General features: G+C 33.2%; 4 protein-coding genes and 2 long non-coding RNA genes across 14 annotated transcripts; 3 read left to right on the top strand and 3 right to left on the bottom strand.

Moving 5' to 3' along the window:
• The first annotated feature begins 22,995 nt into the window (after positions 1–22,995).
• LOC143248312 (uncharacterized) lies at positions 22,996–23,899 on the top strand. The gene is made up of 3 exons (XR_013026895.1): positions 22,996–23,104; positions 23,256–23,316; positions 23,707–23,899. It is a non-coding gene; the product is annotated as an uncharacterized LOC143248312 (long non-coding RNA).
• A 2,334-nt stretch (positions 23,900–26,233) lies between these two features.
• LOC143248313 (amine oxidase [flavin-containing] B-like) lies at positions 26,234–30,142 on the top strand. Its single transcript, XM_076496697.1, has 3 exons — positions 26,234–26,397; positions 28,869–29,043; positions 29,568–30,142. The coding sequence occupies exons 1-3, from the start codon at positions 26,327–26,329 to the stop codon at positions 29,712–29,714; spliced, it is 393 nt and encodes a 130-aa protein (XP_076352812.1). The 5' UTR covers positions 26,234–26,326; the 3' UTR covers positions 29,715–30,142.
• Positions 30,143–44,557: 14,415 nt separating this feature from the next.
• Positions 44,558–132,574, bottom strand: Cmtr1 (Cap methyltransferase 1). 7 transcript variants are annotated; one of them, XM_076497815.1, is made up of 23 exons: positions 132,296–132,574; positions 123,203–123,295; positions 118,955–119,073; positions 117,020–117,178; positions 111,190–111,282; positions 96,217–96,288; positions 93,444–93,538; positions 90,410–90,482; positions 85,307–85,499; positions 80,271–80,389; positions 73,935–74,031; positions 71,629–71,761; positions 68,041–68,226; positions 66,288–66,344; positions 65,616–65,673; positions 65,256–65,324; positions 63,673–63,822; positions 62,994–63,119; positions 62,598–62,689; positions 60,339–60,455; positions 55,627–55,739; positions 50,041–50,149; positions 44,558–44,906 (listed from the first exon to the last, which is right to left on the bottom strand). In XM_076497815.1, exons 1-23 carry the CDS (start codon positions 132,318–132,320, stop codon positions 44,774–44,776), a joined length of 2,481 nt encoding a protein of 826 aa, XP_076353930.1. In that variant the 5' UTR covers positions 132,321–132,574; the 3' UTR covers positions 44,558–44,773. The 7 variants fall into 7 exon arrangements, with proteins under 7 accessions (XP_076353930.1, XP_076353935.1, XP_076353932.1 ...); XM_076497820.1 differs by having other exon boundaries at positions 111,186–111,282; positions 132,296–132,553; XM_076497817.1 differs by lacking the exon at positions 132,296–132,574 and adding an exon at positions 132,104–132,215.
• Positions 132,575–143,386: 10,812 nt separating this feature from the next.
• LOC143248902 (translin-associated protein X-like) lies at positions 143,387–184,148 on the bottom strand. Its single transcript, XM_076497836.1, is given in 7 exon segments — positions 143,387–143,681; positions 143,684–143,933; positions 144,219–144,331; positions 145,069–145,208; positions 158,612–158,846; positions 167,707–167,747; positions 183,987–184,148. Coding segments are annotated over 6 exon segments (897 nt in total). The 5' UTR covers positions 167,744–167,747; positions 183,987–184,148; the 3' UTR covers positions 143,387–143,559.
• Positions 184,149–204,619: 20,471 nt separating this feature from the next.
• LOC143248899 (uncharacterized) lies at positions 204,620–213,363 on the top strand. The gene is made up of 2 exons (XR_013027255.1): positions 204,620–205,217; positions 213,136–213,363. It is a non-coding gene; the product is annotated as an uncharacterized LOC143248899 (long non-coding RNA).
• LOC143248898 (galactosylgalactosylxylosylprotein 3-beta-glucuronosyltransferase 2-like) lies at positions 206,343–241,384 on the bottom strand. Of its 3 annotated transcripts, XM_076497825.1 has the most exons (8): positions 241,000–241,328; positions 236,155–236,307; positions 231,095–231,183; positions 224,929–225,056; positions 224,331–224,507; positions 214,208–214,492; positions 213,131–213,421; positions 206,343–208,390 (listed from the first exon to the last, which is right to left on the bottom strand). In XM_076497825.1, the coding sequence occupies exons 5-8, from the start codon at positions 224,496–224,498 to the stop codon at positions 208,301–208,303; spliced, it is 834 nt and encodes a 277-aa protein (XP_076353940.1). In that variant the 5' UTR covers positions 224,499–224,507; positions 224,929–225,056; positions 231,095–231,183; positions 236,155–236,307; positions 241,000–241,328; the 3' UTR covers positions 206,343–208,300. The 3 variants fall into 3 exon arrangements, with proteins under 3 accessions (XP_076353940.1, XP_076353938.1, XP_076353939.1); XM_076497823.1 differs by lacking the exon at positions 224,929–225,056 and having other exon boundaries at positions 241,000–241,384; XM_076497824.1 differs by lacking the exon at positions 224,929–225,056 and having other exon boundaries at positions 240,615–241,008.
• Between the last annotated feature and the right edge of the window lie 2,409 nt (positions 241,385–243,793).

Consider the following 243,793-nt stretch of genomic DNA (forward strand, 5'->3'; position numbering starts at 1 on the left):
TTAGGAATAATGGTAAAGAATATAGGATGGATAAGATGAAAACTTGATATATTATTTAAATATTGTTTTCAAAGCTAAAGCTGGGATTTTCAGAGTAATTTTAGTAGATTAAAACACAATTTCAGTTTAATATTGTATGCCAAGGTAAAATTGTTTGCATAACTTACTTAGCCATTTACAACTTTACATATTCAATAATTCAAAATATTGTTTTAAAATAGAAATTGAAAGAAACACAAAACTTAGTGAAATAATGTCTAATTCACAATAGGTCACTGCACTGTGGTTTTGAATATTTTTAGAATTTTACTTATGTTGCAGATGAACTGATAAAAATTGATGATGGAATAACTACAATAGATCCCTTAATGACACAGCAGTATGTTTTCGGTTCAATACCCGTCGTTAAACTAAAGACAATCTAAACAATTTTATCATTGTAATATCTAAATTATGTTTTCTTCGTATGTAGATATTGATGAGGAATAAACTTTACAAGTTGTACTTGTATATTTCTTATACTTTTGCTTTGCATCAAAGTACCCAACTCCTGTAGATGAGCGGCCTTGGGATGGCCCCTTGGGTCAATCGGCTGGTCCACTCGGGCTAGGGTCAATCAAGTACCATTGTTGGATGTTCTCAACAGGTGTTGTCCATATTATATCTGGCGCTGGTGTTTTGGTATAGTGCTCAAGAAACCCTGGCGTTGCTGTAGTGTCCTTGTTTGACATCGTAGTGTGTCCCCTCGTAGGGTTCTATGGTGGGTAGGGCCAGTGGGCACAGAAATTTCCCTTTCTTTATTATGACTACTTCAATTACAAATCTTAATAAAATAGTGAAAAACAGTCTATAGGTAAACGACCACGTCTTGAAGATTCTGAGTAGCAATGCTCACCATCTGTACCACCTGTTGTAGCTCATTTTCTTATATTGTCTTTACTGTCACTCAAACGTTTAGGGCTTATGTCTCCCTTTTTAATTCAGAAGGGACGAGCGGGACTTGCTGGCTCTTCAAAGCCAGTAAAAAAGCTTCGATCTGGTGACGTTGGTGGAAACATCCACAGTTCAACACAGTGAACTCTTCATGCATTCAAAAGCAATTGGGGATATACCTATTGAGGTTACACCTCATGCTACTTTGAATTTATCACGAGGAGTTATTGTTGAGATGGATTTGAAGACCATCTCAGTGTTGGAGATTCTCGCTGATTTCTTCACCCAAGGAGTTTCTACAGTGAGGCACATATCTACCCACAAAGGTGGAATTACGGTGCTGACCAATGTCCTCATTCTCACACGTCACCACGTCTGCTTGCTACCATCAAGGCAGGTTATCTCAATTGCAGACTATGGCCATACCTTCCAAGCCCTCTCTGATGTTTCCAGTGTCAGCGGTTTGGTCACTCAAAGACGTCTTGTCATGGTTCCTTGATGCGTGCTCGTTGTAGTGGCAAGGACCATGATGCCTATGAGTGTGAAACGGACCCTCAAAACATCCATGAAAATAAATAGACCTCCCTTGAATAAGGACAGTTAGGAAAAAAGATGTGGTCGTAAACAGAACGGTTCTTCACCTAATTCTCCTACACGTAAATAAAAATTGCCACCCCAGTACAATGGAACTGTCGAGATTTACGTTCTAATCGGGATGATATGAAAACCCCGATTGCTTCCATACCATCCTGAATGTCTTTCCTTACAGGAAAAATTTCTGAAACAAGCCGATTCAGTCATCTTTCGGCGGTTTCCTTTGTACAGAAATGACAGGCTGTGTGATGTAGGGGTAGCACTGTTGGTTGATCAGCATGTGCCCACCCTGTCTTTGCCATTCGACACACCCTTGGAGGCCACAGCCATCCGTGTTTCCTTGGGTCATACCATCACTGTTTGTTTTTCTACTTGTCGCCTGGAGAGACATATGATCAACCAGACATTGATCCTCTCATTGAATAATTGCCGTCTCCATTTTTCATCCTAGGGGACTTTAATGGACATTATCCCCTCTGGCGAAGTCCTGATGTTGATGGGAGGGGTCACTCCGTAGAATGTATGCTCTCTGAATACAACCTTTTTCCTTTCAATACTGGTTCTTCTACTTATTTCCATGCACCTAGTCAGTCCTTTTCTGCTATTGATCTCTCAATTTGATCCTCTTCATTATTTTCCCATTTTTCATAAAGGGTTGACAATAATCCACGAGGCAGTGATCATTTTCCTATAGCCTTGAGAGAGAGTGGCGGTGATTGATGCCACCCGACCCGCGTTCCCTGGTGGAAGCTGGATCAGACAAACTGACCCTCTTTAACTGCTCTCGCAGAACTTGCTTCTGCCATCGTCTGTAATCCAACAACAGACGTCTGTGTGGCAGCAGTAACTGACTGTATTAAACAAGCAACAGCTCAATGCATTCCTAAAACCTCGTCCTATGTTCTCGTTCATGGTTGAATGCTCCCCGCCACATGGCACGGAAGGCTCAAAAAGAGGCATGGGGTACTTTCTGTATATATCCCAAACTCTCAAACAGCATCACTTTCCAGCTGGCCCGTGCAAATACTTGGTGGGTAAGACGTCAAAGCCAGAAGGAATTTTGGATTCAGTTCACAACCAACTTATCTTCTACCACCAATTCCAAAGTCATATGGGACAAGATTCGAAAGGTCAGTGGGCAATATAATTCTTTCCCTGTCTCGATCTTGCTCTCTGTTGGCTAGGAAGTAACTGATACCTGGAGCATCGCCGATAATCTAGGTGAAAGCTTTTGCCGGGTATCTAGCACTTCTGTTTCTTCTTCCACCTTCTTAGCCATCAAGACTCGCGCAGAGCAGTCACCTCTTTCCTTTCGAGCTGATTGTCTCTATGACCATAATCGTCCCTTTACACTGTGGAACTCAAACTTGCCCTTCATCGGTATGGCAGTACATCGGTTGGAACAGATATATACACTATGATATGCTGTGCCATCTATCTCCTGCTTTTCTTGGTATTCTTTAAATTGATTTGAACCGGATCTGGCAAGAGAATGTTTTTCCTGATGCCTGGCGCCTGGCTATTGTTCTACTTTTCTCTAAGTCTGGGAAGGATCCCAAAATTCCTTCAAACTATCGTCCAATTGCTTTGACGAGCTGTCTCTGTAAGACCAATGAAAGGATGGTTAATGCTCGTCTCGTTTAGTTCCTCGAATCGAACAACGTCCTCTCACTTACCCAGTGTGTGTTCCAACAACAACAGCGCTCCACCGTGGACCACATGATTCGACTTGAAACGTCAATCTGAGAAACCTTTATTAAACGACAACATCTCGTATCAATATTCTTTGACTTTGAGAAGGCTTATGATACAACAAGAAGGTATGGCATTTTGGGAGGCTTCCATATATATGGGTTACGTGGTCATTTGTCCAATTTTATTAAAAAAAATTAATGGACAGGAGATTACAAGTTTGTGTGGGTTTGACACTTTCCCATTCTTTTCTACAGGAACTTGGAGTCCCTCAGGGCTGTGTTTTGAGTGTCACACTTTTCAGTATAAAAATTAATACTATCACTGAACAACTCTTCTTACTGTTGCAAATAGTCTCTATGTCGTCGATTTTCACATCCCATGTCAGTAGTCGAACTTGAGATATATTGAGTAGCAGCTACAGACTGCCCTCAATATCAATCATTTACTAAAGTGGACCACAGCAAGTGGCTTTAATTTCTCCCTCTCTAAAATCATTTGCATACACTTTTGCCGCCAATAGAGTATTCACCCTGATACTGAACTCTGTATCAGTGAAATTGTGCTGCTTGTTGTCCTTGAGACAAAGTTCTTGGGACTTATCATTGATCGTAAGCTAATCTTTATACCACAAATCAAGCAGCTACGGGTCAAATGTACAAGAATTCTGAACATTCTCCGTGTCCTCTCTTCCACCACTTGAGGAGTGGATCGACGTTCTATGCTAAAGATATATCGTGTTCTTATTCGATCGAAACTCGACTATGGATCAGTGGTCTATGGCTTTGCCAGACCATCAGCCTTAAAGATGCTAGACCCTATTCGTCATCAAGGACTTTGGTTCTATACCGGGACTTTCCGTACTTCCCCAGTTTAGAGCTTATACATAAAGTTTCATGAATCTTTGTTTTACCTCCTCCGTTTCCAACTGTCTTTACTATATGCTTCGAAACTTCGTTCTTTACCAAAGTATCCCACCATGGTTTCTTACAGTCCAACTTGCGACCTATCTTTAAGTTATCTGAGAAAAGCAGACATTCCTGATTGGAAATACTGTCTGCTATTTGCTGAGCATCTCTCGAACCATCCTTCCATTCCTATTTATACAGATGGTTCGAAATCAGGTGACTGTGTGGACTCTGCCATGGTTTGTTGTGGTTCACTGGTTGTGTGCAGATTCCCCTCTACAGCTTCTATGTTCACTGCTGAACTGCATGCTATTTCTCTTTCCCCAGATCACACAGAAGCTCAGCAGTACTCAAACTGCACCATTTATACTAACTTGCTTAGTTCTCTACTGACCCTGGAATTGGTTCACGTTAATTCACAACTAGTTTTCGCCAATATTCAAAACCGACTGGCCCATTTCACTTTCACATTTACTTCTATCAAGTTTTTCTGGATACCGGGCTACGTTGGTATTCGCGGGAACGAGCTCGCCAACACTGCAGCTAAGTCTATTTGCTCTGGCACTATCACCGCTATGCCTGTCCCATATATGGACTATGGTCCTGTATTCAAGGCTCGGCTTCGTGCCAGCTGGCAGTCGACTTGGAGTAAGCAACACGAAAACAAGCTTTTCGAAATAAAACCCTATATTGGACTTTGGCCGTCTTCCTTCCGTGAGGATCGGAAAGAGGAAGTTCTTCTAACCAGACTACGCATTGGTCACAGTTTGTTAACTCATCGTTTTCTTTTATCTGGAACTGATGCACCAGTGTGTAGTTTGTGTAACACTTAGATCACAATACGCCACATTTTACTTTCTTGTCATCGTTACGGCTCTCAACTACGGCACCATTTTAAACATGTTCTGTCCCAAGGTTTGTCCATAACGTTAGACAGTGTTATTGGTGATGGTGATACTGTCCACCTTGGTAATGTTTATAGCTTTTTAAAGGCCATTAATTTTTTTAATGCTATTAAAGTTTCTTAATTTATACATTAGACGTCTTTATTGAGATTCCCTATTAAGAATCACAGTCCATCTAGTTCGATTTGAAATTAGAAAATGGTTGCAAAATCAAATAACTCAAAACCAGGACTAGAAAGGCCAACTTTAGGTGACTAACGCTGCTGTTTGAACTACCCGTTTGTCATCCATGCGAGTTATTATTATAAATTTGCTACATGTCTTTTAAAAGGTTTTTATTATTTTCCTTTTTCAAAATGGCCATAACGTCAAATAAATCGGAACCAGGACTGGAAAGTCCAACTTCAGGTGACTGACGGTTGTTTTTCTACTTACCTGTTAGTCTTCCTGGCGAGTTATGATAATTACAATTACGCTATAGAATGTCCTTTACAACTTGAATTACTGTAGTTTTTCTCTTAACGTTGTAGACTAGATGTAAACATTGGCTTTATGCTATTTATGTTTTTTAAACTTTGTTTTGTTTTACCTTAATTTTTTTTATGAATTTTGCTAACTTTACTTTTAACTTTTTACCGGATGTTTGACGCAGATAGCCTAATTGCTTTGTTCCATAAAACACTAAATCAACCAACCAACCAACTAGTTTAACACACCCCGCCATACTTACAACTTTGAGAGATTCGAAAAAAATCTAACTTAAAACATAATATTTACAGAGCTAGAGAACGTGTAATTTTGCACACGCGTGAATAACGTACTCAGAAAATAAAATTACTTTGATTCTCAGATTCTAAAAATACTGCAGTGTGAGAAAAACAAAGCGTATGACAAACATGATAGTTTTTAACATAACGAAGCATTCGTACATAAATTGTGCCGTAACAATCGAAAATGCCACATGCTGATTGATAAAACAGACAATCAAGAGTGCTACACGTTAATTACAGAATAGCATTGGAAAACGCTAAATATACCCTGTAGGATAACATCTGAATGGGTCATGTGTATATCACAGCAACTCAACTGAAAATGTTGCACGTAAATATTTCGTAATAAATGAATAGGGAAAATTTAAATAAGAGAGTAAATATAAAATATGCTAATCATGATCTGGGGTGCTATCTCATTCCTTGGAACAATGGAACTTCAGGTTATACAGGGGCGTCAAACAGCAGCTGGCTACATTGGCATGTTGGAGAGAGCATTCTTATTAACTGAAGGCCCTCGCTTGTGTGGAAATGACTGGATCTTTCAGCAGGACAACGCTGCAATCCACAATGCCCGCAGGACAAAGAACTTTTTATGGCGAATAACGTGATTCTTTTGGACCATCCAGCGTGTTCGCCCGAACTGAATCCCATTGAAAATGTTTGGGGATGGATGGCAAGGGAAGTCTGTAGAAATGGACGTCAATTCCAAAGAGTGCATGATCTTCGTAAAGCCATCTTCACCACTTGGAATAACATTCCAGCCAGCCTTGTGTAAACGCTTATATCGACCATGCCAAAGCGAATGTTTGCAGTTATTCGCAATGACGGCCGTGCAACTCACTACTGAGACCTCTGTGTGGGCATTTCCTACCCTATTTAAAACTTTTGACCAGCTAGTATTTAGGCTAATTTCATAGCGTTCACATTTTCTCTATTAAATGCTAAAAAAGTTTTTTAGTTTTATTTTCCCTTTTCTTATTTTCATCTTTCGAAGCTCTATTGAAATAAGTGGTTGAGTCTAACAACGCAAAATGCATATTTTTTTTTATCTTTATTGGCCTTAAAATACTGGCCAGCAGTGTATGTCTGACCGTTAGCTGATCTTATCTTGTTTCACATTTTTCATTGGGGCATATCAAATTGTCTTTAAAGAGGAGAGATTTTTGGCTGATCCCATTTTCTTCACACCTCTCTATTTCACAGGTTTCTTGTGATCTTCACACATCCTCTTGAAACGTGACTGACCTATGAATGAACCTAATATCACCATACTTATGTCATCTGAGGCACATCATGTTTACTTGAAATGTAACTGTCGTACATTTAACGCCATTTTATCCATGCATGCGTGACTTGTGTCTGATCCTGATCTCTTAATACTCGTCTTACCTGTGATATATCCTTATATCTTTACATATTTCTCACTTACAGCTGAATTTTTCGGGTCACACAGATATTTCAACTGTAGCAGATTCTACTGTCTTCATTGCTAAATGAAGAATAGTTCATTCTATTCCTACTACATGCCAGAGTTACATAACTTTTTTTGGCTAATTCTTTTGTCTTCGCAAGTTTCTGACATGTGGCTTATCTTATTTTCTTCATGCTCTCTTATCTATAGCTAAGGGTTTGCTGTTAATCAAAGTTCAACCTCGCACCTGTTTGATGTGTTGATGATTCAGTTATCTTTTATGTATCTGCACTATGCTTGATCCCATTTCCTTCACAAGTGGGGAACTTTGACTTACTTTGTTCTCTTAACAAGTGTTTTACGTGCAGGAGGCACCATTATTTTCAAACCTGTCTTTTCTGAGAATTTTTCGGTGGTCTTCACATGCCCTCTTCACACATTGCCAGTCTTGGACTTAACCTGACCTCTTCACGAATACGTAATATGCGTATTCTCCTGCGGCTAATGCCATTATCATTATCTTCATGTGTGTCTCTTCTGAGATGGATTCTATCCAAACAGGTCTTCCCTTTGTCCTATCATAATGTCTGATCTAACATTTATTCCTTTTTCATGATGTTGTTTGCCATACCTGATCTGAGGCTGATCCTCTATTCTTCTCTGTCTTATCTGTGACTGACTCTATGTTTTAACACATATCTTATCTGTGCATTATCTCATGCTCTTCCGTATGTCTCAAATCGGTCTGATCCCGTTTTTTGGAAGTACAACATCTTAACTGTTTATACAGCAGAGTTCTAAGGAAAGAAATTTAAAGAAATTCAATAGAACAGTTCTGTGAAAGAATATATAACGACTTATAAAAGAGAGTTCTATTAAATATTTACGTCTCAAGAGTTTAAATAGAATAGTTCTGAAAATCCTACAGCTCAAAGGTTTACCTAGAACAGTTCTGTGAAACTACGACATCTTTATGGTTTAAATAGAACATATTTAGGAAAGCATTACACCTCAACACTCCAAATGGAAGAATTCTATCAAAGTACCATATCTTAATGATTTAAATAGAACTGGCAAGCAAAATAAATTACATCTCAAGAGTCTAAAGAGTATAGTTCTGCAAAAGTAATACACCTAAAATGTTTAAATAGAAAATTTCTATGAAAGTATCACACCACAGATGTTTTCTCGAAAATTCTAAGAAAGTACGAAACCAGAATAGTTTAAATAGGAATTCCTAAAAGGGACTACATCTTACGTCTAAAAAGAACAGTTCTATAAAAGTTAAAAAAATAAAATATTCAAATGGAAAAAAATCCATAAAAATAAAACACCTCACCCGTGTATTTGGAACATTTCTAAGAAAGTACAACACCGGAATAAATGAAAGAGAAAAGTTCTACAAAAGTAGTACATTTTAAACAGTTAAACAGAACAGTTATATCAAAAAATTACATCTCAACCGTGTAAATAGAAAAGTCCTATAAACGTATTACACCTAAACGATTAAAATATAATACTTCTATGTACGTACAAAACCTTATCTCCTTATATGAAACTCTTTTATGAAACTAATGCACTTCAATAGTTTAAAAAGATTGGTTTTATAAAACTACTACATCATAAAGCTTTGAACAGGAAGTTCTAAGAAAGTGGAACATATTAACCGTTTAAATAGCAGAGTTCTAAGCAAAGAAAATTAAAGAAATTCAATACAACAGGTCTGTGAAAGAATATAAAACGACTTATAAAAAAGAGTTCCATAAAATATTTACGTCTCAATAGTTTAAATAGAATAGTTTTGGAGATCCTACAGCTCAAAAGTTTACCTAGAACAGTTCTGTGAAAGTACGACATCTTTATGGTTTAAATAGAACATATTTAAGAAAGCATTACACCTCAAAACTCCAAATCGAACACTTCTATTAAAGTACCATATCTATATAATTTAAATAGAACTGGACAACAAAAAAATTACATCTCAACAGTCTAAAGAGAATAGTTCTACAAAAGTTATACACCTAACATGTTTTAATAAAAAATTTTTATGAACGTACCACACAACATCTGTTTTTTGAAACTCTTCTAAGAAAGTACTAAACCAGAATAGTTTAAATAGAAATTTTTAAAAAGATCTACATCTTACGTCTAAACAGAACAGTTCTATAAAAGTAAAAAACCTAAAATATTTAGGAAAAAAACTTCCATAAAAATACAACACCTCAAACGTTTATTTGGAACATTTCTAAGAAAATACTACACCTCAATAAATGAAAAAGAAGAGTTCTACAAAAGTAGTACATTTTTAAACAGTTAAACAGAACAGTTATATCAAAAAATAACATCTCAACCGTGTAAATAGAAAAGTTCTATAAAAATAATACACCTAAACGATTTAAATATAATACTTGTATGAACGTCCAAAACCTCATCTGGTAATTTGAAACACTTCTATAAAATTACTACACTTCAATAGTTTAAAAACATTGGTTTTATAAAACTACTACATCAAGAGGATTAAATGTGAAGTTCTAAGAAAGTACAACATCTTAACTGTTTAAATAGCAGAGTTCTAATCAAAGAAATTTTAAGAAATTCAATAGAACAGTTCCGTGAAAGAATATATAACGACTTATAAAGGAGAGTTCTGTCAAATATTTACGTATCAAGACTTTAAATAGAATAGTCATGGAGATCCTACAGCTCAAATGTTTACCTAGAACAGTTCTGTTAAGGTACGACATCTTTATGGTTTAAATAGAACATATTTAGGAAAGCATTACACCTCAACACTCCAAATGGAACAGTTCTATCAAAGTACCATATCTTAATGATTTAAATAGAACTGGCCAACAAAAAAAATTACATCTCAACCGTGTAAATAGAAAAGTTCTATAAAAATAATACACATAAACGATTTAAATAGAATACTTCTTTGAACGTACAAAACCTCATCTGCTTATTTGAAACACTTCTATGAAATTACTGCACTTCAATAGTTTAAAAAGATTGGTTTTATAAAACTACCACATCAAAAAGGATTTAATACAAAGTTCTAAGAAAGTACAACATCTTAACTGTTTAAATAGCAGCGTTCTAAGAAAACAAATTCTATCAAATATTTACGTATCAAGAGTTTGAATGGAATAGTCCTGGAGATCCTACAGCTCAAATGTTTACTAGAACAGTTCTGTGAAACTACAACATCTTTATGGTTTAAATAGAACATATTTATGAAAGCATTACAACTCAACACTCCAAATGGAACAGTTCTATCAAAGTACCTTTAATCTTAATGATTTAAATAGAACTGGCCAACAAAAAAAATTACATCTCAACAGTCTAAAGAGAATAGATCTACAAAAGTTATACACCTAAAATTTTTAAATATAAAATTTCCATGAACGTACCACACAACAACTGTTTTTTGAAACACTTCTGAAAAAGTACTAAACCATAATATTTTAAATAGAAATTTTTAAAAAGATCTACATCTTACATCTAAAAAGAACAGTTCTATAAAAGTAAAAAACCTAAAATATTTAGGTAGAAAACTTCCATAAAAATACAACACCTCACCCGTTTATTTGGAACATTTGTAAGAAAATACTACATCTCAATAAATGAAAAGAAGAGTTCTACAAAAGTAGTACATTTTAAACAGTTAAACAGAACAGTTATATCAAAAAATAACATCTCAACCGTGTAAATAGAAAAGTTCTATAAAAATAATACACCTAAACGATTTAATTAGAATACTTCTATGAACGTACAAAACCTCATCTGCTTATTTCAAACACTTCTATAAAATTACTACACTTCAATACTTTAAAAAGATTGGTTTTATAAAACTACTACATCAAAAGGTTTAAGCAGGAAGTTCTAAGGAAGTACAACATCTTAACTGTTTATACAGCAGAGTTCTAAGCATAGAAATTTAAAGAAATTCAATAAAACAGTTCAATGAAAGAATATATAACGACTAATAAAGGAGAGTTCTATCAAATATTTACGTATCAAGAGTTTAGATAGAACAGTTCTAGAGATCCTACAGCTCAAATGTTTACCTAGAACAGTTCTGTGAAACTACGACATCTTTATGGTTTAAATAGAACATATTTAGGAAAGCATTACACCTCAACACTCCAAATGGAACAGTTCTATCAAAGTACTATATCTTAATGATTTAAAAAGAACTGTCACACAAAAAATTACATCTCAACAGTCTAAAATGAATAGTTTTACAAAAGTAATACACCTAACATGCTTAAAATAGAAAATTTTTCTATGAAAGAACCGCACCTAAGGTGTTTATTTGGAACACTTCAAAGAAAGTACTAAACCACAATAGTTTAAATAGAAATTTCTAAAAAGGATTACATCTTACGTCTAAAGAGAGTGTTCTATAAAAGTGAAAAACCTAAAATATTTAGATAGAAAAATTCCATAAAAATACATTTATAAAAATTTATAAAAATACATTTGAAACATTTCTTATAAAGTACAACACCTGAATAAATGAAAAAGAAGAGTTCTTCAAAAGTAGTACATTTTAAACTGTTAAACAGAACAGTTATATCAAAAAATTACATCTCAACCGTGTAACTAGAAAAGTTCTATAAACGTAATACACCTAAACGATTTAAATAAAATACTTCTATGAACGTACAAAACCTCATCTGCTTATTTGAAACACTTCTGTGAAATTACTGCACTTCAATGGTTTAAAAAGATTGGTTTCATAAAACTACAACATCAAAAAGGTCTCAATATAAAATACTGTGGCGGAAGAGATAAAGGACTTTGCTACACATTTTTACATCAGCGATTTGTCGATTGCGAATGTATATCTCGATGTACACTGCTTAGCAAATCAACCATTTGTTCTCTTCATGACCTTCGAGATGGAAGTTTTTGTATTTTTAATTTTTTTAATTTCATATTTGTCTATGAAGATTATCAGGTTGTTCTTTGGCGTCTCTATTTTGAACTATCGTTTATTTGGAGAGTAACCGGCCAACAGTATTTATCGCAAAATCTTGGGCTATTCTGTTACCAGCGAAATTGGAAATAAGAATCTGTTTTATTCTTATTCTTACTGCTCCATCAAACGTTCGACGCCATTTTTCGATCACGCGACTTGCAGATTGTGAGCCGATATTTTTAATCATCATATCATAATAATCTCATCACCGAATGAGTTGAGATATTATTTCAAGATTACCAGTTTTATTTTATTTTAAATGTTTTAATTTTATAATGTAATTTCCCAAAAATGTGTCATATGTCATTCATCTAGTAAATAAAAAATGATGTCTCACGAGAAGAATAATACACTTTGTAAGTTACAACACAGCATGACACATGAACTTCAAAGTCAGAATTAATAATACACACAAGATATACACAACCTTGAGAATAGAAATACCACATGTTGAGGGAATAAGCTAATGATATATGGGAAATATCATCAGAAGGTGTGCAATATATTCCTCAAATTATATATCAATTTCAAAGTCAAAGGAACTAAGTAAATATAAGCAAAGGAACAAGAAGCTCATTTAAAAATTTTAATCTCTCATCCTAGTAGGTTCCAACCATTCCAGGTATCATCTTATTTGTTTTTGTTTAACTCTTATCCAACAACTCAGTATCTTTCTTTAGGAAGAGAACCCAAAATTGTACATATTACTCTCAATAAGGCCTTACAAGTGATCTATACAGTAAAACAATAATATCCATATATCATATTTAATAGATCTATGGATGCTAGCCAAAGTTCTATTAGTCTAATTACTAGTTTCATTCATTGTTCAGGTGACTTCAGTGATTTTTCGATCAAAATACCAAAATTGTTTTTACAACAACATTTTAACGTTAGTATATCACTTCAAGTCGAAACAGTAATTTGAGTTGCAAAAACTTAAACATATCATTTGCCATGCATTGTCTCAGGACATTTCTAAGTCTGCAGAATCCTTGATATAAGGATTGCTACCAAAAATATCTTAACGTCATATTCAAACAACACAGTTTCGTTGATATTCCACAGTCAACATCATTTGTATAACACAAAGAAAGCAGATCAAAGCTTTGAGGCACATTACTTGTTGTAACTTTGATCCAGTCAAACATAACTCCATTTATTAGAATTCTTTGCATTTTTACTCTTAAACCAAATTTTCTTTATTAAATTCCTTAACTTTTCCCCAAACCTACAGATTTATTATAAACAAGTTTTTATAAAACACTTCACTAAACCCTTTCTATCAGTCAAGTAAAGGAAATACACAGTTTCATTGTCAAACAATGTATGAATAAGCCTTAAAGAAGAGTTTTCATTAGTTAAAACGTGCTGACTTTATGACATCGAACTGCTTTAAGTGACTCAGCATCATTAATCACACTCTCCAAAACCTTTCCACATTCTTCAACATTCTGGTGTAATACTATCTGTCCTATAGTTGTCTGGACAATGTTTATCACTTTCTTCAAATATTTGCCAACTTGTAATCTTCTAATATCTTTCCAATTCTCAATGACCTATAAACATATTAGCCATTGTTCAAATTTCAACCTCAACTTAGTGCTATTTTTTTAATATTTATTTACCTAGAGGTAAAATGTTTTTGAAAATGTGATTCGGGAAAATAGAAATCTTTTGAAAATCATTTTAAGAATTCAGACTGATTGGAAGTGTTAAGTATAAACATAATTACTGTTTATAAAAATTTCAGAAAAATGTTAGAAAGGTTACTACAGGTAAAAAGAAAACAGAAATTGGATACATGAAAGTTTACTGACATTTCAGTACATTTTACTTAAATTCATACGTTGTTCTTCACTCATTATTTAAAGAGAAAATGGTAGCATGGAATACCACATATGAATTACAACGTTACATCTTATTGTTCAACGTCTTGCAAGTAATGTAATAAAGAGTAAAAAATGTAACTAATAAACGCCTCTTGTGGCACAGGGGTGTGTCTGCAAATGTTTGCTACTAGAAACAGTATTTCTATACCCGTGGTTAAAGGGCTACAGATAGCCCTTTGTGTAGCTCTGTGAACACAAGATCAGTCTGATAACGGACACAATAAGTTCTCCAACGTCCAGTGTATCAGCAAGTACACCCATTCTTGCCTCAGGCTTGCCACCCCACAGGAAGACGAAGACATGGCGCTCAATAGCCCGTACAGTGCAGTCATATATAGGATGAATAGCCCCAAGATACAAGACCAAGGGAAGTGTCTACATAGCCCCAAGGTACAAGACCAAGGGAAGTGTCTACATAGCCCCAAGGTACAAGACCAAGGGAAGTGTCTACCTCCTCATCATCTACGCCCTGCCAACAAAGTTAGCAGGGCAGAAGCGGTAATAGTGCACTGCCGAACCAACACGCTGCACCACCTCCCCCAAAGCAACCTCTAGGGCACGCGAGAAAACGAACCCCAAACAAATGACTGGGGATGAAAACCAATCCAGTTCAAACGAGGAGTCGGGAGCCAAGGCTCATTTGCCCACCAACCGAGCATGGTTGTGCTGGAAAGCAATGGTCTGAGAGTAACAGTGGACAATGGCCAGCGCCGAACCTAACGACGTCGAGTTCTCAATGAACACATTCACATAATCTGCTTGAGAAACATACTTCACACTCATATCCCCCGGCAATTGGAGGCCACACTCCGAAACCGAGTGATACAGATAAGAGAGCAAGCACTCGATCACCAACGCATAAAGCGAAGGGGACAACGGACAACCCTGACGGACTTCCTGCAACATGGAAAATGAAGACGTCAAATATCCGTTAATCAAGAGCGAACAGATTAATGCACACTACCTGCCCCTCAGCATCACTATGTGACATGAGGATGGTGCCATTAAAATGAGGGTGAAAAAGGATCCCCACACCACGCGCACGTGTCGTGCCCAACGACCAGAAGGCACGGACTGTATAGTGTGAAGAATACGAAAAATGGTCCTTCTGAAAGATAAAATGAGTCTCCCGCAGGAAGATAGCGTCAAACACAAAGTGGTTGAAGAGGAAAAATGCGAGGTATTACTTGGCAACGTTACGCATCCCGCGAATGTTCAACATCACGCACGAGACACTCATCAGCTAGTCCAGAGGGGGGAATCAGTTACGCTACTGCATCGTCTGTACGGAAGAGTTGGGGACGAGCACAACCGAGATATCCAGACTAAAGTCAGATATCCAGACTAAACAACATCAAAAACCTAGGCAGTGGTCCCTCAGAACCCCCAGCCACATTTCCGCCAGCGAAGGAAACCTGGGCCACCTCGGGGGCACCATCTCCCGTGGCTGACCCACCCCAAACAGAGGGGGCTTGATCCTCCTCAGAGGATTCAACCCCGACACATACTGGGGCAATAAGAGAGTGGGTGCCAACGCAGCCCCAACCTCCTTACCACAAGTCACAGAGGCTAGAGCCTCCACAGAAATGGGGGACACCATAAGGTCACACAGGTTGGCCAGAGCCCCCTCAGAAGTTCCAACCAAAATGGGGCCGTCAGTATGGTCTGAAGCCTTCTCAGAGACTCTACCCCCTGAACGGCTCGCAGAGCGTTCCCCACTTCCTCAGTGCCGAAGCACCCTCAACTTGGGCGGAACAGACCCTCCCTCCCGATTTACGGGCTCTGCCTATCTCCCTTCTGAACACGCGGCTGCCCCGCAACCACCACGTCATATGTTGCCACACGCATCGCACAACGCGAGAACGTGTGACCACCATTACAGATATAACATTTTATATCACAGTCACTATCTGTGTGTCCATATGCCAGAAACTTGCCGCACCGTGGGGTCTGGCAGTCGCTAAGTAATTAGATTTAGAGGCCATAGCAGCGACACAGCCGCTGCATGCCCGGGTAATTACACATTACCCGTTACCTTTGGATAGTAATAAAGTTTGGAACCGGCTTTTTCATGTCTATACGTACTCGTCAGTTTCCTGAACACACTCCCGGGCGAGTATGGTTGATCTCATATTCTATGTTGCCATCTGACATATACGCCGATAACGCGTCCTTCACGGCGTCGTGAGTCAGCTCGAAAGGAGCCAAGTGGAGAGTCATCCATTTAATGTTTTAAAGTGAAAGTCTCCTTTGGCCAGCAGGAACCTGGCGTGTGTTAACGACGCCAGCGTCGCCACATAACGCCCATTTCCAAAATGTTGGAGGCATTCTGTGTGGCAACCCGCCAAGACAGTATTTACGGCGTCTATTACGGCCGAGGATAGCGAGGCCGTGGACATCACGAAGCGGATGGACCGTGGCCATACCGACCTACCAGAAAGAGGCCCGCACAAAAAACACCCAAACTACACAAGATAAAAAACACTTGAACAAGGTACACGGACAAAAGTGTACACGATGCAGCACACTGTTAAAGACACACACACTCCAGTATAGGGCACAGATTAACATAACGACAAAAATCCAGGGCACTACTGCAGGATGAAACACTACTCAATATCATATCCACCATAACTCCCAGTTATCCAAACAAGCCAGTATAGTTCGAAACCACCACCTATTTATTACGTTTATTGTGACTTGGATGCTCCAAACAAGCCATTATATGTAGCAAGGTGTACTTCCGCATCAAGTAGTGCCAAGTTGTTAAATGACCTTATTCACAACTAAAAATAATTATTAGAAAGTTTACGAATAATTTCCTTAATTTTTATTTCTTTATATTTATTTAATACATTCTTATATTTGTTACAGAATGGTTACATACTTTATTTAAAGTTTATTTTTAAATATATTAACTATTAATGTTTGTATCACTATTTCAACATTACTGATAAAATATGGAAATTTATTACAAATTTTACAATATCTGAATAATTGCGAACTTATAATGCTAATAGCAAGGTACACAAGGTACTATAGAAATGTGTAATTCAATAATTTATAATCCTATTGTCAGATGAATATCCACATCTCAAATGACAATCGCTTTATCTTTTCCAACAAACGAACTAATCGCTATATTTCCGTAAGGTCTGCACGAAAACAAGCGAAAACATAGTTTTCTACATTTAACTTTTATTAATTGATAAACTGCAATTTTGATGAAAAACAATATTTCAGATTACAATTCGAAAACTGTTTCACGTATTAACTTTCATTGTGTAATGTTACCCAGAAAATCATGGAGAGAAATATTATCTATTTTCTTTAGACTTTACCAGAATATTAAACACAATTCAATGTAAGATTATTAAGCTCTTGCTTTACAATTATTTGATAGGATTTCTTTATTATTATTTCATTATAAATTATTGTGTTCTAAAATATTTAGAACCACATGTAGCTACTGTGAAAAATAAATTATGACAGGCAGTTCAATATAATGTTGGAAAGTCATCAATTGAGTTTTCACTTGTAATATGGTATTACATTTTTACATATCTACTTTTATGTATGTCGAAGACATACCTCCTTTTCTACAAAAAAAAATCTAATGACTTGTAAGCATTTGTATTATAACTAAATAAGTAAAATAACTATTATTTAATAGCTAACAGAAACTGTAGTTTTCCTCGTTTTACAGTAGCTCGTATTTGCAATAAGTACTCAGTTGTTTAATTATCACTTTTGTAGTTTAAATTTTCTTGTGTAAATGTTTGTTTGAAATATTTTTATTTTAAGTATTTTAATAGTTATAATTATAAATATATTGCAAGTGAAGAACATCAGCGGTACTGAACACCATCCAAACAATTTGGTATTACAGGGGATAGTTTGGTAGAGTTAGCACTCAGTCGTTTGTATCATGTTCTCTTTCTTAAATAGTAAATTACATTCGTTAAGTTACATTGTTTATAATTACAAATATGATTAACAAAATTTGGTTTTTCTATCATATTCTAGCTTGTCTGGACTAAGTAAACTGAATGTTAAGAAAGTTCTGATAAAGAAGAATATCGAAAACAGGACTACACAAAGTAGCAAGTGAAAACTATTCGTTTGAAAGGTCAAAAATAATATTTTTTGGTATTGGAATTATGCTGGAATTACTCAGTTCTAACTCTCACAGCAATCTATATGTGATGGTTAAACTAAATCCAGATTTCTCCAAATCTGCTGTATTGATTTACAATAGAATATACATCGTTGTTTTTAGTAACTCATACTTTGCACAACAGGAATTATCAGAACCCTCTCTCTTTTGTTTATGCAGGTTTCTTTCGAGTTCCTGCAATTTTGCAATTTTCCAGTCCTTGTGAAGACAAAACTGAATTTCACGATAATTTTAGCTTTTTTGATACTGCGAGAAAAAGAAAATTAGTTTGATGTCATATCTATCACGTGGTCTGGATCATCCTGATTACTCCTCCTGTTTTATAACCATATATGTTATAAAATCAAGTTGTGTGGTTATAGTATGTTCCCTAGAAATTGTTTTTTCTTCCTTCCTTCAAGTTACGATAACTGGCGTAGATGTAACTTGTTGAGTGTGTTAGGTACATTATTCATTAGGTCAGCGGTAACAACGAAAGCATGCCTTCAATGGTATTCTGAAAGTCCTGAAGTTTACTTGAAAACTTGTTACAAAATAGGCATAAGATGCTTTGGAAGTAAAACAGTAGTTTCGATTTTACATTCTCTTCAGGAATGATGAAAATACAACAGACTTTAATATCTATTTTATTAAACGACATTTACTTTTTATTAATTCTACTTTATGTCGTTACCTACGATTTCTAAGAAAGGATGCGTCAAATCTTTAATTTACTTAAATAAATTACATACCAAAGAAACCAAAGTTTCTGTAATTAAAGTGTTTTTCACTGATACTGTATAACAATAACTTTTTGTGAGCATTTCTAGGAGCCAGTTATTTTAACACAAACAAAATATTATTATTAAATAGGATTCAGGTGCATAACTGCTGAATTATTTTAACACACTTCTACTAAAGTTTCAAATTATAGTTTGTAGTATTTTCTTAGTTTTGTAGTATTTTCTCCTACATTAAATAACATCGTTTTCGAGTATTAGAAAGTGTTTTTCCTCACGTGAGTTTGTACTGTGATGTTTATCACTGTTCAAACAGATTTTAATGATATTAGAAAAGTTCATCAAAAGATTCTGGTAAATGATCAATAGTTGTTGTTCAAAATATTTTTAATCATACTAAACATATCTTAAAAAGAAAGGCCAAAGTTATCGTTGGAAATTTGTTTTGAGTATAAAGTAACATAATGATCTTTCTATCTTAATCTTGTGTCCACTCAAAGTTTCAGTATTATAAGCTCCAGACTTACCTATGAGACACCAAGGAGAGTTTGATTATCAATTTTCTCTTCGATATTTAACCCCTTAATGGATACCACTGGGATCTATTTCTTTTTTGGAATACATGGTATTAAACTATTTAAAATATGTACAAAATTATTGTGTGCCCACGATTAAACTAATTAATAAGATTGCTAATACAAAACGGATAATATATTATTAATTACTCTTCAGATTTCTTAGATAGTTCACGCAATGCTGTAAGAAAATAACAATCTGAACTCAATCAGCATGATAGAGTATATGTGTTTGACTCTTAAGTGCATTTGTATTTATTTTAGATCATGAGTATGAAAGAGAAATAAACTAGCTCAGTATAAGTCTCCAATGAAACAACAAGTCGCAAGATTTGCATAATGTCTGGATAAAAGCAAGCAAAAACATCCTTTTATGCATGTAGCTTTTATTATATGAAGGACTGCACACTTGATATCAAGAGAATACTTCATATTTCAGTTAAGACAAGTTACTGCAACATCAGTTAGAAGAAACAAGATTGTTTAGAGTATTTTGCGTAAGTAACTTTTAGCGTGTATTAAAGACGATCAAATATACTTCACATAGACTTATACTGAGCGAGTTTATTTCTCTTTGACAAACTAATTGTCTCTTTTCCAAGAGACATTCTTGAGAATTTAAATGGTGTGTGATAGAAAAAAAAAAACTTTGATGTTGTCATAATCAAGCTGATAAGTATTCTATAAAATTTTGCAGTTTTGCAAACAAAGGAATAAATTAATAATGAATCCCTTTGGGGTAACCCCCCGAGAAAACCAGTATTATCTATTTGCTTTAGGCTTTACCACAATGTTACACGTCAATAAATACTAAAACATTAAACTTTTTATTTACATTTATTTATTTTATAGATTTTATTTATTCTTATTTGTTTATGATTTTATGTTTCTCATGCAGACGATGTGAATCTGTTCTTTGAGAACTCGACATCGTTAGGTTCGGCGCTGGCCATTGTCCACTGTTATTCTCAGACCATTGCTTCCCAGCTCAACCATGCCAAGTCCCCGGCTCAGTGGGTGGGCAAATGAGCCTTGGCTACCAACTCCTCGTTTGAACTGGACTGGACTTCATCCCCAGTCATTTGTTTGGGGTTCGTTTTCTCGTGTGCCCTAGAGGTTGCTTTGGGGGGAGGTGGTGCAGCGTGTTGGTTCGGCAGTGCATGATTACCGCTTCTGCCCTGCTAACATTGTTGGCAGGGCGTAGATGATGAGGAGGTAGACACTTCCCTTGGTCTTGTACCTTGGGGCTATGTAGACACTTCCCTTGGTCTTGTACCTTGGAGCTATTCCTCCTATATATGACTGCACTGTACGGGCTATTGAGCGCCATGTCTTCGTCTTTCTGTGGGGTGGCAAGCCTGAGTCAAGAATGGATGTACTTGCTGATACACTGGACATTAGGGTGCGTCAGCAAGTAAAGGATAAAAATTAAAATGTCCCAATTTTTTTGCTCAGTTGTGCCACTGCATGAGAAAAGAACACAGACAAAGTTTCATTTCAATCGCGAAGTATTTAGGGGTCGCGCATCCCTCGCAAAGTTCACTATTTTCCTTAAATTTACCCTACATTACATTGTTAATGGTAATTAAATTATTTAAAGAAATTATTTAATATTTATTGATTATACAATTAGCAAAAACATAAAAACTTGAAAGAAAAATTTATTTCATTGAAGTTTTATCTTGCCTGCCCCCTTCGCATTATGTTCGCCGATGTTCTTCTGCCACCTGAATCATATACTGAAATTGATCTTCGTTCTTGGTGCTGCCCTTTGCCGTAAACTGTTGAATTAAAGCTACTCCTCTTTCAGCTGCGTCATTTGTCACAAAAAGTTTCTTTACTCTGTCCTTTCCTTGTTTGTACTCTTTGGAGGCGCTCCACTCTTTCGGTGGTAATGATAAAAAATGCGCTACTAATATCCAGATGGTAGAAAATTTTCTTCGTTGCCGAGGTAAAAAAATCTGGAAGTTTTCTGGAAACAGCATTTCTTGCAGCATCAACTGTTAAACGTGGAGTTGGCCTAGGAGATCCTTTCACGGTATTCATATTTGAGACCATCTTGAGTTTGTCGCTATTCGTTACACCGTCATCAAAGAGCGCAAGCCCAACTGCAACCTCAGATAAATACCATAAATACCGATTCATTGCCTTTGTACCAACTTCCTTACTCATATGATTTTCATGCAATGCAAGTTCCTTGAGTAGTGTAAGGTCCCTTCGAGCTGCCACGGAAGCATCCTTAGCTGTAAACCATGAGAGCAAGTAATGTTTAGTTATAAAGACACACAAATCGCAAGTTTGCTGCAGAAATGTGCGTCAAATGAAACACGAGATGAAGCAGGCCGTGGTTGCAGTCTACTAAACTCCTCTTGGAACATCCAAATTTTTAGAGAATATATTGCTCGAGCCATCCATCGTGCACGATGTACAGCACCAGAAGTACGGAAAGAAACTGAAGAACGTCCGTGCAGAAGAGATCCAAGAAAAATGACAGTTAATTCCAAGAGCTCTTTATAATCGTCCCGTGGTTGATGAGATTGAAGGAGATTCTGACAAAATTAAATAATATCATCCTTCCAAGGCTGTATTCGGAGTGGCATTGCTTCTACTGCTGTTATGTACTTAGTTTTATTAATTTTTGGCCAACAATCTCTAAAGTTTAAAAACAAAGTAATATCTGGAATTTTTGATGTCTCTATCACGATAGTAGAGAATACAGCGCTCAGAAGAATCTCCAAAATGTGATGTCTACAGGCAAGGTGCAAGAGCTGACGTTCAAGTAACATTTCAATCCTCAGACAGACGCCAGATTTGGATCCTGTATTGGTCGCCGTGGTGTCAAAGCAAAGCGATTTAATTCTGTCTTTTACATTCCATTCTACTAAAACTGATCCGATCTCAGAAGCTACTGAATTTGCATCCCCACTATCAATCTTGGGCACTGAAAGAATCTTCTCTACACCTTCACCTGAAACTAAAATTACCAAACGTTCGATCTTCTCTCTGCCAACCAAGTCAGGCATCAGCTTACCATCCCAATGTAATGTCAAAGGAACGTTTGGAAAAAAATTTCCTTCAATTCAGCTGCTAGAAGAGTACGGTTAGTAATTCGTTTCCTCCTTATGGAACTTGGGCTAATGGCAAGATCCTCGATATTATGTCCAATATGAGCTACAAAAGGAAGCAAAATTTGCGCGGCTTTTCGGTCACTGATCTGGGTTCTGTCTAAAGCCGAAGCTATCCTTTCAATAATGCCAACTCTTTGTTTGGTTCCGGAAGCACGTTGTTATTTTGTGCGCATTGCGCAACCCCTAAACATTAATGTATTGGATTGATTTTTACGCTGGCATATTTTTTTCATTGAATGGAATCAAATTATAAGCGAGCAACTGAGTGTCACAACTTTTGGTTTTTTGACGCACCCTAATATAGAGTCATAGTAGCAACCGAACCTTACGAATCATCACTCTTGTGGTTTTCATGGTACGTCAAACAATGCGGAGGCATAAACAGGATTGCATCAACAACAAACGGTGGCCAAGTATGTTAAATACAAGTAATTCATGATGGTCATTACGCATCTAATTTTATGTTGTGTAAACAGATTAAGAACTTGTAAATAAATTTCACCATATGTACATTTACCGTAAACTGTAAAACATAGATTTGATGATACATTATTTTTTCTCTAGGAGAGAAAATTCGTTGGTGGGACTCAACAATTTAGTGAGAATATTGCTAAACGTTTGGGAGGTAAGCTAGTTGGAACTTACACATGAGTAACATAACTAACCAATTATTAGTTACTGTATAATCCCACCTTAGAAAAATAAAATTACAAACATATTTTATGAGAAAAGGATGCAGAGATATTTTGAAAACATTAATTAACCGTAAATTTAACTTTTAGAAATTTATATCAGCTAGTTACGCTGTGTATGCATATATGTGTATTTAAAATGGAAGAAACATTACAACACTCGTATGCTACTCCTTTGTAATTACTTTTTGACAACGACTTTGGATCTTAAAGGAAACAAAGTCAGAAAATATATTTTCGATTCGAATTTCACTCTTCATACTTGATAATATACAAATGCTTTAATTAAATACGATGTTTATGTGTTGTTTTTCTGAGATCAGATCGAGTTCTTCTGAACAAACCAGCAGTTTCTATTAGTTATCAAGAAGACACTGTAAGAGTGAAGACTTTAGACGGAGATGAATACCAGGTACGGTATCTAACTACCACCGGACGTTTACATCTTAAGACGGAAATGAATACCAGATACGATATCTAAATACCATTAGACGTTTAGATCTTTAGATAGAGATGAATACCAAGTACGGTACCTATGTGCCTGTCTGTTTTTTTCTGTTTATAATCTGGGAGTCACGAGTTCGAATCCCATCACCAACATGCTCGTACTTTCAGTCATGGACGTGTTGTGGTATGACTTTTCGTTTGGAAAACCCCACAGTTGACGATATCAGCTAAATGCCTTTCCTCTAGTCTATCATCTCTAAACTAGTAATGACTAGCATTGATTTCTCGAAGGAACTTGAGCGAAAAACAAACAGTGGCTACGAAAGAGAAGAACATTACGGAAACTAAAACATATTTACAAGAAGGGAGTTATATAACCAGAAACCTCTACTTATTGGAAACGCGTATCGTATCAGTGAATAAAGACATAATTCAAGTTACTGATGGTCTTACTGTGGTGAAACATCACACGCAGATATACAATAAAACCTGTCTAAGGCGGAATCGTATAGGGCAGAGTAAAATTTCCTGCTTAAGCAGGTTTGTTTTGGCTTAGACAGTGAACATGCATTTCTTTAATTATATGTATAATGTTTGAGCGGAACGTTATACTTGCTTGACTCAAGGGAAGTAAGACATTTGTGAATAAAGTTATTATATTGTTTATGCTATATTTATTAAAATAAGAACAAAAATAAACATTCAAAATATACATAAGTACACAAAATCTTAATCATATTTATTTGAAGAAAGTGGCCAATTTCAACTGTTTCGTTTTTTAATAGGTTTTCTCATGTGGTTAAAAGAGAACATCAACTCTACGGGCTTTTCATGAAGTTCATTTTCCCGCTTCATTTTTTCATACAATTTGATAGCGTTAATATAACTTAACACTTGCGATAAAGTAGGAATTTCTATTTCCTCACTATCTTTTTCCTTTTGTTCATCTTCTGAATCTGACTCTTGTGATTCTACTATAGATTTTAAATCAGTTTCATCGGTTTCTGTTAAAACATTCTTGTCAATGTTCACCAAACTTTCCGCGTTCACAGAATCATCTGTATTAGTCTTCTCAGTCAGAGTTTGGATTTCACTAGAATCATCATAACAAACAACTTCTCCAGAATCTCCGCCATTATTAAGAACATTTCCACAATTTCAAAAGCACTTTATTACGCATTCATCTTTTACGCATTTGATTGAATGACTTAAAAATGCAATTGGATCTAAAACGTCAATTTTAATAGTCAGATGCTCTCTTACAGTCGTCCATGTTTGTAATAATATGCTGAAGCATCAAATTTCTGTATTTCAATTTTATACACTGTATAATTCTATTATCTAGTGGCTGTTGAACTGATGTTGTACATGGACGTAAAAAGACTAAACGAACATTTGAAAGTTGAAATTTTGGGTGACAAGTTGCATTATCTAGGAAAAGTAGGATATTCCTATTTTCTTGTTCCATTCTTTTGTTTAATTTGTTCAAAAATTCCTCGAATATAGAACTTGTCATCCACGCTTTATTATTCGCTTTCCATTCCACGGGAAGTTGATTCTTCCTTAAATTTTTGAAACAGCGCAGATTTTCGCTTTTACCTTTTAACCGTGGTAAATTTTTCCTAAATTTTAAAATTAGGGAAGATAAGGAATTTATTTTTCTCGTGAGAATTATTTAAAAAGCAGAATTTTGTACTGAAATGACAAATATATTTCTACATATCACGAATCTAATTTAACTGCAAAAATAATGACGGCGGAAAAAAGAACAGAATATATTGAACCAATACTTACTGTAACAAAATGTCAGAGAATTTATTAATATTTAAACAAAGAATTAAATAAGAAATTAATATTTAATCAAAAACATTTTTCCGCCTTACTCAAGTTCTGATCCTACTTGTTAATAAACGAAGTTGGTGAAAAATAGTTTTCCGTCCGCGTTACGCAGGTTCCACCATATAGAGGGCCTTTTATAACAGAAATCTCAAGATAATGCTGCAAAATTATTGATATTTTCGGCTTGTACACGTTTCTGTCTTATCCGGTTTCCGGCTTAAACAGGTTTCACTCTATATGTATATATATATACATATATATACAACCATATATATATATATATTATTTTTAAATGTTATGATTCCGCAGGCAATACATTTGATACGATAAAACTTTGTGGCTCATAAATAATTGATAAAAATAGTGTTTCACCTGAAGTTTTCACTTTATAACACAGCCGTTCTGAAATGTTATGGTATTCAACGAAAACCTTCATCAGCAGCAACACACATTGAACAAGATGTAAAAGAAATACTATATCTAATTATTTTAATGAAAATACGAACTGAATCGGTAAAATATATTGTTTTTATATCATCATTTGTGTTATAGTGGTGGAATAATAATCAAATATACTGTGCTTTTGTTTCCACTTTGTCAGACTAACTCTTAAAAATTATTATTTTTCAGCCTATTCATTATGAGGAATTTAACTGGATGGGAGAACAGTACTCGGGTGGATGTTATACGGGTACATGTCCTCCTGGTTTCTTAACATGTTACGGAAGGTAAAAAAAAATATGCTCTATTTTGTCAAATTAAATAGTTACTGAAGTTATTTAATTAAGAAAATTGTTTATTAGCTATTTCTTGAATTTGATTTCAAAAATTGTAAAATAGGTCATAAACGTTGAAAGCAAAATGTGTGACCTGAAAACAACTTTGGGATCCCAGAACATCAGTTGAACTTCAGGAGAATGCATCACTGAGGAGAGATTTCAGACTAGACAAAGTACCTGGCTCTTTCGGGTTACTAGGTTGATATATTTTAGTCGATTAAGTCAATGTGTTTATTCTGAGCTTATTTTATAATAAAAGTACAGTCTATATACTTTTGTTGCTAAGCAACATGACATAAAAACTATAGTTGGCATACACCGTTACCAAAACGCACTGGCTTTTCTATGTATTAGAATTTGTTATATGAGGAACCACTTCTTTTGTATGTGGTTTCTTGCTAGCTTGCCTCATTAAAAAGATGTGCACCTTCGTGGATAAGATAAGTAATACCCAAATGCGCATCGTCTGGGTTCACTTCGTATGAGTGCAAAATTTCAGGTTTCTAAGCTATTTTCTCTTGGAGCTGTTGCAGTCACATGTTCTCTTCTATGAGGGGTTTTGCTCGCTTGCCACGTATAAAGATGTTGAAACACGCACGTACGTGGATAAGTGATAATACCCAGATGCACACTCTTAGGGTTCACTTAGTATGTGTGTTAAATTTCTGATTTCTAGATTCTTTCCTGCTGGAGCTATGGTGGTTACACATATTCGGCCTTTTATTAGTATAAGCGTTAAATACACTGCCTAAACTTTGGCTTGAATGTCTCACAAAGCTACACGAAGGCTGTCTGCGCTAGTCATCCCTAATTTAGCAGTGTAAAATTAGAGGGAAGGCAGCTAGTCATCACCACCCACCGCCAACTATTGGGCTACTCTTTTACCAACGAAGAGTGAGATTGACCGTCACATTATAACACCCTTACGGCTTAAAGGGCGAGCATCTTTGGTATGACGGAGATCTTACATGAGTATTTTAAAACTATACTTGTCAATGTAAAGAATGATTTGCATATCAGGGTTATACTTTTAAAAATTATTTAACCGATTAATAAAGTGAGTTATTTATCTAGACTAGATTTGGAGATTTCTTTGAATGACTTGAAAGCAAAGTTGTTCGATATAACCGCAAAGAAAAAGCTGCGTACTTTTGTCTACACCAAATATAAATACAAGAGATATGTGGGTGTGCTTTTAACTAAATGTACGTTACACAGATAGTGGGGTTATTTTGCAGTAAGTATGAATAAGAGACATATGAATGAAGATACTGGACCAAGAGGGATTTACCAGTAACGGGTGTCCAGTCAGTTCATAACCTTAATTAATAAATATCTGTAATACCTATTTAATTTGTTCTTGAACATGATACAAATATACGAAATAGGTAGGTGTCTTCCTTTTAATATATCAGTTCAAAATAAGAAACAGTAAGAACATAGAAACCTCGTGTGGCTTGGCGCGAACATCGAAAACAAGGAAATAAATGAAAAGCAAAAATGGTAAACTAAAATATAATAAAGTAAAAATAGTAAATTCCTTTCTTCCTAACTACCGGGCGCGGCATAGCCAGGTGGTTAGGGCGCTCGACTCGTACTCCGCGGGTTCCAATCTCCGTCACACCAAACATGCTCGCCCTTTCAGCCGTGAAGGCTTATAATGTAACGATCAATCCCAATATTCGTTGGTAAACAAGTAGCCCAAGAGTTAGCGATGGGTGGTGATGATTTGCTGTCTTCCCTCTTGTGTCACACTGCTAAATTAGGGACGACTAGCGCAAATAGCCCGCGAAAATTCATAAGGTCTTAAAGAGTAGAAGTGAGAAAAGCATTTCTTGTACAATATGGTGTAAAAATACAAACAAACATCTGAACCAACTTACTTCACTAAAGTAATATCTTAACTTCTTAATATTAAACATGACGCTTATGTACAATTATAGATATTTTAGGCACCTGTAATTCATTATTTGCAAAGAAAATAAAAAGAATATAAAAATATAAATATAATGATATATCTTTAAATATTATCAAATAAAAATAAATAGATAACGAACTAGCCCTCTAATAATTTCAAACTGTTCACTTGTTTCTGCAAAACAGATTCTTACCCTAGTTGATGTATAATTGAAAAGAATGGCTATCTTCAACGATATCTAAATTCTGCTATGCAGTTATTTACCACTCGTGACTTTACAAGGTTTTTTTTCGCATTTATTTTTCTGTGTTTTTTTCTTTGGATTACATTATAAGATTTGATGTTTTCTTTATTTTATGGTGGCTGACATCTTTATGATTCTTATGTATGATAACGTGTTTTTTATTTTGTATGATTATTATTACCACAGAATATATGTTAGTTTTATACTGTTGTTGTTTTTTATGTAATATATTTCTTTCTATGCTGTCTTTATTTTTAGGGTGCTTCGTGAGCCAATTGGACGGATGTATTTTTCTGGAACAGAGACTGCCACCTACTGGTCGGGTTACTTGGAAGGGGCCATTGAAGCTGGTGAACGTTCTGCACGAGAAGTTTTGAACGCAATGGGACTGCTTTCAAGTCACTTGATATGGCAAGAGGAAACTCCTTCAGACGTAAGTTTCTATCCAACAGTCGCTTATCATACCTGGCGTAAGTTACTTAATCATATGGAAGAACTAAGTTGTTTAGGTAGTTTGGCATGGCCAGGTGGTTAGGGCTTGCGACTCGTAATTTGAGGGTCGTAGGTTCAAATCCGCGTCACGCCAAATATGCTCGTGAGGACGTTATCATGTGATAATCAGTCCTACTATGTGTTGGTAAAAGAATAGCCCAAGAACTACATTTCTTCTCGTCTTACATTTTTAAACGAGATGGTTAATGCAGACAGCCCTCGTGTAGCTTTTTGCGAAATTCAAAACAAACAAACAAATTGTTTAATTATCAAACTTAATTTTTCATAAAGAACTCGTACATAGGATACCTGTAATTTTTCTTTTGTAGTTTAGTAACATTTTATAACTTAAAAATTTTGTTTTATTGTACAAATCTTGAAAAATATTTTATGAACACCCATTGAATTAATCGTCCGTTTTTTAACAATGATTACTTCTACTAATACTATTTATTTCATTTTTAGATTATTCCTAATAAACCATTTGAAGCCAGTTTTTTGGAACGTAACTTACCGTCAGCACGAGGATTATTGAAGCTGATAGCGGTGTCAACCATTCTTGAAGTGGCGGCAGGTGGCGCGTTCTATTACTCAAGATTTATCAGGAAATAAATTACTATCAATTTGGAAAAGAAGAAACCTTTATAATGATATGTTATACTTTCATTTAAATTTTTACTTATATCCTTCTTTTGTATTCTTCGGTATTGAAATATTTTGACGTCAAAATTTTCATAAATACAACTTATGAACGTAATGAGTTACATCCGTCTAGAATTCTAGATGATGTTAAATGTTAGTTGAATTGATTATGTCCAGATGGCGTCTGTTGTAAACGATATGATTTGTAGGCTAAGAATGAAAAATTATTATTCAAACAAATCGAATAATTTGTAATTTCATAAGCTCTGTAACAGTGTACAAGAGTTGTAATGAAAATAGCTCTCAACATCCGCTACATACAAGTGAATGTTGTACTTATAATCGGAAATTAGAATAAGAATAAAAACCAGTGTTACTAAACAAGAAGTAATAAAGATAAGTAGTAAGCATTTTTAGTAACTATATTTCATTGTTTTCTTAAAACCGTCATTATTAGTTTACTATAAAACTTTTTAATATGCGCATTAGATTACTATGTGGAAAGCATAATTTTACAAGGTTTAGTACAATATCGATTCTTCTCGGTGGACTCAGCATATAGCTCGATGTGGTTTTGCTGTAAGAAAACACACACACACACTCCTCGAAAATCTTTAGTAATGAACTGCATCATTAAAGGTTGAATAACTACTAAAATCTTCGAGATAGCTTTCAGTTAAACCTACAATTTTAGTTGTTAGTCTGTAAAGTTACCACTGGCCTACCAGCAGACACGTTGTTTTCTACCGGTTAGTAGCTGGAAAACACTAAATTTATATCGGACCAAAGCCTTTCATTGGTTAGTGTATAAAATCGTTGTAACATTACAGGGAGATAAATCACAATATCAATAACAGAACAAGAAAAGTGAAGCATATACATCACATCACATGTATATTAATTGTTAGAAAAGTATTGTTGTACAGAAGAAATAAACAATAGAGTAAAATATGGACATATATTCCGTTTGGTTTGGTTTGAATTTCGCGCAAAGCTAGCCGTCCTTAATTTAGCAGTGTACGACTAGGGGGAAGGCAGCTAGTCATTACTACCCACCGCCAACTCTTAGGCTACTCTTTTACCAACAAATGGTGGGATTGACCGTCACATTATATCGCCCACGGCTGAAAGGGTGAGGATGTTTGGTGTGACGCGAGGAGTCGAACCCGCGCCCCTCAGATTACGAGTCGAGTGCCTTAACCACCTGGCCATGCCGAACCCCATATAATAAGTAGTGTCTTGTAAAACTATTCATCCCTTGCAAAGTTTCACATTCCAATGCCTTCTTAGCTTGCAACCATGAAACTTTTAAATGGGGCTTTATATGTAGCATTTACACAGTCTACTCCAAACTGAGAAAAACTAATGAAAACTGATATTATGTGAGTTAGATTATCAAAACAGAAGAATTAGAATGTTCTCAATTGCACAAGAATTCAACCTCTTTCCTTCTACAATCCCAAATCAAATCAAATGCAAAATATTGGTTTGAAAGGTCACAAAATGAGTGTAGTGATCAGAGTAAATGTATCTGTTCACAACCCACATAGTGATACAACAAACCATCCGTGAAGACCAAGGACATTTCCAAACAAATCAGGAATAAAGTAGTAAAGAAGTTCAGATCAAGAAATGGTTACAAGAAAAACTTAAAGTCGCTGATTATCCCTTTGAGTACAGTGATGTATATCATTAAGAAACGGGATGTGTTTCATACCACCCAGATCAAGCCATCCTTCCAAACTGAGTAGATAGGCAAGCAGGAGTCTGGTTAGGGATTCCTCCGTGAAGTCAACAGCGACAGAAAAATGGTGTAAGTTCCATCTCCGAGATGGGAGTTAATGTTCATACATCGACAATATCCCAGTCTCTTTACAAAGCTGGTCTGTATCGACTAGTAGAATCAAAGAAGCCATTACTGAAAAAATCGTCCTAAATCTCGTATAGAGTTTGCGACAAAGCACGTATATGTTAATGTAAACATGTGGCAGAATGTTTTGTGGTCAGTCGAGACAAAAATTCAGATTTTTGGTCTATATTCAAAGTACTAATTCCGGTGCAAGCTCAATACAGCACATCATCTGGTCAGTGCTATTGTAGCTGTCAAGCATGGTGGTGGCATAATCATATTATTGGAATGATGCTTCTCATCACCAGGGATTTGGAAGCTCGTCAAAATTAAGGGAAAGATGGATAGTGCAAATTACAGGCTAATCCTAGAAAAAAAAACCTGCTCGAGTCGACCAAGAATATAAAACGTGGTCAGAAAATCACATTTCAGCAGGACAATGAGTCAAGGCACAAGGCCAAAGCTACAATGAAGTGGTTTCAAAAGAAGAAAATGAATGTCTTGCAATGATCCAGTCAAATTCCTGACTTGAATCGAATAGAAAATTTAGGCGAGGCTTTAGTATTGCAGACCATCAATGATTTGTTAGGAATGGAGTAATTTTGGTAAGAAGAATGGGCAAATTTGCACCATCCAGTTGCGCAAAGCTAGTATAGACCTGTCGAAAAAACTCAAAGCAGTAAATTGCTGCCAAAGCTGCTTCCACCAATTACTAACTTAGGGACTGAATATTTATGGAATCAGAAAATTTCAATTTATATATTTTATTTGCAGGGTTTGCTGCCATTAATTCTCTTTCGCACATAACAGCGTTAAGTTTGATCATTAGAGTTTTGAATAAAAACAAGTTCATTATAAAAATTATTTAAACTGTTCTTTGACATTATTAGAAAGTGGTGAATACTCTTGTAAGGCATTGTAATACGTTGATGAAATAAAGTGAATGTGAATGAATTGAAAAACAAGATCAACGTATTTCGAAACAACGGGACGAAAATAAAATTTCATATTCACAGCCGTCAAACGAAAAAACGTCAAATTAACGTTACAGCAAATACAGTATTTACAATTTTAAAAATAGTTTTTAATACTTTAGTTTTTTTTATTTCGCGCAAAGCTACACGAGGGCTATTTGTGCTACCGATCCCTAATTTAGCAGTGTAAGACTAGAGGGAAGGCAGCTAGTCATCACCACCCACCGCCAACTCTTGAGCTACTCTTTTACCAACGAATAGTGGGATTGACCGTTACATTATAACGCCCCCACGGCTGAGAGGGCGAGCATGTTTGGTGCGACGAGGACTAGACCGCCTTAACCCATCTGGCCATGTCGGGCCTTTTTTCTTTTTTTATTACTAATGGGGGAGAAGATTCCTGTGATATAAATAAGGCGCTGTTATTCTCGTCCATGTGAGAAATGTTCAACTGGCCCAGATGTTAAGACAGTCAGTCCCTTGGTGGGTTAGTGGTAATTTTAGAGATTTATATTACTAAAATATAAGGTTCGATTCTTCGTGGTGTGTTGAGGACAGATAGGCCATTACGTGACCTGGCACTACAAACAGCAACCTTAGCAAACTACTTTAATATCTGAGGAATGAGTCTGATATTCTTATTACTGGCTGATTTCTTTCTTAAAAACATTCTGATATACAGTCTTTTGTAGGTGGAAGTGGAGCAGAAATTCACCTACCATAGAATACAGCAACCTATTGCTGCCATAGATTACCTTTATTAAAAAAAACAACTAATATTGCTTCCATTAACACTTTAACTTTCATTTTTAGTGAATTATCTCAATAAGTTTCAATCAGTATAATTAAAAATCTGGTTAAAAATCATAGCATACATACAAACACTGTAATACAAGAAAAGGTTTCATCGTATGTATTTAAGATAACTTCTTTAGTTATTGCGATTTATTCGTCATAGCTTAGTGATTTAAAATCATAACCAAGTTAGATATTTATATGTTATTTGTAACTCTGAACCACTAAGTCTGGATATGTATCACCTCAAGCAAATGCACATGATAATATTAATAAATAATTTTTATAATTTATGGTAATATTAATTATTTTATTGTTTGTTTGTTTGAATTTCGCGCAAAGCTACTCGAAGGTTATCTGCACTAGCCTTCCCTAATTTAGCAGTGTAAGACTAGACGGAAGGCAGCTAGTCATCACCACCCACCGCCAACTCTTTTACCAACGAATAATGGGATTGACCGTCACATTATAACGCCCCACGGCTGAAAAGGCGAGCATGTTTGGTGCGAAGTGGAGATTATTTTATATTATCACATTTGTGGAATATTTTGAAAACTATAATATAATATTTTTAAACATATAAAACTAGTAAAGACATATTTTAAGGTTGATGTAATCCCACCAAACACCATCCTAGCAATTAAGAATGAAATGTATTATAAGTTAGAATTTTATCATTTTCTAGTTATAAAACATGCTAAAGTTAGTTATACTCAACAAGAACGACATTCAAAGTTTCATTTTAATTTTGAAACTACTTTCTTCATAAACTCTTGTGTTCAATTTGTTGGCTAAGAAAGAGTTAATTTTGATATTTTCGTTGTAACTTAGTGTTACAAGAGTTGGCAAAGTAAGCATCCCACCATGCATTTTGGTAATCTTTTCATCAGTTTACATCGCTATTTTAAAGCAGACAAAAAGAAACAAAAGTCCATGAGGATTGTAACAGGAAGTTGATAATAGTATTGCTGAATAAGATTCATGTGATTACTGTTTTAGTGGCAATATTTCTCTTGAAAACAGGAATTGATTTCATGATGTGGCTGAATACATTGTTAAAGTTTGGTTTGTGAGCCTTATTCCATATCTTTGACATGTTATGTCCTACTCTTTAATATCTATCTTGCAACAGTCTTACTGAATGAATATTCTTTCTTGGAAAAGATTGTCTTATGTTGGGGAAATTCACTTTGAACCAAGTATACAAGTTACAAATACGTTGTCGTGATGCTAAAATTTTGTATCTGTAGCGACAGGCTTTCGTATTACTGCATCATCATATGTAATTTGTTTTTATAAAATGCAGTTAATATTCAACTATCAAAGTTGTTTTCCTTTCAGTCATCTAGCCCTATCGTTTGGGGAACTATTTTTATAACTCTCGGAAAAGTTAAAATTCTATACCTGTTTACACTATTTAAATACATTGATGTTAAAGACCTGCTAAAACTATCCAGCTTCAAGGTTATGTAAATAAATTCACTAAGCTGTTTTTTTATAATACCAAAAAAACGAAAACAAAAGTCTAAGGGAAATTTCTTTCGACATTAAGACATTGCAGATTCTGTGTGCCCCCCAGTGGACACACACTGCTAAAAACCGGGTTTCTATATCTGTGGTGAGCAGAGTATAGATACCTCATTCTAAAGCTTTGTGCTTAATTCCAAATAAACACTCAAAAAAGCAGATTCTCTGATAATAACTACCTGAAATACACATAAATATTTAGAAATCAAGCTATTAATGTGAATACTTTCATTCCTTTGGCTGTGTTAGTGAACATAAAATTAACTCAAGATTTAATGTCATCAGTAAAAAGGATATTCAAATATAAAATATAAAACTCATTCAGGCTCAAAAATACGGTAATGTTTAAAATTTCACACAAAGGATCCATTGATAAAACAGGTAATATTCTTGAAGAGAATCCTCATCCGGATGATGAAATAAAATAACAAAAATCAAAAGCTAACAATATTTTAAATGAAACCATTCTACTCATAAACTCATTTAAACCAATTCTAATTTACTGTCTATTGTAGTAACGTGAGTTGTTCCGATTTCAAACATGTGTATTAAAGCAAATAATTAAATCAATGCTCCTTTATTATTCTATAATGTTCTACCATTAAATTCAAATAAGGTATAATGATTTTTTTGTTTTCATCACATGCTCTTAATGTAAACCTTAATAATTAATATATATTGCAGATTTGACATAAGTAGTAACTCACCAGAGCTGAATATAAAACTCGGAGTACGGGCTTTCTTACCGTATGTGCTATCCATGCTAAACCATACCGGTCCAGTACGTATTCAATATCAAGGAAAACGGTTATCTGTATGTGAACGTAACTCTTTCTAAACAGTACGACCGCTCCAATCAAACTTAGCTTAACTTAGTTGTCAAAAAGTAAACCAAACTCATATTACACTTTTTGGTAGTTTGAAAGATAAAAATAAATTACAGAACAATACCTATACCGTTACTACAGTATCTATTACAAATAATTGAGTTTGAACAATATTCACACCGAAATAAAGTTCTACAAGTCATAGACTCCAAATAAAAGTTTAATATTTTAGCTTGTTTCCTATAATAACCAAGTGACTGAAAGTCACCGCAGAGATTCGGCTCATTTCAAATAAATTTATTCGTGTTTTTCGCGTTTTCAGAAGTAAAAGACGGACAGAGTGTATGTTACTTAACATAACCTTTAAAATAAGACATGTAAAATGCATTACAAGAGCTTCGAAAAGAAAGCCTATTAATGCACTAAGTGTTCACTTGTGGACTTTCGTCGAATCAGTCGGGTTTTCAGCAGGGACACAACTAGGCATGTAATCTGCAGATCAAATAAATTAGTCAAATGGCACATCTGTTTAATTATCAGGTACAGTTCTGTAACAGTTTATCAAGTGCAGTCAGTAAATCACTAAATGTATTTTTACATTTAAAGCATTTTTGTTTGTTTGCTTATCACCAATGGAGTTTTCAGTAAAAAGAATATAAACTATTTCGAAAGACGACTTGTATTACATAACACCAAAGACGACTTGTATTACATAACACCAAAGTTAATCACACCAGATGAATTTCAATACCTAAAGAATATTGTTAGACAGAACGCTATGCTGATAACGAAACATAACTGCAAGAAAAGACTCCATTAACCTCCCAGTTCCAAGATACTTCAGTCCTCCTGACCGCAGTGGTACTTCCAACACGGTAGACTCAGCCATGAAAAATGCACCACTCAACACGTCGATACGAAAGAAACCTCGAACACCGTCTTATATTCTAACTTAACACCAAGTACCTTTGTGATATAAATAAAATATTCAATTTCAAAAAAATTATAAAACTCCGACAATCTTCGCTTTCCAGTGGCACAGAGGTATACTTGCAAACTTATAACTCTAGAAACCGGATTTTGAAACTCATGGTTGATAGCTTGTTTGTTTGTTTTAAATTTCGCGCAAAGCTATACGAGGGCCATCTGCGCTAGCCGTCCCTACTTTAGCAGTGTAAGACTAGAAGGAAGGCAGCTAGTCATTACCACCCACTGCCAACTCATGGGCTTCTCTTTTATCAACGAATAGTAGGATTGACCGTCACATTATAACGCCTCCACGGCTGAAAGGGAGAGCATGTTTAGTGCGACAGGATTCGAACCCGCGACTCTCAGATTACGAGTCGAACACCTTAACCCACCTGGCCAGGTTGATAGTGTACAAATAGCCCATTATGTAGTTTTATGCTTAATTACAAAAAAAATCCTCAACCTTTTCTCGAATCTCATTCCCTTAAGCCTTTTCTTTAGACACGTTTGTCTTACCTCGTGTTATATGCAGTAAGTGAGGCAGAGAGGGTTAAAGTGGCCCCAAAATTGGTAATGAGTACTATTGATTGGCTGCTTGCTGGCTAGTCTGTCATTTCAAAATTAGGGATGACTGACACAGATAACCTCTGCATTGCTAGGACTAATACATGAAATGTTGTTGTTGTTTTGAATTAAACACAAAGCTACACAATGGGCTATTTGTGCTCTGCCCACCAAGGGTATCGAAACTCGGTTTTTAGCGTTGTAAGTCCGCAGACATACTGCTGAGCCATTGGGGGGCCTACATGAAATGACTACTAAAAATAGTTGTTCGTCCCATACATAAAGGTAACTATTAAAATTTAATTAAAGAGTGAAGTAGGAAACGGCAAATTATTTTAAAATATTATTTTCATTCTGCTCATGAAAAAGTGTTTTCCTTCCCATAATAATTTCTCTGGATTATTATTTTGTTGCACTAGAATAATACGAAAATTACATTATTTCTTTGCAAATTTATGTTTATTGTACTTTCCTGTATTTATATTTCTACATGCATTTTAATTGTTCTAATTGTGATAAATTTACTATTATATATTTATTATAATATCATTGTTTGTTTCAGTTAAATATATATTTAGAAAAGCATGTAATTTGTACTGTTAAATATGTATTGCAAAGTTCCCGCCTATTTACTAAATTTGTAGAAGATTCTCGAATGTAAGAATAAAAAATATGTTTTATGAACGCAATAGCGTATAATCAGCATTGTTGGGCTAGCTGAAATTTCTAGAAATTCGCCTAACGCTTATAAACCATCTCGACGCGCAAAGAGACAATACATACTGTTGTTTGCTACAGTTGGAATACTATAAACTTCGGAAGCTGTAACTGTGATTGACGCTTATTAATCTAAAATTTTCATATACTTGACCAGAAACATTTGTAGATTTCGAACATTATAAATCGTTTAACTTCAGTGAAGTAACATCGTATGTTAGTATTTTTATGAAGACAATATATAATTTCAACTGCAAAAATTCACCTGTGATAAGCGAAGAAATAACTATCTCCCTATTAAATGAATTGTGCTTAATTAACTTGAAATTAACTCGCTCATCGTGAACCCTCGATGGGATATCGTGGAGGATATGGATCGAATAGAATATTAAATATTTTTTATTAGTTTCTATAACTTTTGTATATAAACCAGAATATGAAATAACCGTTATTGTAAATTGTATCATCGTTTGTATATTAAAATATAGTTGTGTTAAAAAAGGAAATTGTGTGTATCAGTCTTGTTGGGTGTTGTTATTGTCGTTTTGAATTAAGCACAAAGCTATACAATGGACTATCTGTGCTCTGTCCACCACGGGTATCAAAACCCGATTTTTAGCGTTGTAAGTCCGCAGACATACTGCTGAGCTACTGTGGGACCAGTCTTGTTAGCAATTAACATACATTTGATACATATAGATATTTAATTAACTTCTAAATCCAGATTAAGGTTTAACTTAATTTCAGGCTATATTAAATCGTAATACGTAACATACTAAATTGGAGGTTCGTTCGAGAAAAATTATAATACGTGGCATAATTACTTCTTTTCCACATTCTTCCTTATTTTAATAATGCTTACACGATATATAAGTTCAACAATGTTTTATCACTATTCTTGCAACCGTGCTCCATGTTAAATGTGTGTAATTAAAACCAAAATATTTGTATTATCTCACCATTAATAATTATTTTTTTAGATTAATTCTTTCGAAATATGGTCTTTACTGCCTGATGATGGATTTCTGCTCCAAACGTAACAGAATAAGTTTTCATTTAGTCTTGTAAATTAATTCTTTATTATCATTTATCGTAATAACATAAAAGTTAAATATTATAAGGTCGATTATTTAAATTCAAATATCTGTGAGCACACTGAAGCCTAAAAATTATTATTAAAATAAATACAACCACAAAATCCACGAAAAAACAGACCTTACGTCTTTATCAAGGGTGAGGTATCTATCTACAGCTGAATTCAGGTCTGGGCTGAACATAATATAACAATGAAATATTAAAACAATATAACATTGTGATATGTTGTCACGCGACACAACAATGTTGTTTCTGTGTTAAGCCTTAACAACAAACGCTACTCAATCGTAACTAGATTTGCTTTTCAGAAACGTATTACTAACTTTACAGTTCTTTGGCTATCATTTTTCTTCCTATTAACATGATGACTGGAAATTTGAAGAAAGTCAAGCAGAAAATACTCAGTTTTCAGTACTTAATAAATGGGTTAATTTTATTACAATTACGTTTAAGACATACTTGGTGTAAAAGTTGACAAAACTTGAACATCAGAACATACTAAAGATAAAGAACCTGATATCACCTATTCTACAAAAAATGACTAAATGGCTAAATCGTGATAAAACAAGATTAAGCTCTCACGTTTTTATTTGTTACATTTTTTTTCATGAACACGCTAAATGTTTTGCAGTAATATATTCGAATACTATATAAATAATAAACTAGCGGAAAAGAAGGAAGTGTGTAGTAAGCAATAAAAATTCGTTACATGTGCAACTCCGTTTTAAAATGGGTTTCTAGACTTGTTTGTTTGTTTTGGAATTTCGCACAAAGCTACTCGAAAGCTATCTGTGCTAGCCGTCCCTTATTTAGCAGTGTAAGACAAGAGGGAAGGCAGCTAGTCATCACCACCCACCGCCAACTCTTGGGCTACTCTTTTACCAACGAATAGTGGGATTGACCGTCACATTATACACCCCCACGGCTGGGAAGGCGAGCATGTTTGGCGCGACTCGGGCGCGAACCCGCGACCCTCAAATTACGAAGCGCACGCCTTAACGCGCTAGGCCATGCCAGGCCCCAGGTTTCTAGACAACAGCCGTAACAATAACTAAAATATGGTATAAACGTTATTAAATACATAGGATACGTCTTTTTTCTCTAAAAGAAACATGATAAAAGATTTTATCTTCATTCTTCACACCTAACTTTCTAAATAGAATAGTTTAATAGATGTTGTATGTACATGTGTGTAAATAAAATATTAATGGCGCTTACCTACTTTCACAGTTTGTAGATGAATTGTGGCCTCATGGTTAACGTGCTGAAACTATTAAGGTTTATGGTTCGCGACCGTTGGCGCAAAAACGCATGTAATCGATGTGATTGCACTATAAATGTGATAATCGAGACCCATTAATCGGACTGACAAAAGCTGGCTAAGGGTGCTTGTTTGTTTGTTTTTGAATTTCGCGCAAAGCTACACGAGGGCTATCTGCGCTAGCCGTTTCTAATTCAGCAACGTAAGACTAGAGGTTAGGCAGCTAGTCATCACCACCCACTGCCAACTCTTGAGCTACTCTTTTACCAATAAATAGTGGAATTGACTGCGCTGCATAACGCTCCCACGGCTAAAAGGGGCGAGCATGTTTGGTGTGACGGAAATTCGAACACGTGACCCTCGGATTACGAGTTGAGTGCTTTAACCACCTGGCCATGCCGGGCTTACTATTAAGTATATTTTGTTTTCGTGTAGAACCTACCAGAGTTAAAATTAGAGATCTGATTGTTCATTCCTAGACTCAAAACTGTTGTTAGCTATTCATGATGTTAGAAAAAAGCCGCGATACAAATGAAATAAAAACCTTAGAAGCCGAGCACTTTCGAAAGGTTGGCCTTTCATTTTCAGGAGCAAACTGCTATAAATTGCAAACTGTTGTAAGCTACACTATCAATCTTTTAATTTTTTGCTAGAAGAAGCTGCTAACGTTACGATAACCTCAAATTTATACAATTTATAAAAGCAGTCACAGAATACCTAAAATGTCCATGAATGTTAATGATCGAAATATCTTTCAAAATAACTATAATCTGTGTACGTATGTTAGTTGTTCCCAACGGACACGGACCATTTTCGGTAGGGCAATAAGGAATATTATTTTCTACATGTTCAAAATGTTTTAACAAATCCTTATCATTTTTGAATGAGTTATAGAACACAAATTGTGTTAAAAATCGATTCCCATGTTAACAGACGGAGTTTTTTTCGTGATGACGAGAAACCCACTTGCAATAAAAATGTTTCTCAGAACGGCTGGTATAGGTTTTAACACTTTTACCAAAATAAAGCAGAGAACAACGTTTCAACCCTCTTAGGTCATCTTCAGGTTAACAAAGCCGTCTTGAAAATACAGGTATATACCGTTATATGGCTACCCATCAATGTGTATCATCATCCATTGGGTTAAATTAGGTTTAAAGGCATTTAAGTACATGCATCATATGATTACCATTTATATTATACATGTACATACATGAAAATGTATCAGAATGTCAAAACCAGATATTTACAGACCAATCCAGTAAGCAGGAAAAATTTTGTAGCGATAGTCCGAGCCGTTTAGGCGCTAGCCCCGTTGATGTGATCAAGTAACTATGTAGTAGGCGAAATAATTGTCGTTTTAGAAATATCTGAATTGTTATACCCAAAATGTTAAATTACTTTATAGCGTATTAGTAGTATATTTGCTCACAGTATATCGTAACCAATATTCTGAATAGTCGGTTTATTGCTTAGGAATTTGATAGGATGGTTGTTAGGCATATGAATTATTTGCAATCCTTGTCACTCCCTACTATTAAGTACTGTTGTACTTAAAATAGGTTAACAAAATTATACTTCATATGGAGTTTTTTGTTTTTTATTTTCATCGTATTAATATGACTTTGACCTTCGCACTCTAAACACCAAGTACTTCTAAGTTGGATCATAGTCTAAATGTTTACCAATCTTCGTCCAAATCCATTCACCCATTTTCAAGAACTCTTGTTGACAGACAAACTCTCACAGAAATGTGTAACAAAGATAACATGGATACACAGTTAGTATGAGACCCAGTAACACACCGAGTCAGTTTTCAGTTTGTTCATTGACTAAGTTAGGGAAGTATTCAGAAAAATGTTAGTTATAATGTATATTCAGTAACAGGATTGATTAGACATGTAACTGTACATGTTCATTTTTTAATTAATGAGTAAATTTCTGTTGAAAGTAGAAGTGTTGTTTGTAAACTTAGGAAGAAATAAACCAGATTTCTTAATATTTTCACCAATAATTTAAAAGAACCGACTCAACAATAGAATAATGAAACCATACTTGCATCAGAAATACTATTATTTTGGTGAAAATAAAATAAGATAAAACTTTGGCTCCATTTAATCTAAAGCTAGAAATGAGATTGATGATTTGATAGTGATGGTAAAAGTATTGAAAGAAGGTAAAAAAAAAAAAGAACAAAATTAGAAGAACGTGATTTTAACAAAATAAAATAAAGATTGAAATATTTAATAAACTAAAAAATAAATGTGATTAAAAAATAATTATAAACCATGGTGAATTGGCTTGAAGTGTTAAATTCTGCTTGGTTATCACAAAGTATAAAACCTGTCGTGATAGTTGTAGTGGTAACCTCTCAAGGAGACTTATTCAAGTTCTTCCATGTTGGACTAGACCAAGGGTTAGCCAGTCATTAACAAATCCTGATACTGTTAAATATTTACACAGGTTTCTAGTAAGTGGGAAAGACCACAGCAAGAACTTTTCATGCCTCAGCATCACTATTACCCTAGACACGAAGAGCTTGTGGATTGGTGGGGCCCTATTAAAGAAACTGCCCATATTTTGACATGTAGAAAAGACAGCAGAGATATCAGTTTCATTTAATAGTTCAGCAGATGCCAGCCAGCCCACATTATCAGTACTTTGTTGAGTAGTAACGGAAAGAGAGAGTTACAGTTATTTTCTAATTTCAAATTTAACCAGATGTACTTTGATTCTTAAAAGGGAATCACTTTAAAAAAGGTCCAATGTACAAAATAAAAAACTTAAATAGCATTAAAATGATTAATGGCCTTAAAAAATTAAAAACATTTCTAAGATTGACAGTGTCACCATCACTAATAACACTATCTAACGTCAAGGATAAACCTTAGGACAGAACAAGTTTAAAATGGTGCCGTTGTTGAGAGTCATAACGATGGCAAGAAAGTAAAATGTGGCTTATTGTGACCTGAGTGTTATACAGACAATACATTGGTACATCAGTTCCAGATAAAAGAAAATGACGAGTTAAAAACTGTGATCAATGCATAGTATAGTTAGAACAACTTCTTCTTTCCAATCCTTGCAGAAGCAAGATGGTCAAAGTCCAATAGAGGGTTTTATCTGGAACAGCTTGTTTTCATGTTGCTCACTCCAAGTCAACTGCCAACTGGTATAGAGCCAAGCCTTGAATACAGGACCATAGTCTACATATTGAATAGGCTCAGTAGTGATAGTGCCAGAGCAGACAGATTTATCCACGGTGTCGGCGAGCTCGTTCCACGAATACCAACACGGCCCAGTATCCAGAAAAATTGGACAGAAATGGTGTTAACAAATCTTGAATAAAAAAAACGGGGGTTTACAGCAAACAGTACAGCCAATCAAAGAATGCATTAGGCTTCTGCATAATATATTTTCTTTTCGATTTCACCTCTGGTGGAAATCATTCACATATTTATACAATCATTAATCAGTTGATCAGCTGTATAATACTGACCTAGAGGGACACTTAGTACAGAGCATACCTCTGCCATGCAGTGTTGGTCATATTAAGCTCTCGAAAAGTACAAAAATATCTCTGTATGTCCATCATTATTAACAGACAGAAATCACCTGTGGATGAACAAAGAAGAATTAAAAGATATAAATTTTTTGGATTTCTGTGGCCTTGAAACTCCAAAAACTAATCACTTCTAAGTTGGGTCATACTCCAAATGTATACCAACTTTTATCTAAATCTATTCAGCTGTTTTTTTTTTAGAAATCCTACTGACAAATACACACACATACAGGGGTGGAAACATAACCTTCATGAATTAGGTGAAACATCATAATATCTTCATGTACTTAAATTAATGTAGGTTACTATGCAGTGATTTAAGAAGGACTCAAAAACCCTATAGATATTACACATAAATACTGTTAAGTTACTTGTTTTCAACTTCCTGTTTTGTTAGAGATAAGATCAGAACTTGGTTATCCTTAATTTAGAGCTGCTTAACAGATGGAAGGTAGCCAGCTAATCAAGTAGCAGGATTTTCTTTAACAATAATAACACATCTACAGCTGAAAGTACAGAGTATGTTCAGTAGAACATTAGACCTCAAACAGTAAACCTTCTGATTCATAGTCTAGCACATTAACTAATAGATCATGCCATCCCATTATTGTGGACATTTGTCCTTCTGTTACATTAAACCACAAGTTCAGTAAGCTCAGACATAATGATCAGATTGTAGTTTCAATATAAAATTTTATTATATTGAAATCTATGTACACATTAAATGGAAAAAAAACAGAGTAACTATACAAAGCTTTCGTTTTGTTGTCATTGACTTTAGAGTGTCACAGACATACAAGAGTTCACATTGATCAAGGGTATTAAAACTATAATGCTTTAAATACCTACCAACAGTTGGTAGTAGAAATATTTGTAATTGACAAAAAAGTCATCGTCCCAAGGCATGGTCAACAAAATCAGTTATTGTATGTCGATGAACCTTGCCAGATGCAGCAATATGACCATCCACTAGTTTAACACCAGAATCCCATGACCAGAATAAACGACTGATGAAGCATGACCTATAAAATAAAATTCAATTCTACTCTTAGCACTGACAAATTATTTAAAAACTGTTATTTATATATGTATAAATTTCTCATGGTTTCACTGAATTAAGTTAGAATTCAATTATTTTACCTTTTTTTTTTTTCCTAATAAATGTGATGGTTACAAAATAATTACTAAACAAGCCTTGTAATCAAAACTAAAGTTCATCTGATTGCCTGCAATAACACTACTATTGCCATGTCCCAGTTTCAGATAGTAGTATTATACGCACAATAGACCACATTCAATCAACAGATTAATGTCCTTAAGGTGACACCAGTGATAGATAACAATGTTAAAAACTTTAGGTGACACCAGTCATAGACAAGAACATTAAAAGCTGTTGGTGTCAGATGGGAATGTAAAAACCTTAAGGTGACTGGTTATAGATTAGAAAGTTAATAACTTGACAATGATGATGCATAAGAATGTTATAGAATTTAGGTGATACTGGGTGTGACAAAAAAGGACTGAGCAGGTGACACTTGATCAAGTAATGTTAAACAAAATGACAAGTTGTCCAGAAACAATAAAATACAAATTTAACTTCTCATTAGAGAAGAGAAGATTGAACACCAACACACTCAGACCAGTCTCCACTGGGAAAAAATAAATTCTTACTGTACTGCCTAGTGACCGGAGATGAGAAATGGGTATTCTATCAAAATGTTAACAACTGCCAACAGCAGGTTAGTGCAGGAGAACGAGCTATACCACAACCAAAAGCAAATCTGCACCCTAGGAAGGTTTTGCTTAGTGCTTGGTGGGATAAAGGTGGTGTAATACACTTTGAGTCGTTACAACTAAACCAATACTGAGAGATAATATCAGCAACTTGATCGACTAAACACTGCACTTAGAAAAAAAAGGAGCCTGCTTTGGTGAATTGGAAAGTTGTTGATCTCCACCATAACAATGCACATCCTCACACCTCTAGAATCATTTCTAGAAAAACTAAAGAGTTTGACTGGAAGAAATTTTCCCATCTCCCATATTCTCCTGATCTTGCTCCTTCAGATTACCACCTTTTCAGAAGCTAGCAGCATCATCTAAATGAAAAACAACTTACTTCTATGGATGAGTTAAAAAATAACCTTTGTACCTTTCTTGTCTCAAAACTACCTGATTTGTATACGCATGGTATTGAAAATCTTTTGAGAGACGTTGGCATGCTGTTATTGAAAGTGATGGAAAATACATAATTGATTAAAGTTATTTGAATTCTTTTTTTCTCCTTTTAAATCTTAGTGTTACAAACAACATTACTTGTGGGATGACCTGGTAGTACGTAGGTTTACCATGTTCCCCTACCTACTATAATAATGCAGAATTATTCATTATTATTGACTATTTAACTTTCTCACTTTCATGGCAGCAGCAAGTGGTTCAGGGTGTTTAATATCTTGTTATAGTCACTTTAAGCCTTTGTTCTTTGTCTTCAAGGATATTTTAGTGTGCATCTTGAGGTAGGAAAAGTTAGTTAAAATTAGAATATCCTTTGCTGACCAAACTATGGTGTCAACCTATATTGATAGCTGCCTCATTCAGCAGGGAACAAAGGTCAAGATATAATATCATTCAATGGCCAAAGAAAGTAATGTTTTTTAAACCCAGGTGCACTTTCTTTGTTCAGTTCTACATGTCTTTTATCACGACTAGTGTGGCACAGATTTATCTTGAAAGATGTAAAACTGGCAAGCTACTCTCCGATCTAGTAGAGACAACAGTCCACTTGTCTACAAAAACAGTTTCTTATGTTGTGTCTAAATATTCAATGTCATTTGAATACATCCAATCAATTTATTATTCATGCAACTTAACATTCATTCAAGCTATCAACTATACAACACTTCCCCTATTACTTGATAAAACCTACTATTATTTACAACTTTACTTACACACAAAAGCAAAGTAGAACTGAACAAGTGCACCTGAATTTCAAACAACTTCTCACATTTTTTATGCAGTGGATACCATCACCTCACCAGCACTGACAGCATTGGTCAACTATTAGTTGATATCACAGTTAAGCCAACAAAGGATATTCCAGTTTTAACTTTCTAATTTTTTTTAAAATACAGCACTGAAAAACCCCTTCAAGCAGAGGATTCATCCAACAAAAGAACAGAGCGACCAGATGAAGATAATTTTAGAACACCCTGAACACTGTACTACGAATATGACAACACAGAAACTAAATAATCCATAATTAGGAATAATTTTATGTTAGTACAGAAAGTAGGAAAACAAGAGTATGTGTGTATAAGCAACATATTTCAGTTAATGATTATCATTTGTAGGAGGAATCAGTAATGCTATTTTAGGCCTCTTTCAGCAAAAACTTGAAAAGCCTGTTCTCTTGCAATTTTAAATTATTACTAGAATATAAAAATATTTATGTTTATATGATTTATCAATTAGTTTTCATGCATTTTTTCTAATATACTAAATGTTCCCATGCTTCACCCTAACTTAGACATTACTTCTGAAAACATATGTGGAAGGGTAGACTTAGTTCCTCAATCTTATCAGACTTTAAACCAGGGAAAACTGTATGGCTGTGATGCTAAACAATCAAACTGGTGTCTACTTTATACAAGAAAACCATGCAATATTTCCTAACAAAACTAAATTTAGCATGTAATTAAACACAGTTATACTGTTGTAACAGAGATAAAACAAGCTTAGCACTTCAGTTTCAAGTATTCAAGGATTCTTCAAACAGAACAACATACATTCTTCAGGATCTCTATTATTTACACACTCAACAGCAACATTTTACTTCTGAACCATAGCCACACATGTTCATATGATGGATCATTTCACGTGTTTGCACAGCATTTATTACATCTGTAATTCAGAAAAGCATAAGGTATACATGTTTAAACAAGTACTTATATATAACGAGGTTATATGTATCAACTAAGTTGGATTTCCTTTCACTCTCACATCAAAATTTACTGCCCACAAAGTACTTATATTTTAACCAGTTTAATCCTTGGCATTTCTTCAAAATGTCTCTTGACTACTCAACACTTTTGTTAAACATTATAAGGTACAAAAACTATTTTATTCTGTTATACAGAGGTTGAATACGTTAATTAAAACAATTTGAGCTTCACCATGTCATTACTATTTGTGTTGCCACATCTCACCATGCTCTATCACATGACAATGCATCACGTCAATAGCCCTAAGTGTAGTTTCTACTGAGAAATGCTACATCGTAAAAATCTTCAGTCCAAAGTGCACAATTTATTTCTGCAGCTTTCTGTAATCCACCTAAGGAAACAGAAGACTCCCAATCCAAAAGAAAAATGAGGAAATCTTCATGGATTGATTAGGAAAAAACTCTGGACTCAGAGACCAATGATGGAAAATGTTTCATTTGCATTGAGAAATGTCTATGGAAGAAAGGTAAATGTAGCAAGCCAAAACAGAAGCTAACCACCAGGAGAAGCTGGATCACCTCATCAATGACAAGAGGAAAACCAGGCATGAAGACATAGGGTAATAAGGTCCCAATGAAATACTAGTAACCAAGGGTGGTGAAGATGGGAAAGAGTCAGAGAAAAATCTAACAGGGGAGGAAGTTGGAGCTGAAGAAGTTATGGAAACCACAGCTGAGACATTCAGGAAGGAACTATCAGAAGTATTGAACATGGAGTGTCAAGGATCACAATTCACTCAGAAAAGATAAAGAATGAGGATAGAAAAACATGTTGGTCCAAATCTGACAGAAGACAACAATAGAGAAAGCAAGAAGATGAGGGACTGGAGTTCCTCATTCAGATGACACCAACAAGAGTGAAACTGTGTAAAAGCAAGAGCTGAAGATAAAAAAAAAAAATCAACATGGAGGTAATAAGGAATCATAGAAAAACAGAAAATTTGATGAAACATCACAAACATGAGAAAACATTTTCAAAAATTCTAAATTAGGCCTAGATGATTCTTCAGAAGGGAAAGGAAAGATAAAGCAAAGTCCAGTTGTTACCATAGGTAATTCCTATAAATAAATAAATCTTACACTTATTCTTTTCAAATTTGTTTATATTCATTTATTTACAAAATAAAGACATTCATCAAATTATTTTAAACTAAATAAGGTTCACATTGCACGATCTTTCATATGAATTTAATACTTCATTGGTGTATTTAAAAAATGGATGTTTGTTGTATGATGACTTGCATGAGAGATGCACTGAAATCAGTCATTTCAAATGGTGGAAAGATGAAACACTCATGGCATGTCTAAAAGATTTGAATGCATATAGAGGGCAGCTCTGAACAAGAATAGCCATTTACGTGAGTGGAGATAATATACTGCATCAGAAATGCATTTTTGCTCACAGATTAGTATCTAGAACACATCCACAATTCCAAAAATACATTTGTTAAACAAAACACTCCTTTAATTTATGAGTAAAGACATGAACAAACAGAACTGTACATAAAAGAGATACTTTTTTTTAGTGGGCACTTTAGTTATGTTTTGATATTGTCTGCACAAAGTTTAACACAAACACTGTCATAAATAACACGTAATGTAAACACTATTTTGAAGGCATTAAAAAAATCTCAAAATTTCAAACTTGGTTATTTGGTTAAGTACAATCATTTCTACAGTATATGAACCTTATGCATTTTTAGACTGAACAGGTATATTTTCTAACCATTTCATATAATAAAAAACAACTGAAACTTCAAATCATAAATTTATAATTACACATACAAAATAAATCTGTTTCTGGATGTGCTTACACATGAGACATTCATCACCTTAAATGTACCAAAAAGTACAAGATTCAAGAAAACACACTACATAAATCTTTTGAAACCCATTTGAACATTCCTTTCAAGGTAAAAAGTGAGAAGAAAGGTTCAAACACATATGAAGTGGCACATACCACACTTGAATAATCCATGAAACTAGATGAGGTTCACATTGCACAATCTATCATATGATTTTGTGAAATTCACTATTCATTGTCAATTACAATTATTTTATTTTGTACAATTTTTTTACAATATTTAAGAACTTAAAACATGAACTTCTACATCAGACTTACAAGTAGAATCAGAAAAAATTAAAACAAGCATAACCTGAATGAAGAGATAGCTTCATTAGGTCCATCAAAAACTGAGGTTCTAGTTTTTGTGTTGAAAAAATATGTTCGCTGATTCGTTTTGCTATACGCTATGATCCATGGATCTAAGGAAATAAAAATGTTTCATAAGTAAAGCTGTAGAGTTAATAACTTATTTTAATATTAATTCCAGAACTAAAGTGGCATGACAAATACCTTGTTTGAGATACTCCCATAAAGTTTTAGTCCTCAAACAAATGGCATTTAACTACATAGGAAAAAGTAATTCTATACACAAATAAAACCTTACACCAATGCTTCTTTTTAACTTTGTTTGTATTTAATTATTAATTTACAAAATAAAGACATATTTGTTAAATCACTTTATTAAATGTATTGTACTTTAGAATCCAATTGCAAAGGTTAAGCTAAAGTTAACAAATAATAATTTTAAAACTCCCTTTACAACTCTAACTAGGACTTCATTCTAATGAATAAATCAGGCAAATGAGCGATTTCTTTGATTTTTAACTGGCTCAATGGTATATTATTAAACTGGTTTTAACATTTCAATAAACTAAACTAAATAATCTGTTATTTCAAAGCTTTGTTCAAAATTGTGCTAAGAATATCTTCACTGGCCATCCCCAATTTTCAACTGAGAGATTAGATAGGAAGCAGCTAGTCAGCAGCACCCAAACTCAGTTTTTGGACTACCTTAATCAAATAGTGGAATTTAAATATAAGTGTTATGGTACCACCATGGCTCAAAAATGTGTAGTGTATTCATGGAATGATAGTATGTGAGCCATGAATCCTCAAATTCAGTTTGGCAAGTTAACCATTAGACAATGTGAGGACTTGAAGTGATCAAAGATAAAACACAAAAGATGCAATGTCATGGATAAAATATGATAGCAAGAAATCTGAATGTTTACAAGGGCATATCATACTTGTTGATAATTACTAGGAGTAAGTTTCTTAATTTGACTTAACCTAAAATACACAAGTTATTCATGTGAAACAGTGAAATTCTATTTGAGGTTTGTTTTTATTTTACAGTTTGATTCCGACAAAGATCTAATTTAGGAATTTTCTCCAAAAAGCTAATGTTGCAGTGTGAAAAAGAAGAAAAATGTCATCTCCTGTAATTTATGACTTAACATTCTATAGCTATAGAAACTCTAATTGTTGTTGTCAAATGACTTACTGACTTAATGTGTCCAGAACTGTTTAAATATACCTTATCCAATCCTTTTTAAGTCAGCAGGTCATTTGACAACAGCAGTTGATATAATGTCATGATATAACAGAATGTTAAAGAACTACAATTTGGCATTTTTTGGTCTTCTACAAGTAGTGTCGTAACATCAAATATTTATACCTTTTAAAAAAGTATATGTAACAGACCTTTAAGACTCAAAATATTCATCACTTAGACCATAAAAATTTATACAGATTGAAGATTTAGAATTTCCAAAATGAGAATATCCTTTCAATATAATGGCATTGGAAAAAAAATAAATATGGATTAACTTGGGGTTAATCCATGCACAGAAAAATGACCAACAAGTCTACCATAGAAAATAAGTGTAGTGTCTTGTAAAATGTGAAAAACCCACAAATGGTGAAGGAAAATGATGTCTACAGGCCTAAACAAAAGTATACAACATACTCAAGGAAAATCTCCTTCTGACACTTCTCAAGCAGCCACAGAATAAAATGGGTATTCACATTACTTTATACAAAGATGTACCATTAAAATCACTAGAATTTATGGCTTTATGTGTAAAAGGATCTTTTAAATGAGTACTAGAAAACTCTCATCCTCACACACTTTGGATTATGAAAAGCACGCAGAAAGAAGTGATGCATTTTGAAATAGATAGCCTTGTGATGAAGGATTTTGCCTGAGTTCAGCAATTTTAAGCAAATAACAAAGCTTCACATTAATAAGATATCAGATGACACACGTTAATAAATGTGTAAGTCTGATTTGAAAAACTGCATCACCTCTGATTTAACGTTGAAAATTTTAAAGATTACAGTTTGAATATCCAGTAGCCCAAATATGGACATCCACAAGTCCTATTTAACTGCAAGATTCTTTTCTGAATAATAACTTTCAAAAAAGTAACTTTTAGAAACATTGTAATATGTAGTAAATGATTTAAACAGAAATGTTTTAGATCAACAGATTATTAAAAACAGCAACAATAAACTATCGACTCTTAAAACATTAAGGGTCCCCTTTTGATATTCTGATGTCAAAACAGTTACGTATACTAACCTTCAAAAAGCCACAAAGATGAAATGCTGGTTTAAATAAAAATGTATGCTTTTATATTTATCTGTAGTTTAAAGGTCATTTTTTCTTAGTTTTTACCAAAACTTATAACGTTAACTAAAAGCTTTCCAAATTTTGTGCAGCTATGTTTAACATATTAAAAGAAATTGTTTGGATACTTTATGCAGTTACCTAGTGATTATATGGTTAATCACATTTGCTAAGCCTAAGTCAGGAAAGTTAATGAATTAACTGCATGTACCTGATGGAATAACTTATCCTAAAAATTCACTGTTACAGTGATTTTCTTGTTTTGAGCAGAAATGTTAAAAAAAAAATTAACAGAAATTATGCCAAAGTATCATTGCTTTCTCCTGAACTTCAAAAAGACTTTCAAAATGAGGTCCTAAAATGAAACAGTTTCATTCTTCAGGATTGTGATCTTACAAGCAACCTTATTAAATATATTATTCATACACATAAATCTATACACAGGTGCACCCCCAACACACATGCATACATTTATATAACATGCATCTATATACATATTTATATTTGGATGTATACAGAGTGATTTAACTCCTACATATAATACCTGTTTTTTGAGTTACAGGAGCAAATCTTTATAGTTCTCTTATGTTGCCACGTAGCAAGCGTTACAGAACTAAACTCTCCCATTTGTATTATCTTTGAAAATAGGAATTAACTACAGCTTATCTTACATATATACATCTAACAATGACTTTAAAAAATAACTTACAAGTACATCTCCATAAGTCTAAAACCAATAGGAAATAATAATCTCAAAATCAGCTATTCAGAAAAAAAACATCACCACAAACAATAAAGTAAACCTAACTGCTCATCAGCAAACATTAATGATTTCATCCAAATTAATTTGCACTAGCTCCCCCTATATTCTTCTTCTTCCCCTTTTATTTCATAAGTATTTTAAAATGATGCACACATAAGAAAAATGGAAATATACTAACAAAAACAATTTATTACAATAACTTTCTTAATATAATGCAAATAGCAAATTCATTATCCCTATTTGTTGAATTGTTTGTTAGTCATTACAAGGAGTTAAATGCCATAAAATGGAGAAATCAGGGCATTAGATGCATTACATGACATGTTGTAGTGAAGATGAAGAGTTTACTTAAATATTTCCTATAAAAATTAAGACATGTATAATCTCAAAACTTGAATTCTAACTTATATTTTGATTTCAAGTTATTGACATACATGGGTAATGAAAGAATCTAATCAGCTTTGAACATAACTTTGCTAAAATGTAGCAAGATGCCCATTTTAAAACCATACACATGCACAGGGTTAAAATCCATAATTTACCAAAGATCTTAAGTTTCAAAGTTAATTTTTTCTATGTCCAAATTATACTTTTTGCAATTTTTTAATAAACAAAAAAATATATGACATTGTTCTAAAAGTGTCAGTAGTACACTGATTTGTAAAGTATAGATAGTCTTTGTTCTGACATGCATCACTTGTTCTAAAAGTGTCAGTACTGATTTGTAAAGTATAGATAGTCTTTGTTCTGACATGCATCACTTGTTCTAAAAGTGTCAGTAGTAGACTGATTTGTAAAGTATAGATAGTCTTTGTTCTGACATGCATCACTTGTTCTAAAAGTGTCAGTAGTACACTGATTTGTAAAGTATAGATAGTCTTTGTTCTGACATGCATCACTTGTTCTAAAAGTGTCAGTAGTACACTGATTTGTAAAGTATAGACAGTCTTTGTTCTGACATGCATCACTTGTTCTAAAAGTGTCAGTAGTACACTGATTTGTAAAGTATAGACAGTCTTTGTTCTGACATGCATCACTTGTTCTAAAAGTGTCAGTAGTAGACTGATTTGTAAAGTATAGATAGTCTTTGTTCTGACATGCATCACTTGTTCTAAAAGTGTCAGTAGTACACTGATTTGTAAAGTATAGATAGTCTTTGTTCTGACATGCATCACTTGTTCTAAAAGTGTCAGTAGTACACTGATTTGTAAAGTATAGATAGTCTTTGTTCTGACATGCATCACTTGTTCTAAAAGTGTCAGTACTGATTTGTAAAGTATAGATAGTCTTTGTTCTGACATGCATCACTTGTTCTAAAAGTGTCAGTAGTACACTGATTTTGTAAAGTGTCATAGATTTGTAGTATAGACTTTTGTTCTGACATGCATCACTTGTTCTAAAAGTGTCAGTACTGATTTGTAAAGTATAGATAGTCTTTGTTCTGTTGGTTTCAGTTGCATACTGGCATTTCAATGAAAAATAGATGATTTAATGATGCTGTGTTCACTATTGTATGTTAGCCTATAAGCAACTGGCCCTAGAGAAAAAAGGCCCCAACTCCATAGCCTAACTTTATTAGTGTTTATAAGTAAAACAATGCTCTAAAGCATAAAACAAAATCACTTTTCCAACTGTTTTAGATAAAATTATGGTTTAACAAGTTGCATTTGAAGTGAGCCCATGGGTTCCAAAAATATTAATTTCAAGAATCTTAAAAGTGGACCAACAAAAGCTATGATAAATGATCATCAAATGAGCTGCTCGGCACAATAGGTTTTTAATTTTTTTAATATTTAACAAGTGAACCTTTCATGAATTTGGACTAAATTGTAAAAGAAAAATATTTTTCAATCCATACAATCATATTTACTCAGACTGAAAACATGTAATAATAAAACTATTTTTAGTATTTTTTGTTAGCAACTGTAAGTAAAACTTTGACACGACTTTTTTATATTAGTTACAATAGCAGATACATAAAACAAGTATCTGGAAATGACTTAACAAATATCCAGGAATTAATTTTCTTTTCTTTTTTTTACAGTTAACCTAACAGCTCAACAAAAAATGATTTCATGGACAAGCACATGTAACACCATTCCAGTAAACACCAAAATATTAATTAAGCACATAGATTTAGTTCACTTCTTTGCAGCATACATTTAGATTTTTTCATGTGTAGTTGTCACAATCTGTTCCTTCAAGAAATCACGAGGGAACTGCAACACAGGCATACTAGTCACTTCATGAAATCATGAGGGAACTGCCACATATGGTTACTTTTTTCTGTTAATGAAGAAGGTATTTTATACACAAAACTGTGTCTGTGTTTGATATTATTTTCATATGCCAGTTTAAAAACAACTTCTAAATAGCTCTTAATGAACCATTTACAGTTCCTTCCTAATTCAGTGCTTAACAGAAACACCATGTCAATGATGCAAACCTATTATAGTTTCAATAAGATTTTATTTTTAGTTGCTGAAAAAGAATGTACTTACATTCAACTGTTTTAAGAATTAACAATCCAGAGGGGATAAAATGTTTTCCATCAGTCATAGAGTAGCACAGTTGAGGAATTCCACCTGAGCCCTTCACCACTTTCATCGTTAAACTAAGAACGAAAATGTGTTAAAACCAACTTCAGATTAAAACATAACTTAACATATTTTAAATGGAAATCTATAACTTCAGAAGTAAATTTAAATTATTGAATACAGGAATTAACATAAATGTACACTATACAAAACAAGTCGCCAAAATAAGTATCAACAGTAATGAGACCTGCAAAATTCACACAATAAAACCAGTTAAAAGCAAAAGTCTTAACAAAATAAAATATAAGACTAGATATATATGATAATAACTGTTACAAAATAAAATATTTCAAAGCATATATGTACAAGCCATCACATTCAGTATGTTTATTTGTTTTTAAAATTAACACAAAGCTATTCGAGGGCTATCTGCACTAATTGTCCCTAATTTAGCAGTGTAAGACTAGAGGAAAGGCAGCTAGTCATCACCACCCACCATCAACTCTTAGGCTACTCTTTTACCAACAAATAGTGAAACTGCCCATCACATCATAATGACCCCATTGCTGAAAGGGCAATGATGTCTGGTATGATTGGGATTTTAACCCATTGCCCTCAGACTGCAAGTTGAGCACCCTAACCACCTGACCATGTCGGGCTCACATTCAGTATGTCTACCTATAAAACTAAACCCAATTTAAATGTGTGTTTAATAAAATGCATTAGAAAAATTAAAACTGGTTACACTGCAGTAGTTTGTACTAGGTTTGTTTGTGTTTTTCATTAGCTTATACAAACCTTATTAATACTCAATATATTGTAGTCAAAAGAGGCCCCAAAGATGTCTATAATATATACAGTAGAACTACCATCTTTTAAAAAAAGTTATTCAGCCCGTCTGCATTACAATAACACAAAATAATGCATTTTTAATTAAAGATATAAATACCAAAAACTTAAAACTAACCCAGGAAGTTGTCAGTAAAAAAATAATGTAGGTTATAGTCACCCTGTTTTACAAAATGTTGATATGATGGGTACTTTGAAAAGATTTACAAATTATGAATGCATAAGAAACTATCAGCTTCACCTGAAGTGTACATACAAAATGCTATCATACCCTTTTGCATCCAGACAAAATCTGTAAGCACCTGCATGACTTCATCTCAAGATAATTATGGATCTCAAAATGACTCATCCTAAACTCAATGTAAATTTACAAAAAGGACATCACAACCAGTGATTACCTTCAGCAAATTAAGCAAGTCTTTAAGTAAGTCATGTAGACATATGGAGGACTTATAATAGAAAGGGCCATGAGTAAAACCCTACATTCAATTTGTTTTCCAAGTTCACAGATGCAGATGTTTACATTAGCAATAAACAAAAGGATTTAACAAATGCTAACAATAATGAGATCTCAAGGATATTTTTGTTCTATGGCTTTTGAATGAAGATCCTTTCAACTCAGAACCGAGTTTAAAAAACGTAGTCAATGGTTAAACTGTTGATTCTACAGTAAACACAAATACTGCCAAGACTTTAATTGGACAAATAATTTGAGCATCACAATTAACCAAAATGTCCTTGACTTTTAAGGAGGAAGATTATGTCATAAAATATGCAAAAAAGTATCCAACCAAAATTAATAAATGTCTGCAAGTTAGTTCATAACTTCTCTTCCAAGACTTTTGGCAACAGGGAATAAACTAAAGTCAAATATACTAGGACATTTCACTAATGAGTTTTGTAGAATGCTTCTGCTTAGTTTAGCCAATCATGTCTATCTGAAAGAGATAATTAAAACAGTTTTTACTGAGTGTATTTGTAAAATAGTCCAAAGTATCCATTCAGAATACAAGCATCCAGCATATACTAGAAGGTAACTCTCCTGGCAACATGCAGCAGCGTACCAGTACATAATCAAACTATATGATAACTATGTAAAAAGACGTCAAAACTGTCATTGTTTTTGATGGTTATAATTAAATACCAATAAAGGTGATGAAGTCGTTAATGCTACAGTTCATTTTGCTTAATACATGACTGAGCTAAGAGAAGGAGCTCTTTCTAAATAATGATTAAAACATACAGTTATTCATGACTATCCTAAGTGATGGTTCCATATTACCATTTTCTGGAGTATAAAACTTATCCAATCTAACGTAACTGAAAGAAAATCATAAAATAAGAAGTTTTACTTCTTTAGAGAAAAAGTTTATAAAATACTGAGGTTACCCTTTCAAATACAGTTTCCCGATGGTTTAGAAAATGATAAAATTACTCACCAACTGTATGTTTGTTCTAATTGAACAGAATAGCATGCTCAATATACATCTTTTTACACACCAATACATTATTGAATGCTATGTTCAAAACAAACCTAATTCCAACTTTAAGGAACCAGCCACAATATGGAACCTCAGAGAAGCCAAGAGAATTCTAGCAGGAATACTTTTCTAACAGATTAAAGAATCTAAAAAGAATGTACAAAAAATTGTACATCCACTACTTGGATTTACACTAATTCAAGAATATTAGTAAAGGTCTGTGTGCTTGGAGTTGTAGAATAACAATGTCTCATGAAAAAGATAAAGGTTTTCTCAAACCTATCCACTCCTGAAGATATGGTAAAAGACAGAGAAAAAGCCCTTGTATGCATGTGTGATAGTTAAAATCTTTGACTTGAGAGCTTGTTCTACAATGAGTTTTCTTGAGAAAATTGACAAAAGCAGCACATTTATACAAGCATATAAACTTCCCTCAACTTGAGCATCAGTAATGACTAATACTGTTACAACCTGTCTTTGGGAATGGGAAGAGCAAGCAGCATGGACACCTCTATTGTTTCCACATCATATGCCAACCACTGCATCTAGACTGTTCTGATTTGTCCACTGCAACTAAAAAACTGACTGTTGATCATCTAGATGCAATGCAGGAAGCAAGGTTTGCAGTGTTCTTTATGTTGTTGGAAGTGTAAAGAGGTAAGCTGTACTAGCAAGCCTAGAATGAAGGACAATGACAAAGAATGAGAGGAACTTTAAAATGTTGTTTGAAACAGAGTTTTCTGTGCTAGTGGTCAATTCATTCTTGAATGTCTTTAATACAGTTTTTCTGGATAATAAGAGACCTTTCTATATACATAAAACTTGCTCATATTTACAAAACAAAACTGTACAAAATATGGTTTAAAAATTATAAATCACCATAACATTTAAAATGAGTTTGCCAAATGTAGATTTTATAATAATTCTGGTATATTGTTATGGGTTTGCAACAGAAATAGTTGATTATGCTTATGCTGCATTTAATTTGAGGTTAAATTCTAGATTGACTGGAATATGTGTGATTGTTTCAAATGGATAAAAAAAAAAGTCAAACAAAAGCCAGGTCTATGTTAGTATTAATATCCATGAATGTACACATAAAACAGAAACAAGGAAGACACAAGTTTTCTCATGGACTTGCTTATTTGTATTATTTTACTGTTATTATGTAAAACTTACATTTATTAATAAAAATGGTTAATGCAATGATTATGTAACTATATAACGAAAAAAAAACATTATATACATATATATATACACACACACACACACACACACACAAAAATGCTTGTCATTTGTAGTTTCTGTAGAAAACTTAACACAAGAGCTATCTGTGTACAATCCCAGTACAGAGCTGGTAGACTAAAGGTAAGACAGTGTGAACTTCCAGCTGTCAAGCTAATTCTTTCCGAGTGATTAGAAATTTTGCCTTTATCTTGTTGTACATCCATATAGTCCCAAACTGCAGAGTGCATGTTCCGGTGATGAACCGGTGATTCATGTCAAGCAACTGACTGAAAACAAACGTTATTCTTGATGCTAAAAAAGGATAAATAGCACACAGTGATCAACAATGTGCCATGACTGGATTAATGCAGTAGCACTTTTGTGCACAGAAAATAAATTTTTAGAATCATTTGAAGCCAAACAGATCATAAATGCCTTTACTAGATAGTATAACCAATTACAAGAATTTGTTTGGAATTAAGCATAAGTCTACACAGTGAGTTATCTGTGTTCTGTCCCACCATAGGCATCAAATTCTGACTTTTAGCACTGTAAGTCTGCAAATGTTCTGCTATGCCACTGGTTGGCATAAATAAGTACAAAGCCATGATCTGCTACTACTGCTGGGTATATGAAATGAGTATAGGTGTGATCTAAGCATGTGAATGTATGCATTGTGGAGTACATGTATTTGTAATTTCTTTTTGTCTGTATGCTTTGTTGTCCAAATGTAAATTTTGTCTGTGTTTGAGCACCACTTTTCCTACCTTAGAAACATCTAATATTGTTCATTAATTTGGAGTGGAGTACTGCAAAAATTTAAGTATTGTTTTCTCATTACCTCCAAAAGTAAAATATATCTTGAGGTTTAGTTGTTGTTTTTTTAACCATAGCCTATATCATAATAGACTATATCATATAGCCCCAGAACCATGTGACCCTTAATCCACCCCTGGATACGAAGTGTTTGGTTTCCAATCGTACTACCACAAATTACTATTTTTTTAAAATCACAAACATACTTCAAACCTGAAAAAATAAATTGGTGATAAAGTCAACAAAACATAATTTAATTATTTAACTAATATAATTCACGCTAAAACTGAAAAACTCACTCACTGATTAAATACTTGATCTATTTCCCTTAATGGAAAAATTTCTTTTGCTTTAATTGGTGTTAAGTTCGGTATGCTTGGTTTAGATACTGCCTTTACAAATTTCTGGACATGATGAATCCTAGAATTGATCAAGAAAGTATTATATCTAATCAAAAATGTTAATCATACATATAACAGTATAAACCAACTGTAACTGTGCAAGTGCAAGTTTCTCATCACTTAATCATTATATAAAATAGTCAACTACACTGAAATTGATAGTTTTATTTTGTAAACTTATTACAGTTTTTAAAACATGAAGAAGGAAAATAGGATATAATCTCTCGAAATAATTTACAGTAGGATTTTGAAAACACTAAATTACTCCTTAACAAAATATTTGAAGGTTTTGTATCTGAGAACAGCTGGTATGGATATTAACACTTTTACTGATAAGGAGACAACAACATTTTGGACATCCTAGATCATCTTTAGGTTTTCTCATCATCAAGAATTTGAAGATTTAATTGGTATTCTTACATCAATCTTCTTAACAATCAGAAAATCTTTTGAAACATTATACATATATCAAGGTTCATAAAGGTAAATTGTTAATTATACAGGTGCATGAAAACAATTAGTGCATTAAACAACTATATTAAGAAATTTTAAGACCAGATCTTTCGATAACTTCTTTGTTAAACATTTCTAGTGTCATTGGCATCCCTCAATTTTTTTCTTCACAGTGAAAATATTTAGCCAAGCTGCATGATACTTAGTAAAAACTTAATCAATTGTATCTAGTTTCAGATTTAAAAATGTCACATAATTTATTTTTTTATAATTTACAATTTTCTGTAATAGTTACAAAATTTAATTTGGAGATACTGTTTTAAAAACATTAAATATACTTCCTTTCAACTTAGAATATATATTTTTACCATTATTCATTAGAAAGTATCCTTTTTTTACTGATATTTATTAAAATATTTCTTTTGATGTTTGTAATAAATACTATTTTTAACTAAATCATAAAAGAACAGGGTCAAACTTGACAAAGTGTTATCAAAGACCATTCACCTGACCTGTAACAATGGATCAGACTTGGTCACAGTATTTTGCTCAAAATAAATTTAATGAATATTGTTTCTTTCCAATAAATAATGAATCCTTTTACATATCTGTTGTTTAAGTAATACAATAAACTTAACACTAATATTTAATAAACTAGGATCTGAGTCATCAAAATCTAATGACTTTGCCAATTCTCTAAACGTAATTAGGATTACTTGACCATCAGTTTCATCATTGCTGCAACTGTCAATAATAAATTTCCACAATAAATTAACAGCACACGATCCACTTGTTTTAAAATAATATATTCAAAACAAGTCAAATGTATGCACAAGACATTAACAAATGTACTGGTTATCACAGCTGTATCTATAGCTTTAAATAATTGTCTTTTTTTTGTTGTTAAACTTCACAAAGACATTACTTCAGAACATCATTTGGCAAAACAAATTTGTCTCCTTTATTTGGTTACTACAATCCAAGCTGTGATACTCACTTTAAAATCACCAGTACAACTGTTAATTATTGCAGTTGTATCCACAGCTTTAAATAATTGTTTCCTTTTTTTTTTTCAAAGTCCACACAGGTGGGTTCAGTTAATTTAGAACACCCACTGACAAAAAAATATTATCTTCTATGTCTATTATTGCCATACAAGCTGTGATATTTTCACTTTAGAAACCATAACTATACATTCTTTATGGCTAAACTCACAGTCTAACTTCACACGACTTGCATTACCAATGAGCTACTCTCCAAGTTGCTCAGGTGCATGCCTCATGAAACATTATTGTATTATTATTTATTTTACTTAATCCAACCTTAACTAACCTGTAAAGTTTCCTTTTTTTTTAGTATTCTAGTTACTTTTATAATAATAAATAAATAATACAAGTGATACACCTTACAATTGCCTCTTTCCTTTACTTTGGCTTTAAATTAATTTTGCAGGTTCACACTTAACAGAAAAACAGTACAATTCACTTAATACAACTTTGCTTTTGTTGAATCTTATAAACAAAGCATTGAAATACAGCATCAGCTTGCTGACAAACCTCATGGAATTTTAGCAGCAGCAGTTTACAGCCCTTGTATATTTTTCAAACATGAAGGACTGCTTATGACAACAACACACTGTTAAAGTATTTACTATTCTAATTTTATGGAGACATATTTGACTTTTAAATAAGGGTGTACAAGATCAGACCTTTCCATAAAAGAGAGGGCTCTGACATCATCTCCACCAAGGCATAGGGCATCCAATATATGTACAGCTTTAATTCGACGCTGGGCTCGACCCTGCATAAAAAGAGAAACTTACAATTTTATATTAATAAACCCTCTTTGCTCTATATTAATATTTATTCTTCACATAATCATCTAGTCATTCAGAACTAAAAAATCCTGCTTGTGAAGATATTCACCACAGAGCACAAGATACAAAGCTAAACAAATCTATTTCTAAACAACAAACAAAATACATAAACAACTGCATCACATGGACCAACCTACTGTATAGTTAAACATCAAATACTACTTCAGTACACAACAAACACGTATTTAAAAAAAATCACAATGGTGAAAATATATTTTCTTAAATTACCTCCCCATTTAATTCCTGAACTAGCTCAGCACATAACAGTGTATTCGCAGGAAGATCCATTTTTAGATCCAATTTGATCCAGCGACACCCTAGGGTCCTTGGTTCTTTCCAAAAGATGTGGTTTCTCTGAAATATGCACATTATGAAGTGTCCTGGTATATTATCAAAACGTTTTAACTTTTCTACAGAATTTAACATTTAAAACTGGGCACAAAGGTAAAGAAGCAATGAATTATAATATACCTTACATTTGCAAACGATAAAATAAAGCATTCTAAATGTGATTCCAGTCTCATTACATGGGGTGAAGTAATGTCAAATAGGTAACATATACCCAACAATGATTCCAGCAGCAAAGTCAAAAGCTTGTAAAAAATAAACAAATTAGGATTTACATGAAAAACGTTACAGAGCTTTATTCAGTGATACTATTATGACTGCAAAAGGTATAGAATCTATTATATTATCTTTTCATCACAAATGTTTAATTGATATGTCATGTATGCTGGGAATGTTCAAAAACTTTGAAACATATATGAGAATTATTACACATATGGATAATTAGATGAGACATTCTAAAGACCAATCACTGTAGTCATTTCTTGCATCACTAAAATTTACACCACACAAAATAAACACAAAATACCCAGTATAAAATTTTTTGTAAAACACAACTCACCCCCAAGCTTAAGATGAAACAAGTTTGGGATTGGTTATTTGTCTCCATACCCAAAACAATACAATAATAATCATAAATGCTTGTTATAGCCTTTAACTTCTCTTGTGTCAATTCTTCTGCTTTGAAGTTCATGTAATCCGAACTTTCTCCCTGGAAGACAGTTAAAGAATTCATTTAACACACTTATAATAAATATTTGCCTCCCTGGTACAAAATATTTTGCCTTGAAAAATTAATATAATTAAAAATTTCAAGAGAAGATAAAAAATTAGTTTAGCACATTTATATGGAAGTTAATGTAATTAGAACCTTCACACTGTTAAAAAATGCATTTAATGCACATTTATCACAGATTATAATTTTTCTATACAGTTACTCTGCCTTGAAGTTAAGCATACACAAAATAATTTTTCTGTAAAGGATATCCTGTCCTGAAGCTTCTATTGTGAAATATTCACTTGTAAAACATAACTAAAACTGAACAATGCAAGAGAAAAAATCTGAATTTCATATAAACAGGCAATTACGAGGGCTGTTCAAAAAATACGCGGACTGTTTGAATTGTGCAGCTCCAGTTGGTTCCAGGGGAATCCGCTTGGTGTCGCTAGGTTCACACAGATCAGCTAATTATGACGCCATTTCCCGATTGCAGATATCTTCATTTGTGTATTAGCTACGTGGTTTTAAGTGAAGTGCGATTTTTTCATTTGGCGGATTTCAGAATGAATGACCTGAAGGAGCAACGACTTGCTGTGAAATTTTGTGTTAAACTTGGAAAATCTGCGACTGAAACTTTTGATATGCTTAACACGACTTACGGTGATGTTGCTATGAAGCGTACGGCATGTTTCAAGTGGCATGAACGTTTTAAGGATGGTCGACAGTCCATTGAAGATGATGAGCGTCCTGGACGTCCTTTCACGTCAACTGACGACCCACACATCGACAAAATCAACACCCTGGTGCGGAAAATCGACGTCTGACTGTCAGGGAGCTTGCTGAAGAGTGTGAGATATCAGTTGGATCTTGTTACGAGATTTTGACCGAAAAATTGAAGATGCACCGCATTGCTGCGAAATTCAGCCCTCAGAACTTGTGAGTTTTTGGCCAAACACTCAATCACTGTTCTTCCCCACCCCCCTACTCATCTGACCTTGCTTCTTGCGATTTTTTCTTGTTCCCCAAACTCAAAAGACCCTTAAAAGGAAGAAGATTTGAAACGATTCCCGAGATTAAGGCAAATGCAACGAAGGAGCTGGAGGACATTACAAAAGAAGCGTACCAGGACTGTTTCAACAAGTGGAAATACCGTTGGGATAAGTGTGTGCATTGGGGAGGAGAGTACTTTGAAGGGGTCCGAGACCTGTAACTTCTAAATAAAGTACATTTTGTTTTATGACGTCAGTCCGCATTTTTTGAACAGACCTCGTATTCTATTAATTATACCATTAACAAGAAACACAGTATCAGATGTGCAGCTTTAATGTATTAGTTATATTTATAAAATTAACATATTTGATTTATCATAACAGTTTTTCAATATACAATGTTTAGTATGTATAAATATTAAAATATAACTTCACCTTCATTAACTCGAAAAACTTAGATTTTGGATCCGGCTTGCTCGGGGCAGAGCGAGCTCTGTCTGGAACCTACAAAGCAAAGTTTGTATTTCAAATGTTTTGTTGTATTCAACATGAAACAAAAAAGATGCCTGAAATACAAATTTGTAAAGTATTTATTTAAATATATGAAAGTACAAAAAAATGTTAGCCAGAGTAATACTTGTTTTCTCACCTATAAACTACCATACATATTTGCAAATGTATAAATGTAATGTGAATATAAATATCCCATAATTATCAAAATAACTAAACACTAATGTCAAGAATACCATTTTACTGTTGAAACTAAATTCTATATCACAAAAATAATCTTCTTACCTTCCAGAGTTTCAAGCATTCTTTTCTTAAATCACTCTGTCTCTCTTCATATAACTCACTGAGAAGAAAACCAAAATCCTCACTTATCATTAATTCATATAAAATGTTTATGTTGCAATTTCCATACTAAAAATATATTTTTTACAAACCAGCACTAAAACAATGGAGATGAGGGATATCTTATTTGACAGTGCTTGGACAGTGGTAAATGCTTCTAGAAATAAACGTTTTCTTAATATACCATTAAACTGTTAGAAATTGCAGTTTTGCTTCTATTAATAATCCTTTAAATGCATTATTATAACCAAATTATACATTTGTTCATCAAAGCAAGTAAAAATAAAAGTGTAAAAATACACTGATATCATTAGTTTAGTAAGAAAGGGGTAAAATAGCAAGAAGAGCTATTACACTGTTTCTCTCTAAACATTATTTTCTGAGCCTACAATCAGAGATTTAATAATAATATTATTAAAAAACTTACAAATTCTCTTTTACTATTTATAATATTTATATTACACTTTTAACAGAAAATAAATACTTAGACAAAAACTTGCATGATTTTAACACTTTTCAATTATTATACTTTAAATATTAACTGGAAATGTCATGCCATTACATCCACAAGTTACTATCATATTTTTAAACACCTGACAACAAAAACACACTTACTTATTCTGAGCAAAAGCCCTGATTTTGGCTAAATTAAGTATCTGCCATTTTCCAAGCCTAACAAATATATAAATGTACATGCATACATTAGCAATACAAAAATGACACACTGTTTTAATAATAATGGACAGTGATATTTTAATATTGTTCATGTACCATAGAAAAACAAAATCAATAATAACATTAGTTCAAACACAGTATTAATACATAAAATATAGAAAAGTAACATGTTAACCACTGGATAAACTTATTGTAACAGCTTCAGTGCAGGTACCAAAAGTAATATGATGGCTACAGGGGTAAACTCACTGCATGGAAGGAATACAAAAATATAAATAAAGAAGAAAAATGTATATTTATGATGAAACAAATACACTTGTTATAAAGATACTTTTAATCTAAAGTTTGCTACAGTGTCAAGTTTTTGAAATTTCAGAAAATTTCATTTTTGGAGATTTATACAACAATATATATCTGAGTAAATTAGAGTAACTGTACAATTTTTGGTAACACAGTAAAGTCCACAAGACAACCATAAAAGTTGGAATAACACATAGAGATCTGTAAGATTTGGTCTAAAGAATTATTTGCAGTATCATTTGCTACTGATCTATTGGTCAAAGTGGTTTTCCATCTACCCTAAGTTACCAACTCTCACCATTGTGATCACAAATGTCCAATTCTTCCAATGATTCTGTGAACACAGCCAGTCTGTAAAAAAAGGCATGCTTCTCTTTGGCTGTTTGACACTTTTATTAGCATTAATTCAAATTATTCTCTGGCCTCTTGTACAGCTTTGTCTCTCTACAACTGGTATCCTGTCACAATCACATCCACATCTGCTACATTAGTAAAATGCTAAGAAATTTGTCAAACACAATTTCAAGTAAGCTTTCAAGTTGATGCTTACTATGTCATCTCAAAGGTATTTGTAATCTTGAGAGAAAATATGTTGGTTGTTCGTACAGTTCCTTTTAATTACTGGTTTTGTGTGACCTTCTGTAGATATTGTATTACACCAATACCATGATCCCAGGCAAAGGTTTAGTAAAGAAAATATCCATTTACCAAAAATGAAAAATTGTTGTATCTTCTTCAGTTATTGTCTATTTTAAGTTTGATAAACACCATTAAGTTCCAAATACAACACAGTATTTTATATAAAATTTGAAAAATAGCTAAGAACATTTTACATGTCTCAAAAAGACATCATAATGTTCTGGTTGGCTAAGGATTTTGCTGACAAACAATAGTTTTAAGATATACATGCATAAACAGTGTCAAAGTTTATCAAAATTAGGTTAAAGAATTTATAATGAAGTGTTTTGAAAAGTATCTTCCAAATATTATTACCAAATAAGAAAACTGACTGCATTACTGAAAAATACTGTAAACAGATTAAACATTTACCAGTTATTATGATGTGTATGATTCAACACCAGTAATTGTATGAGATTTTATAATAATTTCAAATTTTAACATCAAGATGTCTGAACATACAAAATTTAACTATGTGTTAATATCTTAAACACTTATTTTAGAGTTTGCCTGTTTTCTTATGATTTCCATATTCTTATATTAAACAATACATTTTTTTCATTAAAAAACCCTCCAAAAACATTTAAAAGTTAAACATAACTATGATGTAAAGTTCTATTAATCTCTACAGTGTACATTTACTTGTATATAAAAACATTCTTAAATAAGAAATCAGAAAATCACAAAGTTTTCTTGACAATCATGAAAACCCTACCTGTCATTGGATGCAACAATATAATTAAAGAAAGCATGTTCATCCTTCAACAGGTCAACAGGAACCACTTCAATCACATCTAATGAAGAAGTTACTCCCGAGAGCTGGCCAAGACGACAATTAATTTCGAACATATAATCATGGATGTCTTTTGTGTCCTCTCTTCTCCATTTACAGATGAGATACCTTTAAAAATGGCAAGATGACCCTACAAATGTATGCTAAAGATAAGCCTTTTAATTTGTTTCCTAAAATAAAAATTCACTATCTATATCAATATGTAAACCTTGACCTACAGAGTATCAAATGAAAAGATTTAACCAAGCTATTTAACTCAAATTACTGCCTCTTCTGGTATAAAATGTGTTCAGTTTTAAAAGAGCTTATGATTAATTATATATACTTTTTTTTTTAAATGGCAGAGATGGCACATCTTGAAGATAACACTGGACCACAAGCTTCAGCCACATCCCCTGAAGTATTTTGAGCATCACAGTGACATCTTGTACAAAATGTCACTACTATGACATTGCTGTTTGATTTAAAAGTATAGAAGAAGGCTAAGTTTATATCATATGATAATTAATATATATTTATGATTTATCTTAGCAATTATTGCACATTTATGGATAAATGTATTTATTTCCACCACATAATGTTTAACTCAATCCACTCTATCTATTTACCTACATGAAAAGAACTTATTATACATTATCAACAAATCTTGTGACTACATTAACTTTTTTCAAACAGCAGCCTCAGAATTTAAAAATGTAAAATAGTATTGAACCATAAACATGTTACAGGAAATGCCATTGGCTGTTTCAATAAAACTGGTTTATGTCTAAACTGGGTTCTAGTTAACCCAAACTCCTGGGTCCAGTATGCAAAAGAATTTGTTGGGGCAAGTGACATCTGACCCCTCAGTTACCGAATAACACTGCAGATATATTTAAAACAAATCACTCCATATAATGTTACAAAATACTACAGAAATCAGTAAAACCACTATCTGTTTCTATTATACAACACATTTTACTGTAATTGTACATAAAAAATTATACTGTGTGTATACCTATTAAGTCTTTAGTTAAGTAACTGAATCAGACATAAAGGACAAGACTGAAAATATCTTGGCAATTAATTTAAGGAATCAATTTTAGATGTAATATTACAACTGATACAATTAGAACCACAAAATTCATTTAACCCTCTTCACATGGACTCAGTCATTGTAACCATGAAACTATACTAATGTTAATTTAAACATAGCAAGTGTATCTCCACAAAATCTGGCAAGTTCTTTGTAAATATTACAAGTCTTTTGTACACAAAAAAAATACTTATTTTAATTAGTTATTTTTACTAAAAAAATTAGGCTGAAAAAATAATTTTTTCATCTTACAATTTTTAGATTTGCATAAATTTTTAGGACCTCCTAAATGAGCATCAAAAGTTTCTTTTTAATTTATCTTTAATAGGCTCAGGCTCATAACAGTTTAGACCTGTTTTTTTTTTGTTGTTGTTGGAACCATGTCTAAATGTTGAATATGTAAAACCAAGTAAGCAAATATCTCAAGTTGAGTTGCCAAAGGTCTCAGTTTAAGTCTCAATATTTAAGATACCTCAATAAAGAAACTGGCTAAATTCAAAAGTTTTACCAGTAGTTAGACCTATCCAGGATTATTAAGTGCTAAATACTGAATATGCAGCAGTTCATACGAGATATAGCATTAAAGATGTTTTACTAGTAAAAACCCTTGGTAATTGGTAGTACACCTTAAGCCACTTTTGCAATAATATTTAGAGTACTTCCTTTATCTTTGCTTATGTCACAAACTGCCATAAACCTGTATGCCAATCCTTAATTATAACATATACTATTAGAAAATAATTGCTATTACACATTGCATTATGCATAGGCTTATTACAAGTTTTTATGAACTTCATCTAATGCACGTATTTATAATAAACATAGCAATTACACTGCACAGTAATTTTTTTTTAAGTTTTTGCTGATTGTGACAGGTACCAAGTGGGTATGCACAAACAGTTTTGGTTTTGCTTCATCACGTAGGAACTCTGAGAAATAGACAGTTCACTGTTTGCAGGCAATAACGTATTTGATAGCATTTATGTTTCTAATATGCTGTTAAGTTTAACATAATTAAAAGTGTTTTGCTCCTGATTTTCATTTGTATTCAATGTCCAATGCATCACGTTGCAGTGTCCAACAGTAGTCAGCAAGCATTGATGGATTCCAGTTGCCCTGATATTGTTTTTCCATTGTAGCAAAACTAAAGATTTCTATGAAATGGTACGTGATGGGCAAATTTGAATCTGATTTTCGTGATCAGCAGCCAAAAATCTATAAGGAACACCCAACAGTGTTCAAGAAGCAACAGCTTTATTGTGCAGTGTTATCCTTGATACTGAACATGTCTAGTAGTCCTGTTTGGCTTCAAATATCATAATGAATTCACTGACACCATAGACTACTGGGAAAAAAAAAAACTTTTTTTTATTCACTTGCTTACCTTTCTATTTTTTTTATTCATTCCTTATTCATTTTTCATACATATGATTTCAGTTGAAGAACATTAAGTCAAACAAAAAGTACTGTTTATGTATTTTATTAGATATTTTTGTATAGAAAATGTAAAAAATAGCTACACATAATATACTAGATACATTTTAAAGTAATTTATGCAAACAAAACCAGTTTAGAGCACATTCAGCAATAGTTTTTTTATTAGTCTGAATATAAAAGTGCACATGCATATTACACATCATCAGCATCTTATGTCACCTCTTTAGATACCAAAACAAATATTTTATAATTTGAACTACAAATGGCATATGTAATGCTAATCTGCTGAACAGGTTTTGCTACAATACTACTAATTTTTCCATAACCATACTATAGGAAACAATTTTATTAAATATACAGGTCTATATATTTGTATCTATCCTGAAACTTTTAAATATGAAATTATATAAAAAAGAAACAGCAATCACAGAACAAAAGCATGAACAAGAATTACAGCTTACTTGTTTTTCCCTAGTCAAAAAATAAACTGTTAAGAAATCAGAAGAAACTTCAAAATTATTTTTAAATTAGGTGTGCTCATTCTTACATACACTCTGAAATATAACAAAACTATTCTTAAATAAAATAAAAAAATTTCTTATAATAAGTAGTTACTGCTTGCTGTACTTAGATTGCCAAGTTTTTTTGTTGAACTGTGGTTTTTCTATGTTTTTCAGTACTAGCTGTTTTTACCTTATATGCAACTTTGTCTTAACTTACCCACCTGTTAACACTAGTCCACAATTTGAAACTTCAAAAATATCCAAAGTTACTGTGTAACTGGTTCTAATATTTCTTTATTAAATGCTGCATGCCAAGTATTGATAACATTGTGTATATCAGAGCACAATAAAACATCAAAAGCCACAGTGAAATCACTTGTACATGTTTTACCAATTTTGACCTGAGTTTACATAATTTCTCCCTTTGCTAGTGAATGTTAAATGAATATTAAAAACCAACTACAACTGAAGAAAATCATAAAGCAAGTCCCTTACCTTTCAGAATTTGCAGGTCTACTTGTGTTAGGTTTATGGATACAAATTTTCTTGAAAGCTCTGTACATTAGGTAAACCAGGCCCACACTGAAAGGGGTGAAAATATCGAACAACTTGCATACAAAGTGACCCCCTATAATAGAATTTTCATTCAAAGGACAATAAATCATGTTAATAGCAGGAAATTATGATTTTGAAAGACATTTATGTGTATCTTATAAATGCAACAAATGTGAGAATAAAATCTTTGAGAATATTCAAAATTATATTATTGTTTTAAGCTGTACTTTTCTCAAAATTGAAGAAAGTAATTCTTAGTTAATTTGAATGAGGTCAAGTTTAAGATTTTTTTCATATTTAACATCTTTTAACTCCACATGATAACACTAGAATCAAATTTCTGTATTCTTTTATGACTGGGATGCAAGACAACTTAGAAGCTAAAATGTGTGGGGTCTCCAGTAAAAGACTGATCATAAGCTAAGCTTAGTAAAAGATTCTCAGTCATAATTATCTTGTATATAAAAACAGATTTTTTTTCCCCACAAATAAAAAACAATTTAACATATTATATAATACTTTCTATGTACAATATACATAATTATATCACATACATATAACAAAAACAGCACTGATTTCAGTGACACATAAAATTAATTTCTTTTTCAGTTATATTAAAACTAAGCATCTACAAAAATAAAATTCACATTATACACCTTCATTTACAAAAAATATTAATCTTACACTTTCTCAGTCAGCCATGTCTATTAAACAACGTTTAAGTTATGCAACCCATACCAGCCATTTTTCATATATATTTCTCTACAAGTGGGTTTTCTTGTCATCACGGAATATCACATGATCATTCAGCAACTGTTAAGACTTTGTGTGAAATAATTGCTATCATAAAAATTAGTTTGTATATTTTTGTACTATAGCAAAAAATATATAAAAACGAAATTTAATTACAGTTAGATCTTGAATAACAATTACTGCAAAAAGTAATTTTGATGGGCATGTAATGGTAATTAAGTCAGTAGTTAATAAAGAGGTCAAATGTTGCTTTAAAACTGCAGTACTTGCACTGAATTTTAGTGTTTAGAAAAGTGTCAATAGCTAAAATTCAAATATCATAAACTATTTTGTTTTACAAACAACTGACTTACACAGAACTCAAATTAAAAGCCAAACTGACAAGCTTTAGTACTGAACACAGTCTCAACATGAATGAGATTTAATAAACAGTGTAGTTAAGACACTATTAAACACACTTATTACTGGAAATTGTTATTAGGACTATAAGTAATGTTGTACTGTTTAGTATCATGCAAACACTGCTAATACAATGAAATATTTTAATTATTATTTTAAGTGATGTCTTCCATAATGCATATGGAAGAAATAACATTAATTTTATTCTTCTATACTTTTTGGGTTAAATATCTATTTATTTAAAATAAAAATCTTTAAAAATGGAAAAGAATCAAAAATATTTTCTTCACACATGCAGAATGTTTTTTAGGGCAATTTGTACATCCAATCATATTGTCTGCAGCTACTCCTTTAGCTTGTGACTTTCACAGCTCAAGAGACCTGATTCACTTGTTACATTTCAATTGAAATCTCATGATGTGCAGATACAGATGGTGTTTAAAACTGAACATTTCTGGTATGAATGAGAATTTACTTTACGTGATCTTATATTCCACAAATATAAAAACATGCAAGGTATGATATTTTAGAACCTCAAAGAAAATGATGTTGAAATAACTGTATTGTTGAACAGCTCTGGCAAAGAAATGTGGGGCATAATTCCAAAATCTTGTTTATTAAAACCCAAACTTTTTAAAAACATAGAGTTTGGTACGAAAATATGACAGGTTTGTATTTTTTTTCAGTTTCTCAGGTAATTCCAGTCATTTCCATAACAAGTATGCAAAACATTTTTAACACTAAAATTCCAATTTCACATACCCTAATGAAATATAAGATCAGCACAACACACTAAATGTAAAATTATATTCTGAGAAAATCACTTTGATGCACTAAATCCTCTTTTTCATTTTTAAAACAATTTTCTTATCATCACTGATCTGTTCAACTTTAAATATAAATGAAAGAAAGAGATTAAAGAATTTAATCTTCATACAGGTAAAAAAGAAAACATTAAGCTAAAATGTGTTGTGCTCACAGAGACATGTATCACCTTGTTAAAGTTACCAAAATTAAACATTTCTAGAAAATAATATTTGAAACTAATATTGAAACTTGAAAGTTTGAAGAACAGATAAGACACGGATACTTACCAGTTCGAAGAACAGACAAAGCACAGAGAAATTGGCAAAGGTAAAGTCGTTTTGATAAGATTTCCTGGATGTTTTCTTGTCCTTCCACAGAAAACCCCTAATGTTATGATATGAAATTAAAAATATAAAAAGGAATTATAACACAAATAACTTCAGAAACTTCACTTTTTTTTTTTAAATGACATTAACAGCTCAAAATACATTAAAACTCCCATATACAATAAGGTCCTACTACACTATTTTAGTTTTTCATTTATGTAACATGTCTTTAAGGAGCACTCATCTTCTCACAACTGTCTAAAGGCAATAAGAGGCGATACAGATGTTGTGTGTTGTGGCACCAATTTCTTGCTCTTCTAACTTATTCTTATTTTTCTTGCTTACTCTTCTTTCTTTAACATGCAAGGCTAGTAAAAGGGGGTTAAGGCTTCTAGACAAGGAATCGTCCACCACAATGTGGGTCTTACTTCAACAATCAAAGCCAAAATCCAGGCACTCCAGTGGCACAGCAGTATGTCTGCAGACTTATACTGCTAGAATCCAGGTTTCAGTACCCATGGTGGGCAAAGTACAGACAGTTCTTTGCGTAGGTTTGTTCTTAATAATGAAGAGCAACAACCAAACCGAGGGCACATCTTAAATGTCAAATTATAGTCTGTGCCCTGATGATCTTTTTTGTGGTAATTAATATCTCTTTTGATAATTAATATGTATGTATACACACACATATTAGGATAATTTAATCAATTTAATCACAGTTTTAATAAGGAAAACATTTAAAGTTTGTAGTAATTTTTCATTTATTTTAAATTAACTGTATAATATTCAAAACATTTAATAGAAATTATCGATAGTCATCAGAGAATATCTCAATAAAAAAGAAGTTTCTTCAAATGATAAGATAATAGAGGACAAGAGAAAGAAAACAAAAGTGCAGACTATCATACATACATGCACAGCTAAATTCATCATAATAAAACAATTTTGGAACCTTATTATGTTGTTAATCCATGCTGCTTTTCCAAGTTATACTCCTGACAATAGCCCTACAGAGTATTTTTAATTGAAAAATGGTTTGTAATGTGCAAAACACACCCCTTCTTCCCTCCATTCTTTCCATAACCATACAGTATATGAGATAAGCAGCCCAGCACCAGTTATAATGGTCTGATTATATAGAAATCTTCATATCGCTTCAAGCAAATTAACTCATATGTTTTATTTGAAAGGTAATAAATAGCCTTTTCATTCTTTAGTTACCTGAGGTATACACATATTTTAATGATTTTAATAGATATTTCATGGAAACAACTTGTGTGCAAGTGATTTTGTTTTTGTTCTTTCTTTGTAGATTTTTTTTTATATTATACACTTTAGCCTGGGGTTTGTGGATAGTTTTTGCCAACTTTGGTGTTTGTGGATTTTCACCTGTTATAAAATGTCACATCTTGTTTACCACAGAAGTGGCAGAATTTGTTGTAGGTTTCTTCTTGAATAGTCTTGGTATCCCAAAGTTGGTTCACATTTCCTTATTTTTCAATGTTTTTGGTGACATTATGCTACATACAAAAATCTATATAGTGTCAAAATGTAGTTCTTATACATTCCATGCCCACTTACAACCACTTACCAGCTGTGATTATCACATAACTCACCTACTTAAATATTAAAAACCCTTTTCATAAAAACACACATACTCAAACCCTCTTCTGTATTGTAAAATAATTCAGAGGTACAACACAAATTGAAGAACTATGCTACATGGTTTATCCACAAGTTACACTAAGCATGTATTTTCAACAGGTACTCACCTATTCTCACATAACAGATCTTCTCATTCAGGCTGCCCTCTACACACACAAATGTTTTTATTCACTATTAGGTATGAAACCACCACCTACCCCACATTTCAATGTGGTTCATCAGTTTTGTAGCATGCAATTAAGCTTGCAACAGCCCTCTACCAATAGGAAAATAATTCACTAATGTTGCAGCTAACTCCCTTCTTACTGTAGAACCAAATGTTTGCCATGTGATTAGCCAGAAAAAAAAAAATCACCAAAAGTAGAGAGGAAGGATGAGAGGAGGTAAGTATATATATCATAAATATATTTTAAATGTAATAAAATATTAACTTCCAATACAATATCTTACCTCTTCTCGCATAATAGCTAGAATTCCCACACTGACATGGTAGATGGACCATTAAAAAACAGGCCTATGTGTACACCATTCAGACAGCATTCGGAGATCGCCCATAGAGTGTGACCTTCTTTTGTTAGAGGAAAACACCCATGGGAGACCACACCACATCTGAACTTGGTATACTCTTTATGGTACCATACTGAAAGTACGTGTCACTAAATTTAGCAGACAACTGAAGCATGTCCTTGATTGTAGTTATTTCTGCTGGTCCAGCTACTTTCCAAAATTATATCTCCCAGGAAACAACCAGTAGGAGAAGGTAGCATGAGGGTTCCCCAGTCAATTAGTTTAATTTACTTGAGCACATATTGAGGGAGTTAAATCATTGTTACACAAGAACTTGTGTTTCATTTTCCCAATTTATTGTTTGCCCCCTAAAGTGAGGTTAGGCTCATTTTTAAAAGTAATACAGATATGAACTACCTTGTAAATACAGGCATTTATCATGTTTAAATATGTTTATTTGGAATGAATGTCAATGTTTCAAATCCAATGTTTGTGAGATATCACATTATTCCATGGTCCAACATAAAAGTGTGGCATCTACATAATTCTCTCAGTCTCTTTTACCTCAGCTCTAATTTTGATCCTGTGTTTAAATGGTGAAAATGACTGAATACCTCTCTCTCCACTCCAACACTAAGTAGAATTCATCATGCAAAACAGAAGCCATTTGAGTTAAACCTTCCACTATTTAAGAATAAAGATACTGTTTCATTTGTTCATGTATGTCATTTGTTTATATTTGCTATGTTAAAATTATTCTCTGCCTGTTATTCAAAAACATGGTTTTTTGTGAACATTTGTAATTAAATCAATTATTAATGTAATAATAATAATTAATAATATTAATAAGAAACTTGTTAATAAAGGGTATTGTTTGTTTTACACAGAATAAGCCTGATTCTTAAAAACAAAACATACTCTTAACCTCCACTGAACAATATTTGAATGCAACTGTTAAAAAATCACTTTTAATTAACCCTATGTATACAGGTCAGTCCGGTTGACCAACCTTGTAACTACCATAGAGTCAAGAAATTATACATACTATAACTCTGAATGTACTGAGCATACCTTTGCATAATTTGTCATGTTTTTAATCCTTACAAGTATGTTTTATCATACTTTTAATGAAATATTTTTACTAGATGTTTTCATGTTGATTTTTGAAGCCTTTACCAAGTCATTCTGAGGGAAAGGCGATTTTCTTGCTGAAAATAAAAATACTTTTCACTTTACAGTTTTTATATTTCATTTTCTCAGCCTCTACAACTTCCTAAATATCAAAATTTCTGTTTTGTAAAACTTCATACTTTATCCCTAACTGTATGGAGCAAAGCAATCAATGTACACTGAAATGAAGTTTAAAATATGAAATCAAATACAAAAATACTTTTAACAGAATGACTGCAGACTATAACAATGATTATAATTACTTATCCTAGTAGTTTCAGCTTCTAATCTTTTTTTACATTTACTTTCTTTTAGTATTATTAGTTTACAGAGTAATTTAGCCCACCCCACAGAACATGAAAAACAATATATCAAAGTAGAACTATTTACTGTAAACAAATTATCAGGTTACAATTGTGTAACTACATTCCACAAACTTCTGTATCAAGAGATCACATTTACATTTTACAACTAAATCTAATCACTCTCCCAACTCCACACTTTAGTTATTTTTGTTAAAAAATACATAATAATACATAACAAATATAAATTTAGCCATTACTTTAGCCTTGAGGTTGCTTGCAGTTGGCTCAGTGTTTTGTAACCCTAATTTTTTTCATTATGTTGATTGTCCAAAAAACAATTCATTTAGCCTTTGAATATGCATTGTTTTATTGCTCGTATATTAAATATATTTGTGTTATAAAAGAACATTGTGTGTATCAATCTTGTTGACAAATATCATAAAGTTGATACACTTAAACATTCAATTAACTTCTAAATTCAAATTTCTGGTTATTTGAAATAGTAATACATTAACACATACAACATAACTACATATGTAAGTAGGTGAGTTATGTGATACAAGACACTAGAACAGGATGTCCTAAAACAACTATAATTTAAGTGGCTTTCTACTTAAGCTATAAACAGAAGAAAATCCATTACTATTTAGAATAATGACCTTAGGCAAAATTCATCTAGCTTTAACTACTTGAAATAAACACAATCACCTGATTTGTATAGGTTAGAACCTGCTTTTTATATTGGTTATAAATATGTGTTTAAGACAAGTAGGCATGAGTAAGTAAGTGGCTTCAAAACCAAGAAGAATTGAAATATCTCAGAATATTAGTTTTATATTCCAACTTGCCAGTATCTAGAGATTGTGTTCCTAACAGATTGGGCATTTAAGAAGCTGTACTGTAGAAATAATAGATCCTAAAATGGAAAATTCAGAAAGTAATGTGTCATTTAACATACAAGAAAGAATATTATGAATTTTTAATATTTTCTGTTGAAAATTAAGAAACTGAAAATAATATAACATCAAAATAGGATTATAAACTACATGTTGATGCCAAATGTATTAGCATACAATGGAAACAAAGTTAAGAAATTTCCAAAGTAATTCTATAAAAAAGATATGACATGCAGTTTTATCCAAAAATATACATAGGATCCAAAGATGGTTATTCACCACTAACCATGACCTGCAAAGCATGTTTCAATGGTTTTCACACCCTTTTCTTGAATTTTCCTTATTCTATCAATTTCAGACACCATTTAAGCAATATTTTCTTGTAGTCATTATGTGTTAGCTATATAAATCATGGTCTATTTGAAAAACATTTTACACTGCAAGTTAACCTCACATAGGAATAACTTTATTTAACACTTACATTTATGAAACTTTATTTAATAAGACTATAAGTAGAGTAAACAATATAGTACTGGTACTTACAATGGAGTACATAGTATAAACAGTTATAAATGTTCAAAAGTATGAAACAGTTTTACTTTGAAATGAATGGATGAAAATGAAAAATAAAACCCACAGTAAAGAGAAAAGTAAAGTATTTATAACAGACTATGAAATAAATCAAAGTTAGTTTATTGCAAAATAAGATAAATATAAAGTTGTAATGAATGCAAACTTAGATGAATATGCAGAATTCATGTTCACAAAGTGATAAGCATATGATTCAGAAATAACTTCACATGCATATTTTAGATGTAAAAAAACCCACAGAAATGGTATTCAGTGTAATTTTCAATTTTTTTTTTAGGAAATTAGATGTGAATGAAGTGTTGTTTGTATAGAATACTCGGGCAGATAAAAAATAACAACTAAACTTGAAACTAAAGCCAATAATCATGTGATAACAATGGCACTGTGACACCGTTTACCACACTAGTCGTACTTAAAAGTAAGACAAAGCAAATGGAAAGGTGATGATTCTGAATTGAAAAACCATATGCAATCTGGACTCCTCATACAAAGGCCTTTCTAATGATACAAGATTTGTAGTGTTTGATCGACAAATTTGTGGAAAAAGTTCTATACAGACAAATGCAAACATTTTATTCCTGTAGATGTATTTAATTAATTTCAATAAAACTTGTTTCCCCTGCATTAAAATGTTTGATTGCACAAAAACAGTTAAAGCGATTCTGAATGAAAAAGCAAATATGGAATCTAAACTCCTCAGACAAAGAACTTTCTAATGATATGAGATTTGTAGTGTTAGAACAAGAAACTTGCATAAAAAGTTCTGGACAGACAAATCAAAGTGTATTATTTAAGTATATTTTTTGCTTGTTTACCTGTATACAAAATAGTTTGTATGTAGTTGACTCAGCACTAAACAAATTTTCTACTTATGTATGAATACAAAGGACTTGAATCATATATAACCTATGCATCACAAAACATTTCTATACATACATCATGTACACACAGTCATTTAAATTATACCTATAACATAATCTTAATAAGTAATTTTATACTTACACAAAAACAGCAGCATTTACAGTACAACTGTTCCTTAATAAAAATAGATCATTTATACATTCTATTTTCACATGTACTCAAACCAATTAAAATGTAACATATTTTTAACTTAACATTTCATTCATATATCATATACAAATAGCAGTTAAAGTGAAACTTACTCCATCAGCCATAACAAAATGAAGCCCCTTCCCCTCTGTATTCTCCATAACAAATCTTCTGAACTCTCGAAGATTCTCAGGAACATAGATATCACCATCACCTTCAATACCACCAACACCTAATACATCAAATTCAGAATAAATTAGTTCCAGTAAATGACAAGATATTTTTTGATAAATTAAAACAGTAAAAAGAAAAACAGTCTCAAGCCAACAATGTTAAATATTAATGTTATATTGTCAGTTAAAACAACATAATTAATAATACATATTTCATGTTTGTTTTGGATATTCAAATAAAGCTCCAGAAGGGTTACATGCTCCAGCTGTCACAAATTTTGAACTGACAGACAACATGAAAGACAGCTAATCAACAACACCCATTATCAACTTTTGGTCTACTCTAATTCAATAGTACAATTTCACTGTAATTCTTAAACCATACCTATAGCTCCAAAGCATAAAGCACAGTGTTTTATGATGGTAAGTAATATGAACCACAGACCACAGATTTATAAACCATATTAGTCATGTCCAGAACAATAATATCTATATAAACATTTTGTTTTCAGAGTAATTAACACTTATATGATTTTGTAACAAATCAGACAAATTACACTGTAATAAAGTGCCTAAAATCTTGTTTTAAAATCAAGTTTTTCTTTCCTCTAGACACAGCTGGGCACTTGCAGGTAAGAGGTCATGTGATCTCTTAGATATGATTCATACAACAACAGGGATGCAAACTATGCACTACACTGTTAGATTCTAGTGCCAAAAACCTCATATAAACCCAACAACATTAAATTTTGGTGCCAGTACTCATTTAGTTTTAATTACATAGTTTAACTTAGATGACCAGTTTTCTCCATTTTGTTTTGGTTACTCATTGAATTTGGGCTTCTTAAATGAACCATCTATTTGCATACTCAAGTACAGTAATGGATGTTCAAATAAAGAGATTTATAAAAACATACTTGTAGCAAGCATGTATTTTCAGAAAAGTTTACAGAATTACATGTTTGTTCAGCAAGTCAAAAAAGATACATGTGGAATAGTAGGCTTAATATGTAAAGATAATTATACTACTTATAGTTTTCAAATAAAACTTCATGTTTCTTTTTAAAACAAAAGTTAAACTCAGATAAATTAGTTTATAACCATGTTTGGTTGATTAAATAAAACTTGTTTCTCTGATTGTATACATGTGATCAACTATTACAACTAATAAAACTCATCAATAATTCACACAGCTTCTCTTTTAGCTATGATGGTATCACTTGTTCATGTTTATACACAGGTATCACACATATCTTATGATCCTACAAAGTACTCTAAGTATACCCCAACATAATCATAAGAGAATTCTTATTATGACTTAAATATACATCAAACTACAACTAGAATGAATACAATACAAAACAAACCATGGACAACCATAATCTTCTCTCATTATACACCCTTTATCAAATGACATTTGAAAACTGCAGTGTGATTTCACAAGTACCTTTAAAGTTTCTCTACAGTTTTGAAGACTTCCCTTTCCTCTTATGGTAACCAGCGTTAATATGAGTATGAATTAACATAGTGTTATTCCAACTAAGCAAATTTTCACTTACATGTTGGTGTACTTCTGTTAGTTGTTTTTCCACATAAAGCCAATACTATTATCTGACATATCTGCATCCAGTGGTCCTTACAATCAAATCTACTAGTTGTTAAAGTTCTTATTCCATCATTCTCATGGTGAATGTGCATCCTGTATTTTCATTCACTGATGTCCATCATAAGTGGTGCCAGTAATTTCAGATCCCAATTTGTATGCCTTTTTTTCCCTAAACTTGGCAAGCTGTCTGCCTAGCATTTGGTTAAAACATTCCACCATTCCATCTTACTGGGAGTGTAATGATATTTTCCAGTAATTCACTGTATACCTTAAAGAGTACTGACTCAAAGTTTCTCCTTTGGTCAAAATGAAGTTTCACATATAAGCTGCATCTTTTGAAGAAATGTTCAACCAAAATTTTTATTACCTGGGCTGCTTCTTGATTGAGGATTGTACAAGGTTTTGGCCACTTTGTAGAATAATCCATAATTACCAGTATATACTTGTTTCCACTATCACCTTTTCGCAATGTTTCCCACAATATCATTTACTATTATCTGCACTGGATGCTTCACCATCATACAGTTTGGGAGTTGGTCTCCTTGGTTTAGGTGACTCCACTTTTGTAGCATGTACTTTATATACTCAACATCTCTTTTCATAAAACTGCAGAATAACATTTCCCAAAGTTGAATAGGAACCTTCTTCATCCTTGAACACTCACATGAGAAGGAATGATGTGACTTTCACAAAATTGTTACTTGGATTGACTTGAGAATGACTGATTGTCAATACTGTTTTATACCACTTGGATTTCTCGTCTTCCTCTCAGTGTACCATGCTACAGACGTTAAACATCCCACTGAACTCAGTACAACTTAGTCTGAGGGTTTGTGTGAGATATTTTCTCTCAAGTTGGTCTTTCTGACAACAGCTTCATGTGTGTTATAATGAGTCTCATATAACAATTTTCCCTCTGTGTTCTTGAAACAACTCATCATCTGGATGACTATTTTTGGAAATATTAGTTTGTTGACACTGCTGAAGTTGTTTTTTCTCACAATGCTTACAGTCTCTAGACAAGGTCACTGATTAAGACTGCAATTGCCTATATTACCACAAACCCTTTCTGCATGGTATTTAATTTAGTAATGGTACTGATTCAGCTTTGCAAACCATCTGAATAATTGTCCCTCAGATCTTTTAAGACTACAAAGTCAGCTACAAACAGCATGATTTGTTAGAAATAATGGCAAAAATTATGTAAAGCACTCATCACAACCAACAGTTGTTTTTCCCTAGAAACAGAGTAATTACGTTCACACTTACTCAATGTAATGCTGTAATATGTTATCATCAAGTTCTCTTTAGTCATTGTTGTTTCAATGATAACAGAATTCCTATTACATAATTACTGGCATCTGTATCCAGGATGAAAGACTGGTCTGTATCTTAGAATGCTACAACAAGTGTTGAAATCACAAGCTTTATTCCAAATGATTTCTTAGATTGTTTGTGAAACTTTGAACATATGTTCAGTACAAAATATACAAGAAAACACTTCTTAGATTATGCATATTGTCAGGTTATGTCCAACTATTGGCTGAAGCTGTCTTTTTAGGATCTTCTACATACTGCCTTCACAAACAATATGTCCTACACATTTGCCAAAAGAAATCATCTTGGTGGCTGCTTAACAAGGTGTTTGGTAACAGTACTAAGTTGAGGTTTTATAATATAAGTACTATGAAGATCATTTGGTACTATGCTGAAAATAAATGCACTGGTTCTAAGTAACCCTCCAGCATGTTTTAGAAAGTAATGAGCTCACAGAAAAACAGATTTTGAATAACTAATTTTCACTTATACTTTTGCAAACGTCTTCTAGAAAATCACAGATCCCAGCTAGAGATAACTGTACAACTTTGATGTGTGTAAATGAGAACTTCATGGATATGTACATATTATATATATAGTGCAATCACCAGGAATACAGAGAATCAGTTAGGCTGATCCTATCACTTCTTCTTATTGTTTCCATATACAATGAAATACAGAGGCTGATCTTCTGTGATGAAATATGTGAAGAATGACTTTAGATATTACATGATTTAACAGAAATCAAAATGCTGCCAAAAGTCTGGTCCTGTATGAAAAGGATGTGAAAGAATTTTTTTTTCGCAAAATGTAAGGTAAGTTTTATTAAAGTAACTAGCATATAGTCCATCAAAATGATGTGGTAAGTTTTACCCCATCCACGACATAGTATACTCTACAATCATATTTCATAGCTAACTAATTAAATAAATAAATTTTGTGAAATCAAGCTTCATCAACAAAGGGGTAGAAAAGCACAGTCAAGGCAGTCAAATATTGACAAATTCCTTTGGGAGCCAATCAATATTAAGATCATTCATGAACTGAATTGGTGATGTATTCATAGAATAATTATTGGTAAAAACCAGTTAGATTAACAACTTGTAACATACAATACCAGTGTATTTTGGTAACACAGTGTTCCAACAATGGTTTTTGTCATGTTCTTTGCAACATAAGTATAGACAACAAAACTGAAAAACATAGTTGTTGATTTCTTAATTTAGCCTCTCCACTAATTAAGAAGGTTTGGGTTTCTATTAAAAATATAAGTGATATAACAGAAAATAACTAAATTCAGAAATGATTGAAGTTTATAACTGAATCCATATTTTAAATTTCATGATACTTGAATCTAGGCCATTTGATCCCACACCACATCTTTACTCTAGGTTTATTATATCAATGCTCACTAAACTTATAAGATTTCACAAGCCCCTTTGCACCTCTCACTAAAATCATAATAGGCAGACAATCATTGAACTATTTTATCTGAATATATGCATTTTGGCTTCTGTGACTTCTCCTATTTTGAGAAATCAGGCACACCATGATACACACTGGCTTTTATATAGGATGGATTATTAGAAATACAGATATGATATAAATATGGAGTACATTTGTTAACAACATTTAGTATTGTACAAACCATTATAAAACTCATTAATAAACAAAGAGAGACATAATTGCCATTTCAATAATATAACACTGAACACAAGAAGGAAAACATTATTACAGTTTTAATAACTTAGCAACAATAAAATATCTGTTCATAAATTTCCTAAACAAGTTAGCACCTATTTTTCAAAATAATTAGCAAATCTGAATATTTTAAAATCAGTTACACTTGTACTTTTGATCAGAGAGTATTATTTAACAATTGATTACAGCATCAGAATTTTTTGTTATTCCTTTCAGAAAACTGCTGGCATAAACAAATTCTAAATATATTTAAAACTTCTTTGTTTAAGAACACATTATGATAACCTACTGTATTCTGAAAAATGCAATTCTTGTTAGGATTTCAATATTCAATTTTAAGTTATTTTCTCACCGTAGTAAGGTTCAAAAGTTTCTGGAGACCCTGCAAAAAATTCTTCTAGTTTGAAATCATTTGGTCCTTTCAATGTAAAACCAAAGCCTTTTGTATGCCACCCTTTCCTCCACAGCACGTATTCTGAAAATCCTCCCGGTCCCGCACATATGTCAGCAAAATACAACAGTTCATTATATAATATGAGGGAGTTCTAGTAAAACAAAGACAAGATTTGTGTTATACTAGTGTTCAACATGAGTTAAAAATATAAATTAAATTAAACAATATATAGTTAACATGCTTTTATCATTGCATGCTTTACAAAGAAATATCGTAACACTTTAATATCCTCTTTCTCATGTACATACGTGCTTGCTTGAATAATAGTCAAAATATTATATACTTCATAGTACAAACACATCAGAAGGTACTGTAGATTAAAATGATACAAGAATCAAAATGTATAGTTTTCCCATACTGAAATCATATTTCTGATAATAATAATAAATAGCTATTCTTGTTCAGTTCTACCCATTAAATAAAGAACTTTTTTGCTTACACCACAACACTTAAAACTCCCACCTATCTAAAATGGCAAATTCTAATGCATCTCGCAAGCAAATTATAATGCAACAACCCTCCATCAATAAGAGCACAACACACTTGTTTGACACATAACTCCCTCTATTTAATTTTACCAAACTATCACTTCAAGTGTAAGCAGAAAATGGAAGCACTGACTTTCAGTCAGGAGAAAGGGTAGGAAGTGCAAGAGAAAGTAAGAGCCTATTGAAAATACACTTTCAGTAAAGGAAAACTATAACTTCCAAAATGGTACATTACCTCATCTAACATAAACAGCTACAATACCACACTGAATAGGTGGAGGGGAAGGTGTGAGGGAACAAAAAAAGCATTCTTTGAAAGCATCCAAAGGACCAAATGGAGCTGGAGATCATATGTGGGAGTCTGCACCACTTCTAAATCAGGTATAATCTTTGCCCATTGTGAAAAGATGTTACAAATATGGGTGGAAGCATGAAAGAGAACATCCATTTCAGAAAGAACTGTTGTAGGATAGGTATCCAAACCACACATTGTTTACTAAACACAGTTCCTGAAAACATAAAAGTGGGTAATATTATGTGCCCCTAGATGGAGTAGCTATGATGCAATCATCAATACACCAAGTCAACTACAACCCATACTGCTGGGAACCAATATCCACACAAGTATAGGATAAGGATCAGACCATCAGTAAGTCAACTACAAACCAAAACCCAGTCACTAGGTCCAAAATCCAGGTGGGGATAGGAGAGAAAATCCTACCATCTTCACCTCAAGTTTATGAAACCTATGAATTAGTGCATGATAACAATATGAGAAATTAAATTATTGATCCAGGTACTTGACATTGAACATCAAAATATGTCTGTATAATGTAAACCATCCAATAACTAAAATTTCCCCAAGCATAGCAACATCCTCAGAATAATATGCATCGATGAACAGCAGAAGGTGAAGGACAAATGCAATCTAGAAGTACATCCACTGTGACCTGCAAGCACATGGAATAAAAAGAGTATAAATGAGTGAGAAAATAGAGACATCAGTGAAACATGAGGACTTGTGTTGATTGGTTCATCTCTAAATCCAAAACCCAGCCACTAGGGGTCAACATCCACATGGGGGTAGGATAAGGCAATCCCAATTGAAGATGACTCACTTCAGTATTATATAGTGGAAGATATCACATGCACCAGCAAAACACCACCATCCTACGCTCAACTGAATGGTTTAAGAATAATATGTATATATTATTTGCATTTCATAAACAAATTCAGGAGGATGCCTCTGCTGTCCAGCATCCCAACCGCTTGGAACTGGAAAGTAGTAAATATCTCTAACTCCACTAGAAATAAATGGGGGAGAAATCATGATGGGGAATCCAGAAAAATGACAACACACAATACAATGCACTGGACAACTACAAAACTCTATTTGAAAAAGCAGACCATACCAGTATATTCAGTACAAGGTATGGCAGAGAAGAGCAGGTGTCCTCTTTTGCTTTACACATATAATCCATAGATAAATATGGTTTTGAATAGACAAACTAATGAAACAAAAATACTGCAGTAATAAATTTACAAGTTACGTTGTGGAATACCTCATCTCCACAGTATGGATTGTGTGGCCACAAAATTATAACTGTTAAGCCATCATGGTCTTACAGTGCAGATTTTAACAGTTTAAGGGTACTTGGACAGACACCATTCATAACAAAGTGGGATCCATAAAGAAAAAATATAAAAATAAAAGGCACATATATATATTAAAATAGTAACTTTCCTAGTCATGGTCTCATGAAAGAGTGAAAAATGGCAACAAGTTGATGATGGTACCCTGATAAAGAAGAAATAGTTACCCAAAGCAGAAAATGGAAACTGAAGATATTAGAATAGATCCAGTTCTCGTCACCTGAAGTACCTCTGAGGAAAACTGATAAAATCTAGTTCTTTGGAAAATTAGTCCAGCTATTATAGGAGAAAGGTGAGCAATAATGGGAGAAGATAGGGTGGGCCCCAGTCCTCAGGAGCTCTCACAAATGAAATTAATAGTGCAAAGTATAAATGATAAAGAAAAATGAATATAAAACAGTCAATAGTGTGAAAAAGGTAAGACACTGTACAGTGGAACCTAAATAGCTACACATAAAAATATTAGCAATAAAATTATTCAAAAACCATGACAGTAGAATGTCTTATCTTTCCAAAGTCAGTGGACTGTATTTCAAATTTGGCTCTCAAACTCAAGGTGAGGCCCAACAAAAGTCAGTTCATTGGGCAAGCAATCTCCTACTGAAGTATAGCCAAAAATCTTCCCATGGAATACCATAATCTGAAGCCTGTGTAAGCATTGAAATAGAACATATAACCTCCGAAGTGATAATATAGAATTATAATACAAAACGAATAATCAAACACAAATGTTGATGGAAACAGAAAGATTTTTAATTAACTAATAAGTTCTGTAATCAGGTAGAAATATAAATTAATTCCACTTCAGAATAACTCAACAAGTTAAAAATATCACTATTTTATAATAAAGAGCAAACTGTTTGAGAGAAATTAACAAAAAGATATTAAAATAAAACACTTGAAAAGAGCATAAACTATGTGTTATAACAAAAGTACTGCCAAACAAAAAGTGACAGTTTGGAAAATTGAATAGACGGAGTCACGTGTGTCAAGTAACTGTGTAGCATTCTTATTGGTAGAGGGTTGTCACATGATAATTTGCATGCAAGGTGCATTAGAATTAGTCATTCCAGATGGATAAAAGTTTTAAGGGTTGTGGCACGTGCAAAAAAAATTTGAATATCAAGTGCAGCACTGAACAAGAATAGCTACTTTTGTGAGTGGAGGCAATGTACCACATGAGAAATTAAGTGTAAGGCTTGCAATCAAATTCCTTCATATGATCTTTGCATTTCAAAACTTTACATTAGGATATCCGAGTTTCTCTCTCTCTCAGGTTGCACATACAAGTAATAAGACATACAAGGAAATCTCTTCATCATAAGGACATGACATAAAATTTGAAATGATGAATTTGATGCCAACAGTACGAACCCAGTTTTTCCTCACAATTGTTAGTTTGACAGTTTTTTTTTAAACTGTGAACACTGAGTCATTTTCTTTGTACTATAAACTGTGTTGTGTAACAGAACTACCAGAACTTTCATGGTATATATAAAAGAATCAATGGCCTCAGTGCATCATTCAAATTATAAAATTAAGGACAAATATGATAATCTAAACATTAAATACATACCTAACACCAAAAGTAGTGACTTCAACTTTTCACATAAGTCATGTTTTTTTGCATCACAGAGAGCTCCAAATATTTTTCTATAAATATAAACTTGAGAGGAAGAATTTGTTTTTTTAATTGTATCTTCTTCCCTAAATGGTTTCTACCAAATTTCCTTCAAATAGAAACATTTACCTGAGTTGGAACTAATATACAAACATATCCTTTAGATGAAATCTTTCTGCCACAACTTGTGACCTCAATGTTTCTAAGCTATGAAACAGCAATGGAACTCAAAGTTAAAAAGTTTGTATTGGAGCTAATGGCAAGAAATATTCTTAGACTTTTGAAAATTTATGCTGAAATTATCTGAATAATATGGAAAATCCATAATGGAACAAATGGCCTAAATACTTCCAATAATTTGAAAAAGTCTATCTTGAAAGAAGTGATCTGAACAGGTTTACAAAATTTCTGGCTTCACAATATTCCATTAAATGGGAAATCTACACCCAAATTAGTGAAAATTTTAAATAATTTGAAAAGTGCATATTAAAATTAGATGGCAATAGTATTTTCTTAAAATACAAACTTTAATTTGAAATTAACACCACTATTTCCACCAGCTTAGGAACTTTACAATTTAATCTGTGATCTGATCTTAAAAAACAGTAAATGTTGGATAAAAATTGTCACATACAATTCCATCAAAATAGGAAATTTTTGTTGGAATAAGGGATCCCAGTTAATGCAATGAAACATACACTTACAGAAGTTTTGGTTTAGTTTGTTTTGTGTGTGTGTTTTTCTTATAGCAAAGCCACATCAGGCTATCTGCTGAGCCCACTGATGGGAATCAAACCACTAATTTTAGCATTGTTAATCCATGAACATACTGCTGTACTAGCAGGAGGGCAGATTTGTTTTGAATTTCGCACAAAGCTACTCAAGGGCTATCTGCACTAGCCATTCCTAATTTAACAGTATAAAACTAGAGGGAAGGTAGCTAGTCATCACCACCTACTGCCAACTTTTAAGCGACTATTTTACCAATGAATAGTGGGATTGACTGTCACATAATACCTCCACAGCTGAAAGGGCAAGCATGTTTGGTGTGATGGGGATTTAAACCCACAACCCTCAGACTGAGTCAAGCACCTTAACAACCTGGCCATGCCGGGCCCAGAAGCTATGGTAAAATATTCATCAATTTATACAACCTTCAAAACTGGAAAAATTAATAAAAAGTTGTTACCAGAAAGTTCTTCATTTTAAAAGATACACATTGCTATTATAAATACTCACCCCTTTTTCATCAGTTGGATTGGTAAACATAAAATCAAAAATAGCATCTATGTTTGCCATTTTCATAGCAGCCCTGGAGAAAAACAAAGGAAAATTAAGTTCAAGCCTTGAATACATTATGAACACCATTAATTTTAAGATATTGAATATTTTGATAATAAAACTGAACTCCTCCACTGCACTGAAATATCTGATGAGAGTCCATTACTCAAAATCTTACTGTTTTTATTTGTGGAATTTTGCACAAAGATCGTCTGGGGCTATCTATGTAAGTCATCCCCAATTTTATTTTAAGTAAAGGAAAATATATAGATGGAAATCAACTAGTCAACAATCCTCTGCCAGTTTCTAAACTACTCCAATGAAATAGTTGGATCTAAACACCACTTTTATAATGCATCCACAATCCCAAAACATGGAGTTGTTTTTTGTTGTTGTTTTTTCTCTCTCTCTCTTTTCTCTTAATCTTTCTTCCAATAGCAGGTTGCAAACAACAGAACTTCATAACCACATTCAGGCATGTTAACCACTGACCCAAGATTATCCCTTCAAACTTCAATACCCAGAATTCAATAATTATTGATAAAGCATGCAACAGTAAATACACAAATGTATTTCTTAACTATGTATATGAGCATAACATGACCTTTTACAAAAGTAAATTATACCTAAACTAACGCTGCTGCCACAAGAGTCCTTCACTCTAAATGACCCAAGATTTTAGTGATTCACATTCAAAATTTTATTAAGCTACATTTTTTTTACGTTATACCAGTTAGGATAGCATAAAATATTAAATATTAATCCATAGTTTAATAGTATATGACTTTTCTATAATGCAATATTTCAAAAAAATCTTGAATCTCCCCTAGTGTAACACATGCGATACATTTTCACTGGGTACCTTCTCTTGTCTATTTTAACCACAATCCCTTAAATATGAATTACTCATTATAAAATCATCATTGTTCAGTATAGTAAAAATATTTCACTGAAAATACCTTTTGTAGATGAAAGACTGCCAAATTTTGTAAAGATGTACACACTACATTAAAAGTCAGTAGCATTAAATCTTTTACAACTTTGAATTGGTACAAAGAAGACAGACATGTAGCTGGTCAAATGGTCCAAGCTAGTGTTGAAAGCATACAACTTTATTATCAATAAATGTTAGTAAACTAAAATTTTTAAATTTCCTAAGTTTCAGTTTCTTAGTTTCAAAAGAATATATTCAAAACATTCTTAATATTCACTTCTTTTGTCATGTGATCTGTATGTGCTCTGAAATCTCACCCTTAAATTTTGTATCTCCAACAATAGTTTTCAGTGTCAAACTAATTAGAAATACAAACTATACATAATTACAAGAAAAATATAAAATCTGAAAGTTCCTATCTTCTTGAATATTTGAGTTATCAACAGATTTGTAAAAGCCATCAGAAGTCCCCCTCCCATCTGTCCTACCTTTCAAGAAAGCTTTATATATATATATATCATCTCTAAGCAACTAATGGATATGTTTACAACTAACAGAAAGAGCAGACTCTCCTCTATTTCAAACTTAAAGTTTCTGTGGCAATCATATGTAGACAGATGGCCATCAGTTTTCTGTCTCTGATTTTGTTGTATAATTCTGAGCAGTGACCTATATCTTTCTAACCTTTAAAGGCTACTCGAATCACAGAAGTTTTGCAACATTCTATTTCAGTGAATATGCTTACAGTTTATCAAAATATATATTGCAAAATTAAATGGATTCTTCTTTGGATACTTATATTTTACATTCAGTTAGGCTTACCAAGAATGTCTACCTGAAGGCAAAAAATGCCTTTATTTTATGACTTAACAGTTTGCTTTTTTTTTTGTATATTTTTTATTTATTGCTAAAGCACATATAAAGTTAAAGTTTAAATATCATTAGCTCAGTCAATAGGTAATGCAAACTAACAGCATGTGTCCATAACCTGATCATTTGTTTACTCTATTAGAACCTTCTAAATGGGCCCCTTGCTGTAATTTTTTTCATGCACAGTGGGGTTCAAAGGTATAGCAATAAAACCATAAAGTTAAAAGAAAGCAGCTACCAAAAGGTTAGAATATTAGGATATTAAAACAAATTACTGAAATTACCTGTTACAATCTCCAGTAATTTCACATTGTTCAACATTTTACTTCACTGATTTTTTTTTTCTGCAGTTAGTATTAAGGTAGAGAAAAAAATAAATAAGACTGTTTTTTTTTTCTTCCGAAGAAAAACTTACAATATTCATTTAAAAAGCTCTAAAGCTTCTGGAAGTGAAATATAAATATGCAAGATGACAGAAACAAGAAAATCACCTATTCCTTAAACTGACTTAGTAAAAGCTTCAGATATTCACAAACAAATCTGTATTATGATTTGATTTTACTTTTTTACAACAGTCTCATAATGTGAAGGATACAATGTCAAATAATGACACTGTATGGAAAATAAAACAGTACTAACAACACTAGCAGTAGTGTTTTGTCTAAAAGAAAAAAAGAGTTAGAAGGGATCTAATGAAAGTGTTTATGATCAAGGGAACTGACACTGATGAGGCATCTTTTTTTGTTGGCAGATTTAATGGTGAAAATGTTATCATTAGGGGACCAAAATGTACATTTAGCATGGTAGAAATCACCTTTGGCTTAGACAGCTTAATTTATATAAAAGGGTTGTTGCGTTTTGAAAGGAACTGCTTTCAGATATGGAAGATGCAGTTAATTTCAGAGAAAACTTGACAGCTATCTTAATTATAATAAATGGCTTCAAGTTTATAATCAATAGTTTAATTTAGCATACAGAATGGCCTAGAGAGAATAAAATGTCCCTTTCTGTCCTTTAATGTTACAATATGGTTTATAGGTGGTTAAAAGGTCAGTCAAACAAACTAAGTCCATACACAGAAAGCTAAAACATTTTAATACATACAAACCTACATATGTACCAAAGTCAAAGAGATATTTTCATCAGGAGACATGTGTAAATAATAAAGTATATTTTATAATTTTTTACCTGTTTTGAAAAATTACTCCTCGTATTGTTTCAAATGAATTGGACCGTGTCCTTGCTCGTCTCATTTCTTCTGGTTCTAGTTGATCAAACACAGTCTACAAAGTAATCATTAATCATTTTGATATTTTATGAAAACTGAAGATAGGCACAAGTTCTGATCTTAAATATGCATAATAACCTTATTTGATACACATGGTCTTTCAGATGCATGATAACAGTTTTCCATTGTGCTAGTGTTAAACTTTTTAATTCTTAATTAATTTATGGGAAGTACCTATCAAACTAAATTGATATATATTTATTTATAGATAAATGTTTAAAATCTTCTTTTAATTATTCTTTGTTTGTTTGTTTTTTTTACTCTCCAGTGTTTCCTTTTATATTTTGAAAACTGATTTTCAGTTATGCACAACTGAAAATAAAAGTTCAAAATGACATGACTTACACCAACCATAAAATGGATTCTACAACTGGTAAAATGCAAACTTCAATATTAAGTATTAAAACAAAAAAGTAAATCTACATATTAAGAAAATAAAAATAAAATATGCTCAAGTTTATTTTATGTGTAAATTATTAACTAAAATAATATTCTTCTAAATAGCTAAGAGAAATCATTAACATAATTGTTATGAAAACAATTGTTCAATGAGTGACAAATCAAACTCAACAGAAGTCAATTTTAATTACACTTTTTCTTTCTAGTGAGCTACAGATTATTTTCTATGAAAGAAATTTATATGTAAAGCACTGATAAATATTCATGACTAATGCATGGATACTTAATAGCTGTTTGTGAGCACATTAAAATACAAAATTAGTGTTGCTTAAAATCAATGAAGAACATACTTGATGCAGCTTGGGCTGCAGTGAAAAGAAGTTAATAGAAATCACACATGTATTGACTTCTTATTGTCTATGACTTGCAAACGAATAAATCACAAGTATAATTTGCTATAGGGCATGTAACAAAGCACATATGGTAAGAGTGACCATATTTTGACATCTATCAGATCCAAGTCAAAAGGTCACATAGTTAGATACAGTCTTTATTTTGCAAATTTATGCAAGACAAAATGTCTAAATGTCATTCATTTTGTACAAGCAAATTGTGATTTAATTATTCAAGCTAGACTCTTAAATGATAAGATGCACATGTTTACACATTTTTGAATGCTACTGTGATTAATATACATATATACATTTTTATCTTGGTTCATACAGTCCTTAATCAAATTTTACTGAGATAGCCATAAATGCACTTCTTAACCATTCCTCTTAAAACTATAGCCGATTTACAGTTGATAACATAAAACATTGTAATTAATGCAATTCTTAATTCTTTCTCTCCAGACTACAGTTACAGAAGTATTTATAACCATTCACTGTGTTTGAAATTTGTCCTTCGCAGGGTGTAACCACTTCTGAGTACACTCCTCCACAAAACTTACAGATACAAAAATAATGCACCTTCTTTTTGACCCCTTTTTTGTTTCAATAAGCACTCTGTAAATTTTCTGGCCTCAAAGCATGCAGACCTTATATACATTTGAGCATGTGTCACTTTCTATGAAGAAAAATAACACCATTTCTATAGTTTCATTAAACACGGACATGTTGCGATGACTCTCTAATACAATATATAACCCACAAACAAGACTGGTACAAAACTTCCAAGACTGATGCAAAGCTTTATACTCACATTTGCTATTGTAATTATGAACTTATGTTGCTAAGAATTCAATTAGTAGATAGTCTTTCTGATGTTCTGCTGTTAAAATAAATATTTCTCTGTAAAAATAAGGTACTCTAAATTGAAACATGAAATGCTCTATGTAAAGCAGAGGGTTTACACACAAAACTTTAGTGTATTGTACAGCTTACTGGCTTTTCTTTTGTACAATAATGGTTTGTATAATTGCCATATTCACACTGTAATTGCAATTATGCAGTTTATGACTCCTGTGTACAAACTGCTTGTGTGTTTCTATAATTATTTTTTGTTACTATATTTCCAGTACACATACATGCATACACTACTATGTCACTAATACTTTAGTGTGAAGGTTGAGAAATACACATAGTAACACATAACATTTTCAAATTGCCACAGAAAGATAGTTGAGGAAGTAACAGCTACAGTTAATAAAACATAGTAGGAAGAAAAGATAATGTGCTACAAGGGAGTAATGACTTAACTAACAAGTATCAGTATATGTAGTGTTTTTACAAATTACAAACTGACATATCCTAATGACCTTGGAACAGCAATTTTTCTGAATAAATATACTATGTAACCTATGTTTTTTTTTTTTGTTGCATCACGATGTAATACTTATTTTTCCAGTAACCACTGTGCATTTATTTATGCCTTTAACAACCTGTAGGGTGAGGGGGTTAAGAACTTACTCAAATGAGTAGCACTTAAAAATTACCACAGCTTGTACCAAAATGGTTACCTAATATAAGAATTTCAATACAACTTAAAAATAGAAACACCATGGAGAGTAAAGGTTCCAAAATTTATAAATACCATGATACTAATAGCTTAAAATACTTACAGCACAAAAACAAGGAGTAAAAATACAATAACTAAGATGTTGGTATTACTTTAAAATGACCACAACTTAAGTGAAAGAGTTACAAATTATGTGAACCAGCATGTTATTATCATTAAAAACATTATGGTGGGAAGAGGTTACAATTGTCACAGTCAAATAAACATGGGTAATCACTTAACTTAAATTTTAAGTGTATAATTAAAAAATTTTACTTTCAATCCTAAAATGTTCTTCAATACTTCAGGGTCACAGAAATGTGTTTCATCATCAATGGTCATCTTTTTCTGGAACAACAACAACAAAAAAAAAAACTTTAAAAATGATCTATATTACATAGTTGAAATTAGTATCAATACTTTCAAAAATGTTTGAATGTTGTGATACAGAATATTATTTAACAATGCTTGTTAAATGCCTTCTTTACCATATTTCAGCAGACAGAGTTCTATTATCAATAAACAAATGAAAATAGTGTTATTATCTTAAAGTTGATCTGAAAGATACTTTTAAACCTAATTTCAGATTAAATAAACAAAAAAACTCTTCCACCCCAAAAGTTGTATATCAATTGTCCATCATTTGTCTTGTCTATTTATAAACATGTGGGGAATGTAAAGCCTCCTATATTTCTGAAATGAAGCATCATAAAATGTGACACAAAATTAAACCATAATACAAAAGAATAAAATACAAAAATAAAATTATTATACAATTATACAAATAAGCAGAATTGACAACAATCAACAAAATCATGAAACTAAATTAGGTGCTCAAAAACACAATTAGAAATACAATGACATAATACAATGCAAATCAAAAATATATTTTACAAATACACAGAGATCCCTATATGTGATTAAAACACTGTATTCCACATTTAAATAACATTATACTTTCAGAATTAAAACAAGGCTTTTGAAAGCAACTACAGTTATCTTCCTTGAGGAATACATCTTCTCGATAGTCTTCTACAAGTCTCTCTTCAAGCATGGATATTCCTCCCAGATCCAACAACTTCTGTAATCAGATGTTGGTTTTCACTGTTTGGTTGATTCTGCTACATGCTTTCCTCCGTCTGCATTAGGGACCAGGTAAAAACTCCTGTTACTGAAATTGGGGCCATCATCAGTAGCTCATTGGATAAGAAATTATGGTAATGGAACCAATTGTTCAACAGCTTTTGTAAAGTGGTTTCTTTAGAAGACTGGTGTTTATTCTATTGGAACTCTGCAAGTAACTTAGGTTTTCAGAAGATGATGGGTTGGTTGGGAATTTTATCAACCTCCATTATATAGTGATATTTTTTATAAGCAACATGGAGGTCATGCATTTCCTTCATTGAACAAGGGTGAGAGAGTTTTTTCCATTTACCCTTGGTCTATGAGATAGGGACTTGCACTGGCTATTGTATGATTGGAATAGCCAGTATGGTGGTATTGAGGATATGCTTGTTGACCTACTGTGATCTAATACCTACAACAGTAAACTTGCCTTGTCTCAATTTCTGCTTGCTGAAATGGGTTCTCTTCCACTGTTTAAGTACTCAACACTCAAACTTACTGGGAATAATAAACATCCCAGTGCTATCTTCAGATTTTATCTTATGTTAAGTCAAAGAATCGTAGTTATTTACTAATCAGAAGGTTGATATGAAAAAAACAAAAGAAACAATGGTGATCAACAGTTTTATTTAGCAAAAGTCAGGACTGGGAAATATACACGTCAGAAGTTTATGAAGTAATGCAATTTTAAACATAATAACTAATCAGGGTGTGACTCAGCCTTTCCTAAGAAACAAAAGTCATCTACACAGAGATAACATAGAGGTCACACCTTATAAAGAATCAGTGAATGCACTCTTCCATTTAATGTAAAATAAACTTTCCCAGTACTTGGGAACATTCAATTCATATGGTTTTCATGGGAGAGTATACATACAATTACAACAGTTAGACTCCTGAACAAACTAGCCAACAGCAACAAATTTAACAGTCAGTAAGTACAGTCATATCACATACAGGTATCTTTCCACCACTTTCTGGTTACAAAAACAGAGCATCAACTTCACTAGGGAAGTTAGGAAGGTAAAACCACAAGCTAACACATTATACCCCTTACTGAAGTTATTAGTTCAATTACCTTACAAAGCAAATAGTGAATCTACTTTTAGAGGTTTTGTAACTCATCTGTTCAACAATATCATCTTTAATTTTGAAACCAGTAGAACATAGCAACAAAAAAAGCAAACTTATGGAGTTTTTCCCCTATCCTCTTGTAGTAACAGCAATCAATGAAAGATTGTATCCACCTCTAGCACCAAATGCTTTTCACCTAATATTAGAAGTTGGTCAAAGAGGATGTTTCAAAAAAGCTTCCTGCATTTTCTTAAAGCTTCACAAACTTCAGCAGAATATGGACACTGTTCAACCAACTTATATTTCCCAAAAAAGTCAAAAGACCATAAAAGTACAGGTAGGGTAACATGTCAATTCAGTAAATGAAAAACATTTAAATAAAGTATGTAGAATATGCAGAAGATTCAGAAATTAATCATCCCAAGGAGAACTCAAAATCCATGTGGCTAGTCACAACTACAGGGAATGGTCCAGTTCTCGGTGCTGAGGGCAGCCTGTATTACTCTTTCTAGCTGGCAGTCCTGTCTTATTTGCTGTTGAAAGATGCACCCATTTGGTCTCATACTAGTGAGATTAAACTTACTTGATGGAAGACTCTTTATATTGATCCTCTAGTGGCTTCCCAATGGAAAAGCAGGAGTTATCCTGTTCCACTGGGAGAGATTAGGAAGAAACAACTTGCATATGGGAGAAAAGCAGAGGCATAAGAAAACTGAACAGGATTCATCTCACCAATATAAGTAACTGTGTAATGGGTTATTATGAACAGGTGCAGCATGAGATGTCTTGTTGAGTGGTTGTTTAGACACTCTTGCTTGTGTTTATTATTAACACGACTTGGAAGGTAACAAAATATATACACACCTGTTGGGGAAAACACCATCTCAACACCAGGCACTCAACAAGGGCAATGGGCTTTATGTTAATATCTACTTAGTCCAGATTTTGGAATAGAGAAGTGTTCTTCAAATGAGCAAAAACTGAAGCTATATTAAAACTAATCTGACAAACATTCACCTCCCTAGAGCCTCTTGGAAGATTGGTGAATAGCTATAGATGAAAAGGAAACCAAAATGTAATACAAGTAACACGACACAAAATAATTTTTGGATTTCACACATCCCCACATGCATGATTTTATCCAGGAGGCATCAACAGCCAAAGACATGAGAAAACAAAGGATGAAAAATCTGACAAGAGTTGACATAAAACCCATCTGTGTTGGACTTTTTTAACAGCCCCCTACTTATATGTTAAGAAAACAAGATTTTATTATGATCTGTTATTATATTTCTATGCAAAGTATACTCAATAAATACATATTACATATCTGGATTTATGTGTGAAATATATTATTTCAATAAAACTACAGTGAAGAATGGGAGTGCTTTTCTTCAGAAAATTTCCAATAGTAATCAGCATAAACAGCATTTTCAATGCCATCTAGTAGACACCGATTGTAATCCAAGATAACAGCTACATAAATTTGAGCAAATATTTAAAAATAAGGCAAGAAATAATTTGTCTGAATTAACTTGAGCGATAATTTTTGAAACATGGAAAGCAGTCAAGTTATCTCAGGTAAGTAACCAAAGGGATTAAAAAAATTAAAAGCATCATTAACTATGGAGGAATAAACAAGCCAAACAAGTTTGATGTTCTTCTGATGTTCAATATAGTGTGCACACTTTCATAAAATTTGGCAATCTTTCAGTTAATATTGTAAGTCTTTCACATACAAAAACATATTTAGTGAAGTATCTTTTAATAACCTAAACATTTGTCCATTAATATATTGTGTATTTGTTTAACATTCTGTGTGCAAAGTAATTTTCATTTAATATTAGAAATATTTGTTGTCATCTCAAAACTCTCAAATTTTATTTGTGTCATCTCTAATACCTCCTCAATACATTTCAAATGCTTTATTTCAGTAAAACTTTATATTTTTTCTGTTATTTTCTCTAAGACAATTTCCTCTAACAATTACAATTTTTAAGGCTTTCTAACTATGTGAAAAGAGTCATTACTAATTCATCCAAACTAATCATTAAGTTTCGAACTGGAACATTGTTGGTACTCTAAGTGAAACTGACTATTATTTATTCAAGACACAGAATTATATGTCATTTGATAGATGAAAACTTTGACATTCTATTAGTTGTATGTAGTACATAATTATGCATTACAAAACTATGAACATATTCTGAAAGAGAAGATGCAAAAGGATGGGTTTGATTTTTTACTGATAGCTATATAACCAAACAAAATTGAAGGACATAAAAATGATTTGTCCGAGCAATAAAGATTCTAGCGAGTAATTTACGTTCAATTTCTTACTTTTTAAAGGTGTGGTAAAAACAAAGTAGAGATGCCTAGAGAAGATATGTCATGTGTGTCATACTAGGGGAAACTCAGGATTTTTTAAATATTTCCTTATATAATTAAAAACTTAAAACTTATATACTATTAAGATGTGGATTTTTAATTAAGATTTTACACTATACTAACTGGTATAACATAAACAAAATGTAGTTTGATAAAATTTTGAATGTAAGGCACTTAAACACTTTGTCATGAGTAGTAAAAGATACCCAGGTTGAAAGAGTTAACTCTATGATTACAGTTTAAGTAAACTGGTTTTAGCCCAAATGGAGAAGATACAAGTTCAACAATACATCTGGCAACTCTGAAATGTTTTAATGTATCTTTACAAAAAGTGGTAGAAATTTGTTAACAATTACAAGTTTTTTCAATGTAAAGAATATGATTATTTCACTTAAGTATTTTAACTAAAGAGTTGTTCTTTTTACCTGCAATTAACTGCATTCAAGTATTATCATCAACATATAGTGCAACAAAATGTTTAAAATTAATATACCTTTTAATTTTACCATGAATAATCATAAAAGATATTCATTTGGTTACATTCTTACTTGCAAATATTTACATTTTCACACAGTTTTCTGTTAATTTTCCTTTAGTATTATTCTTTATAGTGATACATGTCAACTGGCAATATTACACTATCATCAGCAGAGATACTTTAGCCTTTAGTTCAATGTTTTTGCACTTGCCTACTACACAGAAGACTCAAAAAAAAGAGGCAAAGTTTAGATTATACTTTTAAAAAATATTACACCTTACAAATGTGCATTTTAACATGTAAATACATAATGTGAAACGAATATAAAAATAAAACTTTAATACAATTTAAATGAATATGTGACTAACATATTTCTAGGTGAGAAACAATATTAAGTTCTGACAAGGACAAAAGCAGCAACAATGCTAAAAGTGGTTTGAAATACTTTGAAAGGAATTCTGTGCACCAATTTTAAAATTACCAGCTCCTTCTACTGGCTATAAACATCTACAAAAATAAGTACAACTGAGTGAGAAATCACAAGTTTGTGTGCAGAAAGTGAGCATGGCTTCTCTGTCAACAATTCAAGAAAATTATTTCCCCTTTCTTGGAATTTGCTCTAAGAAATTTGAAGGATAGGTGTTTCTGTCCAGACAGATGTTTAGTGTACACAAGTGATTAAGTTATACAAACCAAACATTAAGACTTAAAAATGTTTGTGCATTATAGGAAACAAAATAAAAAATTATGGGTTTTTTGGATTTTTTGTTTAAGTTTCTTTTGAAATAATGTAGAATTTAGGTAATGTTAAATCTTGAATTTTAATATACAGTGTACTGTCAGTTTCATTAACACTTGTTGATAGTAAAATTCCCAAATTAAATTTTGAATACAACTCACAGTAATACTTTGTGATATGCACAAAAATGGGTGCTCATATGGTTAACCTAACTGACCAAAGTGAAAGAAAATATATCTAAAGTAGTAGAAGGATCTCACAGTAAGAAAATATTATTTACATAGCCCATACAGGACAAAAGAGAGAAGTGTCTTCTGAACGACTACAGTTCACCCTCTTGGACAGTCCAAGTATTGGGAAAGAAGAAGTGGCTTGGATATAAAATAAACCTGTCCCTGTGAAATGTGTGAAAATTATCCAAGATAAAAATAACTGTGCAATGTCTCTTGCATGCTAGAAAATACATCTTAAGAGATGATACATGGAACAAGTAGATAAAGATTCAAATGGAAGACTTGTGAGAACTCTGGAAATTAAACAAAGCAATATATTTTATTCTATATTATTCACTAAGAGAGAATCTTGTGATGTATACTTACACTCAAACAGCCAAAAAGGGCCTTTCATTTAACCACATTCACCCAAGACGTGTTCTATTATCGAGGGTGTTTGTCAAGATGGAGTACTATCAGCTGATATGGTTTGTAAACATTGGGGGATGATACATTCCAAAATGGTAACATCCAGTGACAGGCACTTTCTTGAAGCCAATTGGGCTTGACATCAGCCAATATGGGCTCTACCTACCTGGAGAGTGTCATTGAAAAAGCAGTAGTTAGCTACAACCTTGTAATCCTACTTACACAGATGGAGGTCAAAGTATGCACATCAAAACTTTGTTCAAAATTCAATTAACCCTCTCTACCAAGGCATCATTTACATTAAGTCATAACATTTTATTAAACTATATTTTGTTCATGTTTTACCAATTAATGTAGCATAACATCGTAGTTAATAATTCATGTGTTAATAGTATACAAGTTTGAAATTCTAAACTTTTTAAGGCAATATTTAAAAAAAATACTAAAATTTCCCTAGTGTGAGAAATGTGATATTTTCTCTAACAACCCCTCCAGTAACCACAAAATTTAAGATAAATTACTCATTATAAAATGATTATTGCTAAAGCAAACCATAATTTTTATAGCCTTCAATTCTGTTTGGTTACAGAGCTATCACACAGAAAATCATAACCCTCTTGTCACATCCTCTCTTCTAAGATTTGTTAATAGTTCTCTCTTATGTTTAATTATATATATTGTATGACCAATAAAAAGCCAAGGTTTTCATCTATTGAAAGATAAATTATATTATATTGTTTTCTGAATAAAGAATTGTCAATTTCTCCATTAGTACCAGCTTCATTCACACAGAAAGACAATGACTAGCTTGGATGAACTTGTAATGGCTCTTGTTGCAGTTAGAAAGCCTAAGAGATTGAGAGAGTAAGGGAAAATGTCTGCTTTTTTGCAAATTTTTGTTTCATGTTTTTGGTGCATTATTTAATGAAATACTACTATCAGCATAAAAAGTTGGGTTAAGTGTTACTAACAGTCAACAGCAAATGAAAAATTGACCAACCTCACAGAGTTAGGGTAAAGAAAATAAAGAAAACAACAAAATAGTTTTACTGAAAACAAACATGTGAACTATGTTTAGGAGGTTTTAGAGATACACAAATGAAAGTTCAGATGATTGAGATTAAAGAAAACAACAAAATAGTACTTTTATGTTTAGGAGGTTTTAGAATCTTAACATGAAAAAAAAGTCACTTTACACACTAGCAATTCAAAACAATTATAAATGTATTTATTTATCATTGAAATATTCAATGACAATTTTTTTAGTTTACTCAAAATACTTCACTGTAAAATACTTTTTTTGTATGTGAAAAACAATGTTTACTGAAAGTGTACCAAATTTTAAGATACAATACTATATTAAAAGTTGGTAATATCAAAACTATAAAAACTTTAAATGAGTACAAAGAAGCCTCATGGTTGGTCAGCTCAACCAAACCTGTGGTGAGAAAATTAAATAACTTTATTATCACAGTACCTCAATAAACATGACATCAAAATCCAGTAATATACAATTAAAATTGTAGAATGTTAATGTATTAATTTCAAAGAAAAATATTTAAATAAATCCTTAGTCTTCATTTCTTTGTACCATATGATACTTCATTCCAAATTGCTCATTTTAGATTCTTTTATACCCTTATAAATTCTCCTAACTATGACACTTACAGTGTGTAAAGAAATTACCAAGACAGAGAAAAACTTGCAGCTTCCAATCTTCTCACTTTATTAAGTATTAATCAGAATGTCAAACCTACATCATGCCCTCCTATTATATCCTGTCTTTTAAAATATGTCAATTCTTTCAACATTTGATACTTGATTATTTGTAACCAACAAACAGAGAAAATCTTGAGGTACTGAAAGTGGCTGGACCTGGAGCCATTGAGATATCCAATTTTGAGCAATACCTTATTGTTTTTATTTTCTGTCAGTGTTGGAACTCTACTTCATTAGGCATGGGTATTACATAATCCATTAGTTCCTTGGTTTTAGGGCTCTTCATTTTTATATTAATGAAAATATTTCATATTCTAACTTGAATATTTTATTTATTAAAAATTTATTTTTGAGACCACACTATTGTTACTAAAAAATAACACTGTTTGAGGTAGACTTCTATTACACAAGTACAAAAGCTTTAAAAAAACAAGATGTCAGAAGTATTAAATTCCATGTTATTTATGTGTATTTTCAGTTACTGTTATGAAAGTAACTAAAATGTAGCAACTAGAAACTTAAATAAAATTTAAATTAAAAAATATTGAATTAAAAATTTCTATATACTATGCATGCAAGCTTGTACATTGACACTTTGTTATCTGTAATTTGAGCTACGTTCTTGCTGAGTGACTTATTGTTTTGTTATACTAGTTAAGCAGTTACATAGGGTTAAAAAGCAACAAAATTAATTGAAAGCATAGCTGAAAAGGCCTAAAGGTGTTATGATAAGCAACTGTAATTATCTGTACTTCTGACTTGATTCCATATTTTTCAACTTTCACTACAATTAGTGTTATGGTACAGAGAATAGGAAAAAATATAGTTTTTACCAAAAACTTTTTGATATTGATTTAGGAGATTCATGAGGTTATGTAAATAAAATGTCAAAACTGTAAGGTGAAAATATTACCTTGCATTCATACCAGTTAAAGTATAAATCAGAATGGCTTCACAAATTCAGACACATCTTTAGTAAAAACCTTTTTTTTTAATCTCACGTTAGAGCTCTAACATTTACTAATACTTGCCAAACTTTGTCAAGATACAAACAGTAACATTAGAATTATAGTAAACAAATTTCCCAGTTCATACTCAATCTAATAGACCAACCCCATGTACATAGGGTTAAACTCAAACAGTTTAGTCTTGCCACTTTGGGTCAAGATGTTAGTAGCACCTGCATTTTAATCAAACTAAATTATTCTAAGAGCTCTATGACTTTGCAAAACTTGTATTTTAACAATTCATCAACTAAACAGATATTTTAAAAAATCAGTTTTAAACTAAGACATTCACATGTACTGCAAGTAGGTTTTTAAACCTTTTCCATTTACTGAAGACTTAGCTAGAAATTAAAGTTCAGTCAGTATAAAAAAAATCACTAAATATTATTCTTAAATAATCATGGTGAACATTTGACTTGAGTAAAGACTACTCTCATAGACTGACTTCTTAGTAAAGTGACATATTTTAAATATAACATTATTATATATGTAAATATCTATACATATTTTTTAGTCAGGTTCAATTTAGGTCTGTTCCACATAACTACTGATGCGTCAGGCATCCCAAAACTTCAATTTCCCCCATCTTGGGTAATTTGTTTCAATTCCTTCCATGCTGACCCAACTTACTCCATGTTCTTCTGAACAGTTGTCTTCCAGCTCATCTGCATTCCTCCTCTCCTGCATTTCCCACTTTATGACAGCCACATGAATGTTTGCTGTACTCTTATAACTACTGCTGTACAGTACATATGTCCAAGCCAATTTAATCACCTTTCCTTGATGACTGGTGTGATGGACCATTTTTTAATCCTTTCACAACAGATTCACGTAAAATAAATAACCCTGTCTGGGGAAGAATATGTGTAAAATAATACATATGATGACTCAGATTTCTTAATGCACTTTTTCAAAAATCAGTAAGTTGTTAAAGATTACTAGTACTTTGTATACAAAGAATTTGATTATTTTAATCAAGTCTTTATACTAAAACTAAATTATTTATCTATTGCAATTATTTGCACTCAAGACTAAATACATTGAGTGCAAAGTAATTTTAATTTTTTATAAAAATGACTTTTCATCTTAGTTTTTTAATTTCATTTGCATAACCTCCAGAACCTCCTGAATGAATTATCAAAAGATTTAAGCTAAATGTTTATATATTATCATTTTCTCTACTACATCATTAACTGTAAATACAATCATCAACATACAGTGCAATGAAATAATTAAAATTAAGAAACAAAAATGTACAAATGCTTTAATTTTATGTTGAATAATTTTAAAATATCTTCTTTTGGTTATATTCATAATTTCAGGTCTTTACATTTTCACATATACTTAATTTTTGATGTTTTATTTTTGTTTTCCTGTCCTTTACTATTTATTATTCATATTGACACGTCAACAGTGCCCTCAGAAAATGTTACAGTATCCTTGGTAGAGATACATAAAGCCTTTAGCAAAATGTTCTTGCTCCCACATACTATTAAAATCCTTGAAAACCAAAGCAAAGTTTGAGTTTTTAGCCTTTTAAATATGCATTTTAAAACAAATAATACATAAGTAACTCAAACAAGTTAAAGTTACTACAATTTAACTATATCTCTAATTAATACATATTTAGGTAAGAAACAACTGTAAGTGCTATCATGGACAAAGCAGCAAACAATTTCTATTGGCAGTTACATTTACCTAATAATGAGACCTGTATGCCATTTTTAAATAAGAATACAAAAATTATAGTGTAAAATGAGCTCTTTCTATTGGCTAAAGACATAAGCATCAAATAAGTACATGTGGCTTGTAAATATCAAGTAGAAAAAGTGAACATGGCATCATCAAGGGTTGGCAAAATGTATTTCTTGTATCCACTGCTCTCAGCCAAAGAACTTTGAAACATACATATAAATAACACAGAAAATGTAGTTTTTGTCAAGATATAGAATCTGAAAATTCATATCTGTGAACATTCATGCCTCATATAAAAACAAAACTGAAGTTTAAGATTTTTTAAAAGTTTATTTTGAAATAAAAAAATTAAAAGTTAGATAACAAACTTCCAGTTATAAAATATATTAATGTTAACTTCATTGACATACATTAATAATATAGTTGTTCAATTACATTTTGAATATAATTCAGTGACTTGTGCAGAAAGGAGATTAAAGGGGTACCCACTGTGAAAAAGTTAATCTTTCAATACATTTCTTCATTTGTGATTTGTATAATTGCTACATAATGAAATCTAATGTTTTAAATACTATATAATTTTTTAGTTTGCATCTTTTTATGAAAACAGAAGATTTACAGCAAATCCAACTGAAGGATAAATCCTCCATCTGAATTAGTTTAGACTAGAATCTTAGGTTAAAGTACATCTATTACAAAATCAAATAAAAAAACATGAATGAAAAACAGTTGTAGTTACCTGAATGTCTTTAAAGAAAAAAAAATAGTAAATGTGTGGTCAATTTATATCACCTAATACCTGTGACAATCTCCACCATCATTAAACATGTAATTTTCTTTTACTTAAGTATATGACTAAAACAGTGGTATTAAACTTGAAATATAAATGGGAGAGAATTAGCATGCAGAATAAATACATTCTACTTGATAAGTTAAAGTAAATTTAATACATATAGTACAAACAGGAACTATAAAACACTTTGTTATATCACACTTTGAAGTAAATTTTCTACCTTAGCAGCTTGACACATAACATAAATTACCTATACTGCCGTACAGGAAATAATTGTGTTAGAACAGGAACATACTGATAATGTGGTGTATATATATTTTGGCATGTAAAACTACATAAGCAAAATAAAATCAAAAACAGAGAAACATACAAAGGCTAAATAAAATAAGGATGGAACATACAGCTTTTGCCAAATTCATGTTTAATGTAAATTATCTATACAGCTAGTATCGCATTAACTTACAGGGTTCTGGGTCTCGACATTACCATGAGAAAGGTTTCAGTCTCGAACAATTTGTCTGATGTCTTACAGGTCTCAAAAATGAGACCAGTTATATTTAAATGTTTTACTAGGATTTGTATGTACCAAATATCAATTATGCATCCACTCGTATAAGGTGCAGTATGGCATCAAAGATGTTTTACTAGTAAAACCCTTTACAATGACATTTATAGCACCTTCCTTATTTTCACTGCCCCACCTGAACATCAGTCTGCAGTTATAAAATGAACTGTTCAAAAATAATTACTACTATACATTTCATTATGCATAGACTTACTACAAGGTGCAAGTATTTATGTTAAACATTAGTGACTGTCCCTAATGTTCAACATGTCAAGTAGTCCTACTGTGATCCTGTTTTTGGCTTCATGTCAAAGAATTCACTGACACCATAAACTATTGAGAAACAACAACTTATCTCCTTTTTGTTTTGTTTGCTGACTTTATATTTTATTTTTCACAGGAGGAGACATTAAAACAACAAATGTAGGGTTAATGTGTAAGCCACTTGTGGTTCAGATATTAATAAAATTTGCTTGATGCATGGAATTTTTATTTTCCTTGTTTTAGTTTTCATTGTGTAATTTATTACAAGGTATTTTTGGTCTTGGACACTAATGTCTCGACTACATCACTGGTAATCCATGTATAGTTTGTTACTACAGTGATAAATCTAATACTGAAGAAGTCCTAGTCCATTTTGATGTCCTTCCCACTTAGGAAGAGAATGAAACAATTGTGAAGGAGCTTAATGTACTTAAAATGCTTATGAAAAGGTTCAAATGCATCAATATGTCTATTCTATTTGAATACATACTCTACCATGCTGTCAACAAAGCCTCCAATTTGAGCAAAATCTCAAAGTTGAAGATAATTTAGATCCACCATGTTTTCATCCATGAATGTTATCAACAGCACCTTACATGACCTAACCAGGACATCTTGAAAAGTTTGATGCTTCTTAAAACAGAGGACCTAAATTTGAGGAATATGATCCAACTAAAGCTATTAAATACTGGCCTATTTTTGGTGGCATCTATCTAACATGAGGGAACATAAAAGCCATAATTCTTTGTTACTTCTCATAGCAGGATAAATCTGAGATAATATTAACATTTTTCGTTCAACAATTATCTTTTATTTTGTAATGCACAAAACTATATTTGCTCACTTTATGAAAGTATATTTGGAATGAGTTACATTTTTCATTATTTTTATGGAGCAAAATGTTTATTAATTATTAATTGTGTTTAATATCTTCTCATGAAAACCTTTTGATCATAACATTCTTTCTTGTGCTCTACAAATAAATATTTTTTGGTTGATTTAAGTATGAAATTTTCATCATTCTTTACAATATTATAATATTTTTAAGTCTGTATCTTTGTAATACAAACTAGATGAGTTTAGAAATTTCAAATGTTTTTAATTTTAAAATAAAAGCAAAATCTTGAAAGTTTTATTTGATTTCTGTAAGCATCAGGCATGTGAAGTTGCAATGTAGGTTTTTCTAGCACTTTGTCCTTACACAAATTTTTCTTTCAAGACCCTGAAAGGCCAAATGAACAAATATAAATTGCTTCTCTTTAACAAAACAAACACCAAAATCATGAAGAAATTAAATATTCTGACTAATTCATAAGAGTAAACAGCTGAAAAAAAAATTAACATTTTGAAATCAAAACAAACTGTGACAAACTAAAGGTTTGTCAGACCAGATATAGGCCAATGATACAGTGATAAATTGAGGACTTCCTTACTACCATACCACCCTTTGACAGAACAGTTACTTTTCCAACTGATTATTTAACATGTTCTGTATTGAAGATGGAATGTTCACTATAATTCTAAATTTCCTATGTGCATCTACATAAAATGTAGTAAACTTTCAGTTATATGTACAAGTTAGATGTGTTACAAAGAAACCGTATTCACAATATGTTTGTGAACTGACATCAGTCCAACTCAGACTCTAATAAGTTGGTGTGTAAGGTGTGTGGAAAACAAAAATACTTTTGTCTATCAAACAGTTTGTATATTGCATATGAATAGCCTCTAGAACCTCCAAAGTTAGTACCTAAAGTATTTTCTCTATCTCTGTATCTGGTACTTACTCTTCCATCACAAACTATCACTAAATGAGAAAGATATGAATAGTTGGTAAACTTACAAAATAATATTGTGTTGAATGTTACTCTAAAAGGTCATGGCAAGCCTGCTTTAATCCCAAACTATGTACATAAAGCTAATATGGCTATCAAACTAATTAGAAATTCACAGAATCATTACTTGTGGTATGTTACCATGAAGCAAGAGTATTTGCAAGGTCTGAAACCTTTCAGCTAATAATAAAGCATTCTACATAAAATACATTATTACAGTCCATCAATAAACATCTGACTGAATTAAAAACCAGCATGAGAAATATTCCGCACATGAAGTATGAGACTGGCTCTCCCCTTCAGATGAAACAGGTAATTAGGCTCCCTACATCCCTCAAGATTATATCACTGATATAGGCTATATAGTTCTCATTAAAGAGGATAAAATGTATGAGCTTACAAATTATATAAATGTAATGTAACTATATGGGAGAGAGGGAATTAAAGGATTCAAAGACAACAAATATTGCCTATCATACCACAAAGCTTGAAGAATATTTACTGTAGAATATATTAAAACTATTCTTTATTTGGGATGAATCTCCAAGAAATATCTTAAAATAAATTTCTTTTAATTGTAGTTTTCTGTAATATTTTCAAAAACATAGTTACTACTTTTATAAATTGCTATGCATGTTAGTAACACCTGATTATAGATTCATGGCTGAAAGATAAACTGGTTACATTTCTATTTTGCACGAGAAAAACATTTATACAAAATAGTTAAGAACATAAAGAATAAATACAATGGTACACAAAACGAGTCAATCATTATTAATCTTACAATGATTCAAGTCGTAAGCAGTTTCTGATAAAAACCTTGAGATTACACAGTTAATAGAAAATTCTGTCCAGCACTACTGATTTGCACTGAAACATATATACTTAGATTATTTTTCAAAGTTTTTTTTTTATATCTCACCTACCGGTCCCTCAACCATCCACTGTCTGAGCTCTTGCATCTCTGGGGGATCATCATGACACTCAGGCATCCATAAAACCCTCTCTTCAGCAGAGACCTAGTTACATGTTACACCTTTTTATGATTTTATTCAAAATTCTCAACATTCATAATTTTCAAAAATTAATGATAACTAGCCATTTAAAATTCAATACCTGTTTTTAGAGACAGAAAAATAAGATAAAATGAGTATTCTTGGCATAGGCTTTGTCTTAATATTTCAATTTAGTAATTTGTATCACTGTTTAACTAGTTGGAATTTTACTTCATGAAAGAACATGGCTTAATAACTCAAACTTACATGAAAGTTTAGGAGTCACTCTTAGCTGTCCATAAATGTGACTGTTACACTCATTGGTTAATTATTAATTATTAAGTTTGTTAGTCCATACTCTCAAAAATCAGTTTTGCAAATATCATGTTTGTGATCCAATAAAGAAGTACAGATAAAACAAACGAGTTACACATGACAGAAAATGATTAAGTAAATGAAATTATTGTGTTTTCTTCTAACACAGTTGCGAACTTAAGTTTATCAGTAAATACTAAATTAGCAATAACACTTTTCTTACTGGACAATTTCTTTCAAATAGATGCTCATCTCTATGCACAACAGACAGCTATTATCTCATGAACTGCCATGAATATTTTTGCCACATGCCCTGATATACATCTCCTATATATCTCCCACCTTTACATCTATTAATGTGTATAGTACCAATTTACAATGTAATCATTACTAAACTATAGCTCTCAACCACAAGTAAGGCAACAGCATTTATGCCCAATAATCCACATAAGCTCTAGCATTTGAAAAGTCATTCTTGATAAGAAAAACAAAGTCTTAATAAAAGTTTTGGGAGATTGTGCAGAGAAGTACAATTTCAGATAAAGGAAATGCTAACTTCAAAAATAATATTCACATCTTTGCCCAACAAACAGCCAAAATCCCACATTAAAGATTGTGGGAGGGTTACTGCATACAAATAAATTCCAAAAATTTAGCTCTATTATAAAAACATAATATCAATTGGAGGAGATTGTCTAGTAAAGCATCACTGAATGGAAGATCACATCCATTTTAGGTAAGGAATACTCTTCATTCAAGAAAGGTCGCAAAGCAAATAATATTGTCAAAAAAATTATTTGCTTGGTGCTAAAGTGTCGTTAAGATGGGTAGAATGCAAAATTCTTCAAACAGCCATTGTCTCACAAGTGATGAACTAAGCACAAGGGTGTAGTCTGGCTAGACTTGTTTGATATTCAAGAAATACTTACATGAAATATATAACTGAAAAATAAGTATGGGAAAAAATATTCCAGAACTGTTTCATGAAGGGGTCACAATAGGCTGGACAAACCACCAAAATTTGCTTGGTACATAACATAGAGAGCTAGTCTGTATCACACTTCCAAGAACATCTTAGCCCTACTTTCTTTTGAAGGGTGTGCCTATACTCGGTCTTTTAATAGTGGGATTAAAAATTCCCAAGTGGCTTGGAACCAGAGAAGCAAACATTCTCCCTTTGTTCAGTTGAATGATAACAGGATGGAGGAATTCCTATGGGGAAGAATGCTGAAGAGGTGCTCAGATCAAATTAGAAATATATCTGCATAAGTCTCACGTCAGACTGTGCAATGGGTTACTGTGAGTTAAGATAGCAGGCACAAGTCAGGTGCATAAGTAGTCATATACCTGGTGTTGTCATTTTTTCTAAGACATTGTCAGAAATATAAGATACAAAATACATATAGAATGGAAAACATCATTAAGAGAAAGATGAAGTCCATGTGAAAGTGATATTTTCCTGTGGTGTGGGGAATGTAATGTGTGTCAGGATTCTCCACATTTCCACTTCAAAGACCTCATACGAGGGACATTGAGAACTCAACATGATGGCTGTGATTGCCTCAGAGAAATTCCAGAGCCAAGAAAATAAAGTTTAAATGAGAAAGTGCCTTTCTGTCTGGGGATTGAAAAAACAATAGGTATATCTGAATGTATTATGACAAAGACAAAACAGAAGAAAGAGAGAAGATGAAAGTATATGTAGCAGCCACCATTTTAAGGACAAAAATATAGAGAAACCTGTCTTCTGATGATCTTACACTGTAAATGCATAAATAATCCAGGGCTGTTCCCCACTTGAACAGAGGCAATAGTAGTAAGGTTTGTTTGAAAAATAGTTTTTCCCCAGTTCAAAGTAATACAACATTATCCTTGCATTGTTCATTACACATATGAAAACCCATGCACAATGAGTCCAGAGACTTAATAACATAATGTTTAGGGACAACAATGGGCCTGTTGGTCCATCTCAGTTGTTCCATCCTCTAAGCCAATTTAAAACTATTGAAAAAATAATAATTTAAATCCAGTTCTTATCATTCCTATATCTAACATGCTTTCTTTAAACTCACCAAATTTACTGCCTACACAAAATCTGAAGACAACCCATTCCACAGGCCAACCATTCTATTTGAAAAAAAAAATTGACTTAACTGATGGCAGCATCTTTGTTGCCTAAATCTATATTTGTGTTACTTAGCTATAATTCTCACTGTTAAGTATGAAAAATGTCGATGCATCAATATTAACTTCTTTTTACACTTTGATCAGATCCCCTTTAACTTTTCTTTTTCCAAGAGAAAACAATTTTAAGGATCTTAATCTCTCCTCATATAACAACCCCTTCATCCTTGGTACCATTTTAGTAACCATCTTCTGAACCCTTTCCAACAATTAGATACCTTTATAAGGTAAGGAGCCCAAGAATGAACACAATACTCCAAATGTGGCTTAACCAGAGACCAATACAATGAAATTATAACCTCTTTAGACTTTTATTTAATATTACTGTACATGCAACTTAAAAGCCTATTTGCCTTACCATTAGCAACAGCACACTGCTTGGATGGCTTAAGAGACTGATCAACCGTTATACAAAGAACCTTTTCTTTTGTGACATTTTTGAGGTTATTCACAAGAAAATTATACTTATAATACAAATTATGCCAACCCATATGCAATATTTTGCATTTATCATAATTAAAACCAATCTGCTATTTATTTGTCCAATTCACTTTTGTAAGTCAGCAGCATCCTCTTCACATCAAGCAACAACCAAGACATTGATATCATCAGCATATTTACATACTTTATTGACCATTCCTTCATCTACATCATTAACATAAAAAAAGAGAAATGGTAGAAACGTCCAAAGACTGAGCCCTGAGGTACATCACTTGTAACATTAATCTAGTTTAACTGAATTCCATTTATAAGAACTCTGTTTTCTTCCATCACTCCACTCTTCTATCCAAATTTTTTTTTTTAATTCTTTTATATGGCACTTTGTCAAATGCTTTCTTAAAATTGAGATACACCAAATCTACACCATTATCCTCACCTATAAATGCAGTAACATTTTCTAAGGACATCAAAAGACATGTAATACGAGATTTTCCCTCAGTAAAACCATGCTGACTACCTGATAAAATTCTAAATTTTCATGCATGACTTTGCAAAGTATCTTTCATCACTTTCCAAAACTTTTTCCACAAATGATAAAAGATGAATAGGCCTATAATTGCTTGGACAACTTCTGTTACCTTCCTATTCAAGGCCTTACAAAATTTGTAGCATGTGGCTCAGATATCTAATCCTTGACCTCCTTTACAACCTTCAAGGAAATATCATCTGATCTAGGAGTCCTATCATTCTTTAACCTTCCCAATTTTATTTTAACATGCTCTTCAGAATTTTTGCAATTATCTTGTTCACTTTATTTTCACTTATCAACTGCTCAAAATGATTAATACTGCTTAATTCTTCATTAATAAAAACTGAAAAAAATCACAATTTAACAATCTAATCATAATCATCAGATATGTGTCTTCTTTGTCATTCCTCAAGAGTCCTATCCCCATCCTAACATTCTATTTATTCCTAAAGCACATTTAAAATCCCTACTGTTAATTTTATGTTTTCAGCAAAATCAGTTTCATCTGGTAGTCAGTAATAAAGTTAAAAATCCATAGTTTGTGGTGAAGGCAATTAACCATCCAATAAAATGATAAAACAGAGAGGAGGGTTTCAGATAGTATCTAGAGTACATGAAACAAGAGAAGTAACCCTATCAGAGCACATATGCTGAGAAGTCTGGTGGTGCCCCCTGATCCCAAAAGCAAAAAAATAAAGTGAACAGAGATGAGTACTGATGAGAAACATCAATGCAAGATGTCAAACTATATGAAATACAGAGAAAATATCTAACATAAATGGTTAAAGACACAGGTTCTGTAGAGAATAGTGAAGGAAGTACATGTCAAAAAATAAGACAACATCACAAAACACAATGAAGACACAGAGAAACTAAGTTCTTTGACACAAAATGGAAGAAAATCAAGGAAGAATAGAAAACATGCAAGTGCAAATTAACCCAGTTAATCTGACAAAGCCATGTTTTAAAGTCTGTAAAATAAGAAGCATGATAAGAGACTGACCTTTAACACTTAAAATTGTTTTAAAAAGAAGAGATGAAGACAAGAAACTGAAAAGAAGAAGAGAATGTAAAAAGATGAGAACCCTAAATTCAAAGAAATTATTCAAGTGATAAAGACTCAAACAAAAAGAGAGCTCAAAATTCAGATAAAATTACTACAGAAACAGAAAACAAAAGATATCTGTGGAATCCAAGCAGTGAAGAACGAAAATGGAAATACCTCATCCTCATCAGGAAGAGGGAAGTAGAAACAAAAGCAAGAGTTCAAACAACAGTGATGAAACACTTTACAAGATGTATCAGGATAAGCTGAAGTAACAGAGTGAAGTACAAGACTGGAAATCCTGGATTTAAGATCAGTAAAAACACTTGTGGTTCACAATGGCAGTAATATCACTGATCATCAGAATGCCTACATTTGCCATTATAGTACTGGGTGACTAATACTACTAAACTATCAAAATAATCAGAGCATGAATACATAATACAGTTGATACATGAAAATAATATTCTAATTTGTTTTTGCTTTTTTCAAATAGCTAGAAATAAACTGAGTTCCTAGCATGGCAATAGTACATAGGTATGTTGAGTAAAGCAATGAGAACAGGCAAAAAATCAAACTGGAGATACCTTGAATTAAAACTTTAACTGGTAAGTTTAAAACTGATACATTATTTCATATGAATAGGAAAATTATAGGGAAAAAAGACTACACTATGAATGGTAACAAAAGTTTAAAATAAGTGCAAACATTCCAGTAATTCCTAAGAAAAAAAGCATGCTGGAATACAAGGAAAGAATGAGCCTTTGTTCAAATGCTAGTGTTCATAGAAATTGCTATGTATGGAGGATGTGTTGCTTTCTCATTGGGTAGAGGGCAAGTGCCTAATGATGAATATAATCCCAGGTTAACACAATACATGCTTACATGTGTAAAGGTGGGAGATTGAATGCTTATGGCATGAGTAGAAATTCTTCCTGGCAATGTTCAAGGTAACAGATGTTTCATGATCAGAGAGGCAATTAGCCTTTCTAACAATTAAAACTTATTAGGTTATACAAAAAACCAGGTGTGAAAAAATGATAAAATTCTTCGTGATTATTACTCACAAAATGCACAAAACATACAAACTAACTTATTTACAAACTAAATTTATGCAAAATTATGTTACAACAAAGCAATAAATTAATAGCACAATTTTAAACAAAACATTTTATGCTCAGCTCAAGCTATTCTATTTTACAATTTTATACAAAACAAAATGACTTTGGACATGAATAACAGCCTACCTTTTCTGCTTCAAAATCCCATGATACATTGCATGGTTCTAATCCTTCCAGGTGCAAACCAAAACCTCTTCGGCCACGCTGCTTTGAAAGCTCCACTACCTCTGTTCGGCCTTGACCGTACTTACCTAGACCTTTCCCATCTTCAAAACCCATTTTGTTCTAGAAAGAAAACAAATATTATTAGACAAAACTCAATATTTTGATATGTAAAATATATTTACTTAATCTAAAGTCATTTTCCACTAGAAGGTACAAAGCAATACTTCAAAAGCACAGAATCTTGAATGTTAAAAAAATTATACAAAATATATGTGTACATATATATTATTAATGTTTCACTGATGTTTTAACAGAAATGTATATCTTCATAATGCCTTTTATTATTTACATTCTGTTTAAACTAAACTGAAAATACTATCTATTTTAAGATATCCAAAATATTACTTTTACAGGTCCAGCTGATTCTTATAGGCAAAATATAAACCACATTATAAAATTGTTTAGAATAGTTAACTGTACAGAACATACACACACTTAGGGTGTCATTTGTTCTATTGTGAGCATGGCTATAGACCTACAGTTTGTTGTTAAACTAGGCACATACAAGAACACTACTATTCTTGCAGGAGAAAAAGATTTCATGTACTTCAACATGACAACAGTCAAAAGTAGTGTTAACTTATTAATTCATATTTCTCTAGATTTTAAACAGATAACAATGAAAAAGTCTAAATAATTTATTCTCCACAATATAAACTCAATATTACATGAACCATAACAGATAAAGTAAATTCAGTATAAAAAAACATACTGATACAAAGTAAATTCAGCATATGAAATATACTGAATAGCAAATATCATTGCACACTAAAAAATATTTATTTTAGTTTCGATTTCTTATGAAACATGACAAGTATCACCAAAATGTTAGCTAAATGTGCAAAATGAAAAGTATTTTGACACTAAATGAATCCAACTCATATTTTATAGCTATCACTTTTATATTGAAATCCAACACCAAAAAGTAATATAGACTTTAAACTATTAATATCCACGCTCGACATTTTTTGTACGTAAAATAGAAACACATATATAGATCACAATAATAAGGATAAAAAACTACACATAGTAACAAATAATGATTAAAATTATGATCATCCAAGAGATTTCACCACATAAAAAGTTAACCATTTGCCAGTTGGAAAAGTGGCATTAAAATGTGTCAGTTTTCCATTTTTTACATTGGTAATAATTAAAGTGCTTTAAACCTTGAAAACTTATCAAACAGTATCTAATGTCAGCTTAAAGATATTCACATAATTTGATTTAGTTTGTACATAAATATCTTCGGATATTTCAGAAATTTAATTATGAGACTGTTTTGTAAAAAAACATCAAAAATATTTTTCATCTCAAGATGTTTCTCAGCTGTTGATCAATAGGTTTCAGTTTACTCATTCAGTCAAATGTTGGTGGTTTTCATTAACAAATTTATTTTGACACTATCAATTGCAGTAGTCCCAGCATGCTGTAAGGTCATAAAAAAAAAGTGGGAATGTTGGCTATACTAATAAAATCTGCAAAAGAAAAAGCAAGTAAGAAACAAAAATGAAAATTATGTTCTTAAACAAATACAAACTTAAATTTTGGGAGTAGCAAAAAAATTCTAAAATAAAAATATGTACATTGTTTACAGGTAAGTCACCTTAAAGCTGAAACACAAGTTTCAACATTGTTTCAAATTTTTCTTTGTGAACTATGTCACAGAAACATTACAAAACAACAAAGTATCACATTCAAATACTTTCTTTGATAAGAGTAGTTGAGAAAGTCAGATTTATGATAGTTACTAAAGTTTTCAAATTTGAAATTTAGGTAGGTGTACATTGGCTGATAGGGCTCAACTATACAAAATAAAAAACAAACCTAACTTACCATCATCCGTTTGGCAAAGTCATTTCCAACAGAAGAAACCTTGTTTTTAATGTCCATCCCATACTTCTTCTTTAAAGGCACTGGAGAATCTTCATCTTTATCACTATCATGGCTGGAATCTGATATTGCAGGTATGATTATAAGAGGATAAAATATAGAAACTCAACATATTTAATGATAATACTGTTAACAAATTTGCTGGTCTTGTAATACAGTGAAATAAGGTTTGTGATGCCTTTAAATGATGCTGTACAATGAAATACATGAAAACAAAATATCCATTTGCTGGTACAATTATATAAAGTTATTCATCAAAAGACATCACAGAATCAAAAAGTGATATACATAAAACTGACTTGTTCATAAATAAAATATATAAAGAAAAACAGTTCTTTTTTCACTTTTATTTTTTAAAAATAAAGTGATTTATTGTTTCTGTAAACACACCAATAATATCCATAACAGCTACATCCTTTGGAACATATAACTGATAAGTGAGCTTTTAATATAAATTCAATGAGCAACTTAGAACAACTTTTCCACCACATCTTGGCTTTAGATGTGCTTAAGTATACATGTACATGAGTTTGTGTGTGTATACAATGAAGAGTAATTTCTAATTTTCATAAAGAAATAATAAAAATTAAGAAACTGTTATAAAATGTATAAATTGAGGTGCTTATCCTTTGTCTGGGTTATGAAGATAAAAAATATGTGGATGGATGCTATGATAAACATCCCAAAATTCTTAACTTTCACATTGTATAATTTATTTATAACATAACATGTTACTATAGTATTCATTACTACCTCATTAAAAGTTTTATACAAGCTTTAGAATCAAGAACAACACACCAGAAGTAGGGATGAAAGACTGAAAGATCAAGACAAGGTAAGTACATGTTGGAAATGCACTTTCTGTGAAGAAAAAATTATAGCTTCCAATATGATCCCTTACCTCTTCTCATACAGCAAATAGAATCCCACATTCATCTGGTAGATGAACCAGTGTAAACTAATCTGGATAAGCCCATTTCAGAATATACCTAGAGAATTCATGGAGCATGACATATATGTGAAACACCCTTGGAAGACCACACTACATCTGAACTAGATGTAATTTTTGCTCTTCAAGTATAACAGTGTTGCTAAAGGGGCAGTAAAGAAGCACATGAGAATTAGCCATATGTACACCAGATACAGAGTGGACATGGCACCTCCAATCATAGTTTGAAAATCAACTCCAACCTTAAACTGTTGGAACTGAGAAGGTAACTGTTACGAGAAGGGTCATCAACCATCTGTTTTCACATTGTAAACAACATGTCAACTCCAGTCCAAAAACCAGAGTATCTAGGAATGGTTCACCCAGTCCCCAGAAGGAGGTTCTCAACCAACTGAAACCAGACATGTCTATGGTGTAGAACTATTAGGGCACATCAGACTGTAATCTGGAGATCATCACCATCCAAAACAAGTGTAACTAGGAAAAAAACATCCAATCCACAGTGGGAAGGAAGTCTTCTATCATTCACCTCAAACTCAAAAACCAGAAGGCAAGACGATATCTGTTCCGAGAATCTGTAACCCCTCAAACAGTCAGCTGCAAAAGAATCCATAGATCTGCAAATTGGGTCAAACAGGTCCCACTACTCCTTAACCCAGAAGATAGTCACTGACAAGGCTGTTGATGCTGAAATCATTTGATAATGGAAGAACAGATGGTAAAATAGGAATAGGATGGAAAAACAAGAAGCAGACAAGAGTTAGGAAGACAAAGTACAGCAACGAGAAGACAATAAGCTTGAGAAAGACAGGACAGAAGGAGTCATCAAGGAAAAATGTTGGCATGCAGTTTCAGCTTATGACTACAAAGAATCAGGTACCTCACCAAAATCTTACTGCCAGAGAAAAGGAGTTAGACTAAGATCCTTGAGATAAGAGGTAAACATACTTGTACAAAAAGGGTGTCCCTCCCCAACAAATCCCAGCAAAAAAGTAACCAAGTAAGACAGAATAAAGCTGAGGAAGAAAATAAACACATCATATACTCTGTTTGTTTGAGAGTAATAAACTGGATCTAAACATCATTTACGGATACAAATTAAGTAAGACAGAATAGAGCTGGGGAAAAAAATATCAACATCATTTATGGATACATATTAAGTAAGACAGAATAGAGCTGAGGAAGAAAATATCAACACAGAAAAGGAACAAGTGTACATCAAAACACCCTTAGGAGAACAGTGGATTACATTTAAAATGAGATGGATGGAAAATAGATATTATAAAAGGGTAGAGAGGGTAAGAAAAAGGCACGAAGATTGAGCTTGAGAAAGACTAATAGAACAATGGATCAGAACCATAAGCCTGAAGAAGAAACTCAAGAGTTATGGAGTAAAAAAAAAAAAAGGTGGGGGCTTCAGCTCAACTGAAAGCCAAGGAATGTGCAACGAATGAGTTGAGGAAAATTCAGCAACCTAGCATAAAAGTGAAATAGAGCCAAAACATTTTTCAGCACAGACTCGCATATAAGAATGGGCCAAAAGTAAGAACTCCATTTGGCATGGATCTGTAGGAGGTGAAAAGGCAATTCATGTTGAGCAGACAATGGTGGAGGTGATATAAACTGAATGTCCAACCTTAATTCCAGAACATGGAGTACCCATGGATTCCTGGTCAAATAAATCAAAATGTCTAGGAAGTGATGTATTCATGCTCCCACTGCTACCCTACCCCTGATATAGTCACTGACAGCTTTGTCATTGATCTACCTGAGCCAAAGATCCTCAAGAATATGAATGGACCACATTATGGCAACTAACAGATGTGGGAGCCAAAGGAGGGGGTTGAGAAAAATTAAGGGCCAATGCTCACAAATTAAAGTCAGAAAGACAATAAAATATAATGTAAATAGACATTACAAATTTAGGATCCTAATGTCTCTTGAGCTCAAGCAAATAACAGGGGATAAAAAATGGGACTTTCAGTACTCTCATAAGTAAAGAAGACAGTAAACAATCTCTTTCCCACAATGAATCTCCACCCAATAAATCCCAACAAACCAAACAGGAAACCAAAGAAGGAATGGAAATTAATCTGACTGTGAAATACATCAGCAAAATCACCAATTCATCCTCAAACTGCTAAAGGAGAAAGTGACAAACTTCATAAAAAGTTAGATTCAAAATAAATACCTAGACAGTAGTGAGAGTAATACAAATCTGAGATAACTGATCTATTTAAAGTGATCATAGGTTCTAATCTAGACCCCTGCACAGGTCCAAAAGGGGTTCCATCCACTGGGAATCTAAATAAACCTACTCCAGATAGTGGTAAGCCAAAGTATGCTGATCTAATAAACATGGGTGACAAGGCATAGTTTTCCCATCACATAACTAAGTGACAAATCTTCCAGCATGAACAGCAATATCAGGAAGAGGAGAAAAAACCAAGTAGACACTTACTATACTTTCTGCTAATAAGGAAGGAGTCAAATTCAATAATAAAGACCCCCAAAAAATTACAAACCTGAGTAACATACTAAAGAAAGGGGGCTGGAGGTAGTGCTCAAAACAATCCTTTGTTGAGGCTGACTAGGGTCATTCTAGGGTAATTTGTAAAAAATACTTCAAAACCCCTTGAGATACCTTCAGTCCACATAAAGCTTCAACAGAAGGTGACACCTTCCCTGGCTGCTGACAAACCCAAGATAGCAGAGGTGGAAGAGAAGAGGACTGGTTGATCTCTTTAGTAGAAATATTAACTTGGGAATTCATACCTATTGATACGTTTTTTTTGTTATGTAAGATAGAATTACAAACAAAAAGATAATTGTATAAATAATGCTGCATTAAAATTTATAAAGTAAATAATCACACAACACTCCTGTTGATAGAAACATGTGCCAAAATGCTTTGTCTAGAAAAAAAAAAGAGATTACATTATTGGGATGAGGTGCTTACATACAAACAAAATGTGCATTGAAAATGAAGAAATTTTCAAATTAGAATTTGCAAGTACATTCATGTGAGGTATAAAAGACTGGAGTAAGAGTTCTCGATGCTTAGATGGGCAAAGAGTGGAAACCCTGGATTTTAAGAAATAGCTATAGTTTCAGCATATAGTAAGTATGGTTTGGAAAAATGAAACCAATGTTCAGATGGGCAAAGGAGGTATATTTTGAAACATGTTCAAATAAATTAGAGGTAGCATAATTGAAAATTTAGCCTATAAATGCATACTTGCCTGATCTACCAAAGTGATATGCTGTTAACTCATGTGGGCGTTTTTTTATTGGTTGCTTGAATGATGGTATCTCATCTTCACTGGAGCTTGATCCTAAAATTAAAAAACAAAAAACCTTGGGTATATACAATACAATTAAAATGTTACATGATGCAACATGAAAGTTTATATAAAATTCAATTACTTAAGTTCAGTAACAGTTTGATGATCATTTAATTTTAGCTTCTTTTAAAGAATTAAAGTCTCCATCTGTAAAAGCCACTCTGAATATTCAAAATAAAGGTCCACTGTCTTTATTTATTCAATAAACACTTGATTTACAGGTAAATCACTTGAATTATTTGTATAAAATTAGAGGTCCAAATGTTTTGGAAAAAGTCCCAATCCATTCTGTAGTGCTGTGTATGCCACTATATGTATCCTCTTATACATAATACTTAAAGAGTGTGTTTTCTTAGAGCAAAGCCACATCAGGCTATCTGCTGAGCCCACCAAGGGGAATCAAAAGGGTGTCAGATCAAGCTAAGTAACGATATTTCTGGTTACTATATTCCTGGTTAAATCAATCTTCATCTAATAAAAACTTACTCTGTTTTCAACAAATTGTAAGCTATACTGTTTGAATACAATAAACAGTAATATCGAAAAATAAGAATTTGAATTACTGTAATGTTTTGCTTTTGACACTGTACTCTCTAAAATTTAATGTCTAGTCTTAAAAACATAGCTAATCAATTATATTTAATGAAGGTACATACAACCAAAGAAGAAAATGTTTGAGGCAGGTGCCACACAATTGTCTTCTCTCCAGTCAGCAGTTAAAACTTAGTGATAGTCTTAACATCTTTACAAATACGGTGCTAGGGTAATCAAACCTGAGACTCTTGAACTATAACCTACCCCTCACACACACACAAAAAAAAGATACACAAACATGAGGCACTAAAATAAATTTATAAGGATAAACTTAGGCAAAGCACAAATAACCCATTATGCAGCTTTGACTTGTGAAAATATTAGAAAGGTTAAATTTTTTTTTATATGTAATTCAAACTTTACCTCAGTTGCCGAGACTTACAATAATACGCAAGTGCAAGAACATTTTGCTAAACGCTTGCATATATTTGTCAAAGATATTGTAATATACCCCCAAAGGCACTGTTTATTTGAGTTGAGATAAATAATAAATTAAGGATAGAAAAGTAAAATAAAACATTAAACATTAACTACACATGAAAAGTTAAATATCTGAAGTTAAATATTTAATCAAAAGAAAAATGTTTTAAATATTCTATGAAAAATTAAACATTATGTACATTTTTTCTATTTCTTAATCTTAAACTTTTTTTTGCACTATATGTTAATGATGACATCTGTAGTCAGTGCTATGGTAGAAAAAATGAAGAATATAAAAATTTACCTTAAAAAGAATTGTTATTCATTTAGAATGTTATAGAGAATATGCAAATAAAACTCAAACTGTAAGGTGAAGAAAAGTATTTTTATACTTAAAATAAAAAATCATAAGAGTTTAATTCCAAATAAGTACAACAGACAAATATCATATTTGGAGTTCAAATAATTAAAATAATGTCATTCTTTGTGTACAAAATGCACGTAGTCTTTAACAAAATCTTATCAAAATATGCTAAGAAAACTTGGAGTTACAGCATGTATTTTTACACTTGCATCATTCCTCCAACAGCATCGTGTATTTGATATGACCTCACTGTGAATGCATTAAGGAGCAAGTAATCACAACAAAACATTATTTACAATGTATAACACTTTATGAATTAATTATATTTAAACTTTTTCTTCCAACTGCTCATGAAGAGGTAATTAACCAGATCTAATCATTATTGTCTACATGGACATGTTAAGTAATGAAATAGGATAAAATTTTATCTTTGATGTGTTGGACGTCAAGGAGTAACTAGAACTGAACATTATCATCCATGCATACAGGTTAATGAGTAAATAACTATGGTGAAACAATAACCTTTATGTCAACATAGTGAGGAATACAGAAACAATTAAACATGATCATCTTTGTGTACATACTAAAGAGGAATGGACTAGATTGAAGTATTATCTACTATTTGTATATATTTAGTAGTAGTTACCCATGATGAAATACTACCTTATATGTGCACATGAAGAAAAACTAAATATGACAAAACATCATATACTCCATTTGTTAGAGAGCAATAAACTAGATCTAAACATCATTTACGGATACATATTAAGGATCAAATGATTACGTCCCAGCACCTACAGTTATGTGTACATAGAAAGGAGCAATAAATCATGATCAAACATTATATTCAAAATAGTACACAATATGGCATAATAAATTGTTTCTAAACAAACTTCTATATGTACATAGTTAATCAGTTCTTCACATGTCTACAAATTGTCCTCAATACGAATATATTAGGGAATAATTAACATCTAAGCATTATCTTCAACATTGAAACACTAAGGAGTAAGAAACTGAAAAACATTAACAACTATGTGTACATGTGAAGTAATGAATTAGACCTAAACATTATCTTTTATGTTGACATATTAAATTATTTTGTGTGAGGAATCTTATCCCACAACATTAGCAGAGCTGGAGTTCATACTGAGCTGTGAAATCATACTGAATATGTTTAACTCAATCAAATTGAACTTTGAAAGTCAAGAAAAAAAATTGCAATTTGGTATAAAGATACTTTTTTAACACACATTTGCAAACAAAAATGTTGCACATGTCCATTTTTAGTAATTACAGGGTGTTAAGATGCTAATTAAAGCATAATTTTAAGATTTTGTAACAATTACTCTAACTTTTTCAACCACTTTACGTGTGATTTGATACACTCATGCCATTTCTACAGCTCTCAAACAGAAATATGGGCAATTTTGTCTTTTCCTCAACTTTTTTCAGCAAGTAAAATGCAACTGGGGTTTTTATCAACTATTCATACGTACATCAACAAACATGCATGGGATTTGGAACAAAGATACCTTCTTGCTGTACCCATGTAGATACAGACAATTTTCTGTGTTTTTCATAATTTTTTGGCATCTTGGGATTGTATAGCAGGAACATATTACATATGTCACAAATGCTGGCCTATTTAATTTTAAAATGCTTCTATATTATTATATTCTTTATAACTTTTGTCATCCAACCTGATTTTGCACTTGCAGTTACCAACCACTTTTTCTTGTATATAATGCCAATCTTGAATATTTAAGAATTTATTTAAAAAATCTTCCACATTCAGTCAGTACCTCTTCTCCAGCTGCCTTATTCACAGCAAATAATTCCTGTCTCATTTATTCAAAATTTGCTTTTTGGGAAGCCTTATTTCCATCTGTAGAAAAACATCAAATTTAATTAAAATATAATCACTTGCATCCAGATTTTCCCTAATCTCTAGCCTATTAACCATTCCTTTATTAGAAGTTTATAATACATCTAAAATAGCATCGGTCTTCATACATTCTTCAATCAATTGCTGAAGAAAACCACCCTGAACAGTTTCTAAAAACTCTCTCCCTCACAAGTTGATTCTTCCTTTCCCAGTCTATATACCTGAAATTAAATTTTGCCATAATTATAACTTCATTAACAATTGAATTCTTTATCTCACTGTAAAGTTGCTCATTAATTTCATCAGTTTCATCTGATGATCTGTAAGAAGTTCCAGTTAAAAGCCTTCCTGCCTCTTACCATTAACCCTTTTTGCTATTGGCTTGGTATAACACATACGAGTTTGTCTACACATTTGCATTATAACTTTTGATACAACATATATATACAAAATTTGATAGCTTTAGTAAAGATTACAAGTACTTTGTATACAAAAAAGCAGATTTTTTAATAAAATATTTTTAATAAAGATGTGTGAAAATAGAATCTTTTGTTACTAGCCTGAGTGCAAAGTAATTTCATGTAATGATTAAAAAAAACTATTCTTTGTCCCAGAAATCTCAAATATTATTTGTGTAATCTCTAAAACTTCCTAAGTACATTTCAAACATTTGTTTTCAGTAAGACTTTATATTTTATGTTATTTTACATACTCTATGTAGGAAGTGTCACTTGACCAACCTCGTAACCATCACAAAAGACTTAGGAAGTAAATATATTATTTTTTCATGTTAAAATAATTAGATATTATAACACAAATATACAAACATTTAGTCTAAGTAGCTTAAGTCTCATAATGATATATGTTTACACATATATTTATTACACTGACCTTCGAGCCATGCCTAGCTAATATTACAACTTACACTAACAGTGCATGTACACTCATGTTACATATCCAGTAATATAAAACTGACCTTTAGTCTTCCCTGTCTTGTGTGTTTTAGTGGACTAGTATTTTGTAATATATAGTCACATTTCAATAATTATACATTACATAGATATATATAGATTATTACTATTTAGAAATAAATTATTAAACTTATTTTTATTAAAATATAAAACAATAAATCAAGAAGTAAAGCAAACAATTACCTATTTTCGCTATAACCTTTGTACTTGGTTGCTGCTGGGCATAAGTTGCTAAGCCTTTTAAAATTTCACACAAAGGATAAACATTTTGTGAAGTTTTATTTATTTATATATATATATATATAACCCAAAAACTATCAATAACTACACTGATGCCATAGAATTCCACTATAATTTATTAAACTTAGTAACTGAAATGTATTGAGATTTTAAAAAATATGAAACTTTAAGCAAACTAAAGACACAACTTCATCTGAAAGAATATAGTAGCCCTTTCACAGATTAAAGTGGCTGAGAAGACCATAAGGGGGATATTCTAATCTGTCAATTGGGTATTAATCTTATATATTATAGTAAAAGTACATAAAAGACTTTCAAAAAATGGAAAAAGTTTAACAGGGCCACCATGTTTGATTCAGTACACATCGCATCTTAGTAAAATAAAAAGATGCGAGGTTCTTATTTTATATTCTGGGTTGTTAATACTAGTAATTTGAGTTCCTAATTTGTACAAAACTAAAGACTTAGTATATTGACATCACAAACATCTAACTATAAACAGTGTTACATTCAACATAGAATGCAATTCACTAAAGTCTATATTTAGATATGTTATTTTAATAGCCGCTTATAAATTAGCACATATAATATTAAATCTGAATTATAATCTACAACTTGATTCCAAACTTACTGTGAGTCAACAGAAACCCAATAACATCAACTTCACTGTTATCAGCTTCAATATTCTCAACTTGAACAGTATGTAACTCATTTTATTTATAGTTACTCCTCTCTCTCTTTTTAAAATACAGTCATTAAGTTATAAATTAGAAACATACAACATATAAAAACAGTAAATTTACAATTTATTCAAAACTTAAGTAACCAGAGAATCAATGGTGAGTTGCTCCCAGCCAGTTGCTTTCTCTATATGTCAGCAGTTCAAAATTAGTGATAGTAAAGTATTGCCTTAGTAGCTATGCAATAACAGTGACAAGGCAAACAAGTTAATGGTAATGGGAATCAAGTTCAAGATCTTCAAATCATAATTATGTAGCTTTGTACTTAACAACAAACAAATATGATGACAATACTTTGATTACTTAGATAGTTGAAACAACTGAAAACAGTAAACAAGAAAAAACCATAATTTCAATCAGTTGATTACTTGCATGGCAACTGTTTTAATCATAATTTAATTTACTAGTGGAATAATAACTGAAAACATTAATAGTTATAATAAATAATTTCAATTATTTGATTATTTTCATGACAATGAATATTGTGAAATTAATCTGTTAGTTTATAATACACTAACTGATGATTAATTTATCCAACTCTAGTCACAACTTTATTATACCTATTCATATATATACACACACACACAAGATAAACAGAGACAGAACAGCCAATATTAATATTTTTGTTAAACACAGCTCCAACACGAACTTTGCAACAATAGAATTTTGCCAAGAGCATAATATCACTCTGTCCTGTTTAAAATAAAAGTCATGTAAGTTAACCTTTGGAAATTTCAGATTGTCTTTATGAATCTCAGTCTGTACAAAAGCTGTTAATGTAGTGTCAAATAGAAAATATTTAATGTTCACTTTCTAAGCACCTTTAACAAAGATAGAAAGTTAGAAAATATAGAATATGTCCATAAATATACAACCCCAATGCAAGTAATTACAAAATTTCACCATGAAGCTAATAAATGACAAATATTTCTGTAGAAGTGAAAATAAAGAGCATCATGTGTTAATTCTGTTAAGAGCAAAGCCTCGAGAGAGGTTGAGTAAAACCTTAACAGTGATGTCAAATCCAAATTCATCCACTGGTACCTGATAATATTTTATGGTATGTCTGGCAAGAATAATCAAAAAAGCAAATCAGAAAAAGAAACTCCAATATTCTTAGATTTTACTTTCACAAGCATATACACATTAAATTCTGACATGTCAATATACCCAGTGTACCTTCAAAATTAACACCTTCCAATTTAGTAAGCAAGTGAATCTACCAATACCAGTTATACAAATACATGGATCATTGAGGTTAGTTCAAGTTTATTCAAAGTCAAATACATAGCCTTCATCTCCTTTCAAAAAAATTATTTTACGTGCCATTTTCACAACCATAAAAAGTACAAAGAAATGAAAAATGCATATTGCTTAATATATATACAACACCGTATATACATTGTGTTCATAGGAATTATACAGGATATTTGGAAAGTCACTGTGCAGTTTTGTAATCAGCATTCATTCAGTCTATTTCAAGCCAGCAACTGATAGCAGTGTTTAGAAACCAAATAAGAAGGATCCAAGCCTGTATTGATGCCAACAGGGGTCACTTTTAACATTGTTTATAATTGTCATTCATACTTACCTCCTGTATTCTATATTGAAACATGTCTGTTAATAAATATATAAGTGCACAGTAACTTTCCAAACACCCTGTACAAACAGAAAAGAAAAAAAAATAGGGGAAAAAAAAAAGGCAATACAAAAGCAAAAAATCTCATGGACATATACACAAGAATAAAAGGAAAAAAACCAAAAACTATAACTTCAAAATATTTTGATTTTGCCAAGCTTAAAATCAGATGTAATATTGAAAATTTTTGCATCACGAACACCTGCATATTTTGTGGATTAAGATAAACAAAGCGAGAAGAATTGGTTGGTTGTGATATGTGTTCACAGCAGGTACTACAAAATCTGTACTGACACTGACTTTTTGAATATGGACATCAGCCTTTGTCAATTCTAGTTTATTTGTGATAAATAACTATGATAAAATTTCTCCATCTGAATATTCAGTTCTGTTATTACTTCAAGTTACTCTTTAATTTTGCTTATACCAAAAAATTTTAAACCATTTGAAAGTCAAAGGTTCCATATTTTTAATCCAATTTTATTATTGTGAAAAATTTTCTGAAAACTTGAAATATTTTCATATGTATGCTTTTCACAGCTTAATAAAAACAAAATTGAAATGTTAATTACTTATAATTTTATTGCAACAGGCTTATACTAATTTTATAACTATCAACATTGATCAAAAGTTCGCTAAGTTTTTAGAAAGGTGTTTAAAACTAGTGCTAACATTTGGTCAGAAACTTTGTATTGCATAATCTATATTAAAAATTTAAATTTTATTCTCTTTTTATTCTAATTTTTCAGGTAAAATTATTTTTTCCATTATGTGATTGGAAAGTCTCCCCCTTGCTTTAGCTTAAATTTTTACTTTTCTCATGGGCAGGTAAGGATAGCTTTGAAGGACAAAATAGTCCCTTGACTATATATTATATTTAAGCAGGAATTGATAAGAACCAGAATTCCATTCTTTCTATACAAATCAAAACTGTGTATATCTTTAACTAACTTATTAATTGTATTAATAAATACAACATTGCATACAGTTTATATAAGTACAAAGTTGTAAGTTGTCTTTTACTCACTACAATGAGCATGCATTTATACAGCATTTGAAGGATATATATCAATGGTGCTCCTAATTTATTATTCTAAATTATTCAACAGAAAAGCTGTTGAAGATATTAAAAATATGAAACCAAATCTGCCATTTGATTTACTACCTTGTAGCAGTTATAAGTATCAATAACTATATGATGAACTACATATCACATGCATGGTGTTTTAGTTATTGCTTCAGTTTTACTCATTAAAGTGATTCTACATTTATATAAGAATTTAAATAAAGTAGATCAGGTTTCATACATTTTAATCTTGGTATCTTAAACAGCCTGTACCAGCATATGCTGAATAAATTTGTAACATCAATGATACATAAACACAAGTTCACTGTGGTGAAGAGATGTCAAACAATATTTTATTATAAACATGAAAAAGTTGGAAACACGTACTAAAGGATCCACAATTTTCAAACTTTTTATATGCATACCACTAAATACACAAAACACATGAAAATATTTCACCATTTTACGACTTATTTTTTTATATTTTTTTTACTGCATGGTTCACATGCAGTTTGGTAAATCTGTTATAATAATAATAAATTTTTAAAACAGTTTCCATGCCCATACTAAGTATTCAAAAACATGGACTGTTCAAGGTGTACTTAATATTTTTGTTTGTAAAGAACTATTAAACTTTACAAATGCTCAATATTTACACTGCTTTTTATTCTAACATTACCAATATCATCCTATATTTTACCTACATTTTTCTGCTGTAAAACACTTCATCTTAGAAACAAATTAGTTTGGATTATGGAGTTCTCATGTCAGTGTTTATAAATTTAAGCACTATTTTTAACTGACATAATCAATAATACACTAAAGTGCGATTATTGAAATAATAAAGATACAGTATATTACAATTAAAAATGTATACCTGTAAGTACTTTTAGCCTTAGATATTAGAACAGTTGTTTTTCGATCTGTCCTAGCTCAGGATTACAAAGTGATAAGTGGTAAATCGAATAATTCATTGACTGAATGAGCTTCGTGTTTGTGTCATAATTCTTAATGTGCTATTGCTACTAGTACTAACATTTATCTTACTAATTCGTTACTGTATTCTTACCAGATAAAGTATGTCCACGGATCATTATGGTGACTGCTATAGTAATATATCCCTAGGGTGTGCCAGTTCACTTCTAAAATTCTTAAAAATAAAGACGAAACGTGCTGAATATACGTTTTCGTTTTTTTTCCAAATCAACTACTCTCGTAATCGGTAAGTCCTATAAAAACTATCTTTCTAAATCACACTCCAAACAAAACTTAACCTACATTCGTCACCAATACAGCATTTTCTTGTTTTCGTTACTAAACCCAACTCGCAAACATGCTGTACGAAAAAAAAAATTGTTTTGTTTGTTTTTTTTAATTTCGCACAAAGCTACTCGAGAGCTATCTGTGCTAGCCGTCCCTAATTTAGCAGTGTAAAACTAGAGGGAAGGCAGCTAGTAATCACCACCCACCGCCAACTCTTGAGCTACTCTTTTGCCAACGAATAGTCGTATTGAACGTCATATTATAACGCCCCCACGACTGAAAGGGCGAGCATGTTTGGCGCGACGGGGATGCGAACCCACGACCCTCAGATTACGAGTCGCACGCCTTAATACGCTTGGCCATGCCGGGCCGGGGTGGGTGGGGGGAATAACTTAGATCTGTGAGGGATCAAAATTTTGAGATCAACTCAAAGCAAGACGATAATACAACTTGACAAATTAATATAAACATTACGCTTTTAAAACTTACCCTACCTGTAACAATTGTTTTGTTTGTTTTGGAATTTCGCACAAAGCTACTCGAGGGCTATCTGTGCTAGCCGTCCCTAATTTAGCAGTGTAAGACTAGAGGGAAGGCAACTAGTCATCACCACCCACCGCCAACTCTTGGGCTACTCTTTACCAACGAATAGTGGGATTGACCGTCACATTATACACCCCACGGCTGGGAGGGCGAGCATGTTTAGCGCGAACCCGCGACCCTCGGATTACGAGTCGCACGCCTTACGCGCTTGGCCATGCCGGGCCCTGTAACAATTCATAAACATTTTTCTATCACTGATTTTGAAAGTAATTTAATACCAGCATTTATTGTTACGTTTTATATTCTCATAATTTATTATTATCGTATTACATTACGTTAATAAGAGCATTTTTGCTGCTTAAATATTCGAATTTTGTATTTATGATAAAGCTACTCAAATTACATGCTGTTATCCTTAATTTCTAATTGTTGATGAGAGTGGAGCAGAAAGTCAGCAGCACGCATTCCTTCACCATCCATCATAAGGGATCGATTGTAACTCTTATAGCACACAGCTGAACGCGCAGGAAACATTTTCTTGTATCACATGGATTCGAACCATTTCGTTACAAGACCTTCCCCCAGTAGATCAACAGTAAGTTTTCAAACTTACAATGCTAAAATTTGGGATTCCAATTTCTGCGGTGAACAGAGCTCAAATATCAGCTCACTATATAGTTTTATGTCGTGAAACAACTATTACAAAGGTCCCATTTAAGCTGATTTACAACAAAAACCTGGCTTATTCTTCTTATGTTATTTTGTTTAGGTTACCCTAATCTGGCTCAAGCATGATTTAATGTTCTCAAATTTACTGAGATAGCGTCTCGGATAGAACAGAGGGTAAGTCCATGGACTTTAAAAGCTAGTTCGATTACCTACGGTGGTCAAAGTAAATATACAGTACAGTGCAAAAGTCTAAGAAAAGAAAATATTCTGTCATTCTTTTCATTTTATGGACCTAATTCTACTGTGCCATTACAGAATGTAGCTTTCAACACTGTGACAAAACCACTAATTCCTGTTTCGTGACGACGAGAAACACACTTCAAGTAAAAATGTATCTCAAGACGGCTGGTATGGAAATCAGTTTAATAGCACTCCACAAATAAACTTTGATTTAAGAAAAAGTGTTTAACAATATATACACACTACATGGCCAAAAGTATGTGGACACTCGGCCATCACACCCATATGTGCTTATTAAACATTTTATTCCAAAACCATTGGCATTAATATAAAGTTTGCCCCTTTGCTGCTATAACAGCCTCCACTCTTCTGGGAAGGCTTTTCACTAGATTTTAGAACATGGCTATGGGGATTCGCTCCTATTCAGCCACAAGAGCATTAGTAAGGTCGGGCACTGATGTCGAGCGAGAAAGCCTGGCTCGCAGTCGGTGTTCCAATTCATCCCAAAGATGTTCGATGAGGATAAGGTCAGGGCTTTCTGCAGGCCAGTCAAGTTCTTCCACACCAACTTCGGCAAAACTGGAAGTACACAGTTCTCTAGGATGTCATTGTATGCTGTAGCATTAAGATTTCCCTTCACTGGAACTAAATAGCCTAACCCAAACCATGAAAAACAGCTCCATACCATTATTCGTCCTCCACAAAACTTTACAGTTGGCACTATGCATTCAACCAGGCAGCATTCTTATGGCATTTGCCAAACCCAGATTTGTCCGTCAGACTGCCAGACAGTGAAGCGTGATTCATCACTCTAGAGAACGCGTTTTCAATGCTTTAGAGTCCAATGGCAGTGTGTTTTACACCACTTCAGCCTATGCTTGGCATTATGCATGGTGATTTTAGGCTTGTGTGCGGCTGCTCAACTGGGAAAACTCATTTCATGAAGCTCCCGACGAACAGTTTTTGTGCTGACGTTGCTTCCAGAGGCAGTTTGAAACTCAGTAGTGATTGTTGCAACTGTGGACAGACGATTTTTACGCGCTTCAGCACTCGGCGGTCCAATTCTGTGTACTTGTGTGGCCTACCTCTTCGTAGCTACGCTGTTGTTGTTCTTAGACGCTTTCACTTCACAATAATAGCACTTACAGTCGATCGGGGCAGCTCTGGCAGGGAAGAAATTTATCGAACTTACTTGTTCACTGAGCTCTTCAGTATGACCCATTCTTCTGCCAATGTTTATCTATGGAGATTGCATGGCTGTATGCTTGATTTTATGCACCTGTTAGCAAAGGGTGTGGCTGAAATAGCCGAACCCACTAATTAGAAGCGGTGTCCACATACTTTTGGCCATGTAGTGTATATTAAATTTTGTTGTCATTCCTCGGCCCAAAACGTATATAGAATTGTCAGTAGAACAGATAGTTAACATAAAAGTGTTATGTGATACTCGTTGAATTCCAGCAAATTGCTGCAGACTTGAAATGTTCCCCAAATATAGTCAAGTACACTGTAGATCGTGAGACTTAAGACAGGTAAGTTTGAAACAGGAAAAAAGAGGTATGATAACTAAACTCATTAATACTAATATCAAATACCTTCATTAATGATCTCAAGCATGAAATAAACGACCGTGTACCAAATGATAGAAAAGTGTCTAGATCTATGTATGAATAAGATTCAAGGAGAATGAAATATTTGAAGTTGTAGCAGTTAAAAACCTTTATCGAACTCTAAATATTTTCAAGCGAAAGAAATTTGCTAAAAACTATAAAAACTGAACTGATGACGATTAAAAAATGATGTTTTGAACGGATGAGTCCAAGTATGAAGTATATGTTTCAAAGCAAAAGTTGCGCATCTGGTGTAAGATAGGTAAAAAATACTTCAATGCATAACACCTGCCTTGAAGCGTGGAGTAAGCAGTATAATGGTTTGGAGGTATTTTTATGCTGAGGCCAACTCTTTGGTTACTTTTTTACTAACGAATAGTGGAATTGACTGTTACATGACAACGACCCTACGAATGCAACTGCGACCTTTTTTTGTGACGGGGATTCGAACCCACAACTCTGTCTGAATTACGAGTCCAGCTCCCTAACCACTTGGGCATGCTGGGTCTGTTTTTTATTTGATAATTTACGTGATTTTATGGATATTCTATCATGTCTGGCCATTTCACTGAACAATAAACATGTCTTAAAGATTTGACTTTAAAAACATATAAGTGATATCATGGGCATTACTTTGCACTGTGAACACGTTAATGAATAACAAGATAGTAATGTTTTCTCTTGGAATAGTCTAAAAACTGTTCCAACATTATTTATCGAAGGCAAAATAAAGTGATATGGTTTTTTTTAATGGCATGCAGTGCCAATGTAACCTGAAAGAATTAGCATACTACAGCCATTGAACATAACATATTGGTTAAACCACGCACAGAAAATATAGTTTACTTCTCAGCATGACTATTGTCGTGCAATCTACATTAGAATATGAAGCCAAGGGTAATTTTAACTGTGAAATTCCGGGTGAAGCTTTACCCTTTTGGAAGGTTTTTAGCTTTGAATTATATCTGCACTTGGTCAGTGTGACTAAACTTATAAAATTACGTAATGTGTTTTCCACATATCGTTTGTTTGTTTCGCACAAAGCTACTCGAGGGCTATCTGTGCTAGCCGCCCCTAATTTAGCAGTGTAAGACTAGAGAGCTAGTCATCACCACCCACCGCCAACTCCTGGGCTACTCTTTTACCAACGAATAGTGAGATTAATCGTCACATTATACGCCCCCACGGCTGGGAGGGCGAGCATGTTTAGCGCGACGCGGGCGCGAACCCGCGACCCTCGGATTACGAGTCGCACGCCTTACACGTTTGGCCATGCCAGGCCCTTCCTATATCAACAAATAAAGTTATGAACATTGCAGTGGAATAATTTCCAGTTCAAGGGTTAATTGCAGAATTTGAAAGGATAAAAATGAGATAACTTTAGATTGACATTTCACAAAAGCTGAGAGAACAGCAAGTAATATAATTGTTATTTATTCAGAGCCTAGCATTAGAAAAATGTCCTGTACATAAGATCCATGTTTTTAAATATAAGCCGTATTAGCTGGCAAAGATCATAATTGAATCACCCTATTTCAAGAAAAAAAAACTGATCTGAGGCCGAATTCTACAAAAATATGATTTTTTTGAAAAATTGTTGCTGTTGTGGTATATTTAAGTGGATTTGGACTAATAATGGGATAGATTCACTTGACAGGAAGTTCTAGAAGACATTTATTACGTAGTAACACTGAATTTCTGATTAAGTAAATTTGTGAAATGAAAGACAGACTGGAAACAATGTAAAACATAGCAAACAATCTTTATTTATTCATAAACACCCTAACGTACTTGGGGCGCAGGACGATTACCTCTATTAGCATGAGTGTCTACAGGGCAAGGGAACACCTGTCACCTAGAAAATGAGAAACGTAATTATTTCTTTATTCATTCAGCATACATGTATGAATTGCAAGATTTTATTTGCTTTAGAGTTTCAAACTACTTGTTACAATAAGTTTTAAGTTCTAATAAAATTTGTCAGCAACTTTATCTTTGTTTGTTTTTGAATTTCGCGCAAAGCTACTCGAGGGCTATCTACGCTAGCCGTCCCTAATTTAGCAGTGTAAGACTAGAGAGAAGGCAGCTAGTCACACCACAACTTTATGTAAAACTCTAGAGGTACATATCCTGTAGCTAAATACTGAAAAACGTCATTACCACGGCGGCTTCTTGAATATTGAATAATGCATTTTACACTCAGGTCATCAGGGAGACAGACTGGCACGGTCTTGCGCCGACATCGCTGATCCCTGATACAGTGTTATCGTGGTCAACTTGTTGACACCTGCTAGTAATACCAGCAGCAGGTTATCAAAGAGACTGAAGCAGCCTTTACCCCCTCCCCCCTTCCTTCCACATGAAAGATTTCTGCGAATGTTACATCTTTCACTGATGAGACGGCAATATCACTATGTACTTATAACGATAAATATATTGGGTTCGATTCCCTGCGGTGGAAATAGCAGATAGCGAATTCTGGCTTTCTTCTAAAATGAATAATAATAAAAAATTTCAATTGATTAGGTAGGCATAAACTGAATTTTCCCTACTTCACATATAACGTTAGATTTATACAGGGCTACTAATGCTGGATATAAAAGAGAACATGACTTTAAGATACTTTCTTATTTACCACTTAAGTGCATTGCTGCCTACAATCTTGCACAGTGTGTAGCACCCCAGCCATTCTTGATGTGTAGAAGTCACATGTATGCTTTTAATAGAATGACAAGAAACAAAAGCAGCTAGTGGTATAAGTTTAACGACTTTCTTGACCACACTTTACCTGAAATGTGCATGTATAAATAAAAAAGTAATAAATTAAGGATAATAGTGCATCAAAATAGGTGTTGTGGGGTGGAAATGCATGGTATATTTACATTAACTGAATACCCATCATGTGACGATAAATGTTTATTTTTTTGAAAATTAAATATAAATCGATGTTTTTTGAAGAGGTTTTCTAAAAATTAATTGTATTGTAGCGGGCCCGACATGGCTAGGTGGGTTAAGGCGTTCGACTCGTAATCTGAGGGTCGCGGGTTCGAATTCCGCTCCCACCAAACATACTCGCCCTTTCAGCCGTGGGGGTGTTAAAAAGTGACGGTCAATTCCACTCTTCGTTGGTAAAAGAGTGGCCCAGGAGTTGGCGGTGGGTGATGATGACTAGCTGCCTTCCCTCTAGTCTTACACTGCTAAATTTGAGACGGCTAGCACAGATAGCCCTCGAGTAGCTTTGTGCGAAATTCAAAAACAAGCAAATAATAATTATTGCTTACGTTGGCTGCACTTCGCACTCGTTTTACCAGAAAACTCAAAATAACCCGCTAACGAAAGAACAACACTACAGAAACCATAAACGATGCAAGAAGGGCAGATCAAATAAGTTAGCTAAATCAGTAAACAGTTAGTTATTGATAATTAATAAGTCTATTTATCTGTGATCAATTACTTAGCCTATTTATTTACTATTAATCTACTTGCAACGAAATTTTACAAGTAAATTAGACACATATTAGTTTTGGAATTTCAACTGAAATGTTGTTCATGATAAATGAATATAGTTTGCAGTAAACAATATTGAAGAAGTAAATTACGTGGAATCAGCTTCACATTTTGTTTACCACATAATTCAACAGTACACGTTCATTGGTAGAACACGTTACTGATGTATTGAATTGCTTCTAAAAACCTGGGATACTTGTACAGAATTCTTCCAGTAACATATCAACTAAACTACTACAAATGGATGCGTCTCTAATATTCGATATCTTACCGGGGAAATTCTGTAGAAATACCAAATGTGGAATAAAATAATCTATGAACTGACAATGCCTAATTTTTAAATCCCTGATATGTGACAAGTTACATTTCTCTTTTAGTGGAATTGACACTTAATCTACGTACAAATTTTTAAACGTTTTATCATTAACCTAAGCCCCTCGCTAGTAAGCGGTAAGTCTAGGAATTTATGACGCAAAAATCAGGGGTTCGATTCCCCTCGGTGGGCTCAGCAGATAGCCCAATGTGGCTTTGCTATAAGAAAACACACATTAACCCGGTATGCAACGTTAATATTATTTAAATTCTCTTTCATACTGATATTGTGCAAAACACTTACCGTTTTTATTCGTTTATAATACGGGTCCCAACTTCACCTGAGAGATTGTCGATATTCTGTTTAGACTCGTTTATAAGACGAAGGAAGGAAAGCAGGTAACGAGAGAAAAGTGAAAAAAATGGAAATTAATAGAAACCTAATTCTGGGTTTCGTATACGATATTTCGATTTCAGATTAGAAGGAGAAAAATAGAAGAGATAGAAAAGTGAAAATAAATGAATAAATCCAAACTCGGTGTTCAAGCGTTTAATGGAATTTCATCAACTATTTTATTTACTGTATGATAAATATTCATATTTAAAACACATAACAAAAAACAATCTAACGCACAAAACTTATCACAACATATTTCAGTATCAAAGTACGTTTATGCTAACTTTTAAACCACATTTCTTCAAAGTATTAAAAGAGTTTACGCAAACTGCACTTTAATAGAACACAGCAAATCAGTATGCAAGTTATGAAATTCAAAAGCCTTCAAATTATTCGTTGTCGCTATCTTTCAGCTTAAATGATACATCATATGAGTTTCTCTTTCTCTTCTGTGACATGATAGTAACGGTAAATTTTTGCTGTTTATTGAATACCAGTAGGTGTTGACAACAAGGTACTTACCAACAGCAAGCTAGTACCGAGAAGCAGCCAAGTGTTCGGGAAGAAACCGACAAGATGCTAAAAGATGTGTCTTTATTGATTCTTCTTCGTTAGCACTGTGCTTACCGGTATGGCGTTATAGGGAAAAACGAAGTCCCGCGCGCCCTTCAACGAACGATGCGCTGACTCACAATCACAGATCTAATAATAACAAGATAGCTCACTTCCCTATTTTCACTGTCTGAAATATCTGCACAGTTCTGAGTGAACTAAATTTATTTTCTATGTCTGTAGACCTCGCCTATAAGAAGCCCCCCCCCCAATTTGAGCCCGAAATCTCGAGGAAAAATCCCCGTCTTATAAGCGAGTAAACACGGTATTATAGCATGTGTGTGACAACGATGTAGTTGCTGGCAATCAAAGTTAGAAGGCTTTAGGTTTTGTTTCTTGTACTTTATTTTGCTTTTCACAATAAGGGATGTAATACAAAACTACAGTCCACCCACTCTTGGGAGGAATTATTCCTAACCTGTACACCCAGTCCTTTAAATTTTCCTAGCAGTGAAAACAGAATGTTGTCATTTGAAAAAGTGTTCCCGACACTGTTTAATTGTTCTCTGATTAAAATCAGGAAACAGGTGACTAGTTAAACTGACAAAAAATGCTATCACAATAAAACCTATAATGTGTAAAATTACAGTTCTGTAACGTTTCTTAATGAAAACAAGTTACAAAACAGAAGTGAGTATAAACTAATACCACTTGTGTGTTACCATGGTTATAATGTTTAGGAAATGTATTGGTATTTATTTAAGTTTGAGGCTTACTTTTTCAAAAACTTTGTGAACATCTAAAAAGAGGGACATGCATAAGTATTCGTACGATGTATGAAAATGAATCTGTAAAATCAATGTTTTATTAGTTCAAATGATTTTCACATTCTTTCAAGCTGCTGCACTTATTATCAAGTCATAATTACTTACTGAAGTTAATCTAAGCTTTCAAGTTTGAATATAAACACTGAAATTTAATTATGTGTGATAATAATTATTATTATTTAATGTTTTACTCCTTTTATCTGTTTCGAGGAGGGCATTTGGTAACATGTTACAAGAGTCATTGATGGAGTGCGTGGAATGTTCCTTCACATACTCTGTAGTATGTTAGACTATTCCACAGTTCTTCTTTATCCATGTAAGTTTGTTTGTTTTTTAATTTTACGCATAGCTGCACGAGGGCTATCTGCGATAGACATCCCTAATTTAGCAGTGTAAGACTAGAGGGAAGGCAGCTAGTCATCACCACCACTGGCAACTCTTGGGCTATTCTTTTACCAATGAATAGTGGGATTGACCATCACATTATAATGCCCCTACAGCTGAAAGGGCAAGCATCTTTGGTGTGATGGGGATTCGAACCTGTGACCCTTGGATTACGAGTCAAGTGCCTTAAACATCTGGCCATCCATGTAAGTCCAAATTCCCAGGGTGATGCTCATATTTGAGCTTTAAGCATACCATGGCAGAAGTTATCTTCCAACTTCTTGATTTGTCTTAACCAAGTTGGTCACACACTTAGGATCATCATCCTGCTGAAACATTTCATTCCTCATGGAATGTCATAATGTATCAGGATCTATCTGTTCTTTTATAATCTCAGTGTGTTAACAATTTTTACCAAGTCTCTAATATTCCTGGAAAAGATGCCACCTCAAAGCTGCATAGATTCACCCCTGATGGTTTTTTGTAACTGTTGCACATTGTAGTGATACTGTCCTCAGTTCCTTTATTAAATGTACTACAGTTGATTATTGCTGACCAACTTTCAGTTGTGCTTGTTTGTCTCAGCATTTCAATTACAATTATCATTTCAGTCTTTTTGTTAGGTTTTTATGCAGCTACAGATTGTGACTGTAGCAAGATAAACAGTTCTTACTCTCATCAGGTCACTGATGGAAAGTGCGAGCTTTCTTCTAAGCCTGGGTTTGTCTTGCATATAGAATTCAATGATATATGCAGCTTTACATCAATGTAATACACGAAATAACCCTCACTGTCCAAAATAATAGCTACTACAAACTTGTTATGAGATACTTCCTTCCTGGTGGCCATGCTTTATCCAACATACATTCTCGAGAAGTGATACTGACAGCTTTATTTACATAGTCAGTAAGCTGGTATGATTCTATTTGACTGAAACCAGACAATAGATATTTTTTTATATTGTCAGCAACTGTATTGTCTGAGGGGTGATTGGCATGCTTTATAATTATTTTTACCTCATTTTGCATGTATTTTTCATATTCATTAGTAGGTACTGTATTTTTGAAACCCCCCGTGTCCTATACTCTGAAGGTAATTTTTTTTATAATTCTGCTACTTTTGAAGTATTCTAAAGAATAATAAAAGATTATGCTGATATTGAACAAATAAATAAATGATAGCTGTGAAAAATATCTTTTTCCCTGAAGATAGCCTTGAAAATAGGGGTTCATCTTAATCACCAAAAAATATGGAATGTATGTATAAACTGGGAATTTCTTGGCATTCTGGACAAAACATGCCCATCCCTGTACAAGTTATTTGAATAAAAATAACAAATTGTCACCTTCCATATTTGTTATTCTTAAAAACTAATGGTTCTTTCATTTTCTGAAACAAACACAGATTTTACAGATGACAAATTATGGAAATACAATGGAACATAAAGAATACTTTAGAATGCTTTATATCATCTTGTGAATAGAAATAAGAAGTATCCATTCAGAAACAATATTTTTGCCACTTTTTCTCTTGCAGCACTTTCAAAGTTAAAGTGCTTGAAGCACTCTCATACAGTTATAACTAAAAATATTTTCTCAATATTTTTTTATAGTTTACAGAAAGTGTGGGACTGTTTTACATATAAACAAGTTTCCTTCCAATCATTTTATGTAACAAAAACAAAATACATATTGAGCACTAACATCTTGTAAAGTCAGTGCAATTCACTTCATTTTATGAGAGCCATATTATACGTGTTCCTTCAATTGCACAAAGATTTATTGCAACTATTTTTAAAGAAGCAGTAAATAAAAGTAAATGAGTACACAGTGTAGATGTGGCCTTCATAACACATACAAGAGTTCAGTTTTCTTTATTACTTGTATTATACAGTGTGTATGTTGAAAATGGATTATGAATTTATCAAAATTAATCCAACTGAAAAAGCGTACGATATTAAACATTCACTAAAAGAAGCTTAAACAGTATAATTTACAACACCATTGACACACATATATATATTTATTGTTCAAACAGTTAAGTCACATTCAAGATTTTCTGATATCTCTTCATTGAACACATGAATCAACATATGCTTTGGTATCTCTGAGCCACGAACACGAATTGTGTAACATGCATTTTCCACCTTTTAAGGCTTTGTCTTAAAGTCTGAATTTTTCTGGAGAACTCTCTTCCTGGTGTATTACCAAATGATAGAAAAGCATCATAAATATTTTGAATGAAGTGACACAGTTGAAAGGGTTCTTCTAGGTTCCCTTGTCCGACACTGTTAATACATTTTCTCATTAACTCACCAGTCAAGTCAGCTATACCAAGCATATAATCCTGTGGAGGAAGAGGTACCTTCACTTGTTTGCTGAGTTGACTGTCTTCTTTACTACTCTGTAAACACAGTTAAATAGTATTTTAATGTTCATGTTGCAGTGATGTGTCGATTACTTAAACAGATTTATCAGTAAATTAAACAGTACTTTTGTCAGCAATATTTTCTAACAATTTGCTATTGATACTAGAGATTACAGCTTTAAAGTAAGCATTAATAATAATAGTAGAAATCTTTTCAACTTCATACAAAAGAGCATATTAATGAACTTGTTTTAATGTTATTTTTATTAAAAAATAAAGTATTATTTAATTTCAAATCTGATTTAACCTTATAAAACTTACAACATCATTTTCTTTGCAGAAAACAAGTTCAGCCTCGAGTTCCTCAAATCCAACTAACCTGTTGTCTTTCAAATAATAGTAGAAACTTACTGCTTCAACATATTCTTGAAGACCTTTTGGGAAAGTAATTAATGTCATTCCTACATATATCAAAGTTTCAAAAGAATTTAACACCATACCAACTGAATTAACCTTTAAATGTAGGTTTTAAGTTAACAAACTACTCTTATAAATATTTAGGTTTTTAACTTTTCCCATTGGTATGAAATCTTAACTTCAGAAAAGTTTAATTAAACAATAAATTGCTGAAAAATTTGAGCAGAATAGGAAATTCAAGAACTCTCTAGCCAAATCTTAAAGAATTTACTAAACATTCCTGAAAGTAAAACTTATTCAATGTCTGAAATATTCTAAATAACTAAAAATATTAAAAGTTAAATTTTAACTTGTTATTTTAAGAATTATTGTATCTTGACAACAATGACATTACGTAAACTCCTACTTTTCAAAACAAATTAATGATATATTTTATGAACCTCTATCAATAATTTAAATCACTGAAATAAAAAATTCATCTCAATTAAATCACCAGGCAAATCATTTTTAAATTAGAAATGTTACGAGAATTTAAAGACATTACATACTAGATCTAAAAAAGATATTTTATTTTTTCATTGTTCACTTTTTCTTTGCATTATTTGATGTTAGAATTATTAAACAGGTTACTTTGCTACTGCACATTTGACATAGGATAGTGAAAGTGTGCAAAGAATAGGTTACAAAATCACATTATAGTAACCTATATAGATAGTTAAAATAAAACAATAGATACAATTGTTACTTCTGGTACCTGGAGATATGGATCTTAAGAAGTAAAAGATATCTTCATCTTGTAATTGTTCCGCTATCTTTCGTAAATTGCTAGATTGGAGTTCCTTAATTCTAATGCTAGCTTCAGACAGCAGTTTTTCAGCAGTCTCTTCCTTACAGCTATTTGTACAAAGAAAAGAAAGAGATATCTATAGGACACAAAATTGTGTTAAGATTTGTTCTTTTAAGATTCTTAATGTAGTTAAATTAATATTTAAAATTATTAAGTGATTTTTCTTTGTTACAATACTCTTCTTTATATAGATAAATGTCTGTGCATAATTTTACATACAGAAACTACTTTTTCTATATGGAAAATATATTTTCATTAGTGCTGCCCTCTATATGCAAAAATGTTTTTTTGCATGACAAAAGCTTTGAACTCCTACTTATCCTATGATTAATGTGGTTCACAGCATCTTCTCATGTAAATCATCATGCAAAATCCCACCACCAATATGAGCTCAACACACCATCCTAATGCATGATTTCTATTTAATTCTACCAAACTGTCAATTCAAGATTAGGCATAAAGGAACACTGGTCTTAAGTGGAAAGGAAGAATGTGAAGTGTTAAATGAGGTTAATACTTACTGGAAATACATTTTTAGTGTAGGAAAATAATAACTTCTGAAACAGTATTTTCCCCCTCTCATAAATAAGGATAGAATTCCACATTAATGAGGTGGAGGGACTGGTGTAAGGGATATAGAGAAGAATACATCTAAGATGTCCAAAGAACACTCTTGAAATGTGACCCCAATTGGAAGAGTATCACATGTGGGAGACTAAACCATTTCTTTACCAAGTATACTCTTCACTCAGTGTGGAAATAGGTGTAACATAAACAGACAAAATGTAGGAGAAGTACATCAAAACAAAAAAACTGCATGGGTTCAAACCCAGAAAGTACCAGAAGCACAATCCTGGATAAGAATAAATGAAGGATCCTCACCGAATGACAGGAATGTGGGTAAAACTAAAAATAAATCTATCATATCCTCTTCTGCTTTACCCATGTAAGCTCATAGGTTAGTACAGTCCAGAACGGGCATATTAATGAAAGAAATATATTGCACAAAAAACATACTGATCTTGTGGAGCACCCAATCTTAAAATTTGCATTAATGGACATTTGTATACTTCAATACTGTTGAGATCAGCCACTGCACAAAGACAATTTTGGCAGGTTTTCCCATGCAACTTTTTCCAAGCTACCACATGCAACATTATTCTACACTAGATCCAAACCCACAAAGGAGTGACAGAAGTAACTTGTGCAACATTAACTCTGGATAGGACTGCACAAAAGTAGCAGTGTAGGTGTCAGCAAATTGACTGTATAACCACAGTTTACAGGATGACCCAATTCAGGACCTTTTGACATCAACCCTCAAAACACACCACACAGAAGTGGATGAAGAGAGTTATTAGGGGGGATACATACCACTGGAAAGAAAAATAAGATATAGAAAAGATGACTTACCAAATCACAGCTGCACTAATGTTTAGAGAATGGTAACAAACAGAAAGCAACACCCAGAGGAGTAAGAAACAGCCATTTAATGAAGGTAGAGTGATATGAATATATGAGGTATAGTTAACATGCCTGAATGAAGAATTTCTTCCAACAGACAATGGAGGTGAGATGCCAGGGAAAATGTGAGGTGTCTGATCTAATGAGACAACAACTGAAACAGACTGCAGTATGAAGGAGACAGAAAGAAATATGCCAGTCTAATAAGTTCATGAATCCAACCCGTAGAGGTAGAAGGAGAAAGGTCACATCCAGAGGAAAGTTTTCAGTGAGAAAGAAGAATGTCCAGCATGAATGCAGAGTCACCAGAAAACCTGAGGGTCAAGAAAGACCACTCTGTGGGACAAATCTGATTGGGTCAGGAAAAACAACTGGCCATAAAGTTGAAAGCTTATAGAACATGACCTACTATTAGAAGTATCTTTGCTATGTAAGCCCAATACAGTATTTCTAAGGTTCAATCACAAAGGAAACAAGTAGAGTGCCACCTTAGTGACTGATGTAAGTAACAACTATGGAATTGTCTTAGTAGATCATGATGAGTTGTTTCTTACAAAGAAAGAAAATAATCCAAAGCATGTTCACTCTGAGACAATTGACCAGAAACCACCTGCCACCCACACCCCCTAATCATGGAGAGAAACATCAGTGAACAGATGTATATATGTAAAAACTACACTGACAAACACCACACCAACATTATTTATAAAATACAATGTGATAACTGCCACGACTTCTATATTGGAGAAACAAGTAGAAAAATGGAAACCAGATTCAAAGAACATAAAAAGTCACCTTCACACATTTTCGAACACTGCAAGTCAAATAAACACAACATAACCATAGAAAACACTCAAATACTAAATAAAGAAACAAACATAAACAAATGCAAAATTAAAGAAGCCTTACTTATACAACAACTTAAACCCAAAATAAACCAATATAAAGGAACGCCTTTATACCTATATTAATATAATAAAATAAAATTATATATTCAAACATCTAACACCGCCCTCTACATTTTGACACTCAGTTACACAACCCCTTTCAAACGTGGTCAGCTTCCGGTCAGTTACCTCTTTCTTTGTGAACCTGACGATGACCGAAGAAGGTCGAAACGTTGTTCGCTCTTCTATGTAAAATATTTTCTCAACCCAAACGAGCCGTTTTTGCATATATACATCTGTTCACTGATGTTTCTCTCCATGATCACAAGACCATTGTTTTGTGCCTGGTTTTTGAATAAATTTGGTATTAACTGGAATGTCATATTTTGTTACTAGTTTTTGCCAAATGTTGGTTATTTGTCTGCTGATGTCAGGAATATATGGTATACAGCAGTATATGGTTTCGTGATTTTTTGATTCGCGAGATATATTTACTTTTGTTGGTTGATTTTGCTTTCTGTCTAGGTGTGTGCGTATAATGTTTTCTACGGTTTGTGGAGGAAACTTATTGATATTGATGAAGTATTGTTTTATTTTGTCTAATTCATCGTTAATTTTATCTGGTGAGCATAGTTTTATGGCTGTGTTTATTTGGTTTCTTAGTATGTTGAGTTTTTGTTTTGTTTCATGTGCTGAGTCCCAAGGAATGTATAGTCCAGTACAGGTGATTTTTTGGTGGATTTCTGTTTTGAATTGTGTGTCGGTTCTTGTAATTTTGAGGTTAAGAAATGATATTTGATTGCTTTCTTCCTGTTCACATCCCAACATTAACTTCACATGTGAAAATATCATTTCTTAACCTCAAGGTCGAAACGTTGTTCGCTCTTCTATGTAAAATATTTTCTCAACCCAAACGAGCCATTTTTGCATATATATTTCTCTACAAGTGGGTTTTCTCGACATCACTGAGTGAACAGATGCATATCGAGATGATGTGAGGGAAGTGGTACCTCTGTCACCATATTACCCTTGTTCATCCATCAAGGAAGAACATCTGTAAGGAAAGGTGGAAAGGTAACTTGGGAGTTCAAGGGATCACAAGAAACATTACACTGTTTGTACAATGTCCACTTAAAAGAACACATATGTGCCTGACCCAAGGGGAGAAAGGCTTTTATAAAAGCCCAAGTCTCCAAAACTGATACAACCTTGGATGCAGAATGGTCATAAAAACTGAATGCCCCAGATCAAACTCAGGTACATTTTGAAAAGCACATCCACATAGACAAGATATTAGTGTAGACATCAGGAAGGACTTTTCCAACCTGAAAATCCAACCAATTCTAGCTACTTCTGACAACAGCAAACAAGTGTTGAAAAGACTCTAGTTTGGAGTAAGTTAACAGGATCCAATCATCCATATATTGTGGAAGGGCAATCCTTGAGCATATATAATTTCAGCAAAGGCTTTAAGCACCTCATAAAAGATTTATGGAGCTAAGGCAGACCTAAAAGACAAGGTACAAAATTGATATATAACCCTGTAGTGAGCAAACCGAAGGTAGCATCAGGACCAACGAGAATAGCAATATGGAGATAAGCATTCAAGGCATCTATCTCGGTTATCCACAGACCTAGAAAAAAAAAAAAAAGTTCACTGAAGTGTTCACTGCTGCTCATGGTAGTAAAAACAGCATAACAGTAAAATGTTGGCTATTGTGACTTGAGTGTCACAAAAGCCACACACTGATGTACAAGATCCAGATAAAAGACGATGAGTTGGAAATGTGATCAATGCATAGAATAGCCAGGAAAACGTCATTTTTCTGATCCTGGTGGAAACAAGATAGCCAACAAGCAAGACAAGGCTTGATCTGAAAAGCTTATCATGTTGCTCACAAGTCTTCAAGAGAGGACCCTAGCCTATATATGAAATAGGCATGGCCATGACAGCACCAGAGCAGATGGACTTAACTGCAGTACCAGCAAGCTAGTTCCTATAAATATCAACATGTCTAAGTCTTCAGAAAACCTAAATATTAACAGAAGATGAATAAGAATGTGCCAGTTGTTGTTGAATATCAATGAAACAAAGTGAGTACTAATGAGAAGCAACTGTAGGGTCAGTAGAGAGCTAAGAAAGTTGGTGTAAATAGTACAATAAGTGTGCTACATAGCTACTACATGATCCAGAGCAAGAAAAATGGCATACAACTTAGCACTAAACACAGAAACTGTAGAAGGGATTCTGTGAGCAACCACCAAGCCTCAACTAACCATTACAGAACCCACAGAGTTACCTCATTTTGAACCATCCAGGAATAGAAGGATGGTTCAAAAGATGTTCAGCAAGGAGAAGACCCAATTCAACCAGTCATGCTTAGATATGAAGGCCAAAAGAAGGAATTGCAGGCCACCTATTCTGAAAGAGAATGGCCTTTTGAGAAGGTTCATGGGACTCTGTGTACAAACTCTTGACAGTAGAAGTGCAGAAAACTCCTGTGCAGAAATGAAGCTCCAGATGATGAATGGGATCCAGCATCTTCAAGGCCAAGGTCCTGGCAGAACTATAAACGAGAGACCCATAGTCCAGATTGGTTGGAATGAGAGCATGATAGATCTTGAACAAAGAACATAAGAGATGGAAGAGAGGAAATGGAGGATATTCAGTGTCTTTGTACACTTGAGATGTAGCTGCTTTGTGTGGCAAATTGAAGTAAGCTTACAGTCAAAGATAATCCCCAAGAACTTTGCCTCAAGAAGAACATCACCACCAAGATAGAGCTCAAGATTCTCTGAGAGTTGATGGCCAAAAAGATGGTGGAAAAAATAAAAGAACTTAAAGGATGAGAAAAATCTCTCATCAAGAATATCAGCAACTTCCTGGCTCTTGGAGAGCAATATGGAAAGGGGATGGGAAGAATACCTCCTATTGATCTTCCAAATCTTGTCCCATGTCACTTTTGAATTGGTTGTATAAGAGATACTAGTTGTAACTTAATCCAAGTTACTTTTGGTTTTGACATCTAATCTGCCAAGCAGAGGCACAGGCCCACTGAAATGCAATGCAAGTTGAAAGAGTGGGATACCAGCAAAGGGTATCTCAGGCTTGTTTTTGAGCCTTCCATGCCTCCTGGCAGGCAGGACTCCACCATGGATGAAGATGCAATGGAAAATGTGTTGAGATGTTAAGAACAGAGTGAGCAGCTGCCTGTATGATACAGTTCAGTTAGTCACTGCTGTCATGCGATCATATACTAATGGAAGACAGGCGACAGCAAGATCAAGTTCTAAGAGAGCAGTAAAAGAAGGCTAGTTGGCTTGGTCCAAATTCCAGAGAAGCACGCAGGTCAGGTGACACTGACAACAGGCAATCTCCCTCAAAACAATAGGAAAATAATCACTTCCACGAGGGTCACTGTGATCTCTCCATGAAAAGCAAGAGAAAAGTGAAAAAAAGAAAACAGACAGATCAATGGTAGTAAAAGATTGATTAGGTGCATGAAAAATAAGTATAAGAACCAGTAACCAGTTGTTATTTGAGAGCAAATTCTCTATGGAACAATCCCTCCCATCAATATCAGCACCATCCCAGAAAAGATTGTGTTCATTAATTTCTCCCAGGATTAAAAAGGAAGATGGCAACTGTTCAACAAGAGCATCAAGGTCAGATTGATCATAAGTCTCTCCAGGAGAGGAGTAGAAAAAACAAAGAGTGATGTTACAACCCAAGGAAATACTGATGGCTACCATCTCAAAGGGTGCATGTAGTGACACAGACAAGGTGGGTACACACTGGTCAATTAACAGCACCACCACCCCATGCACTTATCCATCACATTACCTGTAATTCTTGTATAGAGAAAACTAAAACTAGTAGAAGTTGACTTTATTGGTGGGTTTCAGGAATGTTTCCTGTGAGGAATCAGTCAAAGCCTTCATTACATGCAGATCAGAATGGAAATCACAACAGTTTCATTGTATAACAGTGGCCATTTTTACTTAGGTCGAGGAGAACTGGATGTAAAACCCTTATGTTTACAACCACATTATTTTTCTTTACTACAAGGATCTTGCCCTGGGTCAAGAGGGCAGGTCTCTGTGGGTAGCTGTAGATCACAGTGACTGAGGGTATGAATGAATAACTTCAGCACTGAGTCCACTTTCTTCAGCCACGACAGTCACTAGAAGGAATGGCAAGGACAGAGACGGGAGTAGACACTGACTTCTCAACTTGATTATTCACCGATATCAAAAAGACTCTTCACATGATGTAAAAAAGATCCTGATGAAGATACAGAAAGTGCTGTCTGCACACCCACTTCAGCAGAGGAATGTAGTGCAGCAGCATAAGTCTGAGAAATAGCAGGGAACAATGACTTTCAAGCCTCCAGATAAGAAATGTTATTAACACTTTTTAAGTTTTGTACCTCTTTCTCCTCCACTCACTAAGAGCAAGAACATAAGTAAGAAGGATGGGAACCATTACAGTTGATGCAGTGAGGGCCCAGTTGACACTCACAGACATTGTGGTCTTTGCTACCACAACAAGATACCTTTGATTGACTGAACCACTGATGCTGGAAATATCAGAGAAGGTTGGGAACATACGATCACACCTTACAGTTCAGCTAACCTAACTTGACAGTGGCTGGGGGATGTGGTGATATAAACTTAAAAATAAAAACCCTGGCAGGCAGCATAATTCCTTCTTCATGAGTGGAGACATACGTCACACTGCAGAGTGACGTATTCACTCTCAACAATAATTCTTCATGAGAAATTAAAAGTAGCAAGGGGAGTTACTTCAGTGGGCATATCCCCAATGGCCTTCAAATTCAAGAGTTCACTGTGTTTAAAAGTGCTTGTTTCCACCAAGATGTCCCTAAACTTAGCTTCCTGACTGACTTGGAGAGCTAGCAAGCCCTTCTAATTCCTTCTGAATAAAAAATGGACACATTTGCCCCAAAGGATTGTCTGATAGAGAATGTAGTATGATAAAATTAAGTAGAGATGCAGAATGCTGTTCAGTCTCAAAACATGGTCATTTACCAATTGGATGAATGTTCAGGTCCTGGAGGAGGTAAAGTGAAAAAACAGAACCTTCTCTGAGAGGGTCCCTCAACACATACAGACACCCATACTAAAATAAAAGATGGGATAACATAATGAATATTATTAGTATCAATTCTAAGCTTCTATAAGGCTTTTAAAATTATATAAGTTATTAAGTCAACTCATTCTACTAACAATGCTCATAAAACAAAACTCCAATCATGCACAACAAGACATAATTCAGAAAACGCTTGTTACTGGTAGAAAATCTTGTAATAAGTGAAACTTTTCTAGCAGATTTAGTGGGGTTATGGTTGTTTAGACTACTCTAAGTTGATACTCTGAGATTATCAGATAATATACAGTCAGTGTCAAGAAAGATTTTAGTTTTATATGCAAATGGCATAATCATGATCTTATTAAATCTATTATAAGTTTATCAGATATGTTGTATTTCCCCAGTAATAAGTCTGCTTTCAGTTAAATTTTACATTTTTCAGAAAGCATTTGACAAAATGTCACATAAAAGGCTTGTTAGAAAAAATATTTCTGAAGAAGTGGAGAGAAGGGTTGATTCATTGGATAGAAGAAGACACTATAAACCAAGTTTAGTCAAACTAGTTTCATGTCACAAATGGGGTACGGCAAGGCCTTGTGCACAGGTCTTTTTTTTTCTTCTTTTAGATCAATAACATCAATGTAGAAATGATTGATAAATTATTTAGATTTGCTAAAAGCAATAACATTTTGAGTGTTGCTGGCTGTGAGGAGGATATTGCTGTTTCACAAAAGGATTTGGATTACTTGGTGAGTTGGACAAATAAATTTCCATGCATCAAAAGTTGCAGATTGACCAATGTTATGGACCTTCATAGCATCAGTGAAAGTTCTATGTCCTAGAGATATTTTCTCTTAGACACAACATCTTTCCCATACAACCTTCTCTGCTCATAAATTTTCCTTCTTAGTCATAAGCAAGATTGCTGAATTTGGTAATTTATTTTACCAAATTTGGTAAATATGGTTCCATTTGGTAAATTTTGATAATTTATCTGTTGCATGGCCAATAAAAGATTTTCAAATTTATTGCCTCGCTACGTGAAATTTGACCTTGTGATAATGCTTTATAAGGGAGAGTTTTATGTCTAAATGTTTGAATGTGCTTTATAAGGGCTCATTGTTCAGGTGCAAGATAATTTCAGACAATGATGATCCATCAATGGCTCTTTTAGTCTTGTTTTTATACACTGTAGCTATTGTTATGATTTTGTGAGTTGTGATTCGTAAATGTCAGTATTCGTTTACAGTGTAATGCACTGTTTAATTTTAAATTTGTATTTTGCTTATTTTTTATAATTTTATTTAATTTACATTTAACCTAACCCACAGATCACAATGGCTGAGAAAATTAGCAATAAGTGATTTAGTAGAAAGTCCATGCAAAAAAGTAAGCCTGCATAAACCTAGTTATGAACAGAAATGTCAGTTGCCACAAAAATGGCTTAATGATCCTAAGTTTAATTATTTTAGTTGAAATTCGAAAAACTTAAACAAGCCATTTTGTAAATTATGCAGTTGTGACTTATCTGGGAGTGTTACAATACTTGAAAAACATCTTGAAAGTGAAAAACATTAAAAAATATTAAAGTGCCCAGACTTCTAAAGTAACTGATTTCTTACGGCCTTCTACTTCTTCCTACAGCATGTCTCAAGTGGCTTCCACTAAACTGAAAATGTGTACATTTGTGGCAGAACACAATCTCCCCATTTCAATACTAGATCATCTTCCAGGCTTTCTGTCTAATGCATGCCCTGATTCTAAAATTGCCAAGGGAATTAAAAGTGCAAGAACAAAAGGAACAGCTATTTTTTGTAATGCAATTGGCAAGAAAGACTTGGAAATTCTTATAGCACAATTAAAGAATATTAAAATGTCATTAATTATTGATGAAATTACAGATGTATCTACAAAAAAGAAGCTTGTTCTAATAGCTAGATTTTATGATAGCCATATTCAAAAACAATCGACAAGTTTTTAACTCTTTTGGAAATCAGTTGCTGTACTGCCCAAGGCATTTACAATTCTATAGTAATTTTTTTTGAAAAACATGGAATCCCATTTAAAAAGCTAATAGGCTATGCGAGTGATAATGCAAGTGTAATGATTGGGTCAAAAAGTGGTGTTCAAAGTTTTCTAAAGCAGAAAGTGCCATATCTATTTGTAGAAGGTTGTGTATGCCATTCAATACATGTGCATCCTATGCACGTTCTGAGCTTCCAACTTCTTTAGAGGAGCTGACCAGAAATATTTATTCATATTTGTTAAGCAGCCCAAAGAGATTATCTGAATATGCAGAATTTCAGGAATTTACTCAGACTGATCCTAAAAAGATTTTACATCATAGCTGTACTTGATGATTATCACTTCAGCAAGTGGTAGAAAGACCACTGAATCAATGGCCAGCACTTGTCTTATTTTTTACTTCAGTGGCATTAGAAGACAGGATGACTTTAGTATCTACAATACCAGAAGGTTTACAGAATCCAATTGTACAAATGTACTTTGCATTTCTAACCTTTATTCTGCCATATGTAAATAAAATAAATTTAGTGTTTCAAGCTGAGAGCTTCAGAATTCATAGACTATGTGCCTCAATCAACAGTAGTATGAAAGGTATCCTTGGTAATTTCAATAAAAGATAAGTACTAAAAAACACAGATATATCAAAGGTTAACATCAATGATCCTTCAACTAACCTTCTCTTAAGTGAAATATATCATAGAGGAAGAACTGAAAGTATCTTTCTGGAATATTCTTCCAAAATTCAAACCAAAGAACTTGAAGAATTTCAGCTTAAGACATTGAATTTTTGTGTCATACTAGGCAAGGAAATGTACAAATGGTTTGTATCATCTGGTATGTTCACATATTTACAGTTATTTGAAGCTTTAGATCAAGAAAATGTGTCTCAAGGACAGCCACATTCAATTATCTCATTGGCCATGAAATTTTCTAATATTATTGAGGAAAAAGAGTATGAAGAATATCAACAAAGAATGGTGAGAGTTAACTTTACAAGAGAATGAAATTTCAGAACCAGAGAAATACTGGTATTATATTTCTCAAGAAAAATGTGGAGACAAATTTTGTTTCCCAATTATCTCCATATTAATGATAAACTTACTATCATTGCCCCATTCTTAGGCTGCAGCAGAAAGGCTGTTCTCTTTAGTAATCAATAAAAAGGTAAAAAATCATTCTCGGCTAAGTACAAAAACACAAAATGCCTTATATTATATGGTAAAAATCTTTTAGAAAACATGACATTTAAAGAATGGCAACCATAAGAAAAATTGTGTAAAAAAATGAAGGAAACTAAATTGTATACCTATGAAAAAAAAAACACCAAGTTTTTAGTAAAATAAGGTTAGTTATACATTTTTTTATTTAACTTGGTAAAATCCAAGGATTTTTGGTAAGTTTTAGAAAATTATTTGGTAAAATCAAGAAAATCATCTGACAACCCTAGTCATAAGTACGTCTGTGCTAAGAATAAGCCATTTCAAGAGAGATTATGTGAGGACTAGTATAAACATTATCACTTCAGAAATTCTGCAGTAAATCCAGATAGCATAGCACCAAAATTTCTCCTTCCAATCTACTTGTGATATTTTCTGGTAAAACCAACTTTCTTACGAGTATAAAATAAATAGAATATTCAGCACCTGTCCTGTGCGAGTGGGTTTGAGTGGGTTTTCTCGAGGTACCCCCCCCCAACATCTAATTCACTGGCTCATTTGGATTTATAGATCCCAGCCACCAGGTGATCCCATTAAAGAGTCCTCTGAACTAATTGTTCATCTGAACACTACCAATTTGCTTCTTCTAACTTTCCAACTATCCCATCCACGGCGTTGACCTTAACCTTAACCTTGCCAATTCCGTCCAGACAATTAATGATTCTTGTGATAGATATTCACTGGATCTCCCAAGTAACAAACACTAAAAACCATAGGCATTCTAAGCATTAAATCCCCTGAAGTCACTATAACACATCTGCATATGGGGAGAATGAGGGATAATCCTATCCCTCAACACTGCAGTTTGGGAAAGTGAAAAACCTTTCCTTAAAAATTCAATACCTGCCATGATGGTGGTTATTGTATCAAATAAAGGTAGACTCAATCAAGAAATAATAGAAGTGTTCTGTAATAAAGAACTTGACTGAATTCCTTTAAGTGTAAAATAACAGGTCTGAAAAAACATATACAAGTGAAAAAAATATTTATTATTACAAATACAGAGAAAACAATGCATACACATCTCTTTCCCTAAGGATTAATCTTTGTAAAATTAAAACACTATACTCTTAAAATAAGTCTTCACTTGGTGACATCCTAGTTGAAAACTAATTAAAGATATGCCTGAATTAAATAGGTAAACTCGCTCTATTTTTCCAACTGACAGCATCACATCGTGACTTTTGTTTATCTATAACACTGGTCAGATAAGCTGTAAATATGACTACCGAGGATATTTATAGCATTTATCCTTTATATCTGTCTTTTATGTTGTCTTGTACAGAAGACATTTAACACTCATGAGTAAAAAGCAACTAGAACAAGGTAATCTTAACTACTTTCTGAACATGTATCTACCATTACAGCACGGAAACTAAACAACCAAAACATTCCAGAACATTCTACATAACTAATGCAGATAATAAAAACCTATGACAGGTCTACATATCACATGTAAGTAAAAAGACATATAGAAAATATATACTCACTACTTGCACTATAATAATGTATTCTATAGTGATCAAGTAGTCCAAGAATGAATAAAAATTCTACACAATGAATGTGAAAGTGCAACAAAATTGTAAATAATTTAATTTTTTGTCCACTGCTGCTTCTTCTTAATGAGACAGTGGAGCAATTACAATATGCTGAGACCATTACATAAAATAACAGTACATTTTGAACTATACAGAATAAGTTTAAACACCTTCAGTATTTGAAGGTTAATTTTTTAATGACTACCTCAAAACCAATTAACCAGAAACACAATAATAAACTCAAACTACCATGCAATATTTTAAACATACAAAACAGTGTAGACATTAACATAGGGTAACCACACATCCTCGCTTTGTTGGGAAAGTCCTGTTTATTGTTAGTTTGTCCCATTATCCACAGAAAAATTCTAAGGATGCCCAACACATCCAAATTTTATGATGAAAAACATTAAACTGTTAGTCACATTGAATAACGAATGTAATAATAAGCCTACTGGACTTACTCATTGTTGTAACATGTAAACTTGAAATTTCCATCTGTACGTGGTGATAAAAAGCTAGGTCTGTGCAGGTGTGAATCTGAAGACAGTTAAGTCAGTGTTCATTGTCAAAGTTTACACTAAACAGTCATGTACTAAGTTTTATGACTATTTAATGTGAGGGAAAAAAAAAGTACATAATGATATGTCTTAGAAAGTTTCAAAGTAATGCTAAAACCTAAAAGAAGAATATTTGAAAATGTTATAGATTCTTAAAAATATCCATTATTTAAAAAAATTAGTTAGGTAAACTGAATAGTTTATTATTTCTTGGATTATAATTTGACTATTTCTGCTCATATGTTTTGTGCCTCTGACCAAAAAAATGTGTAAAATTATCTGAAAGCCAATAATAATGTTAATATATTGATAACTATTGTGGAATACTTCAATACATTCAACAAAAATTGAATAAAAGTTAAATTATTCAAATAAGCAAGAACCATTTGGAAATTGTAGCAAGGGCTGGGCTGTCAGTTTTTTTGGCTTGGAAATCTTGCCACTCTACATTATCACTGTATTATATAATTTGAGTTATTCAAAATAATAGCTGAAATTTGAGTACTTTGAAATAATATGGTATATTATCATATTTTACTAGTTCATTTCTCACAGCAGTATATAGAAAATGACAAAAGTGTTAAATGATTCTTTGTACTTTTAATTATGATTGGGCCAAACTTCAATAAACATATATTGACCTTACCCAGTAATTCTGTGCAACAGAAAGATTATTCTCTTGCTCTCAGTGGTTACATCTCTACTACACTTCACCAAATTTTCATATTTGTCATGCTTGGCATCTAGTTCTTCCTGAAACTTCCGAAAAACCTTAACACAAAGTAAGGATTCATCCACTTGGTATTGTGATTTGGGTGGATCATCTCCATCTTCCTGGTCTTTACGCTTCCAGCCTCTTCCTCCTTTCTTCCAAGGTAGACCTAAAAATATATCTTGTTAAAATTCTGAGGATACCATGTAAAATTTTACACCCACACATTTTCTAAATAAAGCTAACTTTTATATTGAATTTTTTGTATGGTAGTTATGCCAATTTCAATCAAAGCATATGGTAATAAGCAGTAATAAAATCATACATATAGAAAATTGTTAATTCTCGGTAAAATATTGTAGTTATATTGTTAAACATACATAAGAATGTGCACATATGATAGTGACTGAGGTTCAAAAGGCTGTTGTCTGAACCCCTAATCAAGTAAGTAATTTACTTTCACAATCTTTTCAACATGATGCTATCTCTCAAAAGAAATAAATTGATCTTAGAACTCTTGTACAAAGTTAAAATAATCTTCTTTAGCCAGACCTTCAACAAATATTATATACTCACACACAGATAAATACATACCACAGAATGTAGTGTATTTTCACCACAGCTACTTGTAAACACTCACCATTTTTCTATAAATGTTTCTCCTATATAAGATTCAAAGTCATTTAATGTTTCTATAGTTCTTGCACGTCACTTAATATCCCTCAATACTGAAACTCATATTCAACTTTCTATTCTAGTTATCATGTCTATCACATTATTATGAATGACAGAGAGAAAAAATAACATTCAATAGCATCACCAGCCACATCAAAAATAGTGCAGTCTGCACATCCATCAAATCGATAACACAAAAAATGAAAAACAAAGGTTCCAAAGCTCATCTTTAGAGGCTTCTTGCAGATTAAAGCAATCATAGAACACATTCATTAACATATTGGTACTATTTACAAACAAAAATTGTAAATATATTTAAAAAAACCAAAGAATTATTATGACAAACTTACCCCATACTAAATAATTTTACTTTATTAAATTTATCATACTTAGAGAATGAATTTCATCTAAAATGTTGTATTTACAGTAAATGTTGTTTAACAGTGTTCATAGGAATAGTTAATAAGAGGTTTCAATGTTCTGGATTAATAAAGTGTAGCATAGGGTCAATGAAAAAGATGTAAAGGAAATGATCCTCTTAGCCACAGGAAAACCAATTTTGGTGGCAGTTACCTTGCATCATAACACCCAATCTTTATACTGCCTGATGAGGTGAATGACTTAGGGATGTCTCAAAAAAAAAAAAAAAAGTCACACAAAAGAATCTTGCTGTGCATATCATGGATTTAAAACATGTTTAACCATGATCATATCTTCCATGTGTTCTACTAATGGGAGAAGAGATGCTTTCCTGAGGTTAAGAGGGCTGATTTATTTAGACCTTTTATCAATGATTCTGCACTAAACTTCATTTGTCCAGAACATTTAAATCTCTTAATTATTTCTGTGATTAAAAGCTGATATTTTTCACTTTTACATATTTTAACAACTAAATAAAAAAGTGCTGTTATCCACAATCTGGCTTTATAATGATTACACATGCAAATTAAATTATATGACAAAAAGTGACCACATTTTAAGTAAATACACAAAACAAAGTATTAACTATTCTATTTGAACTTTATTAAATACATCATAATATATTCATAGGAGAAAATATTTGTTACAAAGAGTTAAAAATCTAGTGAAGTAACCAATAAAATTATCAACTGTCACCCTACAATCAGACCATTGTAAATTTCTAGCACATATTTCTTTGAATTCTTTTGACAAACACTACTGAATATACAACCAAATGAAGGAAACTGTCAGATGCAATCTTGCTGAATGATTACTTATTCAAAAGGCAATGGTCTCTAGTCAAACATTTCTATCACAGTCTAGCCATAGGTCACTGAATATGATAGATGTACAGTACGTGTATACTCTACATGCATTGGTATTATTTTATAATGTGCAAATACTTCACTCAAATTAGTCTCAGGAAAATAATATTAATAGATGTACTTAATATTTTGTTTCTACTTTCAGTTTTGAACATTTAAATATTTATATGTAAAAAGTAGAGTGGAGCAATGAATGAAAATAGTTAATTGGAAATGACAATTCTTCATTCAGGAAACAATGTTACACAATACATCACTTGATAGATGAAAACCTTGGCTTTTTATTGGTTATAGATAATATATAATTAAAAATAAAAGAGAACTATTAACAAATCCTAAAAGAGAGGATGTGACAAGTGGGTGTGACAAGACAATTTGAAAGCTACAAAAATTATGTTTTGTTTCAACAATGACAATTTTATAGTAAATAATTTACATTTAATTTTGTACTTATTAAAGGGTTAAAATGCAGATGAGTAGTTGTACAGAGAAAATGTGTTACATGTCACACTAGAGGAAATTCAAGCTTCTTCAAAATATTGCCATATAAAATTAAGAACTTAAAACTTATAAACAAGGATTACTAGGTAAGAGTTTTATGCTATAATAATTAGAATAACATAAAGTAGATTAATAAACCTTTGAATGCACGTCACTAAAACCTAATGACATGAGCGGTAAAGGATGCCCATCGTAACAGGATTAAACTGTATTGAATTCTCACTTTTATATTTTGATTAATTATGTATAACTTGTGTTTTAAAAACCATATTTGACAAGTTTAATTATTTTTATAAGTTTAAGTTTCGTTGTCTGGATTTGAAAGTGAATAAACAAGATGGCATAATTCATGTGTGCAAAGCTTTAGTGAAATGAGTCACTGTATAATAGTAAATCCCAGTGAGAACCAGTTGATGCTGCTAGCTAGTTGCTTTCTTCTAGGCAGTAGTTCGAAATTAGTGACAGTGGTATAAAGCCTCTGTAACTCTACATGTTTGGTGACAATGAATCACTCTCATGCCTATGCCCAGAATTTTAACATAACCTAACAAGTATTTGCACACAAGCAATCACTGGGCCAAAAGTACTTGCTGCAGGATTAAGGGACATTAGCTATTTGAGGAATGATCTGCACTAAACAGACAGCACCACACAGTATTGTGTTGCACACAATTAGCAAGAAACTTTCCAAAGTCCACCACCACAGTGGCTAGGAACTGGTAATGGGCATGGATTTCCTGAGCTCCACTTGAAGAGCAAGTGGTGAATTTTTATGAAGACTACAAGAAATACCCATAAAAGCCCATGAGATATCTGCTATATAGGTATTTTAATGGAGACATTGCAAAGGGTAACCATGAAAAAAAAACAAAGAGTGAGCCAAAGTTGTGGGCAGTAACTTCCCTGGTACTAGTTTTTCCATGATAGCTCATAGAAGGTATGGTACAATTTGAGCAATTCAGTAATATTAATACCACAAGAATACCTATAGTGATTCTGTAGAATGCCAAATCTCACCAGTAGGCAAGGGTAGCAAAGTAAATGAATTGAGTACTTTCTGTCACTTCACTCAATCCATTCATTGAATTGCTCCACATTATAAGACACTTGTTTTAACATTTATTTCCTCTTCACTATATAAATAAGTTGCAAATTTCAGGGATACATTATACAGCAAGACTCGTAACATCATTCCTGGATTTTACTAAAATTGCATATTAAAGCTCAATAAATGGTAAAGGAAGTGCACTGTGCTAAATTACAGGCTAAATGTTACAAAGGCTATCTTGTTGCCCCCACACACTTAACACTACTAATTTATGCCAGTACTTGTAATTTCATATAGTAAAGGAAATGCACTGTGCTAATTACATTCTAAATTTTACAAAGGATATCTTGTTGCCCCCACACACTTAACACTACTAATTTATGCCAGTACCTGTAATTTCATATGGTTGGCCAACAGGAATTATAAATGCTGTTTCTTTCTAAATGCCCTTGTATATTTAAAGGGTGTACAGAATCTGAATTCTGATCATGAGATATAATCTTGTGTTTCCCATCATGAAACAGCCACATGTGCTTACTTGATGCAATATTATTTTGGTGGATGTAGATTAGCAGCATTAGTTTAACATTTCATTAAATGCACAGAATTCAAGAATCATGTAAATCTGAGACTGATGAAATTAAGGATGTGATATATTGTTTTAAAAAATATATATATATTTTTTTTCAAATCATGAATTTTCACAGTGTTTTTAACCAATTCTACTTTTTTTAATTATGTAAATGTGGACTAACTCAAATTATATTTACTTTCAAAATGTGTATCATTGTACTTTCCAACATGACTAAAGGAGCATAAAACTTCAACCTGTTTTGATAAAGTTTAGGATGAAATAAGCATCAGCTATTATAATTCACTGCTGAAAATTCAATCAGGATAAATAATTAAATAAAGTTTAAAATGCACAGTAAAAATACCATAACCTTAATGCTCATTAAAACGATGTTTTATGTTTAGTCTGACCAATGTATTTTACTGCACTGACACTAAATTTTATATACATATAGCTTTGTTATCTTTAGTATGAAATATTGTTTTAATTTTACTTGGTTTTAAAACAGAAATACAATTGTTTGCTCAACAAGCTAGCAATCTGATTAGTTATACCTTGCATATACAGTAATAATAGCGTTAAATTAATTTTATTATTATACACACTGTTTAACATAATACCTATACATGACACTAACTTTATTAATACATTTCCTTCTTCCCTTTTTATTAACCTGAATATCACCAAATTTTGACATACAGTAATTATTTTGCCTTTTTTCTAAAATATGTTAGAAATTTCCTTTTTTTACTCTGTAGACTGCTTCTTTTGTTATATTCTTCTTACAGTTACACTTATGCCCTAAATTATCCTTTTCTCTCATTTACTTTAAAATGTTAAATTTATTTAAGGTTTATACTGTGTATTCCTTTTTTAAAATTTAGTCCCAATGATTTTTTCATTAAATTTCATTCAACACACTATCCAATAATTTTATATGACACCTCTGGATCTTTTAGGCTAATCAGCTCTTCTCAACAATAATTTTTTATATCATATATAGTATTATTTGTGTTAGTTTTATTAATAATCATTAAAATATTATCTATGTTCTTTTTCACAGTTTGTTACCTTGTAATTAAACTTTTTAAATTTACTTATATTATCTTATGATCTGATATTGTTTCTCTGATCACACAAATGTTTACATTTATCCCTGAAAGTTTAGTGTATACATAATCTAAACATGAAAATATGATACTCTATAATTTAAAGTCTTTTGAAAGGTAGTCCTTTCTTCTTTAGGGTCAAACTAAATTTTAACAACTGTACAAACATTTCCTATTTATTGTGAATATCATAAATATTTTTGTGCCAAATATCAACTTCAGTATGTTCTTATTCTTATTTAACAAAATTTATACTTTCTATTTGTTCAAAACTTACTGCAGTAAATTTGTCATTTCTCACAATAATATCCACAGATTAAAATAACAAAAAAAAATTAAATTATACATTTTCAAAATTACTATCCAATTTTATTATATTATCAATGTCTGATTTCCTTCCAAACACATAATCAACTTTTGTCCTCATAACTAATTGTTTTTAGTAATTTCCTAGCCTTTCAAAACAGTTCTTTATTAGAAAATGTAAGATTTTCTTTTAAATAAACTCTGCCTTCTACCAAATTCTACAGAAATTAGTTTAACCTCTTTCTTCTTATTTTTCAGCAATTTCTTTTAATTAAAAATACTTTTGGACCTTTGTTTTTTATACTATTATGCACATGTACTCAATGAGCCATTAGTATTTTTTTTTTTTTATAATCTGGTATATCAAGCTCTTAAGCCACACTGTATAAAATATCTTACTGTTTCTCATTATCTTGTTACATTATTCTACGTATCTATAATTGGCTTCTTTGTTTGTGCTGTTCAATATTATTAACTCCATATTTTTTAAGACAATTTTAAGGATTATTAGCTTTAAAACTGTCGACATTCTTTCTTAATGCACTGACATCTGCATGTTGGTGTCAAGAATAATTCATCACACTTAGCTATGCAGACACAGACAATGATGCCAAAGTGAGCTCACGATGATGAAGCTTTGCAGAATAGATGGCAACTGCCTGTTGTGGAGACACAAGTGTAGAGGACGATGTCTCAAAAGTATTCCACCTTTTGTCTTCAAGTCAGCACCTACACACACTGACTTGAAGACGAAAGGTGGAAGACTTTTGAAACATTGTCCTCTACACTTGTGTCTCCACAACAGGCAGTTGCCATCCATTTTACATAGTTTCATCATGAATACTCTGCTTAAACAATCTATCAAAGAGCTCAGAATAATTGGACAATATTCATATGTTTTACTCTTTCATGATTATGACACAACTTTATAATTTATTTCTTATTTCAATGTATAATTTTTCACCATTAAAAGCATGAAACTGAAAAGTTGGGCTTAAACATTCAGTACGTCAAAGTAACAGTACTTTTTCAACATACTTTTCACTAATGGCCTACTTTCAAATAACTACAGAGCTTAGTACTGTTTTAAGTTAACCCTTTTGCAATGGGTCAGGGATCAAAGGCCAATGAATTTAAGTCAATAAGTTTGGAATCAAATTATAGATTATAATTCAAACTTTAATATTATATATACATTAATTTCTTCATTTAAAAGTAAATATTAAAAGAACACACCTAAATAGAGATTTCAGTGAGTCACATGGTATGTTGATGCAACACTGTTTATAATTAGATGTTTGTGATGTCAGTTAGGAACTCAAACAGTTTTTAATCATAACATGAAATCACTCTGCACTCAAACAAGTAATGAAACAGTCTTGATGTTTTCACACACAAATCTTTAGTAAAAATACTTCATTAAAAATTATTTTTTGTGTACATAAAAACTGTAATCTTTACTAAAAGTCTACCAAATTTTGTAAAGATTCACACATGTTGCATCAAAAGTTATAATGCAATTACTTAATGTGTACAAATGTGGAGATGAACTCGTGTATGTTATAATGAGCCTGTTGCAAAAAGGTTAAACAGTATAGGACCTTCGTCTCAGTATATCACAAAGTATGCAACTCAATGATTTTTATATACGAGTAGTGAAAACTAATGTACTATTAGAAATTCTGCTTAACTTCTTGAGAAAATTAAAAGCATTAATTTTTCTAAGTTGGTGTCATTTACAATAGTTGGTTGTTTACTAAAGCTCCAGTGGAAAATGCTACAGAATGTTTTCATAAAAGATCAGTTCAAGCTCCCATTTCTCTGACTGAAACTGTTTATGTCATAAATGTAACTAGTGCATGTTTAATTTTTTTTTTAAAGTTAGTGAAAATCATTCTGAGCAAAATATTCAATTAACCATGTGTTCCCTTCTTAATCCATCACTATGAGACTTTTATATGAATGGTTTCAAATGCATTGCTCTCACTAATGCTTCTTTTAAAACCTAATTATTGGATTAGATTTGTAAACATGTCCTTGATCTGGTAACTTGGAGATAATGAATTAAAAACATTTATTGATTATCTAAACAATGCTGATCCTTCTAGACCTATTCAGTTTGCGTAAAAAATTTAACAAGATAACTGTTTACCTTTTTTTTATGTTTTTGTTAAAACAAATGATAAGAGGGCTATTTTTACAAATGTTTATTGGAAACTATATCCAGTCTCTATGCCACAATCTAAAAAATCCATGTCATACATTTTTCAAAAATAAGCAGCTGTTTATACTTATATAGATTGATACTACTAATCTGAAACACAAACTGAATTATATAAGAAACATAGCTAATGTTGACATTATTTAATACGAAATACAAAAAGCACAACTCAGTTTTTTAAGCATTATACAAGATCAAGTAGTGTATATGGCAAGATGTTCTTCCACATGGTCCTTAAAAGCATTATGTTTCAAGAATAAAGAATGCCAAAATAAAGAGTAACAAATATTTTTATTTCTCACTATTGAAGTTCATGTGTCATGCCATGCTGTAGTCTACAGAACACTTAATTCTTCTCATAATTCATGGCATGCACACCTTTTACTGACATCATGATGGTACAATTCAATGTTAAGTATCCTCTTATGAGATATAATTATAGTGTCTACTGACTGACTGAGAAACAATACACTACTGTACAGTAGTGCAAGTGGTAAAAACTGGTGACCCTTCCAGATGGCCTTCAACTCCTTTCAGGGAAATAATAAAATTAGTAGTATACCTAGCCAAATTGCCACTGTGTTCAGTACACAATTTCATTACTATTTTTAAACTAATTAACAAAAAGTTAAAACAATATTTCGTTGCACTAAAAATAAAAAAAAACTTGGTGTGAACAGAATAAAAATGTGTTAATCAAACTATATGCTACTTAAATACTGTGGTAAGAATATAATAAATGGTAAGAAACAATAACTTTAAATGAATGTAACACTCAAAATGAATTGAACATCTGAGAGTCAACAGAAATTATGTGCTGTAAATTAGATGATTCTTTGTTAAACAGAGATAAAAGGTTAGCTGGTGATAACACACAGTTTAAGAAATAAATACTGATTTCTTACATACAATATTCAGACTACCCTTAACAGTTACAATGAGTTAAACTACTTCCATATAAAAATACCTACTTGCCATATATGCTTTTACTTCTGATAATGATAAAGCTAACAAAACGTGAAGTGTCCTTTAATTTTGGCTGTTGGTCAAGTAAAGTTTTATAGTAAAAGTTTAAATCTTGGTCCTGTTCTTACTTTTAAATAACTCATTGTTATTCAATCTGACATATGGTATAGCGGAATGGTCATATGCACAATGAAGTTGTGAAGATTAATGATAGTATATCTAAAACATTTGATCATGTGATATCCCTGCAACTATCATAAAATGTAACTGGTATTCAGGATTATACAACCCAAGAACAATTAAGCTTTTATGTATAGGCACATATACTTAGAAAGATACTGACCTTCAACTATTTTTTTGTCTTCTTTATCTTCAGACATTTCTCTGAAATATAAGAACAGATCAATAACATAAAACTTATTTGAATCATGCAGGCACCTTTTTTTGCTTTAAATCATAAAAAGTTAGATGCAACTACTAAACTAAATAGCAGAAATATAACATGTTTTTGCATCTTACTGTTTACACATCACTTAAAATTATCAAAACATTGCAACTCTGCTTTTATTATATGATACACGTTTACACATCTGAAAATACTGGATACCACAGTGAGGATGTCTCAAGAACTGCACACTGTAGAGCAATTATTTGCAAGTTAATGAACCTGTAGAACTTCAAACATCAGAAACAAAATGCAATTCCCTCCTGCTTGAGATGACCGTGTTTAACTGCTTCATGATCAATATCAGTCACCTTACCTATGATTTTGTACTTTGGTAATGTACTTTTAAGTCTTTCCAGCATACTGAAATATTTTCTACTGCAAAAAAGAATGAAGCACAACACTGTAAGGCAGTACGTGCACATGTACCATCTCAAGAAGATTAGGATACTTTATAAATAAAAACAGAAACTCTAGTTGTTAAAATACACCCTCTTTATAATGATTATATATACTTACTAAAATATCAATATTTTAGGCATTCAAATATTAATTCATAAAAAATCATCACATCTGAAAGTCTGCTGAAGTATTTTTTGCTAAATTTTGAAAAGGCTTTAAAAAAAAATTATAAATCCATTTATGAAGTCTTGTAGGTTTAGAGCATTATATTACCAAATGTGCTCTTAAGTATTTACAATATGTGATTCACATAGAAAAATAACCAGTTTTCGAGGTATAAGATGTTTCACTTTGTTTCAAATAAAGTCCCATGTTATGAACTAATTATTTAAAAACCAAAGTTTCATCCATTTCATTATTTGCATTTGGGCATTCAAAGCTGCCCCTTTACACAAGCCCATGAGAAAGACTGAAAACAATTTAAACCCATCTTTTTTCAGAAAATCATCAAATCCCTTCTGGTACTTCTGTATTATGTCATAATCCACTATTACCAACAACAACTCATTGCATAAGTTATTACCTTCTTGGAAGAAATAAAATTGTTTTCATTCAAGCCTAATCTGTATTATTTGGAACTTAATCCTCAATATTCTATAATTTTCAACATAACAAAATCACCTTTATTCCACTGATGACCCTTTATAATCTTGAAAACTCAATAACCTTATATTTCACCCTTCTTTTACCAATAGAAAATAAGGTTAAGAGATGTCAACTTACATCAAACGATAATCTTTCCATCGATGAATTTATAATACTATTTCTCATTACATCACAAAGGACAGCTTGTTTCAAAAATTTTTCATAGCAATATTGCTACACAAAATAATTTGTGTAACATCTAGAAAAGTTTGCAGAGAACTGCAACAGCATATGGCTATTGCAATATGTCCAATATGTGCAAATATGCAAAATACTGAATAAAATTGCTTGAATCTTCAGAAAAACATTCCAAATGCCATTTCCTATAAAAATGCATTTTAGTTCTGCATTTTGTATATCTATAAATGTTTAACTTTTAAAATACTACTGAACAATACCTTTCCTCAATAGACCTACTTTCATAATCTACTTTTATATCCAAGATACATCTTTATATTACAAAATATCAATCATATTTTTTTTGTAATCTTTGAAAAATTAGGTTTCTCTCTTTAAAATTGTGTTTTCTACCAAGCAATTTATCAATAAACTGAATATCACTTTTATGAACTGAATGAACAAAGAGAATGAAACAAATATATATTTTGATAAATCTTGGATCTGGGTTGCATGTCTGTCATAATAAAAAAAAACTGTGTGTTAGTTTGCACTATATAAGGGTAAGAATGAATAAAAGAAATAGGCTGAATTTGGTCATCAAATGTGTAATAGATAATACTATGCAAGTCATTCCTTAGTTAATTTATCTAATCAGGTGGCTTATAAAATTCAGTGGTTAACTTACCTACAAGCATTGATTAGTGTTAAATAAAATAACCAATCAAAAATTACAATTAACTTGACAAATGTAATAACAGTCAACTAGCACTTGCAATTATTACTGCTGTAGACTGTTCCTGCTATCCAGTAATCAAAATTGTGAATAAATATATTAATGCCCAAAAGTAACCAATTAAGGAAAATCTGTGTTTATATCTATTCCAACTATCTGGTAATCAAAATTACAATTATATAAATCAACGTCACAAAAACAACCAAATAATAAAACGAGCATTCCAATTATTTCTATTATTTAGTTATTAAAACAATGTCATTATTTTTCATAAATATTTCTGATTAAATCATGTTTGTCGTATTAAATTGATTAGTGTCATGACTCATGAAGATAATCAACTAATCAAAATTAGTGTTTTTAATCATTCCAACTATCAAAGCATTTATAATATTGTCATTATGCTTATTTGTTGTTACGCATAAACTATGCAATGGAATATCTTCCTCTGTCCAATAGGGCACTGAAACACAATGTTTAGCATAACAAGTTTTAATTACGGTTTTACGATCTCACATGAGAATAAAGATTATTTTCCTTGTTTTGGTTTTTGACATCTCATGAAAGGAGTTGATTGGTTAAATGGGATCAGTTGAGGAATCATCATCCCAGACTTTGACAGGGTGATGATTATTTAGGTTAACAATCTGAGATAATTCTTCAGGTGATTACAATAACTACTGTGTATTTTGCAATATTGTCAATATTATTTTTGTATCTTATGTTAATTGTTAATATGAGTTAAAATGTGTACTAATCTTTTTTTTTTCTGTAAAACTATAAATAAAGAGATATGGAAGAAAATTTGATTTTCATTCTTTTGTTACTCTAATTATAGAGTTTATATTAATTGTGGGCCAGGGTGAAGATTCTTCAGGTGGTTAAACAGAAATTAAATAATAAACCAGATAACACTACCAACTGGGATAATCATTTTAAAGAAAGAAGCCACAGCTTTTGTCGATTAAATAAATAAAAAAATTACATATTGTCTTACAATTACCTATTAGTTGGAAATACTGATTGATTAACGAGCTACACAATTAACTAATTAAGAAATTCCACTGATTGTTCATATCTTGATTATGATTTTCCATGCCTTCAGTAACAATTAGCTGAAACATATTCCTTTAAAAAGGTTATTACAGATAATATGGAATTTCAAAATAATTATTACTGCAATATTGCTTCTGGGATTTTTCACAAGTGAGCCAATTCCTAGCACCTGCCTCAAAACAGATGGCCCATCTATGCAATGAAGTAGATGTCAACTTCACGAGTCATACAAAATATAACATATTCAAGTAACTTTTATTCAAAGAAATAGTAAATTCAATCACTGTCATTTGTTTCATTTGTGTATGTACTAAAATATATATATATATTCACTGATAAAACTTCCACTGCAGTCATCTTCTCTGCATCCTTTTCATTTATTTCTATTTATGCATCATTTTGATGAAAAAAAAATGTTGCATTTTTGAAAATTAACTGCTTCTTGAACATCTTTGTACCTTTCATTTTTTCTGCCATTTTTTATCACTGATGAATTTTTACCACTTAATAATCAAGGCATGATTAGGAATATTATGGGGAAAATTTGTACTTTGCATGGACATTTTTTTGATTGTCATATTTTGTATCTGAATTAACAACTTTTATAAAATGTAAAGCCAATTAGTATCACCTCTGAAGTCCAACAGTCAAGTGACCAGCATAGACTATTCATATATAGGCTTAGGTATGTAAAATTGTGTGTATGTGTGCAGGACATCCCAATGATTGCAAGGTTAAGCCTATTCCACAACCTCTCAAACACCTCTAGTACACATGCATAAAAAAATGATACTTTGTAATGAATATTCTGATCAAAAATTGATTGACTTGTACTGTAAAAGACACCAGATCTAGTGAAGATTTCAAAACCTGAATATTAAGAGCAAGTATTAAAACAAGTAAATTACTGCCATATTCCTACTCAATAATCTGATGGTAACCAATACTCAGTGACTATAAACAAATGTACAAATTCAAACACACAAAACTTTCACAATAAACACTAGTGTCTGAAATGTGTCTTTGACAGATGACAGATCCATTCCTAAACACTTGTTCCTTTGCAATACACAGAGCATTGATTGATTGATTTAGTGTTTTATGGCACAAAGCAGCTACGCTATCTGCACCAAACATCCAGTAAAAAAGTAAAAAAAAATAAATTTAGTAAAATACATAAAAGGAAATGAAGGTAAAAGAAAACACCATTGAAAAACAGAAAAAGCATAAAATCAATGTTGACATCTAGTCTACAATGTTAAGAGAGAAAACAGAGTAAGAAAAGTTGTGAAGGACTTTCTCTAGCAAAATGGTAATGAGCATAACCCACCAGGAAGACTAACAGGTAAGTACAAGAACCACCGTCAGTCACCTGAAGTTGGCCTTTCCAGTCCTGGTTCCGGGTTATGTTATCATAACAGTCATTATCAAAAGGTAAAATAAGAAAAGTGGTAAAAGACATATAGCAAAATCGTAATAAAAATTAGCCAAATGTACTGTAAAAAGGTAAAAGTAAAGTAAATGTAGTAAAATTCATAAAAGGAAACAAAGGTATAAACAAAACAGAAATTAAAACATAAAATGGCATAAAACCAATGTTGACATCCAGTATACAAAGTTGTAAAGGACTTCCTGCAGCAGAATGGTAATAATCATAACCCACCAGAAAGACTAAAAGGTAAGTACAAGAAGCACCGTCAGTCACCTGAAGTTGGTCTTTCTAGTCCTGGTTCTGGGTTATGTGTCATTATGGCCAGTACTAAAAGATAAAGTAATAATAGTGTCAAATGACATGCAGCAAAAGTGTATTAACAACTCGCCAGGACAACTAATGGGTAGTTCAAACAGATAGTTCAAACAGCAGCGTTAATCACCTGAAGATGGCCTTTCCAGTCCTGGTGTTGAGTTATTTAATGTTCTGGCCATTTTACAATGTCAAATTGAACTAGAGAGATTGAGACTGAAAAGGGAACTACAATTAAAAAGGTGTAACGTATAAACATCAAACACTTAAATGAGGTTAAAAAGATTAATGACCATTAAAAAACTAAAAACTTTATCAAGGTGGACAGTGTCACCATCACCAATAACACTGTCCAATGTTACAGACAAACCCTGGAACAGAACATGTTTAAAATAGTGCCTTCGTTGAGAGTCGTAACGATGGCAGGAAACTACAATGTGGCTTACAGTGATTTGAGTGTTACACAAACTACACACTGGTCCATCAGTTCCAGATAAAAGAAAACGATGAGTTAACAAACTGTGACCAATGCGTAGTCTAGTTAGAACAACTTCCTCCTTCCGAACCTTCCGAAAGCTAGACGGTCAAAGCCCAATATAGGGTTTTATTTGAAAAGGCTTGTTGTCACGTTGCTCACTCCAAGTGGACTGCTAGCGGGCACGAAGCCGAGCCTTGAATGCAGGACCATAGTCCATGTATGGAATAGGCACAGTGGTGATAGTGCCAGAGCAGATAGATTTAGCTGCCATGTCTGCAAGCGCATTCCCGCGAATACCAATGTGGCCTGGTATCCACAAAACTGGATAGAAGTAGATGTTAATGAGAAACAAGCCAGTCGGTTTTGAATATCAGCAATAACAGGGTGTGAGCCAACGTGAAGTGATTCCAAGGCAAGCAGAGAACTAAAGGGAGTCAGTATAAATAGTGAAGTTGGAGTACTGCTCAGCTTCAATATGATCCAGGGCAAGAGATGTAGCATACAGTTCAGCAGTGAACACAGAAGCTGTAGAGGGGATTCTGCACGCAACCACCAAACCGCAACAAACCATGGCAGAGCCCACAGAGTCACCTGATTTTGGACCATCCGTACAAATTGGAATAGAAAGGTTGTTCAAAAGATGTTCAGTAAATAAAAGACGATACTCCAATCGTGAGTATCTGCCTTTTTCAGATGACTTAAAGAAAGGCACCATTTGGGGGCTGTAATAAGCCATGGGGGGATGGGCTGACCAGTGGATTCTACAATGTTTTCCAAGGACAGACCCAATTCATCCAATTGCGCCTGGAAACGAGGGGCAAAAGGAGCAATAGCAGATCATCTGTTTTGAAAAAGTAAGACACATCCCCAAGTGGGATGCTTTGGTAAGGAGCAAAGTTTCAAAGAATACAGTAAAGACAGTTGCAAACGGCGAAGGTGCAGAGAAAATTCGTGAGATTCCACATATAAGCTCTGAACTGGGGAGGTGCGGAAAGCCCCAGTGCAGAGTCGAGATCCTTGATGATGAATGGGGTCCAGCATCTTTAAGGCCGATGGTCTGGCAGAGCCATAGACCATTGATCCATAGTCGAGTTTTGAACGAATAAGAGCACAATATATCTTTAACATAGAACATCGATCCGCTACCCAACTGGCAGTAGAGAGGACATGGAGGATGTTCAGTGCTCTTGTGCATTTGACCCGTAGCTGCTTAAAGTGTGGTATGAAAGTCAGCTTACGGTCAAAGATAAGCCCCAAGAACTTGGTCTCAGGGACCATTAGCAGCAAAACTTCACCAATACGGAGTTCAGGATCAGGGTGGATATCCCGTTGGCAGAAAAAGTGTATGCAAACGGTTTTAGAGAGATAAAAATTAAAGCCGTTCGCAATAGTCCACTTAAGTACACGATTGAGGGCAATTTGTAGTTGCCACTCAATATATCTCATGTTCGACGACTGACATGAGATGTGAAAGTTGTCAACATAGAGCCCGTTTGCAACAGTGAGAGGGAGTTGTTCAGTAATGGCATTTATCTTTATACTGAAAAGTGATTGATTGATTGATTGATTTAGTGTTTTATGGCACAAAGCAGCGAGGCTATCTGCACCAGACATTCGGTAAAAATGTAAAAAAAAAATAATAAAAATAAATAAATGTAGTAATAGACATAAATGGAAATGAAGGTAAAACAAAAAAGTATAAAACCAATGTTGACACCTAGTCTACAATGTTAAGATAGAAGGCAGAGTATAAGAAGTTGTAAGGTATTTACTCTAGCAAAAAAGTAATGATCATAACCCGCCAGGAAGACTAACAGGTAAGTTCAAGAACCACCTTCAGTCACCTGAAGTTGGTCTTTCCAGTCCTTGTTCCGGATTATGTGTCATAGCAACCAGTATCAAAATGTAAAAGAATAGAAGTTTTAAAAAATACATAGCAAAATTGTAACAATGGGTAGCCAAATGTCCAGTAAAAAGATAAAGTCAAGTAAATGGAGTAAAATTTGTAAAAGTAAATGAAGGTAAAAACAAAACAGCAATTAAAACAGAAAATGGTGTAAAAACCAATGGTGACATCCAGTGTTCAAAGTTGTAAAATATTTACTCAAGCAAATTGGTAATGATCATAACCCGCCAGGAAGACTAACAGGTTGGCCTTTCCAGTCCTGGTTCCGGGTTATGTATAGCAAATTATCCACCGTAAAGTCACCTGAAAATGTCCAGTAAAAGATAAAGTCAAGTAAATTAAAATTTGTAGTCCTGAAGTTAAAAGCAAACGGCAATTAAAACAGAAAATGTTATGAGTCAGCAGAATATGATCATAACCCGCCAGGAAGACTAACAGGTAAAAAAACCACCGTCAGTCACCTGAAGTAATGAGTCAATATGTAGTAAAAGTGTGAAATGATATGCAGCAAAAGTATAATAACAACTTGCCAGGACGACTAACGAGCATTTCAAACGGATAGTTCAAACAGTAGCGTTAGTCACCTGAAGTTGGCCTTTCCAGTCCTGGTGTCGAGTTATTTAATGTTCTGGCCATTGTCCAATGTCAAATTGAATGAGAGAGATTAAAACTGTAAAAAAGGAACCACAATTAAAAAGGTGTAATGAATAAATATGCAACACTTAAATGAGATTAAAAAGATTAATGGCCATTAAAAAATTAAAAACATTATCAAGGTGGACAGAGTCACCATCACCAATAACTCTGTCCAATGTTACAGACTGACCCTGGGAAAAATATGTTTAAAATATTGCCGTCGTTGAGAATTGTAACGATGGCAAGAAAGTAAAACGTGGCTGATAGTGATTTGAGTGTTACACAAACTACACATTGGTGCATCAGTTTCAGATAAAAGAAAATGATGAGTTAACAAACTGTGACCAATGCGTAGCCTAGTGAGAACAACTTCCTCCTTCCGAACTTTATGGAAGCTAGATGGCCAAAGTCCAATTTTGGGTTTGATTTGAAAAAGTTTGTTGTCGCGTTGCTCACTCCAAGTGGACTGCCAGCTGGCACAGAGCCGAGCCTTGAAGACAACACCATAGTCCATGTACGGAATAGGCATAGAAGTGATGGTGCTGAAGCAGACATATTTAGCTGCCATGTCTGCAAGCTCGTTCCCACAAATACCAACATGGCCTGGTATCCAGAAAAACTGGATTGAAGTAGCAGCTAAAGAGAAATGGGCCAGTCGGTTTCGAATATCAGCGAGAATAGGATGTGAGCTAACGTGTACCAATTCCAAGGCAAGTATAGAACTAAGCGAATCAGTATAAATAGTGCAGTTGGAGTACTGCTCAGCTGCAATATGATCCAGGGCAAGAGATATGGCATACAGTTCAGCAGTGAACACAGAAGCTGTAGAAGGGATTCTGCGCACAACTACTGACCCATAGCAAACCACAGCAGAGCCCACTGAGTTACTTGATTTGGAACCATCTGTATAAATGGGAACTGAATGATTGTTTGAAAGATATTCATTGAATAAAAGACGGTACTTCCAATCTGGAGTATCTGCCTTTTTTTTAGGTGACTGAAAGAAAGGTCACATTTGGGGGCTGTAATAAGCCATGGTGGGATGGGCCGACCTGTGGAATCTGCAATGTTATCCAAGGACAGACCCAATTCATTCAATTGCGCCCGGATGCGAAGGCCAAACGGAGCAATGACAGATCGTCTGTTCTGAAAAAGTACTGCCCACCGAGGAAGGAAAACACATTTCCAGGTGGGATGCTTTGGTAAGGAATGAAGTTTCGAAGTATACTGTAAAAATAGTTGCAAACGACGAAGGTGTAGAGAAGGTTCGTGAGATTCAATGTATATACTTTGAACTGAAGAGGTACGGAAAGCCCCAGTGCAGAGTCGGAGTCCTTGGTGATGAATGGGGTCCAGCATCTTTAAGGCTGAGGGTCTGGCAGAGCCATAGACCATTGATCCATAATCGAGTTTCGATCTAATAAGAACACGATATACCTTTAACATTAAACAGTGATCTGCCCCCCAACTGGTAGAAGAGAGAACACGGAGGATGTTCATTGCTCTTGTGCATTTGACCGGAAGCTGCTTTAAATGTGGTATAAAGGTCAGCTTACGGTCAAAGATAAGCCCCAAGAACTTGGTCTCTGGGACCACTGACAGCAAAACTTCACCGATATGAAGTTCAGGATCAGGGTGAATACCCCATCGATGGCAAAAGTGCATGCATACAGTTTTGGAGAGAGAGAAATTAAAGCCGTTCGCCAGAGTCCACTTCCGTACACAATTGAGGGCGGTTTGTAGTTGCCGCTCAAAATATCTAATGTTTGACGACTGACATGAGACGTGAAAGTCGTCGACATACAGCCCATTCGCAACAGTGTTCAGTGATGGCATTTATCTTTATACTGAAGAGTGTAACACTCAATACACAGCCTTGAAGGACTCCAAGTTCCTGTACAAAAGAATGGGAAAGTGTCGAATCCACACGAACTTGGAATCTCCTGTCCATTAAAAAATTTTTAATAAACATGGGTAGATGGCCACGTAACCCATATGTATGGAGGTCTCGCAAAACGCCATACCTCCATGTTGTGTCGTAGGCCTTCTCTATGTCAAAGAATATTGATACAAGATGTTGGCGGTTGAGAAAGGCTTCTCTGATAGATGTTTCAAGACGAATTAGGTGGTCTGTGGTGGAGTGCTGTCGACAGAACCCACACTGGGTGGGCGAGAGGAGGTTGTTTGATTCAAGGAACCAAACAATAGAGCATTAACCATCCTTTCTAATGTCTTACAGAGACAGCTCATCAAAGCAATTGGACGGTAGTTTGAAGGAATCTTGGGATCTTTCCCTGGCTTAGAGAAAGGTAAAATAATAGCCTGGTGCCAGGCATCAGGAAAAACATTCTCCTGCCAGATCTGGTTGAAAACAATCAGAAGGACATCAAGAGAAGCAGGAGATAGATGGTGCAGCATGTCATAATGAATATCATCAGGTCCAACAGACATACTGGCAGACCGATGAAGGGCCATTTTTAGTTCCACCAGGGTAAAGGGACAATTATAGTCAAAGAAACAGTCAGTTCGAAAGGAAAGAGGTGATCGCTCTGCCCGAGTCTTGATGGCCAGGAAGGTGGAGGAGCAAGCAGAAGTGCTAGATACCCGGCAAAAGCTTTCACCTAGAGTGTTAGCGATATTCTGAACATCAGTCACCTCCTGACCATCAGAGAGTAAGATCGAGAGGGGGACAGAATTGTAGTGCCCATTAACCTTTCGAATCCTGTCCCATATGATCTTGGAACTGGTGGTAGAAGATATGCTGGTTGTGAACTTAATCCAAGATTCCTTCTGGCTTTGACGTCTTACCCACCTAGCATGTGCACGGGCCCGTTGGAAAGCAACCCAGTTTGAAAGTGTGGGATATCTACGAAAAGTATCCCAGGCCCGATTTTGAGCCTTCCGAGCTAAGTGGCAAGCAGGATTCCACCACGGACGAGTAAAACGTGTTGAGGTTTTAGGAATACACTGAGCAGCTGCATGTGTAATACAGTCAGTTACCGCTGCTACACAGTCGTCTATTGATGGCTGATTTACGATGGCAGGATCAAGTTCTGTGAGAGCAGTGAAAGTGGACCAGTCTGCCTGATCCAGCTTCCACCGGGGCACGCGGGTAGGGTGGCATCGACCACGGCCAGTCTCTCTCAAAAGGATCGGAAAATGATCACTGCCTAGTGGATTACTGTCAACCCTCCATGAAAAATGGGAGAATAATGAAGGGGAGCAAACTGAGAGATCAATAGTGGTAAAGGACTGACTAGGTGCATGAAAGTAAGTGGAAGAACCAGTATTGAAAAGAGAAAGATTGTGATCAGAGAGCATCCGCTCTACAGATCGGCCCCTCCCATCAATAATAGCACTTCCCCAGAGGGGATGATGTCCATTAAAATCCCCTAGGATTAGAAATGGAGATGGCAACTGTTCTGATTGATCATATGTCTCTCCAGGGGGACAGGTACAGAGAACAAACAGTGATGGTATGACCCAAGGAAACACGGATGGCTACAGCCTCCAAGGGTGTGTCGAGTGACAAAGACAGGGTGGGCACATGTTGATCAACCAACAGTGCCACCCCTCCATGTACTCGACCATCACACAACCTGTCATTTCTATACAGAGAAAACTGCCGAATGGAGACAGTATCAGCAGTTTTGAGGAATGTTTCTTGTAAAGAAAGACAAACAGGATGGTAGGAAGAAATCAGCGTTTTACTATCATCCAGATAAGAACGTAAACCTCGACAGTTCCATTGTATCAAGGTGGCCATTTTTAAGAATGGGTAGGTGAAGTGGCTGGAGAACCCTTCGGTTTACGACCACATCTTTTTTCTTTACTGTCTTTAGTCGGAGGAGGTCTATCAACCTCCATGGATCCTGCTCTGGGTCGGGTGGGCAGGTTGTTGTTATTGGAAGGGGAATCCAGTGACTGAGGATGCGAATGAATAATTGTTTTGTCTCTTGTGGTGGGAGAAAAAGATGTATCAGAAGAAATGCCTGTATTTGAAACTGAAGGACGTGGATCTTGAGGTTTGTTGGAAGGTATGGGAGGAACAGAGATGGGTGTGGAAGTCGATTCATCAACCTTTTTAACCACGGAGGTCAAAAGGCTTTTCATTTGTTTTGAAAACGATTCTCTTGGAGGCACAGAGAAATCTGTCTGCACTCCCACTGTAGTTGTGGAATGAAGTGCAGTAGTGTATGTCCAAGATAAAGTGGTGGACAGCAACTTTCGAGCCTCAGGATACGTAATGTTATGAATCGTTTTCAAACGCTGCACCTCTTTTTCCTCCAACCATTTTGGGCAAGAATGAAAGTAAGAGGGGTGAGAACCATTGCAGTTTACGCAATGTGGGTTCATGTCACAGTCATAGGCATCGTGGTCCTTGCCTCCACAACGAGCACATGTCAGGGAACCATGACAAGATGTCTTTGAGTGGCAATCTCTGACATTGGAAACATCAAGAGAGTTTGGTATGTATGGTCGAACCCTGCAATGAGATAACCTGCCTTGATGGTGGCAGGTGCACGTGGTGAAGTAAATGTTAAAACGAGGGTATTTGTTGGCAGTGTAACTCCGTCTTTGAGAGTGGAGATGCGCTCACTGCAGACACTCCTTGAGTAGAGAGACCAGCGAGAATCTCTGACTCGAACGCTTCTTCAAATCCCTTTCAACAATAACTCCTCGTGAAGAATTCAAGGTAGCATGGGGTGTAACCTCAATAGGTATATCCCCAATTGCCTTTGAATTCAAGAGGAGTTCACTGTGTTGGGGTGTGGATGTTTCAACCAATATGTAACCAGATCAAAGTTTCTTTACTGACTTTGGAGAGCCAGCAAGTCCCTCTAGTCCCTTTTGAATAAAAAAAGGGGACATTTGCCCTAAAGGTTTTTCAGAAAGAGAATGTAATATAAGAAAATGAGGTACGTGTGTTACTGATGTTGAAGATTGCTGCTCAGAGTCTTCAAGACGTGGTTGTTCACCTTTTGACTGTTTTTTCACTATTTTATTTAAATTTTTTACTGGAGGATCCATATTGGAAAAAAGAAAAATTTCGATATCCACTGACCCCACCCACCATGGAGCCCTATGAGGGAACGCACTAGAATGTCATGCAAGGACATTGCAGCAACACCAGGGTTTCGTGAGCACCATACCCAAACACCACACAATGTCCACAACACCCGTTGAGAACTTCCAACACTGGTACTTGGTGACTCTAGCCCAAGTGAACCAGCCGATTGATCCAAGGGGGACCACCCAAAGGCTGCCCACAGGAATTCAAGGCCAATGTTGGTGTGTTAGGGTTTGACCCCTCAACCACCAGGATCCTCTCCTCCCCTTCACGGGGCGCCACGCACGGCAAACACGTGGATGGATGTTTAGATCCCAGAGGAGGTAAACTGAAAGAACAAAACCTTCCCTGGGAGGTTCCCTCACCACATACAGGAATCCACACCGAGGGGATACATAGCACAATCTACACCCACCCCTCACTTGTACATATGATGAAGTCATCTGTACTTCTCTATTCTTAATTTTTCATTAATACCCTTCCCACACACATACAATAAACATATGTTTTGTTCAATTAAATAGATTTTGACCACTTTTAAACAACAGCTAAAATTAATATTAAAAAATAGTAGCTCCAACCATAATATTTATGAGAAATCTTCTAGAATAAACAGTCAATTGATACACATTATTATAAAACATTTTTGGCAGACATTCCCAGAGTTTAAAATAGTAATTAAAAACACCATGTTAATGCAACATTTCATTTTCTCAATTTTTTTCGTTTGTTATCAATCATCACCACAAAGACAAAAGTTGGATAATGTTACAAATATGAAATTAAAAATGGAATTCCTCTTGGAAAATTCATATAATCTAACAGTTTATATCTTCTTAGAGCAAAAACTCATAAACCTGGTATTTTCTTAATCCTCATTTGCAGGCAACTTTTAGTAAAATAGTAAATAAACTTTTTTCTTAATCCACATGTTTATCTTTAGATATGTCTTATCCTCAAAGCTATTGTTCATGTTTTAAATTCTCTATCGATATAGTTTCTCAAGCTATACAATCAATCTATTTTCTCCCACTTTTTGAATCATTTATTATTCAGCAAATTTAGTATAAACTACCTTTAATTATTTGCAATTTACTGAAGATGAAATTTTCCTTACTAATTTTTTGATGCATTTTATTTGTTCTGTACTCAAGATGTACAAGGATGAGAAGTTACAAGCTTAATATTTTGGAAAATATTAGATTAGGTACCTTTAAAGGCATTCAAACCTTCTAACACAGTTATTAGATTATAGAATGACTTTCTGCTAACAGTTGTAAATATTAGCACTTTGTAGGATATGAAAAGAAAAACCAATGATTTATTTTGAAAAGTTAAGAATGTGATTAAATGCTGTTATAAATTCTATCAAGTTGACATGCAAGGACCCCTCATGTGTACATGTTAAATGACTTATAGAAAAGTTAGACTTAGTTCACTCAATTTTCAGTGAGTTTTGTACATGAGATTAGTAAATATAATCACATAAATAGGATTAAGGAAATATGAAAAAATATTATTTTTGGATGGCTGAATGAAAGAAAATCAAGAAGTTATTAATGAGAACTGGACACTTTTGTTACTAGTGGAGAAATTCTGGGGGTTATTTCTTGAGCCTTTGATTTTTCTTTTTCTGATTAATTACATGTTATAGTAACAGTTAGTAATAAACAAAGTTCACAAATGTTATTTGTATTTTATGTATTTCTAGTTGTACTGAAGATGCTGAGATTCCAAGGGAAAACTATTAGCAAGCTTATATTGAAAGTAACAGAACTTGGAGAGTAGTTAGAAACATACTGATTACAAGTCAAAGAAGATATCTTCATAAAGGGATGTGGACAATGTCTCATCAGACAAAGTCTTGCTACATTTTCGAAACAAAAGGACAATACTTCACCCAGATGTTTTTTATACAATCTATCTCTTTATTTATTAATTTATTATCTTTTCTGAAGACATCTTGAAAGTTTCTTTGTTTGCAATTTTAGGATTGTTTGTTTCAAAGTGAGAACTTAATTATGTCAGGAAAATTACTTCAAAACAGTGTTTATTTCCAAATTGAGAATCTAATTAGGTAGGAAATTTGGTAATTATAGCTTGTAGTTTTTAACATGAGAAATTACACACCATTGCAAAAAATTTGTCACTTTCTTGCATTTTGTGCCTCATTAGAAAGAAATACTTCTATTTCAATAACACAATTGTCAAACACATTTTTCCATGGAATACAAGAGACTAAATATGTTCAAAAAATGACTAGAAAATAATACAAAAGACAAATGAAAAAAAAATTTGTTTTAACACAAAATAAAAAATATGATGATTCAATTCATGTAAAGAAAAACTTAGAGAAACTGCCCACAACTGAAACAATGTTCAAAAAACTTTACAAATAGTTAGAAAATCTTTGGTGGTTAACTTATTTGATTACCACATTCAAGTGTTATAGTCAAAGTGTGCATCTTATGCTTTATCAAGGTAATGCTAAATTTCTGCAAAACTCTGTATTTATGAATAGAAATGCAACATCAGAAGTTAGTTTGTTTTACAGCAACAGTCAGTGATCATGGAGGTGAGACACTGTCCTGGACCCTTTCATATAAGTAGCTAGTTATGCCTTACTTGGAATACTGCATACAGTTTGGGTCTCCAAAAAGATTTATTGACTTTTTAACTAGAAAAGGTTTAAACATGAGCTATTTGTTTGGTTTCAGAGATTGAAAGGTTACTTTAAGGGTGATAGGGTAAGATCTCTTTCAGTTTTAATTTAAGTTATACTCTTTTAAGAAAATGAGGGCAAGATTAAGAGATATTCTAATCTTAGTCTTAACAAGTTTACAAGATTATCCAGGAAATTAATAGGATAATGCTTCTGAATCCGAGTAGGTGATTTCTTTATGCTATATTCTGAGCAAATAGGTTCAGATGGCACAAATTTACAATTTAGAAATGCTTTGGTTTGGTGTCAGTTAAGTTTTATTTTTCTGTCGGAGTAACTCGCCTATGGAATAAAATGCCATTGCAGAATCTGCCGTAGTGGATGGTAAAACTACAATTTAAAAACGTAATCGATACTTTCCTTAAATGAGAAGAATGAGTTTAAGTTTCTTCTTTATTCCTAAATTTAGCGCGTAAATTTTTCTACATTCTCCTACGCAATTTAGCCTTCATCTTCAAATATGAATCCCAGTAATTGGAGATGAGAGTGAAATTATAATTCGAATGTTTCATTAAAATATAAATATCTCCAAGTTTAACGTTTAATAAATACTTAAATTTATAAATTTTCAATAAATTATGTCTATACTTCGTCCTTAAACTTACATGATTGGAGCCGACGTGTTTTTTAGATTTCAAACAACTAGTAATGTAAGACAAAAATTTCAGTTTAAATTGTAATTTTTATATCCAAACCAGATAAAATGGTTTAACCGGTTTGCAAGCAATAGTTACATATACGAGACAATTGCTGTTATGGAAGGAAAATGGTCAATGACAACATACATATAAGGAAAATTGTATTCGAAAATTCAAATGAAAATAAACAAATGTTGTTGTTTTTCTTTTATACTTCTTTCTCGTCAATCATGACTAGAATATCCTTCAATAAATATATATATATATACTGAAGGCGAAAAATCTATAGTTCGCTCTTTCATGTTGTAAAAACATATATATATTTGTCGTATTTACGTAAGTGTAAGAGTAGGATTTACTAACTGGAGGTTTGACAAATATCAGTTACACCTACACCAACAAAACAAAAAGTAATTGTTTCTGAGTAATTTGACGAAACTGATTCTAAAAATCATGTTCAAAGCTACTGATCATCTTTAGTTTTCGAGTTATATGGATTTATTGAAAACATTATTATACACTGATGATGTCCGGTACTTAATTATTGTATTAGTGCATCAGTGTTTGTACAGAAACACAAAGTACTTTTCATGCTGCAGTGAGAAGCAAGACTTCGATAGTGACTTCAGTGAATTAAAACTCTTGTTCCTAGGGCTAATAAATTCCGTTGCTGTAAACAAGACGTTTTCATGCTGCGTTGATAGAGACAAATCACTAATCCGATCATTTGCGGGAATAGAATTACTAAATGAAGAGGATAAATTAATTCGTTGTCTTCGCGAACAGCTTTTCTGTTTCCCAATTCTCTGATGTCTGTGGCATTAGAAACAAGTTATGCAAAAATAACAGTGAGTTTGAAGATCTTTTGGCTCATGCCATATCATAGGAACTGCAAATGGTATACCAAATGAGTTTTCAAAAATATATAAAATTAATTATGTTTTCAGATTAGAGTTTAAAAGAGTTTGAGAAACAAGGTTTTGCAGAATTTGATTATATTGGAATTATGATGTGAAGAAGAAGATTGGACTTTGTTTTGACAATACGTGGAGTGAGGCAAAGTGACCAACCGAGTGAGCAAGAGGCAATTGAAAGAGAGACGTCTGAATCAAATGTTCTAGCAAACTGAGCACGTGAGGGCTTCGTGATTCAGGCAGTGACGCATTTAGGAAGGGGGGTAGAGGAGGCTAAGCCCTAGGGCACATGGTTTTATGGGGACCCATTGATAATTTTATTCTATGTAAAATTACCTGGGATATAGGGCTCACAAAAATTATTTGCCCCTGGGCCTACACAGCCTTAAACCTGCCTCTGATTCCAGAACAAGGCGTGATGAGTGTGAGAATTAATCAAAGGTGGTGCAATTTGTTACAGTTATATTAAAAACAAAAAGCATATGTGAACAATATATTTCGAATTTTACGCCAATATAATAGAGTCAATAGTTTTAGTTCTCAAAAAACGTATGTCCTTTGCTTATTAAACTGTCCAAGTAAATTCAATTTCACAGCATATATTTATTCTACTGAGTTCATTGCATGGTATTTCACATAGTGTTGATAAAATATTAAGATGTTATAATAACTCAAAATCTGGAGCAGTAAATAAATTCTAACTACATTGTTGAACCAACACTAATAAATTTCTCCGAATTACTTGAGTTTTTCTATAGTAGCAATTTTTTGATGTTGTTGTTTAGTGTTATATACACTAAAAGCCAAATTTATATATCTTGTTTGTTTGGAATTAAGCACAAAGCTACATAATGGGTTATCTGTACTCTGTCCACTACGGGTATCGAAACCCGTTTTCTAGCGTTATGAGTCCACAGATATACCGCTGTGACACAGAGGGGCATTCATATACCGTTGGTAGGAATAGCACAAATAACATGTTGTGTAGCTTTGTGCTTGCACACAAATTAAAATGTAGTATGAAAAGATTTTAATTTTTTGTTGTCTTTCAAAGTTTGTAATAATATTGGAAAATTTACACATTTTTTATAAAAAACTTAGAAAAACTACATTTATACTCTAGATAATTATAAAAGAACTTTTTTATTTTAAAAAACATTTCACCTTAGTACATTCAACTGTTTGATATTATTATATTATTAACTTATAAAATTGCTTGTAATATTTTATTTTTCGAGTTTGCCGTAACGTTTGTTTGTTTTGTTTGTTTGGAAATTTCGCACAAAGCTACTCGAGGGCTATCCGTGCTAGCCGTCCCTAATTTAGCAGTGTAAGACTAGAGGGAAGGCAGCCTAGTCATCACCACCCACCGCCAACTCTTGGGCTACTCTTTACCAATGAATAGTGGGATTGACCGTCACATTATACACCCCCACGGCTGGGAGGGCGAGCATGTTTAGCGCGACGCGAGCGCGAACCCGCGACCCTCGGGATTACGAGTCGCACGCCTTACGCGCTAGGCCATGCCGGGCCTTGCCGTAACGTGCTTCTAACAATGTAAAGAGTCTTTTTTATTGTTTCACTGTTGTTCTTGTATTATAGTATAGTTACAAAACTGTTTGTTTGTTTTTTGAATTTCGCACAAAGCTACTCGAGGGCTAACTGGGCTAGCCGTCCCTAATTTAGCAGTGTAAGACTAGAGGGAAGGCAGCTAGTCATCACCACCCACCGCCAACTCTTGGGCTACTCTTTTACCAACAAATAGTGGAATTGTTCGTAACATTATAACGCCCCCACGGCTAAAAGGGCGAGCATGTTTGGCGCGACTGGGATGAGAACCCGCGACCCTCGGATTACGAGTCGCACGCCTTAACACGCTTGGCCATGCCGGGCCAGAGTGCAAGGGCAGAAAAGCCCTAGGCCTTTATCTGATTCCCAAACCACAACAATAGAAAGATAGTTTTCTACTCTGGAACATTACAAGCTATCTTTGACATCAGAATGTTACTAGTTAGGGAATTACAGGGGTGGACAAAAAAAGTGGCCCCTTCCTGAAAATGTTGCTAATTTGTTATATTGTTTATTATATAATAGAAAAATACGTAAAACTATAAGTTTTTAGAACGCAATCGACAAGATTTGTTCAAATGTGACTTAAAATCCTAATTTAACACTGGCTTTCTTAAATACCCAAACTTCTCATTATTTCCATTACATTTTCTCATAAAAAGTGCTCTGAACCTGCTGTAGTTTCTTATATCTTCTTATTCCAGGCTCGGCATGGCCATGTGGGTTGAGGAGTTCGACTCGTAATCTGAGGATCGCGGGTTCGAATCCCCGTCGCACCAAACATGCTCGCCCTTTCAGCCGTGGGGGGGTCATAATGTGAAGGTCAATCCCACTATTCGTTGGTAAAAGAGTAGCCCAAGAGTTGGCGGTAGGTAGTGATGACTAGCTGCCTTTCCTCTAGTCTTACACTGCTAAATTAGGGATGGCTAGCGTAGATAGCCCTCGAGTAGCTTTGCGCGAAATTCAAAAACAAACTGTTATCTAGTAAAAGATATAAAAAATTAACAACAATTTAAAGATCCCACCTTTTTATCGACAACCTGTAGGTCCTGGGTAGAAGTAGGAAAAATTAGATGTGTTTACTAGGGTGGTTCTCTGTGCTTAAATTCAACTGAAATAAAAATAACAGTTTTGAAAATATTTACGTGTCAGCTAAAAGGATTGCAAATATATGGCATTACCGTATGCTATAAAACTCTACTAAAGCCGCCCTTAAATTTACACGTATTGCAATAAGGCTACATTATGAGAACAGGACCTTAAAATATAATGGTTTCTCCAGGGTCCTATACTCAGTAGAGAGCGTTTAATATATTAAACTGATGATCATCTAAATATATTTTATAATTTTCTTGAAATAACTATTAAATTCACTCTTCTTTAACTACTTTAGAATATAACTGTAGTAACGTGGATTCACGCAAGTTTTCAAATTTCCTTGCATGGGCTCACCATATGATTATGATATTCTTTTCAATTGATTGTTGAGTGAAGGCCATACAAGGCATTGCGTATCTTATAGAGATTTATACCACTTTGTTTCTATGACTGTGTCCGCTCCCTGGGGCAAATCAACACATATATTCTTGTTTATATGAATTGGAGTTTTCTCCATTGTACATAATACTTGAAATAATCATTAATACAGTTAATCTAAGGAATGTGGAATATCACTCTTTGACCATTTCAGATTTGAAAATGTAGCATTACGTTATTGTTCCACAGCATTCTTGTTCTGTGCAGATGTTTTTTTTTAAATTCTCCTCCAACCTTCCATTAAAAGTTAGAAGCTTGTTAATAAGTAAAGTAAATATGCAAGTATTATTCTTATCATTTTAATTATTGAATGGTATTTAATTGTTACTCCTTTTCTACATATGTTCAGTTTGATTTCTATATAAAACTTTCTGAACCTGTTTTTATTGAGGAAATGTTTGGCTCCTTTTGGATATCATGTACCTGAATATTGCATATCAGTCAAAAAATAACAAAGGTTTTGTTACTTCAGAGTTTATATCATGTGAGCTGCCAAACAAATCGATGTGACACCACATGTGTGAAAGGACATTTCATCTCACAAGAAGATAGTTTCAATGGTGACATTGTTTGACGTGGTCACATCAAGCTGCAAGCTAAAACATAGGATTAACAAAGCAGCAGTGGAAAGTGTGTTTGGAGACACAAACATAAAATAAATAGCCTCCAGGGTCTATTACAGTTCAAAAGCACGAAAGAAATTCTGGCTTCTTGCTCAACCAGCCCCTAGGCAACAGATTCTGCAAGGAATAATAGTGTAGTCTTAATGGTTTCTTCTGAGACAACAGCGCTTTCTTGGCTCTGTTGCAATGACTGTACTACGAATGCAATTAGAGATTGACCACATAAAGACTTTAAAAATACAAGAGAAGAAGCCACTGCTTTAACTGTGGCTTCACTAGTCACTAGTTTCACAAATGTTCATAACCTGTATCTACATACGACTATCTGATGTGAGAGGTATTAAGATTAACACCAAAACAGATACAGGAAGCTTGATAACAAGCTGTGGCTGTGTCTAATTTAATCTAGCAGAGCCTAAGTTGGAGCTGACTTCTAACCTGGGTGACAAAGCAGTCAGCTTGAACCAAAATATGTGATACATAGGTGCAAGGTCAAAGTTTTAGTAGATACTAATGAGGCCAGAACCTTAAATAAACTAGACGTTTATTAGGCACTCTGTAGAAACCATTACTTTGGTCAATAAGCACTAACTCCATTCTGGCAAATGTTGATAAGTCAAACATGACTTTGTTCTTTCAACATTGAGTGCTGAACAAAGATATTGCATCCAAGTCCTGGTTTAAATATTTATACTTTAGTGATACATCTACACTAGAAATTGTCATTCAGTTAATTTGTGAAATCAAGAAAAAACGTCCATTGCTGATTAGATGGGATCAAAATCAGTATAATGCATGAATGCATGCTAAAAAGTATCTGAATGCGTCAGTGCTGTTTCATGGTGTATTATGAGTGAAATTTAATGCATTATCATTATCCATTTTTGTAATGGAACCAATGTAAAAACATACTGTTTCTATTTGGGAAGAATATTACACTTGTTCAGATAATTATTTGTCTAAGTGTTGGCATTGTAGCACTGACAATCTGTAATTACAAGCGCAATTTTTGTTTGGAAAACAAGCACGTTAGTAAACAGGAACGAGGGCTCTGAAAAGCAAGGAAACAAGGTAGGAATGGACGGTATTTTTGACTTGGTGCTTCCTCATGATTTTTATTTCATGTATTTTTTTTAAACTTGGTAATTTTTCAATCTGAACGAAATGTGTATATAACTAAGTTTCTCTGTTGTAAACTTTGCTTTTGTAACCAAATAGATGTATATCATCATATTACATATTTTTAACAAAATGAGTAACTTTGAGAAACTCACTTGAGCTGTATAAAAGCAGTTAGCCGAGAGACAGTAGAAGAAGATTATTACTGGTCAGCTACAGTCAGCGTGCTAATGGCCTCTGAAGCTATAATTGTGATAAACGCCTATTAACTGGAAAACTGCAAAACTGGATCAAGAACGTTTATAGGTTTAGAACATTAGAAACCGTTCAACTTCAGTTAATTATTTTCACACTTTAGTATTTCTACAAGACCATTAAACAAGTACCTTCATCGGTCAAAGACTGCTTAAAAGCAGCGTTAGGCCAACCGAATCAGTTAACTTAAGAAAGGTGTGTGACAATAACAAGTCAGAATTAATTTGCTCGTAGTGGATCTGTATCGTTGATAAAATATTCAATTCTAAACCGGATATAAGACTTATTAATGTTTGTAAGTTTGTAAAACTTTTGTAGATGAGTCATCATTTGTAATAACAATTAGTAATAACCGTTATTATGAATTGTATCATTGTTTGTATATTACAATACATTTGTGTTAAAAATAAAATTGTGTGTATTAATCTTGTTGGCAAATGCTATAAATTTAATAGATACTAAAGTTTAATTAACTTGTAAGTTCAAATTCAAATTTCCGGGTATTCGAAATAGTAATACGTTAATATATGTAATATAATAAATTGGATACTCGTCCGAAATAAATTATGATACGTAACACATCATATGAAGGAAGTTTGATGTCGGAAATGAGAGAGGAAGCTCCAACAATTACACTGCTCATGGAAAACATTACAGCTATCTGGCTAGTAAAGGGTGGGCCAAATTAATAGTCAAAACCACTTTTTTTTTTTCAATTTGTTAAGCGTTTAAAAGGAATCAGCTACTGATAAAGCTTAATTCAAGTCTATAAAATAGTACAAAGTTCAAAGTAATACACGAAGTAGGAATGGGCGGTATGATGGTCGCACCTACTTTGAAATTTCCCCTGTCAAAAACCACCAACTGTTGTAACGTTGTCTCACCTATTCCAGTCTTGTTGCCTTACTTTCTGATGCTGTCATTCCTACTTCTTTTTTTTATATTTGAAATATTTATACACGTGTCTCATAAATGTTGTGGTGCTAAATCTCGAGACTAACTGAACTCTAAGCCTGTCCTTCTCGTAGCTTTTCTTAGTGCTATTTCTCGACATTCTCCGAGTTTTGTTGATAATGTTTAGTTTTTCCTCCAGCTAGTCAGGGTGATGGCCTTTTCTTTCACTAAGGTTTCTTTTGCATGTTCAGCATTACTGTTTCTAACCTTATCTCTATTGTTACAGTAATGTTTTCTTCGCTGGGATAAAACTTTTCAAGATTACCAACATAAGATTTTCTCTATTTATCGTATTTCAAAAATTGCTCTGTTTCAAGATGTCTGTTTATTTTGGTTGAAGTTAAACACAAAGCTACACAACAGTCTACCTGTACTATTGCGCCACTGGAGGGCCTTTAGATATCATAGGCTACACTTGGTTTGAAAACAAAACAAAGATAAATCAAACAGCTTATCATTCTTTTATTCAATCCAGATCATTTGAGTAAAGACGTGTCAGACTTCGACAAAGATTACGTACGTCCACATATAGGAGACTCATGTCTTAGGCACTGAATACTGTGATAGAAGTGCTTTGTTCAACACAGAACCTTCGATTCAGATGTATAGAACTGAAAACTTTGCTTTCAAAGGTTATATCGTGATTAGAACTTACATCTAGAGAGTCTACACAGTTTTTTTTTGGTTTTTTTTATTTAATCTAGCTGATAAATCTGCAGCCTGATTATGTGGCACGTGTACATAAGCAATAATGCATTCGCACATGATATGGGGGCTTGTTCTTACTTGGAAACTTACGGAGCATCCTCATAATAATATGGCTACTAGTGTATTGTTAGCTGATTAGTAATGTTACAAAGTGGTTATTTTTATTAGTTACTTCCACAGTTATAAGTAAAACTAAGAAAAACACTTTTAGCCAAAGTAGCGCAATTCTATCATGAATATCTAAATTTGCATAAGGTGAAGGCAGTAAACAATTATGCTTTTACGTCAACGTTAGTTAGACAGATAGTCAAACTGACAAATTTGTTTTGTGAAATTTTCGTTTTTACTCTATCATGTACCATGGAGTCTTACTCTGCAGTTTGTTTGTTTACTACTGAACGGTCTGTGTAAAGTGCTTATACAATTTTTTACACGCTATTTGCAGTGCTATAAATACAACCTTACTGATGATAAAACAAAACATGTGACTAACCACTTTCCAGTTGAAATGGTTTTTGGTGTGGTAACAGAAGCAGAAGCAGCACAAACTAATTTAGTATATCGTGTTACAACTCATTAAATGTTTCGGATAATACATGCATTACTAAATAATGTGAAGTTTAAAGTCGAGGTTTTGTGTAAACAACATGAACGTACCAAATAGAAATTAACTTAATGAATTTTTTCAGGGTAAGAGAACAATTTCACTTCATGAAATACATACGAGAGATGTGTATCAAGTAAAACAATTTCCATTCAGGTTTCCTTAAATATCCAAAGATATTATAAATAATGAAATGATAAGAATACTGAAGGATTGGTCTATAAATGTTTGATCGTATCCTGTAGTAACTGTCAAAAAGAAGAAAGGAATGTTAAGGTTCTACATGGGTTCAGAAGAGTGAATGTAGTAACATGCTTTGATGTCTTCCTTTACAAAATACACATCGTGATGGAAGATACTCATTGATTTAATATACTGTGATATGCAGGAGCACCATATTTTTCCTACTTTATATAGCGATATAAAAAGATTCCACGTTTTTGTTATTGTTGATTTTCTATAATGTTGCAGCAGTATTACGTATTCAATAAATATATTTCTATTACTTCGTCTTAGGTATTTTGATTTTCTTTATTTTTAATAGGTAATACATTTTCTCTGCCAACAAGAATATTTCAACATTAGATATAGCAATCCAGTCGAATAGGCCAAAACTCATATATGTCTGGTTGACCGATTATAACATTGATTGAAAGTGAGAGCCGACTATTGCTCTCAAGTAACGAGGGTCACGCTGCTGACATTATAGAATTAAGTAATGCTTTCTTAGTTCAGTTCTTTAATAGTCGACCTGGAGAAAAGATTTATTTTTGTTTTTAGAGAATCATATTATCTATTTTTTGGAACGTTCAATCATAAGAGAAAGGAAACAGCAAGGCTAAAAAAACATTTAAGGAAGAACGGAATGTTTATTCGTTTGCAGTGGATATGTGTACTTCTTTTCTTTTCACTGTCTGACTAAATATTCTATTAATTGGTTTAAAACAAAACATGCTCAGCTTCATTATTTAAGCACTAAACATTTCTTATTTCAGTCTAATTTATCTCTCCCTAAAACCCTTACACATTTCATAGGCAAACTCTTCTATTGTTGTGGAATAACCTATCTAACACTTGCTGAGAAACTGATCGCATCTTCGAATACCACAAATAGATACAAAGAGGGAAATTTGGTGTAATGACACCAGGATTCGGTTTTGGGTTCCCTGTGGTGAGATACGACATGTACAGAAACCGACTTAATATCTTGCAAATTGAGCTTAAAGTAACTTCTCATAGATGTATTATATGGTTCACCATCTTAAGAGTAAGTCCCTCAGTCTCCCCAAGAGTGTGCAGAGGCTGAGATATGCAATGGTCAACGCACATAAATTTACACAACAGCAGCTAGGAAAGGCAGCACAATGGCAGATATTATGACTGGATGGTAAAGGAACAAATGTGACCGAATGTAGTTGTGGTGTGGGCCAGCACTACGGAGGCAACTTGGGCCTGGATGGACTGGTTAGTATATGGAACTCTGACGATTTGGTTTTCTTAGCATTTGAGATACGTAGCAAAACACATGATCAACGTCAATAAGTTGTGTCCATACATCACAAACGAGTGCTTGATGCACTGGCTTAACTAGCAGTCTGGAGAAGAGCCTGACAAATCAGAAGAAAATGAAGATGTAACCTGATTGACAGTTTAAGAGAAGCAGCAGATACATCTTTGGTAGTTGTCAAGGAGCTACATGACGAGTTGCTACCAGCCCTGACCAGTGGCAAAGGATCTGATTTTTGTCTGCTGGTTAATCAATCTATGCAGCTAAGGTGATAGTTTTTTGAGCATTTAACTGAAAGAAAGTAGCTATTTGGTTAGAAGGTCGAGAGGAATGTATGGTTTATGTATATATAAAGACTATTACTTGATCTGAAGAAGTCAGGACAATTAGATAATTGGGAAAATGTTAACCGAAGGAACATCATAACTTCTTGCTTCACAAGTCACAGTGTTAATGTTCTTACGGGAAACTTCATCCGATTTTTTTAGGAAATAATTTCAAAAACCTAGTGAAGTGAAAGCCTGAAATAAAAATGAGTTGTGTTTGATGACTTCTACTGAGTGCTCCTACTCAGTATCATTTCGGCAGGCAACCCTAACATTAAAGAAGCTATCCATGTGGTAAATGGAGGTAGACTGTATTAACTACTATAGTACTTGATTAAATGTAGTGGTGATATAATGTCACCATTACACATTGTTATACATTATATATTGTAACAATGGATGTATGTCACAAACACATATAGTGGTAATATGTGCGTGTTAGAAACATTACATACAGTCCTTTATAAATGTTTTAAACAAATACAATAATTCCACAAGATCAATGGTAATAAATAATAAGGAGAGAGAAAACGAAATAAATATAAACCAGTAAGAGCTGAAATACAAGAATTTGATCCATTTCTTAAAAATTGATAAATAGAAGGTTAATTGTAATAAAATAACTTGACATTTTTTAATAAAACATTAAGTATCTCCGTGATTCTCATTAATGTCAAGGTTAATATATTTGAAAGATTTATGGATTTTTCATGGAAATGGCAAAGGAAAAAAAATAGCAGTAGGACAAGGAGAAAAGAGATAAAGCACAATTTAACCGCGTTTTCCGAGAATATTGTTCAGTCTGTGGTTTCGTACAGTTTTACTTGTTGTTTCTAAGGGATATAGAGTAAGGATGTTTTAATTTTATTTAGGTGAAATATCCATGAGTTAATAGAATTGTCAGTAGTACACGAAATTCACTGTTAATAACTTAGATATTATAGCAAATATATATACGAGGATCATCCAATATTTTGTTGTGATAGGAACATTCTCAGTCAAACATACTGGGACATATCAAATAAACAAAGAGTTTTACTGAATCAGTTTTTGATGCTGTTCCACAACAAAATAAAATTTTCAGGTGCGGAAATCTGGCTGTAAGTGAAATATAGGGAGCTAAACGGCATCACTGGTGCAGTGAAATGTTATAATTTGCACCATAGCTGTTATATAATTTTATGATTGAAAGAAATTCTCTAAGAAAAGACTATGAAAAGAGTGATAGAAATTAGCAGTCAAACACAAGATTTTATGCACGTGATCTAGGGTTTCTCGGGAGTGTGAAACTTGAAGAATTTTGACCTCATTTCCTCCTGCTGGAACTGAGAACTATGTGCATGACAACTAAATGGTAGGCTATGGATGTGACTGGGTCAAAGAGTCTGGTGTGAATGTTACATTGCTCAGCAGGGACAGCAGTGAATAGTACGACCACAGGTAGCTGGTTGAACTCAAAGAAATTATGGGATCAGGAAGTCGTTTCGCTATTCTATGAGCGTGATTACATATATAATTATTATCGTTATTACTATGTTGAACAGTACCTCATTGAAGGCTGTAGTTGGGCATTACAACCTTTCTTTGTCTACACAATGGGATGGATCTTTAATCAGTTTAAACTTAACCATACTCAGTTTTGAACAAACTCTTTGTATATTTAGAGTAAAGATTGGGCATTTCAGTCTTTTTTTATTCAATCATCTAGCACACCTGGTTGGGCCTTGTATTCCAAAGAATCTCATTCATCAAATTCCATGAACAGTTGTTCACAACAGAAATTTTCTTTTTACCAGGGCTAGAAGGCTGTGACAGTGGGTACCAAGACAAGTTACTCAACTTGCAAACGAACAACAGACCTCCACTTCATGACTGGGAGTTGGGATCTAACATGAACCTATGTCACTATTATGATCGAAAGCTCTCCCTCAAAAACCGATTAGGACACGTCTCAGAGTACCTTTAGAACAGAGATCTCGAGGAAACCAATATAAGTAAATACAAATTGTCAAGTACTGAAATGTATTCCAGTCTTTAAATTACATTGCCAGGAAACGGCCATCAAAAAGACAGAAGGATGGATCTTGTGCAAGTGAAAAGGCAGAGGTAAACCCATCCAACTTGGTAGGAAAAGAAGTGCAGTGCCCGTAGCAAGGCTTGCCGAGACCGTATGAGTGCTCAAGAAGGCGTAAAATCATCTTAAGATAGCCATACAAAGAGCCTTATAAAGTATATTGATCTGTTAAGATGAGTAGTAAAGATACTTTGTTTGGCTTGGCTTGTTTTGAATTTTGCGCAAAGCTACATGAGGGCTATCTGCGCTAGCCGTCCCTAATTTAGCAGTGTAAGACTAAAGGGAAGGCAGCTAGTCATCACCACCCACCGCCAACTCTTGGGGTACTCTTTTACCAGCGAATAGTGGGATTGACCGTAACATTATAACTCCCCCACGGCTGAAAGGGCAAGCATATTCGACGTAGTAAAGATGCCTCAGATGATTCCTGGTAGGACCCAGTGAAGTGTGTTGTTATATTTTGGTCTCAGTAGTATTTTCTTTTCTCATATTTCATCATAGTGTAATTATCACTCTTTCACGCATGTGGAATGGAACAGGAATTTAAATATTTCCAAGAGTACGGTCTTTGGATTAAGTAATTTTGATATTAAGAAGATCTACGTTCAATAGTTCAAAAAAAATTTACAAAATATTTAAAAGGCTCCTCTATTTATTATGCACAGCTCAAATAAGTTCTCCTGCACTAAATTATTGTGTGCAAGAACAGGGATTGAATACCTACCCTTAAATTTATGATTCTACAAGTTTAAAGGTGATAGGCTGAGGTGTTAATAATTCTCTGAGGGTTTTGGTGCGACGGGGATTCGAACAATCTTTTACAAACGAATAGGCCAAGAGTTGGCAATGGGTTGTAATGACTAGTTGCCTTCCCTCTAGTCTTACACCGTTAAATTAGGGACGGCTAGCACAGATAGCCCTTGTGTAGCCTTGCGCGAAGTTCAAAACAAACAATAAGTTAATGACTCATTTTAAATAATTTCTTGAAGTAATAAAGGTTGTATGTAAAAACAAATAATAATATTTAAAAACTGTTGAATCACTAAATCAAATGTTATGTTTCTTTCTGGTTTTGGGAAGAAGTTTCTTAATAATATGTGGATGATTCTGAATTGTGAATTCAAAATAACTAATAACTCGGGCTTGAGTTGATTATATATAAATAAACGAGGTACAGAAGTATTGAAATTATAAGAACCAGAAACATTCTTAATGAAAACAAATCAAGAATTTTCTTTACACAAAATAGAAAGCAATTTTCATCAGAAAACAGTGATTCTTATTAATCATCAGCTGCTAATGAAGTATTTTAAGAGAACATGAGCAAATTTCTCCGTGTGTTTGTTTTGGAATTTCGCAGAAAGCTACTCGAGGGCTATCTGTGCTAGCCGTCCCTAATTTAGCAGTGTAAGACTAGAGGGAAGGCAGCTAGTCAACACCACCCACCGCCAACTCTTGGGCTACTCTTTTACCAACGAATAGTGGGATTGACCGTCACATTATACACCCCCATGGCTGGGAGGGCGAGCATGTTTAGCGCGACGCGGGCGCGAACCCGCGACCCTCGGATTACGAGTCGCACGCCTTACGCGCTCGGCCATTCAAATTTCTCCAGCAATGAAGATAGAACAAAACTAAAGCAACAGTTAAAGTGAATCTTTTTTTTTTTTTTATATATATATAAAACAAGGAAGTAGAATGCTCGACAGCAAACTTTTAAGAAGGTGAAATACCAAATCATGATAAATACCCTTCTCATACTATCATTATTAACTTTGTATGGATAATATTTTAAGGTATTAGTATAAAACAGTCGGGAATATTATTGGTGGTAAGTTTAGTGCATGCAAAAGAAGTTTCATCTGGTAGATTAAGATTAAATATTTAAAAGTAATTTCAGAGAAATGACTCAATCTTAGAAATTGTTATGTCAGTAGATGTGTATTGTTTTCTTATATCATTTATTCACAGACTAATCTTGCAAATATATAGAATTTCCTGATTGTATCTACTTTAAAATTCTAAATTATTTTTACGCATTACTCCGTCTTACAAGATGTTCAGCATATTAATTGCAGAAAAATAACTATTTTGGTTCATTATACCGCTTTTAGATAATTCCACCTATCATCAGTAAATTATCACAAACACTGTAAACGGTTAAGAGTAGTCCACATTTAGTGTATATTATATGACTGGTGTGTTTAAACGTCATTCTTTCCTACACTAAGGTATTAACTGTACTGAACATTTAAGGATCTATGTATATGACCATAGTAATTAATACTTATGTTTAATTGAGATATATAAGCTGTCCAACTTTCTGAGAAATAAACGTGTAGTCCAGTCTGTCATCCAGTTTAACTCTTGTCCCGAAGTTATGATTATTTTAGAATATTTCAACTCTTATTATTGATTTCGGAGAATATGTAAGGATTTTATCATTTTTAGAGTCAGAGTACAAGTTTTCCATGTGGATCCCTAAGAAGTTAATCATTCGGCAACAATAACGTCAGCTCGTTTACAAACGAATATTAGACTAAATATAATATTATACTCCACTACTTTGGCTGATAATGTGTGAATGTCAAACTCGGCGATTTTATCCTTAACAATCAGACCATGCCAAGGTTTTGCTAATTTTGTAGAGAGTTTATTTGTGTACTTTTTCGCCATATATTGAATTTAATTGAAGTTTCATTTTATTTAGATTATCTATTTTATAAGTACAAACGGTAGCAACTTTATATTTTCTTTTCTATTTAGTTGCTATAGCATTTCATATTAATTCACCCTCGTAATGTGAGGGTCGCGGATTTGAATCCCTGTTACACCAAACATGCTCGCCCATTCAGCCGTGAGGGCGTTATAATGTACGGTCAGTCCCACTATTCATTGGTTTGTTTGTTTGTTTTTTGAATTTCGCACAAAGCTACTCGAGGGCTATTTGTGCTAGTCGTCCCTAATTTAGTTGTGTAAGACTAGAGGGATGGCAACTAGTCATCACCACCCACCGCCAACTCTTGGGCTACTCTTTTACCAACGAATAGTGGTATTGATCGTCACATTATAACGCTCCCACGGCTGGGAGGGCGAGCATGTTTGGCGCGACGGGGATGCGAACCCGCGACCCTCAAATTACGAGTCGCACGCCTTAACACGCTTGGCCATGCCGGGCCCTATTCATTGGTAAAAGAGTAGCCCAAGAGTTGGCGGTGACTGGTAATGACTAGTTGCCTTCCCTCTAATCTTGCATTGATAAATTATGGACGGCTAGTGCGGATAGCTGTCGTGTATCTTTGAGCGAAATTCATAAACAAACAAACAATCCCTGACACAGCACGTGCATAGATTCATCTTTAGGGTAAATAGGAAGAAACGAGTTAGCTTATGCTATCCTGGGGTACAGGTGGAAGACATAACTGACAGAACATGAGATATGAAGGGGGGAACTGGCAACTATGCAGTCTTTGTTTTGTACTTAGGGACAAACGACAACAGAAATACCAGGGGTTGATTAAAGCATTTTAATATAAAGACCATAACGTAATTATGTCAGGAAGAGTGCCACGATGAAATTTTCAATAGGTTAATAAGTATAAATGCTAGTTTGAGATTAATATGTAAGAATTAGCAGGCTAGCTGGATGGACTTGCTGAATTAGTTAAGAAATTTAAATTGAGTGGTGTTACATAATATTTAGAAGATTATATAAAATCAAGAATGTATGGGGAAAAATTGGCTGAAAACATAAAAAATAACAGTAAAATTTTTAAAATACATTTGGGGTAAAGAAAATGTTAGTATGGGAAAGGATACTTGAGGAGTGATAAAGAAAGGCTTGTGTCTAATGAGTACGAAATGGTTATTAAGTTTTTACAGTTAAAGACTCGATGGCTGTCTTATCTTCACGGGAAGTAATAAAAGCTGTCTCAGTATTTATAGGGCTAGTAGTTTTACGTTAGTTGTGGGAATGAGACATCGCTAGATATTTTAGATACCTCATATAATTATGCCTAATGAGGAGAAGTGTGATACAGTAAATTGTAAGTATGTATAAAACGATGATGATTATAATGACGATGACTCCCTGAGAAACTTTCCGCTGTATGTTTAATCTGTAATGAACTATCAAGGTCATTAAAGGTGCTATGCAAGCTACATAGATGCTGCATTCACGAGTGGAACCAGGAAAAAAACTTCGACAGCTTGACGACGCTACAGCATAGGCTAAAGTTACGAATAATTGATAACTAACGAGCTTAAAACTTCCTGAAATGGAAGCCAACTGGAGCTGGCTCTTTCACCAAATATCGATAAGAAGAATGCGGGAATAGATACAAAGGACGAGGCTGGAGATTCATTATCACCACTTGTGAACAATGGATTAGTGGGATTGTTTTTGTTGTTAGCTATTGCACACAATCGTAATAGAATCAAGTGTCGGAACTACTTGCGTGTAGTGTGCATACTATTGGTAGATCACGAAGATGCCAAGAAAAATCCATATAAAAACCTCATGTAACAGCCGATAAATGAGGAGCAGTCCCACAACAACAGCTTTTTCCAGACTCCACGCACGTTCTCTACAATACCTCACCATGCCCAACGCTGTAATAAGACCATCAACTGTTTCACGTCAGAACTCTGTGTATGTATTCTGATGCCATTATTCCAAAGCATCAGTTATTATTATATGAAGTAGTATAGAGTTAAATTAATATTTAGTGAAAGTGTTAATTAAAGTAAAAAACAAAAAGGTAACTTACTTGATAAGATGTATGTTGGATGTAACTATTAAGTATATGAAAAATTGAATAACAGGAATATTCATGAAATCTTAGCCTCACACTTTTTTGTATTAACTATAAAGCATCGAGTTAGGGATCTGTGTGTTCCATTCGTCCACTGCATCATCGCTTAAAATAAATAAATCTTGTAACAGGTACTTTTAGTCGAAGCTCCGACGGCTAAGCCGAATCAACCACTCGACCTGTCTAATGTCATAGCAAAAGGTTTGGAATGTCTGATGAAAGATAATTTGCAAAGTCATTTAAGAGTGTCTAGAATTTTATCGGCGAGTCAACATGGTTTCACTAAGTGAAAATTTTTTATACAAATTTTTTGACATGCTATGAAAATGTCACTGCATACGTAGTTGAGGGTAAAGGTTTCGATTTTGATGTATTTGGATTTTGAGAAAGCATTTTACTAAGGCACAGAAGTCTTATAAAAATTATATCTATCTGTCTAGAGGATAAGTTAATAAATTGGATAGAATATTGGCTGGACGGAAGAAAGCAGAAGTGGTTACAAATGGAGTTTAGTCAAACTGGACGAATGTCATAAGTGGAGTACCTCAGAACTAAGTCATAGAACTTTTGCTCTTTTTGATTTACATTAATGACGTAGATGAAGAAATAATCAATAAATTACTTACATTTTCCTACAATATTAAGTTCTTGGGTGTTACTGCGAAGAGGATGCTACTGCTGTACAAAATTATTTAGGTTATTTAGTGAGTTGAGTAAATAAACGGCAAACGGGTATTAATTATTGATAAATGCAAGATATTGCATGTGAATTATCATAGTCTCAATTATAAGTAAAATGTGGATGAGAATATCCTTATCAAAGTTATGAAAGAAAGTATGTTTGTGTTTGCTTATAGCAAAGCCACATCGAGCTATCACTTGAGTCCACCGAAGGGAAACAAACCCCTTGTTTTAGCATTGTAAATTCATATACTTACCTCTGTAATAGCGGAGTCAATGAAAGAAAAAGATCTTGATGTAGTGGTCGATTAGACATTAAAACTGTACACTGTTGGTAGTGGTAAGAACAAAGAGGAATTTAGGTTGTATAAACAGAAATATTGAATAAAAGTTTAAGTACGTTAAACTTTCATTGTATAAGTCACTATTTAGGTAACATTTGAAGTATTGTGTTCAGTCTTGAGCTCCTTACTATAGAAACGACATTAAAATGTTGGAAAGAGTCCAGAGAAGGGTTACCAAAATGCTATCTTGGAAGTTGTGGTTGCACATGAAGAGCTTAAGATTGTTTCTCTTGTAAACAGAAGAGTTAGAGAGGAATCTGATTGAAGCGTTTAAAATTGGAAAAGGAATCGGTAATGTTGATGTGTCAATATTTTTCATGCTTAAGGGACACAAGTATAGATTTTAGGCAAGGTGAAAGCCATCTTCATATAAACCAATCTTATTTTTTAAATAGGATAATTAGCCAGTATGGGTTACCTTCGGATGTTGTGGACGCAGAAATTTGAATGAGTTTTAAGGAAAGCTTGATAAATATATAAATGATAAAGTTTTTTATTCACAAATTATTTTCAAACCGTACCAATTTTAGGAATTTCAACTGTCATCAATAAATTTTGAGAAAACTTTGAAAGTGCAAACAAATGGCTTCATTATGTTGCAATATATATTTAAAAGCATATTACTCGCACACAAACCCAATACATATATAAAAAATTTAAATATGTACGTAAATAACAATACGAATTAATTCGTATTTGTATTTAGCTTGACAAACTGCCGAACAAAAGTTTAAAATCGCCACGAGAAAGCCTCATATAGTATTCTAATTATATGATTGTATTGATTAAAGGTCTTTTAATATTGCACTATCCCAAAATGTATATTGAAAATTTAAGGATTTGAAAATACTAATTAATTCTCGTGTGTCATTTAACAAGATAAGCTGTCTAACATTTTAAAAAATGAACATGCAGCCCAGTCTGACACCCATTTTATCATTTCTCACGGCCAGGCATGGCCAAGCGCGTAAGGCGTGCGACTCGTAATCCGAGGGTCGCGGGTTCGCGCTAAACATGCTTGCCCTCCCAGCCGTGGGGGTGTATAAAGTGACGGTTAATCCCACTATTCGTTGGTAAAAGAGTAGCCCAAGAGTTGGCGGTGGGTAGTGATGACTAGCTGCCTTCCCTCTAGTCTTACACTGCTAAATTAGGGACGGCTAGCACAGATAGCTCTCAAGTAGCTTTGTGCGAAATTGAAAAACAAACAAACAAACAAATCATTTCTCACGGAGTTCTGCTTGTTTGAGTACTTTGCAGCTCTTGTTATTGATATCATATATATATATATATATATATACCTTTATTAAAATATCCCTCTTCTTTAGATGTTTTCTTGAAATTAGTTTTTGTTTAAGTATCTGAAATTCTTTTAAATTGTCTTTATCCATACTATTTGATTTTGAGTTTGTTATAAATTGAGAAAAAGAGAAGCGACTAGCAGACCAGTTTTTAGTATAATTTATAGATTTTCAATATTGGAGATAAAGAATCGTGAAAAATTATTCAGTTACAACAGTGAAATCTTTATAGGTAAAGATGTTTGAAAGTGTACAAATGGTCACACTTACCGTTGAGAAAAGTTTGATTTGAAAAATATAACTTATATCGTTCGTATAATGACAAGTTAAAGTGAAACGATGTCAGTACTTGGGCATTAAACCATTGCTAAATCTCCGATTAGATTTTCCTAAGGAATAATGCGATTAACGTTACATGCTCTCCATTCTCGAAAAGAATAGAACGTTATAAGCAATCGTTACAATTATAAAAGATTTATACCAAATATATTTTTCTGTTCATTGCTTATTAATCAACTATATCTCTCAAGGAACTTAATCAATAAATTTTAACGAAAGTTTAAAATCGCCATGAGAATGCAACGTGTAATGTTGTAGGGTAGGTTATACGAACGGCTTGCATAACTCTTTTAATCTTACACTATCCTAATACGTATATGCGTATAAGACCGTATTAATGATTTATTGTCTATTATTTAGGGTGATAAACTGGCCAACGTTCTAAGAAATAAACATAGAACCAAAGCTGTTATCCATTTTTTTAAATTTTTCACAGAGTTAAGTAAAGATATTGAAAAAATTGTACATATGGTCACCCGTATTAACAAGTATTTATTTTACATTTAAAAAAATTCTATCGTCCCCAAAACCAAAGACAGAACAAAAAACTCGTGTTAGAACTCGAACATCAAATTATTTCTAAACGTCGGACTACATTTTTATAAAGGAATAGTGGGTTCAATTAGACATGCTTATCATTGTCGAAAAGGGCAACGTGATATAAGCAAACATAAGATTTACATAAATTATGTCCAATAAATAAATCATTTGATTCACTATTTATTATCGATGCCAATATTTTTCAGGAAATTCCAGCTGTAATCAGCAAATTTTGACAAGAGCTTAAAATCGTGAAGAGGCCTCGTACAGTGTTGTAGTGTATATTATAAGAATGGTTTCTTTAAACGTCTTTCGATCTTACACTATCCCAATATGTATATTTAAAATTTAAGAATATGTGTAAAAGACTATACTGATTATGGTCTAATGAACCCAAGCCACTCTACAACACGGGTAACTCTAATTGCAGTTGGTGGAGAACCTCCTTGTTTTGAGATCTGGATATACACTTCCCATTTCTGTTGGTTTAATGATGGTGTTGTTCACAGGGCTTCATTTTAAGTTGCCCGCTCAAGGCCACTTTCTGCTATTTATCGCATATGCTTCTTTGTTGCCTCTTTAACAACACTGTGTTTCATCAAGAGCAAAGAGTATAACTGGTTCAGATGTAGCGCAGTCTCCAACGAGTGTTCTTCCTATTTACAGATATGCCACACTCCACGGAGGTCAGATGCTGTATCGTTTCGTTGTTGTTTTCTACACAGAAAATGAATTTCCGTCAGATCTGTTCACACTCCCTTAATTCGTGTTTTCTACTTAGCGCCTAATCTCAAAGTCAGATAAGACTACGAGTCAGGGTGAGCAAGCTGTTTCAGGAGTGTGTATTACATTTCTATTGGTGGAGGATTGTCACATGATTATTTATATGCTACAGTGCACCTGAACCACGTTAAAGATATTGGGGTAGGCGGAGTTTCAAGGCTAGTGAAAAATATAGAAGGCAATCATAATCGATAAAAACTATATTGTAAGGTAAGTATGTATTGGGAATACATTTTCTGTGTATGAAAGTTAAAATGTTTGATAATTTCATGTAGCTAGAATATTTGGACAGTAGCTTAAACCTGGCTGATAGACATATTTGATAACTTAGTATTCAATCAACATTAAAAGGAACTAATTAATTATGTTTTTAAGTTGTAATATTTTTATGAGATCTCTAAAAAATTTAATATATTGCATCAAGTATGGAAATTTCTAGGCTTCTTGCACTGTTATTACATCACACCAGAACTCCCTAGAGCAAACAATACATCTAAATTAAAACACATACTACACAATGCCCCTCTTGAACTATGTTCAGATGAACTTGTACATCTGAAGGAGCTGATACATAAGTCATTACCCTACTCAAGCCTTTTCTCTCTGAAGCTGCTTCCTTTTCAGAACTGATTCTTAAACTATTGAGTTGTCTTTTTTCTTAAGAACTAAGGAGATGGGGCTTTAAAGTTAGCTGCTGGCCTTTTATATGCATCATCTCCAAGGTACTACCTCATGTTGCATAAGTATAGAGAACATCTCTGATGTAAGACCCCTAATGTCAGTCTCCCAGTAAAATACTATAAAAAGATATCTTACTGGCTGCTGTCAGTGTTTAAATACGTCTTCTTATGTTCTCTCTGTAAAGCAAATAAGTAATGAACAAGCTTCTTATTATCCTTGTAGTTTCACACAATGTTAGTTCCGTTGCTTTGTTTAAGAAATACGTTCTTGACAGTCGTATTACCTTTTTGGCAGTTATATTTTTAATAGATATTCTATTTAAACAAGCCTAATTAATATATATATTTTAATCCCAGCATGTGCTTTTGTTGTTAATTTTCTATATATAAACAGCTGTAATGTGTGTAACTTATTGTAAAGTTGTAGCAACTTTTGATTATTCCATATATAACAGGTTTCTAGATCATTTGTCATGTGTTTCAGATACTTCAAATTCAAAGAGGGGATAATATTAGTCATTAATATTAACTGGTTATACATACAGGGGTGAACCCAATAGCTGGTTGAAAAATATCTAAAAGAGAATGAACATTTCTTCAAACAAACATATGTCCAGTGAATTTATTCATTAGTCAATCACTCATCCAAAATGACTTGTTTTTAAAAGTATTATTTTTATTTCATTGAAGAAATTCCAAAACTTTAGTAATGGCCAACTCATCTTGTTACTACAAAAAGTAAGTCAATTTGAAAGTGATTGGTAAGTATACAATTTATGCAATAGTATTGGCAAGTTTTCTAATTAGAATTTGTTTAAACAAAAAAATACTAAATTACAGAAATCACACATTTTATGAACATTTTTACAATAGTAAAATTAGTATGTCTCTCTAAAAAATAGTCATTTAGGTATCACCTGTATATATAACCAACAACTTCATTTTCAGGTAAGAAACTTGATTCCTGCCCAATACTTTAATAGATCTCAAAAAAAAAAAAAGAGAGAGAGAGCTGCCAACACAAACATGTAAGCATTCTCATATATAAAATGCAGATTTGAAAGGACCACATTACGTTTGTAAAATATACATTTTTAATACCACACACACTATATATATAAAAATGAACCAACTTCTCTGCTTTCATCTCCTAATACAAACTTCTGAAGGCAAGTTATTTTGACAACCATAATTCAAACTCATCTTTGGCACATAGTTCAATAACTTCTGTCAGTCCAAAACATTTTTGAAACAAACATTTTATACTGAAATGTTTATTACAAGGACAACCATAATTTCTGAACATAACACAGATTTTTTTTCACAAAAATTTATCTGAAAAGTTATCAATGAGTATAATATATGACAAAAAATCTAAATGATATTTATTATTATAGCCAGTCCAGACAATTTCTTCTGACACACACTGTGAGCAATAATATATGCTTACTAAAAATGTTGCATTTTGATGGAATATTTTATTGATTCTCTCTGTTTCTAAGACATAAGTAAAAATTGTCTCCCACTTTAATTAGTCTTAAGTATCATTAAACAAGAGTTTTGAAATGATCAAGAAGCTAAGTCTTGTGAATTTTAAAATATATTTACATTAACACTAAGAAATGTTTGGAAATATAAAACTAATTATCAAAAGTATAGAACTATACCACATTTTCAATAAAACCTTCAGATTCTGAATCAAAATTACTTTCCCTGAATAGTTGGTACTACTGCTCTGGCTGTAAATGAATTTCTATTTGTCAGCTATAATAGCAAAATAGCAAGTGTGAAAGCAAACTCACTTTAGTGATCTATGGATACTATAACATTTTGACAATGTTTATTTGTTGATCATGATTGGAAACATAGTGAGCACTACAGCAAATGTGCAATTAGATATGATACTCATGTATACCATTCTTGTCATGAAAGAGTTACTTCTACTGCAGTATTGCAAAGTCTAGATGAGTATTACTTATGGTGTTAAGGCAAATTTAACTTTTTGTTCATGAAGGTTAGATTACTTATTATACTTGGGAGCATATTATATTTGGAGAAGCAAAACTTTTTGACTTCCCGGGGTTGACTTTCAGACCACAAAATCTTTTTTTCAAGGCTTAAAAGATTTTTAAACTTAAATTCCTACCCAAATTTCATTTGATCTGATTTGGTAAAATACAATTAATGAAGAAATTATTACTTCTTAAAACTTAATTGATGAAATATGCATGAAACTTTATAGCAAATTATCAATATATAGAAGTGATCCATATTTTTTGAATAATTGCATTACAAGTCATCACCACCCATTGCCAGCTCTTGGACTACTTTTTTACCAACTAACAGTGGGATTGACTGTCACATTATAATGCATCCATGGCTGAAAGGGCGAGTACATTTGGTGTGATAGGGATTCGAACCTTAGAATATAACTCGAGTGCCTTAATCACCTGGCCATGCTGTGCCCAAACAAAAACTTGAAAAAAAAAACCAATATTAAAAAGTTAAATAATTAGCATATAAAAGAAAAATGTAAACTAGCTTATTGAATATAGCAATTTTATTTAAAACCAGTGACAACTATTGTTATTTTTTTCCACAAATGTTTATTTGTTAAACTTCTATACCTTGGTTTGAGGGAATTTTCAGCTTTTTTTCCTGTTTTAGTTTGGGTGGTTCTGTTCTGGTATGCCAAACAAGAACCTGAAAATTAAAGATTTTTGTTTACTAAAATAACATTACCGATGCTTCATTTTTTGCTTTTCAAATTTAATTCACTATACTCGACATATACTTAGCCATATGATCTATAGCTAAAAGCAAAATACTAAAATTTATAGAAAAACAGGTGATAAAATGAAAATATTTTAAATATTTCTTCAGTCTATCAAAAAATTATGCTACAAGGAGATCAGAAAATCCTCATTCTTATTAGTTGATTTGCATTACAATATCCCACAAACATCTAACAGTTTGTGGTTAGAAGTATTTTAAAAAGAAAGTCTTGGGATTTTCATTTAATTACTTGAGTAACTAATATAATATAGCATTTCATACATTATAACTACGGTTTTCTATTGGTTATAAATAATATGGTATTAAATGCCTGAGTTAAGCTTTCCACTTATCAGCTAACTGTTAATGTAATTAAAAGAGGTTAAATTAATGATGAAACCACAAAAAAAAATACCCACAATGCATCAAAAACAAATTTATTACTGTGTACTAATATAGAAGTTAATACAGTTCCATATTATATTGCTTTCTGTACAGAGAATTGTCTATTTTGATTCTAATTTGAAACTTGATTCCCACAAAAAAAAACTGACAAGCTCAGCTGAATTTTTAAAAGCCCTTATTGTACAATTAGAAAACCAAAAAATTGTGATAGTTGTAGGACATTGTCAGTTTTTGCATGTGATTACTCTATGTTCATACAGTCTTTAATAAAGAAGGTACAGTGGAACCACTCTAAGCGGTCACCCCTTGAAAGTGGTCATTCAATCAGTCCCTTTTTTTCCTCACATAATCCCTAATTATGTACAGTGGAACCCCTCTAATCAAGCCACCCCTCTAATCAGGCCAGTTTGTCTCAGTCCCAAGGTGGCTGCTTCAGAGGGGTTCCACTGTATTTAGTGAAATAGTACCATTGGTATTCAAAAGAAGGTTTAAGATTAAACAAAAGTTGACAAAAAAAATGACAATGACCAAGGCAAGTAAAATATTTCTTAGTAATATAGAAGTTAATTGTACTAATTAGGTATGTAAAATTAACATTATTTATTACTGACATTATTTCTTGGCATTAGCCTGTAAATATATTAACACTTTCACAACAGGTTCATGTATTTTACACAATCTTGTAACTGTGAAGTACATATACTTTAATTTTGAAAGTACTTAATGTAACTTCACAAAACTTGACAAGCTTTCAGAAAACATTAGAAGTCTTCTGTAGACACACAATCAGAAGTTTAATTATTTTTTACTAAAATTTGTACTAAGTGCAAAGTGATTTTCATTGTTATGATTAAAAATACCCTGCTTTGTCTGAAAAAATTTCCATTTCATTTGCATAATCTCCAAATTATCCTAAAATAGTTTTTCACAAAAAAGTTTGCATTTTGCCTGTTATTTTCTATATTATTACCCTATACCACAGGTTCAGCTGATTTCATTGACATTGTAACCACCACATAAAATTAAGAAATAAATCAAAATTTCCCTTTTTCCTTTCCAGAAATGACTACACATTGTAACATGAAACCACAATTACTTATCCTAAATAGCTTAAAGCTCCTAACAGAACTTTTTACACTTAATTTTAATGAACTTTGAATGTGTCTAAGTAATAATCTTGCCACACAAGAAGTAAATCACTTGATTAACATGCAACTTGCAGGAACATTTCATGAAGAATTTATTATTCTTATTTTTTATCTTACTTAATCTAACCTAGCAAGTTCCTACTTTTTACATTTTGGTTACTTTTATAATAGATTACACACAAAAAGCAAGAAATATATTACTTGCCTTGGTCATTGTCATTGTCTTTTTTTTTTCTGTCAACTTTTGTTTAATCTTAAGCCTTCTTTTTAATACCAATGGTACTATTTCACTAAATACTTTCTTTATTATAGATTGTATGAACACAGAGCAAAAAACTGACAATGTCCTATAACTATCACAATTTTTTTGGTTTTCTAATTGTATAATAAGGGCTTTTAAAACTTCAGCTAAGCTTGTCAGTTTTGTTTTTTTTCTTCTGTGAGAATAGTTTCAAATTAGAAGCAAAATAGGCAATTCTCTGTACAGAAAGCAATATAATATGGCACTTCAGAGATTAAACCTTTAGTTTTTTATAAATAACTTGGTATTAAATGCCTGAGAGAAAGAAATATTGGCAATTTATAAAAGATTATGGCTCTGTGGACAAAGAAGATAAAAGATTATAAAAATTGTGCATTGCCTGAGTAATATTTATATTATAATAAGTAATTTATGTTAAATTCCATACTTTTAAGAGGGGTGGGTATATAAATTAGAGAAAAAGAAAGAACTGAAGAGCAAATGTCACAAGTCTTATATTAGGGGAGACCAAGGATTTTTAAATTGTTTCCTTATAAAATTAAGATAATAAAACTTATGAATATAAATCTTGATTTCTTAACTATGTTTTGATATGAAGTTTTTATATATATATATAATAAAGTAGTTCAATTAAATTTTGAATCTCACTCCATAAGAGTTGCAACATGCACTTTGACCTACCTAGCAAGAAAGGGTTAACCATTTAAATTTGAAAAGAAAAATTATGAATAATTTATTGCAACATTTCTAATGTTGCAATAGGAATGCATTAGATCACACACACAATACTGAAAAGATGTCTACTTTATATATGTATATATAACATGTACTTTTTTCTTGAATTTTCCATTCTTAGACTAGATGCGACATGCATTTCATTGTCTAAGCAAAGATAAAGTTTTCCAGTTTATTCAAATGTTTGTGACTCTTTTAAGTAGTAAATTAATTTATTTCACACAGGAACAAGTTAATTCTTTTAAAAATGTTTAAATTAGCAAATCTTACAGGGTGTGCTGTAGACTAAAATTTGTACTCTTCTGTTTTAATATTTTTAATTGAATAAAAACTACTGTATTGTTTTTAAATATAAATTGGTTTTAAAGTTTAACAGGTAATCTAAAAGGATTTCAGAGAAAATTGATGGATTCTTCTGCTTCTAGACTAAATGTAGGATTTTATAGAAAACCACATAATTGTGTATTATTACTTAAAATATATTCTTCAAAAAAAGAAACGCAAAAGCCAAAATATAAGACAAATTGTTAACAAGTTTATTCCGGGTAGTTCTGTATGATGTGTGAAACTTTGCACATTCACTGCTGAAGATCCAAAGTTTGCAAAGGCGAAGTCCACGCTCACTAGGTGAAGGTTAACGTCACTCAACGTCAATAACGAGTACGCCCCCCGTGAGCATCAATAACTGCTTGGCATTTCCTGCCCATGGAAGCGATGAGATGATGAATCACATCCTGTGGAATGGCTGTCCACTCAGCTTGCAAAGCTGCTGCAAGCTGAGGTAGATCCTGAGGTTGAGGTTGTCGCCGTCGCAGACATCAGTCCAACTCGTCCCAAAGATATTCGATGGGGTTTAAATCTAGTGATCTGGAGGGCCAGGGAAGAATGTTGATGTTGTGGTGTCTCAAGAAGACAGTGGTGAGTCGGGCTGTGTGAGGACGGGCATTGTCATGTTGAAAAACGTCGTTGACGTTCACCATGATGGGTTGCACATGGGGCCTAAGAATCTCGTCGACGGTTGCATACGGTCTGATCGGAAATCCTACGCAGCCCTGGTATGGTTTAGGCAGTAGACGTCGCAGTGGTGGTCTTATCCCAAAGGTGACGTAACCTGATGTTGCGATCTTGTGCGGGCGTGGTCACACGAGGTCTTCCAGATCGTGGATGGTCACGAGTTGATCCATGTTGTTGGTGACGATTCCATAGCCTTGTGATGATGCTTATATGTACATTCACAGCTCTGACAACATCTGATCAAGATTCGCCTGCTTCCAAGCGACCAATGGTGTGGTTGCGCTGTGCTTCAGTCAGTCTTAGCGTAACTGTATTGCGTGTCGGTGGCTTAACACTAAGCTATGGAAACCGAGAACCAGTCACTTTTATGGGGATTTTGCATATGTTGCACTTGCAGAACATGCAGATCTCTCAAACAAATTTATTGGACATGCATGAGTTTTGGCGAAAAATCCGATGTTTTCCTCCGTTTTCAAAGTGCACAACTTTTATTGTCATTTTGGTCTGACAATCAGTGCCTTAACACATGTATCATCACATACTCTGAGCCTGTAACGTTATTACATATATTTATCTTTAAAATAACAAAAATATCCCTTTTGCGTTTCTTTTTTTGAAGAGTATATATTTTTTAAATTATGTACCCACTTTTTTCTGTACAAAAAATACACAACACAATCTCAAAATTCACACAAAAAACATAAGATTATACAAGATAGGAAACAACTTATAGTTCTTTTAATTTGATTTTGTTTCTGGACTCAAAATTTAATTTCAACTGATTACATTACCAGATTGTCATGTAGTTTATTAGATTTCTATTATTCTGTTCACACTACAAATATTAATTCATTCATTAAGTTAAATATAAGCCTGATTTCTTTGAAAGTATAGGGAAAAAAATCATAGAAACCTTAAATATCAAGTGCAAAATATTACCCAAAATTATTTGTAAAGTGGATAAACAAAACTTTTTTTGTAGAGATAGGATAGAAACTTGAACTTACTGAGCCTACTTTTTGATGGTATATTAAAGTAATTGCTTAAATATATAACTAACAGGTGTGTTGTCAATTGCTATTATATATTGTTTGTTTTTTTTACCTTAGTGCAATTGTTAGCCCTTGGCTCCAGATCTTCTATCTTAACCAAATATTTTAGAAGATGGGATTCCTGATATCCTCTTGGAACTTTTAAACTGAATTCTGCTTCCTGGTGCTCCAACAACAAAGTTACATTCACTGCAAAACCAGCCATATCAATAGGAAATGGTCGATCTGCTTTCCATAGTGTGTTCCAACTCATAACTTTACCATTTATGACTACAGGTCGTTCAACCATCAGACCACCCACCAATGCAACAGGCCATACAGATACCTTCCTGGTATAGCGCATCTGTCAAAGAAAAATATTTATACAATTAAACAGTCTTCCAAATACACCCTGTTAAAATGCTTGACAAAAATTAACTTACTTGAGAGCTATAACATTTTTTTTTCAAAAGAATATCAGTTACTTCTAAACATATAAATTACAAAATGATCTTGAATACACAGTTTCTGTTTATGTTGACATGAGGAGAGAAACTGGGTTATTCCCTTATAATCTTTACACTTTCTACCTCAACACAAAATTTTCATGGTTATTTATATATACATATATTTATATATGACAGAGGGCATTAGAAACCAGACACACCTAATATAATTTTTTTTTCAATAGGCTATCTGTGAAAGTGTTAATCTTTCACTAAAAATAAAAACGTTTTTTTAATAACATTTGTTATGCACCTTACTATCTAAGAGTACGCATGCATTTCATTTCAAATAATGTAACATACATTAGTAGACACTTTGTGCCACAACATACAAAAAAGTCTAACATTACGTCATAGAATAACATTATACATTGATTTGTTGGAAGTGTTAAGTATGGTATAGTTTAGCCCAAGCTAAATTAAAGCTAAAAAATGTACACAAGTTAGTATTAATATTTTTCAAATATAGGCTATACTTAATAAAGGCTTGACTATCAATAGGTCTAAGACAAAATGACTTAAATATTTTGGTAATTAGAATTAATTTGTATTATTTTAGAAATTATGTATTTAAAGAATTACTGTTGCAGTAAAGACACTAATTTCACCTTAAATGCTTAGATATTATGATACATGTTTATTACCTCTTCAAACAGCTCCAGATCATATGTGTTGTCATCATCTCCAAAATAGACAACACCTTTGACCTTTGACAAATTTAAGTGTTCTCGCAACCATTTCAAACCAAGGTTTCGCTGCAGAACTCCTCGAGGCTTTAACCAATTTGGATCTCTTTCAGTAGTTTTGTAGTCTGGTGGAGTTGGGATATTGAGGTGAGTATGAGGTAACTGACAGTGGGACAAGAATTTAGACACTAATTTTGTTTTGTTTATAGAGTCTTCCACCAAAATCCAGTGGATATTGGGTACCTAAAATATAATTAATTTTATATAGATTATCTGTATTTAGAATATAAATATGCACATATACCTAGTAATCAAAGTTTCAGTATATTAGACACTACCCACACGAAGAAAAACAAACTTCAAAATTCTTAAAATGAAGCTAAATATTCACCTTTACAAAAAAACTAATGCCTTTTAGTTGTTTCATTAATTTCTTAGCTTTCTTCTCATTTTAATAATTAAATTTCATGATCTGAAAACTCACATCAATGCAAAACATAATTTAGTCCTTTTGGTATAAGGTAAATCCTAATTCAATCAGTTTCAGTTAGATATATTTTACTCATCTAAGCATGTATCCCAACCAACTCAAGAAATTTCTCCTTACACTGTAATATCGTAAACACATACATACACATGTATCCACTCAAGAACAGAATTTGGCTCTTTGGAAACAGTAGCTTGCCATGAAGCTGAAAAATCTGATCATCTGTGTAAAAAATAAGCATTCAAGGCTATTTCCATTATAGTAGTAAGTCTGATTTCCTAAGAAAAAGTTAACATAATAAGGAAAATCATGGTAAGCTGGCAACAGTGATGTGATGAGGATAATACGATATTCTGCATAACTGATCGTGGTAAGCACATATGGAAGAAACTGAAAGGAGGGTAAACAAAAAAGTTCTTCCAAGATGAACTTAGTATCAACAGCCAAAAACCTGATACTGGGACAGGAGAACAATGCAGTGGAAGAATGTGTTTATTTGATATTGTAAAGGCACTGATCACTGGACCAGCCAGATATTTACAAAGCAATAGTCAAATCAGTTGAAAAATGGGGAAAATCTCACAAATCTTAAGAAAGAGAGGGTGCCAATATTATCATGATTAGCTTGAAGGTAAACATGTTGAGTATAAAGCTAAAGCAACAAAGAAACTGCAGCAAAACAAAAGTTAAGAGAGCAAGTACCACATAATTTACAGGTGTAAGCCACCACTGTAAAACTGTTTGTTTAGACCAACAAAGAAAGGGAAGAGCTCATTGAATGCAAAGCAGTCCACAGTTCTAATACATTGATGCCAACTGCTGCATCTGGGAGTCTAATCCAGAATAATGCTAATTCTCTAATGCAGCACTTCAAATAAAAGGGAGACAGAAAAGATGAAGATCCAAAGAGAGAAGAAAGATGCAAGATCCCATTGATGTAAATTCTCACTTTGACTCAAACAAGAAAAAGAAGACAGTAATGGAAGATATAGGTACATTACTAAACAACAGGTCTGAGGTCAGATGTCACTGAAAAGTAGTCATATAAGAAGTGTCACTTGTGTCTCTAAAGAAAAATAATATGTCTTTGGGTATAAGTGCATGAGATTCCAAAGACTGCAGCTGATTGGAAATGTTGAAGTGGTCCTTGAAATGAGTTGATCCAAATCCTAAGATATACCAACTACTTTGGATATAGGTAATGGAATAAATATCTGATCAACAATGCCTGCAAGCAAAGAGTAGAAGGAAATGGGTTTTGAGGGAGAGATGGTACAGGTACATGAAACACATAGACAAAGGTTCAAAGGGATGATGGAAAGAGTATAAAGGATCTCAATGAAATCCCAATCAGGTGAATGAAAGGAATTTGGAGAATGCATGACTCAGATGGAGTGGAAAAGGAGGGAAACAGGAGAAGTAAGAATTGGTTGGTTGGTTTATTTAGTGTCTTATGGCACAAAGCAACTAGGCTATCTGCACCAATCATCCAGTAAAATATTAAAATTAAAGTGAATTTAGTAAAAATCATAAGAGGAAATTAAGGTAAAACAAAACAAAGTTAAAAAAAACAAATAGCATAAAACCAATGTTTACATCTCGTCTACAACGTTAAGAGAAAAACTAAAGTAATACAAGATATAAAGGACTTTTTGTAGCATAATTGTAATTAGGAAGACTAACAGGTATGTACAAAAACCATCATCAGTCACCTGAAGTTGGTCTTTCCAGTCCTGGTTCTGAGTTATTTGACATTATGGCTATTTCTAAAAAGTAACAAAAGTTTTCAAAAGACTTGTAGCAAAATTTTAATAACAACTTGCCAGGATGACTAATGGGAAGTTCAAACAGCAGCATTAGTCATCTAAAGTTGGCCTTTCCAGTCCTGGTTTCGAGTTATTTGATGTTATGGCCATTTTCTAATTTCAAATCAAACTAGATGGACTGCGATTCTTAGAAGGGAATTGCATTAAAAAAAGGCCTAATGTATAAATTAGAAAAACTTAAATGGCGTTATAAAGATTAATGGAGAAATGCAGACAGTTGCAGATGGCGAAGGTGCAAAGAGGATTCATGAGACTCTACGTATAAGCTCTGAACTGGGGAGGTGTGGAAAGCCCCAATGCAGAGCCAAAGTCCTTGATGATGAATGAGGTCCAGCATCTTTAAGGCTGAGGTTCTGGCAGATCCATAGTTGAGTTTCAATCGAATAAGAGCATGATATATCTTTAGCATAAAACATCAATCTGCTCCCCAAATGGTGGAGGAGATGGCACAGAGAATGTTCAGTGCTCTTGTACATTTGACCCATAACTGCTTGATGTGTGGTACAAAGGTCAGCTTATGGTCAAAATTAAGCCACAAAAACTTGTCTCAGAGACCACAGGCAGCACAACTTCACAGATACAGAGTTCAGGAGCAGGAGGAATACCCCATTGGTGGCAAAAGTGCATGCAAATGGTTTTAGAGAGAGAGAGAGAGAGAGAAGTTAAAGCCATTTGCTGTGGTCCACTTCAGTAAATGATTGAGTGTAGTCTGTAGCTGCCACTCAATATACCTCATGTTCAGCAACTGACATGAGATTTGAAAGTTGTCAACATACAGCCCGTTTGCAACAATGAGAGGAAGTTGTTCAGTAATGGCATTAATTTTTATACTGAAAAGTGTGACATTCAGAACACAGCCCTGAGGGACTTCAAGTTCCTGTAGAAAAACGGGAAAGTGTTGAACCCACATGAACTTGGAATCTCTTGTTCATGAAAGAATTTTTAATAAAAATGGGCAAATGGCCATGTAACCCATACATATGGAGGTCTCACAAAATGCCATACCTCCATTTTGTATCATAAGCTTTCTCAATGTCAAAGAATATTGATACAAAATGTCGTCGTTTGAGAAAGGCTTTTCTGATTGATGTTTCAAGTCAATCCAGGTGTTCCACCTTGGAGCACTGTTTTCAGAACCCACACTGGTTGTGCGGGAGGAGGTTGTTTGATTCGAGGAACCAAATGAGACAAGCATTAACCATCCTCTCTCAGGTTTTACAGAAACAGCTCATCAAAGCAATTGAACAGTAGGTTGAAGGAACCTTAGGATCCTTCCCAGGCTTTGAGAAAGGTAGGACAATAGCTTGGCACTAGGCATTAGGAAAAACATTCTCCTGCCATATTAAGTTAAAGACAACCAGAAAAACAGTAAGAAAAGCAGGAGATAGATGGTAGAGGATTTCATAGTGTACATCATCAGGTCCAACCAATGTACTGCCAGACCAATGAAGGGCCTGTTTGAGTTCCACCAGTGTAAAGGGACGATTATAGTCGTAGAGACAATCAGCTTGAAAGGAAAGAGGTGAGCACTCTGTCCGATATTTGATGGCTAAGAAGGTGAAGGAAGAGGCAGAAGTGCTAGATACCCAGCAAAAGCTTTCACCTAGAGTATCAGCAATGCTCTGGGTATCACCTACTTCCTGATCAGCAGAGAGCAAGATCAAGAGGGTGACAGAATTGCATTGCCCACTGACCTTTTGAATCTTGTTCCATATGACTTTGGAACTGGTGGTATAAGATATGCTGGTTGTGAACTTAATCTAAGATTCCTTCTGGCTTTGATGTCTTACCCACCGAGCATGTGCATGGGCCTGCTGGAAAGCAATGAGGTGCAAGAGTATATGATATCTATGAAAAGTATCCCAGGCCCATTTTTTGAGCCTTCCATGTCATGTGGGAGGTAGGATTCCACCACGGACGACGATATCATGAGAAAATATGTTGAGGTTTTAGGAATACATTAAGCAGCTGCTTGTATAATACTTTCAGTTACTGCTGTCACACAATTGTCTACTGATGGCTTACAGACAATGGCAAGATCAAGTGCTGCGGGACAGTAAAAGAGGGTTTGCTTGATCCAGTTTCCACCTGAGCATGAAGGTCAGGTGGCATCAATCATGGCCAGTCTCTCTCAAAATTATAAGAAAATGATCACTGCCTTATAGATTGTCAACCCTCCATGAAAAATGGGGGAATAATGAAGGGGAGCAAATTGAGAGATCAACAGCAGTAAAAGACTGACTAGGTGTATGAAAATAAATAGAAGAACCAGTACTGAAAAGAGAAAGGTTGTGATCAGAAAGCATACACTCTACAGAGTGACCCCTCCCTTTCAATATCAGCACTTCCCCAGAGGGAATGATGTCCATTAAAGTCCCCCAGGATTAAAAAGGGAGATGGCAACTGTTCAATGAGAGCATCAAGGTCTGACTGATCATAGGTCTCTCCAGGTGACAGGTAGAGAGAACAAACAATGATGGTACAACCCAAGGAAACATGGATGGCTACAGCTTCCAAGGGTGTGTCGAGTGGCAAAGATAGGGTTGGCACATGCTGATCAACCAACAGTGCCACCCCTCCACGCATTCATCCATCACACAGCCTGTCATTTGTCTACAAAGAAAACTGCCAAAAGTTGACTGTATGGCAGATTTCAGAAATGTATCCTGTAAGGAAAGACATAAAGGATGGTAGGAAACAATCAGTGTTTTGATGTCATCCATATTAGAACATAAACCTCTACAGTTCCATTGTATCAAGGTGGCCATTTTTATTTACGTGTAGGTGAATTGGGTGGAAAACCCTTCTGTTTATGACCACATCTTTTTCCTTCACTGTCTTTATTCAAGGGAAGTCTATCAACCTCCATGAATCCTGCCCTGGGTCAATTGGGCAGGTCTTTGCTGTTGGAAGAGGATTCCAGCAACTGAGGACTTGAATGAATGATCGTTTTACATCTTTGGGTGGGAGAAAAAGATGTATCCAAGGAAATGCCTGTACCTAGAACCAAAGGAAGTGGATCTTGAGATTTGTTGGAATGTATGTAAAGGAGAGAGATGGGTGTTGAAGTTGATTCCTCATCTTTTCTAACAGTGGAGGTCAAAAGACTTTTCATTTGTTTTGAGAACGATTCTTTTGGAGGCACAGAGAGATCCATCTGCACTCCCACTGTAGTAGTGGAATGAAGTGCAGTAGTGTATGTCCAAGATAAAGTGGTGGACAGCAACTTTCGAGCCTCAGGATACGTAATGTTATGAATCGTTTTCAAATGCTGCACCTCTATTTCCTCCAACCATTTTGGGCAAGAATGAAAGTAAGAGGGGTGAGAACCATTGCAGTTTACGCAATAAGAGTCCATTTCACACTCATAGACATCATGGTCTTTGCCAGTGCAACAAGCATACGTCAAGGAACCACGACATGCCGTCTTTGAGTGACTGAACTGCCGACACTGGAAACATTGGAGAGGGTTTGGAATGTATGGCCATACCCTGCAATTAAAATAACCTGCCTTGATAGTAGCAGATGGACATGGTGATGTAAATGTCAGAATGAAAACACTGGTTGGCATTGTAATTCAATCTTTGGGAGTGAAGATACACTTCACTGCAGAAACTCCTTTGATGGAGAAACCAGCAAGAATCTCTGACTTGGGGATGCTCTTCAAATCCCTCTCAACAATAACTCCTCATGGTGAATTCAAAGTAGCATGAGGTGTAACCTCGATAGGTACATTCCCAGTTGTCTTTGAATGCTAGACAAGTTCACTGTGTTGAGATGTGGATGTTTCCACCAATCAAAGCTTCTTTACTGACCTTGGAAAAATGGGGACATTTGCCCTAAAGGTTTGTCTGAAAGAGAATGTAAGATAAGAAAATGAGGTACAACAGGTGTTACAGATGTTGAAGATTGCTGCTCAGAATCTTCAAGACGTGGTTGTTTACAGAGAGACTGTTTTTTCACTATGTTATTTAGGTTTTTAATTGGAGTATCCATAAAGAAAAAAGGAATATTTCAGTGCCCACTGACCCCTACCCACCATGGAGCCCTACAAGGGGGATGCTCTACAATGTAACACAAAGACACTGCAACGATGCCAGGGTTTCGTGAGCACTATACCCAAACACCAGCATCAGGTACAATATCCACAACACCTCTTGAGAACATCCAACAATGGTACTTGGTTGACCCTAGCCCAAGTGGACCAGCTGACTGACCCAAGGGGGGCCACCCCAAGGCCGCTCATCTACAGGAATTCAAGGCCAAAGTGGTGTGTTAGGGTTAGACCCTCAACCACCAAGACCCTTTCCTCCCCGTCACAAGTCGCTACATACAGCAAACATGTGGGTGGATGTTTAGATCCCAGATAAGGTAAACTGAAAGAATAGAACCTTCCCTGGAAGGTCCCTTCACCATGTACAGAAATCCACACTGAGGGGGCATGAAAAGTCTGATGGAACAGAAAAGGAGAGATACAAAATGTGAAGTCAGCCCCTAGGCTAAAGCAATGGATCTGACAAAAAAATCATGCATGAAGACAGTATGTGATGATATCTGCATGATCAATATCTGATTGAGGTTGATGGAGTGGAGAAGGTTGTAAAGGTCAGAGCAGTTGGAACCATGACTGTATTTGTCAATCTTAAGCCACCACTAGGAACAGGCATAAAGTAGTTTAAATAAGAAATAGAACTGTGAAGCAGAGTTTAATAGGAGGGTAAGTATTCACCCCCAGAGTTAGTGGGTGCAGAATGGGAGAAAGTTTGGAGTACTAATGTGTGAAAAAGGAATATATGAGCTATTCCTAGCAGGAAACACACACACACACACATTGAAAGATCAGTGGATTGAGAGACCACTCAGTCAGAAGAATTTTACTGAGATGAGATAATTGATCTGTGCTAGGAACATGGAAGGTTAAAGACCACAATGTAGTGACCATGAGCAAAGAAAAGGAGATCCAGAATCTGAAAGCATAGAGACATGAAACTAGTACACCCTTGCTTGGTGATATAAGTGATCACTATAGAAGAAGCAAGCAGTAGCCAGTCATCCATATAAAGATAAGTGCAAAGACCAATCTGGTGAAGATTTCAGGTAAGAGCTTGCACCATTTGAGAAAATACTTAAAGAGCTCAGGCTAGTCTAAACCATCGAGTCCTGAACTGGAACACTCAACTTCAAGCAATAAATAACTATTGATAATGTGGATACTGTGAGAATAAACCCTAAACTGTAGATTACGAGAACATTTGGTTACTAGTATCAAGAATGTAGGAAAAGGAGCCAAAGCAATACCCAGACCTATGAAGAGGAAAGAAATGAGCACATCAGTTATGTAGAAAAGCAAAAAAGAAAACATTCATACACTGATAAAAAGTAGGATTATAAAGCACATAATAATAATAAAGAATATCCAGATAGAACAATGAATTAAATGTTACTAGCAGTAATAATATGTAAGGTACAAACTATATAAATATACCTAGTTAAAGTATTTATGAATATGGAACTGAGAAACCATCTAAATTTATCCAGTCTACAAAGTACGTATGTAATAATTAACTAAGACAACAAAGGATGCATAAATAAAGCCAACACTACTGAAAATAAGGATTATTATTTAATTAATTTATAAAATACATACTTGACAACAACAAGAAAAGAAATTAGTCAGATAGAACAATGAATTACATGCAACTAGTAATAATGATATATAAATATCTAAACATACCTAATTAAAGTACTTATTAATATCCAACTGAAAAACCTTCAAAAGTTACTAAATCTGCAAGGCACATTGTATTAAGGAATATACAAAACAACTAAAATTACCAAGAAAAACAAAGTAATATATAGTACATAATTTACAATTTCTCTAAATTAACTTGGACAACAAAGAACACATGAATATCTAACCTACCAAAATCCAAGCAGTGATGATTTGAAATAGTTATATCTCCCATATGTAAAGAATGACAAAGCCACACAAAGGCTATCTGAGCTACACCTACCATGGGTATATCCACTATGTGTGAAATGTACAAGTCAAAAACTTACCACAGAACCAGCAGGAGAACTGGAAGCAAAAGAGAAGGAAAAAAATAAACCTTCACCAAGAAGTGACTGATGTAGCAGCATGGCAACTAAAACAGGTAAAAGAAAACAAGTGAAATCAAAATACACATCCAATCACAATGTCATTAACTAGCTGTATATAAAATTGGAAGGGTAAACTCCTGAAGAGTTGTAGAGTGCAACAGTTCAAAATAAGAATTTGCCATTAGAAGAGAATCCAAAGTCTTCTTCTTGATTGTATCATTTCTCAGAAAGATTACAAAGTTGAAAAGAAGAAATCACTAACCAAACATACAAATGTAACTCCCTACAAATTAAGACTTGTACCTCCTCTGCAGATAGTCAAAGCTGATTCCTGGGAAATACCAATAGTGTTTTTGACTGTAACAGAAATTTCTGTAGTCAATACAATAAATCACAAATTCACACTAAGCTCTCTTATAATTCAGTAAAGTTATAAATTAGACAGCTACGGACTTAAGAAATTTAGAAAAACTAAATTTGAAAGTTTTCAATGAGAAACATCAAATAACCATATCATTAGCATAAAAAAACAACACAAAATCCAATTCCCTAGATACTTAAAAGACAGAGAGAAGCAACATAAATAGGTTGTCAGCTTTTAAGTATGGTAAATGCTAGTAACAAAACAAATGGTGTTACTGTTATATATAATTAGGTAAACATGTTCCAACAGATAGTAGCAAAATGAGTTAAATGACACTTCCTCTGTCAGTCCATTGGAATTATGTGTAAATTTTATTGTGGGCTGAATTACTATCAGTGAGAAGTTTTCTTATTTCCTTATCACATCTATCGAAGTTTCTAGAAGCTCTGTAATCCAAATGATTACTAGAAATTATGCTTGACACATATCTCCATACAGAAAAGGCCAGGTCAAGGAGAAAGAACATCCAGTCACAAGAGGTTGTTTGAAGTTTTCAAGCTCAACTTAGACGTATGAAATATAATAATATTGATAAAAAACAAACATTCCTTTGTACAGCACTCTGTATAAAAATGAAAATAAAGTTGAAGACAGCTAAAGTATTATAGTTCTTTGAATTCCACCTTTGTCTGTGACCAATGTTTTTAGTGGAGAAAAAGGCAGTTATAACATTCAATATACAGAAAAGTAAAAAAGTCCCACTTTACATTAAATAAAATTGTGTTTCCAAGTGAAATTATCACAAACAACTAAGAGTACAGGAAGAAAAAAGAAAGATACTGCAAATACCAAGGGTATTGAAGAAATGATGCAAAAAGTCCAAAGGCATTTAAAATCACTAATAGCAAAAGGTTGAAAATACAACATTTAAGACAAAGAAAGCAAATGTTACAATACAAAGGTGCTTAAACGAATTGAAAGGATAAAATAGGAAAATGGATAGACAATTCATGTGTTTTAAGTTAGTTGGACCAATGTTACTTTGATAGAAGGTATATACTAAGTAGCTAGTCATGTTAATTGTAAAAATCAATTTTGCAGGTCAAACCATTTCAAGAAGGTGAAAATACAGAGATGATCCAAACATCTGAAGTGTCCAAACTTACTGAGAAGAATAACTTGAGTTCTGATACCTGTATAAAATTTAATAAACAATAAATTCTTGAGGAACTTTAGTGTTTCCTGAAGGATGTATTAAATGCAAAAACCACTAAATGTAATTTGAAACATACAAAGACATACTAGTCGAAGTGTGTGAGAAATCCTAGTAAGCTCAGCTTTCTGCACAGGGCGAGAGTATGTTGGAGTAATGAAAAAAATTGTTGGAAGTCCATGTCTTGACTCCCAGAACTTTTCAAGAGATATATGGCATTTCTTTTCTTGCTTTAGATACTGCAACAAGTGATGCATCAGCCCAACCTATGGTCATATAAAAATTAGGTTCTCATAATTTGTGCTAAACCAGATATAAATAAAGTCCAATTTTAGCAATACATATGAAATAGCTAAAAAAATTAATTAGTATACCACTATATGACAATCATTTCTGTGAAATATACAGTAATTTCTATAAAACATATAATACTTATATGTTTATACAAGTTTATATAAGCATTATAATTTATATAAAATTAATTTCCATGTCAATGATAAATAAAAAATACCAAATTTAAGTTGGCAATACACACACACACACACACTTAACTGCACATATAACTTGAAATCTCTCAAAAACATAAAAAACAGGCAGCAATTCTGTTATGATTATAACTTGGAACATTATAATAGTTCAAGATATATAGAGGTTTAATTGCACTCTGTACATATGATGAACACTTACCAGGGTACTTAATAGTTGTAAAAATAATATATCACAATCTTTTACATGGAAGAATATTGATACTGTGAGGTTATTGTATGATGTTGAGCCAAAAACAATATTTCACAGAGGAAAGTCTTCAGTGTCTTCTATGGCAAAATGGAAAAACATTCACAAAAATATTATAAAGGGTCTCAATTAGAAATAAGCTATGAAATAAAAGTCCAAGTCATTTAGCTTTTAGGTACTGTAATGCTGTATCTATTACACTGATATACAACATTACTAACACTTTTATTAATTTTTATTTTCTATAAGTTCTAAAACATATTTTTCCTTTCTTTATTCTGTGACTAACACTGCAGTTTTACTTCAAGTACAAATAATTTTTCAAAGAACAGTTTGTGAAATGAAACATGATATAATGGGTTTATGTAAACAGGACTACAGTCAATGGGAGATTTCAGTCCAAATGAAAATATAAAAAAAACTGGTATTGATAATGATAAGAGAGCAGACTGAAAGACCCATTCAGTCCTTCCAGGTTGAATGTTTAGTGTCTTATTCCTTAGGTTCACTTCAATTACAGACAAAAAGCATAAATCTAGCAGCTTCCTTGCTGCAGAATTTCAAGAAATCACTGATGTTAAAGTTTACTTTTTCATGGTATGGTACAAGTTTCATCAAGAGTTGAAAGGGTGCACCACAACAAGAAAATTCTGTTCTAGAAATGAAACATAAAGAAGAGAATTAATTTTGTAAAAAGAGTTCTCTGGCATGAGGAGTCAAAGGTTGCAATCACTGAAATTAACAGACACCCATATATTCACCAGAGGAATGGTATCAGATAAAAGGAAAATTGTCGCAATATTCAGTTAATCATGACTGACATGGTTTAAAAGTATAGTGCTATTTGACTGGAGTTAATCATCTGTACTTAAATGACTAAACATCAAATTCTGCCCAATATAAGCACATACCCATTAACCATGTTGTTCCTTCTAGATGTCAGAATGATAATGATCCAAACTAACAGAAAATGCAAGAAAACAGTATCTCAACCAGTTCCACATAATTTTTGGCCTTGTGATTGCCCAAAAGCCCCAACCAGTGCAACAAAACTGCCCCAAGCTTTTTTTCCTTCCTACTGAGCTTCTTGGGGAATTCCATGCACTACAGGATCTTCTTTATTTGTGGTCCAAGAAAGACACCAGCTTTGACCTTTGTCTCAGACAGCTGAGGGAAGAAATCTCAAAGGTTCTTGAAGGCTACAAACTCCTTATCAAGAGCTGTGACAAGTTATTTCATAAGACCCAATTTTATGTGCAACACCTTCTGGAGAACCACTAGTGGTTCACACTTGACATTGTGCCTCCCCACAGAGAACTTAGTCTGTTGTGGCCAGTGCTTTCTGTTTTAGTGCACTGCAGTGTTCCTACTGTCCCAAAGGCAAAGATAACAGGGAGACTTGGTAAAGCCTCCTTGGAGACCCACCAGGAATACCACCATTTTGAAGTCTCCAATAACCTCCAAGCCATACTCATCATACTTCAAGGCTTTTAGCAAGGTCTTGATGCTGTTGTATTCCTCTTTGGGGTGCACCAAAAGATAATTTAAATTTTAAAAGGTCTAAAATTTGTATAATATAAAATCTTGCTATTCAAACAAGCAAAAATTGTCTACCTTACCTTACCTTCTTTTTTGCAGTGCTCACAGGTAAAATGAGGTATCTAGGATCTTGATCCCCAACAGGCATGCCAAAATATGCCTTGTAGGCTTCATACATTTTAGCAGATGATGTCACCAAGTACTTTCTCACTCTTGTCTTGATAAATTGGCCACATACACAGCAGAATGCCTCTGGACAATGCTTGCAGTTTCTTGATGCCATTTCTGATAAAATCAGATAGGTCTATGTGTTCAATTAGGCAGCTAAAACTAAATGAAGTGATGAGTGGTGAGCCCCTGTATATATATTACTATGGAAAGTTCTAGGAAATTCTAAAAGGTTCTTGGAAATTCTCATAAGTTCTACAACATTCTAGAAAATTCTTGTAAGTTTGAGAAAATTCTCTGTCAACTACTCAGCACTGAATCTACCTGGAATGTTCTGGAAAATAGGTAAATTTGAAAATGTCATTACCCAGGTCATAAAAGCAAAGTTTGAAGAGAAAAATAGGTCTTTTCCATTTACTTTAGGCATAAGCAATTGGGAAATAACAGTTTCTCTGCCCAGGCACAAGAAAAAGTAAAAGTTTTGTCACATAGTGTAATTATCTGTTTTTGCACATACATTCCAATACAAGTTTTAGTCATTGTACTCATTCTCTGCCCAAAGGCCTACAATGTCTCACACAACTTTGTTTCTGCTATAAGTTGCTATTTGAGAAACGAACCTGGATATCCATGGAAGACTTTCACAGGCTTATTGAGCAGTGTTTCCAATGATTTGATAGCCGTGTTGCTAATTTGCTAAAAACAGTTAATCCTGTCTAATAAGTCTGAGAAACAAGTTCACTTTAACTTTTGTATGCAAACTACATTTTTGTTTTTGTGAGCAACTCTACTACACTTACAAAGATTTTCAAATCAGTTTCCTTGCACCCACCACCGGTTTTTGCTGTTGTGGAAAAGGTCTTTATCTAGCAGGTACTTCCAAATTAATCTCAAGCAGCAAATCATGTTGCATCACAAGAACAGCCACAAGATTTGAAACTCGGCACTTTGACAATTGTTTTTACTTGTTATATGATTTCATGGTTCACTGGTTACCAGCTGATTTCATAGTGCATGAACAGTATTAATTCTAATTTCCCACTTGTAATTCAATAACTTTTCAATCAGTATTAGTAAAATGTTGTAACAATACATACCAGAATAAGTAGAAAAAAGGTTGAAAGATTTCACTACCTCAAGGTAACAGTTCACTGCATTATTCAATAAGAAATTAAAGAGTCATACAATGCATAGTACAAAAATGTTTTGGGATTTAAGTCCAGTTTGTTTTTTGAAGTTTCAAGACCACAGTTCTTGCTTTTCATTTTGGCTCCAATGTCAGCTTATACATGTTCCTTAAGCAGCATTATTTCTTCAAATATGTTCAGAACATCTTCAGTCATACTGGCATTAACTGTCTTTTCAAGTCAAAAATAAATTTAACAAGGTCATTCATATTGCCCTTAACATCTTTAAGTACAGAAAACTCAGTAGTTGAAACAAATTGGTTACAGATTTTCTATGGCAACTGTTTAATTTATATTTAGTTGAAATTATAATTCTTTCATTGCTGATAATTTTTAATTTGATGGCCATTTAAAAAGTCCTAAATAATTTGTTCATTCCTTCATTTAATTCATTAATAGTTCATAATTAGCTGGAACAATAAACAAACAGGTTAATTATGTGAAACCAAATTCACAAACCCCTTGTTTTTTTTATATGTTCTCTATTAACAAGTTTGTCATCAGTGCAAACTTCTAAGTCTTTAACTTGTTGTTGAAGACCATTGTTCTTACTTTTTATCTTTGTTTATTGTAAGTAGTATTATAAATTGATTTATTTTGTTATTCATTAATGTCAAGACTTTTAAACATTGTGTGCAATCCACTGATGTCAAGGTTATAGAAATTTCTAGAAGATATGAGTGACAAAACAAATAAATAACAACAACCAGATGAACAGAAGTAGAAGAGGGTAAAAGCCACAGGAATGGGAAGTTCAAATGCAAAGTTAATAATTGTGGCAGTGGAAGGCATAGCAGTTGATATGTTAAGAGTGAAATTAACAATTTTGTAATATACAAGAAAAACAACTTGTCTTATCAAAGAGTGCTCAAAATTACATGAACCAGCCTGATTGGACTTTAGCAAAAGGCAGACAATTTTTGGGTATACGAAAAAGGAGCAAACAATTTTTCAAGTAAAGAATACAGCTGCAGTAACTCAACGACAACACAAGTAAACTATACTGGTGGTTGGGCAGCCTGTCTCAGCCCACTTCTCCCAGGAAAAGGCTTACAAGTATAGCAGGCATGATATCAGAAGATGCTGTCGATCATGACAAATTAAAAGTGGCTTTACTCAAACAATGTGAACTTAATGAATAAGGTTTTTGCTGGAAGTTTAGAAAAGTCATACCTGACACTAGAAGAACTGTATTTCAGTTTGTGGCATGTTTATGGTGATACGTCACCGGATGGATTGATATGGCCACATGTGAAAACAGTTTTGAGGGGCTGGTAGACCTATTAGTATGAAAACAGTTCATGATCACACATTCAAGAGATATGACACTATTCCTAAAGGAAACAGCACCAAAAGGAAATAGGAGATGATCAAGCTGGTAGAACAGTATACAGAAACCCATGAAGGGAGCATAACTGGTAAAGTAAAAAATATCCAGTTAAGGTTGAAAACAGTAATGGCTGACCATAAGCAAGAGTCTATGAAAGGCAACAGGAGGTTAACAGACAGAAGAGAGAAGAAATGCAATGTTTATTTTTATAAAACTGGACACACTGCAAAGGAGTGTAACTCCATTACCAGCAAGAAACAACAGAAATTTCAACATAAAGCAGGTAAAGTTATTTACAAAGGTAGTACTGGTAAGAATTAAGAAGAGAGTGACTATCACCATAGATACTACTGCTATAAGAAACAGAATCAAGTAAAATTGTCACATTCACTACAAGAACGAAGTGTACATCTAATGATCAGCTCAAGTTAGCAAATGAATCAAAAGTGCCAAGAGTGATTAAAACCAGTCTAGTATCCAAAGATCATATGACACATCAAGGTACATCTGTGTGTGCGCTAATTGATAAACAGTGGAAAAGTTTACCACAGCAAAAATAAAGATGAATACTCCATATTATTTTGGAGACTTTGAAGCCACATGTATCAATGAAACAATATACGACTTGGTAATAAAAACACACTAGGTAGTAAAAATTTGAAGGAAGTCCCTAAGAATGACCCTTCACCACAGACACTTCGGGACAGTGCCGAAGAAGAAATCAAGAGCAGGAAAAGAATGAGAATTAGAAAACAGAGAACTAAAAAGAAGTATTAAGCCAAACCTATCAAAACAGTTTTACTGGGGAAGCCAAATCAAAAGACAGTCAGAAACACTTCTATAACAAGAAGACCAAGGGTCAACATTTCAAGGTAGAACAGAGTTTTAGCTTTACTATATAAAGACAATAGTAAATTCACCTGGCAGTTGAAAGGACCTTTCACAGTACAATAGTGGTCAGTAATATGCAATATAAAATAAAATTCAATAGAACTACTATGGTTTACCATACCAATCTGTTAAAGAGGTTTTTTGAGAGGGAAGAAGTCCTAACAGATGGACACAGCAGATGTGGCTGTCATAAAAGCAGAATCTGAAGACAGTGATTTCATTACAGAAGATAAGGACCTACACTATGCCTAACTGCACTAAGTAGAGATGAAACATCAATATAAGTAAAGAAATGACTGGTAAGAAAAAGGAAGAGGAACAACATTTACTGTGTCAGTATACAGATAAATCAGAAAAGACAGACCTCAAGTGACACAAGGTCAAAATGAAGACATGGGATCCTATAAATGTAAAGCCCTACTGAAGACACTATACTAGGAGAAACAAAGAAAGAAACTTGATGATACTGTTATAAACAGCATTTCTCAAAGTGAATTAAAATAACCTCTATATATATATATATACATATTTCTCTAAAATATCATTAAAAATATACCTTTTGACTTTATTTTTATCTGATCTTTTTATTCTACTGAAAAACTTGTTTCATGTTCAAGATTATTTTAGTTTTAAAGAAATGAATTACAATCAAGAACATTATCTGAAGGCAATCTGTTATGCTTCAAAATACATTAATTCAAAATTTGTAATACAATTTACAGAAAGTTACTGTAAACATATCCGAATATACATTACCATATAAACAGGCACCTTAACTACCTCCGTAATTTCCACAATCAACATTTTGTGTGTGTGTGTGTGTGTGTGTGTGTGTGTGTCCGTCCAGACAATTGCAAATTATAGATTCCACTACTGAAGTTAGTACTTTAGTTTTGTTATGTGATGTATCATAAAACAAAGTTTACATGTATAAATATGTGCTAAATACATGCTCAAACACATCTTCAAAAATAAATATTTCCATTTTAACAGAAAAAAATACCTGATTTCTATGACAGGAAACATCATCTTCAAGCAAAAATGTAGAAAGTGTTTGTAAAGGTACAGTTCCAAAGCATTTCTCAATCACTTCTACAATAAAATATCAAATTAGTATCAATGAAATTATACAAAAACTTGTGTAGTTTATTTTACTAAATAGAATTCTATAGCTTCTCACAATTACTTCTACAGTAATAAAGATAAACTAATATTAATGAAATTACACAAAATATATGTAATTTATTTTGTTAACTTTATCATGAATATCGATTTTTATGTTTCACAAACAAGTTTCAAGTTCATTCAATGGTAAATAAAACTAACACTGTTTATCGCATTTTCCACGTTACATGTGCCAAGAGAAATTTCACAAAAACAAATTACTAAAAGTTTATACACATTACCAATAAAAAAAATGTAAAAATAGATAGCCTAACAATATATGCTATGTCTGTTTAAAAACATTCTTTGCCTTCTTAAAATAACAGTTATAAACATTATAACCAGACCCATAAACATAGGAACATTATAGCAAATAATTCACAAATGTTCCAAACATTATGGGTGACATCTTCAAATAATAAATAAAAGATCATTTATTGTTTCCTAAAACCTACTTTCATCCACAAATGTTTAATACACATGGATATTATTTTTAACAAGCCAAGATACTTCAGATAGTTTATAAAAAGTGACTACTTGGCCAGATTTTGTCAAGAAAACACTTATGTACACTTATGAATTCAATGAAAATACAACATGAAAACCAGACTCTCAAGTGTTATATTATAGAATAATTTAAAACATTAGTTACACGTACTTAACATAGGACAACAGTATAGCCAAAACACTTTAAATCATGTAATACATATTACACAACTTCAAAGCTACAAACAAGAAATATATGACAAACTGTCACTTAAAAATTCTAAAAAGCACATGCAAAATACACTAAGATTCACCTACAATTTACCAATAGTCACAATTATTTCATTATTGATCAATAAAACTTCTTGTACCTAAAAATGCATAGATATATACTAGCTACGAACAGAACTTTGATGTTTGTTATTTTAAATATTAAGCACACAAAGTATGAAAGTAAACAAGATAGACAAAAACTGGGAATTTAAAAACCTGCAAACAAAATCATAAAAATTGAGTAAACAAGGTTAGATATACTGTGCTCAAATTATGTGCTCACACTACAAAACCCTATTTTAGCTCTCTAATGTTTGCATTTGGTTGAGTCAAAACAAAGATTCATAATTTGAGTAAACAATGTGTACAGTATTTCCAGCCTTGTTTCCTTATGTTTTTTTACAATCCCTATTTTGAAAGTTTTAAATTCCCAGTTTTTTTATTTATCTTGTTTGCTGACTTTTAATATCCTCAGTTATGGGCATAGAATTATTTGATATGGTAGTTAACTGTATACATTGCAATGATAAAAAACATAGCTAGTACTACTAGCTGATAAGGTTCTTGATGATTTGCTGAAGATAATAACCATCTAATCACATTAGTTTGAGAAATAAAAATATAAACTGCAGCTGGAGATTGTCATGGAGATTTGTTTGAGAATATGATGCGCATTTATAGTTTCTGTGTCACTAAATTCTATGTGTGTGTGTGTGTGTGTGTGTGTGTGTGTGTATAATACATAGCAATGGGCAAATATATGCTTAAACTAAGACACAACCTCCACTACACACAATTTTTTTCAGTAGAAAACTAACCTTTTTAAATAAAACACATACACCTAATGCATTGCTTTAAACAAACCTTTGTATCTTTTAAAGTAGTCACTCTACAAATGTGTGCAGTACAATTCAATATTATGTATTGGTATTGTTTTTTCTATTCCTTCACTTTAATACATAATATAGGGGTTAATTCCCTAAAGTCATCAATTTCATAGGTTACAAAACACTGAGTACTTAACATGTTAGTCATCTATTACACATGCATTATTGTCTGTTAATCTCTTTTTCACCATGAACTTGAGTTTTTTGAATGCACACCAGATGTATGTAAAAAGTTAATTTCAAGGGGTAATGATAAAATCATTTATACTAGATTTATTTATTTTAGTTTATGTAAAATATACAGTATGTTGCAAAATTATTCACCCTCCACCTTTAATGTCACATTTTGATGAAATACAATAATGTAAACCATATTTTTTAATGAATTTGTCAAAAATTCACATTTCAGCAGAACAGTGACCCAAAGCACAAGGCCAAAGCCACACTGAAATGGTTTCAAAAGAAGAAAGTGAATGTGCTGGAGTGGGTCAGTTAATGTCCTGACTTGAATCCAACAGAAAATTTACTGCAATCCATTACTGATCCCTAATATGCTTCTTAGAATTGGAGCAATTCTTTCCCAAAAAATTGGCAAAAAATTACATCATCCTATCATGCAAAACTGAAAGAAACCTATCCAAAAAGACTTGTAACAGTAACTGCAACCAAAGGTGCTTCCACCAATACTGCAATCAGTATATTTCAATTTATATATTATCTTTCTAGTTTTGCTGGCATTCAACTTTCTTTACACATAATTGTTAACTTTGATCATGAGAATTTTGAATAAAAACAAGTTCATTAAAACAAAAAAGGTTTACATTTGTATTTCATCAAAATGTGACATTATTGGTGGAGGGTGAATACTTTTGCAAGGTACTTTATATTCTATGTAAGTTAAAAAACATAATTCTAGTGCATTACCCCTTGAACTTTTTACACACATCTGGTGTTACTTTGTCTCCAGCAACTTTGCACAATGGGATTATGTAATTTTTTCCATTTTTTTTTTGGAAAAATTGCTCCAATTATAACAAGCTCATTAGGGATTACTGACTGACCACAATATTCAAGTCTCACCATAAATTTTCCATTGGATTCAAGTCAGAACGTTGACTTACCTGCTCAAGAACATTCACTTACTTCTTTTGACATCATTTTAGTATGGTTTTGGTCTTGTACTTTGAGCCACTTTCCTGCTTAAATGTGAATTTTTTAACTAGTTTTAGATTCTTAGATGACTTAAGCAGGTTTTCCTATAGGATTCACCTGTAATTTGCACCATCCATTTTCTCCTCAATCTTGACAGGTTCCCAATCCCTGCTGAGGAAAATCATCCCCATAACATGATGCTGCCCCTACCATTTGAGATGGTGTTGACCAGATGATGTACTGTGTTAGGCTTTGAATTTAAACCAAAATTCTAAATTCATGTGACTGCCAAACCTTCTGCCACATCTCTGCAATATAATGTAATGCTATTTTGCAAACTTCATATGATATTTCAGAAAATTTTTTCAGTAATGGTTTCCTTCTTGCCACTCACCCATACAGGCCAGCCTGGTGTAAGGACAGATACTTTCAACGTATGAATGCTTACTTCCATCTCAGACATGGGACTTTGCAATTCTTTCACAGTCACTAATGGCTTCATCATGGCATCCCTAACCAGTTTCCTTGCTGCCCAGCTACTTACCTAGTTTGGAAGGGCAATCTGAACTGGATAGTGACTGGGTAGTATGAAGTACATTCCACTTCTTAATGATAGACATCAACATACTCAAAAAGATAATCAGCAACTTTGAAATTTTCTTGTAACTTTCTACTGATCTGAGCTTCTCTACCATTTTCTCCCTAATTTGTTTGGAAAGCTCCTTGATCTTCATGGATGTTATATCGTATCACTATGTGAGTTGCTGCTTGAACAGATGCATTTACTCTGAAGTCAAGTTAAACCACTATGATTACATACAGATGGAGACCATAATATGAATTTTGTACCTTTTAAACTAGCACTTTTGAACCTCAACTGATCTATGGCTGCTACAACAAAGGGATTGAATATTTATGCAACTGTGAATATTCTAATCTGCTTTGAAATTTAACTTACAGAATATCCACACTTTCTGAACTTTCTCAGCTTGAAGAAGATTATGTAGATTTTAAATATAAAGTACCCTTTGAAAGTGTTATGCCTGCAAATTCAGATAGAAACAAAATGTGGAAACTTGTTTTTTGCAATTTTATGAGTACAATCTTACCAGTCAATAGTAAAGACTTTAAATGGTTGTTTAAACTGAATCTTTACTGTTTAAGGAGCTTTTCTATTATCACTATTGTGATGTCACAGTACCTTTTTTACTATTTTAAATGTTATCAAGCATACAGCTTTCTTGTTAATTAACTGTTTTCTTAACAACATGCAAATATCTTTCTTGTTAACTGTATAATTAACAAAGATTTATAACAAACACAATTTAAATTGTATCATTTAACTTGATATTTGTAGTAATTTCAAACATTTATATGACTAAAATGTTATATGTTTGTTAGGTATGTTATTTTTGAATTGTATATTTGTTTAAATTATTAGAATACAAATTTTATCTGACAAAGTTAAATTTACTTTCAATTGAAAAATATACAACTATTAGTCAACTTCACTTGATTCTTAATTATTTGTAAAGATGTCTAAGAATGCAGGTCATGTTCATTAACATCAAAGGAAATATAGACCTTCCACCTTGAAGATTTATAAGAAGTTATTTATCAATGTCATAAAGCATTGTACATGTTTCTTTTCTCCGTGTTTCATAATTTCATAAATTTAAAAATCTGTTTCAGTTACTACTCATAATTTTACCAATTCATAAATATTTTAATCCAGTCAACACGTCTCATCCTAATTTTACATATAGCCATTTGTATTATATATTCTTGCATAAAATTAATGCACTAGTAGTTCAAATAGTGACACTACACTTTAGAAAAAGTGTGATAATTTGTACTTAACAAACATGAGTTCTTGTTTATACTTTTAATGGTTTTAATCTAACTTGGTTTATGAGGAACCTTTTTTGTAACTTAAAGCATTTTTCAATTATTTTAAAATCATATATCTTAATATTTAAAAGCTTGCCTCAAATATCACACAGATGAGCACTGTAGTGAAAATACAAATCAAAATTAGTTCTTCAAACATTAGTAATTCATAATTTCTAAGATGTATTTATGTACAACAAATGGCACTTACCAAGTTGAAATATTAACCAACAAATGCTAACAATAATGGAAATCACAAAAATAAAATGAAGTTTCCTTGCTGTGAATGATGATATACGTGACATCTATGATGAGCACAGAAATCTTTAATCATGCTTCAACACATTGTTTATAATCTTCTACCCTGAAATAGACAAGAAAATAAAAACTATTTAATGAGTGTTCATAAAATACTATACCATCCAAATATCATACTAAATTTCAAACACACTAATGAACTATTACAGATTAAATCTATGATACAAGGATAGAAAATAGTTACAACCAAATAACACTGTATATGATGTCACAGTTATTTACTGTACATGGACACAAAATTTTGGAAATTACTTTCATTAGTTTGTACTGCAACTGATTCTTAATGACTATGTAAGCTAATCTTATGTCTATTTTGAAGATCCATTTTAAAAAGTTAAAATCCCAATAAAACACTATTATTTCAATAGCACTAATGTATTATTTATTTACCATTACTAAATATGCTTTCTTTACTAAGGCTACCTCTGTACATCCATCCCCTAGAAAAAGTGAAAATAATACCTTTCTTTTAGTTTTTTCATGAAATCATAAATTCCTCTCTTAAATCCTATAAGTTGCTAGCTTTCACTAATGCCAATGGCAACTGTTTCCAGAGCCAAGCACCCAATTAGAAGAATAAAACTCTCTTAACTGTAACTTAGCCTGTTTTTTCCACATTTTGAATTTGTGTCCTTTCATGATACTTTCTTCAGAACATAGCAAATAAGATATGACAGGCCTTTATCCTATCAACCCATTTAATGATCTTGCAAATTTCAATAATATTACGCTTCACTCTTCTTTTCTCTAAAGTAAATAAAGAGGTCTAAACCAATCCTTCAGAGATAGCCGTTTCATCTTTAAAATCATCCTAGAAGCCCTCTTCTCAATTTCTTTTCTTGGATAATGAGAACACATCTGTACATAGTATTTCACAAGGCTAAACTAGTGACATTATTGGGAGATACTTACAATTGTAAGTCATTTTATTAAGGTCTCATCTATATTCAAAGTGTGATACAAATAAGTATAAATCAAATGCATTACATTCCACTTACTGTAATTAAAAGTAATTTGCCAAATACCTGTCCAACTTAACAACTGATCAAAAACATTACATAACAACTTTACATACTCAGGACAGCTGAAAATATTAATTATACCTTTATCAGTATTCTTAATATACAAGTTTTTAAAAAAACAAAAAAACAAAGGACTAAGCACTGATTTCTAAGGCACTCCATTATTTAATAATTATAATAAATAATAATGTAGTAACAAGATTCCAGGTGACTACACCAGTCGTTTCAAAACTGTGTGTCATGGCAAGCTGTTATGGGAGTTGCAAATGTTACCATGAACAGTTAGGAACATAAAAAAAGCTACAAAAAATATTGCATGTAGCTGCAGAGACATGCAAAGCAAGGTGTGCTAAGTGTTGTCAGTGAAAGAAAGTTTATAAATCACTGGACAAGACTAATTTAATAATAACCATTTGCTTTTTCAAATCCAACAATCCAAATAACTAACCCTTTTCCATGCTGATATGATCTTCCAATTTAATCATTTATGCAATGTTATCAATAGGTTTTTAAAAAATCTGCATATACAAATTTCACACCTTTTTTATCATCCAAAGTGTAATATTCTCACACAAAGTAAAAAAAAAAAAAAAGATACCAGCTTAGGAGTCCATAGTGGCTTTCTTTTATATTTAAATAAATGGTTTTGCAAAGATTCTTTACCAAACTTGAAAATGTTCCCACTAAATATATGACTAACTTGACCTATAACTTTCAAGGCAGCTCTTACTAATCCTGAATTTTCCCACATGAAATACATATACATAGGCATAAGAAGCAAGGGGATGGAGCCCTCTAGCTTGCAATTCTCATAGTCATTTGAGCAGTTTTACCTTCAACCACGAAAATATGGTAAACTTTTACTCATAACCTCATTTGGACAAAAATTGTACAGTCCCTATATGCTTATGACTATGCACTAAAACCATGGTAGAGAGAATTTAGCAAAATGGATAAGCATTTACACCTAATACCTTGATGGAGGATAGCACATATGTAGTTATAACTTAAAATGACATTATAATACACATTATTGTTGGTTACAGGCAAGAATGTACTTTTAAGTTAAAACTAAAATCAGTTGTTAGAGCTGGTAACATACAAGCACTACCAGAACAGATTAATGAGTTGAGAAAATATCATCCTAACCTAAGGACATACTGTAAAATATATACTGATAAAGTAAGTATAAAGAGAATTCCAGCATGAAAGAGTTGTGGAAATGACTTAGTTACTGAGTTAGTGATTAATCAAATGGATGGTTGACTATTACCTGTTACACTAAACACAGTGTTGTATGAAATTTTTAATAAATTTTGTGGGAAATTCACAGTCAGTAACTAATTACTACATATGATTAGCATCAGGGAATTAGCCATCACTTGGCCAGTAATAGTTTTATGTTTACTATTATGAATCAAGGTCCAGTTATCACGAAAGTTAATCTCATATATACAAACCTTTTTGTGGAACTAATAAGATAAAGGAAAAAAAATTCTGAAGTGTTTGGTTTGTTTTGAATTTTACACAAAGCTACTTGAGGGTGATTTGTGCTAGCTGTCCCTAATTTAGCAGTGTAAGACTAAAGGGAAGGCAGCTAGTCATCACCACCACAGCCAACTCTTGGGCTACTCTTTTACCAACAAATAGTGGGATTGACCATCACCTTATATGCTCCCATGACTAAATGGGCAAGCATGTTTGGTGTAATGCAGATTTGAACCCGTGACCCTTGGATTATGAGTCGAGTGCCTTAACCACCTGGCCATGCTAAGCCTGAATTTTGAAGTAGCTGGATGAATAAAGAAATCAAGCAGAGCACTGGTGTTTGTCTGAGAGACAGTGCTAACATAGGGTATTAAGTTAGATCTTGAACCATCCTCTTTTGTGACTATTAATTATTTTAAAAACCCTTCAACAATATTTAGTATTTTAAGGAATTGAAGAAAAAAAATTTATTATAAATTTTAATTTTGTCTCTTACTCTCTATAAACTTCTTAAAGTTGCCTGTTTCCTGTGTTTTAAACAAATACTACTTGTATCATGTTTGTATGGGCTTGTTACAATCACATTTAAGTAAGAAAAATATTAGCAACTCTACATTCATTGGGCATCTGCCCAATGTAAATCAATCAACCAAAAGTGAGAGAAATTTGTATATCTGTTCTTTAAATTTCTTCAAAATGTTGGGAGAAACATTTTTTTAAAATTTGGATGCTTTACCTGTTCCAGATTTTTAATCTCACACTTTTTCTACTCATCATGACAGAATAAACATGCACAATACAAGTTAATTTTAATATTTTCCATAAAATTTTCAGTCAAGAATATTGTTACTATCTTCTTTTGTGAAAATGAAAGAAAAATTATACAAGTCAGATATCTCAATGTTCAACAGGAAAATAAATCTTATCCTCAGCATCACCTTTAATGAGGACTCAATTCCCATCAGCATTTGTTTTCCTTTACTGTGAAAATAGTGTTGACTCGTTTAATATACCACTTTCTAGGAATTTTGTTATAATGTTGGGGTTTTAGCCAAATAATTTAAATAATTAAAAACATATTATGATAGAATTCTCTGATTTGTGATGTCATATTCATTCATCTTCCAGCAGCAGTAAAATCACTTGAGCTACATTTTTAACTCTACTTATCTGAAAATAATTAATTCACCTTCACATACACAAATACAAAATGCACCTTACAGGCACCCATTATTCAAAACTAATTTGGGATAAACCTTGGGGTTTTACTCAGACATTCACTGCTTCCATTTTTCTGAGAAGATAAAGGAAACCTCTTGTATAAGCAAAAGAACAACTGATCCTGGTTTTTCAGCTGTATCATAGCTAAACAACAATATACAGTTTCAGAAATAAACACTTAATATAAAAGAAGTCCCAAGGTTAACCCCAAATCATGCTTCACTTTTGGTTTGGTTTCATTATTTTATGGTAAGCTTGCTGCAAACAGCGAAGAAATGATTGTAGTCAAATCATACGTTTACTTAAGACACCTGTCGATGCTGAGTTCATAGTATTGTTTGAAACAAATGCATGTTTTTACTGATAGGAAACAAATGTTATGCTCTGTTATATGACTGTTTTCAGTCCCCCCACCCTGAAAAAATAACATTAATAATTGTTACTTATAAACTTTAATACTAGCAACAAATCATTGCTTAAATGGCTTTATTTACCACTATATCAGATTTTTTATTGTCCCATTACGAAGAGACACGTGATCCAAATTATAATATCGCAGATATATTACTTGCATTTGATACAGTTCATTCTCTAACATTTCAACAGAGCTTTGAATACTCACAAGTTCTCTCTCACCAGCTACCTTTTTCTGATTTCTCATTACGAAACAAGCCATGCATGAGATCTTGTTGCAAATATAAATTGTAACGAAATAATTAACGATCATTGTAATAACACCATTGTTGGTTATAAATACTTAGTAATAAAGGTAATAATAACTGTAAAACCAAACCTCTAAATTGGCCAGTAAAATAAATGAAATAATAAATTATACAGTTACTCTACTATTACTACTGTTACTTAATGTTAAACAGTCATCCTACACGTGCCTTCGTATTTTGTATTTAGATTTGTGCTATGGCCCATTGAAAAACCAAGTTTATTCAATGTTTCCAACGATCCTAAAACAAATTCAACAAAACCCATTCTAACGAATATAAACTTACACACGCAATGGGCTATGATTTTCCGGTTAAACAAGAAGTGCGAAACACTTGAACGTCAATGTTAAATACTACATCATCTGAAACAATTTTCCGCAATCATATATTTTTACGTTCAACTAACATATGTCACGTGCCAAAGTTGCCATTAACTACTCTTCCTAGTGGTGAGCTAGTGTTCTCAGTGTATATAATACTCGAACCAAGGAAAAGGATGAATCCTACTTTCTTTTTTTGATAAACTTTGACTTTGCCCAATAATTAATACTCAACTAATAAAACAGTGAAAATATTAACTGAAATAACTGTAATAAAATAGTGTCTTATCGATTATCCAACTGCCCCAGGATATAGACAGCTGAAAGTTTATCCCCAACAGCGATTGACTAATATTACTCTACGCCAATTTTCTGAATACTAACTGAGATTTAAATGTGAATATAATTTGGGAAATTACATATTTACGCGATAGAAACCTTAGGAAAGTATAGATAACGCTGATTAACGCCACAATGACTCCCTTATATTGTGTACATTGTCAAAAATCTTAGATCAAACATACTTTACTTTTGAGGAATTACTAAACCATGAATAATAATTAATTAAAATAGTAAATGGCGAATGTTTGCTGATCTATTACTTCAATTTGAATTTATGATGTTAATAACTACGTTTATTATTACCATTAGCTGATTATCATTAGTCATATGACGGTAAATAAGATTACTTTTTCTTCTCAAAATTAAATATTCCTACATTCCTAAATATTCCTTGTACTCTGAAGCTACAACGTGTTAATCGTGACGACAAAGGAATCGAGTTTTATTTCATTTTATTTACAATACATTTTACATCCGTTAAATGTATTATCGCCATATAATGGGTGGAAAAAAATATTTGTTTCAGGCAAATACGTACCGTCACTGGTTTTATTATGTAACATGATTTTATCCCTGATTTCATACATAACTGAATTGTCATTTTTCCCATTAATAAAAGATCTTGTAAGTATGATAATAAATACATAAAAATAAAAAAATTAAAAAGTAACCTGCAATTTCGACTCTAGTATAATTCGAACGCGAAACTTCTACATTATCATTAAGCGCTACTATTATTGTGGCATTAAATTTTTATAACCAAATGTTAACAAATAATTTAAATTTCTTTTGTAAACTAAAATGCCATTGCTTTTTTTTTTCGTAATTTAGTGTTTTTCTTAATAAAGTAACATTTTTTTCTAAACCTGATAAGTTGATAATTTAATAAATTATAAAAATCCCAGTCTTGTTTCTTTATTAATCAACCTTCATAGAGGGGTTTTAAAAAATACATCAAAGATACAAAACATCTCGTGAAAAATGACTGTACATACATGTATAGTAAAAAAAAAAATACTGTTCCAAGTTGATTAGTAAATAAACTCTTAGATCTCTGCTTGAAACAATCCATTGAGTTAATTTGAAGGTTATCAACAGAGAATCGAACGTCACGAACAGAGATTGGCTGGTATATGATGAATGCCTGTTATGCGACGGTAAATACTAATTATTTTTCCATCTGAAAATTAAATCTAAATAATTTTTTTAATGTTAATAATATTATAGTAGCGAGAGAAAACTCGCAATAGCCGTAGCCGTAATTATATCTCAAATCGGTCTAGTGTGTGTGTGTGCGTATTTTCCTTATTGCAAAACCATATTGACTATCTCATGTGTCCACCGATGGGAATCGAACCCATGATTTTAGCGTTGTAAATACGAAGACTTACCGCTGACCCAGCGGGTGGCAAAATCGATCTAAAAATAAAGCTGTGAGCTAAAAGTTTGTATTTATAAAAACTCAAGCCATTCTATGAGCTGCTATTTCTCAGCTATTATATGTAAAGAACGTTTATCCTTCTTCTATCTACTTTTGGTGATTATTTGATTATCTCTTGATCCTTGATTATAATGTTGACATATCTATACTTTTAAGTATGTTCAAATTTCTTTCTTGATAAGACCTTATAGACTGACCTGTGCCAAAAACTTGTAGTCAGAAAATTATTTGCACATTATGAAATGTCTAATCCTGTCATTTATTAATTTAACATATAATTGTATTTGTACTTTTCCAAATATTCAAAATGATTACTGTAAATACGATAATAAATATAATAATAATAAAATGAACATAATATCCCTGCTCAACTAACATTTGAGCTCGAGACTTCTACATAATATTCGACCGTTAATCCGCTACAACCATTTTAGATTTATAAAAAAATAAGCCCCCACTAGTACAGAGGTATGTCTCCGGATTTACAAAGCTAAAATCAACAGTTCGATTCCCCTCGGTGGGTTTAGCAGATAGCCCGATGTGGCTTTGCTATAAGAAAAACACAAACACAGATTTAAAAAAAAAAAGTATTAATAAATTATAGAAGTTCCTAATTTCAACTATCACGTGATTCTGGTTTTCTTCGTTTGTTTTGAAATTTCGCACAAAGCTACTCGAGGGCTATCTGTGCTAGCCGTCCCTAATTTAGCAGTGTAAGACAAAAGGGAAGGCAGCTAGTCATCACCACCCACCGCCAACTCTTGTACCAACGAATAGTGGGATTGACCGTCACATTATAACGCCCCCACACGGCTGGGAGGGCGAGCATGTTTAGCGCGACTCGGGCGCGAACCCGCGACCTTCAGATTACGAAGCGCACGCCTTAACGCGCTAGGCCATGACAGGCCCTTACTACCTTTGATCAACTACTTTAGTAAAGGCTCTCATTTATGAGTTTGTAAGCAGTGACTGAAAC

This window comes from Tachypleus tridentatus, chromosome 4 (assembly GCF_004210375.1).
Source record: "Tachypleus tridentatus isolate NWPU-2018 chromosome 4, ASM421037v1, whole genome shotgun sequence".
NCBI classification, from domain to species: Eukaryota; Metazoa; Arthropoda; class Merostomata; order Xiphosura; family Limulidae; genus Tachypleus; species Tachypleus tridentatus.

Coding starts and splice junctions, on each gene's coding strand:
- LOC143248313 (XM_076496697.1), top strand. CDS start 26,327: ATGGGAGAACAGTACTCGGGTGGATGTTATACGGGTACATGTCCTCCT. Junction 26,398..28,868: donor TTCTTAACATGTTACGGAAG/GTAAAAAAAAAT, acceptor CTTTATTTTTAG/GGTGCTTCGTGAGCCAATTG. Junction 29,044..29,567: donor AAGAGGAAACTCCTTCAGAC/GTAAGTTTCTAT, acceptor TTTCATTTTTAG/ATTATTCCTAATAAACCATT.
- LOC143248898 (XM_076497823.1), bottom strand. CDS start 236,248: ATGTCACGTATATCATCATTCACAGCAAGGAAACTTCATTTTATTTTT. Junction 231,184..236,154: donor TTGGTTAATATTTCAACTTG/GTAAGTGCCATT, acceptor ATTTTATTGTAG/AAGTGATTGAGAAATGCTTT. Junction 224,508..231,094: donor TTTCCTGTCATAGAAATCAG/GTATTTTTTTCT, acceptor ATATGACCATAG/GTTGGGCTGATGCATCACTT.
- Cmtr1 (XM_076497815.1), bottom strand. CDS start 132,320: ATGATCCGTGGACATACTTTATCTG. Junction 63,823..65,255: donor AGTTTTTCGAGTTAATGAAG/GTGAAGTTATAT, acceptor ACTGTCTTCCAG/GGAGAAAGTTCGGATTACAT. Junction 63,120..63,672: donor GTTTCATCTTAAGCTTGGGG/GTGAGTTGTGTT, acceptor TGCATATTTCAG/AGAAACCACATCTTTTGGAA.